Genomic DNA, 278,059 nt, shown 5'->3' with positions numbered 1-278,059 from the left:
TCAGTTATACCTGATTTGTGTTAATATCCTAACACTTGCTACTAAAAGATTCATAATCTATCCAAATTTGTTTTTTTTTTTCCATTAAAGGTCTTGTTTCAATTATTAAAGATCTTGAATGTTTGGGCTAGCTCCTCAGAGATTTCTAGTGAGTTTAGTGGAATCTCTTCTAGTTGTTTATTGTCATATCTCTTCTTTGAAAAATATTTATCGTGGGTTCATCGGGTCTAGTTTCATATTCACCGTCTCTAGCGAGAAGCACCTTATACCACCATTCTTCCTGTCCATGAAAGGAGATGTCGTTTTTGTTTCATTATCGAACTTTAAGTCTTGCTTTATCACTGCTTTTCATCTTGTGTAGTCGTTTGTATTGGGCCTAAAGATGCAATCGAGACTAATTGTGTATTTTCCGATGGTGATAGTTTGCTCTCAACGTCGCTTCTTTATGTATCTTAGCTGTCCGGTTTTATTGTGAAGATATTATCGATGCATTCGAGCTTGATCTTGAATTTGCTGTATCATTTTCTCATGAAGAACTATCTTGCTTATCTACTTTCTTGTGTAGTTTATATTTTCAATCAAAGAGAATGGTACATTACCTCTTTTTATTGTAACAGAAAGAATTGAGTTTGAATTAAAGTAAATTTATGTTTCAAAAAAAAAAGTTAAAGGAATCGATGGTTAGTAGAAAGCTCGATCATAGCAACGCATTAACACGAAACATAAGAACACTTTCTTTAAAAAAACAAAGTTATCCTGTCTTTATTCATTATTATTTTATGGTTTATACATGTATATATAGGAAACAAAGTAAAAAGAATCATCGATTCCTTAACTTGTGGAAATGGAAAATGAGATAATGTTCCTACAGAAGGATCACTTTCTTCTTATTTGCACAGACAAATTTTTCAGACACACACCCAGTATGGCTCAAGGCTTAGGCTGATAGGAGAAACCATTGACAGTGAGACCTCCATCAACACAAATGGTCTGACCAGTAATATATGAAGCTGCAGGTAGACAAAGAAAAGCCACAAGTGATGCAACCTCTTTTGGCTCTCCAGCGCGACCAAGTGGAGTTCTACTAAACAAACTCTTCCTGTAACAAGCGTCTCCGAGAACCTGATTATTCACAAGATTATAGGACATAAGAATGATAAGTACAAAGTGTTAACTGGAAAATAATATATAAGAACAACTACTGGAGGGTGGTATTGATTACAGGTGCAGTCATATCAGTGAGGATAAAATTAGGAGCAACAGAGTTGGTTCTTATGCCATCAGTTGCCCACTCACACGCCAAACTTCTTGCTAGTTGATTCATAGCTCCTGTACAAAAAAAAAATATTTAATCATTTAGAGGATAAACGACCTATTTACCCACTAGAAGTATCGCATAGTAATAAATTCACAAAAGCCTTCATGCTTGTCTTTTTTGTATAGATTTGTTACTATACGATATTTCTGGTAACTAACAGACATACCACTCTTTATATTATTATATATGTTACACAACATGAGCTATATTTGACACTAGGATCTTTTGTATCTATCTAACAATAATTGTTGCTGTGTTTAGAATCTTATTTCAATGAAGACGAGATCTAAAATAATGCACACACACACGCATATATATAGTATATCTATCTTATCATTTCAGCTCTGAATTTTGACACACAACACTAAACCAACTTACTAACGTAAATCAACATTAACCTTAAAGATATTCACAAGATTACTATGTCTATTGTTTTCTTTTTCTGAAACTGAAAAGGTTAAACCCGAGTCTATTAAAGACACAGACCTAACCCTCGGGTGGAGGTACAGCCCACAGATAGACTCTCTCCTGGACATTCAAATGAGCCGAAAGCAATAGCCCATATCCATGTGGCCAGCAGGGTTCAAACCAGGATTCCCCGTATCCCCTATATATTATTTGAGAAGCATTGCAACATTTTTTTGTAGCTACGTGTCATCACTAAAATGATTCTTAGAATCCTTAGAAAAATAGGTTGGTCCATCAAAATATATAATAAGCTTTTTATTAAACCACAATAAATACATTATTAATGTGCTTCATTATTTCCTTAAATAAAATTACGGAATTGCCTAATGTGGCTAAAGTATATATGACAATTAATGATTTTGAATAATAAAGATTTGATAAAAATAAGTGTGTATTATAATTATATTTGTTTAGTTTTAAGCTATTAAAATAAATTAAAATAATCATAGTAACCATATAAAAAAATTAAAAAATTATTTATATATTATATTTTGAATTTCTAAAAACGAGTATAAATTAATAAAACTGTTAAAAGTTCCACATTCAAATTTTGTGATCTATGATTTAAAACTTTTGTTATGACATGATACAAATAATTAAAAAATAATATAAGTTGAAAGTCTCATTTAGTAAGTATCAAAAATAAAAAATATATAAGTATATGTATCATTTTAAATTAAACTATATGCCATATAAAAATACATAAATATCTTAATTTTGAAATTTACTTTGAACATTTTTTTGATAAAAATTTGAAAAAATATTGACAACTTAATTTTTTAAAATATTATAAATTACTTAAACCATTTATCCTACAGTGAAAATTTTGTTATCACTAATTTAGATTTTTTGCTATAACAGATACAAATGTAAAAAAAATATGTGCAAAGGCATCATCTAATAAATATTAATATTAAAATATACCATATATATGTTACTATCATTTAAATTTAATTATATATCATATCAAATAGAAAATATATTTTTCAATTTATAAAATTTATTTATATGTTCGCACCAATTTAATTATATAAGTATTAGATAATGACTTTTCAATTATTTAATATATATTTATTATTTCATAATATGTTATAAACATGTAATATATAAAATAATGTATATATATAATGTTTATCCCGCGCAAAACGCGGGTCTTAACCTAGTTAGGTTTATTCCCTCAAGTGCCACTAGACTACCACCACTGGTTTTACTATGTCTATTGTTATTGATTAATATTCCATAGTTCTACCTTTCGATAAACCATAGAGGGATCCGCATTCCATAGATACAACCCCTCCAACAGAAGAATTCATAACAATGCTTCCATATCCAGAAGCCTTTAAAAGAGGATGTGAAAGCTGGCTAAGATGATAAGCAGATTCCAAGTTTGTTGAAATATGGAACGAGAAATCTTCTGCCACATATTCTGTTGTTGGTTTAAGGCGAATTCCCCCAACGTTATTCACCTATGTTGAACAAAAACAAAGAGTAACAAAAATCTTACTATATTTGCCACTACTTAATAGGTATTTTTCCCCTAAGAATATACTTATATTTAAAAAAGTTAAGATTAACTTACAAGAATACTCAGCTTGCCATCGAACATCTTTGAGACGGTTTGCATTAGTGTTTCTCTCTCGGGACGAGAGGATACATCACATATTGAACCGCTCACTTGAAACCCTTTCTTTTCCCATATGCTTAAACTTTTATTGAGCAGTGTTTCGGATATGTCACATACATGGATTATAGCTCCAAAACTAGCTAGCTCTTCTACTATGGCATGCCTAGAACAGTCCACAATTTAACAAAAGGTTATCGACATTACATAGAAAAGGGGACGTAGCAATGGGAAAAAAATATGATAATGATATAGCTAGAGAGTAGAAAAACGAACCCGATTCCGCTGGCTCCACCAGTTACAAGAGCAGTCATGCCTTGAAGACTCCATCTTTTATCCATTTTTTTGTTTTGTTTTGCATGTGAGTAGGAATGACCACAGATCCAAATAACATTTATAGAGGCGAAGTATATCAAATATACGTAGGTAATGACGTTTTTGAGGTGTGGAAACATTAAACATTATTTAAAATAATCAAAAATAAATAATGTAAACCAAATTTTTATAGCTTAATAGCAACTGTGTATATATTAAGTAATATGCAAAATACATATTTTTTTTTTTTTGAAATAGTAGTTTGGTTAATTTTGGTGTGAACTAGTTTTGAGTTTCGTAATTAATTTGGCTGTCATGATAAATTTTCAAGTGCTAGAGTTTCTACTTCTAGTTTTAGGACTCGATTATGTCGTTTCCTAATATTCTGGTTGATGCACGTTTTCTATATTAATCTGGCTGTCGATCTTGGACTATGTCGAGTCCTTTCCTAATATTCCGATCGATGTCGTTCATCTCATATACTATAAAATTTAAAACGTTCTAATATAAAGCTTAAATAATGTTTGGGAATATTTATAACAAAAATAATGTTAGGAATACTTATAACAAAATAATGTTGGGATAAAATCCTCACCGAATTGTTTTATTTTCCAAGGATGGTTGGCTTCATTTTCGGCGGATAGTATTTCTCTTGCACAATATTATCTTGCAATTTGTACGTAAACCTACATCAAATCAACCACACCAAACGAAAAATCATATCTGGTTTATGGTTATTTGAGTTTATTCCGTGATCTGATGAATCTCAAAATACGTACACTATTACTTAAAAACTTAATGGTATATGTATCACATTCACATTAGTTCTCAGAAAAGGCAGTCACAGTTAAAACTTTAAACACAATAATACCAAAACTATGTTACTTGTTAACTTATAAAGTTATTTACTTAAAAAAAATTATTTACTTTTTCAGAATAAATATTTTTTATAAAAGAAGAAATATTTACTAGTACGATATTTTACTTTACACATTTGTTCTTTTTGTTTGATTTTTTCTCTTCTGGTGTATTCAAATTGCGTATCCTAGATTCTATATGTATTGTACATGTATTTCTATAGACTCGGTTGAATAAGAATCATTGATTCTCTCTCTTGTACCAAATACTTTATAACAATAAGAAAAACATTAAATAATTTTAAGGGAAATTCTTTCAAATAGCTTTTTAAAGATTTTTCATAAAAATAACCATCAAAAAAGAAAATGAACAAAATAGCCTATTTTATTTTAAAATTTTTAAAATTTATTTTTTATTTTTTTTTAAATTTGAAACTCTGTCTCCAAAACTCTACTCCTTAACTTTAAAATCCTAAGTCTAGATTAGTTAATCCTAGTGTAAAAATATATTTTCAGTCTTTAATAAAACTTATTTTGGTCATTTTCTTTATTAAATGTTATTTTGTGACAAAAACTTAAAAAAAGTTATCTTAGGAAATTTCTCTAATTTTTATTTAGAAGAAAAATAAATATTTAATTTATATATTGTATTATGTCATTTTTTGAAGTGGTCTAACTTAAAACAAATAAATTTATTAATTTATCAGATTTATAAATGTATATTTTAAGTTATATATATATATATATATATATATATATATATATATATATATATATATATATATATATATATAACTATAGTCCGATATTTTGAGATTTCGGAGAAATTGGTTTCAGAAGACATTCTTTTTTTTTGTCATCTTCCGGAAGACAATTATTTTTAGAAGCTTGTACCTCTTTGGCTTTTCGACTCTGTGCCATTTTTTGGACAAAACTCTTGATGTATTTATAGAAATCCATATTAGTTTATAATAATTCATAATTCTATTTATGAATTCAGTTATCTAAAATTTTATGATTATATTAAAATAAATCTTGATCTCATAGAATATCTTTGATTTAGTCTGCTAGGTGTATAACTCTGTGTCGACAAAAAAAAGGGTGTATAAGTGTATAACTCTATAAGACCATAAACATTAGTTATAAGTTCTTAGTCTATAGAATATAAGCGATTTTCAAGAAACAATATAATATAATAACAACATAAATTTCGGGTCGTAAGGTGATTTCTTATGACTTATCCATATCTTTATGTCCAAAACCGTTTTAATAGGAGTAAAGTAAACTAATTTTATACTCATATGATAACTTTTACTATCCATCTCACTCAAATTATGATAGATACCTTGATTTGACAAACTCATTTTATCTATTAAAATATGACTTATTCTTGGGTTCACCCCCTAGGGTGAATCTCTAGGTTCACCAACCAATAGTACTATGTTATTTCAAATTTGATATTTTTTATAAAATGAAACAAAATATTGTCAAGTTATATTATGTTTTTAAAATAAAAAGATAAAAAAATAAAAATAAAAATAGTAGTAATTACAAAAAGAATATTTTTAAGAAAAAACTAAACCCTAAACCCTAAATCCTAATCCCTAAACCCTAAACCCGAAGCTCTAAACCCTTGGGTAAACCCTAAACCCTTGGATAAATCATAAATTCTAAATCAAAAATACTAAACACTAAAACACTCAAGGATTTAGGATTTTAGTGTTTAGTGTTTTTGATTTAGAGTTTATGATTTATCCAAGGGTTTAGGGTTTACCCAAGGGTTTAGGGTTTCAAATTTAGGGTTTAGAAATTAGGATTTAGAGTTTAGGGATTAGGATTTAGGGTTTAGTGTTTTGTTGACGACGTTAACAATATTTAAAAAAATATATTTTCTTTTGTAACAACTATTTTTTTTATCTTTTTATTTTAAAAACATAATAACTTGACAATATTTTGTTTCTTTTTTTAAAAGATATCGAATTTAAAATAATGAAATTCTATTGGTTGGTGAACCTCTAGGTTCACCCTAGGGGATGAACCCAAAAATCCTTTATATACTAAAGCGCAAGTCGCCTAACAAATAGAAATCTGACACATGTCATATGTTTTACAAATTTTAAAAACATAAATGCAAAAAAAAATACAAAACAGTTTCGTGTGCTTATCTCAACTAATCTTTTCTATAAAAAAAATTAAAAGTTCCTAATATTCCTCACACTACACCATCATCTCACGATCTTTGGAAACGGTAATCTTTCGTTTAGATAAAAATTTAACTCACAGAGCTTTTACTCAAATTCATCTCTACTTGCTTAAATTCCTAAATTCTTTGTAACAGCTTCTAACTCTCTGTCTAAAGTGTGAAATTGCAATTTTAAACAGATAGATTGAAAATTTTATTAACCGTATCCATAGTATCGAATGGTGGATCAATATCAACGAAATCTCTGGCAAACCCACGGTGGCACAACAATAGGCTTCAAACGGGCAGGCCAGTCATACTCCAAAATTGGCTGATGAACGTTAGTAGTGTCCAGGTTATTTACGCTAAAAACACTCAAACTCTTCCTCCTCAAATCCTAAATTGCGTCATGTTGAATTTTTTTTTTCATCGACCGTTTCTTTTATAATCTACTGATAGCTTTTTTTATAAACATTTTGCTACATGCTGGGTGAAAGTGATAACGCAAGTAAACGAAGTCGATGTCATTTTCAAAATAGATTAAATCAATTCTGGATTTTTTGGAAGTTCTTATTTTGTGTGGTAATGTGCACACAAAAAAAAAGAGAAGGACACACAAAAAAAAGAGAAGGAGAATAATAGAGACTCGCCGTAAAGCAAGCGTACAAAATCTTCAAGAAATTTGAGAAGTGCCACAAGAGAAAAAATGATGATCATTAGAAGACAACAAATGGAGCTGGAGAAATTCAGGTGAGAGGAAAAATGAAAAAGATTCATATATCACCTACTAATCTGATCAGTGACCAGGTTGGTCTTCCTTATTTTTTTTATTTATGTGTTTATTTTGTTTACTTTTGATCTATATACACTTTTTCACTTTTACTTTTCTTCTAAGCTTAACAAAATTTGGCTGATTTTTTTGGAAACAAAATGTCAAAGCATGTATAGCATTGAAAATGAAGAAATGTAAAAGTTATAGTGAAAGATAACAAAAGCATCCATTGGAAAAAAAAAAGAGATAAACACGACAAAAGACACTAATAGAATTTATCTACAAACTAAGGTTGATACATTAATAGTACTTATGGAAAACACATGTTTTTCTTCAATTTGTGTTTCATATGTATAAATTTTTATTTGGTTTTGAAAGAAGATCAATATTTTACTTTCAGGATTTATATTAGGGCTCTTTATATTATGCAATTGTAAGTTATAAATATCAATTTAAAAATAAAATAAAATGCAAATTAAGATTGTTAAATTTATATCTACTATATTTAGTGTATATCTACATACAAATAAATAATAGCCGTGCATAGCACGGGAGATATACTAGTAACTCTTAAAATAGAAGTCATGACTTCATTCATGTGTGATTTTTTTATTTAGACCATCCTTAGAAAATTTATTAATTTTTACATAACTTAATTATAATTTATGTTAATATCTTTATTTTTATTTAATACTAATAAATATATTAAAGAAATATCTAACAAAATCTTTCAAATATATTTTAGAATATTTTTTTAAGTATATTTTCAAAATTAGTTATTTAAAAATTAATTCATCACAAAATATAGTTATGAATAAAATTTTAGTTTAGTTTTGATTGTAAACAAAAATTATAAATTATAAAAAATACTTTTAATAATATTTTAATGATAATAATAATTACAAGGGCTTCTTTCAAAAATGACTCAAAATTTCAAGTCAAACACAAAAATAACCTATGTTTTTTTTTTAAACTTTGTTTTGTCCTACTCACCCTAGAAGTTTTAGTTATTCACGAAAATGCCATTACTTTTTTTTCTAAAATAATGTTTTTATCTTATCATCCTCAACTTCACCAAATATTTGCAACTTTGCCATTGACATCAATACATCAACCACCATGAACTACCAAATTGAGAGTATTAATGCCCTAATGTTTTGATTTTTTCTCATCCTTTCTCCTTTCCTATCCACACAAACCATATATCTTACACTTTCTCTCAAAATTCATCAAAAAAACTGAAGATTTTGATTACAAATTAGGTAAGGTTCATAAACTTGAGATTCTTGGTGATTAACGAGTAGGTAGCTGTTCTGGTGAAGTTCTGAGTGATTGGAGAAACCATGCAAGTCATCTCACGAGTTCAAGGTATGAAATCGCGAACCACATTTTATTTTTTAGATCTGTTCGACGAAGAAGACTTCTTTAGAAGTCTTTTTTATCGAGAAGTCTTTTGAATGCATATATTAGTTTTCAATTGACCTTTTGTGTTTTTAATAGAAGACTTCCCTGGAAGTCTTCTAACTTTCCTTTGTAAAGAAAAAAATTCAAAATTTTCAGAGAAGTCTTCTCCGATAAACATGTTACTTTTAAATTTGACCGAAGTTGGTCAGAAATTTGACTTTTTATAAAAGACTTCCTTAGAAGTCTTCCTGGAGAAAACTTCTACAGAAGTCTTCACTAAATCTTTTCAATGCCGGAAGATGTCTGCGTGGGTTACTTTTGCAATTGAAAAATAATAGTAAAACATTTAATATTAGAAGTCTTCTAGAAAAGTCATCCGACGGAAGACTTATCTAAGTCTTCCAGAAGTCATCTTTTGAAGTATTCTGTAGGTAGACTTCCGTAGAAGTCTTCTACAAAAAGTTAAAATTCTGACCAACTTCGGTCAAATTCAAAAGTTACTTGTTTATCCGAAAATACTTCCAAGGAAGTCTTCTCTGGGAATTTCAAAAAAAAAATCAATTTTAAAAGTAAGCCAATATTTACAAAGGAAAATTTCCTTAGATGTCTTATGTAGAGTAGACTTCTTAAGAAATATTCCTTCGTAAATTTGCAATTGCAAAAAATGACCTAATCAGAGGACTTCTTTTGAAGTCTACACAGAGTAGACTTCTTTTAAAGTCTTCCGTGGATGACCTCCAAAGAAGTCTTCTACGTAAATATTTATTAAACTTCAAATTTATCCAAAATTAAAATGATTTTTTAATATTTTCTTGCTAATTCATGTTTGTTTGTCAATATTGGGACTACTGAGTCGAATTCTTAACTTAATTGGTGATAATTATTAAGTTACAAACGTTGTTGTTTAATAATGTTTCTAACTAAACGGAGAAGTCTTCTGTAAGTCTTCGACATAAGTGTTAACTTTCAAAAGTGTTAAGTAACTTCAAGAATATCACTTCATGTGGTTTAATGTATCTTTTTAGATCATAAGATATAATTTTTAACTTACCTGAAATTTTTAAAAAATCTTCTCTCACTTAAAATTCAAGTTTGATCTTTTGTGAATTTGACTAAGTTATTTTTAAGTCTTCTCTCTTAGTTTTAGTAAATTTGACTAAGTTTTTGTGTTGTTGTGTTTTGATATGAGTGGATAGAATGGTTAAAACAATTTGTGGTATGTTGTATCAATAACTTCAATAATATCAAGTACTTTTGGTAAGACATGAACATTTTTAGCAAATTCTTTTGATTAACATTTCTTTAAGTTTACAAAAGAATTCACAACTAAATAGTGCACATACAAATCATAAAACAAACCATAAACAAAACTATTACACATGGAACTAGATATCATTCCTCAACATGGATCAGCTTGGACTCCACTTGACATCATTCATTTGTACCACTTTGGACATAAGACTTTGGAAGACTTCCCGAAGACTTCGTGGAAAGTCTTCTAACATAAAATACATTAGAAGACTTATCAAGAAGTTTGCCAAGAGTCTTCTGAGAATTTCTGAGTCTTCCAAGAGTCTTCCGAGAGTTTCTGAGAGTCTTCCAAGAGTCCTCGGAGAAATCTTCCAAAGTCTAACTCATATCTGAAAAATCTGCATATTCAAACTTTGGAAGACTTCCTGAAGACTTCGTGGGTCGTCTTCTAGCATAAAATGCATTAGAACACTTCCCAAGAAGTCTTTCGAGAGACTTCCAAGAGTCTTCTGAGAAGTCTTTCAAAGTCTGATTTATATCTGAAAATTTTATATATTCAAAAGCATTCAAACAGTTTCAAAATAGAGAAAACTTCAAAAACACTTTTTATGCTTAGTAATAAACAAAAATTTGTCACATTAGGTTGAATTTATAACTTTTTAGGATTCAATATATAAAACATATAAAATACATATCCAATATTTGTATCACTTTGTGCAGAAAACTTCCAGAAAATTTCGTGGGAAGTCTTCTAGCATAAAATGCATTAGAAGACTTGTCTTGAATTCTTCCGACAGTTTTTTGAGAAGTCTTTTAAAGTCAATTTCAGATCTGGAAAACCTGCAAATTCAAAAGCATTCATATGACTTCAAAACAGATAAAAACTTCAAAAATATGATTTTATGCTTAAATAATAAACAAAACAATTACAATAGGTTGAATCTATAGCTTTTTAGAATATAATATATAAAGCACAAAATAATACATATCCAACATTTATAGATCTACTTTTGAATGAGTGAAAGATGAGAACCATGTAATGAAAAACGTGCAAAAAGAAGATAAATTAATGAGAAGACATAAAAAAATGAGAAATGAATTTAAATTTGGTGTTTTGATGTTCAAAGATATTAGAGAGAGGTTGGAGAGTTTTAGAGTGAGAAACATTACATTTTTGTTGCAGCCATTTGAGAGGAAAAAAGAGAATGTGTTAATTTTCTTTATATATAGAGACAAAACTTCCAATTAGGTTAAATATTTTCGATATAGAAGACTTCTTGGGAAGTCTTCTAAGAGAAGACTTCTTTAAAAGTCTTCTAAGAAAAAACTTCTTAAGAAGTCTTCTAGATCCTAAATTCAAATGCATGAGTAGACTCCTAGAAGACTTCAATTTAGGCGGGAAACCTATATTCTACAATCATTTAGGCGGGAAACCTAAATTCTAGAAATTTAGGCGAGAATATGTCAGAAGACTTCTTGGGAAGCCTTCTTGTGAAGTCTTCTGGAAGTTTTCCAAACCTAAACTAATCAAATAACTAACTAAATAGCAAATAATAACTCATTAAACTTATAAAGTGTTTAATATACACAAAACTAAATACATCGAGGTCAAAACAAATTTTTTAAAGTTAAGATTCCAAACTCTAGTCCTATAAATACCAACAATACTATAACATATGTTACCAAACCCTAAACTAAATGCTATCATGACTAATTCTACATTCACCCAACCCTAGAAGACTTCCCGAAGACTTTGATTTAGGCAGAAAACCTAATTTTTTTCTAAATTTAGGCGGGAACCCTAAATTCTACCAAAATGTAGGTGTGATATGTCAGAAGACTTATTGGGAAGTCTTCTGTGAGTCTTCCAGACCCTATAATCAAATAACTAAGCAAAAAACACTTTCCCAAACTTTTAAGATATTTAGAAATTGTTTAAATCAAGTTACTAATCACTTGAAGGTCAAATATTTTTTTAAAAAAATAAGATGAGATTTCAAAATCTAACCCTAAAAATACTAACAATACTACAACATATGTTACCATACCCTAAACTAAAGAATATCATGACTCAATCTACATTCACTCATCTATGTTAAAAATAATTTAATTTCAGTAAAACTAAATTTCCATCTTTTAGAAATGTTTATTAATACATGATTTTGACTTTTTCCCTTTGAATTTTTTTTTTTATAAAATTTATTAATTATTTTAAAGATCTAATCCATAAGAAGACTTTCTCTGGAAGACTCCAAGATGACTAATGGAAGACTTTGATCTAGGCGGGAAACCTAAATTTTTCAAATTTAGGCGGAAACCCTAAATTCGACTAAAATTTAGGCGGGATGTGTCAGAAGACTTCTTTTTAAGTCTTCTATGAGTCTTCCAGACCCTAAAATCAATTAACTATGCAAAAAACACTTTCTTAAACTTAAAAGAAACTTAGAAAATATTTAAATCAAGTTATTAGATACTTACTAAACATATATGGGTCAATTTAAAAAAACGAAAGTAAGATTTCAGAATCTAACCCTAAATATACATACAATACTATAATATATGTTACCAAACCCTAAACCAATCTATGTTGAAAATAATTCAATTTCAGATGAACTAAATTTACATCATTGAGAAATGTTTATTATTACATGATTTCAATTTTTTACCCATCAAATATATTTTATAAAATTATAAAATTATTTTTAAGATCTACTAAACGAGAAAACTTAGAAAAAAGTCATAATAGAGAAGGGTTATAATGGTAAAACTGAATACATGTTTTTTGTTTGTTCGTAAGGAGGCTGTTATAGTTTCACTAGGCTTTTGGATTACTTTTGCATTTGATTGAATATGAGGTACACTTTTATATTCAAAATCAGGTTTTGAAACATTTTTTGGCAAATCCCCTAATTTCAAATTGAATTTATTTCAAATTTAAATTTAAGAAATATTTTAAAATATTTTTTAAAAAGAAATATTCATTTATATTTCTAATGTAAAAATAAACATATCCTATCTATTTAGCACAAAAAAATATGACGTATTTCATATGTGTTTTTTAAAAAAAATTTAGTTCACTTAGAAGTCATACCTTCAAATGATTTTACCATGTAATACAATTAATTTGCACTTTAAGATGAAACATTTGATCTTTGTTAATATCGTATATATGCAACTTTAGTCTACTGTTATTAACGTTTGTTTATTCTTCTGATTAAAAACCAATTCGGTTTATTATTTAAACAACTATAATTAATTGATTTAATTAATAATTATATATCAAATTCTCTATTATGTAGGTTTAACTTACTTTAATTTCCACATATATTTCAAATTTAAAAATAAAACAAAATTTATGTAAATCAGTATTGTTACATAATAATGTTTTCAAAATAAAGTTTGTTACAAAAATACAAAATTTATAAAATTTATAGTAATAGTATTATACGCCACACAATTATTATTATAAAATTAGAAAATATATAACACCAAATTACATTAATTTATTGATATATTTTATTACATAATCTAAAATATTTTATAACGAAAACCCGCATGGTCGTTAGGATCAATATCTAGTTACTGTATATACTAAAATAAACCTTGATTGTTTATAAGATTGGATAAAGATCAATTTAAAGTTTTATATCTAATATAAAATAATACACAGGATTTTTTGGACAAGAAACTTTTATATTAAATTAAAGTCCCGACGAGCTTAGGTGGTTATCGGAGGTATACTCAGCAGTGAAATGATAAACGAAAACCACTACAATATGACGAAAGATATATGTGGAAAAAGAGCAAAAAAAAAACCTGTATCCTAAAGCCTGTGTTCCGAAGAACACATTGAAGTCAAATTTAAGACCGACGTTGAAACACCCAATCAATGGGATTGGAGAACGGTTAGTACCCGTCTCGGTCTAAACTCGATGATAGGCCGGCAACAATTGAAAAATCTCGCACTAAATCTTTAAGTTTAACTTATTATGCAATATTTGATATCTCTAACTTCCAATTATTAAACTAACTGTACATAACGTTGAGCCAGACATTTGATTTAAAAATCTAAAAATCACATGCACAATTCAGTCACTATATGTGCTTTCTTTATCTTAACAAAGAAATAGAATATATATGCATAATTCCAGATGACCATGAACTTAGGTGACCAAATTAGTATTCTCATATGGATCATTAATATTCCATGTTCTAAGCAATGATATATACGAGTCAACTCTAATAAAATAATATTTGAAACCCTTTCGCATGGAGAAATTATAATATGATACGTTATAATACAATATTCATAATTTAATCGTATCAAATATACCCACAAACATCATGTAAATTTTTATATGCTGAAACTCATAATTATTAGTATGCATATCACATATACATCAAGGGAAATTTTTATATTTACCATTTTTTTGGTAGCATTCTTCATGTTTAAGAAACATTTTCAAAAATATTTTCGGGCGTTTTGCAAAATTGACCTACAACGTCAAACACAAAACTAACCTCACCTTTTTTTTTAGAAATTAGTTTTCCCCTATTCACCCCACAAGTTCATATAATTCACGAAAATACCATCAATTTTTTTTTTTTCAAAAATAACATGTTTACTCTCTCACCCTCATCATCTTCAAGTAATTACAAAATTGTCATTGTCATCAATACCCTAACCACCAGGAACAACCAATTTGAAGCTCTTAATGCTCCCAAAATCGATTTACCCTTCTTCTTTCTCCATTCTTATGAACTAAACACAACATCTCTCTCATCTTCTCTCCACATTAAGCTAAAAAAAACCAAGAGTTTGATTCTATATTTTTTATGGTTCATAGAGTCAAAGAAACTAATGATTTTAGGTGGATCACTTTCGTTTGAGATTATGTGTTCTTGGAGAAGCCTTATGTGTGCTAAGGAAGTTATCTCACCAATTTAAGGTACGAAATCGAGTTTTTTTCCAGATCTGTTCGTCCAGACGACTTATAGGTAAGTTGTCTGGCTGTAGACGACTTACCTGGAAGTCGTTTGGTCAACGCAGAGGTTATTTTTGCATTTGACTATGAAATTTGTTTTCTGAGACGACTGAAAGTTAAGTCGTCTGATTTTGTTTGGTTACAAAAAAATCTCCAAAGAACCTAGATGACTTTCATTTCAGTCGTCATAGGTTAGTTTTGCATTTGACTAGATTATTTCAGAAGTTTGACTTTCCTGGACGACTTACATTTCAGTCGTCTGGTGAAAAATGAAATATCAATATTTTATTAAAACTAGACGACTTACAATTACGTCGTCATAGGTTAGTTTTGTAATTGAAAAAAAAAACTTCAATATTTAATTATACTAGACAACTTACAATTCAGTCGTCCACCCGACGACTTACATGTAAGTCGTCCACGATTTTATTCCGAGATTCTGGTGAAACCTCGTAAATCCTGGACGACTGAATTGAAAGTTGTTTGGGTATAATTAAATATTAAAGTTTTTTTTCAATTGCAAAACTAACCTATGACGACTTAATTGTAAGTCATCGAGTTTTAATAAATTATTGATATTTCAATTTTTCACCAGACGACTGAAATGTAAGTCGTCAAGGAAAGTCAAAATTGTGAAATAATCCAGTCAAATGCAAAACTAACCTATGACAACTGAAATGTAAGTCGTCTAGCTTTTTTGGAGTTTTTTTTTTAACCAAACAAAAATAGACGACTTATTTTTCAGTCGTCCCAGATAACAAATTTCAAAGTCAATTGCAAAAATAACCTCTGCGTTGACCAGACGACTTATATTTTAGTCGTCTGGAAGACTTAGATTGAAGTCGTCCGCGTAAACCTAAATGGACGACTTCTCTGGAAGTCTACTAGATGACCTCCGTGGATGTCGTCTGCGTCAATGTTTAATAAATTTGCATTTTCTCTAAAACTATAAAGACTTTTTAACATTTTCTTGTTTCATATTTATTAATCAATATTTGGGCTACTGAATGAAATTTATAACTTAATTGGTGATATTTATGAGGTTACCAACATTCACGTTAATTAAAGTTTCTAACTGATCCGAGAAGACTTCCGTGGAAGTCTTCTCTGCTAGTTTTTAAGTCTTCTACGCTAGTTTTTGAATAACTTGTATTTTTAAGAGTGATAAGTAACTTCAAAATATGTAAAACTCATATTTTCAAAATATGTTCTCTCCCTTAGTTTTTACTAAATTTGAGTAAGTTTTTCAACACAAACTTATAAAAAATATGATATGCTTTGACTAGTTACTATTGTTTGTTTCTATCTCTTAAGTATTATTGTTATAGACACTAATGATGATTATTGTTATGAGTTGGAAGAAGGGTTAAAATGCTTCTTAAAATATTGTATCAATATGAAGCTACCAACATTCTTGTTTATTAAGATGAGAAAAATGCCATTGGAGTTTATTATTACATATGAGAGATCCAAAGATAAGAAAAAGGGTACTGAAGTCTATTATTTCATTGATTTGTAAATTTGTAAACAAATTGTTAGCACATGTATTACATCTTGGGAAACATTATTACTGATTTTACAAAAAATTCACAACTAAAAGAGTAGATATGCAATTCACAAAACAGACCACAAACAAAACTATTATAGATCATTCATCTTCAAAGACAAGATTGGACTCCACTTGATATGGAAAAAGACTTTGTCAGATGACTTTCAAGAAGTCTAGACGACTTCTAGGAAGTCGAGACGACTTCCAGACAACTTTCAGGAGGTCCAGACGACTTTCAGGAAGTCCAGACGACTGAAATGGAAGTCGTCTGGAAGATTTCCTGGAAGTCGTCTATTGCATTATATTTTTGACGACTAACAGGTAAGTTGTCCCATATGTCTTCTAGATCTGAAAAACTTGCATATCCAAAAACGTTCAAATGGCTTAAAAACAGAAAAAATGAGTGAAAGATTAGACAAATCTACCTTTATAGAACACACAAAAATACATATCTAAAATTAATAGATCTAACTTTAAATGAGTAGAAGATGAGTACCATCTGATTAAAAACCTGCGAAAAAGATAGATTACTAAGTAAGACATGAGACAAAACTGAAAAATTCATATAAAGTTTGGTGTTTTCAAGTCAAAGAAATTAGAGTGGGTTTGGAGAGTTTTAGTTTGGGAAAAAAGTAAGAACTTTATACAACAAGAAGTTACCAAATGAAGAAAAATCAGACATAAAAACTTACCAAAATGCTTAGATCTATTATGAAAGGGAGACTTCGTCAGAAGACTTCCATGAAGTGCAGACGACTTTCACGAAGTCCAGACGACTTCCAGGAAGTCCAGACGAGTGAAATGGAAGTCATCTGAAAGACTTCCTGGAAGTCGTCTAGTGCATTATATTTTAGACGACTAACATATAAGTCATCCCAGAAGTCTTCTAGATCTGAAAAACCTACATATCAAAATCAGATCTAAAAAATCTGCATATCCAAAAACGTTTTTTTTTTTTTTGAACACATCCAAAAACGTTTGAATGACTTAAAAGCAAAGAAAATGAGTGGAAGATTAGATAAATCTACCATTATAGAACACACAAAAATACATATATAAAATTAATAGATCCACCTTTAAATGAGTGGAAGATGAGTACCATCTAATTAAAAACCTGCAAAAAAAAGATAGATTAGTAAGAAAGACATGAGACAAAACTGAAAAATTCATATAAAATTTGGTGTTTTCAAGTCAAAGAGATTAGAGAGAGGTTGAAGAGTTTTAGAATGATGAACATTATATTTTTGTTGCAGCCATTTGAGAGGAGGAGAGAGAATGTGTAAATTTTTCTTTATATAAAGAGACAAAAAGTCTAATTAGGTTAAATATTTTTGATTCAGACGATTTCCTAGACGTGTAAGTCGTCCAAAAGACTTTAATATTTTTAGTAGGAAATTAAAATATTTTTAGCAGGAACTAAAATTGAAGACTTCTCAGACGACTTACAAGTAAGTCGTCTGGTTTAAATTATTTAAACGGAAAAATATTTTTTTAAAAAATTTTAGGCGAAAATATTTGGACGACGTACATGTAAGTCGTCTTTTTAATTTCTTCACCTGACGACTGAAATGTAAGTCATCTAGACCCTAAACATAACCTTTAAACTTAATTAACTAACTAAACACTTCATAAAATCAAATTAAACTTCAAAAGTGTTTACTATACACAAAAATAAACACGTATAGGTAAAAAAATTAATTTTTCAAAAAAACATTCAAGCTTTCCAAAATCTAACCCTAAGAATACATACAATACTACAACATATATTGCCAAACACTAGACCAAAGAATACCATGATTCACTACTTACACTCATCTATGTTGATTCAATTTTGTTATATTTTAATTTATATCACTTAAAACTGTTTACATGATTCTAATTTTTCGCTTATCAAAATTTTTTAAAAAAAATTTATAAATTATTTTTAAGATCAGCTACACCAGAAAATTTACTTTGAAGTCGTCCAGACGACTTCCAACATCTCAGACGACTCAGACGACTTACTAGGGCTATATTCGTAAAAATGGCTTCTGTTTTTTTGTTTGGTCACAAGGCTTTTAGGTTAATTTTGCATTTGATTCAAGTTTGGGTATATGTTTGGGGTTAAAATCAAGTTATGGGTTAGTTTTTGTAAATTCTCAATATTTTGTTACAAAATACTCTTATACTTTTGTTTTCTATATATATAATAAATAAACATTTTTAAAAATAAAAAAATATTTTTTAATGATTTCGAATTATAATTTTTCAAAATTGAACTTTTTATCATTATTTTTTTAATTCTTTTTTTTTTTAATAATAATTTTTTATTTTTAAGTATTTTTTATATATTTATTAGAATCCTAAATTTCACATTTTCAAAACCCTACCCCACCCTTCAACTCTAAATCCTAAGTCAATTTAGTTAACCATAAGTTTATAAATGTCTTTTATCCATCGTTAGAAATGAAAGCAAAAGTGGTTAATGTAAACATGAAAAATGGTACTATAAATGTGGTATTTTTTTGCAATTTTCCATACATCAAACATATACAAAATAAGTATTATGAAATTAGGCTCTAATACGATTATTGGAAGTCATGCCTACATACACCAAATTATAATTATATTTATTAATTTAATTGCTTAAAATATCGTGCTAATACTGAACTAAACATATATTTTACAGTTTTGAGTATATTTGTTTATTTTGGAGCAAAAGGATAAACAATCCAAACCGAGATTTATTGCACTCTAAACTAGGCCTAGGTATTTTTAACCATAACCGAAACCCGATCTTTAAACCGAACCACCTAACCAAAATGTCGGTTATGTATCGGTAACGGATTTGATCAAAAACCCGGTTGGGGTTTACAACATATAAATATGAAAAAAATATTATATCTTATATATTTATACTTATTGTCCACATACATCCATATGTATAAGTATAAACAAGTCTTTAGCTCTCTCATTGGGTCCAGTAAAATGAACCTTAGTCATTTTTCCTGTTAACATGATTCATAATCAAATGAGCTCAAATGTCCACCCTATGAAACTTTTGAATTCACTTTTTATTTATATGGCCCAAACAACAATGTCAAAGGGAAGTTTGATTCATCTAGTTAGACTTGAATTTTTTTTTGGTATTAATGTTAAAGATATGAACATGTTGGTCTAGAATATTAAGTCCATTCTCTAATGGATCAATACCATAAAAGATCATCATTATGATCAAAAGAACAATACTTGTCTTTTAATCAAAAGTAAAATCCTTAATCAAAGGTATGAACATGTTGTTAGACTTGACTTTTTTTGGTATTAATGTTAAAGATATGAACATGTTGGTATAGAATATTAAGTCCATTCTCTAATGGACCGGAACCATTTATGATCATCATTATGATCAAAAGAACAATACTTGTCTTTTAATCAAAAATAAAACCCTTAATCAAAAAATAAAATCCTTCCAAATCCAAATAGGGAATGGAAATACTATTTCTGCTTATAGCATGTAATATAGTAGCAATTCATAAGTTATAAACCAAGAATAAAGGTAAAGACGAATGAAATGTTCCAAAATTTAATGCAATAATTTTTGCTCAATTTTCCACGCGTAGACCCACTTGTTCTTAGACCTTTCATATTTATAAAAAAAAATAAACACCACAACCGGTATCCAATACCCAAAAAATAAAATATGAAGTATTAACATTTATTTATATAATGTAAATATTTGAAGACAACATTTCAAAAATCTTCTTTTTTCAGATCTTCAAAGCATGGCTTAAACATAGGTGAATGATCAGTCTTGTTAGGATTTGTAATATATATCTTAGCTTTATCCTCTTGTTCGAGAAAAAATTTCGTGTTTCGATATTATTGAAGGAAGTTCGGTTCTTTAAATTCATCTTTTCAAAGACATATCACAGTGACATGAATTGCGAGGAGTTGACATTGCTTAATTAGAAGAATAAAAATATTAATATATTGTACGAAATAGAGAAATATCAATAATTAAGAAAACTCATATTATCAAATTAGATATAAATATTCATGATTCATATTTCACTAAAATTCGAGTGAGGTTTAGCTCATTCCCATGAATGTTTAATTATTTAGGTAAACAACCCTTTGTCACTTATATCAAATATAATTCTTGAGATGTTAGACGACTCTTATGTATTTTTTATACTTTTACGTCCAAAACGTTTTGATATCTTAATCAAGTAAACTAATCTTACATTCATATAGTAATTGTTATCATCTATCTGACTCATATAACTATAAACACCTTATTTTGGCAAGTCTATCATATAACAAAATAAATTTTGATAGTTTTAGATTCATATTTTAGCTTATTATGATTATTCTAGGTTGCATTTAGGTCTTCATGTTGTATTTGCATAAAAAATTGCATATCATAGGGGTTGGAATGCACATTTGGAAGGCAAAATTCAAGGGCAAATTGCACACTATGGAAATCTAGGGTCAAATATGAAGTTATCCAAAGTTCAGGGACCAAGGTTGCAGTTTTGGAATACTTTCTGGGTTAGATTGCAAGTTTAAAATGTTGGGGGCTGAATCAAAGGGAGGTTTCTGCGAGTCAATAGTTTTGGGGTAATAGAGTAAATATCCAAAACGTGAAGGGCTAGAAGTGAAAACATTCTAAAATCCACCATTGGAGAGAACGATGCTTTCTCTGTTCAGAATCTGAGGCTGATTCCCGACGACGACGACGAGCTGGCAAGGGAAGAGACGACTTGGACGGTTCTTCACGGTGGCTTGGAGATTTGATTGTGGTAGATTGCAATGAAGAGGAACAAAGTGACGAGTCTGGTTCCGGAGCTTCGCGGAGGCGCTTCTGGTCGGAGAAGAACAGTCGCGAGTGAAGGCCGTGGTGAGGAGCTTTGTCGTGGCTGATGATTACGGTGGAGGAGCTGAGACGGCCTGAACGTGAGGCTCTGTAGTGGAGCAAAACGGTGGAGATGGCTTCGGCGGTGAAGAGAACCAGTCACGGCGATTGATGAAGCTTGTTTAACGGCGGAGTCTTGGGCTCGAGTTTGATTTGGCGAGGAAGAGGAGACGCACGGAGACACATCAACCGGAGAGGAGAGGCTCGAGTAGAACAGAGACGACGAACCATAGTCTCCAAGCTCAGGCTACAGCGGTTTGATGCCAGCGGGGACGAGAAGTCGTTGTATCTGGAGCATAGCTCACAGCGGTCTTCAGTTGCGGGAAGACGTACCTACTCGGGAACTTCGAAGTGCTGAAGCGGGCAACACACAGCGGGTTGGTGAAGCCGCCGTACCATGGACGTGAGCTGGAGCGGTTTATGCTAGCGACATGCCAAGACCGATCGGAGAAGACAAATACGTGACTTCAAACTGTTGACCGGTTTAATCCGGTTTGACCCGGTTTAATTCTATCAAACCAGCTCGAGTTTCCCTCACCTGCAAATAGATTTAGACCTAAAAACCTAATTTTGATCTCATTTTCTCTCGAGACTTTATATAAACTTGTAAAAACTTGAATCTTTTGATAATCTAAAGAAGTATTTCATCTTATATTTATGTTTCTCTTGCTCATTAGTATGATTATCCTTGATCCTTATATGGTTTAAGGTTTCCCACGGAGATTAGTGAATATTGACTTTGTGATTCATGGTTAGATAAATTAGAATGATTAAGTGGATATTTAGGATGTTTATTACTTGATTAACAATGTTCTATAATGCTAAGTGTTCTTAATGCTAGATTAGACTTGATCACTCTTATCTATACCTTAAACTATTTTACGCCATGAATTTGTTTGTTAAAATGATTGAATGAACTTAGTATTATTCTTTACATATTTGGCCAACGGCAGTTGATGTCAGAGATGTTTAGTGGTTAGTAGACTTGTGATTCATGCATGCTTGATTGCGTTAACAAACGACATTTGATGTTTAATTCATGATTATCATAGGGGTTTTTGCCACGACAGTGGATTAATCTATATTTGAATGAGATCTAGACCTATAGACTTGTTGATTGTTTTGTTTGAACATCCTAGATTGAACTTTGATCACCTTATATCAATTATTCTTGACCATGGATCCATCCTTAGTATTTGATTGAATTCTTGCACTTATTTCTTGATTGGATTTGGGATCACTTTGTTTGTATTTCTAAGATATTAGTTTGTTACAAATCATTCATCTTCTTGTTTGCTTAGATTAAGAAAGCTTGTGTATTCTTGGTGTTATAGATCATTAGTTTCTAAAATATCATTCGATTGTGGTATTATTGGCACATTAGGTTAATTGGTATGCGCTTAAATGCCATAATCAGATATGCATCAATGTACTTGATATTAATTGAAAACTTAATCTTAATTCAGTTTTATATATAATCCAATTTTTATATTGAATATAAATTAGTGCGAATAATACATATCATATATGTATTTTAATTAGAGTAAAAATTATTATATAAATTTTAATCTTAAATTTTCCAGGCCTAATCTAATTAGGTTTTAGAACAAGACACCAAAACGAACACGTTCCATGCTCTCAAAATCTGAAACATTATAATGAATATACGGTTTTTTACAAAACAAAGCCATTATTTTATGGCTTAAACCAAAACGAATGGTGTCAGTCTGGATTAGAAAATTATATTGTTAACCAAAATAAACCTTGCACTAAATCTATAAGATAAGATAAAATATTTATGTAATATTCACCATCTCAAACTTTTAATGATTAAGCTAATTATATTGGACCACTGATTTAATATAAAAATCTAAAAATCACATGCTTTCTTTATTATAATAAGTAAAAACAATGTATATGAATAATTATATAGATCGATGATCATGAAGTTGACCATGAATAATTTTTTTTTTATGTTCTGAGCAAGGATATCCACGAGTCAAATTTAAAATTTGAAACACTTTCACAGCGAGCAATTATAATATGATTATTATCCGACAATCTTTATAATTTAATCATCTATATTATTAAAACTGAAGTACCTTTTGGTACTGTTTGGAAACTTAAATAGTAGATTAAATAAAAGTTGTTTGGAAATAAGGATAGCAGATTAAATATTTTTTTTTTTACATATTTAGTCACTGTATTTCTTTCTTCTTTACAGATTTTGTCGTTTGGAAACTTTGATATCAGATTAAATGAGAATTGTTTGGAAACATGGATAGCAGATTAAATATTTCTTTTTATTTACACATTTAGCCATTGTATTTCTTTCTTATTTATTAATATGCCGCTTCACTTAAAATCTAATATCATAAAATTAATAATAATTCATAAAAACCTACTGTAAAAATTTAAATTATTTTTAAATAAATAAACAAAAAAATCAATAGGTTAATATATGAATATTACAATTACATCAAATTGCATCAATTATAAAATTATAAATATAATATTACGTACATAAAAAAAATTATTATCAAACATCTATATTATAATATAATATATTCTACTCTAAATATATTTTACAAAACATAAAAATATAAATGGACATTTTATAAAATAAATGGTTTATAAATTTACATTGAACGCAAGTTGAATCCAACACCCGTGCGGGAGCACGGGTCAAGATCTAGTACCAATTATTTGCAGAAACATCGTGTAAAATTTAGATATGCTGAAAGACATAATTATTAGTAAGCATATCACATATACATCAAACCGGTAGTACTATTAGAATTCATACCAATTAGGCTCTGATACTACAATTAGAATTCTTACCGATATAGAATCATTTTTAAATTATATTTATCAACTCAATAGCTTAGAATCTTATGCTAGTTTTGAATTAATATAGATTTTATCGTTTCAAATATACTTATTTAGTTTGAGCTGAAAATGAACAAGCTAAATTTAGATTTATAGCATTACAAACGCGGTGTTTATACCGGATCTAGATCAGAACGGGACGGGACGTGAGATCTAATCTCAAAAATAAACAAACTATTAATTTTTAGTAAACCCTTTCTCAAAAAAAAAAAAATTAGGACGTCTACCTACGAATTATACCATAGTTAACATTCTAACAAAAGACACCATTCTAGTCACTGTTGATAATTTTCATAGACGCTGCTAACCCTATATCCAGTGAGAATACAAATCTAGTTAAAAGATACGCAATACTTAACTTTGGATTTTGTCAGTCATAAATCTTAAAGGGATCCTAGTAGATTTAGTAAATCTTCCTCTTCTCCAATAAGATCTTCAGTAGCCAAAAGATATCTCTTTCTCCGACTACTATTTTCTACCTCCCTCTTCTCAATATCAATGAAATTCAGAGTCAAACCCTAGTTTCTGCAACTCCAGTCACCAAATGGAAGACGGCAAACATCCAGCGTCACCTATCCGCATTCTGGACCGGATTTTCTCTATCGGTCAAGAACCAGTCAGAATTAGGGTAACGCCATACGACAAACCCTATGCAAAATTGCTGTCCAAGTAATATTATTTTTACACATCTAACATTTTTCATTGATAGTTAACATTATTTTTACCTGTTCTTTAAAAATTTTAACCGGATAATAATATTTTATCAATATATATTTTAGTTTTGTTGAAAATAATAATTTCTTCAAAAGGACATGTATTTTTAGCTGATTATGTATAAAAACGTAATTATTTAAATGCATGACCAGATTGTCAAAATTATTGTCCAACTAATATATATTGTAAGTGGCTTAACAAAATTGTTGTCCAACTAATATTATATTTATACATCTAACAATTCTCTTTGATAGCTAACACTACTTTTAGCTGATATTTGAAAGTTTTAACCGGATAATAATATTTTATTGATATATATTTTAGTTTTGTTGAATATAATAATATGTTTAAAAGGACATGTGTTTTTAGCCGATTATGTATAAAATGTAATTATTTGCATGCATGACCAGATTGTCAAAACTATTGTCCGACTGATATATATTGTAACTGGTATAACAAAATTGTTGTCCAACTAATATTATATTTACACCTCTAAAATTTTCTTTGATAGCTAAATATTTTTAGCTTGACTTTGAAAGTTTTAACCAGATAATAATATTTTAAAGTTTTAGTTTGTTGGTACTGATGCGGTGGTGGCGTCTATGAACTTGTAGGCTTGTAAAAAGCGGATATGTTAATTGTTTGGGATTGTGATGATGAGTGGTTTGGTATAATCAAGTGATTATGTGGAAGAAGAAAACAGAAAAGAAATTACAAAACATTATGAGCTCATGAGCTTGTTTGGAACTCATATCCTCTCTGGTTTTTGTTTAGATTCATTGGCAAAGTAAATTTCAGAATGTGAGTGGTGAAGGTTACACCTGCAGGAGAGCACAGTTCATTCACTCTGAACGAGGTAAATTTCAGAAATCTAATCCAATATCTTTTCTAAATCTTCTTGTACTTAGCTAGATATCGGAAGATTCTAATTGTACTTGCCTACATTCTTTGTTACAGAAAGATCGCTATAAGGGAAGGATAACCTCGACAAATTCATCTCACCACGTCACTAAGTGATCTGCTTGTTTCACTATCTTTGACACAATTAGTTTCGATGTTTTCCTTTGTTTTTGAGAAAATTATCCCAAAAGAAAGAGATAATTTGCTAGATATACACAAATGGGAACAAAATTAGCTAACTACCCAAAACCATTAAAAATTCATGTTCACTGTAGACAATTATCTCATTCTTTCCTGTTTTACCCCTGTCCGAAATTTCCATCTTCTTTCTCTTTTTTTCCCAGAACTCACATCTCTATCATCTTCTCTTTCTTTCCCAATGTTCTCACCATTTTCATTTCAAATCAATAGATCTTCTTCTTAAATCTCCAAATCAACACTTATTTTGTTTTTGGCACTAATCATACGGTCACATTTTCCTCTTCTTAAACTCTAAACCTTCCAAAGGATTTTACCGACTCCATAATCTGCAACTATTTTGGAAGAGAGAGAAACACACAATGTATAAAGAGAAAAAAACACAGTAAATTATTAATATGCTAACAATATACATTTAATGCTAAGCTGAAACATTATACAATTTTTTGATTTATATATAATACAATAATTGTTAACTATATCAGTTGAATAGATAAACTACTAAGTTAGCACAAGAATCTATTTTTACCATTTAAAAATATATATATCAAGTGTCGATATGTATTTTTAAAATCTTGGCAACTAATTTTTAAAAAACGATAACATGTTTTATAACAGCTAACCAAACATGTATTGGTTAATGGAAAAATATTATATAAAATGTAATTGATAAGTTTAGATGTGCAATGTTATATGACTTATTAGACCGGTAACCAATTTCGTAACATTTAACAAAATATATATCAGGTGTTGATATGTATTTTTAAGATCTTGGCAACCAACTTAAGAAACGATAACATGTTTTATAACAGCTAACTAAACATGTAAATTTAAATTGTAAATATCAAATTAAGTAAAAATAAATGAAATAAATTATATTTTAAAATACAAAAACGTATTTAGAATATTTTACAAAATATATATACATTTTTTCTCGTTTGGTAACTAGTCTTTCCGTTTCTGTTTACGTTTCATGCCGCACTAAGTTTCTTTTTTGTTTCTTGGAGAATTTCCATGTTTACCATTTTCTTGGTACAATTATTCATGTTTACCACCACTAAAAATACATTTTCAAAAATACATTTTTCATTAAGTGGCAAAAGACTCTTATACCTTTGTTATCTCTATATATATGTAATAAATAATTATTTAAATATATAAAAAATAAATTTTTTTTTTATGTTTACGAATTATACTTTTTCAAATTCAAACTTTTTATAATTTTTTTCTTTTTTGAATATTTTTTCCTTTTTTTTATTTTCAAAATTTCTTTCTGAAAATCAAAAATTATTTTTGCAACTATTTTTAATAAGTATTTATTTATATATTTATTAAAATCTTAAATTTCACATTCCAAAAAATATATCACACCCTCAACTCTAAACAATAAGTCTAGATTAGTTAATTTTAAAGTTATAGATATTTTTTACCTTTCATTAAAAAATCAGGATAAAAATAGTTAGTGTAAACATGAAAAGTGATACTATGAATGTAGTATTTTTGGCGATTTCCTTTGTTTCTTTCCACGAGAGACATATAGTTATATCTAAATGGTTTAGCTATTATGCTTAACTTTTCCTAAAACTAATCAAGGCACATGTCTTAATCCAACTAATTATAATTTTTTAACGTGTAAGAATTTCATTAGAGTCAGCAAAATCTATCTAATATGTTAATAAATTAAAATATTCTCATGAAAATATTTAGTTATAGAAATATAATTATTGATTAAATTGTTCTAAATTTAGATTATTAATATTAGTTTAAGTTCAATGTTTTGGAAAGAAAAGAATGAAGGAAGCACTTATTAGAGCTAATTACCAGTCATGTGTATACTAATATATATATACTATAATTTACACTACTTTTGATGTATTAATACTTCACATAGAAAGCCAAATAATCTTAGAGGGCCATCACATCAACTAATGTGAAAATATATATACAAATATTAATAATAAACAACAAATAATTAGCTTCATTATTGACTGTCTAGAAAACCACATAATTATTATTTTGAAGATGTAACATTTGAATTTGATTTTTATAATGAAATCAAACGAATTTTAAACACTATATATATGTATGCTTAATGTCTCTAAAAAGAATCATTCATCTCATAATTCGATAAGAAATAGGCAAGGAAGAAGCGACATAAAGTCGAAATGGCCTCAGAGACTCAGGTTTCTTTTCTCCTCTTTGCTACCAATCTACAACGCCAAATTTTTATCATCTCTCCCTAAATCAATTTGATTAACAGGTTTTAGTGGACGACAAATCTAGTGTTAGAATCTTGACACTAAACAGACCAAAGCAACTGAATGCTCTAAACTCCAACATGGTATTGAATTTTTCCCTTGTTTTTTTTCCCATCGTACGTGCACTAGTTTACATATTTGGCTTGAATCAATCTTCTCTAGATCACTCGGTTGATGCAATTGTTCCTTGAATATGAGGAAGACCCTAATGTGAAAATCGTCATCCTAAAGGTAACCTGTATCCTTATCTCTTCCGGTTTGCACACACTAAATATCTTTCCCACAGGGTCAGGGAAGAGCCTTTTGTGTTGGTGGCGATCCTCTACCTGTTTTTCGTGACATCGTCATACAAGGTATATAGCACCTTCCATTTTTCTTTTCCTGCTTAGCTTTTAGCTTCTACACAGTCATCTCTATTTTCGAGGATTAGGCAAGTCATGGAGAGTCGGTGCGGATTTCTTCTCAGAACAATACAAGCTCGACCATTTCATGGCCACGTATAGCAAAGTTCAGGTATGTTGAGGTGGAAAAGCGAATATAACTGGGTCCAAAATAGGATATAATAAATCAAAATATAATTTGATTTAAAGATTGGATATCCGGCCTTTTTTCATATTAAATTATACATATAATAATACTTATAATAATTATATATTATATAATAAATAAAAGGATATATCTATACCACAAAAAATGTTATTTAAAAATTTCGAGCACTTGTTACCTATGATAAAAAAGTGCGTTCCAAAATGTTGTCTAAAATATATATAGCGGTGTGGATTTGGATAGTTGATTCTAGGATCCAGAGCTGGATTTGGTGTAGTTTCTTTTAGTGAATTACTCAATTGCCTAATTCGTTTTCTATAAAAAAATTTTGACTTTATAGATTTCAATTTTAAATGGTATTGTCATGGGAGGCGGAGCTGGTATCTCCGTCCATGGTCGGTTCCGTATTGCAACTGAGAAAACGGTATATATTGTTTTCTTTTCTAAAACATGCACATGGTTGACAAGTAGATAGCAAACCTGAAACATGCGAATTTGTTTTTTTTTTTCCAAGGTTTTTGCCATGCCTGAGACAGAACTGGGCCTCTTTCCAGATGTAGGCGCCTCATACTTCTTGTCAAGGCTCCCTGGATTTTTTGGTAATAAAATTCATTTGTTTTTGAATGTAGACAAAATTAATATTGAGCCTATCTGCTTTTCTCATCCTTCATGTATGTTTTTTATTCAGGAGAGTATGTTGGCCTCACTGGAGCTAGGTTAGATGGGGCCGAAATGCTTGCTTGTGGTCTTGCAACTCATTTTGTGCCTTCATCGGTATAACTTCTATTGCATACATCTTTAGTATTCCTCATTGTCGGGATAATAGCGCCACTAATAGACTATGCCAGCATGCAATGAAATTTAATAGTTTTTTTTGTTGCTGGCACCAATAGCTTATGACACCGTTGATGAGAAAAAAATAAATACATAGTTGTATGTAGAAGCTTAATAGCATTTTTTTATAACTTAATAGCATAACTATGAGGTATATATATAGATATTTTTTATTGGAAGGTTAAATTAGTTATATGTAAATATTGAAAGAATTACATAAGTAGGTTAAGGCCTCATTACAAAAACAACGACGGGCCAACCATTTCTCATACTGTAGTCTATAGTTATATATCTTTGGAGCCATCTTGTTCATGATGCTTATTTTATCTGGCTCGATGGTCTATGTTGACTGTTTTAACTTATATGTGTCGATAACAAACAAGTCAGCAAAAAACTTTAATGTCTCTGTTTCCTTGAGATGCTGAAAGGCTATTACATTTCACGCTATTGTAAACCAGGATTTTATTCGAGAAGGATTTTTCTTACTTAGTAAGGTTACTCATTAATGTCACAGAGGTTGAATGCATTAGAAGCAGATCTTTGCAAAGTTGGTTCAAGTGATCCAGTTACCTTTGCCTCAGCAATTCTCAATGCATACACTAAGCATCCGAAATTGAAACAGCATAGTGCTTACTACAGGCAAGTGTATAGCATTTTATTTCATCTACTCCTTTTACTTGTATTTGAGTTCGCTGGATATCTTTTGTCATGTCAACATAGCAAGCATTCCTAAAACAATATTTTCTACGATTTGGTCATGATTGTATTTTCAAGTAATATTTTGAACCTTGTACCGGTTTGAGCTTTCAATAGTTCTTTACGCAGGTTAGATGTTATTGATAGGTGCTTCTCGAGAAGAACAATGGAAGAGATTATATCTGCACTTGTAAGTTTTTTTCATTTATGTATAGGAAAAGTTGGCTTGCATGCATTCCTGAGTTGACTGAGTTACATTTGTACAATACTATCTGCCATCATATGTGTTCGTTAGGAGAAAGAGGCCACTGAAAAGCCAAATGAATGGATCTCAGCTACCATTCGAGCTTTGAAGAAGGCATCACCAGCAAGCCTTAAAATCTCTCTTAGATCGGTTAGCTTCTCAAATGTGTCATGCACGTGTAGTAATGGGATAGAACTTGACTCTGTGTATGAAATTTCAGATAAGAGAAGGGCGGTTTCAGGGGGTGGGACAGTGTCTTATCCGTGAGTATAGAATGGTGTGTCATGTGTTGAAAAGAGAAATAAGCAAAGATTTTGTGGAGGTTTTGTCTGCTTTCCTGATTGTATATATTCGTTCTGAAACTGTTTTTATCTGTAGAGATCATTACAACAACGTGTCTAACGATGCAGGGTTGTAGAGCCGTGGTGATAGACAAAGATAGGAACCCAAAGGTTTTTTTTTTTTTTGAATTGAAAACCCAAAGGTTTAACAAAAACTATATTTATTGTTATGACATATTTGTTGATATAATGCCATATATTGAACTACAGTGGGAGCCACGGAGTCTGGAAGAAATGAAGGATAACATGGTGGAGAGGTACTTCGAGAGAGTGGATGAAGAGGATGGATGGGAGGATCTAAAGCTTTCACCAAGGAAAAACTTGTCTGCTTTAATAATCGCAAAGCTGTGAACTAGCTAGAGAAGGTGGTGAAGCTGATGTGTGATCGTTCGTTGGTTGGAGCTCAAATTTCATTGGTTGTCACGCGACCGTTTCCTTATGTTTTTTTTTTGGTGTAAAACTTCTTTTTAAGTTGTGTAAAACTTGTGATAAATGCTTTAGTATATTTACTAGTCCTGCGATTTCGGATAGTTGGTTCGGTTCGGGTCGGATACTTCGGTTAGTCGGATAGTTCGGAATTGGATAATTTTGTCGAAAATAACCGAATTTTAATTCGGTTCGGATCGGTTCGGAATTCGGTTTTTTCCGGTTATTGATATTTGAACCGAAAATATCCGAATATGATTTTAGAACCTGAAAACCGAAAAGTTATCGGATTTTTCGGTTATTTTCGGTTAGTCGGTTATTTCTGGGTTATCCCAATTTTTCGGTTTTCCCCTTAAACCTGTACAATGACAAATATATAGCATAATAAATAGATAACATTAATCATTTCTCAATCATCATAAACAAAACATCATTCATCCTGAATCTACAACTCTTTGGAATGAACACATATCCAAAGAGGCATTGATTCACAGAAACATATAGTCCAAAAAAAAGATTGAGAATGTCCAAAAAATTGAATGAGAGACCAAAAAGAGAGCACCATCATCTCCTCATTCTCGAACTTCAACCTGTGTAAATTATAAGAATCAGAAAATTATTAAAAGAGAACACCAAACACATAAAAGACAGCAAAACAACAAAGTGGTAGAATGTAACCTCTAGTTGTTCGATTCCTCTTCTGAGGCTGGTAGTGGTAGAGTCTCTACATAATGAGAAAGAGTGAAAGACAGTCAGATGCCGAGTTTAAAACATGAGAAATATGCATGTAAGAGTAAAAATGCAGAAACAATTACCTAAAGACTCATGGAATTCAAGTTCTTCAAACATTTGAGTCAAGCTTGCAAGCTTTTCTGCACTGATGGTATTCCGAAGCCATTGTTGTGTGCAGACCAGTGCTTCAATCATATATGGTGTGAGGCAACTACGGAAAGGATCCAAAATCCGACCACTAGTACTAAAAGCCGACTCAGAAGCAACAGAAGATACTTGAACCGCAAGAACATCCTTGGCTAGTTCTGATAATATTGGAAACTTGACAGATGCACGCCTCCACCATGATAGAACATTGTAGTCAAACCCCATACGATTTGAGGTTCTTGAGACAGGCCTTTCCATCAAATATATGTCAAGCTCACTACTAGCCTCTTCATTTGCGGCCTCTGAAACCATTTCAGAATACAAAGAATCCCTCCCTTCATACTCCTCCTCATCATCAGACATCTCAAACAATCCAACTGTGTCTCCATCTTCACTCATGTTTCCAGCACTATCACCTTGAGATGGTGGACCAATCTTCTGCGCATACTCCTCATACAACTGTTTGAGCAGTGCCCTAATTGAGGTTCTCAGATGCTCACTTTCCACACTGTCTTTGCCATAAAGCTTGTCGAAACAAATACCTACAAATTGCATTTTGTTTCTAGGATCGAAGACACTTCCAATAATCACCAGCGGATTCATGTTGATTAGGCCATCCCAATACTTCTCAAACTTGGTTCTCATCTCAGTTGCTTGAAGTCGTAGAAGGTCGTCTCTGCTGTTGCTCAAAGCAATCAAATTCCTCTCTATGATCACAATCTCATTGTAACAACTAGTGGAGGTCACTGTCTTTGATGCTGAAAATGCTAAAGTGCTTCCAAAAAATAATTTAAGGAACTTCACTAACCTATGCACTTCATCCCATCCATGAGCAGTTGGAGGCCCAATCCTTTTATACCCATTCTCTTCTGATTCCTTAAAATACTCATTGTACAACATATCTTCTGCCAATAGCTTTTCAAATGCTACTCTAAACTTCAAAGCAGCCGACAGCATTAGATAGGTAGAGTTCCAGCGTGTAATACAATCCAGAGACAAGCTCCCTCTACTAACCTTTCCAGTTAGAACCCTCAGCTGAAATGACTGAAGCCGTGTACCAGATGACCTGACATACTTGACAGCATTCCTAATAGCCACTACACTCTCTTTCACCTCAGCTAGACCATCCTTGACTATCAAGTTCAGTATATGCGCACAACAACGCATATGAAGTAATGCACCATCCTTGATTAGAGCATTGGGTCCTAGTTGCCTGCAAGCTTCAGTGAATAGACGCAATGCCTTGTCGTTCCCTTTTGCATTGTCCACTGTCACCGAGAACACCTTTTCAATACCCCAATCGGCTAGACACTCACTCAGATGCTCGGCAATGGTCTCTCCTTTGTGATCTGTCACAGGTTTAAAACTGATGATCCGCTTCTGCATATCCCAGTTTTTGTCTATCCAATGCGCTGTGACCACCATGTAGCTGTAAGATGTTGTAGGAGCTGTCCAAATGTCTGTGGTTAAGGAGACTCTCTTCTTCTCCGAGTTAAACAGCTCCTTCAAACTCGCTTTCTCTTTCATAAACATCCCAAAGATATCTTCTGTAGCTGTTTTCCTGCAGTGAACCGTATACATGGGCAAGACATTGTGACAGAACCTCCTAAACCCCTCTGATTCCACAAAAGCAAATGGCAGCTCATTCAACACAATCATCTCATTCACAGATCTTCTAAACAATCCAGCATCATACGTAACCGCAGTAAGTACACCACTACTATCAGTTCCTAAACCCTGCTGCTTACCACTTTCCGCAAAAGCTTTGAATAACTTACAGCGGGAATTATGATTCTTCATTGCGCTAGTCCCACTCTTTTTGGTGTCACAGCCGATCTCTTGACCACAGTAGCGACAGTTGCAGAGGCTCAGGTTGTCTTCCTTTTGAATGAAGTGTTGCCACACTTCTGCCCTGTGAGCTTGCCTTTTCTTTGGCATCGGAGGAAGGTCAGTACTTGATCTCTCTGTGGCCGATCTTTTCTTTCCAGTAGTTACATCTGCGTGTGATTCCAAGCCATCTCCATTTTCATCATTCTCTTCAAAACCTGACATCTGAGAAAAAAAGCTCTTTTAATTTGAGTATCAAACTCTAATAAAAGAACTCATCATAAGACAGTAAAAGTTTAAAACTTTATACTTTTAAACCCATCCATTTCCAGAGAAACGCTAAATCAGAATTTCACCTCCAATCTTAAACTGAAAATCGACAAGAACTTGATAAACAAGAGGAAGAACATACCTTGTGGTCAGAATCAAACAAAGAAGATGATATTCCTAGGGTTTCAGAATCGACGAAGAAGATGGAGGCTCGGGTTTGAGAGAAAGAGAAAGGAGATTAGGTTAAGATAGTATGTTTAGCCGATAATTAGATTAAAGGTATATACATGTTAGGTTAATTTTCGGATAACCGATCGGAATCAGTGATCCGAACCGAACCGACGCAATAACCGAAGTTAATTTGAACTTCTGCCGATCGGTTTCTCCATCCTAACCGAACGGTAACCGAATTACACAATCCTCGGTTCGGTTCGGTTCGGACCGTTCGGTTCGGTTCGGAATCGCAGGACTAATATTTACTCTTGTCAACAACTATGTCAGCGACTTCATCAAATTATAAATCACATGTTTATCCTTTTCTACCGTGGCATCTTGCATCCGCATGGTACTCCCATTCTGCATGATTTCTGTATTAACGTCTGCATCAATGATTGTATTCGTCAAAACAGACTATTGACATCTAAAACTATAGTTTACATTTTTAGCCTCATCCACCAGAAAATTGCCAGTCTTTCAGCAATTTTTTATTGGCCAGAATCCTCCACTCTTTTGGTCATTTTAGTAACAGTTAATGGAATCGATGATTTTAGTAGAAGTCTCGATCATAGTAACACGAAACATAAGAATACTTTCCTTAAAAAAACAAAGTTCTCTGATATGAAACAAAAAACTTACTTCCTTTTAACCTAATCTCTCTTAGAGATTAAGTTAATTCTTGGAAGCTTGTTTATTATTAGTTACTAGGTAATAACCCGCGCCTTGCGCGGAATGTAGTTATAGTTTCGTTATTTTTAATAAAAGACATTAAATCTGTTTAATCTGGATATTGGTTCGGTTTTAAGTTTTTTTTTTGGTTTTTAATCTTCTAAAATATAACTATTATTTTAAATTAATATTCATTTTAGTTTATTCGGTTAAAATGTTTGATTTTTTTTTTGTTTTTTTCGGTAAAAACCAAAAATTAATATTATTTGTTTATTTTCATGTTATGAATTTTAGATAGTCGTCACGTCGAACCAATAGTTTCATATTATAGTTTCTAAACAGATAATAGTTTAAGAAAAAGATAAGAAAATTATTAAGACAAATAATTTCACTACAATTTGGTCGGTAGTGAAAGAAACATTGAGAAAAAATATTTCAACTTTCAAAAAAATTAGATACTTCAGTTGTGGTGAATACTTTGTTACAAAGTGCTCACATCAAGGTGCACATATATGTGTATGCAAAAAGTATATAAAAATAGTTGACAAATATAATGTTAATTAATATTAAATGACATTTTTGTTCAAAATAATACATGAAAGATAAAATTAAAATTAGTTTAAAATAAAAAAGGCCTTGACATTAGTCATTTTTTCATATAAAGAAAATAAAATTTTATCCGTAAATAGGGATGAGCACAGATCAAATATCTGGGTATTTGGAAGCATTCGTGTCGATTCGATCTTTAGCCACCTAGATATTTGGTGACTCGGATTTCCAAAATGTTTTAGAATTTTAAAGAATATCCGATTTGATCCGTAAATATAATAAATTTTAAAAATAATTGAATTTTTTTAATAATACTATTTTATTACAAAAATAAAACATTATTTAACTTTTTCAATTCTAGTACCTAATATAATAAATTTAATTCATAAAAATATTGTAAAACTGATATAAAATATAATATATAACATATATATATAATTCTTTACATATATGTATATATGCATATAACATATTGAATTAGATATTTCTTCCAAAAAATATTGGTATTTGTGATTTGCTTCTTTTTTATATATTGTATTTTAGTATTTGATTTGTTTCGTAGAGTTACAGATATCAAGATTTTTTGGTTCAAATCAAAACGGATAACGAATCGAATCAAAACTTATGCATATTTTTCTTAATTTTATCCGTAAACAATAAAAATAATATATATATATAGTTTGGCTTTTGATTCGTTATCTATTTTTATTCGAACCAAAAAGTCCTGTGTTTTATTGGAACCATGTATGTGAGTTTTATATTAAAAAAAAATACAAAAAACATAGTGTGAACACATTTATGAATATAGTGTGAACGCGTAAACATATTTATTATCAAATCATTGTAATGCTGCCGTGTGTCTATTATAGTGTGAATGCATTTATTACAATAATTTTCTTTTAATATATAAAGAATATATGAAACCCTTATATAGGGATACAACTTCGTAAAAGGAAAACTCTTAAACTAATATAAAAAGGAAAACTTCAAGACCACCTATTAAATAGAAAATTACCAAAACTATTAATATAAAATATCCTAATCTATCTAACCATAATCACGTATCATTATCCCCTCAGTGATATGAATCTGACAGCTCCATATCTTTCTGAAAGTTCTACTAGACGTCTTCTTTAGCACTTTAGGTATTTGTCTGCCACCCAAATCGTTCTTTGTCTCGTGGTTAGATTTCTCTAGTCGAGTTACTATTAACGCGTCTGACTTTATAGTGCTCGTCTTAGATAAGGGGAGACTTTCCTCTTTTTGAAGTTCCTCCACGTTCTCCTCATAAAGTTTCTCCTTTGTTGTGTTGGTCTGCTTGCGTGTTTCTTCATGGGCACGAGCAAACGTCTCCATATCTAACACTGCTTGTTTTCTTTTTTTCTTCTCTAGCTCTAATATCATTTCTTGGAGATCTTGAAACATCTCATGCAACTCAGTAGCAAGGGATTTAATGGAATCATAATCTCCAATCGGATCGTTCGGCTTTTATACCAAGTTGATATGAACCAAAAAGCTTACTTTCTTTTAACCTAACCTCTCTTAGAGATTAAGTTAATTCTTGGAAGCTTATTTATTATTAATCATAAAAAGGAAAACTTCAAAACCACCTATTAAATAGAAAATTACCAAAACTCTTAATGTAAAATATCCTAATCTATCTAACCATAGTTACGTATCATTCTCCTGTCTTTATTCATTATTGTTTTACTGAAATATGTATGTAGGAAACAAAGGAAAAGGAATCATCGATTCCTTAACTTGTGGACATGGAAAATGAGATAATGGTCCTACAGCTAGGAGGATCACTTTCTCTTATTGCATAGACAAATTATTGAGAAACACACACACAAGTATGGCTCAAGCCTGTCGCTTATATGAGAAACCATTGACAGTGAGACCTCCATCAACACAAATGGTCTGACCAGTAATATATGACGCTGCAGGTAGACACAAAAAGGCGACAAGTGATGCAACCTCTTTTGGCTCTCCAGCACGACCAAGCGGAGTTCTACTGAACAAACTCTTCTTGTAACCCGCGTCTTCAAGATGCTGATAATTCACATTAAGACATAAAAATGATAAGTACAAAGTGTTAATTGGAAAATAATATATAAGAAAAAGTGGAGGGTGTTATTATTACAGGTTCAGCCATATCAGTGAGGATAAAATTAGGAGCAACAGAGTTAATTCTTATGCCATCAGTTGCCCACTCACACGCCAAACTTCTTGCTAGTTGATTCATAGCTCCTGTACAACACACAAAGATGTAAATTAGGACAATCAAATAAAAAGCTGTACGAAGAAATACCTCTTTATATATGAATGAATGGAAAACCCTTCTATTTTTACATTTTTTAAAAGAACTATAACTGCTTGCGTTCACTTAAGAATCTATATGAATTAGATCTAAAATAATACATGTAAACACAACACACGCACACGTATATACATATATATATATATATATATAACCATTTTAGCTATGAATTTTGACACCACACGAACCAACTTAATTATTCGTATATTACATTCATTTTTATTGATAAATTCACAATATTAATGCGTCTAGTTCTATTGATTAACTTTCAATCGGTGTACCTTTCGTTAAACTATAGAGGGATCCACATTCCATTGATACAACCCCTCCAACAGAAGAATTCATAACAATGCTTCCGAATCCAGAAGCCTTTAAAAGAGGATGTGAAAGCTGGCTAAGATGATAAGCTGATTCCAAGTTTGTTGAAATATGGAACGAGAAATCTTCTGCCACATATTCTGTTGTTGGTTTAAGGCGAACTACGCCAACGTTATTCACCTATGTTAAACAAAAAAGAGTAACAAAAGTCTTACTATATTTTACCCCCAAAAGAATCTTTCACTACTAATAGGTATTGTTCCTATAAGAACATACTTAGTTTTTAAAGTTAAGACTAGATCTGGACCCGCCCGACCGGGCGGGTGTGTTTTTTCTGTTTATGTAATATAATTAAAATTTTCTACACCATTATATAATGTATCAAAATTATAATACAAATGATGACAATAAAACATCACATAATATAAAAATTGCTGTAACATAATTTGATTACAAAATTGATCACAGTGTAATAAGGTAATTTAAGTTGGGCTACATTTCTATTGACAACCATTAAAATATGATGAAACTAAAAATTATGAGTTAGTATGATATATAGTGTTCCAAAAAATAAGAGTTAGTATGATATATGAATGTGTACAATGGAGTGGTACTCGGGTAGAATATATAGTAGAGGGACAATACCCTAGTTGAGAATAAATATATTTGCTTAATTTGCAAGGTATATTAGGCGAAATTAATGAAAATAATATTTTTTTATTCTGTTTTTTGTTTTTGAAATAATGCTTCAAATCTTAGTTGTTATGATTTGAAATAGAAAATGATAATATCTTGTGCTTGTTCCCCAAGTTTAGGTGTTTATTGAGTAAATCAAAGATTTTGTGGTTGTTTTAATATTCTCAACTAGATTTTGACCCGCCCTTTCAGAGGGCGGGTATATTTTTGTTTTAATTTTTTAAAGTTTTTTTTATATTTTTGTTATTGTTTAATAATCATATTTGTGATAAATATTAATTTTAATATAATTTTTAGTAACTAAATTAAATATGTCAAGTTGCATAATATACACTTGTGTCATATACATATCAAAATATATTTTGAAACTTTTTTTTTAAATTCTTCTCCATTATATTTTTTTAGTAGTTACCTAACATAATCAGTCAAAAATATTTTATGTCATAAAAATCCGACAAAGAATCAAAAATTAAAGTCTCATATTCTATTAATTTTTTTCTCAAAGTGTTATATCTGAAAACCAATATCAAATCCAACACCGCACCGAAACACAAGAAAGTTTTTGAAATGTTTGATAAAAACAAATTTAATATATTTTATTAAATATATGTACATATATGTATATATATATATATGTTCTTCTCTAATTTTAAGTAAAATCACATTTAATAAATATTTTTAATCGAATAACCCATTAAAAAAAAGTAAAATCACAATTAATAAATATTTTTAATCGAATAACTTATTTAAAAAAAAGTAAAATCACATTTAATAAATATTTTTAATCGAATAGCCTATTTAAAACCCGTTAAACTAAAACATGTCATCCTCACTGTCTAGAGTAATAATTAAGTGAAGAACACTATGCATAGATGGATGGTCAAAATTATTTTGTATCCAAAAAATCCGACTCAGAATCTACTCGAAAATCAAAGTCTCATATTCTATTAAAAATTTTCTTAAAGTGTTATATCCGAAAACCAATATCAAATCCAACACCTCACCGAAAACAAAAGAGATTTTTTGAAATGTTTGATAAAAACAATTTTTAATATATTTTGTTGAATATATATATACACACATATATGTGTGTGTGTGTGCTTTTCTCTAATTTTAAGTAAAATCACATTTAATAAATATTTTAATCGAATAACCTATTTAAAACCCGTTAAACTAAAACATGTTATCTTCATTGTCTAGAGTAATAATTAAGCGAAGAACACCATGCATAATTAGACGGTGATGTCCCATGCATCCTCTTCATAAGTATATATTTTATAAATAATACTTCCATAATAATATCAACTTATATAGTTTTAGTAGTTTTAAATTTACTTCCAAAAATGTTTTGTAGATCATAAATTTAAATATAGTATATTGGCCATATAATTAGGTATCATATAGGAGTCCGATATTTATTTTTTCTTGCCATATACATCAATATTATTGAAACATGATCACTCTTAACTTTACCCCTATTCCTACTTGAAATATTACTTTTTGTGCTATTAGGCCTACTTTAAAAATAACCAACTTTTACATAATTGTTTCTAATCACGATCTTTTCTCTCTCAGCTAAGCAGTTACTTTTCCTCTATATTAAAACAGTTGGATTTATAGATTTGCTTTTTCACGTGTATTAAAAGATCGTGCTTGAAGCACAAAGACAGAATACATATTTCAACCATATGTTTCTACAGAGCATTTTACGTTATTTTTTAACAGGAGGTGGTTATGTTTTTTTTTAGATGTAGTTATATTGTATGTCATGCAGTTATATTTTAAAATGCAGTTATACTTTTAAGTTGGACACAACATATATCAATGGGTCATGATCCTAATTTAATAGTATTGATGATAAATGCGATGCCGTTCCTTTTGTATAGAGTGGAAATCACGTTTGAGTTATTAAAAATGGATTTCTTTATTTCTAGTTCGTGGGTGTTATATAAGGAAAATAATCAATTTGTGGAAAAGACAAGCATTTTTAAATAGAGATAAATTTAATTCTCAATGGCATTTGACTGTAAATATTATGTAACTTATAGGGTTATTCTCTAAGTGTACTTCTGTTTTAATAAAGTAGATTAGCTTACAAGAATGGTCAGCTTGCCATCGAACATCTTTGAGACAGTTTGCATCAATGTTTCTCTCTCAGGCCGAGAGGATACATCACATATTGAACCGCTCACTTGAAACCCTTTATTTTCCCATTCGCTTAATCTTTGATTAAGCAGTGTTTCAGATATGTCGCATACATGGATTGTAGCTCCAAAACTAGCTAATTCTTCTACTATAGCATGCCTAAAACATCCACAACTTATCAAAAAATTATCGACATATATCTTACATTGAAAGAGGGAACAATGAGATAAGATATGATACAGCTAGAGAGTACAAAAACGAACCCGATTCCGCTAGCTCCACCAGTTACAAGGGCAGTCATGCCTTGAAGACTCCATCTTTTATCCATTTTTGTTTGCGAATGAGTAACGATGATCACATATGCTAAATAACATATATAGAGGCAAGGTATATCAAATATACGTAGCCAATGACGTTTTGGAGAAGTGGAAAATTAAGGGTCATTTAAAATAATGAAAATGAATTATGTAAAAAAAAAAAAAAGCAAATGGAAACTGAGTATATATTAAGTAAAATAAAGTATTTTAATATTTGTTTGGGTGTGAACAGTTGAGTTTCTTCTACTAATTGAGTGTGAACATGTGTTGAATTTTTTACAAAATTAGTTTGGCTGGAATAATACAATTTCAAGTGTTGAGTTTCTTCAATAAATTTAGGACTCGATCGTCTCTTTTTCTATAATACTCTGATTGATTCACGTTTTTAATTTATTTATTTGGCTGTCGATCTTGGACTCGATCAAGTGGTTCCCTAATAATATGATTGATGTCGAGCATCTCATATACTACTAAAAGTTTACTATTAAAAGGTTCTGATACAGAGCTTAAATAATGTTGGAAATAAAATTGGCACTGAAGCTGATTGTTTTTTTTCTCCAGAAATGGTTAACTTTGATTTCTATGGCTTTTCCTATATAGATTTATCATTTATCTCCCTTGCACTATATCATCTACAATTTCTACATATTTTTACATCAAATCAACCACATCAAGTGTAAATATGTTTTTATTGTTAAGGTTATTCCCTTCTATGCACGAATCTCTATTTGTTATTGGAGAAATCAGTTTATATGTATCATGTTTACGTAATTCTCAACACTAATTACAGTTTATAGATTAAAATAGTTAAGAATATAATATTTATTAGTTTATAAACTTATTAATTTAAAGTGAATTTTTTTCTATATTTATATTTAAAATAATTTTTATTTAAAATAAGAAATATATAATTGTAGGACATTATATATCCGATAAATTTTATTTATTTAGCATTAAGTTTTGCTAGATTATTTGTATTTTTTGAGTTTGTCGGTGTATCAGCTATATGTATCCTAAAATGTAAATGTGTTTTAAATATAATTCTATATATAATACATAAATATTGTACAATAATAAGAGAGATTAGAACATTTTAATTTCTAATGATTGATTATGGAACCAACCCCCCACGCATGCAATACCAGTCGAGTCTTTCGACCGATATGTGGTCACCTCAAGATATGATTATGGATTTGAGAGATTCACGAGTTTATATTGATCTAGGAATTGATAAACACTAGTCTTATGTGAGTGACGTTATAGCTGCACACAGAAGAAGGCACTGACTTGATTTCCTGAGTCGGATTCATGATGTGATGTTGTGGATATGGAATGTGCATTCTTACAATCCCATTTTCAGATCAAAGACAAATTCAAAACTAATTTGTAGACCACGGCAAGAAGGGAGTACTGGTATAACTATAGGGGAGTTTGTTTTCTCTCGCTACTCCAAATACTCGTTCATTTCTTTGTTGTCTGTCCACAATCTTCTCCACGTTTAAGAAAATGTTAAATTGGAACATTGGCGTGGATACTTCAAGCATCTTATGAGCAGTCTGCTCGAATCAAAGTACCCTCCACATTGGAACCATCTCAGTGGTCTTTTGACAGATAATGGGATGGGACAAGACTCAGCTGTATCTCCTTCGATCGATACCCCTTTCAAACAAAGATACGCCACTTGGATAGAGAGACCAGTATGTTTTGGTTGAATAAATTTGAATTCTTTTAAAAGTATGTTTCTTTATACTCATCGAAAATCAAAATACAAACATAAGTTAGATTTAATTAGTTGATTAGAAAAGTTCTTACTATTATTACGAACGTGGACTAATCTTGTTTGTGAGCGTAATTCTAGGACGACGTTAAATTATTTTTTATTTGTTTTACATGTATTTTATTTTCTTACATTTTTTTTCTCTTAAAACCAATAAACCCCACAAGTGTTTGTTCTAAATCAGTTTGTGACTGTGTCTCAACCTTTAATATTGCAATTTTTAGTTTCTGTATGATCAGTTCCTAAATATTATTTTGGCATAACTGTGCACTTGTGAATTTTTAGGGCTTTTATAAATGTAAAACTTAAGTGTTATATTGAATCTTTTCTTTAGGAAAGAGAAAATAGAGTGAGTATACTAACAACCTAATCTGATAGTATAGGCACTATTTTCATCAACAGATAGTCGGTTACAAAAAAGGCTATTAATATGTTAATTTCTAATATCTTAAAAAAAATGCAACCCACACTCAGAATTTTTTTATATTCAATGCAGAATTTTAGTCGTTTTAGAAAATAAATAAAACAAACGGCAATGTATTCCAGAAAAATACAAAATGGCACATGCATGCATCATGCAAGTTCTGAAGGTAATATTTTATCCCCAAATGTTTATTTTTAGAAAACAATGCATGTTCTTCCGTGCAATATCATTGTTTTTGTTAAAAGTCAAAAATGATCTCATGTATGCTAACTGTATTTTTCAACAAGTTAAAATTTTCAACACGAAGTATCACATTATCTACTTCTAATATAAAATTTATTTCAGTGTTGATATTTTGTTTGGTAAATCAATGTTAGAAAACTCGATCGATTTATCTAATGAGATAAAACAGATAGACAATCAACAATAGATCCAAAAAAAAATTGAATCCATATATCGAACTAGAAAGCTCGATCGCCCAAACAATAAATTGAGAGTGTGACTGGGAACAATTTAGAGTAATTATGTGAAAATCAAACAGAATAAAAGAGAGAAAATGAAAAAAAAAAAATCTATACTATTATTTGCGAAGTAATTTTCGCAACAGACCTGTCACGTTAAATATTAGAGTGGTTAATATTGTTTATACGTTTAATGAATAAAATATATAATTCAGTCAAAAATAAAAATGAATTTAAAATTTATCTAATTAGATAAGTGATTAAAATTATCCAAAATCTAAAAATATATTTTAAAATAAAAATATGATTCTTATATATTATGTTGTTATCCGAAATATCTTTTAATAAAAATTAAAAATTAAAAACAGAAAACACATAACTAAATTAATATTAATCAAGTAAAATTCTTAATTTTATATAATTGAAAAGAAAATATTGTGTGATTTTTAAGTTTTATATATTAATAATGAATTTTTTGTACCAAAAAAAATTCAAAAAGTTATAATACATAGGGTGGTAAGATTATTTTTTTGACATCTATGATAAGAATTTTCAAATAAAAAAATAAATAATAATTCATCGTTATAGTCTTTTGATGAATAACTAATAAGTAATTATAAAACGTTTATGTCCGCATGCGCTGGATAAACACCTAATTATAATAAAATGAAACATACGAACTATTTTATTAGTTTGTAGTATTTACTCTTAAGTTCAATTTCAAATAAAAGAGTATAAAAAATTTCACAGATCATAAAAGACGACAAAAAGTTAAAAATAAAATGAAAGAACTATTTTTTCAGCTTGATTGGTAAACAAAAGTAAAACAATTTTCCTCTATTAATTTTACTCTAATTCAACCAAACAATCACCGCCCTAAGTCACCTGACTCGCCTATGGTAAACACAATACTTAAAATCTAAAATCTCAATACACATGCACAGAAAAGAATCATAAAATTTTCACAAAACACATATTCATGGTTTCCTTCTTTTTGTGATTCCCGTTTTGAAGGAAAAGCTTACTCATTTCACCGCCAGAAGCCATCGGTAGAGACATATATACGAGGCATTTTTTCTAATAACTTCTCCTGAAATATCAGGGTAGTTTTTTTTTTTTTTTACGTCGAAAAGCCATTCTATTACTCAAACTTGAGGTGGTCTAGGTAACCAGACCGGAATAGAACAACCAATAAAAAGTAACTCACTATGGAAGAATCTTGCAGTCTTAGCTAAAAAGTCTGAAATCTGGTTTCGCGCCCGTGGAACATGAATGATGCTGAAGTCCGGGATGCATATCTGTAACGTCTCTATCCTCTCCAACTCCGTCGTAAAAATTGGCCACGCCTGAGGGTCCTTTATCATTGCAATCAGCTCCTTACAATCCGTCCCAAAGCTCTGACATGTTGAGTGTTGAAGCGTATTCTCCATCGCCCATTGCAGTGCTTCTACTTCCGAATGCAAAGCTGATTCGCGTCGAGTGAAGTTCCTTGTTCCCATAAGTTGAATGTTCCCATCACTGTCCATCCATACCCATCCGCATCCACTGAATTGAGCAGAAGATGTCCAAGATCCATCTAATAAGCAGATATTACCCAAGCTTATGACTTGGGTTGCCACCGGGTTATTATCTTGTACCACTGGTTGTACCAGTTTGTTAGCATCAAACCAGGCTTTGCATTCACTTTCTGCATGTCGAACTAGTTCCAAAGGATCTCTATCTATACCCCTAAAATGTTTGTCATTTCTAACCTCCCAAATATACCATATTATCCTGGGATAAGGATCTCTGTCGAGTTCTGACTCAATAATGCTATTCTTCCTCCAAAACAAAAAGTTCATATTCGTGTAGATACTTGATACGGGAAATATATCTGGGCTTGTCGGAGTGGACGATAATGACCAAACTTGGAGAGCTGGTGGACATTCAAAAACGGCATGGGTTACTGTTTCCTCTAGTTCTCCACATCTTGGACAGTAATTGTCACACCTCATATTGCGTCTTGTTAAGTTCCTCGTTACTGCCATATGACCCGTTAACAGTTGCCATATAAGATGACATATCTTCTTCGGCGCCTTTATCTGCCAAGCAAAGGCTTGGAGATTGGTGATACTTGGCTCTAAAACTTCCTTCTCAGCCGATGACTTTAGTACATTCTGAGCCAGCCAATATCCGGATTTAACTGTATATTGGCCATTCCTTGTGTAGTTCCAGCAAAAAGTATCACGACGATGAGTTGAGCTTATGGCTAAACTTCTTATGAGAGGTTTATATCTTCAGGACTGACATAATTCTCCAATAGACTAATGTCCCATTTTTGAACGATATTTAGTAGGATCATTCAGTGCCATCTCAAAATATACTAAAGCCATGTTCAAAACAAAAATTAACTATATATTTAATAATGTAATGAAATGATTTTAAAAGTAAATAAATTTATCTATATATATTTGAGGTTTCTCTTCCAGTTATAAACTAGAAATTTAAGAATACATTAAAATTTTGGAAATTTTAAACCAATGTATTTATTTGGAAATTTTCATAATATTTTTTTTATTTTTAGACTCAGGTCCTGCTCGACCGCTCCACTAACACATGCTATTAGATGGTCTTGGGATCATTACAACCTTTGCAAGAAACTGTTAAATTTTGCATCGATTTTATATAAAGATGCCACCAGGGGTGAATCCAAGATTCATTTCTACTGGGTGCACAAAAGGTTTAATAGGAACAATTTAATAAAATACTCAAACTAAATTTCATTTTGCTTTTTTTATTCCCAAACGTTTTGTTACAAGTTTTATACCCAAACTAATTGTAGACAATCTTTAAAAAATTATAATGTTAGTTTTAGTTTTAATTTCAAATTTATTTTTTCATGAAGTTTAGAACTAATTTTTTATTTTATTCATAATTAAAAATTTCTATTTTTAAATTTGATCCAAAAATTAGTTATTTTTATTTTACAACTTAAAAAAAAATTAAAAAGTTTAAGATTTATTTTGGAATATTAGAGATATTTTAAGTTTTATTTGAAACTTATTAATATTTTGGATTAAAATGAGTATAATTTAGGTATTAACATGTGCACAAAAATTAAAAATAAGCATATTAAAATAAGAAAAATAAACAGTTTGGTTATTAAATTGGGTGGAAAAAAGGTTTAAGTATTAAAATGTAACGAAATTTAGTTATGGAATTTTCCCTAGATGTAAAGTTGCACATTATCGTAGATATATTCAAAATTTGCTAAGAAATATATCAAATTTTAAAATATTATGGGTGCATGTGCACCCCTCTCTCCATGCATTAGCTTCGCCACTGGAAGCCACACTGGTTGGAACATAAATATCGATAATGGCAAATGGAGGGCATCTCGTTATTTTTAGGTCTAAAAGAAAATTTTGGGTTCTTGTAGTTTTCACATAAAACGTATCATCTTTTTATATGTTTTGTTTACTTGTTTTTGTTTTAAACTTGAAAAAAGAAGAAAATTGAAAACCTGCAAGCAGTTTAGACTTTCTAATATGTATAACGAGTCAAATGATCTTTGTAACGAGACTTTCTGATAAATATAAGAAGTTAGAAGCAATTACGCAAAAGATCAATCAAAATGCAAATTAAAAAAAGATTCAAACGTAACCAAAACATTAATAGAAAAAGACTCAACACTTGTCCACATCCAAGGGCCAATGCAATAAAAAAAGACTCTACATTTAACATTACAGCAGATAAATTACATTTGACTTACTGTTCAGCATTTTTCCTAACTTTAAAATATAATATTAATTAATATGATATCATTTTTAGTTCCTTTTTAATATTTATTGTTTTTCCTTATATTAGAAACATGTTAAAAGTTTGTCGGAAAAAAAAACGACTTAACTATTGATTAAAGATATACAAAGGCTTGAGACGAATCATTTTCAAAATCATGACAAAATTTATAGTTAAGTTAACTGATAGTATGAAAAAGTCCTTATGTAAACGGCAAATGGGGGCATCTCGTTATTTTTAGGTCTAAAAGTAAATTTTGGGTTCTTGTAGTTTTCACATAAAACGTATCATCTTTCTATATGTTTTGTTTTCCTGTTTTTGTTTTAAACTTGAGAAAGAAGAAAATTTCAAGAGCAGCAAGCAGTTTCGACTTTCTAATATGTATAACGAGTCAAATGATCTTTGTAACGAGACTTTCTAATAAATATAAGAAGTTAGAAGCAATTAGGCAAAAGATCAATCAAAATGCAAATTAGAAAAAGATTCAAACGTAACCAAAACAATAGTAAAAGACTCAACACTTGTCCACATCCAAGGGCCATGCAATTAAAAAAGACTCAAGATTTAACTTACAGCAGATAAATTACATTTGACTTACTGTTCAGCATTTTCCTAACTTTAAAATATAATATTATTAATGAATATGATATCATTTTCAGTTCCTTTTTAATATTTATTGTTTTTCCTTATATTAGAAACATGTTAAAAGTTTGTCGGAAAAAACGACTTAACTATTGATTAAAAATATACAAAGGCTTGAGACGAATCATTTTCAAAATCATGACAAAATTTATAGTTAAATTAACTGATAATATGAAAATGTCCTTATGTAAACGAAGAGCAATTTGAAGTCACTTCCTTAATAGTAATTTTTATACATGTTGGTTAGGTCATTTATAAATGTTTTTTTTGGCTAAAAGTCATTTATAAATGTGTATAGTCGTCTATACAAACTGTTTGAAGGTTTTATATATAAAACATTCTAAAACATTTATAAAACAATTATAAGTTGAGATAATTAATTATGAACATGAAGATATTTTGTAATTTTGTATACCAGTTCATAGCAAAAGAAATATCATAAATATTCATAAATTAGTTTACACAAATGATATACATGAAAAATTTACCTTAATGTATAATATTTTAACAAAATGAAATCAATAAAAAAGGTGTTTCTAACAATTTTTACAAAAGAAGATGAATATTTGAAAACTAATTAATAGATCATGCTACTGTGGTTTATGCTAAATGGTGAATATTCGATGAACTTCCAGCAAAGAAGAAGTATGTTCAACTTCTATAAGAATATATATATATATATATATATATATATATATATATATATATATATTTATTTATTTATTTTATTTTTTTTTTAGTACATGACTATGACTTCGATTTTTAATAATCTTTGACTTAACTAAAACAACTAAAAATCCAAAATATAAACAAGATATACTACATAGTTTACATATATAGGTGATATCATACAAATAAAATCACTGTTGCTAAACGATATGCCATAATATTTGAATTACATAGAATGAAAGAAAGAGAAAATAAGAAAACAAATTATTTGTTCACGATGAATTTCTCCAATATAGTGTGTTCAAATATAAACTGATATTTGTGTATTTAATATGATTTTGATATTTTGTTAATTTTGATCTCTCTTTCGATTATATTTAGTCGTTTTTTGGCATTCTAGTGAAAAAGGTCATTTTTTAAACAGTTCTAGTGAAAAAGGTTCTATTTCTAGACTTCGTATGATTTTAACATTTTTTTTGTTAGTTTTGATCTTTTTCTTTGAATCTTCTACTAGTCATTTTCATGTCACTCAAGTGAATGATTTTTCATATATGTCCGCTATGTTTATGTTTATGTCTTCTTCTATCTTGCTACATGTTTAGTTACTAGTTTTAATTGGATCATAGGTTGCCATTGACTTTTTTTTGGTAATCGGGGATCTCAAAGAGACGCTCAAAGACTGATTCTACGAGGTTTTGCATTAAGGTACGCTTCGTTAAGAGCGCGACTAGGTGACCATTGCTACTCAAATCCAAGATTAAAGTTTCATCTGGAGCTCATTTACAGCTATGTTAAGGTGGCTTGTTGTTGCTATTTATTTTGAACATAAAAAATTCCATAAATATATTCTCAAATGTGTTTCTGCGTTGTTTCGTGCTTGTCTCTTTGCATAAGAGACCTATATCTAATGGTTAGCTATTAAACTAAAATTTACAATAAAAAATAAGTTACTGGCACATGACTTAATCCAATTAATTATAATTATGTCATGTGTGACCATTCTAAAATTTATCTCATATATACTATGAACTATAAATAAATTATACTATGCTCATGAAAAATACTAAGTCAGACTAAAATTATTAATTAAATTTGTCCGAAATTTAAGACTTTATAATTTTTGTTCAAAATGAGTCAGAGAAATATTAACTGGAGGTAATATATATTTAGTACACACACATATATATAGTCTAATTTTGATGTAAGTCCCTCACATAGAAAATCAAATAATTTAGAGGGCCATCCCATCAAGTCATCAACTATGTGAAAATACTTATACAAAAGTTACTAATAAACTAAAAATAATCTGATTAGTTATTTATTATCTAGAAACCCTAATAATTAGAATTTTGAAGATGTAACACCTAAATTTTATTTTTATAGTGAAACCAAACGATATTTTAAACACTATATATATGTATGCTTAATGTCTCTACAAGAATCATTCATTCATCCATAATCTTTAAGTAGAATTGTTTGGTAAGAAAGACGAAAAGAAGATGACAACAGCAGTCGAGATGGCCTCACACTCTCAGGTCTCTTTTCTCCTGTTTGCTACGCATCTAAAACGATCAATTCTTCTCCTCTCTCGCTAAATCAATTTATTAACAGGTTTTAATGGAAGATAAATATACTGTTAGAATCTTGACACTAAACAGACCAAACCAGATGAATGCTCTGTCTTGGAACATGGTATTGATTTCTTCCCTTGTTATTTCTTCCTCGCTTTCTTGCACTAGTCTTACATATTTGGTTTAAATGAATCTTCTCTAGATCACTCGGTTGCTGCAACTGTTCCTCGCATATAAGGATGACCCCAGAGTGAAACTAGTCATCCTAAAGGTAATCTATATCCTTACCTCTTCCAGTTTGCACAAGCTGCTATTGCAATAACTTTTCCACAGGGTCAGGGAAAAGCATTTTGTGCTGGTGGCGATGTTCGACCTGTTATTTGTGACATCGTACAAGGTATATAGCACCCTCCCATCTTTCTTTCTTGCTTACTTCCAGCTTCTAAGCGTTCTTTTCTATTTTCGAGGATTAGGCAAATGGAGACTCGGTGCTGATTTCTTATCAGATCAATACACGCTCAACTATGTCATGGCCACATATAGCAAAATTCAGGTATGTTGAGGTTGAAAAAATTGATGTTGGTTCAAAATATAGGATATGGGTAGTTCCATATATATACACTAATACGTTTAGTAAGCATTTATTATATAACAAAAGCATATATCATATAAAAACGTCATTGGAAAAGTTGGATCATTTTTGTAGAATGCCCATGATAATGAATCAAAATATTATATAAAATGTTTATGAATTAAAGTGAATATTTTATAGGCTATTTTGATAGTTTCTTTTAGGTTTCATTTTGTAATTTAATTTTTGTACGTAATTATATTGTTATTTCCTTTTATTTTGTTATTTTTCATCTACAAGTATTGAATAGTTGATTCATGGATTATGATCCAGGTTTGGATATCCAGATCCTTTTAGTGAGCTTCTCATATTTTCCATACTGTTTTCAATTTATAGATTTCAATTATGAATGGTATTGTCATGGGAGGCGGAGCTGGTGTCTCCATCCATGGTCGATTTCGTATTGCAACTGAGAAGACGGTATAGTTTTCTTAAACATGTTAATGGTTGACAAGTAGAGAGCGAGCTACGAATATGCTCATATCTTTGAGGCTTTTTTCAAAGGTTTTTGCCATGCCTGAGACAGAACTGGGGCTCTTTCCAGATGTAGGTGCCTCATACTTCTTGTCAAGGCTCCCTGGCTTTTTTGGTAACAAAATTCATTTGTTTTGCATGTAGACAAAATATTGAGCCTATCTCTTTTTCTCATCCTTCATGTCTTCTTTGTTCAGGAGAGTATGTTGGCCTCACAGGAGCTAGGTTAGATGGCGCCGAAATGCTTGCTTGTGGTCTTGCAACTCATTTTGTGCCTTCGACGGTATGAACTTTTAATATGCTTATGTCTTTAGTGTTTCCAATTGTCGGGATGGTAGCAACTTGCCAGCTAATGGACTATGGCACCTTGTGATGAAACCATAATGTTAAAAACGAGATTACCATTTTTTTGAACTAAGAGATTATGACACGCGATGAAAAAAATATTAGCATAGTAGTAACGTGTGCGTATATATTTGTATGCAGAAACTTGATAGCATAATTATGTAAATATATATAAAACAACTTTACTTTTTTTTGTTGGAAGAATTACAAGCATAGATGGTCAATTTTGGCCTATTAACCCCAATATATAGGTTTATCAATTAGCGCTATATTAAGACGCGATCAAAACACAAATATGGGTCCACCATTTATTGCACTATATCTATGTCTTTTGAGTAGTCTTGGGCTTGATGGTCTATGTTGATTGTTTAATTTATGTATGCTGATAACCAAACTTTATGTCTGTAAAATTTCCTAGTGTCTTTTTCCTTAACATTATAAAAGCCATTATATTTTAGATTATTGTTAGGCACTATTTGCTCCACCAAGAAACTTAACTTTTAAGGTTACTCCTTGTCACAGAGGTTGACTGCACTAGAAGCAGATCTTTGCAGAGTTGTTTCAAATGATCCAGATACCTTTTCCTCAAAAATTCTCAATGCATACACTCAGCATCCCCACCTGAAACAGCATAGTGCTTACCACAGGCATGTGTATATTATTTTCTCTCTTTTCACTTGTATTTGATCAGTTTAATTTGCTGGATCACTAGGTAAAGAGCTAAAACAATTTTTTCTATATATTTTTAGAAAAAAAAAATGATCTCTATATTTGACTATGATTGCATTTACATGTTTTGAAATGTTTCAACCTTGTCACCGCGTTAACTTTTAATCGTTATCCAATAGAAACCATTTCTTGGTTACATCTTCGATGAAAATAGTTTTGTTAGCTGCTTTAAAAAAAAAAACTGTTTCTATATGCAGGTTAGATGTTATTGATAAGTGCTTCTCGAGAAGAACGGTGGAAGAGATAATATCTGCACTTGTAAGTTTTTCATCAATATATAGGAAAATTTTACTTGCATGCATTCCTGAGTAACTGAATTACACTTTGACAATGTATTCTACCATCATTTCATATGTGTTGGTTAGGAGAGAGAGGCCATTCAGGAGCCAGATGAATGGATCTCAGCTACACTTCGAGCTTTGAAGAAGGCTTCACCAGCAAGCCTTAAAATCTCTCTTAGATCGGTTAGTTCCTCAAAATGTGTCACGTGTAGTAATGGGATAGAACTGACGTCCTGTATAAAATTTCAGATAAGAGAAGGACGGTTTCAGGAGGTGGGGCAGTGTCTTATCCGTGAGTATAGAATGGTGTGTCATGTGTTGAAGGGCGAACTAAGCAAAGATTTGGTGGAGGTATTTTCTGCTTTCCTGATTGATTGTATATCTTCGTTCTGAAACTGTCGTTATTGTAGAGGTCATTACAACACCGTGTCTTAATCACGCAGGGTGTCAGAGCCGTAGTGATAGACAAAGATAGGAAACCAAAGGTTTAACAGAAACTCGCCGTTTAATATTTGTGGTTATCTCATATTTGTTGATATAATGTCATAAATATTGACCTACAGTGGGAGCCACAGCGACTGGAGCAGGTGACGGATAACATGGTAGACCAGTACTTCAAGAGAATGGATGAAGAGGAGGGATGGGAGGATCTAAAGCTTCCACCAAGGATTAACTTGTCTTCTTCAATAATCGCAAAGCTGTGAATTCGAGAAGGTGATGGAACTGATGTGATTGTCCATTGTTGGAAGCATATCTTCCAATTTTCTCGTTGTTGCTTGTCACGCAATCTTTTTGAAAGTATTCAGTTAGTGTTCAATGGTGAGAGAATTGGTTTCCCTTATGTTTAAGGATTACGATTGTAAACTTCCTTTGCTTCCTTTATTTCATGTTTTAATCATAAATAAATAAAATAGCATACTTATGTTTTACCTTTTTTCTAAACCAACAATGACAATTTTTTTTAGGTCACAGTCTAAGCACATTTCCGTTGGTAAAAAACAAAAAGAAGCATCTCTATTTAATTTAAGATAATTCATTATCTTTTTAGATTTATTTATTTTGCTATTAACTGAACCAATCAGAAACGGAGTTTATGAGTAGAAATGGCCCATAGGACAGACGATTCAAGTGATGGATTATGACATATATCATGAGAGAACCTATTTATGTTTAATTTTTATATATTTTTATTAATTTTTATATTAAAAACTTTTTATAAGTGTTTATATGTAAACTTCATTTATGATATTTTGATAATATGAATATTTGTAAGAAAACTTGGCATTTTTGGAAGTTTTATTAATAAATACTCTGAGTAAATGTACTGTAAAATAGTAATTTTTAAAGATGGAAGTTTATATTAACAAATGATTTTAATATTGACTAACATTGGTTAACTTCATCAAGTTATCTATCAATTAATGCAACTGAATACTTTATGTAGTTTTAAGTTGACTTTTTATATATAAAATATATACTAGATCTTGACACACGCTTTCGAAATGAAAATATTTTTAATCATTTTGATAAAAAGTTGTATGAATTTTAAAATTTTTATTATAAAAATAATTTAAAAATTGTTCTGAGTTTCAAACCGCGTTTTCATATTAGACTCAGACCTGTGGTAAAACCAATTCATATATAATTCAGTTCAGAATTACTAAAAATTCGTTTATTGAAAAACTGATAAAATTTGGTAAAAATTCAAAAATTCGATATTACCCATAATTGGATAATGATTGATCCAATAAATCTCAAAAATCTGATAGTATTTTTAGAAAGATTGATTAATATTAGTATTAACTAGATTAAGACCCGTGTCTTTCACGGGATGAACATTATATATATAAATTATTTTATATCTTATATGTTTATAAAATATTATGAAATAATAAATATATATTGAATCATTAAAAAGTCATTATCCACTACTTATATAATTAAATAAGTGCAAACATATAAATAAATTTTATAATTCAAAAAAATATTTTTTCTATTTGATATGATATATAATTAAATTTAAATGATAGTAACATATATATGGTATATTTTAATATTAAAATTTATTAGATAATGTTTTTTGCTCATATTTTTTTTTATAAGTTGTATCCGTTATAGCAAAAAGTCTAAATCAGTGATAACAAAATTTTCACTGTGGGATTAATGGTTTAAGTAATTTATAATATTTTAAAAAATTAAGTTGTCAATATTTTTTCAATTGTTTTTAAAAAAAAATGTTCAAAGTAAATTTCACAATTAAGATATTTATGTATTTTTATATGGCATATAGTTTAATTTAAAATGATACATATATTTATATATCTTTTATTTCGATACTTATTAAATGAGACTTTCAACTTATATTATTTTTTAATTATTTGTATCATGTCATAACAAAAGTTTTAAATCATAGATCAAAAAATTTGAATTTGAAACTTTTAATAGTTTTATTAATTTATACTCGTTTTAAAAAATTCAAAACATAATATATAAATATTTTTTTTAAATTTTTATTATATGGTTACTATGATTGTTTAATTTATTTTAATAGCTTAAAATTAAACAAATATAATTATAATACACACTTATTTTTATCAAATCTTTATTATTCAAAATTATTAATTGTCATATATACTTTAGCCACATTAGGCAATTCCGTAATTTTATTTAAGGAAATATTGAAACATATTAATAATGTATTTATTGTGGTTTAATAAAAACCTTATTATATATTTAGATGGACCAACCTATTTCTCTAAGAACTCTAAGAATCATTCTAGTGATGACACGTGGCTACAAAAAAATGTTGCAATGCTTCTCAAATAATATATAAGGGATATGATATTCTAATTTTACTCTATTTTTTACTCTAAACATCATTTTGTAGTAAAATATACTCCAATTCTACTCTATTTTCAGTTCCAAAATGGAGTGATAGGTAACGTTAATCCATTTACTCATTACTCCATTTTAGAGTTAAATTTTTTTATTCACATGATAGTTCTTTTATTCTTTAATGTTTTTATTTCATATTTAAATTTTAAAAATAGTAAAATAACATGAAAAGAAATATGATTTCCATAAAAAATTATTCAATATTTTTTTATAAAGATGCATAAACTAATAAAAATACTAAAACTAAACATAAAAATAAAAAATAAATATAATATGAAATAAGTGATTTAATAATCCAGTAAATCATTTTTGGAACTGGCAAGATCGATGAAGTATTATCCAAACGATGAAAATGACCTGTTTAAAAAGTTTCTTGTTCGATTTTGGAAAATCAAAGATAGAGAAGCTCATTATTCATTATGAAATGCATCAATTGATAATTTGTGGAAAAAAATATTTCAATAATGAATTGCCACACAAACACAACTCTCGGCTCAAGCCTGTTGTTGGTAGGACAAACCATTCACAGTGAGACCTCCATCAACACAAATGGTTTGACCAGTAATATATGAAGCTGCGGGTAGACACAGAAAAGCCACAAGGGATGCAACCTCTTTTGGCTCTCCAGCGCGACCTAGTGGAGTTCTATTAAACAAACTCTTCTTGTAGCCGGCATTTCCGAGGAGCTGATTTTTTTTTCAAAAAAGAAAAAAAAAATAAGAGAATGAGAAGTGCATGAGATCATTTGAGGGAAAAAAGAAAAAAAAATCTGTAGAGTTTGTCGCTCATTACAGGTTGAGCCATAGCAGTCTGGATAAAATTAGGAGCAACAGCGTTGGCTCTTATGTTGTCACGTGCCCATTCACACGCCAAATTTCGTGCTAGTTGATTTATAGCTCCTACACATACACACAAAGAAAAAGATATACGTGTCAATCTAACAAAATTACTATCGTATTTTAACATCAAATTCATAAAAGATTTACATTAACTGAAAATTAACAGGTAATCGAAAATGTTCCTAAAAAATGTATAAAGTTAGAATTTTACATAATGTTAAACATATATGAATCCATAACACTATTGAGCCCAGTACCTTTGGTTAAACAGTAGATAGAGCCACCTTCCATCGATACAACTCCTCCAACAGACGAAATAAAGACAATGCTTCCAAATCCAGAAGCTTTTAGGAGAGGATGTGAAAGTTGGCTAAGATGATAAGCAGATTCTAAGTTTGTTGAAATATGGAACGAGAAATCGTCAGCCAGATATTCTGTTGTTGGCTTTGTGCGAAGTCCGCCAACGTTGTTCACCTATGTTGACCAAAACAAGAGTAGTAAAAGCCGTACTATATATATCACTATCTAATAGCCATTTTTTCCCAAAAGAATTTGTTTAATTTTTTTAAATTAAGCTTAACTTACAAGAATGTTGAGCTTGCCATCGAACATCATTGAGACGGTCTGCATAAGTGTTTCTCTAGCGGGACGTGAGGATACATCACAGATTGAGCCACTAACTTGAAACCCTTTCTTTTCCCATTCATTTAAACTTTGATTTAGCAGTATTTCAGATATGTCGCATACATGGATTCTAGCTCCAAAACCGGCTAGCTCATCTACTATGGCATGCCTAAAACAATCAAAATTAAATAAATTTAGCAAAAGATTATTATTATTTTTTTAACAAAGCAAAAGATTATATAATAGCAGAAGAGTAAAGGAGAAACACGAACCCAATTCCGCTGGCTCCACCTGTTACAAGAGCAGCCATCCCTTGAAGACTCCATCTTTTATCCATTTTTGTTTGCCACTGATTAGAAATGACCAAAGAAGCCACATAACATATATATATATATATATATATGCTAATTAAATAAATCAAATATACGTAGCCAATGACGTTTCGTAGAGTTGAAAATTCTAGCATTATTTAAAAATGAATTAGTGACAAACATTTAGAGAGAAAATTAGCTAAATGGCAAATGAAAAAATGCAAAATAATATTTTAATGTTCTGATTGTTAAATGTTACATGAAATGTATTTATTCATAACATATTATTTGTTTATGAATGTTGAATTTCCGAATAGACGTCCTAACAAACCATATATGAGATTGTACCTCAAATCTGGCTAGCTTTTCTATTATGACATGCCTAATTAACATTCCACAAAATAAAATAAAATAAATTTATCCAAACCTTAAACAAAATCAGAACAAATGAGTAGAATCCTAGAAAATATGATGTGTATATATTAAGTTAAAAAGACGAACCTTAAGTCACACAAGCCTTAATACCTTCGAGAAGACTCCTTAGAGAAGTTTATTCTTCTTCTTTTCTGAATAATATTGAAGTTTTTAGATTTTGTCGATTCGTACATTTCTCTCGAACGAAGTTCAAACCATATAATTTAGCTTTTTCAGAGATTAGGCCTCTCCCACATGTGTTTCCTAGACTTCTACGAAAGAACGCTAAATATATTGTACTAGCTCGCATGAAGTGCGGAGGTGGCAATGCGAAACACACAATGTTTCCTCGAGAACTCGTTTTCTAAGGTGATGGAAAACCTGAGTTTTGTCAAAACGTTTAAGGTAAAGAAGGCCATTGATCTCCTTAGATGAAGAAGCCAAATTCACTAGAGACGTTAGAGGACCATATTTGGCGCAGCATACGAACTAGATAATCAGCTCAACCAAGGGATTTGATAATCCTTCTTGGGACATGCTTTGCTCAATCAAGAGATTCAAAGAACCACGCTTGAGACCGGCTTCTTGTATTGATGAATTTAATCAAATCAAAAACAAGGAAAAAGAGAAACTCTTTAGTTTATTAATTATCAAAAACTGCTTTCTAATAAAGGAATACAAAGACTATAAATAAAACTCTCATCTAGGGTTTTCGGTATCCTAAAAGAGAAAATAAAAAGAAAATAAAAAACTTAATAATAATAAGGAAAACTTAAAGCCTATCGTAAATTACGATTCGTAACATTGGTTTCCTTGGCGTCCAAGCATGATGACGCTGCATCAATATTCTTGCTTCGATATTGAATAACCACTTGGACTGAGTGTTTTGGTAATCGGCTTCCTCCTTTTTTAGATTTGGACTGATGATTTCAATAACTTCTTATTTAAAATAAATACAAGTACTTTAAGATGCATACTAGGATAAGACATGTACCTTGCGCATGGTAAATTTATATGAAAATTATTTAAAAAATATCGCATGAAAAAATTATATTATTGATTGAATTAATATATTGGCCCTTAAACAATTTTTCAAAAACTTTTTTGTTAATTACATAATTTGTTTACTAATGAACTGATCCCATTTTTAAAAATATTTTATGTCAAAAAATTATTTATCGCATAAACACCTAACGTTTAGGCCAAAGAATCTCATGCCTACTATTTGGTTACAATGAAACTATGTGAGCTCGGTTTTATATCATGATTTAGCAATTTAAAAGTTAATTATGGTTATGAGAAGTTTACGTTCACGTGCCAATCCTATCTATCTTCGATATTTTTATCCTTTTGTGTCATTTTGGTTATTGTTCGGTATAAATATTGATTTTTGTGTTTATTCTCATTTATTTCTTTTATTTTGGCTTGAGATTTAGAAAATGCTTAAAATTCAAAATTATTAAAAAGATACATACTTAGGTTAAGATCTGCGACTTGTGCAGAATAAATACTTATTTTATATTTTTCTGCACATTATGAAATAATAAAATAATAATTATATATTAAATAACTAAGAAATCAGTTACTATAAATCAAATGACTGCTCTTGTTTATTCGCAATCATTTTAGAATAAATAAACCAAAACAATCAATTTTATCTATCGTATATGATATATAATTAAATTTAAACGATATGAAGTATATATATTAACATAAACACCTATTAAAATAAAATTATTTTTTATGATTTTATTATCCTGTATCTTATTATAGAAAAAAAAATAAACATTGATCACCAAAGTTTATGTGAGACTTTTAACAGTTTTAGTAATTTCTACTCGGTTAAAAAAATTCAAAATACAACATATACAAAAAATCTAAATTTTTATTATATGATTAATGTAATTATGTAATTTATTTTAATAGTAAATAATTAAACAAAAATGATAGAAAGCATATAGATTATTAGCAAATCTTCATAATTAAAAATCATTAATCCCTTATATATTAAAAGAGAAACATTGTAATAAATGCATTCATATTATAATAGACACGTGTCAGCCTCACAATGATTTGATAATAAATATGCTAATGCATTCACACTATAATCATAAATGTGTTCACACTATGTACTTTATATTTTTTTTTAATATAAAACTCACATACATAGTTCCAATAAAACTCTGGATTTTTCGGTTCGAATAAAGATAGATAACGAATCAAAAGTCAAACTCTATATATATTATTTTTATATTTACGGATAAAGTTGAACAAAATATTCATAAATTTTGATTCGATTCGTTATCTGTTTTGATTTGAACCAAAAAATCTGGATATTTGAAACTCTACGAAACAAATCAAATACTAAAATACAATATCAAAAAAAGAAGCAAATCACAAATACCAATATTTTTAGGAACATATATCTAATTCAATATCTTATATGCATATATATACATATATATAAAGAATTATATATATATGTTATATATATTATACTTTATATCAGTTTTAAAATATTTTTATGAATTAAATTTATTATATTAGGTACTAGAATTTAAAAGGTTATATAATGTTTTATTTTGTAATGAAATGTTATTATAAAAATTATTTTTAAAATTTTATTTTATTTACGAATCAAATAGGATATTCTTTAAAATTCTAAAACATTTCGGATATCTGAGTCACCGAATATCTAGGTGGCTAAAGATCGAATCGACAAGAATGCTTTCAAATACTCAGATATTTGATATGTGTCCACCCTGATTTACAGATATAATTTTATTTTCTTTATATAAAAAAATGACTAATGTCAAGGTCTTTTTTATTTTAAATTAATTTTAATTTTATCTTTATGTATTATTTTGTACAAAAATGTCATTTAATATTAATTAACAATATCTTTATATATTTTTCAACTATTTTATATACTTTTTACATAAACATACATGTGCACCTTGATGTGAGCAGCTTCTAACTAAGTATTAACCACAACTGAAGTATCTAATTTTTTTGAAAGTTGAAATATTTTTTCTTAATGCTTCTTTCACTACCGACCAAATTGTAGTGAAATGATTTGTCTTAATAATATTCTTTTCTATTTCTTAAACTATTATCTGTTTAAAAATTATAATATGAAACTATTGGTTCAACATAACGACTATCTAAAATTCATAATATGAAAATAAATAAATAGTATTAATTTTTGGTTTTTACTGAAAAAACCAAAAAATCAAACATTTTAACCGAATAAACTGAAATGAATATTAATTTAAAATAATAGTTATATTTTAGAAGATTAAAAACAAAAAAAACGTAAAACCTAACCAATATCCAGATAAAACAGATTTAGTGTTTTTTATTAAAAATGACGAAACTAATAATCACATCCCGCGCAAGGCGCGGATTATTACCTAGTTACTATATATATCATAATCACGTTAGATAATTCCGTATGTTTTATTTAAGGAAATAATATATAATAAATATCCACCTTGCTTTAGTTAATATCATAAGATATTATATAGTTGGTGTTACATGTTTCTAGTGAGATATAAAAATCGAATTGGACCAACATGTTTTTTAATTTTAATGTGAGTCTGACACGTAAGACTAATTAACTATTTAATTGATTGACACATAAATAAATGGTATTTTTTAGTTATTACAAAATTGAGGTTAAATCTTTTCAAATGTTACTCAATTAATATATTGGGGATTTGATAATATACCTCCTAGGAGTTTGACCAAATTAAAAAAAAAAAAAAGATAATGTACCTCCTAGTTGTTTGACCAAATAAAAGAAAAGATAATGTACCTCCTTTCTGCCGTAGCTAAGTTATATCCAAATAAGAAATGAACTATTTATTAATGAAAGGATACGTACAAAAGACGTAAAAACAAGTCTTTCACATTTGATCCAAGAAAATTACTTGAATCCATATTTAGAAACAAGAAAAGTCAGTCAATTTTGTTCGCCTGAACGCCATCTTTAATACAATAATAATACAAATCTGACCAAAGATCACTGCCTCACGCCAAAGAAGCATACCGAAAATTATAATATTAATAGGCACAAATATTTAGATTTACTAGGGGTGGCCGCGCGAAAGAATATAGTTTGTTGGTTATATCCAAGATCTAATTTATTTGATATTTTATTGTGGTCTTGAATTAGTCAAATGAGTGGGATGCAATCTGATTTTTTTTAAACACATTCATTGCAATCTGATTTGGCCTATGGTAATTGTATATTTATGTGTTACATAACCTATTATTTGTGAATGAACAGTGGTTACTTGATTTTACAATCGAAAATAGTGACAAAATAACTTGGTCATCTATATATGTTGTGCCTTTTCCATATGTGTTTTGGGAAATGATTTTCCTACAGATAAATCAAGAAGAGGTGGATTTTCTAAAATGCTTGCGCAAACAACATTTTGAAAATAAAAGAGAGTGATTTTTTCTTTCCAAAAGTAACATAAGTGTTAACTGCAGTAGGATCTTTAGTACAATCTCCTTCATCTTCTTCTTTTGAGGCAGAGTTTGTTTCCAAGTGCTCCAATGGCCATGAGATCTTTTCATCTTAAGACCAATTTTGTACTTAAAGCATGCCCTGACGAATCTTGAGCTATATATACATCATCAAACAGATCAACGATCTATAAAAAAATTTTAATGTATTAGTCTTCGTTGTATAAGAGTATTTACTCACACGAATCTGAAGTTGACACATGTTTTGTTCCAGTAAAAACTTTTTTAACCGAACTAAAAAATATGTATTCAACAATATCTGAAATTTACATGAGCAAAGAAAATTCATCTCAACACAAATTTTAAGTTTATATGGAAACAAAATTTCATGCTTCGGGAGCATAAATAAGCACATGTATGTGTGTGTATCAAAGAATTTATGTCGATGATCTTTTCTTTTTCCTTCAATAGCATTAGGAGATATAATGGTCCATGTGTTTCAAAACACAGTAAAAATAAATCCATGAAGCCAACAAATAAGATATTAGGTTAATGTTCTTATATACTCTCGGGATTTGGCGTCACCATTTCTGTAGCACTTTCATTGTGAACTTTACTGAATGTCAGTTCACAAAAGTCGCATACCTTATATATAAAAATGGATTAATATCACCTTTTGGATTTTTGAAAAGTTGATTGCAATCACTACCATAATTGAATAGTAAAAACATAATTAAGTGTATTTCTATAAGCAAAGATAAAAAGATACAATTCAAACTTCTTTTTTTTTTGGTGTAAACAAATCAAACATTTTACACCCTTACAAGAGTAAAAGCCATATGAGGAATCGCTACACCAAAGTTTCAAAGCATCCATGAAACCAATATATTATTGTGTTTCACAATTTGCTCAACACTTCCCGAGTTGCATTGAATTTATTTCTCAGAATTCTATGTGTGCTTATCCCAGAAGTAAATAACGTTGCCTTTCTTTGACTCTGAAGCCAACCAAAAGAGAAACTTGAAGTAAAGAAGATAACGTAGATTAGTGAAGGGGTATGATGAATTTGAATTGTTGTTCTATGAGCCTGTAAGCTTCTATTTTTAACTTGGTCTAATCATTCTGCATAAAGAGAGTGATATATCCTTATAGGATCTTGTCTCTTACCTAAAACCCAATTTTTATATATAAAGATTGTAATCTGAGAAGCCAAAATCTATTGCCTTCAACTGTAAGGTGTCTTCTTTTGAGGTAAATAGAAAATTCTGAAGCAAACAGTTTTAGGTATAAGATGGCGATAAAACATCAAATGTATAAGCAAAAGAAAGGGTCTTTAATCACCTCGGGTTTGAGATCTTGTTGTACGACACTTTGGAGATGACAAAATGCAATTATATACAATATTTGTATCATAATAGTCTTTGTATCTCCTCTGTGTACTGCCCCCTTACCATGAGAATATTCAATCCTAAAGCTCTCCTCCTTCACATAGATTAAAACAACAAAACACTTGTTAAAGATTCTCGTAGGCTGATATAGGAACAAACTCTAAACTAAAAGAGAGCTTACTCCATCACTGTATGGATATTATCATGATCCTAATACGCATCATAGAAATAAGGGAGGTCATCATGGCCAGACAAAGCTCTCAATATCTTCACTTCTCTACTCACATCTTCAATGGCAATAGCTGTCTTCATCTACACAACAAATTACAAACATTCTAATAGATCTCATCACTACAACAGAACCAGAAGATATCAAATCAAAAAGCACTAACCTTTTCTTTGAGAATAACTTTAACAGCGACTTGTTGTCCTTTGTTATCACCCATAAACTTGCATGACAAGTGTGTCAAAAATGGTCACGACCGACTTATCACAATCTCGTACTTGCTAGATAAACTCTTGGAGAATCCAAAGCTCTTATCCAAACCCACTCCACCTCCTTCAGCTTTGCTACTTTCAAGGATTGCCGTAGAGTGTGGCTTCAGGGAGCCGTGCGACTCGTGAGAACAGCTGTGACGGTTTTAGCCGGAGACGGAGGAGGAAACGGCCGTTCAAAGAATTTCTTAGTCGCAGAGTTCCCATGAATCGTCGGAGATCTGTTGGAGAAGTGAGCTGGAGTCGGACTGTAAAATGGAGGAAACCGCCATGATCTGTTTAATTTCACAGATGATTGGTAAAGGCAACTGTTACAGAAGGTGTGGTCCAGAAGCGTCGTGATTTGAAGACCACATCGGTTTTCCTATGCAACGCCAATTGACAGTGAAGTGTGAAGAAATGCAGGATTTTGTATGAGTTTTAAGTAGGAAGAAGCAATGAATCTGTGAGAACCATCAAGAAGGAGCTGCCTATTTATAGATCCAAAATCAAGAAGAAACTGAAGAGATCAAAGGTTGTGAAGTAATGAGAAGTAGTGGGGCTCGACTTAACTAAGATTAAATGTAAGGTTTATAGTTTCAGCATAAAGTGGTGAAGCTGTTACTCAGTTGTGGTGTATGACGAAGAAGCTGAGATTATGATTTAGAAGACGTCGGGGTTGAAGACGATACACAAACATAATATAGTCATGTTCGTTTGATAAACGCTGAGATCAGCGGCAGCGGCATAAAATAAAGCTACAACGAAAACAAATTTAATGGTGCTGAAACTAAAAGCAATCGCCGCTGGACTATCGGAGTTAAGAAAATGGAGATGTAATTGCCGCATAAATTTTCCGCGTCAGATTTGTTGGCTTCAACTTACCGCAGCGACTGAATAAACAATCCGGGTGTTGACTAACCTGTGTTGTATTCGTGGAGTTTATAGTGCAATTTCGAGCCGCCACCGCTTGCCGCCGCGTTTTGTAAACGAACATGGCTTATATCTAACTCTGGGCCAAACATACCAGAAGTCCAAATATTAAAAATTTCACAAAACCCAAAAAGATACATAATACAAAACAAACGACAAAGCCCGAAACATACGATCCGTAAATGACATTTTAAACGCAGGAGAGAGGGTGCTGATGTGTCACGATTTGCCCCTCCTTCCTTGCTGACGTGGACGCAGGAGGAGAGAGACAAGTCAACTTTATTATATAAGATTTCTTAGTCGCGGAGTTCCCATGAATCGTCGGAGATCTCTTGGAGAAGTGAGCTGGAGTCGGATTGTAAAATGGAGGAAACCGCCATGATCTGTTTAATTTCACAGATGATTGGTAAAGGCAACTGTTACAGAAGGTGTGGTCCAGAAGCGTCGTGATTTGAAGACCACATCGGTTTTCCTATGCAACGCCAATTAACAGTGAAGTGTGAAGAAATGCAGGATTTTGTATGAGTTTTAAGTAGGAAGAAGCAATGAATCTGTGAGAACCATCAAGAAGGAGCTGCCTATTTATAGATCCAAAATCAAGAAGAAACTGAAGAGATCAAAGGTTGTGAAGTAATGAGAAGTAGTGGGGCTCGACTTAACTAAGATTAAATGTAAGGTTTATAGTTTCAGCATAAAGTGGTGAAGCTGTTACTCAGTTGTGGTGTATGACGAAGAAGCTGAGATTATGATTTAGAAGACGTCGGGGTTGAAGACGATACACAAACATAATATAGTCATGTTCGTTTGATAAACGCTGAGATCAGCGGCAGCGGCATAAAATAAAGCTACAACGAAAACAAATTTAATGGTGCTGAAACTAAAAGCAATCGCCGCTGGACTATCGGAGTTAAGAAAATGGAGATGTAATTGCCGCATAAATTTTCCGCGTCAGATTTGTTGGCTTCAACTTACCGCAGCGACTGAATAAACAATCCGGGTGTTGACTAACCTGTGTTGTATTCGTGGAGTTTATAGTGCAATTTCGAGCCGCCACCGCTTGCCGCCGCGTTTTGTAAACGAACATGGCTTATATCTAACTCTGGGCCAAACATACCAGAAGTCCAAATATTAAAAATTTCACAAAACCCAAAAAGATACATAATACAAAACAAACGACAAAGCCCGAAACATACGATCCGTAAATGACATTTTAAACGCAGGAGAGAGGGTGCTGATGTGTCACGATTTGCCCCTCCTTCCTTGCTGACGTGGACGCAGGAGGAGAGAGGCAAGTCAACTTTATTATATAAGATTTCTTAGTCGCGGAGTTCCCATGAATCGTCGGAGATCTCTTGGAGAAGTGAGCTGGAGTCGGATTGTAAAATGGAGGAAACCGCCATGATCTGTTTAATTTCACAGATGATTGGTAAAGGCAACTGTTACAGAAGGTGTGGTCCAGAAGCGTCGTGATTTGAAGACCACATCGGTTTTCCTATGCAACGCCAATTAACAGTGAAGTGTGAAGAAATGCAGGATTTTGTATGAGTTTTAAGTAGGAAGAAGCAATGAATCTGTGAGAACCATCAAGAAGGAGCTGCCTATTTATAGATCCAAAATCACGAAGAAACTGAAGAGATCAAAGGTTGTGAAGTAATGAGAAGTAGTGGGGCTCGACTTAACTAAGATTAAATGTAAGGTTTATAGTTTCAGCATAAAGTGGTGAAGCTGTTACTCAGTTGTGGTGTATGACGAAAAAGCTGAGATTAGGATTTAGAAGACGTCGGGGTTGAAGACGATACACAAACATAATATAGTCATGTTCGTTTGATAAACGCTGAGATCAGCGGCAGCGGCATAAAATAAAGCTACAACGAAAACAAATTTAATGGTGCTGAAACTAAAAGCAATCGCCGCTGGACTATCGGAGTTAAGAAAATGGAGATGTAACTGCCGCAGAAATTTTCCGCGTCAGATTTGTTGGCTTCAACTTACCGCAGCGACTGAATAAACAATCCGGTGTTGACTAACCTGTGTTGTATTTGTGGAGTTTATAGTACAATTTCGAGTCGCCACCGCTTGTCGCCGCGTTTTGTAAACGAACAGGGCTTATATCTAACTCTGGGCCAAACATACCAGAAGTCCAAATATTAAAAATTTCACAAAACCCAAAAAGATACATAATACAAAACAAACGACAAAGCCCGAAACATACGATCCGTAAATGACATTTTAAACGCAGCAGAGAGGGTGCTGATGTGTCACGATTTGCCCCTTTTTTTTTGCTGACATGGACGCAGGAATAGAGAATCAAGTCAACTTTATTATATAAGATAGTCTTTTGTCGATTTCCTATTAAAGAAAAAAATGATTATTCGTTTTCACCCTTCACAAGCCACAGCGACTCAGCGACTCAGCGACTCAGCTCTTTAAAGATTCCACATTCGTTAACGTCAACGACCGTTGACTAGATTTGGAGATACTTTTACGTTCCATTTTCTTATCTCCCATATTTGCTGGATTATTACGTCTTAATCTCTAACAATAAGATAACTCATGAAACTATATATTTCCGACGAAAACAACATTGTTTCGATTCTCAGGTTCGTTTTCTTCTTGAAGATTTATTCAAATCACAAGAAAGGTCAAAATGTTAGTTTCCTCTTCTAATGCAAGCCTTTGAAACGTATCAAAACAGCTTATGGAATTAGAACACATCCGCATTTCAAAACCCGACCAAAAAGAGGAAGAAACTGAGTCACCATCACGAATAGAGGAAGTGATTCCTCTGTCTTGCGCATTTACGAGACAAAAGTATTGCCTTTCCGAGTCGAGAGAACGAGAAGAATCGATCAGAAGATAAGAAGCCTCATCCTTCTTTAACTGACAATCATGTCCGTGCAGATCGTTGGAGATTTTAATGGCCAATAGCCTCACGGTCCTGACGGACGGCGCTGCACATTTGCTGTCAGACGTGCCGGGTTTGAGCGTCTCTCTGCTAGCCATCAAGGTCTCAAGCTGGGAAGCGAATCCGAGAAACTCTTTCGGGTTTAAACGGCTTGAAGTTTTAGCAGCTTTCTTGTCTGTTCAGCTCATATGGCTTGTCTCTGGAGTCATAATACATGAACCCATTTAAAGACTTTTTAGCAGAAGCCGAGAGGCTAATGGTGAAACTATGTTTGGAATTTCGGCTTTCGGGTTTTTCATGAACTTGGTTATGATTGTTTGGTTAGGACATAACTACCATTCATTATTCTCTCAGAGTTTGAAACTTTACACACAAAGCTCTTTAGAATGCTCATTATGCAAAACCGCTACATTATCATACATTATCATCAAGATTACTTATTCACTGACAGATTTTCAAGAACAAGACAGTATTAGACAAGCTGTTATAGAACTGACCTAGTCTATCTAGGTTATTCTAAAGAGATCACATGTAGAATACGATGGTAAATCACAAAGGTTATACTTGATTTACAGGTTTGCAAATTGTTTGCATTTGCTCTTTCTAATGGATTTGGTTTATAGACATGATCCGGAAGGGTAAAAAAAAAAACTAACCTTGTCAAAAAGTTGCCGTATATTTTCTACACTTTATTTTGACTAACCTGCATTAACATACAATACTCCAAAAACGTTCTTATTTAAGCCAAATCACAGATTCAAAAGCAGAATTTTACAAAGACCAGGTTTTCAGTGTTTATAATGAGATCAGCTAAAATCACTAAAGCTTAACAGTAAGCTAAAATGTCGAATGTAGCATGCCTGCAATCTCATACAACTCAACAATTAAAAAAACTTAATAGAAAGACAATTTAACAATTTATTTATGCAAAATCCATCAAATTAATCAGGAACGATCAAAAAACCTTAGCTTACTTCTCCTCATCGCTGTCTGAGCCGTAGTTGTGACATAGAGATTCGAGCCCCCTTGTTAGCTTTGCAGTCTTCTTGGAGACTATGCGAACAGAAGAGATTTGAATGGGATATGTACCGTTAACACGTCTATTAGGCTTCTTCTTCTCCTTATCAAACACCTCATAATTTTTCTCTTCATCAATCCTTGTCCGCTTACCAAATTTTATAGACTTAATGAGCAATTCTTCCTCCACGTTCTCTTCTTCTTGTTTTTTTCTTCTATTCAAAGCCTCAAGCAGTGATTCTAAGCTCACCGAGGCTCGTCTAGACTTCATAGACTTCATCTCATCAAGCGCAGCCATAACTTCAATCTCTCTTTTAGATACCATAGTTCTCTTCTCTAACGACTCCAAGGCGTTTTCAGCTACCTCATGCTTTTCCTCTTCCTCGAGTCCATTATAAACTCCAACTGCACCTGATTCGACAGTATAACCCGAGTTCTTTGAATCGGTTTTAATTGTCACCTCTGCCGAGCAGTTGGTGCACTTGATGTAAAACCTGTGGAGTTTAATCCCTAGGTACGTCTCGTTGATGACTTCTTCTTCACGGCAATTGAATTTAGTGCCTTCCGACATGTAATTACCACATGTGTTACAACGAATACGAACCGGTAGCATAAATCGAATCTTCTTTTGCTGGTTGTTCGGTTTACGGAGACGGGGTATTTTCTTCGGATCAAAATCTGGCGGAATATACTTGTTTGGGACTTTGCGTTCTCCCATAATTATCTTCAGAGCACACAGAACGATTGAATGAACAAAAGGGTTTCGCAGCTATTGGATCGCTGTCCCTTAGACACCTATTTATAAGAAAACAGCTCTTGGTGTTTCCTTTTCTCTGTTTCCTAGAAAACACATGTTTCCTTTTCTTTGTTGGTTAATTCAATGGTTTATTACATTAAAACCATTAGTGAATTGAGTTTATTATAGATTGTCATTATTAATATTACTAGTGCTCTTCCGGCTTTACGCGCCGGGTTCGTATCTTTTATTTTGTAATAAATTTAAAATTATTTTTTTGGTATTAGTGAATAAAATATTTTCAAATATATGAAGATAAAACTATGTTGAAAGAGAATGATAATTTGTTCGATCCATTTGATAGTGATTATCTACCATAGTGTATTACATTGTTTTGAAGTTGCTTAGGTCAGAGAGAAATAGCATAAATGATTTTTAATTTTCTGTATTTTGTGTTATATTATTAACCATTAATTACATTAGCATATCACTATTATAAATTTTGTTAGATTTAAAATGTACTCCCTCCGTTTCATAAAGATCCACATTATAGAAAAAAAATTGTTTCAAAAAGATACATTTTTGACCTTTTCAATGTATTATTTAATAAAAAATTGTAAATTTCAAAAAAATTTAATGGTGTTTATTGGATTTTTATTGGTTAAAAGTTATAGTAAATTGTTATTCACTAAAAAAAACAATGCATTTACAATCAAGTTTGAATATGTTTTCTTAATATGTGTGAAAAGTCTAAAATATGTATATTTATGAAACAGGGGAAGTACTATTTATATTATTTAATATATTTAATCAGATATTAACAAAACAGAAAATATAGAAATTTCTGTAATATTTTAAAATGTGCTGCTTGGTGCTCTCTCCTTTTTCAGGTGTTGAAGTGGTGCACTGTGAAGAAAGTACTATATTTTATTAGTATAAACATTTATCCTCTCATGTCTCTAAATAAAATCAATTAGTATTTTAGATCAACCAACCTTATATAATGAAAAAGATTGTCTCATTAAGTATGTATTAATTAAATAGGCAACCAAAATTTATAAACTTTAAAATACAATTTTGAATAAATGTTAAATATAAAATGAAAGTAAAGTTTAGTTGTTTCAAACAAGTTATGGTTGGAGATTCCAATTTCCAAAATAGTTGTATATTTGTTTTTTCTTCTTGTGACACTGATGGTTGTATATTTGTTACCAGGCGAATAAATCTCAAATGCTAAATTGTGGTTCTGAGTTATTTCTTTGGTATTGAGTAGGAAAGTTGAGATTTTTTAATGATAAAGAACATAGAAAAGCAAAAACCATAGCTGCACTTAAATAAACTCAATTAAAAACGTCCCTCTGCGACAAAGTTAATGAAGAACTAAACTGCGTTGAAACATATGGAGTATGGGCATAATATATATATTAATATAAATAATGCAAATGTATTCCCAAATTCAGCTCCTATATAGTTGAAGCGAGCATGCACTGGTGAACCAAAGCCTCTACCACACATCAAACACATCGTCCATCCTTTGATCTGCTCCAGATGACCTCTCGCAAGAAGTATAGGTCTGAGTGTCATAAGAGCAGCATCAATACGATTCTTCAAGTTTTTACCTAAAGGTAAGTGTAGAAAGGTTACTTGGTCTCTCACAGCACCGGAGCAAAAAACTGTAGCAAGGGCATGCGATCCTCAAGTTCTAGTGGTAATTTTCTCTCCGGATCTGGTAGAATAAACACATTCTTTACAACTGGTGTAGGTCCTTGAACATCATACAGTCATATTTTGTGGTTGAATGTAGCAAGGCCAAAATCAGACCCTACACTTAGAGCTGCAAAACTGGAAAAAAGAAGAGAGAAAATTTCACTCTTTAGAACATGCTCAATCATTGCTTTAAATAATGAGCAAATACTAAAGTGTAAACTCTAAAAAAATCCTCAGAATCTGCAAGTTGATTAAGCAATAATGAGCTACACTAAAGAGTAAAATTTGACTCAAAAGATGGCACGAATACACATATCAGACATTCTATATCAGTTTTGTTTCTGCATTTAAGAAACTAAAGTGAATGCTAAGCAAACACTTCCCCTGAAACAGAGAGATATGTTTGATATTAGAAGTCTAGAAACGAATTCCCTGATTTTTGAACCGTCTCCATCTGCGTGACTCCACGTCAGATAAAACATATACATGACCTTAGAAAAAACCTAAATTTACAGGAACGTTGCATCACTAAGCAGTATTAATCAAGAAATATGGTTACTCTATGCATAGAGGCAAAGAAAACGTGAGGATACTTTGCTATTGTGTAATAAGAGAAACCAAGATAGGGTGAAGGAAACAAATAAATGTTTATTTGATTGCTTAGTACATGTTTGACACGACAGCCATAAGCATGCATAAAGAGCAAGGAAAATTGACTACGGAATGCAGGTAACATGAATCCAACAGTCTGCAGAGTTATTATCAATGCATTTCAAGATCTCATGGTTTCCGTTTTAGTGCCAAACACAACTCATGACTTGCACGGCAGCCTGTCAAGTTCAAGTGCTTAACGAACTATCTGATCAGGTTCTGTGACATTAAGAGCCTACACCATAACGAATGTTCACCCATAAGTCAAGATTTTAACATTTTTTCATAGTGCAGGGAAAATGTAGTGGCTAAGTGTAATAATTTCTCCATGAGTTGATCGGCGTGTTCCTTTCTCTTTGATGGGTTTCCCTATTTTATAAATGGAACAGATTGAACAAATAACTAAGGAAAGTGACAACCTAACGGGCAATGCACTGTAAGACAAAGGGTCACATACAAATAGACCTTCTGAAACATGAGTAAGAAATTCCCTGAAGAGAGCTGATATCACTCAAATTACCTTAAGGAGTGAATTACTCTCTCAAATAAGAGGTTCAAATGTAGTACTTAGGGATCGAATCAACAGAGACTCTAAGATTACACAATAGATTTATCGTCTTTGAAATAAGGCTATATTAATGGGTTAATACGTTTTAAACCAGTAAATGAATTGGTGAGCAAGGTAATTGCTCGATTGGTTTGATTTGAGGTTGTTAACGGTTGGGTGAATAGCTAGATTCAGGTATATTCTCAAGTATGATAAGTAAATAACTTAATTTGGGTTTGTAGGGGTTTATTGATATTAATTGTTCTTGAAATTAAACTTAGATATAATCAATTTGATTATCTAATCTGGATCTCGGATTTCAACTCTCATATGTTAATCGCTAGAAAGTGTCGATCGATGATTCGTAAAGAATATCTATTGATACACCTTTTAAAATATCGATCGACAGAACCCGATTGAGACCATCTCTCATTTATTCTTTGATTGTTCATACTCTGCTCAGATATGGGAAGTTTTGATGAAGGGAGTGCTGGGGAATCTTTACACATCGAATTGGAGGAGAGTAATCAGGATAGCTTTGGATCATACCCAAGGGAAACTCAAACTTTTTATAGTGAGATATGTTCTTCAAACTGCAGTCCACACCATTTGGAGGGAGAGAAATAGAAGAAGACATGGAGAGTCTTCTTCACCTGCAACTTTGTTAATCAAAATGATTGACAAAAACATGAGGAATAAATTTTCTATCATAAGGAAGAAGGGAGTTAAAGAGTTTGAAGGTGGAATGGCATTTTCATTTAGCACAAGATAGGAGATGATAGGAGGTGATAGATTCATTTTTCTGAAATTTTAGAAAGGTTACACTTGATGTAAAGCAAATTACTTTTTCTTTTTGAATTCACTTTAACATTCAAAAAAAAAAAAATATATATATATATATATATATCGATCGACAGAACTATTGTTGCGTCGATCGATGCTTCTTCCAGAAAGCTTTACGGACAGGTTTGATTTATATTCTCTAACTTACTAGACCAACTCTCCTGTGTATCTAGTCAGTTAGATCATGCTAGTTATTTTCTGGTATTGAGTCAAGTGATAGCTTGTTCTCAATTAATCCTAAGATCTAAGTTTTAAAGGTGATCAATCATAAACTTAGCTTTAAGAGCAACTAGATGAAAGAACTATATTTTTAAACACCCTAGCAATAGTTTGAGTCAGTAATACATTTATCAACCTATTGAGAACCCTAAATCTAACAGTAAGACTACTTATACATATTCAAAAAGCACATGGTTATGATGATCTGAATAATACTTAAATAAATAAATAATTAAGAGTAAGCAATAGAGTAAAATGAAAGCAAGGGAGTTCAAGATCTTTTTATTTTTTTGTAGTTCAGATCTATATCTCCAATCCTAAACTATCTCCCACCAATGATGGCTTCTTGCTTCTCTCCAAACTAGCTCTAAAAGGTCTCTAGGTAAGTCTGCTTCTAAAATAATACAAAATCCTAATAATATAGCCTAACATGCGGCCAGGGACTTAGAATGTAATTATTGAAACTTTTGTGAAACTTGCAATCTTCTAATTTGTCATTAACTCGTGGGTGGCTTCGTTGCCGATCGATGAGAAGAAATTTTCATTGATCGATTTTTCTTGGTAACCGTCGGTCAAATTCTGATAAATAATCGACTATCTTCTATTTCCAGCAAAGTTCAATAGGTCTCCAAATACATCAATTTTCCTCTAGTAAGTACATGAACCTGTAATTTCTCTAAAAAGGGTATAAATGCATATGAAAGACTCTAAAAACATTTATAAACCATGGCTAAAAATTTTCATCGATCGATTTTTCTTGGTAACCGTCGGTCGAATTCTGATAAATAATCGACTATCTTCTATTTCCAGCAAAGCTCAAAAGGTCTCCAAATAACTTCAAATACATCAATTTTCCTCTAGTAAGTACTTGAACATGTAATTGCTCTAAAAAAGGTCTAAATGCATATGAAAGATTCTAAAAACATGTATAAACCAGGGCTAAAAGTGGGTAAAATCCATGGTCTATCAAGAGCTGCTCCTCCTTCTCGATTACAATTTAAAAAAATTCCGGTTGAATCCGTTCACGTGCTGATCTGCTCTAAAAGGGGACAGAGGTTTTAGTAAAGTTTACTATCATAAAACCAAGACAAATATTCTGATCAGAGAGTCAAATTTCTGCTCGTTAAAAATTAAAAAAGACACGCTCGATCAAAATAAAAATATTTATGTCGTCATTTTCATAATTTTTCGATCCAGTAATCTAGACAAAATATCACTGAGTAGTATAAATATAAGAAATATAGGCAAACCAAATACCAAAATAAGGTGATTATGTTCTTCCCACTTCTATAAGATCAATGCAGTAAAACCTAACAGTTCCCAAATAAATGCAAACTTGAGACTCAGAGTCCAGAAATTCCAAAAAATGTTTTGGATCTTATATTAGTAGTATATCTGAGCAGGCAATCTAATAGACAAGTAAGTGAACCTAGCGCCACTGAATATAACAGTGTGAATGGAGACATCGATCGGAGACGGTGATAGCCAGCGGTGCCCAATTGATTCCCTGAAAACCGTCACCGGTGATAATCAGTTCCGTCTGTAATCCAAAGGTCGTGGAGAGGCCAACCCAAGAGAAGGTCAACAGAACATCCTTTATCGCTCGCTTCAAACCGAAGCTATGTATAAGGAGGGAAGGAGAGGGATTCCAAAGGACTGCATCGCATTAGATGCAAGAGTTAAGGGTTGGGGATTTCTTCATCTGCTTTGTGGTAAGCAGGCCCCAAGGATGAGAATCGTTGAAGGTGGTAACGTCAAGAGAAACTAAGAAACGAGCAACTAATATGAAGTGGAAGAGTCAATCGACAACAGTAGTATTCTCTGGCACTTCTAATAGAACGGACTACGGAGTGAATAATATGAGCCTCGTTTGAAAATAGTAGAATATCCCATAAAAAATTCTCGGTGACAAAATATCAAAAAAAAACTAAAGTGACAGGTAGCATAATTTGCCCCATTCTAAACGATGAGGTGTGGGCTGTGGAGAGAGCATTATCTAACTTTATTATTATAGATTTAATGCATTCCTTTTATAACCAAATTGTTATTAAAAAGAATTTCATATAAAAGAAAAATCTATAAATTTTCGGTTTTATTTTCATTTTTATTAATAAAACCATATTATGTTAGTTTATTGTTATCCTTAATGAATTGAGTTTATTATTATAACTGGCATTATCAATATTTTCTTTTTATTAATACATTCTTTTTATAACAAAATTGTTATCAAAAAGAAATTTCATATAAAAGACAGTATTTATAAATATTTTCGTTTTTATTTTCGTTTTTTAAACCATATTGTTATGATCAGGGCCGGGCCTGAACCCATTCTTGTGAAACATTTGAATGGAGCCCAATATTTTAAGGGCCCCAAATTAAAAAAAAAAATCTATATATTTGCTGTTTTTTAATTAAGTTTTTTGATATAATACATAACAAAATATAAATTTTTGGATATATATATAATAGTTGAAATATTAAATAAGGTATAAATAAATATAATGTGAAAGTATATAAGATATGTATAATAATTTTTTAAAATGTATTATTTGATTGAAAAAAAAAACTTGAATGGGGCCCCAATTTTTACAGGCCCGGCTCTGGTTATGATGTAACTCGACCTCATGAATCACATCATTTATGCTCTGTCCAAATTAAAAGCAAGATTCTCTAATGTTATCGTGTTACATTTTCTGATTAGTTGAGTGTGTATTGTTCGATCTCGTGCGTACGCTTACGCCTATGTAGTCACTCTATTATGATTAGGCTTACATTTAGCTCAGCTAGAATGTTTGTCATTTTTTATGATTAGGCTTAGCTTTTGCTCAGCACAATCTTGTAGAGATTTTGATCATTTATTGTTTATTCTGTAAACTGAGAAGCCTAAAGATACCATCTTCTGTATTTGTAAAAGTGACTGTTCAGAGTCCTATGATCCAGAAGTTTTACCGGCTGAGCGAGTTGCAGAAACTAATAGAAAAGGGTTCAAAGAGAGGTTAGGACATGGGCAAGGTGAGATTGTAAGAAAAAGAAAGAAATAGCTCCATAAAAAGTTTGCAAAAGGCTTGAATGTTGACCAATTATTGTACTAACTCGGTTGAGCATCCATGAAAAAAGAGAAACTTTCCCTTAATGATTTCATAAGAAATATGAGATATATGCAACAAAAAAAAGGAAATCTATATAAATCGATGAAATTCAATTTTGGTTCTGTTGACATAGATGACATGGGGTTTTTTGAGCCAATAGCTGATGTTTATGATTTTTCTTCAAAATCTTGGAGAATGATATATATAGCAGAAGATTAGAGTGTGCCTATTCCATCTATGATTGTTGATAACGATTGAAATTCATAATGACTAGTATCTTCAGAGCAGCACAAAGTCTTCATCTAAACTTTTGACTTTTATACGGAGTCTTTCAGACCAACCCAACTTTCGACATTCTACTTTTGAATGATGTGACTTTCGTTTGATCTTGTTTTGGAGATTGTGGAATTTCTTTGATATTTGAACATCTCAAAGAATTGAATACTCAAGAATGGGTTACTATGCGGACCAAAGATCAAAATGCAGTTTAGGAAAAGCCTTTTTTGATGTCACTAGACATCCTTTTCCGGTGATTGGTGGTCTTTACAATCTCACGAGATGAGATTCAACATTAGATACAGACTGAAGCATTTAGGCATAACCCTTCCATCATTTGTTTATATTCCCCACGTTTTGTCATGGTCCTGTATTATTTCTAGTTGTTTCTGTTTACCATCAGACTTCACCATTGTACATCTTTTACTTTCTGTCTCTCTTTGATACAGATTTCTCTCAATTGCTACATTTTTGTCGCTGGATTTGGTGGAAATAAGACTGTAAATCATGGTTTCCCCCATTCGATTTCAGGGAAAGAGCAAATGCATATTCGTTCTTACTGAGTAGCTTAGGATCATTTTGAGAGTTGATTGGAAACCAACATTTCTTAAGGTTTGTATATTCTCTATGGTTTAAAGAATTTAAAAACTGATCGATTATCATTACATGAATATGAATGCTTATTATGCATTAGGATATTATTCAAAGTTTTAGTTCTAAATCTAGAAAAAAAATTGCAGTAACCAACCAAATAATTATAATATGGTGTACATACCCTTATATCTCCCTTCGTATATAAGTGTAGTGTAAGTGACTAATTTGTCCGATTTAGTCACTCGTGAGAAAAATAACTAGTAACTTCTACTCTATATGATTATAACATTAAGAATGTTGGACACAAATATAAACAGTTTGAAGTAACTATACAGAGGATATAATTTGGAGTGAATCGGCTCACAAATCAAAACGAGTTAGAAGAAAGGAAGCATGTGATTTGAAGTTCAATTCGGCTCCCAAATACTTTTTCGCAGACCAATCATGGAGTCTAAACTATCAGAGGGAAAGAATAGTGTACGAAGGAAATTGAGAGGGTAATCAAGAGAGCCCTCTGACCCTTTGATACGATGAGTCGATGACTGCTGCGGTGAATACTGTTTATCGTATATTTCTACTTCATGTGCTCATTCATATATGATATATATGGTTACAAAATTATTTGACAGGAAAAAGAAAACATTTTCTTTATTAAATGACAAATGACTAGTGTTTTGGTGCATTGAAAAAGTATTTCGTGTAATTCTAGTTTCAGATACATCATACATGATACTTAAGTTTATCGTGTATTTCTACTTCATTTTCTTACTGTTTTTACTTATATAAATCTCTTGTTTTCGTAATACTTTGATGTATTTTGTTTCGTTTTTGAGGAATATTTTGGTGTATTCCTCTCAGTTTGTTTCCACTGTTGTGGTGTGAACACGTGAACGAGGTGGAACCCAACAAAGACCACTATTGTGGTGTGAACACGTCAACAATGTTTTTTGTTCGTCTCTAAAAAGTAACACCACATGCATTATTCAAAGGCAGATTGCATTTTCATCCTAGAACTTAACACTAATTATAATTTGTCTATTTATTGTTGAAATTTCTGTAAAAATACTGAAAAGGTACAACAATATGACTTTTAGGTGAGAGTCATTAGTCAACATAGAAGTTATAAAGAAAAAAGGCAGAAGAAACACACTCTTAACTACCTACTACTGAGATGACCCTGGGCCTCTTCGACATTTTCCACGACCGGGGTGGTCCATTACATTTTTTTGACCTTTTGAGAAAGTTTTATTTGCTTTCCACAACGGATTATGTGAGAATTGCATCACTATCTCATATCTTGAAAATATCGGTTTCAATGCAACAAACTTATTGTTTTTTTTCTTTTAACAACACACTTATTGCTATTAAAATCTTTTGCATATTCTCAGACAATTAAACTGTTAGAAGGATGGAGTCGAAATATTTTATTACTTTTATGATATTTGTTTGTTCATTCCGGATCAACATGTTTATATTTAAAGAATTCTAGGATTTTTCGTTACGCTATATCCACCACAAATTTATGATGCATTTCTCGCAAAGTCATTTTTCACTTTGGAATACTTATTGAAACGATAAAAATATACAAAACTGGCGGAAGAAATAGATTTCCACCAACGCGCAGTTAGCTTAGTAATTTTGTAGAAGTTCAGCTCACTATGTTAAATATCTGTTAGAAAGGGATTGAACAACCGATACTTGTCCCTGGCCTCCAGGATTAGTCGGGCTTTTACGGTCCGGATAACCTGGATTATAATTAAAAAGAATAAAAACAAATATTTTTTTTTGAAAATAAACCATAACATAAAATAAAATGAGAAACAGAAGAATAAATAATCGAAACCGCAATAAAAGGATAATGAAACTCAAACCTAAAACAGAAAAGAATATCAGCACTAGGAACCTCCTATTATGAATAACTCACACCAAAAAAAACAACATATTCCTTAGACATAAAGTTACCAAGGCTTCATTGACAACTGAAAACTCCTATAATAAATAAACTTTACCAGTTAAACTAGGAAGTCTAGCTTGCTTCAGAACCTAGCTAGAACCAGCTACGGTGAGCTCTTATACCGTTCTGCTATATCAGGACAGTGACAGGAAAAGCCTAAAAAGTATAATGTGAAAAGCAAGATCTCGATCAGTTTTCTTAAGAAGAGACAGGGAGCGAATCTATATAACTGACGTAAATCTCTTCATATTTGTAACTAATTAATTATCAGAAGCTCTAGGGGGAACATGTGGGGACCAAAGGTCTTTCTTATATGACTTGCTGAAAGGATGAAAGAGAGCAAAAAACTAATTCTCCAAACCATAAATGATATTTATTTATTAGAAAAACGTATAACAAGTCAACTTTTATTTTAGACATAACATATAACAAGCTTACAAGTTGCAAGCATTACAAACTTAAGACATTGGAACAAAGCACTAAAGATGATTCTTGTCTTAACTCTTAATACGTTTAAGCTGATCTGATTCTCTCTCCCATGTGATTCATGTGCTCAACATGTTTCTCTTTAGGAGGAATACAATCCTTGACAAAATCAACCTTCTCAAGATTCTTCACCCATCTCTTGTACTCTGGAAACTTCTCCTCTGAGATCACTTCCAGTCCAATTCCTTCCCAACCTCTCTCCAAACAAAACGGGATCACACTTCCGGCGACTAAGTCCAAGAATCCGACAGTCTTACCACCAAAGAAATCTTTTCCGACAAGTTCCTTCTCAAGATTCATAATCAGTTCTCTTGTCTGCTCGGCAAGAACTTCTCTTCCTTTCTCATCTGCTCTTGCCATTGATACAAACCCTGCAGTTATAATCTACAGTGTCCAAGAAAAATAAACAATAGTTTAGTAAAATAAATTCTATGACTCTATTAAATAGGACAATTGTCAATAATAGCAACTTTTGAAGTTTATGTCTCAAAAATGACACTAGAAGAAGAAAGTCACAAAAATGACATTTATTAAAGGGCAAAATATCCCTAATACTCTTGGTTTAAAATTAAATAAACAAACAAAAATAAAAATTAAAAAATGAAAAAAAGAAATTTTTTTTATAGTTTCAGATTATATGTTTTCAGATTCGAAATTTTTATAATTTTTTTTTTGAATTTTATTTTTTATTTTTTTTCAAATTTTTTTTTATAATTTAAAATTACTTTTTGAAACTGTTTTTAAAATTTTTATTTTTTTATTTTAATATTTATTTTTTATAAAATTTTAAACCCTAATTCCAAAACCCCACTCCTTAACTCTAAACCCTAAGGTTTAGATTAATTAACCCAAAGAGTATAAGTGTATATTTACCTCTTTAATAAAACCTATTTTTGTGACTTTGAGACTTGAGTGCTACTTTGGAAACAAAAACTTGGTTTAGTGCTATCTTAGTCTTTTTCTCTATTAAATATCATTACCTTATTAAAATATTGAGATTCTTGAAGTTTGGATAGTTTAAAAACCAAGAACGTATACCTGCTCATCGACGAGTTTAGCCAAGAACCGAGCCTTAGATCTCTCGTAAGGATCCCGAGGGAGAAGTGGATTATGTTTCCAAGTCTCATCGATGTATTCAAGAATCACTTGAGACTCAAGAATGGTTTTACCATTGTGGACAAGAACAGGGATCTTCTTGTGAATAGGGTTTAGAGCAAGAAGCAAAGGGCTTTTCTTCTCCAATATCTCTTCAACGTATTCGTACGGTACGCCTTTGAGTTTGAGAGCCATCTCTATCCGACGGCTGAAGGGGCTCGCCCATATCCCCAAGAGCTTCACTTCTTCTTTCTCCGCCATTGGTTTTCTTCTATTTGTTTCTGTTGGTTGGAAATGTTTTTTGTGGACTCCTTAGTGATTCAAACTTCGATTTATAGCCTGAGGGTGTTGATTATTCTCTGGACAAAACGACGAGGAATTTTGCCGTTTTATGGCCGGCAATAATGTGAATTCGAAACATCTAGAGAAGAAGGCAAATTGATTTTGACTTCTTCAGACCGATTTGATAAAAGCTCACATCGAGTTTTCCTTTTTTGTTACTTTAGAATTTTCTTGTAATGTAACTTTGCTACTTTAGAATATATTTTACCGTATGCATGCATTTGGTCGCGCTTCTCGAAATGTAATTGTTGAAAAACCATAGTATCAAATTTCTCCTTTTTTCTATTTAATTAATGATTTTGTCCGAATGATGTTGTTGAACTTTGCAAGAAAATCAAATACAAAACGTGGAAATTCATTTTTAAATGTATATTGTTATTTTCTTGCATCTATTGAAATGTTGTTATGAAACAAGTATTAGATTCAAATATACAGTGAGCTTTAAAAGCAACTCTTGTGAATAACGTTTTTAAAACTTGAACCAACCTAGAAGTTGGAGCAACCCAAGTTTATATCTTGCGTTGGATTTAACAGGCTATTATATTGTAATTTAAAGATATATGCATTTGTTATTCATGTGAATCAACATATTAACACTACGAAAAATAGATTTTTTTATTTTGAAAAAGTCATTTTGACAAATTTTCGACGAAAAAATGTCGATTTTATTTTGTTAGAAAAAACATATTTAGTTAGAATTTTTTCGGGCTATCTGCTGAATTTTTCACGAATTTCAATAATCATATTTTTGACAAAATACCAAAGAATATTTTCGTCAGAAATTTATGGTAGATGATATTTCTCAAAAATTTATGATAAATAATATATTTGTTGAAACTTTCCGAAAGATGATATTCGTTAGAAACTTTTGACGGATAATATTCGTGAAAATTTCATAATATTCGCCGGAGATTTTGTAATTTAAAAAAAATAGAAAAAATATATTTTAGTTAATTAATTATTTAAAAAAAATTACAATCATTTAAATATAAATACAATAAAAATTAAAATTTGAAAACCGTTTTATAATGTAATTTTCAAAAATGTTCATAAAATTTTAGAAAATAGCTTTAAATCTAATCTATTAATTTAGGGTTCTATTTTTATCTATCATTAGCAAGTCATAGTAAGACCACCTAAAAAAATAGTTAATATGACATATTTGATTATTTACATTAATAATAAACCAACTATAAATTTGAATTTTAGTTTTTAATTATAACAAAATATGTTGAGAAAGAATCTAACAAAATCTTACTTAAAATTTAAATATTTTTATAAAATAACATATTAATTAAATTCGTAATTAATAATATAATATTATTATAAATCAATGTTAACTAAAATTTTATTATAAAAAATGAAAATAAAATTATATACTATTTTTTAATAAATTAAATAATTAGATTCTGCATTATATAAAAATAGAAGTTCTATAAGAGTTAAATATGATAAAATTATATTAAATAGGTAAATTAAAAAAATTTATTTTTTTAATTGTTTCATTTAAATAAATTATCACTCATCATTAAAATGAGTTAAAAATTGTATACTGTATAATATTTTTATACAAAAATAAATTTTTTAAGATATGTTAAACTTTTATATCTACAACTATATATTATCTTTTATTTATTTTGAAACTCTTGACAATATTTTTAAAAAATGTTTATATACAAAGATATAATATTATATAATAACTTTTAATTCATATACAATTTAAAAATATGTTATTAGAAAACTATGAAATTTTAATAGTTCAAATCAAATTTTAATTATAATTTTTTCTTAATTATAACAAAATCTGTTGAGAAAATTTAGAAAATATCACCAAAATGTAAATATTTTTTATTATAAAATAGTGTATTAATGTAGTAACAAAAAAAAAAATTCAAAATGTAATCTTCCAAACTCAAATATAGTACTGTAATTTTTCAAAGTTTACTTGACCAAATATAAATTTTGAAAATAAATATTCAAACTCGAAATGATAATATTTCAAATTTTGCAAAATATTAAATCAAAAATAATAAAGAATAACTTTTTTTAATGCACCACGGAAAAAAACAAACTGTATATGTTGTAAAAATTAAAGCAATCGAATATTTTGAATATATAATTAAAAAAAAAATTAATATCATAGCATCCAAAAAATATCTTATATCAATAAAAATTAGTAAAATAATATGATAGATGCTACTATGTATAAAATTTATTAAAATAATAGGCTATAATATTTAAACAATTTTTTTACTTAAATTCTGTAATATACTAAAATAATATTTATTAAAGTATATTTTTTAAATGGAGCATGCAAATATAAATTATCTTGAACATATTTATTTTCTTTAATATAAATTTTAAATTTTAAAAATGTATAAATTAAAGAAAAAAAAATTTGAAGGAGAATTTGATTATTTCATATTGTTATTTTATTGTATCTAACTCAAAAAATATATTAGTAAGAAATAAACATTAATAACAAAGTAAAATGTATTAAAAATCACTATATATGAATAATGCTGAATAAAAATTATAAACAGTAATATTATAGAGTTACATAATATATAATAATAAAATGAAAATTTTATATTTAAAACATTTGTAATAATATCTAATGCATTTATAAAATGAAAAAAATATCCGCACGAACGTGCGGGTTAAAATTTAGTATTTTATAAATTGAAAACGTTTTGGGACGAGAGGACTGCAACATATGGCCTGTTTACTGATTTTAAGATTGCCCATACTAACTTTTATACTTTTTGATAGTTTTAAATATAGAGAAAATTTTTTAGGATGATCCTAAAAAGTTTTTATCATAAATATAGTATACAACGGTTAAAATAACCAAAATATTTTATCAAAGAAGCAAATAGACACTTATATCTATATAGTTAACTAATCTAAACTAGACTTTGAATTTATATTTAAGGGTTGAGGCTTTAAGTGTATAGTTTAGGATTATAAAAATAAATAAATAGTTAAAATTAAAATAAAATTTTAAAAAGAATTTTTGAATTTCAAAACAAAATTCTGAAAGAAATTTAAAAAATTACAAAAAATAATAATAATAACAATTTTTTATTACTTAGTTAGATAATTATTTGTATTTATATGTCTATACAATAATGATATAATGGTTTTTTATCATCTTAATAAAAAATATTTCGATCATTTTTTTATTTGTGTGCTCTTTTAGTAAAAAACATATTAATTTTTTTTTGATGTAATTTACCTTAAGAATAAGTGTTTTATACATTTGTTTGTAAGTCATCATTGTATACGGAAGCCTGTTTTAGATTTATGTCTGTAAATAGGTCTATGGCCTGGTAAAATTTACCCATTATAATATTATGTTTTCTCTTTTTTTCATCCACTATATATTTTTCTTAGATAGAGATAAAACAACTCCATTCTACCAAAATTAGGTTTTTTTTTTAAATTTGATTGGTTATTGTAATTAAAATTCCAAATAATCTTTCGAGGGTAGATAGATAATTATCTTGAGTAGTTAGACTGAACTTAGTTTAAAGATGATTGTTCTAGTCTTGATCTTAATTTTAATCAGTACAACTCAGAACGAAGTAATTTGGCTCATGGTCAAAATTATTAATCTGATCCCCATAAGTCTACTTGTGCTTCAATGGAGGTGACTCCGTAACTTTGAGAGACGGGAAATCTATTTTTATATAATACTGTAAACCAAAGATTACATATTCCTGAATATCTTAAAAATCTCACACCTCTAAGTGGATGGAACTGTCTAGCAATTTCCATTTTATTTCTTACAAATCAAAATACAAACATATAATATATTGTCAACCTTTTAAGATATCATTATCATACAAAAGTGTCTACTGCCAGTACGAGCTACACTCAGTGCCGTGCGAAGAGTTTTAGGGGCCTAAGGCAAGTTTTAAAAATAAATTTATTTATAACTGTAATGAAAATAATTTTCTAATATGATATATTATTTTCACCAAATACACAAGTCTAATACTGTAAAAGAATAAGTTTATAACGTAAATATGTTATATTATGTCTTATAGAAAAAAATGCATGAATTCAAAAAGTGAGTTAATTAATTTTCGTAGAAATATTTTTTTTTAATAAGTCTAAACCACTATATTAGAAATTATTTTAAATTTTGGAACCTTAAAACCAGTCATATTAATTGGGGGTCTGAGGCGAATGCCTTTTTCAATACACTGTAGGCACGCCTCTGGCTACACTCCACTTTTATTTCAAACGTTTACAGAACAAAGCCATGCAAGCATATGTATTGTAAACATTTCAGATGATCTTCTCTTCTAGGCCAATTTGTATCGCTCTGAAACTTTCATCATGTGCTCAATTTGTTTCTCTCTATGAGGTATACATTCCCTCACGCTCTCAATATCTTTCAGATTTTTGATCCATCTGTTTAGCTCTGGAAACTCGTCCTCTGGAATCACATCTATTCTCATACATTCCCAAAGACGAGCCAAACAAAACGGGATTATACTTCCTGCGACCATGTCCACAAATCCGATTGTCTTGCCACCGAAGAAATCTTTTCCAGTGACTTCCTTCTCAAGAAACGCAAACTTTTCTCGAGCTTCTTCAATAGCGACCTCTCTCTAGAGATGTCAAATGGGCTGTCCATGTCCACTGGGCATGTCCAAATGGACAAATCAGTTTATTGGACATTATTTTTTTTAAGTCCAAATTATACCAAGTCCAAATTGTCCAGACCAAATTGGACCATTCCAAATGGGCATTCCGCGGAGTCCAATTACAAAATCAGTGTTAACATACAAAAATTCATATTTAATATATTATTATGTGTTGTAGAATTCAAAAGCATAGATACGATTTTGGCGGGAAATCTCGATTTACGGTTTTGGAGGAAAATCTCGATTTTACGGTTTTGGCGGAAAATCTCGATTTTATAGTTTTGGCGAGAAATCTTGATTTTACGGTTTTGGCGGAAAATCTCGATTTTACGGTTTTGACAGAAAAGTATATCTACAGTTTTGGCGGAAAATCTCGATTTTACAGTTTTGGCGAAAAAATCTCGATTTATGGATTTGGCGGGAAAACTCGATTTACGGTTTTGGCGAAAAAACTTGAAAATTCGATTTTACGGTTTTGGCGGAAAAACTAGATTTACAGTTTTGGCGGGAAATTTCGATTTTACGGTTTTGGCGGAAAACGAGATTTTACGGGTTTAACGTAAAAATGTGATTTTACGGTTTTGGCAAGAAAACGTTATTCCACGGTTTTAACGGGAAAATATGATTTACGGTTTTGACGGAAAACATGATTTTTACTCAAATACATTAACCCTAAATATTTTAAAATTTTGGGCCGTCCATGTCCATCTGGATTTGTCCATTTGGATATGGGTGTATTTGGGCCTCGTCCATTTGCACAAAACAAAATTATGGTCAAATATGGGCATGTCCATATTGGTTTAGACATGGGCTACCCATGGACAGCATGCCCATTTGACATCCCTACCTCTCTCCCCTTCTCTGCTTTTACTAGAGACCTGAATCCTACAGTAAGAATCTGCAAGATCAAAAGAAAAAAAGAAAAAAGATTTATGAATTAGCTTTGACCCCAAAAAAAAATAATTTATAATTAGCATGTTTTGTTGGATATACCTGCTCGTCGATGAATTTTGCCCAGAATCGAGCCATGGCTTTCTCGTAAGGATCTTGAGGTAGAATTGGATTGTTACTCCATGTTTGGTCGATGTACTCGAGGATTAGATGTGACTCGGGTAATATTTTATCGTTGTGTACAAGAACGGGAACCTTCTTGTGAATGGGGTTAAGCTCAAGAAGCAAAGGGCTCTTGTTGGGCAAGGCTTCCTCCAAGTATTCGTATGGTATGCCTTTGCGTTTGAGAGCCATCTCGACCCTACGACTGAAAGGGCTTGCCCAACACCCTAGAAGCTTTACTTTTCCCTCATTCTCTGTCATTCTTCGATCCCTCTGGTTATACTCCTGTTTATTTTTCTTTCAGTTTATGTTTGATTCACTTGAGTGACTGATTTACTAATGTTCTCTATATAAATAAATGAAAGATACCTTGAACAACAAACTAGAGGGAAAAGAAAAATATATCTTGGACAACAAACCAGAAAAATAATTATTTTTCCCATTATTTTATAAGTTAAGTACGTCATTGCTAACGTCACTCCTCTTTTTGATAAAATGATCAGACAATATTAAGGATAAATGTCCCACATCGGATATTGGAAGGAATCCTTAGCAATATATAAGATGGATGGGGCACTCCACTTAGCACCAATTGGTTTTAGGTTGGAAGCCCATCTAGCTTAACATGGTATCAGAGCCCGATCCACGCAGTCTAACCCGATCCACATCGATCTGGCCCAAAGTTGGCCCATCGATCCTTGCCCGAACATTCCGAGATTGACTCTCAAAGAGCCATCATCTCGAGGGGGCGTATTAGGGATAAATGTCTCACATCGGATTATTGGAAGGGATCCTTAGCAATATATAAGATGGATGGATCACTCCGGTGTTGCGTTGATGTTGGTTCATGTTGGTGTGTGTTGTACTCTTCATATTCAATAACACAACGACACAATACAATAAGATAACATTTTCCACAATAGATTATGGTATGAGAGTAGATTTCGTTTCCAAGTTGTTAACGATCTAACTCATTTTCTGTTTATTTTTTTGGAAAAAGTAACATATATTTTTTCCAGAACTTCATTCAGTACATGTGAAACTATACTTTTCATTCAAGCCTCTTATTTTTAGAAAAAAAGTTAAGATAAAATCACCATGGTTATCTCTTCCATAGCAATGAAAAAGTAACATATATTTTTTCCAGAACTTCGTTCAGTACATATGAAACTATATTTTTTCATGCAAGCCTTTTTTTTTAAGTTTAGATAAAATCACCATAGTTATTCTCCTCCATAGCAACTCTCCGTCTCTCATTGATTAGTTATCTAACCATGTTGTCCCAAAAAAAAGAGTTATCGGTCCTTGTGCTGTCCTCAAACAACAGCACAACAACTAAAATCTGCAAATTGGGCCAAGCCAGCAAAACTCAATTACAGCCAAATTGGAATTTTACTGAGATTGTCCAGTGAACTTATGGAAACACCCAGAAATGGATAGCTACAAACTAGAATCTGTTCGTTAATTACATTTATGCATATCTTGTAGCTAGAATCTTTACTACAGACTGATCTGGTTTGTTACTGTCTTTACATATTCGACAAAAATGTAAGGATCCAGCGTAGTTACTTGGGCAAGTCTAGATGACTCGTGTGTTTGGTTTGTGATGAAATTCATAAATCATTACCGTACGATTTAAAACAAAAATGACATTTGTAAACTGAAGAATTTATTAAACAATTTAAATATGAACTAATGGGAGGCTTTAAGATAATATTTATTCAATACTTTTTTTTTTTTTGTCGACAATATTTTCATTAAACTAGCCCAATGAGCTGTTTTACAAGATTTGACATTGTTACAAAACGAGGTCTAATAATATAAAACAAGAGAAGCCCTATAGGTTCAAGATAGAGATCGGCTTGTAATTGATTTCCTTCCACGTGCCAGCCTGGTGAAGATCTGAGGACATCTGATGGTAATACGTGTCCATCATGCGAGACAGCATTTCTGCCGCCTCAATCCTTCGCCGCCGGGACTCCTGTGTACCGAAACCTCCGTCTTTCTCTTCTCACCATCGGAGAATCCGTGATAACCTCGCTGTAAAAACGTCAGAACCTTTTAACTCCACCTCTGCTCCAACCTTTGCTTGTGCTGATGGATCTCCATCTACCACCGATTATAACTCTGAGATAGATCGATTTGACCAAACAAGAGATCTTGCTGGACCGTCCTCATAAAGAAAACGCCGGCTCTTCTAAACCTCCCTTAAGTTAATCGATGTCAATCCAACTCCACCGCATCCTTGTCGCTAAGATACTTTACCAAAACGCCTATCGGCTTTACTATAAGGTAAAGATTGACTCTTATTGAAAAGGAATAAGTGAGTATCATTGATTAGAAAGAGAATCCAACCCAAACAAATGGAATTTTGTATATTTTGCAGAAGAGGAGGTCGATCTAACGATCGGGAATACTTATTATTCAACCCAAAGTCAGAGAGATAAGATTAGAATGAAACCAATAGCTTCAACTTTGGATTGAAACACTACAAAATCCCCAAGGGAAAAGAGATCCGCTAACGGAAACAAAGTTCGATCTATAGATCGAAGACCATATTCACAGAAACAAAAAACAAAAAGAGGGGTTTGTAACCGGCGGCGTGAGCCACCGGCCACCAAAGCAAATTTCAATTAGTTGTGTTTATTCAATACTTTAGTATAGATACATCATCTCTCGTTGACAAAAAAAAAAATTGTTGGCAAAAAAAAAAAGATACATCATCTCTCAGACTGACCACCTTCAACTTTGGACAGGACATGACACACACTCAGTTAAACCAGAAGAGGAAACACACAACACACACAAAAACTGGAACCATGCATGGTCAGAGAATGCTTGAATCAGCCAGATATCTGAACAGATCTGACACTAGCCTTCTCCGCCTCTACCTTAGGCACCGTCACAGTCAGGACTCCGTTCTCCAACGCAGCCTTCACCTGGTCCATCTTCACGTTCTCCGGCAGCCTAAACTTCCTCGTGAACTGTCCGCTCGACCTCTCCACGCGGTGCCACGTGTCGCTCTTGTCCTCCTTCTCCACGTGCCTCTCCCCACTGATCTTCAACACGTTGTCATCCTCGATTTCCACCTTCACTTCCTCTTTCTTCATCCCAGGCAAGTCCGCTTTGAACACGTGCGCCTCAGGAGTCTCCCTCCAGTCCACACGCGCGTTCACAATCGCGGAGTTCTCCCGCGAAAACGAAGAAGATGATGGAAAGTCCTTGAACGGATCCCAAACATCAAGAGAAAAAGGATCGAAGAAGCTGTTTCCGCCACGCCTGTTGTTGCCGAAGAAGCTCGGAATCATCGACATTTTTCGAATGTTATTACAAGAAGTAGACTTCTAGATTCGATTGTTTTGTTTTGTCTTTCTGAAATTTTAATTTTCGACTTCTGAGTGAACACGGAGCATCGAAGAATGTATTTATAGGAAGAAATCGAAATCTCTAGACTTTAACACGAAAACGAAACATCTGGAGCATACAATGCAAAAGATATGTGAATCCAGAAACTTCGAGGAGGTCCGAGGAGGATAATCAAGTTTCTTTTTGTTAATGGGCCGTAATGGGCTTTTTAGTGGGCTAATGGAAGTTGTCGGTTATGAAAGTAGGAGATATTCTCCGGTCTAAAAGAAGGAGCTCGAAATCCAACGGTGGGTAGAGAGTAGAGGGTAAGAGATCCACTAAGGGTGGGGTCAAAGCCTGACGAAACTCCCGCGTCAACAAAGGAATCTCCATCGTACGATTCTTTTTGTTTTTTACTAAATCCGTCGGCCACCAAAAAAAGATGTCTCTCTCTCTCTCTTTTTCTTACTTTTCCAAAAATAAAATAGTAATAAAACTTTTTCTACTCTCTACTTGTCCCCTCTCTCTCTCTCTATCTCTATCTACAACAACAAAGAAGCTCTCTCTCTTTCTCTCTCTACGCTTTAAGCAGCTTCGTAGCTGATAGGGTCAGTCAGCATCGTCGGCGCGATTCCCGCTTCCGGATTTTACGGGTGATTAGGGATCCGTTTCCCCCCCTCGTAATTGCTGTGCTCATCTGATTAGTCCGATGGCTACTTCCCCTCGGTTACACTGATTCTGACGAGGTACGGATTCGATTTTGCAGTGAATGCTATTCCTCTGTCCCCGACACTCCCAAGTATTCGTTTTTTTTGTTTCAGAAGAAATGTTTGTGTTAAATCTCCTCTTGTGAGTTTAGTGTGAAAAATGGGTTCTTCGATCTTGTCCTCTTCTTTTTAGTGGTAAAGTTTGAAGCTTTAACAATAAAATGTGGTTGTGATGTAGGTTTGCCTTTTTCCTCAGCTTTTAATCTTGTACTCAGATCTCATGTCCATGACATTGTTCCTTGCAGACAGCTTTATTCAGTAGCATTGGAGACAACGTTATACAAAAACAGATGGAGTGTCGCTTCGAGCTGAAGAAAGGTTCAAGTGATAGACCACCACCACCTGCTGAGAAGAAGGTTTTGACTAAGGAACCCCAAAAATCATATCTACCGGCTAAGTTTAGAGACGACAAGCGCGGCTTATCTTACTCCGACTTCCACCGCGAGATCACCAAAAAAGTCGAAGATGTATGTCCCAAACGCTTGGAGAATCGCCTCAAGTCACGGATGGGTAGAACCGCATCCGGTGAAAGGGACCTCGTCAAGTACAAGTCCTATGTGCCGAGTTACATCAAGAAATGTGATAAGCCCGAAGCGAGAGACGTTAAAGCTGGTGCTAAACAGAGGTCTTCGTTGTCCAACACAAGCACATCTTCATCGCTCCGGACTGATGAGTCATCATCATCTACTGATTCTGGCAAAGGTCTCGTTGATTCTCCTTTCCGCACAAGGATTAATCACCCTCCGCTTCAGTATTATCTCATGTCATCTAAGCCAGGAGATTGTTCTCTAGATAATGGTGATACTATTACTTCCCAAAACCTTTGCTCTTTGCCAGATGCCACTAAGAGAGATGCTGTGCAGGTTCATCAAAGCCCTCGTGGAACTGCATTCCTCCAGAACGAGAAGAAAGATTCTTCTGATGTTAAGATCGTTCCCAAAACCAGGACTTTCTTGAGTCCATCAAAGCCTGAGAGTCCTTCATCCACGAGGGTCATATCAAGGAGTCTTCTAGCAGATGATTTCAACAAGAAAGGAGAGAAGCTGGATGAGAGAATCCGAAACCCTCGTGTTCACGACATGTTTGGTAAAGAAAAGCCTGCTGCTGCTGTGTTCGTACCAGGGATCGTTTCTCAGAAACAGATACTCGGTTTGTCCAAGTTCTACGATTCAAAAGTGTTGTTAGCTGAGCGAGTGGCCGAGGCTAATAGAAAGGGGTTGTTCCCAGAGAGGTTAGCGTATGAACAGCGTGCTGTTTTGGACGGTCACTTCCGACGTGAAGCTGCTGATGGAAGTAAGCCCTTCTTAAAGCGTCTCAACTTCTTGAGCGCAGAGAAAAACAGATCAAGCTCAGCTCCGCGATCGAGAAAGTCCGAATCTAGTCCCTCCAGGAGCAGGACTTTAGACAGAAGGTCAACAGAGACGCTCCCTAAGCTATCAGATCAGAAACCAGTTAAAGTTGTGGCAGAAAGAGCAAGGAGCATTTCACCGTTTCGCCGTCTCAGCTTCAGCATTGGGAAGTCAAGCAAACACTCCAACCCGGAAGACGCTCAGACTCTTACTCCATCGCGAGCTGGTTTAGAGAACCGTTCCACCTCTTCTCTCAGCGAAACGTCGTCCATAGATAGTACCAGTGCAGCAAACAGAGGCAGGTCTAGTCCCTTGAGAAGGCTACTCGACCCGCTGATAAGACCAAAATCAAGCCATGCGTGTAGATCTCCTGAGCCATCATCGCTAAAGGGCTCACCGTCGTCGAGTCACCAGAAGCATATTCTTTCTGACAATCATCAACCATCCTCTTCAACAGTTCAGGCTCTCTTTCGTGTGACTTCTAAGAACGATCAACCGCTCTTCACTTTCGCGGTTGACAAGGAACAGAGCATCACAGCAGCCACAATAAGAAAACAGATGGTTCCAGAAAAGGAAGAATGTGGGCACAAGTACACGTTTTTCACCGTTCAGGAAGTGCAGAAGAAAACTGGAAAATGGATGAACCACACAAGGAAGGTACAAGGCCAAGAGTACACATCCAACATCGTCGCTCAGATGAGAGTCTCGGTGGGCTCTGTCGATGACCTTTTAACAAGAGAATATGCACTCTTCGCGTCAGAGTCGCAGCAGCGAGCTAACGAGCTAGCTGCCATGGTGATCAAGATCCCAAAACTTGCTGAGGCGAGCGCAACCACACTTGGAGATTACTTTGCAGAGGTTGGCACAACAGTGGTGCTTCCGAGTGGTGTTCACAGCCTCCCACACAAAGGAGGGCCTTCCTCGCTGATACAGAGATGGAAGTCTGGTGGGTCATGTGACTGTGGAGGTTGGGACATGGGCTGCAACCTTAGAATCCTCACCAATGAGTCTAACCTCTCTGCCTCCACTTCAGATGCCTTCAAGCTTTTCTCTCAGGTTCATAAAAACACATCACAAAAACTGTGAATACTTTGTGATGAAAACTCATTAATGTTTGATTTGGCAGGGAGGATTACAGGATAATAGCAACCAACCATTCTTGAGTTTTACTCCATACAGAGAAGGTGTTTACGCTGTTGAGTACAATACAGCACTCTCACTCTTGCAAGCATTCTCCATATGTATAGCTGTCAACGAAGGACGGAACTCGTTGAAGACAGTGGAACCAAACACTTGGCGTGTAGACAACAAAGCTTGTGGAGAGGTGTCGTCCATGATTCAGAACGAGAAGTTGAAGTCATGTTCAGGTCCTGTTGAAGGTGAGGCTCCGGCAAAGTATGTCTCAAACCCACCGGTGTCTCCTGTGGGGAGGGTTTAACCACTCGCTTTCTCTAAATAATCGGCTATTATATATAAATATGTTTAGTCTATGATGGGGTTCGTATTTTCTATGTAATTACGGTGTGGGAGTAGATTACGTTATATAGAACATTTTGTGAAACTTGTTTGAATTGAATGAACATCTACCCATTATTAATATTTAAGCAAATAAAACCACTTGTTAGTTTTTATTCTTCTACTTGTCGATCAAAAAGAGTTCTCAAAAAGCTACCATCGCCAGACTACGAGTGGAGGATGACGTCAATGTCCGGCCAGCCACAAGAGGAATCCTATAATGAAGACAACAATGGTTTAACAGAAGAGCAAGAAGAATATTGGCCCATTGACTATCCTTGTATTAATCTCCATAAAACTTAGATATTATTCATACCAGTTGTTAATCTCCATTACATGATGGGTCTATGTAATATATGCATATGCCTTTTGTCTCTTTCATTCCATCAACCTTTTATTTTCGATCATCGCTTATGGAATGTTAGTTTTTTGCATTCCAAGGTTCTAAAGAATTGAGGAGTACTAGTTGATGATGTCATCAGGTGTGTCTGAATGGAAAATGAACAAGTATGGTCGATCAGTGCACAGAGTGTGTCTGAACTGAAAATCTCTTCTCCAAAGAGCAAAAAAAGTACGAATTTTGAGTATAAAAACATGGTGCTGCCCAGGATCGAACTGGAGACCTTTTGCGTGTAAGGCAAACGTGATAACCACTACACCACAGCACCTGTTGAAAACTATAAATAATTTAATATATATAATTGAAAAACAAAAACGGTTACAGAATTGCCATTCCTCACCAAATCGCTTTGGCTCATCATCATGCGTGGATTGCACAAAAAGCAGCTGCGTTTGATCGTCCTGTAAAAGAGATTAATGTTCATATTCAATATTAGTCATCATGCCCCGTTATGTTGATCGCGACGCTCCTATGGTTTTTATTTATTTGTGGTTTCTGTTGTTTCTTTATCCGTTTATCTCACTCGAAAGTTTGGTACATAATGGGTACATGTACCATAGGCGTTTGGGCAAAATAAAGCTTTTGTTAGTGAAACTGTTTTCGTCAATTATATATTTTAAGCAAAAAAAAAAAAAAAAACTGTTTTCGTCAATTTTGCCTCATTTGTGTTTTTTTCTCTTCACTCTATATCTATCACCAATTCTCTGTGTACCGTTTTTCTATGGCTCTTTCTTACAAGGGGTTTTTGTTGATCGTAGTGGACTTTTCATCCCTTTCTTTTTGTTTTCCATAGTTCCTGCCTCGAACTGAAATGGTTGTCTTGTTACTTTTCCTCAGATCATTACAAAGATATCATGTAGCGACTCTACTCAGATTTGCCAAGACCATTTCTTAGTTTAGTCTCTGCTATTCACCCAAAAAGAGTATTTTAAACACCATTATAGGTTTTGGTCAATATTGTGGTACACTGAAGAATTGTGAATGTATCTCTGAGTTGCAGATATGGCAGAGCGTTCTAGTGGACCTTGTCAGACGCCATTACTTCCACTGAGTATAAAGGACGGAAAGAGCAAGAGCAAAGAAGATCATCAAATAAACGAGAACAATGTAACAGATGAGCATATTTCATTTCTCCAACCATGTAATCTTGAATCCAAGCAGAAGTTTTTTAAACTGAACAGAAAGTTTCCAGCTTTCTTTGTCATAGTGCAATAGCATAGAGCGCTTCTCTTTCATTCTTTATCTGGTTATTTCATTTCATCTCTTATAAATAAAGTCCCAGAGAATTGCATAATTTGTCCAAATAAGCGCCAAAAATATAATGCAAGACAAAAAAAACAATAAGATTGCCTTAAAACTTTAGAAAGAAAGAAGAGAGTTTTTGTCTTTCCGTGAGCTTTTGGTCCTATGACTTTGCCTCTAAACGGGGCTTTACTGTGGAGGCTTGCCAGCACTTAAGAGCTGTCCGACCATTCCATTTACCTGAAAACGGTTATACGAAGAAAAGAAAATATCGGAGTATTATATCTGAAGAACAGTGTTCGGCATGAAGTACCGAATTTTTTTATAATTAACTCAAGAGCCTTGGTTACCTGCCAGTACTTGGAAACACAACGGTCAATGCAACTGTTCTCACCCATGTTTAACTCAGCTTCCTTGTACCTGAGGAATACCCAAAAAAGTAATCTTCAAACCGGTGCAACTGAATAAGCTATCAGTTTAAAACAAAATCTGTAAAACACACATAAAACAAGAAAGGAGGAAGCTTTACCTTTTATCCACACATTTAACAAAGCATGTTTGAGCAAGCCTGCATTAAAAAAGAACCAAGGCATTTAATAAGAACCACACATCAACGGCATTTAACAACGACCTATCAAAGGATATATCAAAGTTATACATTGTACACCTAAGTAATCTTTCATCAAGATCTATTCAGACACTGAAATGGGTTTATATATCATCTATTAAAAAAAGCTGATACTTCTCTAGATATAACACTAGCTGAACCTAAAAGTTTCAGGCACTGAAGCATCAATCTCTAATCTTATTCAAGACAAGAAAACAAACTTAAAGGGTATTTGATTGATTACTTGTTGAAGAGTTCAACTCGATATTCCATCTCCGTTTGTGCCATGCTAAACGCCTGATTCAATCCAAAGAGAAGGTAACATCAGAAACTATAAAATGGGCATATCGTGAATTTTTAATGGTTTTAAGGAACAAAGATCTGAGTTGAAGATACAGAACTGAAAACTATACATTGACACAAAGACAGCTATGTAACTTTAAGCTCAACTGCCTAACTAGATCAAAGATCTGAGCTTTACGAGTTATCAGCAACAACAACAACAAATAAGGAATCCGAACCTGTTCCTTAGAAATGCCGGCGGGAATTGGACTGGGAGCAGCCATCTTAGCAATACCTGAAAACAAAGTTTAAGATTCGTAAAGATCGAATCTTTATAATCCAATACTTGGATTTGAAGAACAAAGATCCTTACTTTCTCAAAAAAAAAAAGAAAAAACGAAGATGTTCAGAGAGATTGAATACGGACAAGGCTTCTCGCTTTTGCTTGCTCCTCGACAGCCGAAACCGAACGAACTAGGGTTTAAGACAATACAACGCCACGTCATCAAGTAAAAACGACGCCGTTACTGCGAAAGGGTAAAGAAGTCATTTAAATGCCTAAACACTTCCGAGGTGTCTTCGTGTCGCTTTTAGGGTTTTAGCAAACAAAAGTCTCGCGCAACTTCCTCTCATAGCTCATTAGGAGAAACCTTCTGTTCTCTCTTCTTTGTGTTTCGTGGTGGGTTTTGATTTGAACTCTGTAGCAGAAGCAGAGAGATGGAGCACGGTTCGTTCACGAATGATAGTGATGCTTCCTTTACTCTTGCGGAAGAAGACCACACACTTGCTAACGCCGTTCGTTTCATGTTAAACCAAGAGTTAGTTTCCCATCTTCTTTCAACCCTTCCAAAATCTTTTATCTCATACTAAAGTTTATACCTTTATATAATCTCATATCTAGTTCTTGGCTCTTAATTTGGTTATTTGTTTTAGCGATTGAATGAATGTTGGTTAGACTTATGTATGTGGTTACTTGCTTACTAATTAAATGAATTGACAATATCATCTTCTCATTTGGGTTAATGCCGTTTTGAACTTGCACTATGTGTAGTCAGTGATTGATTGTCTTATCACTAAACCATTACTACTCACAACTCTGCAGTCCGAGAGTAACATTGGCCGGGTACAGCATCCCACATCCTTCCCTTGAATGTGTCAATGTCCGAGTCCAGACCACAGGTACGTCATTGTTACTATTTTCCTTCTTGATTACTCTGCAAGAGTTACTTGTTTTGTGTCTAACCAATAGAAACTTGATTGTTTAGGCGATCCGGCGAGGGAGGTACTGAAAGATGCTTGTCAAGAGCTCATGCTCATGAACAGACATGTGAGGAGTGTCTTTGACAAGGCGGTTTCAGAGTTTAAGGTTGAACAAGCGCGTTTGGCCGCAGAGGAGGAGGAGAAGAAGAAGGCTGAAGAAGAAGCGATTAAGAAGCAGAGGGATCTACTCGCGTCCATGGATATTGAAAGCGATTGATTTTAGGGGGAAACAAAAACATTTTTATTCTCTATAGCGTTTTTTCTTTGATTTGTATCCTTTACATTTGTCAGACGACTCGTAATTGACTAATATTATTGTCAAAACTCACAAATCCACAAGCACAAATTGTAAACTAAGCTTAGATGATTCAATCATGATAATTCTAAGGTTGGACCAGTTGCGTATAAGCAAAAATGTTTTAAATCTTTGAAAATGAGACCAAGTTGATGAGCGCATACGAACCACTCTGGATCCAACCTAGCTAGTTCCAGCCATTATACAAGTTTCAAAGACGAGGAGGTCCGGAGCAGAAAGAAAACAGGAGACAAGACTTTAACCAAGCTGTGGAAAAGCTTGAAGACAGACATCAGTCATCAACTGGACAAACTCACCCTCTTAAAGGATCACCAACAAGACAAGGACTTGCTTGCACAACCCTATTCAAATAGAAGAGAGGAACAAAGCACCAAGACTTTGTGTTCTTGGACGGCCTAACCATATAGGACGGTCCAAGCATGAAAGCTGTACTTAGACGACACAACCATTTGCTCATCTACCAAGTACTTAGACGAGGCATATGCATTTTTCAACCAATAGATTTAAGCAAAATAGTTGTTTGATAAAATCTTGATAATCCTCTTAGCCAGTCTACGCCGAGTACATAAACTACTAATGAAAACGATATAGTTACAGAAACTATATAAAAAAGAAACTTAGTTGAAATTTTGAAAAGTAAAACAGCAACAGGAAGTTGAAGTTGAGATTCTTGTGTTATGTCTCTTCAATAGCCTTCTTCTTGCTCGTACTCAGCTTCTTCATCTTCGTACTCTCCATCTTCCTCAGCCGTGGCATCTTGATACTGCTGGTACTCAGAGACCAGATCGTTCATGTTGCTCTCGGCTTCTGTGAACTCCATCTCATCCATGCCCTCCCCTGTGTACCAATGCAAGAAAGCCTTCCTCCTGAACATGGCAGTGAACTGCTCGCTGACTCTCCTGAACATCTCTTGGATCGAAGTTGAGTTACCAATGAAAGTCGAAGCCATCTTCAAACCGGTTGGTGGAATGTCACAGACGGTCGACTTGACATTGTTGGGGATCCATTCAACGAAGTAGGATGAGTTCTTGTTCTGGACGTTCAGCATCTGTTCGTCAACTTCCTTGGTGCTCATTTTGCCGCGGAACATAGCTGAGGCGGTGAGGTAGCGACCGTGTCTTGGGTCAGCAGCGCACATCATGTTCTTGGAATCCCACATTTGCTGGGTCAGTTCTGGGACGGTGAGGTTACGGTACTGCTGAGAGCCACGAGAGGTGAGAGGAGCGAATCCTACCATGAAGAAGTGAAGACGAGGGAACGGGATCAGATTCACAGCAAGCTTGCGGAGATCAGAGTTCAGCTGACCAGGGAACCTAAGGCAGCAGGTTACACCAGACATGGTTGCAGAGATCAAATGGTTCAGATCACCAACTGCACAATTCAGCAAACGAAAAGCTTTAGCTGATGAAAACAATTTGACACAGAATGTAAGACCATAAGAGTCCGTGCCCTCTGATCATATTATAGCATTTTTCCATCACAGACTAAATATATACTTTCATGATTAGACATCAAACAAAACAAACAAGAGCAGAACCATAGAGACATCACAGACAAATATATACTTTCAGATCATAACTTTCCACCATAAATGTATGCAAATAAATCTCATCTTAGGTACATGGCAAAGAAAGATTCAAGCAAGATATATACTTTCATGATTACATCTAACGACAAGAATCATAGAGACATCAGGGAAGACTAGCCTCATTCTGATCACATCAGCAAAACCCATGTAAATCTCAATAGCAAAGCGTCACAAGTAAAACCACTGAGACATGACAACAACATTGATACCGATTATATAAAGAGAATACTCACAGCTTGGAGTGCTAAGCTTGAGGGTACGGAAGCAAATGTCATACAACGCCTCATTATCAAGAACCATACACTCATCCGCGTTTTCAACGAGCTGATGCACAGAGAGCGTAGCGTTGTATGGCTCAACCACAGTGTCAGAGACCTTGGGAGACGGGAACACAGAGAACGTCAGCATCATACGGTCCGGGTACTCCTCCCTGATCTTCGAGATCAACAAAGTCCCCATTCCAGAACCAGTTCCTCCTCCTAACGAATGACACACCTGAAACCCTGCAAAACCCAAACCAAACCAAACCAAAACAATAAACCAACCATAAAATCCCTAAAACTAAACCGTTCTAAATCAATAAACCTAAAGATACGAATCAATAACCGATGAAGAGAGTTTTATCATCATACCTTGGAGGCAGTCACAGTTCTCAGCCTCTTTGCGAACAACATCAAGAACCGAGTCGATAAGCTCAGCACCCTCCGTGTAGTGACCTTTCGCCCAGTTATTCCCCGCACCGGACTGACCGAAAACGAAGTTATCCGGGCGGAAGATCTGACCGTAAGGTCCAGATCTAACGCTGTCCATGGTCCCAGGCTCCAAATCCATGAGAACGGCGCGAGGAACGTACCTCCCACAGCTCGCCTCGTTGTAGTAGACGTTAACCCTCTCGAGCTGGAGATCGGAGTCTCCCTGGTAACGCCCCGTCTGGTCGATGCCGTGCTCGGCGCATACCACTTCCCAGAACTTTGAACCGATCTGGTTCCCGCACTGACCTCCCTGGATGTGAAGAATCTCACGCATCTTAGCAAACCCTAGAACTGGATCTAAAGCGAGGGAGAAGAAGAGAGAGGTTTTGAAAAAGGGGGAGAGGATGTTTTAGGAGAGAGAGAGAGGGAGAGCGAGGTTCCATTTTATAAAGGAAAAGAGGTTTTAACGGCTAATATTTGGTGATTCGAAATGGGATATTAACTAATCGACGGTTAAGATGGTGCCACGTAATTCGAGGTGTTGTAACGGGTGGAAATTCAAAAATAAATGGCTCGTTAAATAAATCTTTTTGAATTTCGGAATCTGGTTTGTGTGACAGCTGGATCCCAACCGAGGAGCAGTTACTAAAACGGCACCGCACGTGAGAGAAAAAGCAGTTCAAGTTCATGCTTTCCAACCTGGCAATCGCACGTGAGAGATTCTAATGGGCTTTTTTAACTCTTTCCAGAAAGCCCCATTCGTTAAAAACTCTAAACGTCGTGATGTACGACTGTAGAACTATCAGACGGCACGCATGGTTGACTAACACGAAACGTCGTCGTCTTTCGATGGCGTTTTTCTGATTGGAATCCTGAACCGGAGCCGAACCAGAATTTACACTCAAAATCGGAAAAAAAGGAATTTTCAGATTCAAACTTGCTTGACGAACAACGCATCGAAGAATTGCGTGAAGATTCGAAACGAGAAGGAGAAGAAGGTATCGAAGGAAGAAGAAGATGTCTGTGCAAGAGTACTTAGACAAGCACACTCTCTCTCGGAAAATCGAGGATGCCGTCAACGCCGCCGTTAGGGCTAAAACCTCAGATCCCGTTCTCTTCATCGTGCGTTTCTTTTCGCCTCTTTCGTTCCCTTCCTGCAATTGTGATACCTTATCGTTTTCGTTTTCAGGCTAATCACATGAAGAAAGCAGTAGCATCTGTGATAACGAAGGTCAAAGCACGGCAGATCCTCGATAGCAGAGGGATTCCAACAGTTGAAGTGGATCTCCACACTAACAAAGGCGTTTTTCGTGCTTCTGTTCCCAGTGGCGACTCCTCTGGAACGTGAGCAACTCTTCATCATAAGTTATTTGTTTGAATTGGTGTTGATGCGTGATCATGAATGATTTTAGATACGAAGCTATTGAATTACGTGATGGGGACAAAGGAATGTATCTGGGAAACAGTGTGGCTAAAGCTGTTAAGAACATCAATGAGAGAATCTCTGAGGCCTTGATCGGTATGGACCCTAAACTTCAGGCTCAGATCGACCACGCAATGATAGACTTGGACAAAACTGAAAAGAAGGTGTCTCTCATTTATTTTCAATTATTTTAGGATTGTGAAGTTTTAGTATATCTTCGTCACGGTTTGTTTTGATTTAATCATCTTGTAGAATGAGCTTGGGGCTAATGCTATACTTGCTGTCTCCATTGCTGCATGTAAAGCTGGAGCTGCTGAGAAAGAGGTATCAACTCTTCGCAATATTATCTCTTATCTTATACTACATTTCATGCATACTCTATGATTCTGATAGAAGCGCTATATAATAGGTCCCTCTATGCAAGCACCTTTCTGATCTTAGTGGCAGAGCAAACATGACGTTACCTGTACCTGCCTTCACTGTTTTGAGTGGCGGCAATCATGCTTCGAACCATTTTGCCATTCAGGTATTTAACCCATTATTAGTGTTTCTGTTCTACCTCTTTCTCATGCAAGTTCTTGGGAATACTTTTTCACTCTTCTAGAATTGTTTTGGTGTTCAAATAATTTTGTTCACACATTTATAACATTGCATATATTGTTAGGAAATTATGATTCTCCCAGTTGGAGCAAGTAGATTTGAGGAGGCCCTGCAATGGGGATCTGAGACATATCATCATTTAAAGGTCGGTCAATTTTCTTAAAGATATATGGCTTTCTCAGTGTTACTTTTCGATTTGCATCTGTAACTTTGTATATAAAGGTGAGATATGATTTATTTCTGTGTATGGCAGGCCGTTGTTACTGAAAAGAATGGTAATATGGGGTGTAATGTTGGTGAAGATGGTGGCCTTACTCCAGATATCTCAAGGTAACCATCTTTTTACATATGTTGCTTGTGGTGACCGCATCCGTAAAAAATGAGAAAAATTGTGTTATAGTTCCTTGAATAAATACCTTATATACATAATTGTAACTGCCTGCAGTCTCAAGGAAGGTTTGGAGCTTGTGAAAGAAGCTATCAACCGAACAGGATATGGTGATAAGATAAAGATAGCGATTGATGTTGCTGCCACTAATTTTTGTATAGGTAAACTGGTCTTCCGAGGCTACTTTTAAGTTTCAGCCATGGATAGTCTTGGTTTAGTTCTAGGCATTGTCATTCACAATTGGCTCGCAACACGAAAAAGATGTTAAATCATTATAATGTGTAACCAATCCGTATCATGCTTTTGCCAAAAAAATTTACTACATTTTATTTTCCGTGGAATTGTTTTCACGATTCTTTCCTGAGCAGGTACCAAGTATGATCTGGATATCAAATCTCCTAATAAATCTGGGCAAAATTTCAAGTCAGCGGAGGATATGATAGACATGTATAAAGAACTTTGTGCTGGTATGTTTATACCCCTTATTCTAGATTTTCCTTTGGGTCTGCTTTAGAATTCTGACGACCTTATTTTCTGCTTGGTCTCCTTGTGGTGGTAGAGTATCCCATTGTGTTTATAGAAGACCCGTTTGACAAGGAAGATTGGGAACACACCAAGTATTTTTCCAATCTCGGAATATGCCAGGTCAAACTCGGTTTCCCCTGTTAGAAATGGTTAACTTCAGATATAACTGTCTTCTGAATCTTTTCACGGAATCAGATGGTTACATAAAACAAACTAGGATAGCCATGTTAAAAAAGGGAACTTAAAACCTGTTTGTACAATTATTCTCGTCGTCTAACTCCTCAGTATTGTACTTTTGCAGGTGGTAGGTGATGATTTATTGATGTCAAATTCAAAACGTGTTGAGCGAGCAATACAGGAGTCTGCTTGTAACGCCCTACTTCTCAAGGTATATTATGTGTGCTAATTATTTTATGACAGGAAGCTAATGTCTAAGAAATGAGAAAGGCATAACATGCGTGCTGTGATACACAGGTGAATCAGATTGGTACAGTAACAGAAGCGATTGAAGTAGTGAAACTGGCAAGGGATGCCCAATGGGGCGTGGTGACATCACATAGATGTGGAGAAACAGAGGACTCTTTCATCTCCGACTTATCCGTGGGTCTTGCAACAGGTGTGATCAAAGCTGGTGCTCCTTGCAGAGGAGAACGTACCATGAAGTATAACCAGGTCTGTATCTTTTTGTAGCAGCCATGTAGTACATTTAGTTAGATAGTATTCTCATTTCAAGCTTAGTCCTATATGTAGAAAGTAGTCTATAAGAAAAACTGAAAGAGACGGTTGAAATATTCGTGCAGTTGCTTCGGATCGAGGAAGAGCTTGGGGATCAAGCTGTGTATGCTGGAGAAGATTGGAGGCAAACTCTCTAAACAAGTGAATTATGTGATATATAACTGTTACAAATTTTTTCTGGTCTTGCTTCGATGCATTCGAGTCTGGTTTTCTTAAGCAGACAGGTTTCTGCGTCTTGAAAGTAACATTTTGTTCTTTTTTGTCTTCGGTTTGCAAGTTTGAAGAACAAAACAAGAAGAAAGTGGTAAACATGTTTTTTTTTTTCAAATTGCAAAACCAGCCGAACATGTTTTTCTAATCTAGCGGTGCAGTAACATAGAAAATCTAGAAAACAACTGAATCCAAACAGACAGACATCTTAACAAAGGACTTTAGTAAAGAAAAAAAAACATTCATTCGAGTTCCAAAGGTTCTGCATCTAGAAGCCAGAGACGTGTTAGGCATTAGTATCTTCTTCTTCTTCAATCTTGGGAGCCAAATAGTAGCGAATGTAACCCATCTCAGCCACTTTATACTCCACCACGACAGGCAACTCCGAGGACAAACTGATTGTCACGGTATCAGACAAAGGAGTCGCCTTTGTGAAGGAGTTCATGTACCTCAACGCGAATGAAAGGGATACAGGCTCGTTCATCTCTATCACAATTGCATCTTCAGGCTGCAAACACACATAAAACAAGAGTCATTTCAACATTGTATTCAACAGATATTAAATAAGGTTGTGAATGTTGTTCATACTTTGTCCACAGTTGTGTTCTGCCTGAGAACAATGTTGGCTGTCCCAATATCACCAGCTGTTGAAAACTTCACACCTTCTTTTGTCACAGAGATGACAACTACAATCAAAACCACAAGTACGTTAGGAGAAAACTCTCTCTTCATCCTCTCTCTGACTAGCAACAGTGCGTTATAATACCTGTGTCACCAATGCTACTGAGATCTTTGCATATCCTGGAAAATTCAGCAGAAGGCATCCTCACAATAGAGTGGTACTCGGCGTCAGGGATTCCTAAATGCTCACTGTCGATATCCATCAGCTTCATCTCAAAATCCGCAATCTTGTCTTGTGCTGCACCATCCATCAACACACTCCAATCAATCATAAGATTATTACACACTTTCTAACACAGTCTACATGTAAAAAAAAAAACTTATTTTTCTTCCTTTCTCTAAACCAAACTATAATTTTGTTCTGTAATGAAACCCTTTTTCCTTAATTTCTCTAATAACAAACTATGGTTTTTTTGTTCTGTAATGAAATCTACAAACTCTACAGAACCGCAAATAGCAAAAAGGGGAAAACTTTACTAGGGCTCTCGAACATGAAGGTGACGGTGTCGCCGCCGTCATCGGCTTTGATGGTGATGATGTCATCATTTCCGGCGCATTTGAGCATCTTGGACATGTTGCCGAGATTCATCCCCATGGAGAGGTTCCTGTCGCACCTGTAGTGCTCGAAGCCTTCGGATCTCAGGAGAAGAGACACCAGCGCTACGTGGCTGGAGTCCATGGCCTGGAGGGAGAAGCCAGTGCTGGAGCAGTCGAAGTTGGCATCGTTCACCAGATCCTTGACCGATTCTAGAACCTTCTTCAAGAGAGAGCCTTGAACCAAACGAAGTTCCAACATCTTGTTCGAAGAAGGATTGTGGTTTTAGGGTTCTGGAGCTTTCTGAAGGAGGAGATTATTTGATGGTGAAATGGGTTCGCGGGAATCGATATTAAAAGCCTTGATTTTAGGGTATCTGGTGTTCCCGCTGCTTCTGGTTTGGTGTTGGTGGCGAAGAATAATCACCTGTGTGAGACCGTATCGCTCTTTCGTACACACTATCACTTAAACATTTTGTTGGGTGTGAATTGGGTCAGGCCGAAGATTTCAAAAATGGGCCAAATTAGTTAGATCTGGTCTACGGGGTCGTTTATGAAATGACCGGGTGACATCGGTTTTATTTTGGTCTAGATTCATTTTTTTCTGTCAACCAACAAATGTAAGCAGCATATTCAAAGCATCATTAGACCATGCACAATCCCCTCTATATAAATTGGTAAGCATTTATAAGTTGTGACTTATATTTTAGGGCCCCTATATTTTATTGCTGATGTGTCTATCACCTAAGTTCTTCTCACAAACCCTATTAAAAAAAAGGTATAAATTACTAGATTTTTTTTTTGATAACTCAGGTAATCTGGCTCCGAACCACGACTAACCACACCGAATTACTAACATCAGTCAATTAGTCAATGGATTCCAGTAAATCCAACTAATCATGTGACGAGACGGATCGTTGGTTAACCATCCCACAAGGTAAACCTTCCAATCCCTTACGATCCCAGAAACCAATCGGCCAAGAAACTGCATATAAGTTTCCAGTAGAGTTCGAACCTGGGAAGTGAGCAAAGTTGGCTCTCAGCCCCTGGTTCCACAGCCACTACTAGACCACAATCACTGGGTTATATCTATTAAAGTCAAGCTTCACTCGAGACAGAATTTTAATTCATGTTCGCTTTTTCAAAAGGTTGTACACATTCGAACACTTAAATAGAAAAATATCAAATAACACATAACAACAACAACAACAACATTAAAAAAAACAATTCACTCCGTGCAAGGCGTGGATTATCATCTAATTGTTATATTATTAGACATCATACTTTTTGCCTTTTAAGTTTTAATAATCCACATTATCATATTACCTTTTCTTAATTCTACATAATCATTACCATTTTTTTATTTTTTTTATGTAATACAATGATTTCTTTTTAAAATTCATCATTCTTCCATTTTACTGACAAATAAATAATTTCAATTTTGAAATTTTAATTCTTTAATTATGAATTTTATTTTAATAAATTTGTGTTTGTTTATTAAAAATAATCTATACTATTATTTATGAAGTGATTTTGCTTAGTTGTCAACTTTTTCATGATTTTTTTTGTAACTTGGCTTAACTTTTTCATGATTTTAGGTAATTTTATTTATTATCATACTATTTTATTTATTTGTCATGTTTTATATCTATCAATTATTTGGGCCTTAACATATGTTCTTATATAATAAGCTATAGTTAAGCAAATATATTTAATTAGATAATAATTACCTATTGCTATTGTGATTATCATAGTATATAAGTTACATATAACTTTTGTTTATTTGAAATGTTTTTATCCATCAAATAGTTGGACTCAACGTATGTTTTTAGATAATAAGCTATATTTTAGTAAATATATTATATTAGATAATAATAAGCTATTGCTATTGTGATTATAGTATATAAGTTACGTGTAACTTTGCTTACCTATTGAACCTAAAATTAGCTGCAAGGTTAAATCAATATAACTTATTCATGCTTTTAATCTCATACATTGGATATATAAAACATTACATATATTTGATATATTTATTATAATTTATAAATGGTTAAACTGTCTAACTGATAATTTAGACATCCGCTTAGTTATTTTAGACGCTAAGCGTTGAGTTAGGCCATATCCAACCATATCTATAATAGAAATCTTTAAAATAGAAGAAAAATTAGAGATGAGAGTTTTTTTTCTGATGTGTTCTTCTATAATAGAGAAATGCTATATTTGCCTCTATAAATAGAGGAATGCTATTTTTTCTTCTATATTTAAAAAAAAAATAGCATTATTCTATTTATAGAGACAAATATAGCATTTTTCTATAATTGAGGAACCCATTGGTGCAAAAACTTATAAATATATAAATATAGCAAACCATAAATATAAATATATTTTCTATTGTGAATGTAAAAAAAACAACATAATATTTTATTTGTACTTATATAAAAAACTAAATTAAATAATATCTTATATAAATTTATATTTAATATAAATAAAATAATATAATTATATTGTTTTCAAATACACTTAAATCTTACTATATATTAATTGAGAAGTCACTTAATTGACTTTTGCTTAGGTATCATTCATAGGTGAAGTTTAGAATTAATTCTTTAATTTAGTTGGTTGTTGGTATTTGAATTTTTATTTATTTAATTAAAGTTTTGAAAAGAAAACTAATCCTAGAAGGCTAGAACTACATAATCTAATATATATTACCATACAAACAATTAAACATTTTAAAGTTAGAAGAATTAACATAATTCGTTTATAGAAACATTTAAATATCGTAGATTACGTTATAGAAATTTAAAATATACATATAAATACATATGGTATGATAGAAATAATTAATTATATAAACGATTTAACATATTTATATTAAAATTGGATACAATAAATTATAGATTACAAAAAATAATTAACCTAAACCAAATAATATTTTTTATACTCACTGTATATATTTGTTTTCTAAAATGTGTCCAATGAATGTAGAACAGTCAAATATACAATTTTAAAAACATTCAGTCATTTTCCAGTGACAGATGTTGATTGTATAGTTGTGTTATTACTTTCAGAAATGATTAAAGTATTTGTATATTTAAAAACAGAAAAATATATATGGTAAGTATTTTAATATAATATTAATAAATAAAAATATTTATTATAATATAAAACTGAAATATTGGAACATTATACTGATACGAGACTAACATTAATATACTCTATTAATATAATTCTTATAGATTTGATTATAAAAATATTATATGGTAAATTCTTTAAAATAATATTAATCAATAAAAAAGTTTATTATAATATATGAATTGAAAATCAGAAATAATATATTGTTACGGGACTAGAGTTAAGACTCTATTGATATTGTTTTTGATTATAATAAAATTGACATCCTTATTTTGTAATAGGACAAAAGAACGGAAAATAAATAAAACATGATTGAAGAATAATAAAACTTATTTGTTGTATTCTTGGTTGTATTCTTTGTTATTTTATACTTTTACGTACTTAATGTTTTATATGCTTGCCGAAATACACGTGATTTACGTAGTACTGTAACTGTTAATTTATTATTTGTAACTATTTTACTTCTAAATAAAATAAAGTGGTAGAAAAAATAATGCAAAAACAGAATCTGTTATAAAATAACTTCTTGCTCTTTAATCTTTGTTTTTTTTTTTACTTAATCAAAAATTATGTCATAAAAAAAATTTTGGAAACTTATAATAAAATTTATAGAATTAACATTGTATCTCAATAATCTTCTAAGATTATATAATATCAAACTATTTAAAATAAAAAGATTATTCTTAATACTTCTAATTATTATTCAAAATTTTAAAATTATAAACATAATATATAATTTTCATAAATATTTATACCCGCGAAATCGCGGACAATCACCTAGTTTATTAGTAAATAATATCAATATTATTATAAAAAATATGTATCTAAGTCATTTTAAAACGCATTATGATCCATCCTTTTAAACTTGATTAATAGGCGCAGACAAAAAAAACTTGATTAATAGGCCAAAGGAAGAGATTATTAGTATAATAAACCCACTAAGAGATATATAATTAGGTGGTTCGATCGACATTGACGCATCAAGGCAGCGTCAGAGAGAGAGAGGAGAAAGACATCGAAAGCTTTTTGTTTTGAAGAATTATGACGACAATTTCCGATCTTTCAAGGGATTTATTAGTGGAGATTTTCTCTAGGGTTCCACTGACATCTCTAAGCGCAGTTCGATCTACATGCAAAACGTGGAAAGCTTTATCAAAAGGTCAGATATTAGGGCAAAAATCAGCAAAGAAACAGTTTATGGCATTCATGATGATAGAACATCATTATAGTATTTATTCATTGAGATTCGAACTCCAAGGAATCCGCAACGAAAACTACTGTTACGACGAAGACTTGGGGAAACATATAAGTATGCCTACTCATCAAGTCGAGATATCTCAAATCTTTCACTGCGATGGCTTATTGTTATGCGTTCCCTTAGACCAGTCTAGGCTTTTTGTTTGTAACCCTTATTTAGAGCAAAGCAGATTGGTTCAAACCAAAAACAAATTCCACAGAAAATCAGATATGTATGTTCTCGGATATGACAACAACAACAACCACAAAATCTTGAGTTTCTCTATTGTTGACTCGAACATCAAAGACATTGAGCTCTACTGTTTTAGCTCGGACACATGGAGGGTTCTCGATGTTTGTCCAGTGTATTGTAATTTGAATAGTAAGTTTTTCGTGTCATTGAAGGGAAATACTTATTTTTGCAGTCCAGATCATGCATCAGAAGAAAAGAATGGTTTGTTCTGTTTTGATTTTACAACAGAGAGATTTGGACCGCTTCTACCTCTGCCTCCACCTTTCCATAGTGGTTACTATAAGGTGACTGATATAATTAGTAGCAATGAGAAGCTGGTTCTGTTACATAATGCCTACGTATGCGAGAAAGTAGAGATTTGGATTACCACTAAGATTGAGCCCAATGTTGTGTTATGGAACAAGTTTTGGACACTGGATTGGTATTTTATCAAAGGTTTATTTCCGGATGATTATTGGCTTTACTTTGATTGTAGGAGTTGGTTCATTGACGAGGAGAAGAAAGTTGTTGTGTTTTTCGATATAACGCCCAAGACCTGTTTCTTCCAAATGGCTTACATCATTGGAGAAGATGGATACTTCAGATCTGTCAACTTAGGAGCAGCTCCATATCCTGAGTGGGTTTATCACAATATTGAGTACTATAATTATGTTCCAAGTCTGGTGCAACTGCAACTGCAAGTTTAATCCAGTTTCAAAATACTTGTTTTGTTTCTTAAATCATCTTCTTAATAAAACAAAGAATGCTGTTACAGTGAAGAAGTAACTGATAGAATAATTATGATAACTAAAGATCAATTTTCCTTTCTCGAGTTGGTTGTTCGAAGCTCCAATCTGAAATATTGGTTCAATACGATCCACTTATCTTGAATTTTTGTTTTTGTTTTCTTTTTCTTTTTAAACACAACAAATTTCATTCATAACTGATTACAAAGATGAGAGCAACATCAAAAGCTAGATGTGCGGTTCTAAAGGAAGTTTTTAATACAACGCCATAGAAACAGAGGAGGAGCTTCTTCGTCTCCTTACCCAATGCCTCCACATGGTCATTATCCGCACCAGCCATATGGAGGGTATATGCAGTATCCTCCTTACCACCATGTCCCACCACAAGCCACTCATCCTTATCCGCAACAACCGGGTCCTCAAACTCCAAGCCCAGCTTCTGCTCCAATACCTGATAGTGTGTCGGGTGCACCATCTCAGCAATCTACTGAAGCTGCTGTTGTTACTGGTTCCATCTCAGTAGAAACTGATGTTAGCTAATAATATGTACTGCTAATGTTTTGGCAATATCTCTTTTCTGAATTTTTTCTTGCTTTTGGTATTAAATTAGTCTACAATGTGTTGAGAGCAAATTGTTTTTAATGTTAAATACAATGAAAGATGATTCAACAAGTCCATAAAGGTTTTAGCTTTTATAAACCATCTAAATACAAAGGTTTCATTTTCAAAATCAGAAAAAAAGAGAAGAAAATAACCTAACACAAAAAGTAATAAATAGTGAAACAAGTTATATAAGATCATCTTTTACAGAAGTACCAAAGAGAGAGAGCTTGGACCTCAGAGCTTACTAGGCTGTCTGCCAAACAAAGAATGGCGACCTTCAGCTATAATCTCTCCGGTCAACTTGTTTCTCACGACAACGATGGTTCCTTTATAACCTCCTCTCTCTCCCATGACTCTCGATGTTATCTCCAGCTCCTCACCAAGCTTGGCTTTTGAAAGGAAAGCAATGGACATGTCCACCGAAACGTTCATGGGTAAACCTTCGACATATACAACTGCTCCACCAACTTCATCAACAAGATTTGCAATTGCACCGTTTGCTAGATACCCTTCTCTGTCCTGCCATTACCAAACCTAACCACATCAACCACAAAGATATATCTTCATGGTTACAAGAACCACTTTTAATATTTTAAAAAATTCACATCCATTGCTCAGTGGTTAAAAAAAAACCCAATTTGTATCTTTCAGACATCTTACAAGACAGTAGTAATGGTCTCTTCCTTACATGATTGATCAAATCCTATATCAAATACTTTAATCAATAGGATCGATGAGGAAGAGACGAACCGTCAAACGGAGAGGGACCTTGAAAGAGCAGGAAATGAAACCGGGGTCGACTCGGTTGACTCGGATGCCTCTGAGGCTAAAATCTTCGTAGAAGCTTCTTCCTTTCTCCACTTTTCGGGGTGCGTCGCTGACGTCAACGTCTTCGCTCAGGTAGAGATGCTCTCGAATTTTCTCCATTATCATTCTTTCTTCCATTTCCTCCTCTCCTCTCCTCTCCTCTAAAAGTCAATCTGCATCAATTCTATCTTTTATTCAACTCTTAATATAATAAATAAACAATTATTTAATTAATCCATATTTTTAAGGTTAGTCTTGGTCATAATCTCGGAACCTTTCGTATGAAGTAGAGACTTCTATGTGTTTAGTTTCTTCTGCAAGTTTTTTTTTGTTTTTGTTTTGAAGTTCTTCTGCCAATTACAACCCAGCATGCTTTTAGTACGATATAGAATTCTCTAGAACTATTTATCCACAGTATCTTTATATTCTAGCGTACACTGAAGTTGAGCTTGGAAGCTGGAACAAAAAATTCCTCACTTCACAATCTATACATTTACACTTTTTACACACAAAGGTGGCTCCTTATTTATTGTCCCTACCTTTGTAGTCGATTAATCCCTTATCAAGACATATTTAAAAATATTGGGATTTGTCCAGTAGTTCATTCGGATTTGGTGATAGAAATCAAACAAGATTGAATAATTTAAACCAAAATAGAAAAATCATATTATCAAAATAAAATATTATTTTCGTAGTTTTATGGAAGTCGATAATATTTGAAAATATTCCTACTAAATTTATAAAAGTTAGTGAAAAGCACTAATCCAACTAGATTTATAAGTTTATTAATAATGATTAAGTTTATTAAGTTTATTAATAAATGATTAATTTTATTAAGTTTAATAAATTTATTAATTTTTATAAGTTTAATAAATTTATTAAGTTTATTAAGTAAGTTTAATAAATTATTAAGTTTATTAACAAAATTAATTAAGTTGATTAAACTTAATAAATCATTAAGTTTATTAAGTTTAGTAAATTACAGATTGACCCTATTAACTTAGCTTAAAATCAATTAAATCTGATTGTGATGTTGCCATCATATTATTATTTATTTTGTGCATATGACATGTATTAACATAAATTTTGTTGATACATTCTCATACACTGGATGGTTTCCAACATATTATAGTAAACTTTGTGTAGTTAGGAAATTTTTTTCCTTTTATTTATATAAGAGGAGTTCATGTGTGTGCGATGTACACCAATCAAGCTGATTATAAGGTCTTATTAGATTTGGCTTATTAGATTTTTTGGGTCATGGTTATCAAACATATGTGGTTGTTCGTGTGTATTTGGGTAAATATATGACCGTGTGCGTACATTATAAAACTTTGCAATGTAGATAATTTTCATTGGATAAAACTGTCTTCAATAGTGTAAAAATGTCACTTGGACAAAAGGAACAAAAAAAATCATAACTTATTTTATTTTATGATTTCCCAAGAAAAGTGTTTATTGCACGAAATTATCTAAGAATATAGGCGAACAAAACAAACATGTATAAGAGCATCTCCTCAGTTGCCGTGCGCTCTAAGGAAGCAAAACACACCCACAAGAAACCTATACATTCTCTCGCTATACCTTTTTTAAAAAACAAAAGTCTGCATTTGATAATGCAACACAAACATAACATAAATTTCCTATCCACAAATATCTTATCATTTCGCCATGTCTCGTACTCATATAGTCAGAGCATATATTAACACCTGCAAAACTGGCCTCTGCAGCTATATTGGTGTTTGATTCTATAAACCAAGTTAAACTGGTGTTCCCTTCATTGACTTTTCCGTGAGAATGCGAATAAAACTTTCTGCATCAAAACTAGAGAATATAGGAAGAGAATCAGATTTTCTTCCTCGTAGCAGTTAAAACCAAAGTTCAGTCTTCGCTAACCATTTCATCAATTAATTGTTATGGCTATTGAGTTCTTCAGCTGATGCATCCGTGGACAGTGATCTGCGGTCTTCTGCAGATTTAGACTCATCATTGATTAATGGTTCTTCAGATCCCTGACAGTTCATGTTTAGTGTTATGTAATAACAAATAATTATATACTTTTTAGTTAAATAAATACAGGGACAAGGAAACTGCACACCTCTTGCTTCTCCTGAACTGTTTCCGTGGCATTCAAGCAAACGGTTTCTACTGTAGTTTCCCCGGTTGGATCAGATTGTTCCTGTGATGGAGAATAAAAATCTTGTGTCAGACAAAGTACATGTGTGTGAATGAATACAGAACGGACTGAAAACTTACATTTGATTGATTACTAGATGATTCTGCGGGTGCATCCACATTCGGCAGAAGACCATCTGATGTATGATCAAGATCCTCCGAATGAGTATGACTTAAAGGCAACATGTCTTCTAATACTGATGTTGGAAAAGCAGCAGAATCTTCAGGGTTTCCATGATGATTTACATCAGAAGCTTCAGCTTCTGGTAGTTGTTGCATCACTTCTTGGTCATTTCTAACACTTGGCTCTTCAGATTCTTGATAAGTCCTCTCGGATGGTTCAGGCTCATCAGAGTCATAACTCGTCTTTATCTCATCAGCTGAGTTTCCCGGAAGTTTCTTCAAATCCTGAGAAAAAGTTGCAAAGATTATGTTCAGTGTCTTAATATTTGTTTATAAAAGAAAACATAACCATTTGCATGAATGGAAACAAAAACATGAACTGACCATAGGCTCCAACTTTCCTGATTCTTCAATTTCTGGAGAAGCTAAATACTTTGTTTCATTTACTTCTTGATCAAGTTTTCCCATAGGTAACATTCCACTTTCCTCACCATAAAAACCCATTTCCTTACCAATCTCAGATTCATAACCAAACAAAGATCTCTCTTCATCAGAGGAGGAGTCATTCCCATCAACTGAACTTGGAGGTGATCCGAGTTCAGACACCTCAACTTGAAGATCAGAGTCAACGGAATGTGTTGACACATGATTTCTCTTTATGCTGTAACCAAAATGCTCCATGTATCTTTGCCTCGCGTTCGCCCTTGAACTCGAACCGCCGCTTCTTGGTACTAAACCCGCTAGAGATTTTCCAACACGATCTTCATTTCGTTTGCAGAAAGTTTCAGAAGCATCTGACTGGTCTGAAACATTGAAATCTTTCTCTCTTTCTCTCGGAGAAAACGTTGTGTTCGAGTCACTATCATCGTTTCTGATCGAATCAGTCTCTATCCGTACCTCCCCTGCCTCCACATCACTTTCTTTCATTAGAGGAAGTTGATCGTTGCTACCTAAATCATCAAGAAAAGTCTCTATGAATTAAAGAAGCCTTAGTCCAAAATCATTATCTTCATCTGCATTTACAATAACAAAACTAGTACTCCTTACAGGGTCGGTCCTAAGCAAAGCCGAACGAAACATTTGCTTCTATCCCCAATTCTTTTTGAAGAAAATTACATAAACATAAGCTGCCAAATTTAAAAAAAAAAGAAATTTATTTTAAATCTTTACTAAATCGCCTACAGCTCTTAGAGTCTTAGAGTCAGTCTTGACTCCTTATCTGTATTATTATATGTTGAGAAAACCCCCAAACTAAACTCAAGAAAGCAAAAGACAAAAAATAACAAAAATCTATTGACCAAACGAATGAGGCTTTTACTGGTGCACCGAAATTTAAGTCACTTCCAGAATCGAAAAGAAAGAGCATATACCTTGCAGTGGCTTAGGCCTACCATCAAGTGTTTTTCTCCACAATGACTCTAGATTATAATCATTTTGAGACTCTGAAGGGAAGATTCTGTGGTGGAAGCTCTCATGGCGAGAAAAGAAGATGTCTTTAGGGTTAGCATCTGCAAACTCTTGCTGGAAACTATCTCCTGTAAGGTTCGGCTTCTCTTCCTGTGGGTCATAAGGAAGGTCAAATGGGTTTCTTCTCGGTAACATAACGGAAGGTGCAGATCCTGGCATGAGAACTCCATCCGCTTCGTAGTTGTCTCTATCCAAACCATAGTAGTTTCGACCTATGCAGATCCTAGGAACTTCCATATCCATCAGGCTTCTCTCAGCTGCAAGTAGGAACAATCTCCTTGACCGTCTTCTTGTCATCAAGTTCTCTAACCTCTTGTTTCTTTCGATATCGGATGTTCCTAGATCCATTAGGTTCTTCTGGTCATCCTCTGTCCACGCTACTATGACCGTGTTTGTTTCTTTCTCTTCTTCTTCTTCTTCTTCTTCTTCTTCTTCTCTTCTGATGATGATGATGATGAGCATTCTAGTTCAGTTTCACCATCACAAACCCTCTCCAAAGGATCTTGTACAACGACATAGTCTTCGTTGTCGAGGTTAGACTCAACGAAGCTTTCTTCCGGTCCAAGCAACTTCGTGTCTCTCTTGAAACTCTCCAGATCTGGAGTGATAGTCTCCGGTGGTAATTCTCCGTAGAGAGTTGTGAGAATAACTTTCCCTCTCTCGTCCTCGCTAGCTTGAGACGAGTCCCAATCTTTCCCGACCTCTTCCACTTCCCTTCTCGCGTTTCGTCGAACACTTCTTTGGTGCTTTAACTCAGCCTTCTCTGTTCTCCCCTCCCTCGACCCACGATCTCTCCTCTGCTCCTCCTCACCATTCAGATGATTCCGAAGATAGAACGAAGCACAAGCTATGAACGGAGAAGAACAGAGGATGAAATAGAAGATCCAAGGAAGGAAAGTGTACAAGAAGATCACAAACGCAGAAACACAAGAAGCAACTGGGTATCTCTTGACGTATCTGCACGTTGTGTTCGTTGAAAATCTGATCACTTTCCAGACGATAACGCAGACATCTTTAGCATCAATACCCATGGCTTCTTCTTCTTCTTCAAGTAAAATCCCTGAAACTCAGAATCATTAATCCAAAATCTTGATGAAGAGAAAGAAAGAAAGAAGAAGAGAGGTCGTCAAGCTTTACCTTTGAAACGATGACCAGTCAAAAAAGGAGGGGGTCTTTTTTGTAGATTTAGAAACTTGCTCTGTTTCTTTTTTTTTTTTTAGTAACTTGGGTTATGGAGGGAATGTTTATGTACGGATCGGATCGGATCGGATCGTGCGGGGAAGACACAAAGCTGTGGTAATGAACGACTGAGTTAGTTGTATGCATGTTTTTCAAAGATTCTTTTGTCTTCTTTATTACACGTTTTGAAGTTTAGTTATTTACTTTAATTTTCAGGTTAACCCTTGTTTTTCTCCGTTTTTGTATTTATTGCCCGGTTTTTTTTAATGTGGCTCTTAGATGTGTAATTTAAGTTCACCGACCCATGACAAATTCTAGCATGAATAATTCGATCATAATACATCATTTCTTTGTGAATACAGTTGGATGGATATAGATTACGATACTATTATTTTTTCTTCATCTAAATATACAAATATAAACGAGTCAATGGTTGTTACTTGTAAGATTATCTTTCTCTTCAAGAATAAAATTCTTCTGTTAGTAGTTTCGCAGGTAATTTTCGTAATTCAATTTCTGATAAGTTAACAACGTTTATATTAGGAAATATTTGGAATTCTGGATTCTCTGTATCACTGTATGGATAATCTCGTGGAAGATTAGATGTGTTCGGGTGTTGATAGAATAGTGGTTGAATTTAGTCTATGATTATGAAGAGTATTCATCCGTAGAAAACTTCTTTACATGATGAGACGGATAAAGAAAGTTATGTGAGAAAATGACAACTGTTGATGGTAATCGGGTAACAACGGAATTTATAACAAACCCATGCTGAAAAACGAATAAGAAGAGCTTTTTTTTTATCACCAACACATACAGATTCATATCGAATAAGAAGAGTCAATTAGCTAAATATACATGCCCTAAATACTCTAAATTCGTTTTTTTACAAAAAAAAAAAATACTCTAAATTCGTTATCCACTAAATATCCATTTAGAATTTTGGTAAATCATCTTTCTCATCATGATTTTTAATGGATATCAAATGGTAGTATAGAATTTGCATTAATTTTCAACAGAATTTAGCAATGTTTTGTAAACTGAATCTGAAACCAGAATTTTTCAGACCATGAAGTAATATGGTTTGCTTGGATTTAATCGGGTTCAACCAAATTCAATTGAGTTTAATCACAGAATAAAAAGATAGCTAAATCTAAATGTTTTATCAGTTATCTTTGATAAATTTACAATCATAATTAAATTTAGTTATCAAAGTTTTTAATAATGATAAAATAAAATTTAAGTACGGTTTAAGTGAAAATAAATATAAAATTAGTATTTGATTTCAAATATAAAATTAATAGTTGGACTTTAAATATTTATAAATTGTGAGTTAAGATTTATTTGTATAATTTAAAAGACAAAAATAATTACCAAAATTGATATTTGACAATAAATTTCAAATATTTGTATTCTTTTAACTTGGATATGTTTCTGATTCATAGTTTAAATCGATCTAAACATTGATTCCATGCAGATTTTAAAACACTGAAATTTAGTGATAGTGCTCCATCAAAAATCCTTTGAAAATAACCATTACTCTAATACTTTATAGTTATTGGATAACTGAAATTCTTACGAATTTTGTAAATTTTACTTTGCATTTCCAACTATGGTAAAACAAAAAGATTAATGCCTTATTCAAGTATTTCATATAAAAAAATAGTTATCGAAAAGGGATTAAAAATATTTATACAACTCTCCATATAAAACAATATTTATAAACAGTATATAATGATGCGTTGAATGTTGGAAACATATAATATAAAATTAATTTTATCGAAAAGGGACTAAAAATTATTATAAGATTTGATATTCATAAAAATGATTTAATATTATATTATACTCCTTCCGATTCATATTAAATGTCGTTGTAGAATATTTTTTCGTTACAAAATAAATGTTGTTTTCGATTTTTATTGTAAAATTTATTAATTTTATTTAACAATTTATTTTTCTATCGGTTGAAATATGATTAGGTGACATAAATGTATAAGTAATTGTGTTTTTATATAATAAATATACAAAATTAATTTTTTCCTTAATTTGTGTGCACAAACCCGAAACGACAGTTAAATTGAAACAAAATGAGTATTAAGATAACTCAACATTTATTCCAAAAGAAATATTCTCTTTTTCTTTCAAAAAATATATTATTTCATACTTTCACACATATTGAAAGGTATATTAAATTTTGAGTATAAATATATTATTTTATGTAATTATATATTTTCATAGATTAAAAATATATTAAAATCTGATTCCAAATATATTATTTTATGTGATTATATATTTTCCACAGTTTTAAAACTAAAATAAATTATTGAAAGAAGAAGTCAACAGAAATATGTATTTTGAAATATAAAAATGTAAAAAATAAATATTTAAAATAATATTTCTCATAACATTTATCTTGTATAAATGAGTGAGTTTTAAACAAAACTCACTTTTTAAACAATGAAAATTACAAAATTTACCTAGGGAACCAACGGATGTTATTCAACGAAGAAAATAAAATAAAACCAATTAAGGGCCTTGTATTAATAACAAGTCTCCTCCTCCTTACGATTCTTATCAGAAAGGACGCTGACAAAAAATATCTGGGAAACAGGCGACACGTAAGCAAACTTATTGGATGCATTTGGATTCAGGAGTGACAAAATATCTATCACACCAATAGTATCCTTTCTACTCCTTTTAAAAGGACCACAACCATTTCTCTTTCTTTTTTTTGTTATCAGAGTGTAGTGTGTGGTTCCAGTGAGATTGAGTTCCAACGAGTTTCATCCTCTTCATTCATCAGATCCACAGCTCCATCTTCCAGGTTCATGTCCTCTTTTTTTCCTTCTTTGATCCACTCTTGATATGTGCACAAAAGTCCATCAGTTGTTTATGTTTTGATGCATGTATTCTTAGAACTTGGTGTGTCGCATCCATAACCACTTTAATATATCTTGCAGACATGTCTTCCGTACACAGTAGTACTTTGATGTCTGTCGTATGCAACAACAACAACAAGAACCACTCCGCCTGGCCCAAACTTCCAAACTCTTCCTTACTACCTGGATTCGATGTTGTTGTCCAAGCTGCTGCCGTTCGGTTCAAGAAAGACACAACAACCACAAGAGCCACGTTGACGTTTGATCCACCAACCACTAACTCAGAGAGAGCCAAGCAGAGAAAACACACCATCGACCCTTCTTCTCCTGATTTTCAGCCAATCCCATCGTTCGAGGAATGCTTCCCTAAGAGCACTAAAGAACACATGTACGTATATCAACTCAATTCACAATTTTTCATTCCAAGTCATCCATGGCCGGCCGTGAGATTTAGGGGTTTATGAAAGATTTTAATAAAAGTTTTTTAATAAACTGGGGTCATATGTTTTTTGTAATATTTTTCAAAAGTTTTGCGGACTGTAGAAGAATGTTTTATTTGACTTTGTCAAGAACCGGTCCTGAAGTCATCAGTTGAAATCATTGGTTTGGTTTTTGATTGTTTCAGTGAGGTTGTTCATGAGGTATCTGGTCATGTTCTCAAAGTTCCTTTCAGACGTGTGCATCTGTCTGGTGGTGAGCCAGCTTTTGATAACTACGACACTAGTGGTCCTCAAAATGTTAACCCACACGCTGGTATGCTCTCATTCAAAGCTTGTGTTTATTCACACTTTCTATGTGCTATCACAATAAACAAATCAAAACTTGTCAAACACAGGGCTTGCTAAGCTAAGGAAGGAGTGGATTGATCGTCGCGAGAAGCTAGGAACACCAAGGTACACCCAAATGTACTACGCAAAGCAAGGAATCATAACCGAGGAGATGCTCTACTGCGCTACCAGGGAGAAGCTCGACCCTGAGTTTGTGAGATCAGAAGTTGCGCGTGGGAGAGCCATCATCCCTTCCAACAAGAAGCATCTGGAGCTTGAACCGATGATTGTCGGTAGAAAGTTCTTGGTCAAGGTCAATGCCAATATCGGAAACTCAGCTGTTGCGAGCTCCATAGAAGAAGAAGTCTACAAGGTTCAGTGGGCGACCATGTGGGGAGCTGACACGATCATGGACCTCTCAACTGGTCGTCACATCCACGAGACGCGCGAGTGGATCCTAAGGAACTCAGCTGTTCCTGTCGGCACCGTCCCCATTTACCAGGCCCTAGAGAAAGTGGATGGTATTGCTGAGAATCTTACCTGGGAAGTGTTCAGAGAGACTCTTATTGAACAAGCCGAGCAAGGTGTGGACTACTTCACTATCCACGCTGGTGTTCTGCTGCGTTACATTCCTTTAACAGCTAAGCGTATGACTGGAATCGTTTCTCGTGGAGGATCCATCCATGCTAAGTGGTGCTTGGCTTACCACAAGGAGAACTTTGCCTATGAGCACTGGGATGATATTCTAGACATCTGTAACCAGTATGATGTGGCTCTTTCGATAGGTGATGGTCTTAGACCTGGATCCATCTATGATGCTAATGACACTGCTCAGTTTGCTGAGCTTCTTACTCAAGGTGAACTAACTCGCCGAGCATGGGAGAAAGATGTGCAGGTACACCTTAATATAATTCACTAATCTTCATTTTAGTTGCATACATCCTGGGCCGGATCTTGGTACAGCCTAGTGAAACATTGGCTTTGGCCTCCAAAATTTTTAAAGATTTTTTATATAGAGATAGACCCTTAAATTATGGAATTTTTTTGTTTTGTTTATAGACCCCGAAATCTTAGAACCGGCTCTATACTAGTTGAATTTTTTTATATTTCAAGGTGATGAATGAAGGGCCAGGGCATGTGCCAATGAACAAGATTCCAGAGAATATGCAGAAGCAGCTTGAATGGTGTAACGAGGCACCATTCTACACACTTGGTCCATTGACTACTGATATAGCTCCTGGATATGATCACATCACCTCTGCCATTGGAGCTGCCAATATTGGAGCCTTGGGCACAGCTCTTCTTTGCTATGTAACACCTAAAGAGCATCTCGGGTTACCAAACAGAGACGATGTGAAGGCTGGGGTTATAGCTTACAAGATAGCCGCACATGCAGCTGATCTAGCCAAGCAGCATCCACATGCACAGGCGTGGGACGATGCGCTGAGCAAGGCGCGGTTTGAGTTTAGGTGGATGGATCAGTTTGCTTTGTCCTTGGACCCTATGACCGCTATGTCCTTCCATGATGAGACACTTCCGGCTGATGGAGCCAAGGTTGCACACTTCTGCTCCATGTGTGGACCAAAATTCTGCTCCATGAAGATAACTGAAGACATCAGGAAGTATGCAGAGGAGAATGGTTATGGCACTGCTGAGGAAGCTCTCAGAAAAGGGATGGAGGCTATGAGTCAAGAGTTCAATGTTGCAAAGAAAACCATCAGCGGAGAGCAGCACGGTGAAGTTGGTGGTGAAATCTACTTGCCAGAGAGCTATGTCAAGGCTAATCAGAAGTAAAAAGGTCAGTTTTCTCAGTGGTCGTCGCTTTACAAACATGTTCGTTACTCTTATATGGTCAAAAATGTGTTCTCTGCCTGTTGTCATCTTTCTTTTGCTTATGGTTCCTCAGGGAAAGGGTGGAAACAAGACCTCGCTTACGCAAGTCTTGGTGCCTGTTAGACTATACCTGAATAAGGCACAAAATGTTGGTAAGCTTTAGTAGTCTCTCTGTCTGTTAAACTTTAGAACTATCTATGGTTTATGTTTCTGTTTGTTCCTTTGAGTCAGAGTCAGTAATAAAAATAAAATAAAAACTGAGTTGATGTTTTAAATACTTTTATATGTGATTTGGATGGTGAATTGACATGAAAAGCACCAGGGGTGCTTGAACCAGGCTAGCCTGCTAAAACGCGGGGTAGCCTGGCAACAGGCTGAGAAAGTCCCTTTGAACCTGAACAGGGTAATGCCTGCGCAGGGAGTGTGCAGTTTTCTTTTTTTCTTTTCTATAGGAGAAGAAGCTTCTGCTGTTGCCGATCTTCTGAGTCTTGGTCCACGGTTTCCCCGCAGTTTGATTCTCACGAGCTAAGAGTTTCAGCTTAATTGACTTATATCCATAAAAAAAAATTCTGAAGCAACTGATACACTAAGTCACTAACACTAAAGAATGGTTCAATCAAAATATCATTCAGATTGGTAAAAGTTTTTGCACCTTTGGGAAATAAGCCAAAATCATTCTGGTCTGTGAAATTGTTTTCCAACTCCACAAGACAAACCATATGGCTCCTCTTTATGATCATCATGTTTGCTAAATTCATTCAGTTTCTTACTATCTCCTTGAGGCTTTGTCCTCACAGATTCATTCAGTTTCTTGCTCGATCAGAACAAGCAGATGTCGGGCAGCAATGTTCTTAATGTCCTCACTTTCATGAACATGAATCCACTTCCTCTGCTCCTTCGTAACATAAATTTGAAAAAGGGTGTTCCGTATCAATAAGTAAAAAATTTATGTTATATTGCAGCAGAAAATTAGTAAAACGAACATACAAAATGCCACAAGAAACTTTTGGCGTCATGAGGAGTAGGTTACCTTTTCTATTATTTTTCATTTTGCTTTTCTAGGAGATCGCCAAAGCCTCACCTACCAGCTGCTGTATATGACTGTCTTTGGTTTTACATATGGATATGTTTCTGTAAAGAAGTAAATGAACCATTGGATATGTCAATATGTCATATGAACATTTTCTATCTACTGTATCACTGTATCTGCAATATTTTGAGGTAATGAATATTTTCATTACTTTCACTATCTCATGGATTCAATGTGAAGAATGCCCAAACTAGCATGCAGTACTCGTGTGCGGATGTCTTATATTCTTCATGTAGACTATATACCAGGACCGTCTCAAATTAATTTTAGACCATGTTTAAAAAATTATTAATTGTATATTTGACAATTTTATCAAGTAATTTTAAATATTAATAACTTCGTTTGTTTTTTTTTTAATTATAAGTTCAAAATTTGGCATTATATCTAAAATTTTAAAGTTTCTAACCATAACTGACTATGTAATTTAATAATTCTTAATTTTTTTTATTTTTCTATTTGAGATCTTGTTTGACTGCTCCACTTGCACGTGCTGCTAGCCATGCTATATACCACCATAAGGTTTCTGACTAATATCCTTGATAAAAAGGTATTCTCAATATAGAACATGACTGAAAGATATAATTTGGAGGCTTGTGAGCCTTTTCTTGCAACATAAGTGTGATTTGTAACTAATCGGATTACTTTTTTTTGATCAAATTAAACTTATATTGAAACACAGTTACTCATCCCCAAGAGGGTTTGATCGTAGGTAGTACAAGGCTGATTTAGCTAATGAATCAGCATGAGCATTTGCTAAACGCGGAATAAACTTAAAAGAGATAGAGGTGAAAGACTGAGCCAACAGATGGATGTCATGTAGGATGCCTTTCAAAGCCACATCTTGTCCTTGTGAGTTCAGAAGCAGGATAAGAGCTTTTGAGTCAGAGTAAACATCGAGACTGCTGACATGTGACGAGACTGCAGCGTTAACCACAGCTTTTACCGCAAATGCCTCAGCTACAAGGGCCGAGGTGACAAAGCGCCGGTGAGATGAAGAAGACTCCGCACAGGTTCCTTCAGTGTCTCGGAGTTGCCATCCGAGGCTGCAGTTGCCTGTTGAAGAATCCCAAGCTGCATCTGAGAATGAAGACCAAGTATAAGAATTCACAGCTTGTGTAATGTTAGATGAAACCACATAATGTGGTACATGAGGCTTTGCGACCATCGTCTGAGCAGCTCTTCAAGATCTTGCATCTTGAATAGTTTTAAGAACAGAGTCTTTCTCAGTAAAAAATCTGTTTTCAAAAAGGAGTTTGTTCCTATTGGTCCACACAATCCATAGGATCCAGGGATATAGTGGCGTGCTTCCAAGGCCGAGAGGGGGAAGAGATATCATCTTCCGGCACCGATCAAGTAGTTCTGAGACAGATGAGATTCCTTGTGGGTTCGGCTTATTGATGCACGGGAGTAGATCCCACACCTGGCCAGCAAAAGGACAGTGTAATAACACATGAAGTTCCGTTTCAAACTCGCCACATCGTTTGCAAGTAGAGACAGCATCAATTCCTTTGTGTACCAAGACTGAACCCACAGGGAGCGCTTTGTTGTTGGACTTCCAAAGGAAATGTTTAATCTTTGGTGATGCTTCTATCTGCCAAATACACTTGTTCCAATTGAAGGCTAGGTCAGATTGATCTCCGTTGAAGAGTTTGGCAATGGCATAGCCCGATTTCGTGGAGTACACGCCCAGGCATTGGGAAGCCATACTCGCTCATCTTGCATTCCAAGGGTACTGGGAATCAGTCTCCGGATTGTCTCCTCATATGGGGGAGATTACTTCTAATAAGATCAAGGTCCCAGTCTGTAGACGATGGTTTCATCAGTTTGTTAACCCGCCAGTTTCGATTTACTTCAGTGGGTGGTCCCATGATACACATTGGTTCAGCAGTTGATAGCCATGGTTCATTCCATATCTCCACTTCATTGCCTGACCCTGTTGCCCAGCCTAGTCCCTTAACGAGCAAATCACGCCCCACCAAGATACCTTTCCAGCCATGGGAGGCACTTGCTGGAACCTTCGCATCCAAGAAAGAAGAGTTATTGCAATACTTGCCCAGAACGATTTTTGCCAGTAGGGAAGAAGGCTCCTTGAGGATTCGCCAAGACAGTTTCGCAAGCATTGCATCATTGAATTGGGCAATTTCACGGAACCCTAACCCGCTAGCGTTCTTCGGTTTTGCGAGTTTTTCCCACGAAATCCAACTCATCTTTTTTACACTAGGGGAAACATCCCACCAAAACCTAGTAAGGATAGATTGGATTTGTTTGCACAAGGACATGGGAAGTTTGAAACAAGACATGGCGTAAGTCGGCATAGCTGCTAGGACTGATTTGAATAGCAGCAACTTCTCCGCTCCGGAGAGAAATCTCGTTGTCCAACTATGTGAGCGCTGTCGTATGCGATCCACCAGTGCCGCGAAAATGTCTCGTTTTTTCTGACCAAAGTGCTCCGCTAAACCTAGATACTTGCCGACTCCTCCCTCGTTGAGAATTTGGAATTGGTCTCTTACGCGCCTTTCCTTTAACATGTGGTTAATGTTTCTGCTAAAGAAGTAAATAAAACCATTGGGATATGTCATTTGAACATTTTCTACATAATGTGACAGCCTTTCCTTTAACATGTGGTTAATGTTTCTGCTAAAGAAGTAAATAAAACCATTGGGATATGTCATTTGAACATTTATTACATAATGTGGAGAAGGGACAGCATGCAATACTTGTGTACGGAATCTTTATATATTCGTTATGTAGACTATATACCAACAGGTTGTGTTAGGTTTCTGACTATTATTGTTGGTAAATAAAAAAGTATTTACAATATAGAACGGGACCCAAGAATGTTATAGTTTGGACCCAACTGTAAGTATCCCCTATATATTATTTGAGAAGCATTGCAACATTTTTTTGTAGCCACATGTCATCACTAGAATGATTCTTAGAATCCTTAGAGAAATAGATTGGTCCATCTAAATATATAATAAGCTTTTTATTAAACCACAATAAATACATTATTAATGTGCTTCATTATTTCCTTAAATAAGATTACGGAATTTCCTAATGTTGCTAAAGTATATATGACAATTAATGATTTTAAATAATAAAGATTTGATAAAAATAAGTGTGTATTATAATTATATTTGTTTAATTTTAAGCTATTAAAATAAATTAAGCAATCATAGTAATCATATAATAAAAATTAAAAAAATTATTTATATATTATATTTTGAATTTTTAAAGACGAGTATAAATTACTAAAATTGTTAAAAGTCTCACATTCAAATTTTGTGATCTATGATTTAAAACTTTTGTTATGGCATGATACAAATAATTAAAAATAATATAAGTTGAAAGTCTCATTTAATAAGTATCAAAAATAAAAGATATATAAATATATATATCATTTTAAATTAAACTATATGCCATATAAAAATACATAAATATCTTAATTTTGAAATTTACTTTGAACATTTTTTTGATAAAAATTTTAAAAAAATATTGACAACTTAATTTTTTTAAATATTATAAATTACTTAAACCATTAATTCTACAGTGAAAATTTTGTTATCACTAATTTAGACTTTTTGCTATAACAAATACAAATAATAAAAAAAATATGAGCAAAAAGCATCATCTAATAAATATTAATATTAAAATATACCATATATGTTACTATCATTTAAATTTAATTATATATCATATCAAATAGAAAAAATATTTTTTCGATTTATAAAATTTATTTAAATGTTCGCACCAATTTAATTATATATGTAGTAGATAATGATTTTTTTATTCAATATATATTTTTTATTTCATAAAATGTTATAAACATATAATATAAAATAATTTATATATATAATGTTCATTACGTGCAAGGCGTGGATCTTAACCTAGTTTACATTATAGCGGGATTTGCAACTAGTCAGATCACAGAATATGAGGCCTAGAAACTAGAAAATCAGAGCGGCAGACAAATATAGATAAAGCCAATAAAAGGACGAGACGGCACAGTGTTTTGTTAAGCAAACCGGGGACGCTCTGCTGTTCTTTATTTACTAGTGACCAGCGAAGAAAAACGTCTTGTACGTTATATACTAAAGTTAACCACAAACGGCACACAGTTCAATTCTATCGTCTATTCGTCTTCACTCTTCATCATCTGGAAACTGAGAGTCGAGCTTTACCGGCGTGACGTCTTAGTTTCTCAAGATAAAAGCCTATTTTCTCCGCCGGAGAGATGGAGGGAAGCGAATCTCAGATCTATCACGAGCGACAAAGACTTCAATTTTGCCTCCTGCACTCCCTCAACAATCTATTTCAGGTGATCCGATCTCTCCTTCTCAGTATCAAATCACCGATGATGATAATGTGAGATTTGAGATCTGATTTTGATTTTGAGTGTAGGACAAGAACGCATTCACACGGGAAAGCTTGAACTCAATCGCGGAGAGCCTCGTGGCCGATGACCCGAACAAAGAAACGTGGACGACGCCTCTCTCCTTCCTCCTCAAGCCTCACCACAACACGCTCACAGGGAACTACGACGTGAACGTGATGATCGCAGCTCTGGAAGGGAAAGGCAAGAGTGTTGCTTGGCATGATAAGCGCCATGGAGCTTCTTCGATCGATCTTGGTGCAGATAACCTAATGGGTGTTGTGCTGAATGTTCCTGTGAAACGGTATGGTGGGCTTTGGAGAAGCAGGCATTGGGTTGTGATGAGGAAGATCGATGGAGTCTGGTATAACTTGGATAGTGATCTCGTTGTGCCAAGGCCGTTTAAAGGGGAAGATGAAGTTAGGGGGTTCTTGGATCAGAATCTGAGTTTAGGTTCCGAGGTTTTGCTAGTGAACAATGCTTGAAGATCAAGAACGTGAGTTGTTTCGTTTCTTTGCTTCTCTTTTGTATAATCATCATATACTCATCAAGTGTGAAAATGTACATAGGTCGTTGTAGTAATTTATATTTATGCCAAGGTTTAAGATAAAACGGAAATAGGATTTTTATCTGAATACCATCCGTTAACCAGTTTCGTGGAAATTCTGTTTCGGATAGTTGAACTCCATTATAAGTACATTTAACATGCATTTCACGTTTCCACTCAGTTAAATCTTCTTCCCACTCGGGAAGTTAGTCCCGATAAAGTTGAATACTTGTGACTTGTGAGTTATCAAACTCTAATAGATCTTTTATGTTCCAAAGTAAGATATCGATGTTTGCATTATGAAACATCGATCTTACTTAATAGAGTAAATCTTGTATACCTTCTGTCCATATTTGCATTTTGAAATAAGCCATAGATATAGATTATCTGCTGCTATTCGCATCTAAGATTGGGCCAGTCATGCATAGATTATTTTTCTGCTCCTAATTGAATGTTCTCATATGTAAAGAACCTATCACTGCTCCCAACAGATTATGATGGTGATTAGTTTAAGCCATAGCACTGACTTGGTTACTATTTGCTTTCTGATATTCGTGTACTCACCATTGACCTCGTTTTATTAGCCTCTGGTTCAAGAAAGGTATCTGCGATCTATAAAGGTGAGTTTATGTTGTCCTTTCCGAGAGTCAAAAGAACTTGTACACATTTCTTTCTATGCACACACCTGAGTGATGATCAGAGGGGAACCATACCGAAAGGTTGTTTATTAGAACTTTTCTTTCGCTTAAACAAATGGTTGTAGTGGACCACTGTATACTTACTTTCCATAGTGGAAATGTAGAAAAAACTAGACAAAGTCTTGTTCTTTTGCTTTGTTTTCCTGTTCTTTTGCTTTGTTTTCCTAATTTTCAGCGTTAAGAGTTTTTGATATCTTTCTATATGTTAGTTATTACAATTCTTTCCCACATAAAGTATCTTTTCACAAGTTTGAAATTGAACTCACCTACTTTGTTTAATTTATTTGTACTTGATTTTAGCTCTTCAGTAATCATAGCTTAAGTGTAATCATGTCGTTATTAATACATTATTAATAATCATGGCCTCTCAGTCTGGTCTCTATCTCAACTCTATTAGGCAACTGTATTCAGCATCAATCCCTTTGTATATATAAATCCCATACTCTCAACTCTATTCTCGTAAACTGCTCTTACTCCCTAGAAACATGTCGGCTACAGGAACAAAACGGTGCAATGCAAACACTAAACCAGTAACTTCTGGTAAGCAATCCTCAGCCAAGGGACCTTATTATAAGAACCCGGGACGCACAACGAGCTGTGGCTTGAGGCTGCCGAGGAAAACAGAAGTCACGGCAGCAAAACTGATCAAGCATCTCAGCTGTAAATTCGTCAAAGGGTTACGTCTAGTGGTGATGAGGAAGAATAAGAAGAAGAGATCTCCACCGTTGAAGGCTTCTTCCACCGGTAGATCTCAGCCTTCCGTCATCTCTGTGGCTAATGATACCTGTAGATCAGAGGCTATAGAAGACTGCATACAGTTCATAAACTCCTCGACCTCGTTCACAAGATCAAGTTCCGCCAGTTGCCGTACATCTTAAGCTTTTAGTTACGCCCATAATCTCGAAGACTCTATTCCTCAGTCACTCTTTGCCTAAGGAATATCATGTAATGTTTATATATACTAAAATCTATATAGAGAGAACTATGTAATGTAAGTGATCTTGGGAAGCTTGGAAAGTGTGAGCTTCGTTTATGTACAAAAAAAAATCATCTGTATATCTTGTTTAATCTACATAAAGTATTATTCATGTGCGTTTGGCCTAAATTGACAAGTAGAAATTTCCTGAAGAATTTTCCGGCAAAAAAAAGGATATTCCGGCAAGCTCTCAGACTTGTAATATGTGTATATTTAGAGCCTGGCCACCTGAAGAAGGTCTTGGAGCTGAACTATTCGCTAGTTTGTCACTATTCTCGGAATGGCTCAATCAATGATCTTCTCTCCGGTTGAAAATAGGTTCCAAACGACAGTCCCGACAAGGTAAAGACCGACCGAAATCGTGAAAACGTCATCCCAAGAACCTGAGGTATTCAATGTCATTCTTAGTTTCGTTCATTGGTAAGAATTTTTTAAAATATTTAACAAAGCTTTGTAAGAAATCAAGAAGTGTTCCCAACCGTGTTGTAAGATGTGACCAGTGGCGGCTGTGCCAAGAACTCCGGCAAGTACTCCAGCTGTGTTAGACAAACCAAGTAACACTCCCTAACCACAACAACAGCAACATCAACATCCCTGACACGGTTGGTTAAGACTTAAAAAGAGTGATTGATTACACTTACAGAGTATCTTGGGGCAATGTCTTGATGGTTAGAGTACAAACCAGACTGGGAGAAGGCATCAGTCCCTTGGCTACAAGCCATGCACAAAACAGCCATTGCAGGAGAATCAATGTGTTTTAGCTGTGTTAGAAAGAACGCTGGTCCAAGAAACCCAATTGTTTGCATTATCTGTGAATCCATCATAAAATCAAAGAGTTCCTTTAACTAGATTTGCATTTGAAAAGGACTGAAGAATCCAGGATACACACACAGGTACCTTGCGGACATTCGTAACGGAGAAACCTCGGCTAACGAGTGTATCAGCGATCCATCCTCCAGCATTTGCAGAAATCGCCATTGTCAGCCATGGAAATACTGAGAGAAGTCCTGATTCCATTAGGTTGAACTTCAACACCTGCCTCTCACCATGTCCATGAGATCAATAATCACAAAAGACAAAAACATTAATAATAATAAAAAAAGCAGTAATAGAACTGACTTGATGGTAATAAGTTGGCATCCAGGTCAAGAGAATGAACGTTCCCCAGTTGTGACAAAAATGGCAACCAATAAGAGCCCAAACCGGCGGTTTCGACAATATCAACCTCCACGGGATCGACTTCACCGGCTCTTTGCTGGCACAGTTGTCTGCAATCAACTTCCTTTCTTCAGGGAGCAACGATAGATCTTCAATTGGTGAACTCTCTGCCTATAGTTAGTAACAAAACACATTACATTTGGATCCAGAAAATAGTTAAAGAGCAGTAGAGAAGTGTAACCTTAGTTAGCCAGAGAGTCAACCACACAGTTCCAAGCGACCCAAAAGAGTAAAACACTGAAGGCCAACCAAACTGATGAATCAAGAAAGGCGAAAAGGCTAAACCGGTGACGGATCCAAGGTACATTCCGCTGTAAACAAGCGCGAGAGATCTGCTTCTCTCTTGCACAGGCACCCACTTGGACAATATATTGTTCATAGCAGGCATCGCAACACCCTGAAGACACCAAAGATAAGATAGATCTTAACTCCTCTCCTTTATCAAACACACACAATCCAAGACTGAGAACAAACCTCGCCAACTCCCATGAAAGCACGAACAACGAGCAAGAACGGGAGACCGAGTTTGGCTGCGATAGGAGTAAGTATTGTAGCGATGGACCACCATACAACGCCGAATCCAAGAACCATTTTGCCACCTACCGTGTCTGCCCATATCCCTCCAGCTATCTGTCATATCAACAAGTAGTACACACTTATTGATTCAACTGCTCAAAATCTATTTTATTTGGATTGCTAGCAGGTTATGAGTCGAAACCATAATCTTCATAACCAAAACCACAGCATATAATATTAGTTTCCTCCAAAAAAAAGAATCTATGGAATAGTGACGACCAGGAGGACCGGTCGCCGAATAAAACATTTTCCTCTAGCGTTCAATTTTTTAAAATTTCTAGAAAAATTTACATAGACACAAGTTCCTTAATTTGTAAAAAAAAATTATTACATTTTTTACTAAATAGTTTACAGCCTCCAGAATCTAAGGGGACAAAGCTTACTTGAGTGAGAAGGTAACCCCAGAAGAAGGAAGACTGAATCAACCCAACTGTTGCTGGATTCCAACCATACTCAGCCGACATGGGAAGTATTGCTATGCTCATGTTCACCTGTCTCAACACATAATCTTTCCAAAATTAGCAACTCCAAGAAATCCTAATTTTAGCAAATTCCTTTTTAAATTCCACTGAAGGAAAACTTACTCTGTCCATATTGCAGAGAAGAAAAGCTGAGAAACAGAGAAGCACAATCACCCACCGCTTCGGAAACTCTTCCCACCATGGAACGGAGCTTAGCGAATCCGATACGACGCCGTTTCCGTTCACTATCTCTCGACCTTCTTTTATAGTCTCTGCATACGACGAGTTACTGCTCTCTCTCTTGTCGGAGCTCCGAACTAGCACCCGGAAAACGCTGGACCTGTTCCGCTGGTGAATCCATATCCGTAACGACTTTGGATCAGGTTTTAGAGTCCGGCGGTTGCGAGGAGAGGTCTCAGGTGGACGATTTGAAGTGTAGAGAGGGTGGAGGTTCGGAGAGTAGAGAAGAGCTCTCGCGTTCATGACGAGTTAGATTTTTTTTTTCTTGTCTCCACCTCTTCTTCTTCTTCTCAGTTTCTCGGTTCTTTTTTTCTCTTAAGAGAAATGAATAGATTTTTTTTTCAAGTTCGTGGCTGAGTTGACGACACGTGTGGTCCCACTATTGGTTCGGTGAAGATGTCATAATCTAACGGGAAGTAACGGTTAACTGAATTATTGGAGGTGGTAACCGGACTAAGAAAGTTACCTTAGCATAAAGCCCATATCTGGCCCAAATAAATAAGCTTACAGGCCGGAAATTGCGAGATTACACTTTTGTTAGTTGTTCAACTTTTCCAGAATTAAGAAAATATCATGAATTGGCAAAACATTGTTGAAGTCAAAAGAAAGGCAAACCTTATGAACTTTGAAGTAGGCCTATCAAAACAATAGAAATGCAAATAATTCGGTAGTGCCTACAAATATTTATTATCCGTACGTGATATATTATTTAAAGATATGAACAATGACCGACTTTTATGTGGGGATAAAGGCAGGATCCAAAGGTAAAACTATAACCCCCCCCCCCCCCCCCCCCCCCCCCCCCCCCCCCACTAATTGCGTTAACAAAGATGCCAAGAATATTTAATCCGGAAATTAATTTAATTAAAATCTAGTGCGGGTATATATTTTTACGTAAAACCTAACCGTCCAAAACATCAATAGCCATATTTGGTTGTCCGTTTGTTGACAAAACAAATATCAGATTAGTGGGCGCAAGCCATTGCTTATACTTATGTTTGGTTAACTTTGTATGAGTGAAATGCCTTTTTGGTAAATAACTCTACTTGTTAATTGTTACTTATTGTAATAGTAAATAGTATTTTGAGGTTTCACTGTTTAGATCCTCTAAATTTAAGGATTTAAAGGTTTTTAGAGAGTCAACAACCATAAATTTGAGGGTTTTATGGTTTGTTAGAGATGCTTTTAAAAGTATACAATGTCATTCATATAAATAGAACATGCACTCAGGATATTATTACATGTTTGTGAAAAAAACACACATGTATTTTAAGCGGAAGTTGACAATGTACTTCATCGCAATAATTAATGGGTATAGCATGGTCGTAAATATATAAGCTTGTGAAAGCCAATTGTATTCTCCATAATCTACTGCACATCTTAAATATTGTGTTTAGCCCATCTCTTCCCATATAAACTAACTGGTAGATGATAAACTACATTCTGTTGTACTATGCGCAAACCCAAAACCATATACTTCTAATAAAACCGTCTCCAACATCTATGACCACTTACCTAAAGTTTTGTAATTTAGTGAATGTACAAAAATAATAATTGAATCATTTATATATGGGAGAAAAAAAGAACTAAAGATGTAGCAAGACCAAAATTAGGAAAAAAAACGTTTTAGCTTTTATTGTATTAATTGTATTGTCCAAGAGCAAGGGATGAGAATGATGCAAGATTGTGGTGCCGCAGAGATTTACTCATCGAAGGTGTCCCTTCTTGTCTAACCTCAAGTGCTCCGTAGCTTAGGCTTTATGACTATCACTTTTGCTTATTTTATGTTTATGTAAGTAATCATTATTATTGTCTATCGTCCAATAATTCCTTTCTGCATGCGTTATCCATTTAGACGAAGTTAATAATACTGACTGCCTTTGATACAAATTCCATAGGTAACATATAACTTTTTGGGGGTAACGAGGTCTTCTCAAATCTAAACTCGAAGTAAAATTTCTGATATCAGTATAATACATAACTCTTCATAGTAAAAACATAAACTATCTATGTTTTCACCAATGTATTTTATATCATGAAACTAAAATAACCTACTTATGAGGAAAGTGTTGCATGCGGAACGGAGCAATATGGTCCGCGGACAATTCTAGACGTAGATCAACGGGAGTAATAATTAAGGTGGAAGCGAAAACCTAGCTAAGTTTTAGTATTTCAGTAAAAAAGGTTCAAATATAATTCCATAGATGGTATAAAACATTAAAACGGTAAGGGTTTCGTACCACTTTGTTCTCCTCCGACTTTGGGTTACCATTAATTTGATCGATTAGTCACAATAACCGCGCGCAGCCATGCTACGGTACAAGTTTACCAATGAATTTTTTACCCTTTAAGACACATTTCCACTTTCTATTTACACAATCAGACACATGTTGATGGAGACACACTTTCTGTGTGTCGATTGTCTCTTATACCCTTAACTTTGTTTTTCCTCAATATCCTTTCTTTTGTATTTAACTTTTCCTAACGAAAACAACAATTTGTCTGATTGGACACACTTCTCAATTAAAAGTAAAATAAAATCCATTTTTTATCTCTCATATTTCGAGACAAAAATTGAAATCACTTTCATAATTTCTGACGATCCCCTTTCATCTTCTACCCCCAAACCTTGTTCAGCTTCAAAAAACCATGGCAAAATCAAAGTCAAAGAAGAAAGGGAAGCTCAATAGTCAACTTTATTCACCGCATATCGACATTGGAGGTTTGTATTTCAAATTCCTTAACTCTTTTTGACTTGTTGTAATTTCCCAATTGAATCAAATCTTTTAGATTTTGTGGATGGGAGAGAAGACGAACAGATCCGAGCTCCGGTGTGGAGAGGACGATGCGACGGCGAGCAGGTCCGAGATCCGTTGTGTAGAGGACGACGGGACGGCGAGCAGGTCCGAGCTCCGTTGTGGAGTGGACGCGACGACGAGCTCAATTTTGATATTTACATGTTCAAATATCAATTTCTTTCTTCGTATCAGAATGTCAATCGGGATGGTCCGTATATTTTGTTAAGGAAAGATATGAGAAGTTGGTAAAAGCTTCTGTTTTAAAATTAGTAATTGTTATGGTTTTGTTCACGAGGTTGTTGGAGAAACCTAATGATGAAACAGCACTCAATCTGATGAATTCATGTCCTGTTGCTGTTTTAGAAGAGTATCCTAATATCATCTTTGCATATGGATAGTCATTTTCACAGGTAATAGCTGTCCACAAAAAGAATTTTAGGAGATTATAACTTGTATATAAGAGTTTTTCAAGTTTTTCTCCATCCATCCATGTCCACATCTTTTATATTAACATTAGTTAACAAGACTTTGGCATTTTTGATCTAGTATACTTGTTTGGCATTTTAATTGATTGTTTGTATGTCGTGTCAATACTCCTTTGTGTTTGGTTAGTAGTGGCTCAATTCACAGTTTAGTTGTTTCAATGTCTTGCAGGAGCTCGATCATACGCAAGTGAAGGACCTAAAGACTACAATCTACTTGGTAACGTGAAACCACGTTTCTCAAATCAACATTAATCCTTGTGCACATTTTTTTATATACATTAATTGTGTCCATGTCTACACCTACTTCTCCTGAACTTGATGTGACGAAACCCCAAGACATGGTTTGTCTGGGAGTTTGAGTTTGTTAGCTGAAGCTTATGATCGATGCGTTCAAGTGTGTGTTGAATATGCTAAAACTTTTTTATCTTGGTTAGGATCTTCTTCTTGTTTCATTGTTGAGTTTTATGTTCACAACATATATGTCCACATTTTATTTGTCCTCATTTTTTGGTGTTAACAGAAATGCACACTGTTTCATTTCAGAGAAAGCACACTTACAAGATGAGGGCATCTTCCAGTACTCATGTTTCTACACTCGGCAGCTTCTAGAGTTTATATACATTTGCTAAACCTCATTCACGTGTACACAACTTTCTCACCCGTGTTTTGTTCGACCGATAAAGCTTTTATCCATATGTTTTATGTCCACGTCCACCAAGACATATTCAATAACTTATACTTTGCAGTATTTAATAAAATATTAAAATATAAAGTATATGGATATCAAAATATATATATAAATCATTTTATACATATATTACATTTGAATTTACATATTAGAAAACAAATAATAAGGAACATAATATGATGGGATATAAAAGATGATCCAAATGTTAGCAAAATAAAATAAAGATAATCTCTAATATGAATTTATACACAACACTCTTATCAAACATTCCATAAGTCAACAAAATTCACATCCACATTTTTTATGTACATATGAAGCCATTAACTAGTAAAATAAAATTCGAAAATATAATAAAATATTAAAACTATATATATATGGATATCAAAATAAAAAGAAAAAAAATTAGACATTTATACAGTTATTGTATATTTATTTACATATTAGGAAATGAAATAATAATAAATTAAATATGATGGAGGTAAGAAATACTACAACAAATCTTGACGCTCATATTAATTTGTATGCCCACCATCTAACGGTTGCAATTTGTCACTATTTCCTATATGTACTTTTTTTCTTCACTAGATTACAAACTGACTTTTCATCGCCTAACTAAACAAAAGAAAATCAATTACACTATTTTGTTTCATGTGTTTGGGCAAAGGGTATTTCTGTACAAAAGCTGTTTGGAAAACCGTGAAAGTGTGCCTCCAGCACAATGTGTCTTATAATGTCAAAAAAGATAAAAATGTGTCCTATAGAGAAATTAACTCTTTACCAATCACACCCACAAGACAATACAATAATTACAGTCGCATGTTACTTATCAGGACCGTACCACCAAAGTAGAAGGCAAGACCGTAAGAAACAAACGTTTCCATGTGGATGGAGACAGGAAGGGCTTCGTAATGCCCCGCTTTAAAAGTACATACTTCCTCACGTGGCCCACTTCTTCAATTATCATTCACCATTTCAATCATTCGTCACGAACTTTCTTACCGTTTATCTTTATTTCCATATTTATTAGCTAGAAGACATATATATACCAAAAAAATTTAATTAGTTGTATTGAAAGCAAAGACATACGTTCTTCGTTTGTACAAATGTGGTATTCGCTTGGAACGACCATCATCTAATCACGATTGATTAAGATAAAACAAGAAGGTGATGACATTTACATTCTACATGTTTCGGCTATTACTACTAAAAGAATAAAACCATTTGATATTACGTAGCACCCTTAAGTGGCGCCACTTGGTTATTTCGTTTTTTCCCCTGAAAGCGAAACCTTAACCTATATTTTTGTCACGTTCTGTATAATCACAAAAGCCTATGACCCTATACTAACCTGAATTTAAACATTTATCAGTAATATAGTAGCCTGTATTTTCTTTACTAATTAGTTATGATCGATCATATGCATTAATAGATATATATGTGCATGGATCTAAGAAACACATATGTATGCATTGATGAGCTTAGATTATAAATGAGACATGTGCACGTGTTCCTCTGTCTACGTCTATATCCTAAGCAACAAAATTTGTGAAACCAGATATTAATATTCATAAAAGGTAGCCTTGGATTCCTCCTCCAAAATTTCGAGTTTAGCTTCTGTAAATACGTCAACTCTATACAAATACAATAAATTATTTTTTACAAATACAATAATTAATAGTAGATAACATCGTACTATAAAATTGAGAACAAATGGAAAATAGATTATGATCAATAGAAAGAATAAAATGATTATAAAGTATATAGTTATTAAGCTACAAAAAAAATAAAGTACTGTATAAATGTAATTAAAATAAATTATCATCACTTTGCCAATTTAGGTTTGAGGTTCGGTATAAATGATGGATCGTAACAGATGATAGGTTCACCCCATGGTATTAGTCGGAAAGAATTTTAAACTAGGATCAGGCAGTGTGATAATCAATCCACTCTATAGCACATGCGCGGAGACGACAGAGACAGAATTTACCAAAAAAGAAAAAAAAATTAAAACATTCAGATATCAATTCTCTATGTAAATATATGTGAAGTCAAGTAAAATATCCATGATGAATACCCCAGACCTCATTTGAAATTGTTATTTCTTACTGGAACATTAACTAAAATTCATTAATCCTTTTTATGTGTTTAATGATGATCTTAGATTAATAAAAAAGGTTAACTAAATTGGTGGTACATAATATATGAAAACAAAATAAGAATTTGTTAACGATTTATTGAACAAACGAAAATTTAACCACATCGTAGTGGTTTAATGGTTTCCATTAAAGAAGAAATTACCATATTGGTTCAGACCAGAGATCGATTTTGGTCTACTACAAAAATATTAATTTCATATGTGTCTAGGCGGATATGAATCCATTGTTTACGGTCTATTTGAACATCCGAGAAAATGTCCATCTGTGGACTGCAGCTATGTTAGATCTGTGTTTTTGATAGATCCGAGTTTAACTATTTAAAAAGAAAACAAATGAAAACTTTCATCTAAATTGCGAGAGTATTCGATGGACACAGCCATGTTATGTTAATACAAAACTAAGATGATCATGAGAGATCATGGCATATTCTATAAATCCAATGAAGGGAAAAACAATGCGCACTCACTCATATGCACACACACACAGTAATCAATGCATCGTAAGATTCGTATAAACATACAAAAAAAGATTAAACCTAAGTGGGGAGACAAATATTCTGGCAAATACTAATAGAAAAAATAAAAAAGTAAAAAAAGACATAAAAATAGCGTCGCACCTACTCTTCTTCAACACCTTTAGTATCTCTCCTGTCTTCATACCACCTTTACACTCTTTTCTTCATCATTTCTTCTTCTTTACAACTCTGACTTCTCTCCAATGGCGTAAAACTGCAAAACACTAAACTTCATCTGCTTCTCTCTCTCTCTCTCTCTCTCTTCAGACCAGTTCCAAAGTCTTAAAAGCTCAGTAACAACCCTCGTGAATGGCGGCGCGAAAACTAGGGTCGTTGTTACGGCAGCATTTCTTCTCTCTCTTCTTTCTCTTCGTCGGCTGTTTCTTCTTCCCCAAAGGAGGTGACTTGAGACAGAAGAGGAGGAAGAAGAAGAAGCTTAGAACGGTCACTTCCGGTTCCGGTTTATCCTCTTCTTGGACGTACTTAAAACGGGTTTTCTTATCCACGACGAGGATATCCAAATCCCGCAACCAAACACACCCTAACGGCCCATTAACAACTCTGACCTCCGCTAGATCGTCTCAGAACTCCCTCGTCACTCTCGTACAACCCGACCCGGAAACCCGTACCGAAAACGGGTTCTCGGATATCTCCTCGTCGGATTCTCCCCCGTTTCTCCCTCTCCGCAGCGAGATCTTCCCTTGCACGACGTGCGGCGAGATATTCCCCAAAACAACCCTCCTCGAGCACCACATCGCGATCAAACACGCCGTCTCGGAGCTCGTCGACGGCGAGTCGAGCACCAACATCGTGAAGATCATATTCAAATCGGGCTGGCCGGAGCAAGGCGACAACAAGAAGATCCCGGAGATCCACCGGATCCTGAAAATCCACAACAGCCCGAAGATTCTCGCGAGGTTCGAGGAGTATCGCGAGTTCGTCAAGGCGAAAGCCGCTCGCGGCAGCGGGAACGGACGGTGGGACGACGAGCGGTGCGTCGTCGACGGGAACGAGCTCCTGAGATTCTACTGCTCGACGTTCATGTGTAGCCTAGGGCAGAACGGTAGCTCCGGTCTCTGCGGCCATCAGTACTGCAGCATCTGCGGGATCATCGGATCCGGATTCTCGCCGAAGCTCGACGGGATCGCGACGTTCGCGACGGGGTGGAGAGGACACGTGGCGGTTCCGGAGGAGGTGGAGGAGGAGTTTGGGTTTATGAACGTGAAACGGGCCATGCTGGTTTGCCGGGTCGTGGCGGGTCGGGTCGGGTGTGATTTGATTGCGGATGATGACGTGGACAAGAGTGGCGGAGGGTATGATTCTCTGGTTGGGCAAGGGAGTGGGAGCAAGAGTGGGGCCCTGTTGAGGATCGACGATGAGGAGCTTCTGGTGTTTAATCCAAGGGCTGTGCTTCCTTGTTTTGTGATAGTCTATACTGTGTAAGCGTATGATCGTGTGTGTTTATATTGTGTTACAAACTTGTGCTGTGAGGTTTGGTTCAGAAGTAATTGTGAAGTGTGAACGATTTAGATGATAACAATGTTTGTGGTGGATTTCAATATGATCCAAGCATCTTTTGAGAGGTTATGTGACAAATGAATAATGGATATTTAATGTGACAAATGAATAATGGATATTTAAAATTTTCGTCCAAATGAAACATTTGAAGTTTAGTAGTTTCTGATGTATAGTAGATTTTATCTCTGTCACAATCCGAATCTAATAGATGTTGACTGGAAAACATAAGAACGAGACCAAATCATATAGAGGGAGGGGTTAAGTTAACCACTAGTTTGATCATTCTTTTATTTTCCTGTGTTTAAAGAAAGTATATGGTAGACAACTGTGACTGTGAAAAAGTTAATATTGTAATGATACAGCAACACTTTAAGATTATATTTAGTGCTTTTGTTAGAAAGTTGACGTTGAAAGAAATATCTCTTGGAATTACTGTAGCTTTAGAGAATTGAAAGAGTTGTGAATCATACGATTTCATTTTCTGAGATATTTGTAAAGTCGAATGAAGTTGCAAAGGCTCCTAGGAAGCAGGAAGGGAGGAGCTAGTAAACCAAGCTCGAGTGGTCCAGTCACGGCCTTTACTCAGGTTTGTGTTCAAAAACTCTCGTCCCAATCTCCATCACTCCTAAAGCCGTCACTCTTTTCCTGTTCTCCATCGACAGGACCAAAAGATTCATGGTATTTAGGCAAGATTATTTAGGCAAGATTGCTTGGGGATCTCTGCATTTTCTTTGGTAAAAGTGAGACATTCTGTCTCAAGGCAAGCAAGTATGATGTATCCTGGTCTCCTCAACTAATTCTATATATTACGCTGTCTACGGCATTGGAGTTTACCATATCGCAACCAGCCTAGTACCCAAGACCAACTGCTATCATATATTTTCCTGTTACGCCCAACACATGAATTTAACGAGTTGTTTTGACTGTTAATTTTATCGATAGGTCGAATACAAGCTTTTACATGTTGCACATAAACCTCGAAAAGGCAGAATTATTAACACTAGGAATGTTCAATTGGTTAGAGGATATGGCCATTACCAAATACATAGCAAATAAATGAGGTAGAACCGAACCTGCTGAAGCTGCGTTACCATTTTGGTAATGTGACAAAATCCTATTTGCCAACCAAATAAACGAAATGTATTGAATGTACCCTCGTAGTAGGCGCAAGAGAATCCCCATAAAGCCGAAGCGGTGGAAGGCTAAAGCACAACCAAAAATGATTTAAACTCTTTTCATCACTGTTAGTTTGGGACATAGCCCATGGCAAACACGCAGATACATCATTTATATGCACATATTTATGTATATATATTCATTAGTTGGTATGGAACGTTTAGACTTGATGTTGGACAGTTCTGACTAGATGTTGTCTTCGTGAGACTCCTCGAGAGGGAAACACGTCTCATCACCGCCGGTGTTCCATAAGAAATTAGCGTAATTAGCGGCGTAGAAAGAGTTGGTGGGATCGGCATCGATTGCTTCCAAGAAAGTTTCCTCGGCCGCCCAAAGATCATCCCGTGCTCTCCATAAGAACGTGGCGTATTTACTCAGCGCCTCCGCGTCTTTGGGTTCCACTCCTACTGCTCTCTTGAAGTACTCCTCTGCTCTGTTATCATATGGAATCACATGAGACACTAATTCACAAGAGATAAGTACCACATGTGGAACGTATAAAGATGAGATGAATACAAGCCCAAAGAATCATATGATGATTGTGAATAGCGTAATGGTGATAGAATGTGACATAATTATCTAGCCAATATTAGTCATGATATCAAAAATGATTGGTTAGAAGAGTGTTTAACCAAATTGGAAGAGAAATGCGACATTTTGGCAATATTTATTGTCAAGGCTTGGAATATTACATGAACCGACCAATCGAGTAAAATTTCTGAATAATGTCAATAAACTAAGTAACCAAATATCTTTTTTTTCTTAGTAAACTAATATTCTATTAAAAATTACCCTAAAAATAAACTATTCAAAGTAACCAAATATTTTTATTTGAGGTATACAAAATTACTTTTTATCATAATTATTTACCCAAATTTATTAATTTTGAAATTTGTTTTAAATTAGCTAAAATTATCCGAAAAACCTGAACTGTGTTCAAAATAAATCCAAATGTGTAAGATATTAGAAAATTTCCAATAGTATTATCCCAACAGAGAATCTAAAAAAAAAACTAAAACCCAAAAAAAAAGCATAAATACATATACTGTTCATACATCTCTATACCAAAATACTTAAAAACTAAATTAATAAAATTTCCAATGATTTCCCTTCATATTTTCCCTCAAAATAAGTTTAAATTTTTCTCCAATTTGTTTTTCATTTTTTCAAAAATAACATATCAAATATTATTAATAGTTACTTTACTTTTAGTAGTCTTTTTTATTTTATTTTATTTTTTAAATTACCCAATTAATTTTTATTATATAAACAAATTTAGTTTTAATTAAAGGGAAATTGCCACAAATACCACATTCATAGTACCACTTTTCATGTTTACACTAACCACTTTTACCCTCATTTTTAATGAAGGGTAAAATACAATTATACCCTTAGGGTTAATTAATCTAGACTTAGGGTTTAGAGTTGAGGGGTGGGGTAAGGTTTTTGGAATGTGAAATTTATAATTCTAATAAATATATAAATACTTAAAAAATATATAAAATATTTTTAAAAATAGTTTCAAACATTATTTTCGTTTTTCAAAAACAAATTTGAAAAAAAAAAATTTTGAATTTTTTTTTTTATAAAAAAGTTTGAATTTGAAAAAGTATATAATTCGAAAACATAAATTTATTTTTTTATTTTTTATTTTTTTATTTTTTATTTATAATTTTTAATTTTCTTTTTATTTTTTTTTTAATTTTTTTTTTATTATTATTTTTTTTATTTAAATAATGATTTATTATATATAAATAATAAAGCATAAGAGTCTTTTGTCACTTAATGAAGAATGTATTTTTGAAAATGTCTCATTAGTGGTGGTAAAAATGAAAAGTGGTAACATGAAAGTGGTAATTTCCCCTTAATTAAATATATAATGTAATTAATTTGTAAATAAAAATTCTGAAAGTAAAATGATGTTGTGAATAGTAAAATTCTGAAGATTTATTATACATAGATCTATTTTTACTTCAAAATGATACAAACAGAAGATTTTTTTTCTCATATTTTGATATTTTCTTCAAATAAAAGAATATTTGGAGATAGTCTAATAAAATACTAGACCAATTATCTAAACTACAAATACTATCTCTGTTTTGCAAAAGGTGTAATTTTGACACTTTGTTGTTATACAAGAATGTCATTTTAAAATTTTAATATAATTTATACTTAATTTAAGTTTAATATTTATTCCAAAATATATTAATTTGTAAATAAATATATATGTTTTAAATACTGTGAGTTAACTATGGATAATTAACAAAAAAAATAAATCTATTAGTTATTTTTAAATTTGTGTAAAAAATATTTTTTATTTTTTGTGAAACGGAAAGAGTAATAATTTAGGTATGAATTAAAGCCAAAATGACAAAAACATGGGTTAATTCGAGTGGGTGGGAAATAGATCTAGAGGACAGATTCTGAGGTAGAGACTTTTGGACAGATCAACCTTTTTCTTGTTGGAATTTGGTTGGGAGTCTTCAAAACTCCACCATAAACTCCACCATCGATCCTCAAAGCTCGTTGGCTAGAAGCCTAGAACTAAACTTATTCCTTTATTTATGCCAATAGATATTTTTATGTTCTGTCTTCTTTACTCGAAGAGGAAAATAAATGGTTCAGCTCTATTGGTCGGTTATATATCAATTATTATGACAATTTAAAGCTTTAAAATAATAAATTCAATTTCCACAAAAATGGCCCCACTAGTGAAAGGAAATATCATCGAGTACTGCTCCTACTTTTGACTGCTAGCATCAACTTGCAGGCTCACAAAAGAATCTTAAAGGAAGATTCGATCCTAACTTCGAGTTTACTGAGAAGCTAAAAAAACTGAGATGAACAAAAAGTGAAAGTAAAAAATGTTTATTTACCTGTCATAATCATAGGAGACGATGTAGAGGAACTGAGCGTAGTTAGCAAGAAGCAGAGGATTATCAGGCTCTTGAGACAGTCCTGTTTGGTAGAGAAGCTCTGTTCTGAAGAAATCAATGTCCTTCTCTGCTTCCACTCGAGCATCCAAAGGAGACACGAACCACTTCCTCGTCTCGTGATCCAACACATTGTACTGCATTTCCTCTGCTTCCTCCACAATCGAGTTCCACAGCCTAACTTCATCTTGTCCCGACACTGATGTCTCTGTACTAATCGTTGACCCAAATGTCGAAGATGACAACCGCGAAGGTCCTTCTGGTACATCGAATCCATCACCATCTGTCCCGCTTAACACCGGCCTGATGTTTCCACCGCCGCCGTTGTTGCTACCGTCGACCGTGGGAGATGGAATAAAAAACGATTTAACCACCGAGGAATCGATCTTGTCGTTTGTTTCACTGACGGTTGCTACCTCTGCCACGGTGCTGGTCGGCGTCGCGGCGGCGGCTAAAGCAGAGTTGGCACCGAGTGAATAAACCGTGAAGTTGGCGAGGAGTAACATGACGTAAACCATCAACGTAGGCGTGGCGGAGAAAACTTGTCGGAACAACCAGACGAACGACGCGTGCATCTCTTCTCTAACGCGCACCAAGATCCCTTGCAAGTCTTGGTAGAAGAGAGTCTCTCTCATGTGTAACGTGAAGCTCTGAAGCTCTTGAATCATGGACACCATCGACGAGAAGGCTTTGCTCATGGAGTCGCACGCGGCTTGTTTGACTCCTTCGTCCCATTGTGGCTTCTTCTTTATGATACGAAGGGAGAGAGGGAGATGGACGCTGTTTGCTTTCATTTCGATACTCGACAAGTGCACCATCTCGTTGGCATCTCTCTCGTGGTTGAATCTGAGAGTTAGCTCTTGGATCTTTTTCGAAAACTCCTCGTCGGAGAAGCTTGCGCTAGAAACTCTTCGAAACGACTGCGTTTTGGTCGGTTTGGATAGTTCACAGGACTTGGAGCGATAGAGTAGTGGCGTTCCGAAGAGAGACGGACGGTTCAGTCTCTGTCGTCGTGATGAAATGGCGCCGGAAGCTAGGGTTTGAGAAGAAGACGCCCATTGGAGGAAGGGAGAAGTGTATGGTGCTACTTTCACCCCCATTCCAAATTTTCTCGAGATGAAACTTTCTCGGGAAAATGTTGAAGCACGAGGAAGACGCTTCACTTTTTATGAAGTGGAACGCGGAGGAGAGAGAAGGGAGACGATGACCTTTAAATACGCAGACGCGATGATAAAATATCGGAAAATAAATAAAAAATCAATTGAAAACTGCTACAAATATCGTCGGGTTAAAGCTGGTTCAATAGCGACGTTAAGAACATGTTGACAAACAAGTAAGTCGGTTCTATTAATCGACTCACATGATAAACCGGAGAGTCGTCGTGAGGATTTTTTTTCATCTGACGGTACAAGATTGGCCACGTGTCCAAATTGACTTTCTTCGCCCAGCCTATTGTTTTTTTTTGCTGTTTTTCGTCATTTCTCAGACTTGTATTAAATATACTAGATCCTTTTTCCGCGCTACGCGCGGATAATATATTTAAATTTGTTACATTTATCATTTTTATTTGTATGTAAACTTTTGTATATTAAATTATATATAACTAATTTTTAAATTTTATTTTTTTTTATATATTTTTTGTTTGAAGTAAGTATTTCAATTATATGTAACACAATTAACTAATAAAATATGAGAATCAAATCAGAAATTTTAGAGTTATGTAAAAAAAATATAATTATGTATAGAACATAAATTATCTTTGTTTAAAAGATCGGGAATCTCAGCTCGAATAAATTCACGAAAAGAAAAAGTACTCCAATGACCTACTTAAAATATAAAACCCCCTTTTAAAAAAACATACTTAATAATATTTTTTTTACGTGTAATAGTTGAAAACTGACAATTGAATATCGATCTAGAATATTATTTTAATATATCTAATGGTAAAATATTAATTGTAATAAACAAATATTGAATTTTGTAATATAACATGAATTAAAAGTCTTTAAAATGTATAATCTATTTTATTAACATAATATATATTTATTCATTTATTATTTTGGCGTTACAAAATATTGCTTTAGTTTTATTTGTATATTAATTTTTTTAATAATTTAGTTTCTTTTTAAGTAATTTTAAAATTATCAAGAATATAATATGTTTAAAATTATTTATTTAAATATATACAAATATGATGTCTCATTTTTATGTGTGTTTGCGTTGAGCATATTTAATTTGTAGTTTGTATATTTAATAACACCTTCTTGCGTGTCGTTCTATGATTTTAATAAATATGTTGTCATTTCATTTTTATTACTACTGACATGATTTTTTAGTGATTAGTGATAATGTATTTTTAACTTTATGTATTATATTTTATCGTAGATTTTCTAACTCTTCATGCTGACACTTTTTTTAGAATCATTTTAATTAGATAATAGGTTTAAAGATGTAAATAAAACTCTGTATGTTGTAAATTTAGATTTTTTAGTGTAACTGAGCACTATCAATTGTGGAAATTATATTATGATTTTATTTTACTAAATCTTTCTTTCTGTGTATATTTTTTGTTTTATTTTGTATTTTTATAATTTTATAGCCTTATTCTTTAATTGCAGAGAATTGCTATTTCCAATTTTTGTTTCATATACCTTAAAAGTCTTTGGTTGATTTTTGTTTTTTTTTTTTCCAATTACAATGTACGGTTCGACGGTTTTTTTTTTTTTTTGGGATCAAACTACTAATATCATCAGATAGAAGAGCTTAAACTCCAAGAATGAAGTGAGAATTTGTGCTAGAAAAAACTGATTTAGCCACTAATATAGTGAGATATTATAATATTAAAAGATATGGAAACTCTTCTTTGTTGTACTACGCTGGACATAACTAAGTTGTTGTCAATTGATTCTATATTTGTGATAACATGAAATACATCTTTATATCTTTCTTACATCATCTTAATTAGTTTACTGTTCGACGATTTCTAATATACTGAGACCAACATAATATTTGATGTTGATTATCTCCTTCCATTTAGGAATGCACAGAATGAGAGAAATTCAAGTTGAGACCACTTTAGAATTTTGTCCTCGTATCCATAGATTACTATATATGTTTCAAAATGTAATGAGTTTTAATTAAAATCTATAATATTTAAAAATTATTACTTTAGAAAAATGTCGTTTAATATATAAATTTAATCAATTACACAGTAATTTACATAATTTAGTTGGCCACACAATATCCAACAAATATAAAGTTATATTGAAATATAAAAATAATTTATATAGTGAAACAAAAAATACTTTTAAACCATTATATTATAAAACAAAGGGAATATTCAAATTATATTGAAACATTAGAATAGTAAGAATCAGAAAAGCTGAAATCTCAACGTCAATCATTTACGTCGGCCATGCCTTAGACCATCTCTAATGTATTCCTCTATTTATTCTCTAAAATAGAAGAATTTCGTAATATAGATAGATTTGTCTCCGATGTATTTTTTATTTTCTCTCCTAAAAAGGAATATTCTTGATATATTCTTTTCTAAGTTTACTAATAATATTTTTTATTTTTGAAAGTTGAAAACCAGCCCAATTTATTTTAGTATTTTATAAAATTATGATATTATTTACACTAAATATTTTTTTACAAACTATTATGTAAATGAAAATATATAATTATATTTATATAAATAATATATTTATCTAGGGTTCACTTCTCTTCTTTGCTATTTTATTAAATATCTCTAACACATTATAGAGATATTAACTACTCCCTCCGTTTATTTTTAATTGTCGTTCTAGGTTTATGCATACGGATTAAAAAAACATATGATTTTGTATATTTCCAAAACAAAAACATAATTACCTATACACCTAACCATTTTTCAACCAATAAAAACATAAAGTAGAGAATCTTATTAATAAATTTTGCATTAAAACTCTAAAACAATACTTATTTTGAAACGAAATTTTTCCTCTACAACGATAATTAAATCGAAACGGACGGAGTATTATAGTATCTAGTGCTATGAAGATGCTTGCATGCACGTGTAATATACAAATTTAAATAATATATTTAATAACTAATATTTATAACCAAACTCATATCCACAATCATGATCAATGCTCACATTATGTGATAAGCGGGGTTCTCTTTGTAATTGATGTTTAGAGGTTGTAGTATATCAAAGTGTGACAATTATTTTTGGTTATTCATGGTCTTCTTGATTTTCCAGATTGACATATGCAATGATGGAAATGTAATACTTGCCATCAGAATAGGAACTCGTTACTTCTTGTATTAGTGCAGTATTTTTTATAACCAACCTTTGCTAGCTTCTTAAGTTTTTTGTTAGATTTCATTTTACTATATTCATTTTCTTTATCACAAGTTGTAAGTGTATTTGTTTAGTTGCCAGATTGATCATATGCAAACTTCCCCTTAAAATAATACAAGACATTCTCTTTGTTTTTTCATATTTTCGTAAAGACTTACAATCAATAGGCCGTTATTGTTTTGTCACATTTTCTTAAAGACTTGCAATCAACAGGCCTTTATATGAAGAACTATTCTATATAGCTTAAAGTGCAGCAAAGAAACGACGGTTTTCAACAAACCAAATTTAGGTAGGTAATTAGGACTTAGATAACGTTATTTGGAGTGAAAATTTGTAAAAAAACTACCGTTTGTGCTTAGAATTTTGGAGTCCTGCTGCTTGAAATAGAAACTTAGGTGATCTCAGTGATTTGTGATGATTCTTAGCATATAGACAGACCATTCTTTTCTCAAATCAGAGCCACACTTTGTCCTGTGTTCTTCAAGTGAGTTAGTATCACCGATGAGGCGATATGACAATTCTTCTCCGAAACTCCATAACGTCAAGCCCACGATACCCGCACAACCGGTTCAACGCACCTTACGTTCAGCACTATTAAATCATCACATATAATTGCATTAAGTAACTTTTGATCAAGTAACGTTCAGCACATATAAATTATCACAAATAACGTTCAACACTATTAAATCATCACATAAATAGCACCAAAGGATATGATCAAGTAACTTTTTCCCTGAAAAGTGTTTTTTCTTATACTAATTGGTGTCTTTATGAGATGGTGTTGTTGCTGATCGTCTCCAAAAAAGCTTCCACACGCTTAATTTATGTATTCACAGACTCTAGTAACATGTCTAACTAAAACCTGAAACCATATTAGTAAATTGATAGATCATATGGAATTAAAATTTGTTTGGCAAAAAACAAACATATGTATTAACATAAATTTCAAAAACTTAGTTAATCAATCGGATAAAAACATTCATGATCTCACAAATGTTATTGGAATATTCCTAATCAAGATATAGTAAGAATTTCGAGGAATCTAATATGTATGAGTTATACATCCAGTAACAGATATCCAGTCATCAGTATATATACCTTTTCAAATAGTGTGTTTCTGTGGTTTGGAATCTGAATAGGATACTGCACATGAGAAATGAAATTATATGTTATACAACACAAACTGAAGTATCGTAGATAATGTTTCAGAGAATGACGTCATCTGGCATATATACCACCAACGTTACCTTCATAATTGACAGAAGCTTGGGCTGTGGAAATTTTCTTCAGATTTTCGACGCTCGTGTAGCTCTAACTTGTCATCTCCACTAACCACTATCCATTTTATCTGAGTTACAACTTACAACTAATTTTTTTTTAACAACAAATGAGTCTTCTTGTCGTCTTAACAATAACAAATTTACAAAAAAAAAAAAATTAAAAATCAGTCTTTGATCCATAAAGCACACAACTTTCTTATGTACAGAACCAAAAATAGTAGAAAGCTGAGCAATACCAACATCATCGAGCGTAGACGGTAACACCAGCCTCTCCTAAAATCTCTGTTCAAGAACAATATAAAAAGTGGGTATTTTTGAAACATGAGTTCCAAACTTGGCAGATAGGACACAAATAACTGAAATCTCGACACTAAGATTTATATGTATGTAGTAGGGGTGGAGGTGATGGAAAAAAAGAAGCCAAGGAGGACCTGTATCAGGGATTTGCTGATGATTTGCATGTACACCTGCTTATGAATCGAGAGGAAGTGATGCTTCCAATGACTCTGCTCTGGATTTTCTTGGATCGAGTCAGATATGAAGTTTCGCAAATCGAAGCGGCATTCGACGAAGAACTTCGTCCTCTCAAGATGAAAAAGAACACAAAATATTAGAGTTATTAAACCGGACTGTAGATATGATTAAACCGGTTAGCAATGTACATATAAATACAGATTGTATACGTTTATTTTTCATTAAGTGAAAATTACAGTTTGAAATCTCTAACAAACTTTACTCTCTCGCTCTCTTCATCACCATCTTCATCGAGCTTGAGCTCCAGCTTCACTAGCTCTAATATGGTATCAGAGCCAATCTGATCTCGTTTCTTCCGCTTCGATCATTGTTTCTCCGATCTTGGTGATGAGTTTTGCTTTCAATCCGAGGATTTTCGTTCTTCTCGATCGTCTCTGTGTTCAGATCGTCGTCTTCTTTCGGATTGTTGCGCGTATCGTCTTTCTTTCTTTGTTCTTTCATCTTCATTGACCTTGGATTTGCGTTTTCTTTGCCGCAATATCTTTTTCTTGACCTCTGAATCATGGAGAATCCACAATCATCTCCGATTCAGCCGTTGTCCTCTCCGATCCCGCCGCCGCTCACTGATCCTCATGCGAATCCGTTATATGTTCATCATGCGGATCATGCTGGTATTTCTCTGGTTTCTGAGAAGCTTAGCGGTCTTGGCAATTTTAATAGCTGGCGTAGATCGATGTTAATGGCCTTGGGTGCTAGAAATAAGGCAGTCTTTGTTGATGGAACGTATCCTGAGATAGATAGGAATCATTCTGATTTTGGATCTTGGCCACGCTGCAACAACATTGTGTGTACTTGGTTGGTTAATGCTGTTGATAAACCAATTGCTCGGAACATCATGTATCTTGATACGGCGCGTCAGATGTGGCTTGATATTCATGATCAGTTCAAGCAAAGCGACGGTCCTCGTACTGCTGATATCAAGCAACAGATCTTTGCTGAAGTACAGGGCACTCAGAGTATCAGTGATTACTACAGAAAACTCAAACAGCTTTGGGAGGAACTGAAGAATCATGACAGTCCGTATACATGTTGTTGTGGGAGTCCAGAATGTGCTAGTAGTAAACACATTGCTCAGCGGGATGAACAAGATAAAGTTTTGAAGTTTCTCATGGGTCTCAATGATTCCTTTACCGCAACCCGTGGACAGATCTTGATGATGGAGCCTAAACCTACTCTCGCAAAGGTTTTTAATCTCTGCTCTCAGGAAGAACGTCAGAGATCAATGAAGTCTACGAGCAATGTTGTCTTTCAAGCTTCTCAGGATACAATCCAAACTGATTCTGTTGTCGCTGCTTACTCTGGAGGTTATCATAAGCCGAAGACTCGGCCTATTTGTTCTCATTGCGGTCTTCTTGGTCATACCATCAACAGATGTTACAAGCTATATGGTTATCCTCCGGGTTATAAGCTTCCCAACAGCAACAGGAATCAGCAGATGACATCTCAATTAAAGTCTCTGCAATCTTGGCCACCTAAGAGAGACAATGTGGCTAATCTCGTTTCACAGGATACTGGATGTATTTCTATGCATGACCACAACGGTGCTCATCTTGGGTCAGTTACGACAGATCAAATCCAGAAGCTTCTAAGTGTTCTCAACACTCAGCCAGTGTCAGAACAAATATCTCAGGTTTCAGGCAGCACTCTTCAACTCTCGGATGGTTCAGTCTCTGTGATAAAGCCGCAACCTCATCTCATTCCTCAGACCTCAAACCAATTTGAAATAGGTACTATGTCTACTTCTAATCATTATGTTTCATCTGCGGAAATTGAACATAGTTTACCTTTACATGCTCCTGCTTGGGTGATTGATACTGGTGCTAGTTGTCATGTATGTTTTGATCTCACTAGATTTACTGATACTCATCTAATCTCGAATACTGTTGTGACTTTGCCTGATGGTACTCGTATTGATGTTACTATCTCTGGTACTGTGATTCTCTCTGCTCATTTGACTCTTCGTAATGTGTTGTTTGTGCCGCATTTTAAGTTTAACTTGCTTAGCATAAGTGCGTTAACTGCCAACACGTCTATCTCTGTTTTGTTTTCATCACATTCTTGCTATATCTTTCCTTTTAATCCCTTGCCCTTAATTCAGGAGCATACTCAGGGCTCCATGATTGGGAAGGGTAATCTACACCAAAACCTATATCTTTTGGAGTCCTCTGTTCCTGTTCACAACACGATTGCACATACTCATACACTTGCTCAAATTTCATCTGATACTTGGCATCAACGCTTGGGACACCCCTCATTCAACAAGATTCAACAACTAGCTAAAACATTAGAGATTTCTTCTTTGAAAATACCAAATGGTCATATTTGTAGAGTCTGTCCTTTAGCGAAACAAAAACGCTTGTCTTTTCAATCTTCAGAAAATGTTTCTACTTCTCCTTTTGAGTTGCTTCATGTAGACATTTGGGGTCCCTTTCATGTACCAACTATTGATGAATACAAATATTTTTTCACCATTGTTGATGATCATACACGTGTCACATGGCTCTATCTTTTGAAAAATAAAAGCTCTGTTCAAACAGTCTTTCCTGAATTTCTTGCATACGTTGAGACTCAGTTTAATGCCAAGATAAAATCCATTAGATCTGATAATGCACCTGAACTGTCATTTACTTCTTTGCTTAAGACTAAGGACATTATTCATTATTTTTCTTGTGCATACACTCCTCAACAAAACTCAGTTGTTGAGAGGAAGCATCAGCATATTCTAAATGTTGCTCGATCGCTTATGTTCCAAGCTAACATTCCTCTTATACACTGGGGTGATTGTGTACAAACTGCGGTTTATCTCATCAATCGTACACCATCTCCTCTTCTTAAAGATAAAACGCCATATGAGCTCCTTATGAAGAAAACACCTCGCTATGATCATTTGCGTGTCTTAGGTTGCTTATGTTTCACATCAACATTGCTTAAAGACAGAAACAAATTTTCTCCTCGTGCTTCTCCTTGTGTGTTTCTTGGATATCCTAATGGTTTTAAAGGATACAAGGTTCTTGATCTTACTACAAATGTGATTTCCATCTCTCGCAATGTGATTTTCCATGAAACTACTTTTCCATTCTCAGAGAATTTTCCTGCCTCATCTGAATCTGATATCTTTGGTCAACATGTGTTACCTCTTCCTGTGCCTGATTCGCCATTTCCAGCATTCTTTGATCTAGGATCCTCAACTTCATCTGATTCTTCTATGTTTCATTATGATGAACCTGATCCTGTTGTTTCTTCACCGCTTGCTGTGTCTGATAACAATCCTGTTGAACCTATTAATCGTTCTAAACGCCAAACTAAAGTTCCTGCTTACTTGGATCAGTATCATTGTTATCTTTTACAAAAGTCTCTTTTTCCATTTCATTCATCTCATACAACTTCATATCCAATATCTGCTTTCTTGTCATATGATAATGTGTCTGCGGATCATAGAAATTTTTTGTTAAACCTTACCACCACCTTTGCTCCAAAGACTTTTCACGAGGCTATCCGTTCCGATGAGTTTAAGGGTGCAATGAAAACTGAAATGGATTCTCTAGAAAGCACTGGCACTTGGTCTATATGTCAACTGCCTGAGGGAAAGCATCCGGTGGGATGTAAATGGGTTAATAAATACAAGTATAACCCTGATGGAACGGTTGAACGTCCAAAGTCTCGTTTAGTGGCTAAAGGTTACACTCAACTGGAGGGTCTTGACTATATCGATACGTTCTCACCAGTGGCAAAGTTGGGTACTTTCAGACTTCTCCTTAGTCTTGTTGCTGCTCGTAACTGGTTCACACTCCAGCTAGATATCATTAATGATTTCCTCAATGGGGATTTGGATGAGGAAATCTACATGACGATTCCTCAAGGATATGAAGAATTAACAGGAAAGACAGTTTCACCGGGCTCTGTATGTCGCCTTCACAAGTCTCTTTACGGTCTTAAGCAAGCGTCAAGACAGTGGAACTATAAGCTCTCTGCTGTTTTCTTTCATGAAGGCTTTGTTCAATCTCATGCAGATCATTCTCTGTTTGTGAAGCATTCCCCAACTCTATTTCTCGCAGCATTGATCTATGTTGATGATATATTGATCGTAGGGAATGATGAAGCAGCTATAGCTCACTTCAAAGATGTGCTTCAGGCCGCATCCAAGCTACGTGTTCTTGGTCCTGCTAAGTATTTCTTGGTTTTTGAGATTGCTCGCAATTCAACAGGGATCTCACTAAACCAAAGAAAGTACACATTGGAGCTCCTTCAAGATGCAGGCTATCTCGGGTGTAAGCCAGTTACAGTACCTATGGAGCCAAATCAGAAGCTATCTGAGTCTACTGGTACTCTATTACCCGATGCCTCTGTCTACAGGAAGATTGTGGGTCGTCTTTTGTATTTGGCTCACACACGACCAGACATTACTTATGCTGTACATAAGCTCAGCCAGTTCATGTCGGCTCCTCGTTCGGATCATCTTACGGCGGCTTATCGAGTGCTTCGGTACTTGAAAAATGATCCAGCACAAGGTCTGTTCCATAAAGCTAACGCTGATCTTACCTTGACTGCATTTAGTGATGCAGACTAGGCGACATGCCCTGACTCTCGACGCTCTGTTACTGGGTATTGTATGTTCCTTGGTACATCTCTAGTGTCTTGGCGTTCGAAGAAACAACCGACGGTTTCTAGAAGCAGTTCTGAAGCAGAGTACCGTGCTATGGCGGATGCAACTTGTGAGCTCATTTGGTTATCATCTTTGCTTCAGTCACTTCATAGCTCTCCTTCTGGTCCTGCAACATTGTTTTGTGACAATATGTCTGCACTACATATTGCCTCTAACCTTGTGTTCCACGAACGGACAAAACATATTGAGAATGATTGTCATGTAGTTCGGGAACGGTTGCAGAGTGGATTCTTGAAGACTATGCACGTCAAGAGTGAACATCAGCTGGCTGATTTGTTCACTAAAGCGGTTCAACCGAGTGTCTTCAAGACTTTGATGTCCAAGATGGGTATTCACAGGCTATTCATTCCATCTTGAGGGGGGGGGGGGGGGGGGGGGGGGGTATTAGAGTTATTAAACCGGATTGTACATATGATTAAACCGGTTAGCAATGTACATATAAATACTGATTGTATACGTTTATTTTTCATTAAGTGAAAATTACAGTTTGAAATCTCTAACAAACTTTACTCTCTCGCTCTCTTCATCACCATCTTCATCGAGCTTGAGCTCGAGCTTCACTAGCTCTAATACAAAATTAAACAATTAATCGGCCTTAAACAATTAATCGGCCTTTTCAATTTTCTCCGGTGAAACTGTCGCTTATGAGAGAGAGAGAGAGAAAGACTTACCAGTGACATTGAAGACATCCAAAATGATAAGAATGATAATAATCAAAATGCTCGTTCTCATATATACTATCCCGATTCCTTTGGAATATGAAGGGAACTACATCAATCTTGAGGAGGGGGGGGGGGTATTAGAGTTATTAAACCGGATTGTACATATGATTAAACCGGTTAGCAATGTACATATAAATACAGATTGTATACGTTTATTTTTCATTAAGTGAAAATTACAGTTTGAAATCTCTAACAAACTTTACTCTCTCGCTCTCTTCATCACCATCTTCATCGAGCTTGAGCTCGAGCTTCACTAGCTCTAATACAAAATTAAACAATTAATCGGCCTTTTCAATTTTCTCCGGTGAAACTGTCGCTTAAGAGAGAGAGAGAGAGAGAAAGACTTACCAGTGACATTGAAGACATCCAAAATGATAAGAATGATAATAATCAAAATGCTCGTTCTCATATATACTATCCCGATTCCTTTGGAATATGAAGGGAACTACATCAATTTAGGTATTTAATATTTAATTAATGACATACATTAATTTTAGGAGAAAAATAAGAAATTGGAGATTTTTTTTCCCGTGTGTGACATGGACAAAGCAACCTTTCTGATTGGATGATTTAATTGTCCTACGTGGACACACTCTCTGATGCTCATATAACCTTTTTAGTATAGGTTAGATAACCATCTCTCTGTAATGGCTGAATTAAGTATACAGTCGAACCAAACCGAAACACACAAAATTGTATGAAAAACTAATAAGTTAAATATACCCAAATGTATTTACATGTCACACATAATTTAACACCAAGACCGAAAGAGACTAAAATTAATCAAAATCAATCGGATTAACAAAACCAACAAAATCATGGACAACATATGCTAATTTTCTCAATCCTTTAACTCATGTAAATATTAAAAACCCATTAGATTTAATAAAAAAATCATGTTGAATTATAATTAGTAATAATTCGATATGAAAAATATATAATGAAAATAATACATTTAGTGTCACTTGTAAAAAAAAGACACATACATATTCATCACTTAAATAAATGATATTTAACTACTGTCAATAGTTTACAAATGATAGAATTCTCAAAATCATCTAAAAACCCGATAGTAAATTTGGATCACTTATTTATAACTGATATAAATATTTGAGAAATTCTGATAGCTATTTTTAAGTTATTGTCACAAAAATAGTTCTCTATGAAGAAATTGATTAAAATAAATTTTATTAAAGGGTAAAAATATATTATTTTTATCCTAGGGTTAACTAATCTAGACTTAAAGTTTAGAGTTAAGGAGTAAAATTTTGGAGCTAGGATTTCAAATTTTAAAAATAAAAAATAAATATTAAAATTTTCAAAATAAAAAGAACTATTTTGGTCATTTTATTTCTTGAGGGCTATTTTGTGACAAAAACTTAAAAATGATATTTGAGAAAAATTGCCCTAAAATATTACATCAATTAAAATAGTTGATATAAATATTTAATATCAATTATTACAACTGACACAAATATTAATACTCTCTCCGTTTTTTAATATAAGTCGTTCTATAGAAATTTTTTTGTTCCAAATTATATGTCGTTTTCGGTTTTCTATGTAAAATTTATTAAGAATTAATGTTGTATGACCAATGGTAATATATCTTATATTTTTCTATTGGTTGAATTGTGGTTAGGTAAATAATTAATAATGTTTTTGTTTAGAAAATATAAGAAATTAATGGTTTTCTTAATCTACGTGACTACGTGCATAGCTGTAAAACGACATATATTAAAAACAGAGGGAGTATTATTTACTCCGAAATGATACAATTTTTAGTATCGTTTACCGTTAGTGATAAGTACATATTAACATCATTGACAATAAATAATTAAATTAATTGCATCATTTGTTACTATAACAGTATTCGAGTCATCATTTTCAGAATCATATTTGTGTCAATAAAAAAATGATATTAACAACGTAAATAAATGATATATCTTGTTTCTTGTAGTGTATGAACCAACAAACCAAACTGAAAATCAAATGTCAATAACGCACACAAGATGTGATGGATATCTTTTTGGGAAGTTGGAACGTGCCAACACAAGAGGGGTGAAAAATCGACGGTGGCGAAGGAGAGAAATATATGCACCAACTTGCCGTACATCGTTGAGAAAGCAACGTTAGAAGAAGGTGAAGAATTGACGGCTCTCGTTTGGTAGTTGCTCATATCTTCTTAGCAGTTGATATTTATTGTTTCTTTCATTGGACTCTTCTCACCTCACTGATATAAATTTCCCTAAGTTTGGTCAATTTCATTTATAACACGTACGTTGGAATCTAGCCCCGCCCTAATTTCATACTTTTATTTATTTATTATGGTCTATATTTGGACCATCGAGAAGAACTCATAAGAAAAAATAGGGGACATATGGATTTTATATGATAGTTATCTCGTTTCGTGACTAGTTAATTTTAAGCATATCGGATATGAAATATATTGTTGAATTTTGGGTTTTTATAAATGTGTTGTGAAAACATGAAGTTCAATTGTCTTGTTTATGTGGTGGTTCATTTTTACAGCTTGGTATTTTCTTTAATGTGACCTAGTTCTTGATTTTCAGATCTAGAGTAAGAGACTTTGCATGTGCTGTTTTTCCCTTGGTTTAGAGATGTTTGGATCATTGGATGTCTGCAAGATTCGCTGGGTCTTGGTCTTCTAGGTCTCAATCACCGGTTGTTAGTGTTCCGCTTCATCTCTCGCTTGTTTCCTTCTGGCTTGGATCTGTATGAGCGTTGTGGGTTGTTGTTTCAGGTGGTGAAGAAGCTGTATTTCGGATATGGTGCAACGGCTGTCCGTCGTCTCTCTTTTATCTAGTTATGAATTTTGCAAGTGATGAAAGTCCTTGCTGATGGGAAATGACAAGAAAGACCAAAGTATTAAGACAAATTGGAAAATCAAACACTAAACGTCCGAGAAATCTTTTTTTTTTCCGTCGATTATAAATTTGATTAACGGGCCAAAAAACCCCCATAGTCCAAAATACAAAAGCCCAAGAAAGACGGGCCAAAATTAAAATAAGATTCCGGGCCCAAGGCCCAGCAACGAAACCCTAGGCTCCACGAGACTCCGCCGCCGCGTGGACAAACGCTGCGGCTCCGGCGTCGCACTCGCTTCGAAAGTCCACCGGGTAACCAACCATCGATTCACCCGGATCCACCGGAACTCACTGACTCCACACCATCTCGCCGTAAACGTCATCCACTCAAGTGAAACCCAAACCAGAGCGAATCAATCGAACGTCCGAGAAATCTATGGAGGGTAAATTAAAACAAAAACAAAAACAAAATCTTATCTATTTAAACAGAAGTCACAACATTGATTCATATGTGATTTTTTAAAAAATAGACCTAATGGATATATTCATAGAAAGTCATGTTACATTTAATCTCTAATCTTATCATTTAAATTATGGGACTACCAGAAATTTTTATTGGGCTATCAATAATTGAATTTAAAAAATAGATGATCTATTGGATTTATAGATAGTATAAATTAAATAGATATAATTTAATGTTGTAATACTAGACATTCATATGTTAAATATTTAAATATTTATCGATGTTAACTTTTAAAATTATAAATACTTTTTTTAAATAACAAAAATCATATTATCTAACAATGATTAATCTTTACTACCTTAAACCAATGAAAACAAATTTTAAACTATGTAGTTTATTTTAAAAATTAAACAAAAACTAAATGTTTAATTATTTACTCGATAGTATAAATCTATGTAGCGAAAAGTTTAATTTTTAAAAACTTTCTAAATTTGTGAAATGTTACAATATCTTTGAATATGACAATAAAACAATATTTTACTAATCTTTTTATATAGTTACAATTTTAATAATGAAATAATAATCCGAAAATATATATATAGAAGAAGATACAAATACTTGTGAAAGTTTAAAACAATCTATTCAATGAAAAAAATATACCGTAAACTTATTATGTTTTAAAAATTGATCGAAACATATATTATAATACATACCAATTTAAAATTGAAAACAAAATATTTATATAAAAATAAATGAAAACAAAAACCCGCACGGTGGCGCGGATCGAGATCTAGTCTAGTCTATTAAAATAGAAGTCAAAAAGAATCACAACCTCATTTCATGTGTGATTTTTAAGTTGGACCACCTTTAAATTTTTTATTAAATGCATTTAATAAGACTAATAATATAAATAATCTTTGAACTAATTTAATCATAATATCTTTTGATATCTTTTCATTTATAATATATATATTAAATGTTTTGAAAAATCTGGTTAAAAAGATTTTGACAAGATCCTAATTTTCCAAAATTATATGTAAATATTGTTTACTAATTTTGTAATTAGTTTTGAAATATTATTATACATTAATATATTCAGTTATTGTTTATTAAATGAAAACTAAATATTCTATCCTATTTTTATAAATTATATAATCACAATCAATCATATTAAAAAACATTATTGTGTTGATCTAAATATTTTAACAATGTTTTAATTTTCAAAAAGCTTATGTAAATGTTTTCATTAATTTTGTAATTAGCAATGAAATATTATTATGCATTAATATTTATACAGTTATTGTTTATAAATTTCTTTAAAAAATATTCTGTCATACTTCTATCTATTTTATAATCATAATCATCTATTCTATTAAAATAGAAGTCACAACCTCATTTCATATGTGATTTTTAAGTTGGACCACCTTTAATTTTTTTATTGAATGTATTTTAATAAGACTAATAATATATATAATATTTGAACTACTTTAATCATAATATATTTTGATATATTTTCATTTATAATATATATATATATTAAATATTTTGAAAAATCTGGTTAAAATGATTTTAACAAGATCCTAATTTTCTAAAATTATATGTAAATATTTTTACTAATTTCGTAATTAGTTTTGAAATATTATTATATATTAATATATTCAGTTATCGTTTATTAAATGAAAAATAAATATTCTATCCTATTTTTATCAATTATATAATCACAATCAATCATATTAAAAAAAATATTATGTTGATCTAAATATTTTAACAATGTTTTAATTTTCAAAAAGCTTATGTAAATGTTTTCATTAGTTTCGTAATTAGCTATGAAATATTATTATGCATTAATATTTATACAGGTATTGTTTATATTTTTTTAAAAAATATTCTGTCACACTTCTATCTATTTTATAATCATAATTAATTATGTTAAAATAAAATTAATATATTTAATTACATATGATAAAATTATATTAAAATAATAAATTTATAAATCTTATTTTCATAAATATAAAATATTTATATTAAAAATATATATAATATGATGAAATACTACAATACATGTATAAAAATTAACATATCTTAGATTTTTGTATGTACAATAATATATTATGTAAAATGAATAAACATAAAGATATTACTAAAATGAAATCTAATTTTAAAGGATGGTAAAAATTTAACATAATTAAATAAAAAATAATTTTAAAATATGTCTTTTCATCCATATACTAATTTGTTTAATAACTAAATGCAAATACAATAAGATAAATATATAATAAAAAGCAACAAATATATGTGATAGTTTTAAACAATTGATTATTTACAACATATAAACTATAAATCATTATATTTGAAATAGTTATACAAACATTTAAATATATGATTAAAATTAAAAATGTATACCACTAATGATCTAAAAAAAAAATATATATATATATATATATATATATATACATATAAAATTGAAAATAACACCCGCACCGTTAAAAATATATGCTTTCCGTAAGCAATGCTAGAAAGAAAAAATTTCAAAGTAGTTTGTATTCAAGAGACTCAAGTAAAAATGAATAGCAGATTCATAACCATGTAAATAAATTTTGATCAATCTAAATCTCATACCTAATCGATTTTGATCATAAATTCTTATTCTTCAAATCTCTTATAACAGGAACTTCCCTATGTTGCATTTCAACCAAAAGCCATAGAGCTTTGTGCCAGAGTAAGAATATATATGATATTTTTCACTCCCTGTGTAGTTCGGCCAACTTTTGTTTTTCATTTTGGCATTCTATATTGATGTTCTATATTTTTGCCTTGTGCCAGAAAGTATCAGATGATGAGAAAGGCTCTATCTGTCTGCAGGTGACTTACTCTTTTAAAATGAATAAGAGTACTATCTTTAATATATTGTAATTGTCCACTCTTGAAATTATCACACTGAAGTTGACAACCCCAATTTTTCCATACTGATCTGATGTTCAGGAGTGCCTTTGAAATCTTAGAAACAGAAGTTAAAGGATTCACAGATCCGAACCACAAAATCAAGATCAAGTGGTTAGTACTTTCACACTCTACTTTACTGACGATGTTAATATGAAGGATCCATAGAATACGTTATGTCATAATTGTTGTCATCGATAACTCTACAGGTCAAGATGGATCATATGGTAGCTGCACTGGCCAAAACCTTCAAATGTCCAGTAGTTGACACCATTCAGGCTCTTCCTCAACATCAGCAAGTAAGTTACATCACCGTAGACTTATTGATATCTGGTACTTCTGGTTCTCAAATCTTAACATGCTTGCATCATGCATATTTTCAAAACATATTCTAAAAGCTATAGAGAACAAATATAAGTCAGAAAGAAACTTAACGACCAGATGCTGGTGTTTATTTGGTGATGGCTAAGTAGACGTATCTGAAAGTTAGTAGTGGACTGTAATCACATTGCTTCTATTGAAATATTGCAGGTCGTAGTTTGTTCTGCTGCAAAGGCCTTTAGAGGAAGCAAAAAGGATAGAACCATTGCAGAGGTAATAATTTTTATTGATTGAACAATACACAAAACACATAACTAAAGTCTTAAAAGACATTGTACAAAGTTTTGCGCCTCTGTTTTGACACACTTGTATGCAGTTAAATAGGTTATACTTGGAAATTTGTAAATCTTCAATGATCACTCCAGCTGGAATAACAGAGTTCACTAACATGTGTACAGTGCTAAACGACCAGGTAATAACTGTTGGAACTATTTTTTGAACATTATGAATAATGTATTCATATGTCAAAAAAAGAAGTTTTATTTGAATGAGAAATGGAGGTCTAATATGTGTGATTTGAAAAACTTGTATAAAGAAGCAAATACACACATTGGATATTTGAACTTGGATTTGGGTTTTTTGATTTGTTAGTTGGACTTCATGTTCATTGACTTAATCTTATAAACTAAATATATGTTGATCTTTTATATTGATAAAATATAAAAAAGAAATCCATTTTAAAGTATATTATTTTGTTTGAATTGGTCAAAACAATAATAATTTTATTCTTTAATTTCTTGGTCAAAATGTGGAATAAATTCACATAATAATGACAAGAATTAAAAACTCCATTAGTGCACTATGGAGGTTTCATTTTTGTGTTGAAAAATGAAACTTGTGCTTCTCATTATATTTTTATATAAAGGCTTGTGAGCCATTTAGAAAATACACACATTCATACAATCAAGAACATTTCTCCCACTCAGAATAGTTATGCTAGTATTTTTTATTCTTTTGAGTCTGAGAGTACATCACAGAAATAGGTTCGATAGATTCTGTTTTTCGGTGATGGTAAACAGAAACAATGCTGCAGTTGTATCTTGGGAATCTGAGCGCCATAAAACCGTCACACTACGGGGCGTTTAAAGATTTAAGGAAAGAGATTAACTATCTCGACTCTGCAATTCTTCTTTATTTTTATATTTTGGTATTGAAATTTTAGTTTATGTTCTTATTATTCTTTACAAATATCAGTTGTCCTATGGTAGTAAAATAAGGTTCCTACACTCTTAAATCTTTAAAAATTGTTTATGCTTTTGCACTAACAATACTGATATTTGTTAAAAGTTATTGTTTTTTTTTAAGAACAGGTTAATCGACGGTCTCGAAACAAAATCTGGATTTGTGTTTTCTTCAACCAGCTTTTGAGATTGTGTAAAGCTTGTGTTCTTGAGCTAACATTATTTTTTGCAGGATCGGTTGAATTATTTAAAATAATTCTCCTGCACTTACGTGTTTCGGTTGTGATTTGCATGATTTATTGGTTATTAGTTTTATTCCTGTTCAGTCAATAGCAGTGATCGATCTTGTTTTCAGCACTAATGATAGTAACACTGGTTTAAGTTTTATGAAACTAGTCAACAGGTGCTGATCGTGGGTTCTAGCAATCGAACGGGAAGATAAATTGCAGGTTGTGGTGTTTGATTATTGATTATATTAAATTGCAAAATTTGATGATTTAAAAAAAATTATGTCAGTTTTTTATCATTTTCAATATGTTTTTTGAAAAGAAAAAGAGAAAAAAAAAACTGATGTAGATTTTATATCCAACCGTTACAAATTGCAAAGGAAAAAGGTTATTGCTTTTGGTCAAAGATATGTTTTAACTATTGATATTTAATTAGTAAAACAATATGTGGAATAAAACGTTTTTCTGGATTACTTATTGTGGAGTTGTTGTTTAAACTTTATTAGTCATATGTTTGGTATTGAGTAGTATATTAATCTGGGTTTGGTTTCTAGTGAACAAACCCATATGACAATATAGCTAAACCAAAGTGATTAATAAAATCTCGATTTTTAAGAGATCGAATGATATATATATGGAAATGGATTTAGTGAGTCGACGCCCCAAATTAAGTTTGGGAGAGGTCTGCCACATATAAATCATTTGCCATAGGAAATAAAATGTTTGTTGATATTGGTCATAAACATTTATATTTCATCAATGCTTAAATGCAAGTTACAAGAAGATTGACCATGCAAAAACAATGATAATTTTCAGACCAATATGATTGAAACTGACATGTGTATTGTAGTTTATAAAGTCAATATGGTTGAAAATAATCATATATAATGGTGGTTTTGATGACACAAATAATATCTTGTGTATATTTGTTAAAAAAGCAAAATATGTGTTTGGAAAAGATCCAAAACATACAAGTTAGATTTATAAATCAACTTGAGAGAACTATGAAAATAGTTGTATGTAAAATGTGAATTTCTAAGAATGAAACACATTTTTTCAAGAAAATTGTAATAATTTTTGAAATTGCTTTTAATTCATTTAAATCTAAAGGAGTTGTAGATTAATTTTCTAAACTCTTAAGAGATGTTAAATGTAATTATGCATGTTTTGAGCTATCTCAAAAAATGTGGGGGAAGCTTTGCTTACCATATAAAGTCGTTGGCAAGAGGTCATATGAACTTAGTGATAGTTATCACAATATAATTTTTTTTATTAAAAAAAAAAACAAGCTAGTGTCATACACTGAGTTTTGTGTATAATGGTTAATTGTATCTTGAATAAAAGATGACAAAAATCATTAGACAATTGATCTCCACTAATCTCAAGAGATTATGTTCACTATGGTGACAACCTAGGATCCTTTAATTAAAGGTGTGTCATGAGATCAAATTGTTATATCATCAAAAGGAATGGGTCGCCTGTGAATTAAGATGAGGTTTCGCGGTAACTCTACCTAACTGACTGGAGATCCCAAGAAATAGGTTCAAGGAGACAACTAAGTGAAACTAAGTCTGTCCAAAGCACTGTAAGACTTCGGTCTATACCCAGTTCCTATGATGATTAAACAGTGCTACATGTAAAGAATACAGGATAAGCATTAGCTTTTAATGATTTGTGTCCATAGCTTTGAGATATGAATGGAGTAGTACATGATACTCCTCTAAACAAAGTTAATGGCAAATCACCTTGTGAGTGTGAAATGGGGCCGTTTCTAGGAGAATGAAGGAAAGGCTATATTCTCCAAGTTCACTCATGATTAACCAAGACTGTTCACGGCCAAAATGAACACAATAGAGAACCTAGTTCTGTGAGAGAATGAAGCTGTGTTATGGCTATTGTCTAGGTTTACACCAAAGCCCGGGAGGTTCAAGACATCATGGCCACCTCCTGGCCGAGTAAATCCGATAGCTATTAACAATGACTGGTTCAAGGCTGAAAAATTGCTACCAACTCATCATGCAGTGGATTTTTCGTTTGTACTCTCAAAAGTCCTTAGTTAGGTCTTGTCGAGTCTTGTCTAGGAAGTTGAGTCTTGTCTAGAAAGTCTGTCGAGTCGTCTAGTGTCTAGAGTCATTTCTATTCATGTGGGGGATTGTTGGAACTATTTTTTGAACATTATGAATAATGTATTCATATGTCAAAAAAAAGAAGTTTTATTTGAATGAGAAATGGAGGTCTAATGTGTGTGATTTGAAAAACTTGTATAAAGAAGCAAATACACACATTGGATATTTGAACTTGGATTTGGGTTTTTTGATTTGTTAGTTGGACTTCATGTTCATTGACTTAATCTTATAAACCAAATATATGTTGATCTTTTATATTGATAAAATATAAAAAAGAAATCCATTTTAAAGTATATTATTTTGTTTGAATTGATCAAAACAATAATAATTTTATTCTTTAATTTCTTGGTCAAAATGTGGAATAAATTCACATAATAATGACAAGAATTAAAAACTCCATTAGTGCACTATGGAGGTTTCATTTTTGTGTTGAAAAATGAAACTTGTGCTTCTCATTATATTTCTATATAAAGGCTTGTGAGCCATTTAGAAAATACACACATTCATACAATCAAGAACATTTCTCCCACTCAGAATAGTTATGCTAGTATTTTTTATTCTTTTGAGTCTGAGAGTACATCACAGAAATAGGTTCGATAGATTCTGTTTTTCGGTGATGGTAAACAGAAACAATGCTGCAGTTGTATCTTGGGAATCTGAGCGCCATAAAACCGTCACACTACGGGGCGTTTAAAGATTTAAGGAAAGAGATTAACTATCTCGACTCTGCAATTCTTCTTTATTTTTATATTTTGGTATTGAAATTTTAGTTTATGTTCTTATTATTCTTTACAAATATCAGTTGTCGTATGGTAGTAAAATAAGGTTCCTACAATAACTCCTATTAAGAATACACATCAACTGATAGGAGATAATGAGCTAGAGTAACTCTCATGTTTTGTTGGTTGTATACTTATATAATTAAAGATAAACTGAAAGAGACAGTCTGGATTGGCACGAGGGATTTTGAAACTCAGTGAAGCTCAGAACGATAAGTTAAAGAGTGAGCCTAAGAGTAGATGAAGCAGACATCGCATTTGCTCACAAGGTTACCCCCCCCCCCCAAGCAGACATCGCATGGCTAGCTACAAAACAGCGAAATGGTAAAGTTAAGGCGGTTCATAAAGTAATAGTACTTTCTCCGTTCCTAAAAAATTTATATTCTAGAGAAAATTTTTGTTTTAAAAAGATACATATTTTATATTTTCAATATAATTTTTTTCAACTAATAATGAAAAATTGTGAAGTTCAAGAACATTAATTGCATTTCTTAAAATTTTATTGGTTTAAAAATATAAAAAATATAAAATTATAAAAAACTATGCATTTATAGGTAAGTTTTAATATGTTTTATTAAGAAGTGTTAAAATTCTAAAACATGTTTAGTGTATATTAAAATTACGTTAAAGAATATATTTGACTGATATATTCTAAATAATAAAATATATTATTCTATATTTTATGACTAAATAATATAGTATGCAAACGTATATAGGAAATAAAAGAAAAGAAATTAAAGGAGATAAAAATAATCGATGGGGAATAGTATGGCGTATATGAAAAGTACGGTGTATATATAAAAATATGAGAAAAAGAAAGATTACAAATAGAAATAGAAGTATGAAAACAAATGAGATGATAAAGAAAAAAAATACTATTTTATTAATTGTGGCCATATATATAGTTACGTGGACGTATAAGGAAAAAAGTGAGAGAGGGAGAGAGAGAGAGGGAGGAGAGATGCAGAGAGTGAATGGGAGGAGGGAGAGAGAGGGAGAGAGAGAGGGAGAGGGAGAGGGAGAAAAGGAGAGACAGAATGTGTAGTTAATACAATAACATTTTTTTAATATTACATGTCAGAGAGAGAAAGATATATAGATATACAAAGAGAGAAAGATAGAGAAAAAAAAAGAAATATTGATTCAGAGGAAATGATGAAGGGATTTAGAGATGGAGATTGGGAAGAGAGATAGAGTGAGAGATAGAAGAAAGAGAGATTGTATAATCTTATACTATAAAGAAGAGGGATTCTCTTACGGGAAGGAGACACGTCAGAAAATCGGTTAACCACGTTGCGACACCTGTCCCCTTGCTTTAAATGTTGCGTTCCATTTATTTGATCATGGGTTTCTTTTCTAATTTTGTTGGGCTGCCTCCACATGATCAGGCCCGTCTACCTCTACAATCACTAAATGTCGCGTTTTCAATTAGTGCTTGGAGAGTCTCTCTCTCTGCCGTCTCCACCCTTCCTCCATTGCCAATCTTTCGTCTTCCTCCTTCCTTCGGTGGGAGATGAAGCAGTAACCGATACCCCTCATAAAACCCTCCTTAATCAATTACACACGATTTCCATTCAATGCGATCCTGGAGAGTGCAAAGGCGGTGGAGGCTCTGCTATAAAAAGGTACGAGTTCATGCTTTCATAATCATCCTTCGTTCTAAACCAATCAGTATACTAAATTTTGAGTCATGGCTAAGGTGTGGTCTTACTCTCCGATCTTCAGACTGGCTGCTCCTCCTCCTCTGTTCAAGTTCGCCTGCTCCGATTTTGGGAGGCCAGAAACGTCCAGCGTGGGGGGAGAGCTAATGAAAGTCGACATGCTCCTTCTAAATTCTCAGGTTATCTGTTTACTACTATTTTTGTTTAGATTTTTGATTATATCTCCGGTTAAATTCTATACAAATCGCCACCGTCTTGATTCCAGATAATAATAATTCATTGTGTTTTGGAGTTCTTGCTGTAGAATAATGGCTGACCCATTTCCCAGCTATTGATGTTTGATATATTTTTTTTCTAATCTTCGTATTTTTACGGCTGAGAAAATAAACCGTTTCAGACAGTTAGTTGATGTTTATATATGTTCCACCATGCTGGATCCATATTATTACAAACTTCTTTCGTACCTATTTTTTGTTTCTTCAACTGAGGAATTCTCAGCTTTGATGATTTCATTGCTTATATTTCAGGCGACTATGTTGCCGGCGAAGCTCACGATGCTTCATGTACACGAAGCTCACAGAGCAGTGGAAATGGTTTGATGGTAAAATCTTATATCAGTTTATGTACAGGGTCACTGTTTCCGTAAGAGTTGTTTTACGCTCTTAGTTTTAAGTTTTAATTTTGATTCTTACACTAACCAAATTTTGTTCTTGATTCATATTATTGTATGTGATGTTGTTGTGGTGATTATAATTTAAAATATTTGGTTTATGTTAGCATTTAAGCGAAACAATGCATCATCTCGCCCTGGAGATCATTGGTGTTGGGAAGAAGAAGCTTTATGCAGCCAAGGTTGAACTTCAAGGAGTCGCAGGAGTTCAAGTCTGCCAATGATGTTTCCCCTACCATTACTCCCTTCTATCTTGGCTGCAAATAAGGTATGACCACGAACATTACATATATGTATGCAAGACATATATTAATCTTAAGGAAAATTTTGATCCTGAAAATTTGGTTTCTGTGGACAGATGACCATGAATATAGAAGGAGATCAATTCCATGAAATGATAATTTCTCTTTGCAAAACTTGCTCTGTTTCTCACTTTGGCATTGTTGGTTTTTTCAGGGCTGTGTTTGATCCAATGGAAGGATTATAACACTTTTACGCACTAGCTATCTATGGAATGACCCGAGAGAGCAAAATGATGGAGCATCAAGGATCACATCTGATGTGGGGATAAAAGGAGCTTATTGCTAAGAACTCTGTTCGTCTTCCCACCTACTCAGTGACACGAATCTAGGCCGCTGTTTCATGCCTGATCTTGGGTCATTTGTGAGATTCAACATGTTGGTAACAGAGCTACTTTGATAGATCCATCATCACCCGATTGTACGACGAACAACAGCAATATCGACAGAAGCCTGAAAACAGAGAACAACAAAAACTCAAATCTTTGAAAAGAAATAGAGACAAGACAGGAAGTCACATCCTTATTGGTGACCATCCTCACAATGATTCTGAGATATGAAGTTTCAAGCTCATATCTGATGAGAATCAATGGAAGTCTAAGAAACCAAGAACAAATAAAGAAAGAGTTGGTTCATTAAAGATCAGTTTCCAACATTCAACTTCTTTGTATGATAGTGTCGAGCCATATGAAGAGGCAAATGCACAGATGAAAGATATAATATACAAAACGGCTGCATTTAGACCGGTGAATATTCCATTGTTGAAGATAATGGATCAGATGAACTTTATGAAGACCATTATAACTTTTTACGTTTCATTTTCGGACCCAGTAGTTTATTTGGAGTTGTTAGTGTGTGCTTTTTCTAAGTCTTAAACTTTGGTTTGAACCGTCTGTTTAATTAACGCAAGTCATTCTCAACGAATTACACATTTTAACTTCGGTAGTCCAAGCTATCGTTGTGATATTCAAAACTTGGAGCATCGTTACAATGATAATTTGGGTCTTATATCAATACTTTTAAAAACATATAATTTACAATGCTTCTTAAGGTTACATCTCAGGAAAAAATATCTTCAGATGCAAGTTAAGCAACTCTTAACCCGAAAAGCTCAAAAAATTTAGTGAAGTCACTAAAAATTTATTCCACACATAAGATTACAAACCTTTGCCTCTACATTTTAATCTTAAGTTAGTCATTTATATTTATTTCAAAACTTCTAATCAATAATATTGATAACATTAACTTCGTTTCAAATATAATAATAGTTTCATATTATCTAGGGCAATTCTCTCGAATAGACTTTTTTAAGTTTTTTGTCACAAAAATAGTTCTAAAAAAATAAAATGACCAAAATAGATTTTTTTATTTTGAAAATTTTAAAAAATTTTAGTTTTTAAAATTTGAAATAATACTCCCAAAACCCCACTCCTTAACTCTAAACCCTAAACCCTAAATCATAAACCATAAACCCTAAATTCTAAATCCTAAACACAAAAACATACCCCTTAATAAAATATTTTGGTCATTTTGATATTTAAGGTCTATATTTGTGATAAAAACTTTTTATACTATCCTAGAAAATTTTTCTATTATCTATTTGTCTGTCTTAAAATATTTACTTATAATAAAACAAATTATTTCTTTCTCATGACGTAAATTATTACTTTTTCAAAAATGGTAAAAAAAACAATTAACAAATATATAAATAAGAGAGGATAGCAATTTTACAAAAGATTATAAAGTTGTAAAAAATATTAATTTTACAAAAATTATTAATTTTATAAAAAATTGATGTTAGTTTTCAGTATAATTGAACTAAAATAAACATCGAGAGAAAATAAATCATTATAGTTAACAAGTATTATAGTTAGACAAAGACAAATATATAATTTTAAAAATGAATAGTAAAATAAATATTTAAAAATAAACTACACATTTAAAATATTTTTTATTAATAATTTATTTATTTGCCCGTCCGTAGGGCGGGTGTGCTCTAGTAACAATTATATTCTAGGTTCATAAATAGTATAGAACAAAATCTTATTTCTTGTTATAACTGTACGTATTTAATTTATCAATATATGTTCATTTTACAAAATTCAAAACTTTTTATATATAATTTTATTTTATGTTTTTTATAAGTATTAAAAAAATTCAAATAAATATTTTTTAAACTTATAAAGTCAATTAAAAAGAAGAGGTGAAAATGAGAAAGGGCAAAATAGAAATTAATACATAAATATCATAGCCTAATGAAGGTTATGGTTATATTGTTGATTTTTTTTTTGTTTGTTATGTGCATGTCACCAAATTTCTTTTTTTTAAAAAAAAAAATTTCGAAATTTTTTTTTATATTTTTTTCAAAAAAAATTCTTGAAAATCGAAAATCATGTTTGAAACTATTTTTTATATTTTTTTTAATTATTTTTTTATATATTTATTAGAATCTTAAGTTTCACGTTCCTAAATTTTTATCATATACTTCAACTCTGAACTCTAAATGTAGATTAATTAACTCTAGAAATAAAAGTAATTAATGTAAATATAAAAAGTGGTATAATGAATGTGGTATTTGCAGTAATTTCCGTGTAAAGGGAGGGCAGTAATAAGCAGCGATTAGTAATGAAAATCTCTCAACAGTTATTGCGTGTCCCGATAATACGCAGCGTGAACACTTACACGACCGACTTCATAGAAAGAGTGACCAATACGCTGCGTTTTAAAGGAAATCAATTACTAAAAAGGAAGCGATCAAGGCAGTTGAGACTTGAGAGACGAGCCGTGTGTGCGAGAGAGATTTAAGGGAGAGAGGATGGAGAATCTATGGCGAATCGCGACTGGTCAAGATCCGAACCGAGAAGATTACGAAGGGATCGAGTTCTGGTCCAACCCAGAGCGATCCGGTTGGCTAACCAAGCAGGGCGATTACATAAAGACCTGGCGCCGACGCTGGTTCGTGCTCAAGCGAGGGAAGCTCCTCTGGTTCAAGGACCAAGCCGCCGCCGAAACCCGCGGATCCACGCCGCGCGGCGTGATCTCGGTGGGGGATTGTCTGACAGTCAAAGGAGCTGAGGACGTGGTGAACAAGCCTTTCGCCTTCGAGATTTCCAGCGGGAGCTACACCTTGTTCTTCGTGGCGGATAACGACAAGGAGAAAGAGGAGTGGATCAACTCTATCGGTAGGTCCATCGTGCAGCACTCGAGATCGGTTACTGATTCTGAAGTCCTCGATTACGATCACAGGCCGTGACTTTAGCTCAAACTCTTCGATGTAATGTTTGATTTTACGATTTCGCCTTTAGGGTTTCCACTCTTGTGTCTCTTCTCTTGCTTAATTATTGTACCTCAACGCAATGTAAGTATGGCTTCTAGATCCTAATGTCTCTTTGTTATGATTTATCTTCTTGATCGATTCTGTTGACTCAATATTAGAAGGTAAACGTTCACAGCAGCACAACAAGAACTAGCTTCCCAGATTCTCATTCTCCGATCTGGTTTAGTTCGGTTTATTCGGGTTGGACAGTTCGGTTTTTTGGTTAGTGGAAACTGAGAATTTTGCCAAATTGACTTCCAGTTGTATCACGTGTTCCAAAAAATATATATATACAATTGTATTACTTCAAGCAGAACCAAAATTTTAAATTTACGGTTAAATTAGATAATTTTGGTTAGTTTATTCGAAATAATTGTATAAGTTGGTTTGCTTTAGATTTCCGGAAATTTTGAGACATTCTCGGTTTGGCTCAAAACCGCAGGCTCTGTGATTAGTTTATCAGAACGAAGAAAGAGAGACGCAAGAAAATAGATTTCTTTTCGTTGGTTGTGGATCCCACTTGCTGATGTCGGCCATTATCTTTTAAAGTTTATCTTCTCTCTTGAAACTGCCAAAGTGCCGAGGACCACCTCAACATTTTTGAAACAGTAATCATCACGTGTGACAATGTCAAGATGAAACTTAACTCTCTTTTTCCGTAATTAGTTTGCTGTTCTTGTCATTACAAGAAAAAAGCCCGAGGAGAGGAAAGAACAAAAGCTACCTTTTGTTAGAGATGAGGAACACAGAGCTCATCTTCATCCCAACACCAACCGTTGGTCACCTCGTTCCGTTTCTTGAACTTGCTAGGCGTCTCATTGATCAGGACGATAGGATCCGTATCACAGTCCTCGTGATGAAGCTCCAAGGTCAGTCTCATCTGGACGCCTATGTTAACTCAATTGCCTCGTCTCTGCCCTATGTTAGATTCATTGATGTCCCTGAGCTAGAAGATAAACCAACACTTGGCAGTACTCAATCCGCGGAAGCCTTCGTATACGACTTTACTGAGAGAAACATCCCTCTCGTGAGAAACATAGTCTTGAGCATCTTATCGTCTCCTGCACTAGATGGAGTTAAGGTCAAGGGAATAGTCGCTGATTTTTTCTGCCTCCCCATGGTTGAAGTTGCAAGAGACGTAACTCTCCCTTTCTATGTGTTTTTGACTACAAGTTCCGGGTTCCTAGCTATGCTGCAGTATCTAGCAGATAGACATAGTAACGATACATCGGTTTTTGTAAGAGATTCTGGAGAAATGCTATCGATTCCTGGCTTTGTAAACCCTGTTCCAGTCAATGTTCTCCCGACAGCTCTGTTTATGGAAGATGGTTATGACGCTTACCTCAAACTTGCCATGTTGTTTAACAAAACCAATGGAATACTAGTGAATAGCTCCATTGATATTGAGCCTTGCTCCGTGAATCATTTTAGTAGTGAAAAGAGTTACCCTCCTGTTTATGCTGTTGGCCCTATGTTTAACCCCAAGGCCCAGCCTCATCCGGATCAGGACCTTGGGGTTCGTGACGAGCTCATGAAATGGGTTGACGATCAGCCCGAGGCGTCTGTTGTGTTCCTTTGTTTCGGAAGTATGGGGAGGTTAAAGGGCTCACTAGTGAAGGAAATAGCACACGGACTTGAGCTTTGTCACTACAGATTCATCTGGTCACTCCGCACTGAAGAGGATGATGATTCTTTGCCCGAGGGGTTCCTCGACCGTGTCAAAGGACGGGGGATGGTATGCCGTTGGTCTCCTCAGGTGGAAATATTGAACCATGAGGCAGTGGGAGGTTTTGTTTCTCATTGCGGATGGAACTCTATAGTAGAGAGTTTATGGTTTGGTGTGCCGACCGTGACGTGGCCGATGTATGCAGAGCAACAGCTCAATGCGTTTCTGATGGTGAAGGAACTGAACCTCGCGGTGGAGCTGAAGCTTGATTACAGGGCACGTAGGGATGAGCTTGTGAGTGCAAGCGAGATAGAGACAGCTATTCGTTGTGTGATGAGCAAGGATGATGGTTTAGTGAGGAAGAGAGTGATGGATATCTCTCAGATGGTGCGGAGAGCCACGTTGAATGGTGGATGTTCGTATTTGGCTACTGAGAAATTCATACAGGACGTGATAGGAGTCAAGCCATAGACCTTTTTTTCTTGTCCATAAGCTATGTAATCTTGTTTATGTTATGGTCCTATGGATTTGCTTACTTTTGAACGTTGTTCCTTTCGTTGAGGTTTAAACATTCATTAGTTGTCTCATGCATGAAGCTTCTTTGCCTCTAATTACAACGTTTGCTATTTGTTTTGTACCAAATCAGTTAGTTTCCTTAGTTGTCCTCTAGTGTTTCTTTGTGACAATAAACCAATGCAACCGAAGCTGAAGAAGTTTGTTACAACTTCAAAGACTCGACCTTATCTCTTTTGTCTCTCTAAGCTAGGTCAAGTCTTAATTTGCTTCTTCCTTATAACAGTCAAAATATTAAATCAAGTACTCAACAGTCTCCACCTTGGTTTTACTCTTCGACCTTCATCTACAATCATCGGTTTCTCATGTGGATCACTTTCTTGAGTTACACCTTCCAGCTCTTTAAGCTTGTGAGACTGAGTAACTCTAACGCTGCATTCAATTTATTTACATGAACCATTTTTTTGTTAATTGTTAAGAGAATATATGCCGGTTTCCTGCCTGTATGTATGTTTTATACATCAAAGTCCCATCAGCTATGGCATCAAAAACACATGCCTCTTTCTTTCAAAGTTCTACATTGTTAATAATGGAGCACATTCTCATGAAAATTTTAAAACAAAACAAAATCATATTTGCGTTCCAAAAAAAAAAAATCATAAATTCATGAAACTAGGAGGGCAAACTAAAAACAATGGGTGCACAGATGAAATTTGACTAGAGTTTTTATTTAACTTAAAACAGTTTTCTTTATAAAACAAAATTGATTAAAAAAGTAGTAGGTTTTTCCACACCCATCTGTTTGATGTGCACGCAATGCATTTAATAAATTAAGACAGATGATCTATCCTTTTCATCCATTGCTACAAACGAAATCAAAGAGTAGTGACGTAACCTATAATCTTTGATTAAGTATGATCAGAAAACCAAATCCACAAAAACCTTTAGTCAGAAACTCACCACAGAAACTAAGTCAAATAGTCTCGAAATCCTTAGATATTGTAAGGCTTTGATATTTTCTCATCCCATCCTATCCCGAGATATGTACATGCCCACATCCTTACCGGCTTCACCAAATGTTTGATTCTAAACCCTCTTTCTAAATCCAATCGAATGGTTGAGAAAGTCACACACACACATATCACATATATATATTATCATAGAATTCTACATCTATAGAATTCTCGAATGGCTGAGAAAAACACAGACGTCACATATATATATTGTAGTTATCTAACTTATTTGGCGCTACCTTAAAGTCACGTGTCATCATGGTATAATCATATGCTTATTTAAATTTAAACGACGTCCAACTCTCACTATTCTTAACCATCTACTCATACGTTTATTTCTAAACCAATAGAACTATAGAAGCCATCGCGATGGAGAAGCAAGAAGCAGAGCTTATCTTCATCCCTTTCCCGATCACCGGACACCTTCTCGCCACCATCGAACTCGTAAAAATTATCCTCAGCCACGACCCTCGTCGGATCCACACCATCACCATCCTCAACTGGGGTTTACCTTTCCTCCCTCAGTCGAACAACTACGCTTCCCTCCAGTCCCTAGCCAAGTCAGAGCCTCGAGTCCGTATCGTCACTTTACCCGAGCTCGCAAACCCTCCACCGATGGAGTTCTTCGTAAGAGCTCCCGAAGCTTACCTTCTTGAATTCGTCCAGAGAATGGTTCCTTTGGTGAGAGACGCTGTCTCGACTCTCTTGTCTTCTTCCCGTGATGGATCAGACTCGGTTCGCGTCGTGGGAATTGTCCTCGACATGTTCTGTGTCCCTTTGATGGATGTCGGAAACGAGTTGTGCCTCCCTTCGTACATTTTCCTCACTTGTAGCGCCGGTTTTTTGAGTTTGGCGAAACACATCCCGGAGAGGCACCTTCTTGTGAAGTCCGGATTCGATCGGAGCTCCGGCGAGGAGGAGAATACAGTTCCTGGATATGTCGCCTCCGTTCCGACCAAGGTTTTGCCACTTGGTCTGCTGACGAGCGAGTCCTACGACGCGTGGGTCGATATGACCGGAAGGTTTCATGAAGCTAAGGGTATTTTGGTAAATTCGTCTATTGCTATCGAGCCTAAGAGCATGAGCATCAGTGAACCCCCCTTTGGGGTTCACCTTCTTAATTTTTTATTATTAAAATTTTTCTTTTTTTCATTTTGATTTTTTTTTTTAAAAAAAAAAAAAAAAAAAAATTGACCAATCGCGGGCCGCCACGTGTCGTGGGGCCCGCGCTACAGTGATGAACTTTAGGAGAGAGGGTATCATGCAGAAGAGGTGAGAAGGAGTGAGTTCATCACTTTTGCTTTTTTTAATATTTTTTTTTTCTCGTAAAACGTGTGAACCTCCCTCTTGAACCTCTAATGCTCTTGCTCTAACAACTTTGGTTATTTCTATCGTATTCCCGTAAATGAATACCCACCCGTTTACCCAGTGGGTCCGATTCTCTGCTTCAACGACCGTCCGATTTTGAACCCATCGGAGCGAGATCGGGTCATGACGTGGCTCGACGAGCAACCCGAGTCATCGGTAGTGTTCCTCTGCTTCGGAAGCTTGAAGAATCTCGATGCGGCTCAGATTCAGGAGATAGCTCGAGCTCTAGAGATCGTTGGATGCAGATTTCTCTGGTCGATTCGGACAGATCCAAAGGAGTACCCGAACCCGATCGAAATTTTACCGGACGGTTTCATGAACCGAGTCTCGAATCTGGGCTTTGTGTGCGGTTGGGCTCCACAAGTTGAGATTCTGGCCCATAAAGCAATCGGAGGTTTCTTGTCTCACTGCGGTTGGAACTCAATACTTGAGAGTTTGCGTTTCGGCGTCCCAATCGCCACGTGGCCGATGTACGCGGAACAGCAGTTAAACGCGTTCACGATGGTGAAGGAGCTTGGTCTGGCCGTGGAGATGCGTTTGGATTACGTGTTGGCAGATGGAGAAATAGTGAAAGCTGATGAAATCGCTAGAGCCGTCCGATCTTTAATGGAGGGTGAAGATGTGCCGAGGAGGAAACTGAAGGAGATTGCGGAAGCAGCAAAAGAGGCTATGATGGACGGTGGATCTTCGTTTGTTGCGATTGAAAGATTCATCGACGAGTTGATATTTGCTATGGATTGTTCCAACTCTAGAGAATACTAAATCATCTTACATTTGATTTACTTGATGAAAAAAGTTGAAGTTGAGCAGAAATAAATAAATAATATTAAAAGTCTAGGATGAAGAGTGATAAAGTGAATTTTTAGTCATAATTTGAACTATTTTTATACAAACAATAGATGAACGCAAGCTTTAATTAAATCACATTTTCTTTTGCAACTTGGTCATTAAACAAATGAGAAACAAACAGTAGTTGTGTATGTTGGTTTTGTTTAAGGCCTTTAGCTAGATAACAACTTGTGAGAGCTTAATTAGCCGAGTAACAGAAATTGTCACTAACACTATTGTCATAGGTTGAAAGCCGCTCGTCTCATGAGTCATTCATCAAAGAGTAGCCTAAAGAGTTTGAAATCAAATACACAGTTACATAAAAAGCTTAATCATTTACAAGAACATGACATAACTTCAAGAAGTGCATAATAACGAAACATAACCTGATTCATTCCCTTCGAACCTGTCTCATGAGTAGTTAACCTGATTCATTCCCTTCAAAGGGTAGCAGCAATAGAATACACGAACTTGTAAGACTTTGGAACTGTAAGCACAGCATCGAACCACTCTACCTTTCCCCAAACCTCTTCACTGCTGCGCGTTTCCAGCGAAATCTCTGCACACCAAATCATCTTCTCCTTATACCCACCACGTGCAGGGACATACTTATCCCAAAACACCACCAACTTACCACCACTTGCAACCAGATAAACATTGCTATAGCGGGTAAACTTAGGCAGTCCTTCCAAGCCTTTAACTTTCCTCCAAACATCTGATTCGGTGCTACGGTTAGACCAAAGTAGCTCCCCACTGGATGATGCATATCGATAGAATGCTTTCTCTATCAAACAGAGAGTACCAGACCCTTCTACGGACACTGTACGATCCTTTAGCCTTGCAACCACAAGCCACCTACGAGACGACGCCGCCGCTACATCATTGTTCTGGTAAGCCCTTCCTTGTAAATCTCTGAGTCTGAATATCTTCTTCTCGGGAGGCACGGGCTTCCAAGTTTGTGTCTTTACGTCAAACACTTGCACAAAGTTGAGAGAATCTGGGCTCTCGGAGCCGCCTGGTAAATATATCATCCCATCACACTCTGGAAAGGTGTGAGCAAGCCTCAAGCTCGGAGTTTCAACCCACGTGTGTGTTCGACAGTCGAGAAAGAAGACGTCAGAAGAGCAGGGGCCATCTCTGACTGCGTAGAGCTTATGACCAACAGCTACGAGATTTGACCATTCCACTGGAGGAGGAGAACCGAGAATCCGAACCTGACCCAAGACATTGCCACTTGTTGAACTCTTCTTCTTCTTTTTCTTGTTGTTAAGGGCTTTGTCGGGTTTCCGACAGAGAGTGAACCAGCGGAGGCAAGGGTCATTAGGGAACTGCAGGCACACGTAGAGACAGTTCTCGGTGCGGTTTAGTAGAGATCGGGTCTGGTAAAGCTCCGGTGAAGAAGTGAGCGAACGAAAGGTCTTGGAGACGAGTGAGAGAATCGGGTAGTGCAATCTCGAGGCGCGGGCGAAGCAACCCAATACTAGCTCATCTGGAAGTGGCAGATTGGTTGTAGGTTCTATTGCTAGCTTCTTTGACGGTGGCTCTTCACCGGAACCGATGGCTGTCAACGACATTTCAAAAAGATTAGGGTCTTTCTTGGCTCCACTCTCTCTCTCTCTCTGCACTGCAAGACTACAACTACTTTGGGCCGCCCGTAAGCTATACGCGCTGAATTTGCGTGTGAGGACAGAATAGCCACATATTGGGCTTTGTTTAAAGAGTTATTTTTCACGACTACAAGCTAACTACGTGCTTTCTTGAAACTAAATGGATCCCACAGTTTTTAATTTTGTTTTTTTTTTCTTTCTGTAAAAGAAAAATAATTTTTAATGGTAGAGAAATCCCAATAAAAAATCTAGAAAACAATGATTTTAATGACAAAAGAGAATGAAGAGGATAAAAAGACTTTTAATGGCAAAAGAAGGAAACCATGTTGTTCGTCCTTCTCTCTTGTGAAGAGTCATACAAAAAAGTCGACAAGCTCTCGCCGGAGACAAGATCTAATCGTCCACATTGTCACTGTGTCGTAACTCTCTTACATGTGTTCGAAAACGCGGGTGGTGGCCAGAAATCAAAGAATCATTTGGCGGACATGGACAAAAAAGTTTTGGTTAAAATCAGTTAAAACTCGATTTGTTGAAAAAAAATTTTAATTGTTTTTTGGTTAATCTAAATAAGATTTGTAAGGTTTTTGTGTTAAAATAGCAAAGAAAATGATGATTAAGTGAAAAAAAATTGATGGTGGCTCGAATAGAAAGTTGCAGAGTTTTCTGTAACCTAAAAGGAAGAAGACATGTTATTTACAAAATTGCCACCATTAAAGACAGAGTGGTTGTGGGCTTTTTCGATGTGTACACTGTTGTGAAGGTATCATTTTGTACACTGTTGTAACTATATTCGTGTACACAGTTGTAAATGATATCTATGTGTACATCGAAGTAATGATACATAACTCCTCATTTTCCCATGGAAACATGTACATAGTTGTAAATGATATCTATATGTGCATCGAAATAATGATAACTATATTCGTGTACACAGTTGTAAATGATATCTATGTGTACATCGAAGTAATGAGTCAAATCAACTATATTCGTGTACACAGTTGTAAATATAAACGTGTACACAGTTGTAAATGATATCTATGTGTACATGGAAGTAATGGTAACTATATCCGTATACACAGTTGTAAATGATGTCTATGTGTACATAGAAGTAATAATATCTATGTGTACATCGAAATAATGATACATAACTCATATCCCATTTGTTAGATTCTTTTCATTATTATGTGGTTCTTTCTGATGTATTATTTATTCGAATACTTTTTATATCAAAAAAACTAGTTAAAAGATCTGACAAACATCAAATGTCAAAGTTGACCATTGTTGTTATCAAGCTTCTCACAAGTGGTGGCTGCGACAAAAAGGGGCACAGCGATGACACCTCCGGAGCTTCAGAACCAGTGCCACAGTTTTGAATCTCGTCTTAGAGTTTGAGACAGAGGTGTATCCATTGAAAGAGAGAGCTTTTATACACCATGATTATACCACCATTAGAGATATAGCTTGACATATCTCAAAAGATATGTTGGATAATAAAGATATTGATTATGAACATATTTTCTGGAAAAATGTTCTGGAAAACTAACATTCATTTAACAAAAAGAAAATTAATGAACTCAAAAGCAAGAAATGAAGAAGAAGATACATGGGGGTCCACTTTGTTTTGTCTCTTAACTAAGAAAATGTAGAAAAAGATATATGGGATCCACTTAGTTAGTGTATTAGACACTTATTTAGTTAGATTGTAACAGAAAGTAGGCTTTGATTAAATAAAACTACCTTAGTAGTGAGAACTGCTCTATTATGTTAATAAAAACTCAAAATTACCTTTGGATGTAATATTTTCTTGTTTAAATATATGAAGAGCATTTTATTTATGGTTTCTTAGACCACCTCCATCAAGAGGTTTTAAAAGAGAGTTCTTGAAAAAAAACCAAAAAAAAAATGGAAAAAAAGAAAAAAGAAGAGAACCACTGCCTAAACCAACACCATTGGAATCACTAAAAACCCCGTACGCGTAACTTTTTTATTGGCTAATTTTTTGCCTTCTCTCTCTTCCTCTTCCTCTTCCAAGTTGTTTTTGTTTTTTTCTCTGAGAAATCGATGTTGGAGAAGAAATATCCAAATTGATCCGACGAAGATCGTTGTCTGCTCGTAAACCCGAATCCGATGGTCAGTCATCAGAACCTTCTTCCTCATCTCCGTTCACGTTGGGGATTAACTCCATATACCCCATACCCCCCTAAATGAATTCTTATTGTCCCCTCTCTATTCTCTCTACCCTTTTATCCTTGCACTTCCCAAAATAGCCTTTCTTCATTTATTTCTTCAATTAAATAAACCAACAATTTTCAACTACCTACATGGCCCACAATAATACCTCAACCAATGAGAGCTCAGTTGGCCCACATGACCTTCTTCTTCCTCGTACTCTCTCCTTCTCTTCAACCTCCATTGGCGATTTTGAAGCTCCTAAAACAGGTAATTTTTGTTCGTTTGAGATGATTTTATTTTTTGTAAAATAACATTAAAATGTCGTGTATATCATGGATAGTGTTTAAAATATACGATTTGATGAATATTTGAGAGATTTAAAATGATTTCAAAAAACTGTGTTTAGGGCTTTCGGGTATTTTTATGTCCGTTTTTGATGATTTTTTTTTGCTGAAATGTTATTAAAACAAGTGTATATCTCCGCTAGTGTAAAAAAAAAAGATCCAATCAAAATTATGATAGATTAAAAAAGATTTTGAAAACTGTGTTTATAGATTTTGGATATATTTTATGTGTGTTTTGATGATTTTCTGTGTGTAATTTCATTTATGATGAATTATATATCAAGGGTAATGTAAAATCCTAACAATATCGTCCTTAAAGCGGATTAATTAGTACAAGGATAAGTTCTGGGTATTACTAGTATAACTACTTTTACTAAGGCAAAATAGTTTTACTGGAAATACTAGGATTATTGTATTGATATTCTTACTAGTATTTCTAGTATTACTATGTATAGTACTGAATTAAATTAGCATTAGTAAGAGAATATTATACGGGTGAGAATTAATTCTAAGCATCTTAATAATGATAATTCTAATGATATTCTATTTTATTTCAGGAAAAATGCAAAATCCGCCTTGCACAATCATTTGTTTTGATTACGAGAAATATTATATGAAGGATAAGGCTGAAATAAAATGGATATCGAGAGATGGTGAAGGAGAAGATGAAATTCAAACGATTGTATTAAAGAAATCAGTGGAAGAGGTCACATACTCTGCTTTGGTTGAGCGTATTTGCAGAAAGTTAAAGGTAGATGAATCTAAGATGGAAGCGAAGCTTAGTTACTTTCCAATGGTATTTGTATTCCAATACGTCATCATATATCTGGAATGATGAAGACATTTTTGGTTATCTACTGCAAGTTAATCATGAACAAAGTGTTTCACATGTGGAGTTCAACAATGATATAGACAAAGAGGATAATGTGTAATTCAGACTATTAGGATTACTAGTTTTATTATGTGTAAGTCGGATTACAAAGATTATTGGTTTTATTATGTGTTATTCGGACTACCGTATATATTGAAAGTAGTACGTGTGTTTAGTATATAGAACCCATATATTTATGTTAATAGACTACGTATATAGTAAATATGTATATTTAAAACTATTTTTGGTGATCATTTTCAATAGTTTAAGAAAACTTATCATTTTCTAAAAAAAAACTTCCTTAACTTTCATTGTTAGTATGTGAATTGTTAGACTATAGTAAGGAGAATATAACAAAATACGTATTTTTGGCTAATTTTTGATGCAAATGTTTTCTTTACCAATAATCATAGTGTAAAATCATTGGTTTTACTACAAAAATTTCTCTTTTGTCATGGTTTAACTAGATAAACGTAAAAATGGTCAAAGTATTACTATGTGTAAAGTAGTATTACTATCTCCTTGAAGATTACTATGAATTACTGAATGTTAAATATAATATTAAATCTATTTATGACGGCTGCACGTTTTACATGTGAAATTTGTTTGTTCTTTTAAAAAAATTTCCTTATTTTAATATTATATGTTTTAGTGTTTTACATGTGTTAATCATTTTTGGTATTTCATTTTATAGTGGGGTTTAGGCATAGTAAACCTAATATATCCAGTTATCTGACTAACTCATTTTTGGGCATAGCAGACCTAGTAAATCCATGCAACACACCAAGTTTTAAAAATTCAAAAGCATTATCCTACCAAATTTGAAACATCCAAAATATTTAAATAACATCATAAATACATAAATAAAAGATAAAAAACTAAGAAAGGCCAATATCATCTTCCTTAAGAATGAGATGTTTCACATCGTTGAACTCCACCTCAGTTCCAGCGTACCTGTGGAGTAAATGATTTGTGCTCCAGTCTACACCATAAGAAGAAAGGCCAATATTAGCATGAAACCGAAGCAAACGAAGAAAGAGCAGCGGCTTGAAGGGGATTGTGAGGTTTACTTATAGGGACAGTGATATCAACTTTGTTTTTCCCAATAATTCCCCTTTCAGCCACAACAACGACTTAACCTCCTTAAGGTTTCGATTGACCTGTAGATGGAAGTAAGATACCTCCCATTGTCTTCTCCTCTGCCTCCTACCTGTAGATGGAAGTAAGATACCTCCCATTGTCTTCTCCTCTGCCTCCTTGATCTTCACTAAAATTCTATCTCCCAATGGCTTAATTGAAGTGTACTGTAAATAACACAAGAAACAATCAAAAACTTATAATTCATAACTAAGGGAGAAGGAACGCATCCAAATATCTTTACAAACCAAGCTTGTAAAAATAACCTAAAGCTATGTTTTTTTTTTCATGTGGCCAGAGCTATAGAAACAGCAAATCCAAACATTCAGATAAGTTTTTTCACATGTTCAATCAAATGAGCAAGTAGTACGTACCTTAGGAGCAACGACAGAAGCAGCTTTGACAACCAAAGAACGGAACTGGCTCTGCTTAAGGGTGCCTGGTTTCAAAGTTCCAAACTTGGCACTCGAAACTCTGAGCGAGGCTAAGCTCTTGGCTGACACAGTAACTGGTGATACTATAAGTTGTTTTGTCGCCATTTCTGCTATCAGTCAAACACACATAAAACTTACAATTGTTAGATTCGACCCAAAATTGACCAATTTTCTGCAAAAACCAGTCACTATTGGTTTCTCCGCCCAAAGATAAGACCTTTTATGTTCAATTCTCGCTGTGAACCGATAGTGAAGAGAGAGGGTAGACAGTAACGAGAAGAGATTCATACCTTGAGGATAAGAGAAAGGATTCCCCCCAGGCCCCAAGCCAGTCAGTTTGACAGTGGCTTAAAGGAGTGACGTCGACGTCGTCTTCTTGACTCATTATCGTTTTCAGCGCGACGTGACCACTTTTGCCGTTGTTGCTGCTGATGGTTCTGCTGGTACGACTGATAATTAGGATTCAGCGGCTCTCCACGTCCCGGCTGATATCTTGTCGGTCAGCGAAAGAACAGAAGAAAAAACGAATCGAAAGTTCCAATTTTTTTATTCACAAATTGAAGAAGAGAAAGCGTTATAGAAAAACTTTCTCTGGAAAAAAATTGGTTAGAGGGAATAGAAAGTGACAAATACGTTCTCAGTTGTTCTTGTCGGAGGGCTTCAATGGGTTGAACGAAACGCGGTCATTTTAGCTTTAGATGGGTCGGTTTTGGTGATTGGGTTTGGGTGGTCGGATCTTTAGATTGGGCTGTGTAAATATTCTAGTTTACCAAGGAGCAATTCGTCTTTAGCCACTCATTAGCCTTATTATCCATTTAAAAAAAATAAAAAATAAATTATCCCCCTATACATTAAAAGAGAAGTCACTTTAGTGATTTCTGCTGAGTTGGCACTCATATAGAGATTCTCAGGAAAAACGTTATAATTCTATTGGCTGGTTTTTTTTGAATTTTTCTTTTTTTATTTATTTTAATCAATCGCTTATGTAGACAAGCCCAAAACTATTGTCGATTTCGTTAAGCCCATATATAGCTAGGGGATAGTAATTATCGATTTAGTTTAGCCTTGGGTATCCGTTCGGGTTCGGATCGGGTATTTCGGATTTTCGGGTATTTCGGTATAGAGGTGTAGAACCCGTTCGGGTATTTCTGTTTTCGGGTAGGGTTCGGGTATTTCAGATCTGGTTCGGATATTTAGATTTTGAAAAAAAAAAAATTAAAATTTTCATTTCTCAAGTTTCTTATATTTAAAAATAAAACTTTCAGTTAACTAATTTTTTATTTTTAATAGATTGAATAGTTAATAGATTTGGACATAACATTTTAAAACTAAAAAGACATTTAAAACTTTCAGTTAACTAATTTTTTATTTTTAATAGATTAAATAGTTAATAGATTTGGACATAACATTTTAAAACTAAAAAGGCATTAATTTAGTTATTTTTTTTAAATTTTGGGATGTAACTTTTTATTAATTTTTTCAATAAAAACTTGACATGCATTTTAAGTGAGTAGCAAATCATTTTTTTCGTAATTGTATGTATATCATATGAACTTAAAGTATGTGTAGTATCAATATAAATATTTTATATAAAATGAGAGATGTAAACTAGAAATATAAGATTAATTATACATATGTTCGGTTATCTTCGGATATTCATTCGGGTTCGGGTATTATCCGTTCGGATTCGGGTATCCAATCTCTCCTTATTCAATACCCGTTCGGGTATTTTGCTACTTCGGTTCAGATTTCAGTTCGGGTTTTTCGGATCGGGTTCGGGTGCCACTTTGGATATCGGTTAAAGTGCTCACCCCTACTAATTAGGTTGTTTGTTTTTAATAACTTACCTTTCAAATATGGATTACTTGCGCAAGTTGAAATCATTAAATATGCAAATAACTTATTCACAAAATATTTTAATGTTTCTAATTAGGTTGTTTGTTTTTAATAACTTACTTCTCTAATATGGATTACTTGCGCAAGTTAAAATCATATCATATACAAATCATTTTTTGACAATACACATTTAATATATTTCTTTAAACGATTTTATTATTTATTGTGCAAAATATTAAAATTATTAATATGAGAATAAATCGACTGTATATATATAGGAGACACCCAAGGTCTTAAAATACAAACATTTTCTTTTCATTCTTTAAAGTATTATTCACAAATCTTTCCTCTCATACTATTAAAGTATTACGACAATGCTGCTTGTGTGCTAAGAAAAATGTGTTTAGACGCAAAGGTTCCTCATCTTTAGACCCATGAACTCAACTCTTTGTGTCTTGTCTCCAAAAAGCATGTCTGGTCTATTTTTTTCATGTGTTGAATACTGGTAACGACAATATGGTCTTCCTTTTTTTATATGTAGACCAGGTCGTGAGAGTGATAGTGATCCAGAAAACCTTGATTGAACATGCTGAGAAGCTTCGCCAAGTTAAATCAGTTCTTGAAGAGGTTCTTTAGTACTTTCTCTCTCTTTGTTGAATATTGTCCGGGAAAGTATTACATAGTATTATTTAGTAATACTATCTTATATCATTTTTTTTGTTGAATATACTATCTTATAAGTAAGCTAGCATTATGCATTTTTTATTTAATTCATGAGGTCATTTTCTCACAGCAGAGAACTTTTTGGAATGGTGCAGGGAGGAAATTTCTCAGGGATATACAGGAAGGTTCAACTGAAGCCGCTGAAGTGGGATGATGAAGGCGAAGAATAAAGACCTGTAGAGGCCCTTATGATTCTTAAATACAGCGGTGTTCTAACTCACGCTGGTAGAAAACAGGTGTTTACATACTCTACCATTTAATTTGTCATTGTTATATATATATATGTTTTCCAAATATGGAAGAATTGTTTAACTTATTGACGTTTAACATCACTTGCCATATAATCTAACGAATATTACAAATAACAATTTATGGAAACTATTCTCGAAATTATTGAAAGACTAATAATGTTTTATTTATTACTTTTAATATTTATAACCTATAAAATAAAATGAACGAAATTTTATATAAGATAATTATAATAGTTTTATCCTCTCTTTGATGAATTGTGTTCGAATATAATTATATAATAACTATTTTAAATATTACAAAATCCAAAAATATTTATTAATATTATTTTTAAATTATTTATCGTTGTTTAAAGAATAAATTTATCATAATTTTAAAATAATTTATAAAATGCTTACAAAATTCAAGGCAAAGTTGCACTTTCAAGAGTTAAGTCGAGATCTGGATTAAAAATCTTAATAACTGGTAAAGAAGGGAAGCCGAAGACAAAAACATTGAATGTTGTCTACAAACAAAATTTTCAGAATATTCCGTAGTCACGGTACGTAATTTTAATCTACTTTTTTTTCAAATACAAATTTTAAAATATATAAACTGTTACAATTATTTATTTTTTGTATTTGCCAGATGGGTTGTGATGAGTTAGGAGACCGATGACGGTATGTCAATTTAATATTATTTCATGTTCAATAAAATTTAGAAATTTATAAATCTATCAAATAATGTTAACCCGTCAAATTGCTTACAAAATTTATTTAATTTTTTGCAAGTTTCTAATTGAATTTGCTTTCTTTATCGAGAAATGTACTTCATAATTTATATTATTTATGGATAATATTTTGATTTTTATTATATTTTCTTTTAATATGTCTACATAAATGTTTGTTTAGTATTTATAGAAAAATAATATTATTCACCTAAAATAAAGAATTACGAAACATATACAATATAATTCTAATTAATGATAATATAAAATCTGTTACTTTTCAAAATATACACTATTTACTCTATTTTTTGAATGAAAGTATCTTCGTAAACACACAAAATATTTTGTGATGTTGCAATTATACATACACACAATATCTGCCTCTTCATACTGACGTTACTGTGTTCTCTTTCGTGAGGTACGGACCGAGAGAGAACACAGGGTGCGGACCGATTATTTTCTTATGCCCGCACAGGGTGCGGACTGGTCACCTAGTATTATATTAAAGGGACATAAGGGGATTTTTTAGGAGGGCATGGGGCATATCGAGTTAAAGTCCGTTCACGTTCGACAAGGAAAACAAGAAGCCCATCCTCGTGAAAGCTCCAAAGTCCAAACCCACGACGGAACAACGATTCGGATTCGGTGACGATTCCGACGTCTTTCATGACGGGGTCGATCGTGGGGAAGAGATTCTACAAGAAGGTGATGACGAGAGAAGCGGACGATGGGAGTGGATGGACTGTGATGCTCGATTACAAAACACTTAAAACGCCTTCGAAGAGACCTCTCAAGCTTCCTTCTTTGATAGGTCTGGGCAATTACAGATGCTAAGAGACAAGGGTATCTTGGTTTCAAAGAGTTTATCGTTGCTATGCGGTTGAGAGATTCATGTTTGCATTACAGTGATGAAGAATTACACAATCAGAGATGATACTCTTTCTACTTTCTCTCTAGCCAGGAGGTTTGTTTTTGAGACCCATCAGAGATGATACTCTTTCTACTTTCTTTCTAGAATTACACAATCTGATTTGAATGGATGTTTAACAACGCAGGTACAAGAGCATGGGTTTGGCAGTCTGGTTTTCTTAGGTTGTTCTTGGTATAACATTAGTCCCCTGCACTCTGCTTTCTAGGGAGGTACTTCAGTGTGGTGCATCGGTTTCCAGACTTCTCAAGCACTTTACGCTCATGCATCTTCCTGTGTTCACTCAAAGTTCTGCAATTTCCTCTTGTTTTAAGACTGTTTACACATTAATCATTGGGTTCATGAGTTGTTCTTTCTACTTTTTGCAGTCAGGATTTCTGATGTAAGCTATGAAGAGCGGGATGATCCTGATGGTCGATTGGAACGCAGAGGCTTATCAGGTGACTCATAGTGAGATTCACTTTACAATCTGTTTGCAGGTTTCTTCCTGTTCCATTCGTTGATACCATCTGATCAAACTTCTTATCATGACTCTTTGTTCATTCACACCTTTGATCAAACTTCATGTCATGTATGTTTTTCTTTCATTTTATAAATAAAATCATTCAACTTTCTAAAAAAATAAATTTTATTTTAAGAACTTCAATGGGTTCTCCCATTGGAGGAGAATAATTTAATTAGATTAACAAGGGGTTTTAAGTTTTCAAATCACAAAATTAACTACTAAATAATTCATTAGAACCCTTACTAGTCTCTTACTGATGGAGATGCTCTTAGAGCTGGGATTTTAAGAAAATATATAATAAACTGTTTTTTAATTTTTAATTAAAAAGTTAAATACAGTACTAAAAATTAAGAAACAGTTTTTTATATTTTCTTAAAAACTCCGCGAAACAGTTTTTTATATTTTCTTAAAAACTCCGCCCTCAGAAACTAGAAATAATGATGCTCTAAAGGATAACGAGCTACTGATCAAGAATTTTACTTTCCTTTCGATTTATAGTTTGCCTCTGGCAGCTTTTAGCTAAAAACATGAGATGAACAAACGGAAAATTGCATTAAAAACTTAAAAATAATATTCATTAACACTTTAAAATTTGAAGCTACTTAACTAGCATATTAAATTAGAAAATACCCTATGATAGCACTAAAAATGTTTATGTCACAAATATAGACTTTAAAGACCAAAATGACCAAAATGTTTCATTAAAGAGGTAAATGTACACTTATATCCTTAACGTTAACTAATCCAAACCTTAGGGTTTAGAGTTAAATAGTGAAGATTTGGGATTGAGATTTAAAATTTTATAAAATAAAAAATAAAAAATAAATATTAAAAATTTGAAAATAAAAAATTTTAAAATATTTTCAAAAAGTATTTTCGAACTACAAAAATAAAATTTGAAAAAATATAATCTAAAACTATATAAAATTTTATAAAAAATTTCGAATTTGAAAACATATAATCTAAAACTATAAAAAATTATTATTTTTAAATTTTTATTATTATTTTTTTATTTTTATTTTTTTATATATCTAGGATATTATGGTCCTTTTACCAATTAAGTGAAACATTTTAGTCATTTTTCTCCATGTGATCTATTTTTGTGATCTAAACTTGAAAATGATCTATTTAGGAGAATTGCCCTATTAAAATTTCAAGTTGGTTTTTCTATCATAAAAAGCCTTCAACATGATTCACTTGTTGTTCAAGTTGAAAATCTGACATGTTGATAAAATAAGGTGTCAATTTTTTTTCTGTTGGGACTCATATGTTCAAAAACAAAATATAAAACAAAAATTTAACGCTTTTATATAATTTTGAAATGTAAAAATTCTTAGTTATATGATTTTTTCCAAAAAAAAGTAATTTCTGACATATGGATAATAATGGTGATATGTTAGTTTTAAATATTAATGGTGATATGTTCAATATTATTTTTTTTGGATTTTTTGAGATTTTATATGATATTTTTAGGAAAAAAAACTTAGTATTTTTCTGCCAAGTTGTATTTTTTTTTAAAAAATGAAACACTTTTAATTTTATGATTTTTTAAAAAATCGATTTTTTTTTGTTGTAGTTTCTAGTTTTTATTTATGTTTCCTATTTTATTTTCTTATTAAGTGCTTTGCTTAATTAAATAAAAATATTTTTGGAGAAAAAGTGACACGTCACTTTATTTACAGATCAACAAGTTACATTTTTGCCAAGTTGAAATTTTTTTGTGATACAAAAATCAATTTAAAATTTTAATATGCTAGTTTAATAATTTCAGTATTTGACGTGTTAGTGGATGTCAATTTAAAAGTTTTTTATGCGATTTTCTTGATGAATAGATAATAACTATCCCATAAATATTTTAGTGTGTGTGTGTCTGTTTTGTGGGTGAAAAATATTTGACATTGAGGATGAGTACTTTAAAAGTGACGGCTTTAATCTAAACTAGATTTCCACCCGCACGGTTGTGTGGGTATATATTTTTAAATTTATATATATAGATATTTGTTTTACATAATTATTATATGTTTTTAATGTTACTCACGTATTTAAATATTTGTATAATTATGCCAAATATAACAATTTTATAGTTTTCATGCTGTAAATTAAAATCATCATATATATATGTTGCTTATTATATATTGGTCCTATTGAATTTGCGTTTGATTACGAAACTAAATTTTTTAATGCATGAAACAACACATATGTAAACAAAATTTGTATTTAATTTATTATAATCATGATTCGTAATTCAAATCGCTATATTTTTTAGTAATTTTTTAATGTTTATTAATTTTATATAATAAATTAATGTATATTAAAAAGTTTAAGATAAGATAAGTTTTTATACATGTATTATATAGTTTACTAATATTAACCCGTTCTACCAATATATTATATTTTAAGCATAAATATTTAATATTTATGAAAATAAAATATGTTAACTTATCAATTTAAAATATTTTTTTCATATTTTGTTCAATATAACGTTTTTATTTTAAAATTATAGATATTATTATAAAATTAATAAAATATGATATAATTTTACTCTTTTAGTAACATTTCATTACTAATTACAAAATAGTTGAAAATATTTATATTCAATTTATGACAATTGAGATCTTACTATAATCTTTTTCAAGATATTTGTTAGAATTTTATTTTTTTTTTAAACAATTAAAAGATATAAAAGACATTATGATTAAAGTAGTTAAAAATATTATATACATTAGCATTAGTAATATACATTTAATAGAAAACTTAAATGATGGTCCAAATAAAAATATCACTCATCAAAAAATCCTGATTTTTATTTTATTCGAAAACAAATTTGAAAAAAATTATAATAGATATAAATATTTAATTTCTAACAAAATCTTTAAAAAATATTAGTAAATGTATTTTGAAATTAATTAATTTCATTTTATTTAAATTTTCGTTTGTAAACCAAAACTATATTCAATTTTTATTTCTAATTATATTTTATGATAATTTAAATTAAAACTAACTAATTTTTGAAAGTAAATTTAAAAATATTCTAATAAGATTTTTAAAAGATTTTGTTAGAACATTTTAAATATATTCATTTGTATTTCAAATAAAAAGATAAAGATATTAAAAGATATAATAATGAACTTATGTAAAATATGATATTTTTTAGGAATGGTCCAAACTAAAAAAATCACACATGAAAAGAAGTCATGACTTCTGTTTTAATATATTAGATTAGAGTTAAATATTATTCAAAACATCTAAACTATTCTGAAATTTAAGAAAATTATTTCAAATCATCATTAAGGTTTTCCGTCCTTTTTAAAAGCTTACCAAAATTAGCTATATTCAAATCTAATCTATTAAAACAGTCCTATTTGAAAATTACCATGACATTTTTTTCAGACATATTGAAAATGTTGTGACTTAATATCTATCAATTAGCCTTTCTCATATTTCTATATATATCGTATTAACTACTAACCTTCCTATTATTTGTACATATCTTTAAATTAGTTTTTATTAAATATATACTTTCTCTCAACACATTATTTAGTCAATCAATTTAAATCATATAAATAAATATCGTTTGACAAATTAAATAGATAATATCCTTGAAATTCATACTCAACAGTAGATTAAAATATATGATAATTTTATATTCGAGTTCATTGTACCCTATAGTTTTGACCTAACATTATGTGAATCATAAAACATGTTATATAAGACTCTGTTTCAAATATACCTTATTGATATTATCTTATACTTTGTACATTATAATGACTTATAAAACATGTTTACTTTCCAGATTCAAATATTTTTGCTTCCTGAAGAATAAAATTCCGGATAATTTCGTTGTTCATCATATAGTTTGTGTAAAAAAATTTACACAGCAGCGACAAATAAATATTTTTTAATATATTATATCCTCTTTATTATTTCTAATATCCCAAATCCGTAGAACTAAAAACAAAGCAATATCGTATAACTATATAAATATATTCCAATGTTTATAGATATAAAATGAAAACAAATCGTAAAGAGATTCAAGTATTTTAAGTTCTTTAACAATAAAATTTCAATCTTTATATGGACAACCAAATGGGATATTTACACAATAAATTCATTAGTTTGTAAATTAATTGCACCCACGCCCAACGTGGTTAAATTTTATATATTAGTATACTTCACTCTTTAATAATACCAAAATAATATTAGATTTTAAGTATTTATAGTATTGATTTGTATATAAAAAAATGTATTAGTCTACATAATTTTTATTGTAATTTTATTCATATTTTACTAAGTTAACTCCCTATGTTTCATTTTAATTGTCGTTTAAATTTGTTCACACATATTAATAATTTTGTATATTTTATAAATAAAAACGGCATTACCTATATTTCTAACCATATTTCAATCAATAAAAAGAAACTGAAGAATAATGTTTATAAATTTAGTATTGAAACTTTAAAGCAACATTTATTTTGTAACAGAAATTTTATTATAAAACGGCGCTTAATATGAAACTTAAGAGGAGTAATATTCTACATTTGAAAATTTAATTATATTATGGAATTGATGAGCCAAATAAGACTATCCCATACCCGAACCGAACCAAACTGAAGATCAGAAAATACAATTTAGAAGCGAATCAAAACCAAAAGCTTATACTTAAACATATTAATGAACAAATATATATGTTATTAAATTTGTCAATAAAAAATAATTTTGAGCTTTCAAACCGCGGGTACTATCCTAGTTTTCTGTAAACTAGAGGTTGGCCCGCCCTACGGGCGGGTGAGTTCACATTAAAACTGTTTATATTTAAATATTATAAATCATTGAAACTTTATTTTATATTGAAAGTAATAAATATAATCTGTTTTTATTCTAAGATTATATGGTAATTTTTTTTAATGAAATTTCAAATTTATTGAACTATATCAAAAGAATGTTATATACAAATAAGACCCTTTTAAGAACTGAAAAACTCTTCTATAGATGTAAAAACTACTCATAAGTTGTTACTTCAAACCATCTTCTTAATAACTCTTCCAGCTTATGATTTGGCTCGTACTGGAGTGAACTAATCATGTTCTTCATTTCCTTGTTTATTAGCCCTTGCATGTTGTTTATAGAAGTTCTCGGCTTCTTGTTTATTAGCCCTCGCATATTGAAAATTTTATTTTGTTGGTTTGAGTTGACCACTAACAATATTTTTGTTAGAGAACACAAAATTATTAAATAAAAATTTAAGAAAAATAAAATGATTTATATTTTTTATTTTTTTCTATTTCAATTTTATATAGTTGAAAAAAATATAAAGTAAGAATAGTTACTTTTTCCTAAGAATATCAGATTTTTCAATAACTAATATCATATAGTTGAAAAAATATAAAGTAATAATTTCATATTATTACAATAACTAATTTTTTCACAATAATAAATTAATACACCAACTCCAGGCCAAATCATCGAAAATCAAATATAATGTGATAAAATTATAAAATTTAATTTTAAAAATAATAGGCAAATAGTTTCAACAGTGTCATAAATAATAATTAGGACATATTATGTAACAACAAATGATGTTTTATAATATATGTTTGTTTCAGTTTATATTAGATTTTCAATTTATAAGAGGGTAAGTTTATTATTTTAGTTAAAAATGACTTCTGTAATATTTAACAATTACTTATGTAAAATATTTAGTATACATTAATAAATCAAATTTATTATGGATTTGTTGAATATGTATTTAGTAAAATCTTTTTCTAATTCGGAGACTATTTAATCTTGCAACTTATGCTTTAATCTTGTTTATTTAAATCGTTGTGGCAGGTAATGAAATTGTTTACTTGAGGATTAGTGATAAATAGTTGTATTGTAAAGATAATTGTGTTGTAAAGGAAAATGGTCCACTCATCAATATATCATTGCTTAAATTTTAAAATCTTTTATGTTTTTATTTGGAGGCTTAACATTTTTTATTATTATGTTTTGGTTGTAGCTGAAAGAGTTTATTGACAATGATCTGCAACACTAAGCCGATAAAGCAAACTTAAATCCAGTTTTGGTGTTCTTGTTTCATGTAGAAACTCCGAGTCTCTGACTTTGGTGTGTTCTTAGAGAATGTACATAATCAATTGACTCAGATTCAACTGCCTCTTAGAATAGCTACCTTTGTTGCTGTCATTTTTTTTTGGCTGCGAGTTTTTGAGATATATCTCTTTGAAACTGTTTTTAGAGATGAGGCGATGTTCCAATGGTGGCATTCGTATAATAGGTTTATTTTCATATTATAAGAGAAATTTTACTATTGGTATAATGGAGGGTAAGGTTAATCTCTTAAGTCATTCTCAAAGATTAACAAATTTGAACGTGAAATTGTTTTTTTTACTTAATAATAATCTGCTATGTTCAAATTTAGATGCACCATAAGAGCAAACAAACATTAAGAAATAGCCAAGGGAACACTTTTTAGAATGAGCAAAGGCAATAATGGTGATGTGTGAGATGGTTAGGCTGTAAGATATGTGTACGGTGTAGGTCTTCATCGTATCCAGAAGACTTATTTATCGGTCGAGCTTGTATATGTTACAGAAATCGTTCGGGAACCTGAATAATTGAGGCGGAGAGGTGAGGTGGAGTTTGATGACTGAATTAAAGCATGTGTTTAAGAAAAAGAGAAAACGTTACAGATAATCTAATCGGAGACCATGGCAAAGATATGGTTATGTGGTCGAAGAGGAAGGAGAAGACAAAACTGATCTAACTCTGCCAAAGCGGACCACAATTATGAAAGTAGAAATAACCCAAAAATAACTATGGGAATCAATGCTCGACACGGCCCATCAATGCTCTGCTCGACACGTGTTGAAAAAAGGAGATATGAGGGGTGAGGTGACGTATTGTGGAACTTTATCTTCTACTTTATTATTTTAGATTCTAATTAATGTGATGAAATTTAGAACTGAAGAAAGGTTAAATGAAGTTTATTAGAGTTTAGTGGAGAAAATAAAATTCATGTTTTACTGATAAATTTTATTAGATAAATTTCCAAATGTAGCAAATTTTATAATATTTCAAAAAAATTGATGATGTGTCAATTTGTGGTTCTTCACTTGATGATGTGTTTTCATGAGCAAAAACAAAAATTCTAATTTATTAATAGAAATTTATTTTTTAGATTTTAGTACTTAAAAAAAGGATTTGATTATGTAATAATCACTGTTGTTTTTTTCTTTCAATTTTCATGTCAATGTTTTTAAGATTGAGTTTGATAACCACACAAGAAAAAGAAAATATCATAATATTTCTTTCGTTTTTATTTCCATTAGTAGGTTTTGATGAAAAAATCAAAAAAAAATATATAGTAAATGAATCTTCTTTTTTTTAATCTTATAAATTTTCTAGTAAAATTTTATTTGTTAATTAAAATTTTCACCAAATTCAAGTTCTATAATGTATTTCACGCCTCTTTGAACTGATTGAAGCCAAGGATGGAAGGATGAAACTTCCATTCTACGCAGCCTTGGGAAACTCCCATTTTTCACTCTTGTTAGCTTAACTTCCATAGCTTCTGAGTTTGTTACATCTACTTTCTTCTCCATTTCACTTCTGAGACTCTAAGCCTCCATCTCCTTATCAATCAAACTCCCTCACTTCTATTAAACCCCTTTGTGCAAAACCTCGGTTACATTTTCTTCAGCTAACTCGGTCTTTCTGTAAGAAATTTTTGATTTATGCATTTCTTTGTTCGTAACTGCTTCATATCTGCAATGTTCTGTATATTCTCATCTTGGTAGCTTGTCTTTGCTTCTCCAACCGCATATTGCATTTGGCTTATCTCTTGCCTAACAAGTTTCATTTTTCTTCCAGGCTGATGATATGTCTATTTTCTTTGCTCTTTCTTCCTCGAGCCAGCCAACACGTTTCTCTAAGTTTTTAGAGTTCTGTAGCATGGACTGAGTTTCAACAATCACAACTTTTTTATGTATAGAACCACATAAAAATAGAGATCTTAGCCACCTTGCCAATGTGATCGTGTGTAGAAGCAAACTTCAACTTCTCCCAAGTTTTCTGTCCAAGAGCAAATAAAATGGTTGAGAATTACAAAACTTTAAGATACAAACTTCGCTTGATACAATGTAGATAAACAAAAGCTTGTTACTGAGATTTAAACGTATATATAATGGAGAGAAAGAAGCTAAGGCGTGGGTAAAGCAACTCCATGTGGTAGAAACATATGTAAAACCATGAGAACGAAACACAAATTTCATAGTTGCATTTCAGAGTTCTCTAACGAAAACAAAAACTGTTGTGTCGCTACGATAGAGGGGAATCTCTTGCTTTTTAATTTGTGTTAAAGACTTAAGAGTATCTTATAGAGGTTTTTGTTAAAATTATAAAACATCCATAAATTTACATAAAATAAAGTGGAATTTATATTTGGGGGAGAAATTTAAGAGCGTATGTATTTAGTATTGAATGTTACTTTCTCTTTTAACATATAACTAGGTAATAACCCGCGCCTTGCGCGGAATATGATTATTAGTTTCATTATTTTTAATAAAAAAAATTAGATCTGTTTAATCTAGATATTGACTCGGTTTTAAGTTTTTTTTTTTGATTTTTAATCTTTTAAAATATAACTATTATCTTAAATTAATATTCATTTTAGTTTATTCGGTTAAAATATTTGATTTTTTTTGTTTTTTCAGGTAAAAACCAAAAATTAAAACTATTTATTTATTTCATGTTATGAATTTTAGATATTCGTCATGTCGAACCAATAGTTTCATATTATAGTTTCTAAACAGATAATAATTTAAGAAAAAAAATTATTAAGACAAATCATTTCACTACAATTTGGTCGGTAGTGAAAGAATCATTAAGAAAAAATATTTCAACTTTAAAAAAAAATAGATACTTCAGTTATGGTGAATACTTAGCTACAAAATGCTCACATCAAAGTGCACATGTATGTGTATGTAAAGTATATAAATGACACCATAAAAAGTATATAAATAGTTGACAAATATATAAAGATATTGTTCATTAATATTAAATAACATTTTTTGTTCAAAAAATACATGAAAGATAAAATTAAAATTAATTTAAAATAAAAAAAGCCTTGACATTAGTCATTTTTTCATATAAAGAAAATAAAATTGTATCCGTAAATAGGGGTGGCACAGATCAAACATCTGAGTATTGGGAAGCATTCGTGTCCATTCGATTTTTAGCCACCTAGATATTCAGTGACTCGGATATCCGAAATTTTAGAATATCCGATTTTTTCCGTAAATAAAATAAAATTTTAAAAATAATTGAAAAATTTAATAATAACATTTTATTACCAAAATAAAACATTATTCAACTTTTTAAATTCTAGTACCTAATATAATAAATTTAATTCATAAAAATATTGTAAAACTGATATAAAGTATAATATATATAACGTATATATATAATTATTTGCATATATGTATATGTATGCATATAACAGATCGAATTAGATATTTGTTCCTAAAAATATTGGTATTTGTAATTTGCTTTTTTTTTTTGGATATTGTAGTTTAGTATTTGATTTGTTTCGTGGAGTTATGAATATCCAGATTTTTGGTTCAAATCAAAACGGATAACGAATCGAATCAAAATTTATGAATATTTCGCTCAACTTTATCCGTAAAAAATAAAAAATAATATATATAGTTTGGCTTTTGATTCATTATCTATTTGTATTCGAATCAAAAAATCCAGAGTTTTATTGAAACCATGTATGTGAGTTTTATATTTTTTTTTAAACGCAAAGTACATAGTGTGAACACATTTATGAATATAATGTTAACGCATTAGCATATTTATTATCAAATCATTGTGAAGCTACCACATGTCTATTATAGTGTGAATGCATTTATTACAATGCTTCTCCTTTAATATATAAGGGATAATTGTATAAGAAAATTAGTACATATTATTTTTTTTAAAAGGATCAAATCAATTTAATTTTGATAAATCACATTGTTCACTATTTTTAAATGTCAAGAGTTGAAGCATAGTTTATCTATTGTCACTGAAGGAAATTCAAAAAGATCATATTTAAAGTTTTCTTCACAATACAGTTTATCATGATCTGCACCTTTGAGACACGATACAGAAACGTAAGTTTAATATTAAGAAACTTATAGAAAAAATCGTAACAGAATATATATATGTTGAAGGCTTTGCATTAAAATGGATATCAATAAAAAAGAAATACAGATTTCTTGAAAGGCCACACCAAAGAGAAATCTCTCACCACCTCCCGGTCTAAATAATCTGAAATGAAAACCTCTTTTACATAGAGCCTTATCTGGTGGCACACAATAGATGGGGCTAAACTCGAACTTACCCTACGTTAACATCATTGTTTGTAAGAGTGTACGAACAATATATCATTAGTGAATAACGTGGTGTTACTATTTTTTGACAGAATATTCAATAGATGGTTCCTTGAACGCCCCTCTGCTGTGAAGTGTGATGATCCCAATGGTCCAAATACTTTGAAAGTATTTTTGTAATGTTGTCACCACTCTAGAGTTCCTGAGCCAGAAAGTGTAAGCACAGTGTGTTCAATTTTTATTGCTTTAGAAAGTGTTCCAGGATTCTGGAAAATTCAGATTTCAATTAACTTTTGACTGAAGAATGTTTCCAATTCAGATTTCAAATATAAAGGTATATTTACCTTTTTAGTCCTTTTAAATACTTGTCATAAACAAAGAAACGAAGGGGAGTACCAGCTGATGAAGAAGAAGAAGTCAGCACCCCAAACATATTTTCGCATATGATAACATCAGCTATTATTGAACTGCTGGAGTAATCCGGGAAAAAGCCTTCTAACCGATGGTTGGAGCCCAATCTACCCGCTTCCATGTTTGAAATAACATGATAAGATCAGATGTTGACTCACCAGATTGCAAACGCAGAAATCCCAAAGTGGCTTACATCAGAAGGGCAACCATCATGTCTGAAAGTTTAAAAGCCAAATGTTTATCACTAACATGACATGCGACTCCCACAGAGAGAAAATGTTCTCTGAAACAACAGTTATCTAGACAATTCTGTGAAAACAATGAATGCTGCTTTACAGATGATGCCTAATAAAGAATACAACATTCTCCTTCTACTTTGATTGCCTTCCTAAGTATGACAATGTTATTGAGAAACATTAAGGGTCAAGTATGATTCTTTTGCATCAGTTTGTTTAGTTGGATTCAACTCACCAGAAAACTCCAAAATAGGCGTAAGAAGTTTTCGATCTAAACTTTCCTGTTTGAATACATGAGAACAGAAAAAATGAAACTCAGAAAGTGAGCCTATAAATTGATTAGGAAGGAATATCAGACAAAACATGAATAGAGATAAAAGAGAGAAGTAGAGTGGTGAGTTACCAAGAGACATTCTATTTACGTTTTTCACTCAGGAACACAGTCTTCTTTATCTCATTGTCCTTTCACGAACTTCTCTGAGTACCATCTGCAGAATAATAAATAAATGATGCAACTTTATGGTTTTGGAGAGATTTATAGAGCAACCAAAAGATTTCTTATAAAATGAAGTGCTTGAAACGAAAAAGGAGGATGTAACAATTAGTGGTCCAGAGACACTACAGTAGAGAATACCACATAACCCTTAAACCCCTTAAACATCATAGCTAATCTCTCAGAGAATAAATAAAAATCACACTTATTGAAGCAATTGGGGTAAACCTTTCTCAATCAGCACAGGAGGAAGCATGTGAGTGAGCAGAAGTCGAATACTTTTTCATCATGCCCATGAATGATCGCTTAGCAAATTTATAAAGTTCAACTATAGTTCAAAAAATTAGATCAATTGTAAGAATAACTGGAGGTGAATAAACTCAGGCGAAATGCATAACTGGATCCATTCGTGAATTCATTGTCAGAGGTAACTAAATAAATGGATCTTGTAGAAGGATAATGTTACTTACCGAACTGGATCCACAACTGGTGCTCTCTCTATTACTACCCGGGAAGTTTTTTTGCTTCTCAACGAACCCAAGCTAGCTTCTCCGCCTCTCCATTGCCCTCTCCAGCTGTAATAGAAGATTGCAATAATAGAAAAAGATGAACAGAGACTTGCCAACGTGTTCCTAAATATGGAAGCTGAAAGGATGAGGAAGTATTCGATATTTAATTGCAGAGGAGTTAAGAGCTGTAGTTAATTCGACGGTTACAAATATGTGGTGGAAGAAGAAGAAGTGATAAGTCGCCGGTAATATAGAAGAAAGAAGAGAACACGTATCCAAAATTAATCAAAATGACATGGATGAATGCTGCTCTATGAATGGCTAATTTTTCAATCCGACATGTACACCCTTAGAGGGCTTAGTATTCTGCTTTTAGTATAGTTTAGATCCCACCATATCTAAAATCCACCAAACCATTCTTATGGTGGGATTTGCGCTTTCAAATCTCGTCTCGCTGTGGTTTTGATCACTGCCAACTCACCGCTTATCAAGACCTCCTCCTCAAGGGCGTTATTTTCCCGCCATCATCGTTAACGCGAGTCTCAGTCGTCAGTTTCAGGTTGTAACTGAAATCACGAAGAAGCTCCAATGGCCGCCACAAGCAACGCCGTCGTGCTCATCGTCATACTTGCGATCACCTTCTCTTCCTCCTCCGCAGTGACGGAGACGCAGGCACCTTCTCCACTGGCTCTCACCTGTACGGAGGAGCTAGTCATGTTCTCTCCATGCCTTCCTTACGTCTCGGCTCCACCGAACAACATCTCAGACGCGCCGGATCCTCTTTGCTGCTCGGCTTTCTCCACATCCGTTCATTCCGGCGCCGGAAACTGCCTCTGTTATCTTCTCCGGCAACCTATGATCCTTGGATTCCCGTTGGATAGATCACGACTGCTTTCTCTTTCCCAGATCTGTAGCGATCTTAGCTCCGACGAATCTTTCGAGTCTATCTGCTCGCCATCAGGTTGATTCCGATTCCGATTCTGATTCTAATCTAAATTGAATCAATCTTGGGTTTGTAATTATGTGTGTGATGCAGAGTCGCCGGAGCTTCCGCCGCTTCAGAGCATTCAGTTCACAGCTCCTTTTGTTTACGGTATGAGTGAATCCATTTCGGTAATAGTTTACTTGAATTCAGAGACGAGTTTCATTGATATCTGCAGGTGATAGAGCTTCCGCATCTTCTCCATCGTTCGCCATTTCACGGGAAGCCGCCGGAGTTTCACCAACCTCCGATCAACCCTCACCAGAAACAGATAGCTTATCATCAACACCAGAATCCATCATAAACGGCTCCCCAAAGATCACAAGCTTCTGCTTTCTCTCGACCATCATCATGACGCTGCCCACTTCTATCTTCACTCGTATCTGAAGCATTCCTCTTTCTTTCCTTTGCAATCTCAAGTTCATTAGTGGTGGGTGTCTCTTTAAAACCCATACTTGATCTCTTCCTTTTGGCTTTGTGAATCGAACAAAGATGATATAGACATACCATTGTTCTCAGAGTACTGTACATTGTTTCCTTTTAGCTTTGTGAATCGTGGAACAAGAACATGTTTAGGTTGTTCTCTCATAAGAAAGTCATTTCAAAGTTTAACACAAGTCATATAAGCTTCTAGAGTTGAAAGAAAGAAAAGAAAAAGAAGCTAATGCCAGCTTAGTAGAAAACACAACATAACAGACTTAGACAGAAGCAGTGGTGACATCTTGAACAGACTGACGCCAAGCGTGAGTACGAGCTCCATCCTTGTCCACGATCTTGATCACAAAGTTTGGTGGTGCAATCACCAGCCTTGACCTGATCTCAGTTATGCATTTGTCCACCAGTTCAATGGCTTCTTCAACGGACATGTCACTGCGGAAGTGCCTGTCCATCGTGGAGAGAGAGAAGTATGAGCCGTAACCGAATGCTCCCTTGTCAACCTTGTGAAGAGTTGCAATGTAGTCAATGTAGTATAGAGATGCGCCTGCTTCTTTGTCGTAGCCAGCCATCAGGATGTTCACAGAGTAGGGATTCTGGATTCAAACAGATTAATTGTTATAAACTAATGGACTTTTGATCATTGGAAGGTTCAGCAATCTAAAGCAAATCGCACATGTAATACTAGATTCTACCCAAAATCGGCCAGAAAGATCACAAATTAGTATGCATGATGAGTATCTGCTTAAGTCAGATACACAACTTCCTAGTCTTTCAAAGCAATTACAATTACTTGATATAAGGAGACGTCTAGTTTTGATTAGAGTATCATCTTTTTCTGCCATAAGGACATATCACGGTTCAAAAGTCTGTTACTTGGAATCAACCTGAAGAGCAACACTTGCGTGACACAGAACATGAAAACTTTCAAAACTGCAACAAAGTTTTGAAAGAAAGCCAAGCTTCATTTGCAAAAATTATTTCATCATATCAAAATAAAATATTAATAATGACTAGATAATGAAAAGTTCTGTTTGGAAACTCGAAACATATTTTCCAGGTGACTTAATTCAATAACTTAACACTCATGTCTCAGAATCTCAGAACTATGTGAATGAACAACCACCATAAAGAGGAGGAAGCAAAAACCAAGAACCCAAGAGCATGTCAAAAAAGCACTACAGAAGAAAGATCCAATCCATAAGTAGATTATCAAAAAAGGAAAAGACAATATCTATCACCATCTAACGCAAAGCATCTAGTAACCCTAATTCCCGAAGCTCAAAATGACAATAAGAAAAGAGGTGACCTTTCTCAAAGCAGTGGCGAGCTCACCACGAGTGAAGTTGGCAGCAGCAGCGGTAGTCAAGGGGATCCCGTTTCTGAACTGATACAGTGACACATTCTTCTGTACATACTCAGTAAACTGAACCCTATACAAATTCCCACAACACCATCATCAATTGATTCAGAGAGAGAGAGAGAGAGAGGCGAGGGAGGAGGATTTACCGGTCACCAGGCTCGCCGCTTGCGGCAATGAGCTTGTGTGAGTCAAGGAGCATGATCTTGTCCTCGTTGTTCTTGTGGACAAGGATACTGTGAACCGCCGATGTATCTGCCGCCACGATAGCGAATCCATTTCCGACAAGACCGAACACGCACTCCATCTTCAGATCTGTTTTTCGCGAGACAAAAGTTGTTTTTGAGTTACTTCGATCTTTTCCGATTTGTTCTTTTCCTCCTGGTCGATGGAGATATAAGAGCTTGGATCAAAGCGACTTGAGGAACAAGACGGGTGCTCGGGTAGTAATTCTACGAGATAACCCGAACCGAACCAAATAAATCCTAACCAAACCAAAGTATATGTCTAAACCATTTAATTCAAAATTTTATCAATCCAGATGGTTCGGTTTGGTTGGTTTTAAATCAAACCAAGACCAAAAAGACCGAAATATTTTTTTAATTAGATTAATTAAATATACTAATAATATTAATATCTAATATATTTAACCATTTAGCTTAAACAACTAAACATAATTATACACATTTTACTTCAAAATGATTAGAATAAACAAAACTAAAAATAAAATAAAAGAATATGAATCTCATACATTAACATCAAAACTGAAAAATTATTTATGATATTTATATTAGATATGAAGATAATTATATAGAAAAAATTGGATTACATCTTCTACATATTTATTGTGACGTGTGGTTTTACGTTTAAAAATAAAGAAAATAATGGTTTAATCTCAAATAAAGATTTGTTTATATTTTTACAAATTATATTTTTGTAATTGAATTAGAACAAAACTAAAAAAAATCAACTCTATGGAATTGAAAAATAAAAACAAAACCAATTAAATCAAACACAAACCAAACTAAAATTAAAACCGAACTGAACTAAAACTGAACCAAACCGAAAATAAACCAAACCCAACTAATATTGGTTGACTTTGGTTAAAGTTTTCTTAGACCAAATAATCCACCAAACTGAATCCGTAATTAAACTGAAATACCTATCCCTACCTCCATCACATGTCCTAGATGGCGTCTGCCTAAGAACATTATTAGTAATAAATATGTAAAATTAAATCTCTTAACATAAATTTAATAATATTTAAACATAATACTTAAATGTCACAGAAGTAATTACATTGTAGTTTTAATGGTTAGCTCTAAAATTGTATTTTATTAAAATTGGAATATATTTTAGAACTAACTCTTAAAACTACAACTTATCTACACCTAAATGCTAATGAAGTACTAAGTAATCCTAAATTTAAGCATTAATTATAATTTTCTAACTAGATTTTGACCCGCGCTTTCAAAGCGCGGGTTTATTTTTGTTTTTTTTTTCAATTGACAAATATTTAGTAAATGTCACATTTTCATATATTTGTGTTTTATTTTATAAAAGACTTAAAATTTTTATCTTTATTTATCGTATTTCATTTTAAATGACTATTTATGTTAAAAAAAATTAAACTTTATTTTTAATGAATTAAGTTGGTATAACTCTGATAAATTAATTTTACTATGGGGTTAATATTTTAATTAAAAAATTATATACTTTTAATAAATATTTATACTTTTCAATAAAAAAATTCAATTATTTTTATGAATGCTTAAATTATATTAAGAAAAGAAAAAAATAATAATTAAAAATAGTTGAAAAAAAAATTATTTGAACTTGGACTCAATGACCTAAAGGAAAAAAAAAGTGAGAATTGAATCTGATTTTTTAATAGGCCCAAATGGCCCAAGAGATATTTGATTTGGGCTGGATCCAAAAATAATGACCCAATATAGATTTGTTATTAATATTACTTAATTGTCCTTAATGAAACATGCAATGTTAGTGAAGGAAACATGTCCCTAAGGTAATTATGACAATAGGATCCTGCTTTAATAGTATAGATTTAATACATAATTTTCTAAATTGAGAATGTATGGATATAGTTTTGGGGTTGCGAAACTATTTGGTTATGGTATAAAGATTTAAGTATTTAAATATTTAGTGACATCCACATAAACTAATAAAACTAGAGTCAATTGGCCAAAAATACAAAAAGAATGGCCAAATTAGGTATATGCGATGAGAATGCCAAATAGTAAATTGAAGTGGAGTGAATATACATATCTGTCCTTTTGCAAATCTGATAGATAAGTTTTGTTATAGTCCTCTAGGATCTTAGGCTGTATTTCGTAGATTTGCAATAGATTTGGTAAATATATTTTTTAGATTTTCTAGGCAAACTTAAATCTGGACCATATATTTTTTGAGCAAAGCAGCGCATTAAATAACGTATCCACGCTTAAGATTTGCCGATTTTACATACAAAAAAATATAAGCAAGAGAGAGGTTTAAGCTTCTTTCTCTTCGACTCTATAAAATCAAGTAACCAGAGAGTCATTCTCAGATCCATAAATGGTTCAAATCTATACCGTAAACCCTTCGGTTTCAATCAACCCAAATGCCTTTATACGGTTTCCTTTGACAATGGTAATTACATACCAGTTTACCAGAAAATAACCGTATTTTAAGTTTTCTAACCAGTTACAAATAATTATATCTGGTCAACAATTATTTATAACCGTATTTCGCTATCTAACCGGTTACGTATAATCATATCAGGGCAATAAGATATGTGGATCCAAAAAAAAATTGCTACCATTTAACTTACTAACACCAAACCATTAACCAAAATCAATACAGATTAAACGCCCAACCTTTCATATCTAATCCCTAAATGGTTCAAATCTAAACCCAAAACTCTTCAGGCTCAATCAACCCAAATGGCTTCACACGGTTTCCTTTCATACTGGTAAGTAAAAACCAGTTCACCACAACAATAACCGTATTTAAATTCTTCTATCCGGTTATTTATAATTATATCTGGTCAACGGGTATTTATATCCCTATTTTCAAAGTTATCTAACCGGTTACCAATAATAATATCAAGGCAATTACATATCTTATTGTTTTTTTTTTAAAATAACCTTCCCAATTACTAACTGAAAACCATTAACCAAATTCACTATAGATTAAACGCCCAACCCTTCCTATCTACTCCCTAAATGGTTCAAATCTAAATCCTAAATCCTTCTGTATCAATCAACCCAAATGCCTTTGCACTGTTCACTTTTACAATGTTAAAAAAAATGACTGTTGTCCAAAACAATAACTGTAAATAGCAGTAGAGATTAAACGCACAATCCTTTATATCTAATCACTAAATGGTTTAAATCTAAACCCAAAATCATTTGGATTTAATCAACCCAAATGCCATTACTTGGTTAACTTTCACAATGGTAAGGAAATACAAGTGAAGCAGGAAAAACGGTTTCTCTGCCAAATACAAGTGATATAATATATCTGCCAAAACGTCCAGAGAATGTTGGTTCCTCTGCAATCTCTACAAGCTTTCCTAGCGGGGACGCCGCAGAACATCGACTTCATCATCTTCCAGAGCACGGATTATCTTACTGATTGCAAACGGATTGTGGTAAGGGGTGACTCTCACACCAACGAGTTCTTCGCCAAATGCAAACATCCTCTCCGGTATTGCAAGCGAAGGTTCCACCTCTGTTAAATTTTCCATTTGGATCCGAAGCCACTTTACACAGACGGACTGAAAATAAGAAATATTCAGAAACTGAATTTAAAAAGGATTGAATATGGATAAAAACCCTCCACATGAGTTCGGATTTGAAAGCAAGATCTGTAAAAGAAAATATTTTTGAAGATTCAATTCTTCTGACAAGAGGATATGGATTATGATACACAAATCTTATAATATCTTCACCTATGGATTGCATAATCTTTTAGATCGTACAGCAAGGATTCATTTGATAGGGGCATAATTGTATTTCTATTTTGCTGAACAATACTTAATAGTACATAATGGTAGTTACCTAATTACGCCTAAAGCTATGGGCAGAGAGTGCAATTTCTCAAATCTCATAAAACTATGTAGTCCATGCAAGTCTATCATATTTTCAACCTGCTGATTGTCGATTTTATGTATATTAAATTAGAAAGCAAGCAACCTGAAAAACTAAGTCTTCATAGGTTCTATGTATATTAATTGTCTGTTCATGTGTTTAAAATTTTTCTGTACTAATGAAAATGTTAGATATATATTTTTAATATTACTAGAGATGAACTTTCAATTTGAAAATTCAAATCGATGAAAATTTAAATGTTAGATATATATTTTAATATATCTCAACTCCTTTCTTAAAATTTCGGGTCATTCTTTTGGCTTCACTGTGGCCTCTTCTTATCCTTTGAGGTTTTCCTTTGTTTCGTGGCCGGATTCGGGAATAAACTACTGCATGCGCTTGACTATAGTCTTTCCATGCTCACAGCTAGCATCAGCTCCTTTGCGTTCTTTAAGTGCTCACCTGCGTGGTTTTCTTGTTTCAATTTCAACGAAGATCTCTCATCTAGCACATGTGTTAGTCTTGCATGCCTCCTCCATTGTCATTTATCGGGTTTGTCTTCGGCAAATATTTTCTAAATGGTATTTTCCTTGTCGTCAAGTTTTTCTTGTGGTATAAGAAGAGTTTGGACCTACGAACTATATTGTTGTTGCTTGTTTCTCCAATTAAATTATAAATTGTAGTCCTTAATAATGGGTTAGGTTAGATTCTTTGATTTTGGGGCCTTGTTTTAGTCTCTAGGATCCGAAATGCTTTTTAAGCAATCCAGATATCAAGTTTCTTTGTAATCAAACTAATGGACCACCACGTCCGTTCACTCGGCCTGTAGTTCCCATCTCATGCAACATGTCGTGTGTTAATTTTCCGGAGACTCGAAATTCATGTTTAACCGACCATGCAATCATCACATGACCTTTTTCTGTGCTTTGGTTTCACTCGCACGATATCACGATATCGGGAATCATTTATAGATAGGTCATCAATCATTTTACTACACCTGTTTAAGCACACATATTGTTTATCACTAGAGTTTGACCCGCACGACAGTGCGGGTGTTTATTTCATTTTTACTTATATGTATATTTAATTATCTATATTATTTTTCAAATGCCTAAATTTTATAGCTTGTTTGTTTTATTCAATTAATTATTTCAAATTCACATGACTTAATTCATGTGTGATTTTTTATTTGAATCTTCCTTTAGAAAGTAGTTTAAATTATTTTTTGTATAATTTGAATTATTCTAAAATAAACAAATCAAATAGATTTTCCTATATTTTCTCTCAAATTGTATCCAGATAAATTCTTTTCATATCTTTTTATTTACAATATAAATATATATTTCATTTTTTCATTAAATAAACCTTTTAAATATTTAATAAATTTCATACTTTTGTAAAATAAAGGTATATTTTATTTTTCACTTAAACAAAACTTCGAAATATTTTGTTAATTTCATGTTTATTTAAAAATTAAATTTATATTTCATTTTAACTAATATAAACTTTTAAAATATCTAATAATTTTTTTAATTATAACTAAACTCAGATAAAATTTTATATTAAATTTGCGATAATAATTTAATATAATACTTTTCAATTAGAATTTTGATCCTTGACCAATAACATTTTTCAATTTAGAATTGTGTATCATGATTTAAAATATGCTATTACTGAAAATAAAAACAAATAAATTAAATTAGTGCATATGAACTATAAAATTGTTGTGTTTTAAAAAATCAATTAGTAATATGGTAAATATTAAAATTATATGCAGTTAATCACGTAAAATACATAAGTTTGTCTGTAAAAATGAAAATAATAACCCGGTTGTGCGGATCAAGGCCTAGAATAATATTCAACTAAATTAATATAATAGTTTTTCAAATATGGATATAATCATGATATGATTGGTTTACAATTATCCGACTTTTAAATGTAGGAAAAAATATTTTAGTTAACTAAATATATCCATATTTTGTGAACAATATTTCTTTGAAAGATTTTCTTTAAACCATATTTTCGTAATATCTGAATTATTTTATTTAATTTTGATAATATTTTTTTTTCAAATATAGTTACAATCACGATATTCTTGGATTTTAACTTTACGATTTTAAACGTAGGTTAAAAAACGTTTTAGTTAAATATACAAACCCATATTTTGTGAAAAATAAATTATGATTCTAATAAATATGTTAATTTTAACTGAATAAAATTATGCAAATTTATGAATTATTTTATATCCAATTTTAGTTGAACTGTACCATCATCATCTTCTCCAAATGCTTACTGTGTTTGGTTTATAAAGTAAAAGTATAATTAAAAACGATAGAAATGTTCATGTTCAAGTCATTAACCATTATAATTTTATTAGTTGTTAAACTTTCTTCTGCATTTACATCCACGGACAGAAAATATGAATCGAGCAATATGAATCGAGCAATATGAATCGAGCAATATGATTTTTTGGAAGAAATTGATGAACAATACACATCATCGTGTAAATATGACTGCAATTTATGGAAGAAACATGTTCAATACTAATATCCCAATACATGTACATGGTGCAAATATGAACAGAAGTTATTTATGTTCATAGAAATTTGTTTAAAGCATATGTGTAAACACAGGAAAAGGACAAAAAAAAATTTTGTTCACCATGAAAAGGACAAATATAAACATGAAATATGACATAGAGCACAGAGTAAAAGTTGACGTTAGGAAACATACTTCTATTCATGTATGCTTATAGTCATATAAACTGGGATAATGATCTTAATTTATTTGACATAGAATAAAATATATAAACGATTGTTTGCTGTTTAATAGTAGAGCTGTGGGGTTTAAGGTGATATTAATATACATTAATGATAAAGAAATTGAATGTAATGAATTTTTAATAGATGGTCCAAAATGAAATATCACACATGAAAAAAGTCTTGACTTTTGTTTTAATATATAAGATTCTTGGTTTAGACTCTATTCGATAAAATATGAAACCATTCTTCATCCTAGACTTGATATTATTTATTTATTTTTGCTCAACTTCAACTTTTTTGTTCATCAATAACATGAATACAAAGATTTTAACATCACTAGAGATTCAATTACAGAGACAATGAAGGGATCTAATAAGACCGATCTAATAACACCTATGGATCGTAACATTACCTAATCAAAATTTGTTATACTCTTAAGTTCAAAATGTTTTATCTAGTCATTTCTTTTTTTTTCTTTCTAATATACCTCTCTTTAATTAATTATTTGTAATGTTCTATTTAGATGCTCTTTTAACTTAAAACTTTATATGGATCATTAAGAAATCTTAGTTTTTTATTCCTCAATCAATTTACATATTTAATACCCAACTATTAATACACATATTTATTCCCTTACCAACTATTGATTGCTTAAAATAATTAAATTAGTCAATTATTAAAAAATAGACAGTAACCATTAATTTTGTGATCGTTCATAATATGTTGATTTTTATATTTCTAATCTGTGCAGTTAATTATTAATCAAAAAAAAATGCGCATGTTAAGTATTAAAAAAGCCTATTTCAAATACTTCAAAGCTCATTTACCATTCATGACTGCAAAATATTTGTATATGCACCAATATATAAATTTAAATAAACCCATTGAACATAACTGAATTATCCATATTTTATGAAAATATCAAAATTAAAACGATTTTTTAAAGGAAAATTAAACCGAATTTAAAAACAAAAAAAAATATTGTTAATCTTGGTCTTGAAACCTAAAAGGCTAAAACTGAAATGAATCAACAACCAAACTGAACCACATTTTTGGTGCCATACGGTAACCTAAAGGATAACCAAAAAATCGGTTCGGTTGTGTTCCGTTAACCGAAATTGCAGGCCTAGTTCTGCTCTATAATTATTAACTAGAGATTGACCTGCACGCCAGTGCGGGTGTTAATTTTTACGGTTTTATAAATTATTTGTTATTTTATCATTAGTGTTATATATTTAAGATGTGTCGTCGTATAACTAATTGTATTCAAAATATTTGGATTGAATCGGGTAATAAGATTATTTTTGGTACAAATATACACTCTTTTCAGATACATTGGTTAATTAAATATTTTTATATTTCTACACATCAAAATCAAAATCATTCAGACCCGAGAGGATCCAACTCAAGCATCATACATAAATTTATAATATCCAAGTGGCGCCTAATTTAAAAATCCAAAAAAATTAATCCCGAAAGAAACAACTTGTACCTCAATGAGTATCCGAATGTCCATACTTAACTGATTTTGCAAATAGATTAAAAAGGAAACTCTTTCTATATATTTGGCAAAAATAAGAAAAATAGAAAGAATTTTTTATTTAATAAAATAGTTATATGAAGTGAAACATTAAGTGATAATAAATGTAATACTTTTTAATTATTTTGATTTAAATTATTATCTTGTTCATATAAACTATGCCTTTGAATTATGTGTTTTGCAATGTAATTTTTCACCAATTGGAACTAAGACAAAAGAAAGTTTTAGTAAAACATATTAAACCAAACTATTAACCATATGCAAAACTCGGTTATCTTACATTTTTATTTTTTTTATAATTGCACAAAGTTAATATTGATTAACTAATAAATAAAAATCTACATTATTACTTTTACGGTAAATATAATTAATGATGTGATATATTGTTAAAGTAATATAATTAATGAAATTACTAAAATAAAACTATACTTATATTTTTATACATTAATATTTGTTTTTCATAATTAGTGTTTTATATTTTAGATATGTCGTAATATAACTAATTGTATTCAAAAGATCCGGATCGAATCAGATAATATGGTTATTTTTGGTACAAATATCCAAACCCGTTTCAAATACATTGGTTATTTAGATATTTTAGGGTCATATACCTTAGAACCAAACTCATCCAGACTCAAAAGGATTCAACTCAAAACCTATACATAAATTTATAATATTCAAGGAGTGAGTATTTTTAAAACAAAATAAAACGATACCCGAAAGGAACGACTCGTACCTAAGTGGATATTTAGTGTTCATGCCTAACTGATTTTATAAACTAATATAAATGATATTTTTATGTGTTTTGGTAAATTAAGTGAAACTGAAAGAGTTTTTTTTATTTAGTAAGCAATTATATTGAGTGAAAAATTAAGTGACAATGAATGTAATTCATTTTTATTATTTTGATTTAAGTTATGATTTTATTCACTAAACATGTTTTTGAATTATATTTTTGGCTACGTAATTTTCCACTGATTGAAAAAAAAATGTTATAGTAAAACAAATTAAAACAAACGCTTAACCTTATGCAAAACTCAGTTATTTTACTTTTTTGATTTTATAATTGACACAAAACTAATATTGATTAACTACTAAATAAAATCTACACTATTATTATTATGGTAATATAATTAATGATGTGAAATATTGTTAAGACAATATAATTAATATGAGTGAAATATGGAAATACAATTAATGTAGTATTGCTATCTTCGTTTCCAAATAATTTTCAGTTATAGTACTATTCATGTTTCCAAACATTACTAAAGTGTACTTCAGTTTTAATAATATAGACTAGGTAATAACCTGCGCCTTGCACGGAATGTGATTATTTATTTTGTTATTTTTAATAAAAACACATTAAATTTGTTTAATCTGGATATCGGTTCGGTTTTAAGTTATTTTTTGGTTTCTCCTAAAATATAACCATTATTTTAAATTAATATTTTATTTTGGTTTGTTTTGTTAGAATGTTTGATTTTTTTAGTTTTTTAGAAAAAACCAAAAATTACTATTATTTGTTTATTTTCATGTTATAAATTTAAGATAATCGTCATGTCGAACTAATAGTTGTATATCATAGTTTGTAAGCGGATAATAGTTCAAGAAAAAAAAAAACTATTAAGACAAATCATTTCACTACAATTTGGTCGGTAGTGGAAGAAGCATTAAGAAAAAAAATATTTCAACTTCCAAAAAAAAATAGATACTTCAGTGGTGGTAAATACTTATAAGGTGCTCACATCAATGTGCATATGTATGTGTATGTAAAAGTATATAAGAATAAATGACAAATATATAAAGATATTGTTAATTAATATTAAATGACATTTTTGTTCTAAATAATACATGAAAGATAAAATTAAAATTAATTAAAAATTAAAAAGGCCTTGACATTAGTGAATTTTTTCCATATAAAGAAAAATCAATTGTATCCGTAAATAGAGGTGTGCACATATCGAATATCTGGGTATTTGGAGGCATTCAAGTCGATTCAATCTTTAGCCACCTAGATAGTCGGTGACTCTGATAACCGAAATGATTTAGAATTTTAAAGAATATCCTATTTGATCTGTAAATAAAATAAATTTTATAAAATAATTGAAAATTTAATAATAACATTTTTTTACAAAATAAAATATTATTTAACTTTCTAAACTTTAATACCTATTATAATAAATTTAATTCATAAAATATTGTAAACTTATATAAACTATAATATATATAACATATATATATATATATATATATATATATATATATATATATATAATTCTGTACATATATGTACATATATGCATATAACAGATCGAATTTGATATCCGTTCCTAAAAATATTGGAATTTGTGATTTGTTTTTTTTTTAATTATATTTTAGTAACTGATTTGCTTCGTAGAGTTACAGATATCCATATTTTTTGGTTCAAATCAAAACGGATAACAAATGGAAACAAAATTTAGAAATATTTTGCCTGACTTTATCCGTAAACAATAAAAATAATATATATATAGTTTAGATTTTGATTCGTTATTTGTTTTGATTCGAAACGAAAAATCCAAAGTTTTATTGGAACCGTGCATATGAGTTTTATATTAAAAATATAAAGTATATAGTGTAAACACATTTATGAATATAGTGTGAACGCATTAGCATATTTATTATCAAATTATCGTGAGGCTGCCACATATCTATTATAGTGTGAATACATTTATTACGATGTTTCTCCCTTTAATATATAAGGGATTAGAGGGATTAGTACCCAAAAGGAGTTACAAAGAGAGACGAAGCAATGGCTAGCTTCTCCACAGCACAACCTCTCTCACTGCCACGTCACCCGACCTTCTCCAATCCCAATCAACCAACGGCCAATAACGACCGCTCCAGCCACACTATCTCCCTGATCGACCGATGTTCCAACCTCCGACAACTAAAACAAATCCACGCCCAAATGGTCCGCACCGGTCTCTTCAGCGACCCTTACTCAGCCAGCAAGCTATTCGCCATCTCCGCCCTCTCCCACTTCGCGAGTCTCGATTACGCCTGCAAGGTGTTCGATCAAATTCCCCAGCCAAACTCCTTCACCTGGAACACACTCATCCGCGCTTACGCTTCGGGACCAGACCCTCTCCGTAGCATCTCGGTCTTCTTGGACATGGTTTCGGACAGCCGGTTCGGTCCCAACAAGTACACTTTCCCTTTCCTCATCAAAGCTGCCGCAGAAGTTTCTTCTTTATCTCTGGGCCAATCCCTTCACGGGATGGCTGTTAAATCAGCCGTCGGATGCGACGTCTTCGTGGCCAATTCTTTGATACATTGTTACTTCTCCTGTGGGGATTTGGATTCTGCTTGTAAAGTGTTTACCACGATTCAAGAAAAGGACGTGGTTTCTTGGAACTCGATGATTACAGGGTTTGTGCAGAAGGGCTCTCCAGATAAGGCCTTGGAGCTTTTCAAGAAGATGGAGTCGGAGGACGTTAAGGCGAGTCACGTCACGATGGTTGGCGTCTTGTCCGCTTGTGCAAAGACGCGGAATCTTGAGTTCGGGAGGAGGGTTTGTTCTTACATCGAAGAAAACAGAGTGAACGTGAACTTGACGTTGGCTAACGCGATGCTTGATATGTACACCAAGTGTGGAAGCATAGAGGACGCGAAGAGGCTGTTTGATAAGATGGAGGAGAGAGATAACGTCACGTGGACAACAATGCTTGATGGGTATGCGATTTTGGAAGACTACGAAGCGGCTAGAGAGGTTCTTAACTCTATGCCTAAGAAGGATATAGTTGCTTGGAATGCTCTTATATCTGCTTATGAGCAGAACGGTAAGCCTAACGAGGCGCTTCTAGTGTTCCATGAGCTGCAGCTTCAGAAGAACATAAAGCTGAATCAGATCACGCTGGTGAGTACTTTATCGGCTTGTGCGCAGGTAGGGGCACTGGAGTTAGGTAGATGGATCCATAGCTACATCAAAAAGCACGGCATTAGGTTGAATTTTTACGTTACGAGTGCGTTGATTCATATGTACTCTAAATGCGGAGATCTTGAAAAGGCTCGTGAGGTGTTCAGTTCCGTAGAGAGGAGAGATGTGTTTGTGTGGAGCGCGATGATTGGTGGCTTAGCGATGCACGGATGTGGAAACGAAGCATTGGATATGTTTTATAAAATGCAGGAGGCTAATGTGAAGCCTAACGGTGTGACTTTCACCAATGTGTTCTGTGCTTGTAGTCATAGTGGTTTGGTAGATGAGGCTGAGTTATTATTTAAAGAAATGGAATCGAGTTATGGTATTGTCCCTCAGGAAAAGCATTACGCTTGTATAGTTGACGTTCTTGGTCGCTCGGGTTATCTAGAAAAAGCTGTGAAGTTCATAGAAGCGATGCCGATTCCTCCGAGTGCGTCTGTCTGGGGAGCGCTTCTAGGAGCTTGTAAGATCCACGCCAATCTGAGTCTCGCTGAAAGGGCGTGTACACGTTTGCTTGAGCTCGAACCTAGGAACGACGGCGCACACGTGTTGTTATCAAACATATACGCGAAGTCCGGGAAATGGGAAAGCGTTTCTGAGCTGAGGAAGCACATGAGAGTCACCGGACTTAAGAAAGAGCCAGGATGCAGCTCGATTGAGATAGATGGGACGATCCACGAGTTTCTCTCGGGAGACAACGAGCACCCGATGTGTGAGAAGGTGTACGGGAAGTTAAACGAGGTTATGGAGAGTTTGAAAGCGAATGGCTACGAGCCAGAGATGTCTCAGGTCCTGCAGATCATCGATGAAGAAGAGATGAAGGAGCAGTCTCTGAATCTGCATAGTGAGAAGTTGGCGATTTGTTATGGACTGATATCAACGGAGGCTCCTAAGGCGATTAGGGTGATTAAGAATCTGAGGGTGTGTGGAGATTGTCACTCAGTTGCTAAGCTGATATCTCAGCTCTATGATAGAGAGATCATAGTGAGGGACCGGTATCGGTTTCACCATTTCAGAAATGGGCAGTGTTCTTGTAACGATTTCTGGTGAAAATTTCAGATTCTTTTTATTGTCAAAATTTTGTATTGCAATCATATCATATGATCATCACTGTAGACTGTAATGATATATGGACTTCCTCGCTGTACCATCAGTTACCAGAACTGTCATTTTTCTAATCATTTTGGACCTTTGATAGTTTGTTGAATCCCAGTGGGAATGGTAAGAACCATCATCAGCCAATGAGTGCTCGTTGTGTGTTGCCATCATCAAACTAGACTTCATCTTGGTATGTTCCTCCATCCATCTTGGATTTTGAAGTATGGTTTGTTGGTTGGCTGTCTCTATTTTTTCATACGTTTATGTTTAAAAGGGTTACACTAGTGTTATACAAAAGACAATGAGTAGATCATTAGATACAGTGTCCTGAGATCTTACTTTCCACCAGCGAAAGGTTTGGATCAAGTATAAAAAGTGAAAATCATTGTTTCTATCTTCCCTTTTTTTGAAATAATTCAAAGAGTTTATACTGAAAGTAACTTTTGGATGATAATGAAGACTTACTTCAGTTTCTAAAAGTTCAAATAATACTAATAATTAGTATTTTGGTGAATAGTACACTTAATTTATAGATTTTATTCTGTAATCTGTTACTAATGAGAACACAAAATGCAGTTGTTCAAAAAAAAAAATGAGAACAAAATGCTGACAAAAGTCAATAATTTCTCTGAAATTAGTTATGGATTTGTTTTCTTTCACTGAAATTATGGATACTATGAAAAATAACAAAAATTAGGCAACAATTTTTTTTTTGTATATTTATATGTTCCAGCCAATTAAGATATACTCCATATATTAAATTTCAGTATCTATAGAAAGAAAAAATATATATATATATATACAATTATACATATATGGGTTGCAAAATTAAAATAATAATACAAAGAAATCCAACCAAAAAGGCGCGTTTTTATGTCTACTTTGAAATGAAACGTTGTGGTGGGGCCCCCACAAAGTGGCATGCAGCAGAGATAAAAAAGGCATTATAATTATTTACTCATCTGTTTGTTTGGCCGCTGCTTCCTCTTCAGCTTTTGAAATCTCTTGTTTTCTTCTCCTATCCTTTCTGCCCTCATCTCATCTCTGTAAGTATTCAAAAATCCAAACAATCATCTCCAGTTTCTCTATTAATTGCTAGTAATTAGTGTCCATTCTATGTTTTTAATGCTATTTACGTTTCGATTCACATCATTCTTGTAAGAGATCTTCTTCGGCGTTATATGAGTTTTTCTTTAGAAATTGGGAAACTAAGAGATAAATTGTTTTGTTAGAGTAGGCTTGCGTGCATATGCAGGAACAAGAAAAAAAGAAAACGTAAATATAAATGTAACGGCGTTGGTTAGAACAACACTGTTGTTGTTCTGTTGTGTGATTGATGTTTACTCTTCTTCTTCTCTTTTGGTTTTATGATTTTTCAGATTAATTAAGCGTTGCACTGTGTTGTAGCCTTGTAGGAAGATGAGATAACAAAATGTTTAGGCTAAGCAAAGACATTGATTCTGCATTTCAAGGTGTTGGAACTAAAGGGTACGCTTCTTTTCTTTTTAATGCGATCCACGAGAAGAAGATAGTTTGTCTCTTTCCTCTTATGCTTGTACTCTTTTTAGCGGCCTGGAGGTTTGGTGCATCCACAATAATCAGCTTATATCGATCCCCAAGTCTTCTTTCGGAAGATTCCACTCTGGAAATGCTTACCTTCTTCTCAGCGTAAGATGCATCTCTCACTTAGATTTGAAATTTCAAGTGGTGTGCTAAATAATACTTAGTTTCTGTGTGTGATGTGTAGACGGCTTTGCGGAAGATCGGATCTCCTCAGTATGACATTCACTATTGGCTAGGACATGATGCAACTGAGGTTTTTGCTTCTTCATCTTCTTGACAACTGTTTTAATGTATATGGAATAACTAAAGATTGTTTACCTATTTTTAAAAAAATCTGAAGGTGGACTCAGTTTTGGCATCTGACAAAGCACTAGAGTTAGATGCAGCACTTGGATGTTGTACGGTTCAGTACCGTGAAGTTCAAGGTCAAGAGACTGAGAAGTTCCTCTCATACTTCAAACCTTGTATCATACCCGTTGAAGGGAAGTATTCACCACAAAATGGTCTGGCCGAAGAGACATACCCTGTCACCTTACTAATGTGCAAAGGAGACCATGCTGTTCGAGTTAAAGAGGTATATGATGAGGCTTGACATGTTTAGGCTTCAAGCTCTTCATTAATGGTTGATTGATTTTGATGTACACAAGGTGCCTTTTCTACGGTCATCACTGAACCATGACGATGTGTTTGTTCTCGATACTGCATCAAAAGTGTTCCTCTTTGCCGGTTGCAACTCAAGCACTCAGGAGAAGGCTAAAGCCTTGGAGGTTGTGGAATACATAAAGGATAACAAGCATGCAGGAAGGTGTCAGGTCGCCACTATCGGTTAGATTTTTTTCCCTCCTCTTAAGCAAGGTACTGAAAAAAAAACAATTAATTTATTTTAGTTTCTTGTAGAGGATGGAAAGTTTTTAGGTGATGCAGATGCTGGTGAGTTCTGGACTTTCTTTGGTGGTTATGCACCCATTCCAAAGTGTTCATCTTCTACAAACCAAGAACAGACTCCAACCACATGTGCAAAACTGTTATGGTAAAGATTTTTGTTTAATTTATTTGTTTAAAAGGATGTTTTTAAAAGAGACCATCATATGAACAAACAGGATAGATACTCGGGGGAATCTACATCCAACTGAAACAAGTTCTTTGAACAAAGATATGCTTGAAAAGGACAAATGCTACATGCTGGACTGTGACAGCGAAGTATTCGTTTGGATGGGAAGAAACACATCGCTCACTGAAAGGAAGACGTCCATTTCTTCCTCAGAAGTAAGTCATTCTTGGTAGTAGTATATAAGTTGATTGATGCAGAAGCATAAAATGTAAATGTTTAGGAGTTTCTACGAAAGGAGGGACGCTCGACCAGCACAAGTCTAGTACTTCTAACAGAAGGACTAGAGAATGCTAGATTCAGATCGTTTTTTGATGAGTGGCCTCAGACAGCAGAGTCTAGCCTTTACAATGAAGGTCGAGAAAAAGTGGCAGGTCTGTGTTTCATATTATTATTATTATTGATATGGTTTCTATAGATGGGAAATAACTAACTTACAAAACTTTTTATGCAGCAATGTTTAAACGGAAGGGATATGATGTGGAGGAGTTTTCTGATGAAGAAGATGAACCTCTTTATACAAACTGCCGAGACGCTGTAAAGGTACACTTCATCTCTAATATATATATATATATATTTTGATCAAACTTTCATAAATGTATCTGAGCATAAGCCTGATCAATTTGGATTTTAAACTGATTCCAGGTGTGGCGTGTAGATGGTGGTGATGTCTCGCTTCTCTCCATTCATGACCAGGCAAAGCTGTTTAGCGGCGATTGCTACATTGTGCAGTATAAATATACTTACAATGAAAGAAACGAATATCTATTATATGTATGGATAGGTTGTGAAAGCATGGAGGTACGCAGGCTGTATGTAGCCTTTGAGTTTTGTTTCTTTTCAACAATCATTTGTGATTTGTTGTTCCTCAATGACCTTGGTTCTGTTTTTTCTTTTTTTTTTACTTCACTTCATTGCAGGAAGATAGAGCTGATGCCATATCTAATGCTAGTGCCATTGTTTCTTCAACCAAGGGTGAATCTGTAATGGTTAGTTCCTAATCATATCATTTTTTTTATTTTTCTCTTATTTGGTTCGAACTAACTGATTTGTTGTTACATTTGACGTTCTCCATATTCCAGTGTCATATACACCAGGGCAACGAACCTGCTCGCTTTTATTCAATGTTCCAGTCGCTAGTTGTTTTCAAGGTCAGTTTGCAATACTTTCTTGAACATTTTGTATTTTAGTATGCGACTCTACTTCTTTGATACTTTTCCAGGGTGGTTTGAGTAAACGGTACAAAACAACGTTTCTAGTGGAGAATGCAAACGAATGTGAAAGCAAGGCTTCTCTTTTCCGTGTTCAAGGGACAAGCTCAAGGAGCATGCAAGCAATTCAAGTTGACCTAGTGGGTTCTCTTGTCCTTTCTGCGATTCTGCTTTGTCATAAATACGTTTTGGTAGTATAATTATATGTCTTTGGTTCAACTGCATGCAGGCAGCAACCTCCTTGAACTCATCCTACTGTTACATTTTAAAAAATGAAGCTTCTGTCTTCACTTGGATTGGGAAACTTACCTCAGAGTCTGACCATGATGTTCTTGACAGAATGCTATATTTCCTTGATGTAAGTAACCTTTAACATACATACATGCCTTCCGGCTTATTAAGAGTTAGTTATTTTTCTTTCAGGTTGCTAGTAACAAATATGTTTCTTGGTTTCCATCTGCAGCCGTCTAGGCAACCCATGACCACAAGGGAAGGAAGTGAACCAGACACATTCTGGGATTTGCTTGGTGGCAAAACAGAGTACCCTAAAGAAAAGGAAACGAGAAAACAAGTAGAAGAACCACGTTTATTTACATGTTCTTGTATTTCAGGTAATGGTAAACATCTCTTTGAATTTGTGTTCTTTTCATCTTATTATTATATATTATTGTTTAGTTACATGGTTCAGCTATACGCACTTGTATTTTTATGCCTAACGTAAAAGTGGTCTCGTTTTGCTCTTCTCTTCAGATGTACTCAAGGTACGATTCACGTGTGTATTAATTAAGTGAGCATAAAATCAGCTTGGAATACTCTCTCATCTGATTGCATGATTTTTAGGCGAAAGAAGTATACAATTTTGTGCAAGACGACTTAACTACTGAAGATGTATTACTGCTGGACTGCCAAACTGAAGTGTATGTCTGGATTGGACTAAACTCAAACATAAAGTCGAAGCAACAAGCTCTTACTCTTGGTCTGGTTAGTTTCCTCTGTTTTTTTTTTGGACAAGGGTGTAAACATGACTTAATAATTAGACTAATCCAACAACATATATAAGATTTAGGAAGCAAAAAACTCATGTTCCTGTTTTTAGTGTTTCTTAGTTTGTTGTACTTGTGATATTTGCAGAAATTTCTAGAAATGGACATACTGGAGGAAGGTTTATTAACAGTGAGGAGTCCTGTATATGTTGTCACAGAAGGCCACGAGCCACCATTTTTCACCCGTTTCTTTGATTGGGTTCCTGAAAAGGCAAACGTAAGGGACCTCCCTCCTAAATCACCTCAAACATAAGCTTTTGATACTAGTCTACTGAACTTGCACTAATAATTAATTTATGCATGCATGGGTACATTGCAGATGCATGGTAATTCATTTGAAAGGAAGCTTGCTAGTCTGAAAGGGAAGGAGTCAGTCACTAATGTAAGTCACGGTTGAAAGAATTTAGTTTGTGAAAAACAAAAGTAATGTGAAAAAGACTACTGATGTTTTAATAGATAAATGATCATAAACTAACCAAATATAAGAAATGATCAACGTGTTTCTAAGTGGCTGCAACATTTGTTCTTTCAGAGATCTAGTGGAAGCCCGTGGAGATCAGACTCAAAGGAGAACGCATCACGTGGTTCGCGAAGTCGGTCAAATGGATCAGAGCGAGGAGTATCATCTTGCTCCAGCGAAAAGTTTCCAAGCTATTCACAAGGCAGAGAAAGCAACAGTGACTCTACTCCACTTGTCAAAAAGCTTTTCTCAGAATCTCTTTCAGTGGATACAAACAATGGTAAGGTTTCATATTTCAACCTTTTCTTTGACCTTCTTGCTCATATAACTCGTAAGGTAGCAGAATATATAACTATAGTAACAACATAAACTTCTTGATGATTATACCAACAAATCTTCCATTGATTCCTCAATGTTGTAATTGCCTCTAAGCTATTTGATGCTTTAAATCTCACATCAAAACATTATTTTTCGATGCAGGATCGACGAGCTCGAATTCAGACATATCTAAAGAGAATTCACTGGGAGGAATCAAAGTCGATCTTAGTCTAGAGTCACTTGCATATTCATACGAACAGCTTAGAGTTGATTCTCCGAAGCCAGTGACAGATATAGATGCAACAAGAAGAGAGGTAATCCTGCAATCACATATGTCAACTTAGATCTAGTATGATATATTATGGAATAACACATGAACTTCCAAGATTATTATTTTTTTTTTTGTCTTCCAGGCGTACTTAACAGAGAAAGAGTTCGAAGAAAGATTCGAAATGACAAAACCAAAGTTCTATGCACTTCCGAAATGGAAACAGAACAATCTCAAAATGTCCCTCCGTCTTTTCTAAAACAGCCTCACATTCAGTTAAAGACCCTTGGAGCAAGACATGTTTTAATGTAACTAATGTTTCTGTTTAGTGCAGTGACCTTCCTGAGTTCCTGATATAAAGTTGATGCTTGTTTCTTACAAAACAAAGTATGACACCCCCTAACTATTTGAGAGTATATGTATCGAAAGTCCTGAACTTTATAAAAAAATTTCAAGAATAGCATTAAACTTTTGTAGCTTCATCTTCATCTACACATCATTTTATATTTCATAGCCATTTGTATTAAATTCTAGTTTAATATGGTTAAAAATTCAGGTAATTTTGTTTTTTCCGTTTAAAAATTTGATATGATTCTGATATGGTTTAAATTGAATCAGCATCATTTTGGTTAGAACTTTTTGACTAGAAAACCAAACTAACCAATAACCATACTGACCAAATTGTCTTTGTAAATTTACCAACTATATCAGAGCTCCTAACCGAACAGAATACCAATGTTCGGATCGGTTCAGAATCACAAGGCCTATGTGGTTCCAATCCATCATCATTCATCAAACAAAATTCATCAAGAGAATATAATACCAAAAAAATGTGTTGTAATTTCACTACACATCCCTTCATCCTTTATGAAGGGTACAGCGGTTAAACAAGAGGGAAAGCATATCTTTTGTTTGATGAATGATGATGGATTGGAACCACATAGGCCTTGTAATATATTACTAGTGTCCCGTGCGGGCAAAAAATATGGATTTTTGTTGATGCAATCAACGGTTAGAAAAATGATGAAGAGATAGAACGATTAAAAATAAAGAATGAGAGAGTAAATACAGAAAAAAAAATTAGCTAACCGAAAATTAGGGTAGTTGTTTCCCCTCTTAATGTACGCTTTTATCTCTTACATTAATCTATCATTTTCTTTCTCATAGTGCACCAAAAATAAGCTCACTGAACTTGAGGGTATCTTGATAAAGATGGGTTTCACTGGTAAGAGTGTTTTGCTAACTCTCATAGCACTTTGCTGCTTCATTTCCTCTGTTTTCAGCACTACAGCTCAACCTCCAATGAAACTAATAACACCATTGCCAACTCTCCCACCGGCCAAAGCTCCTATCAAGATACCAACTCTCCCACCTGCCATAGCTACGATCAAGCCTCCGGTTCTCCCACCGGTTTCACCTCCTAAGTTCAACAGGACACTAGTGGCCATGCGGGGTGTGGTCTTCTGCAAAGCCTGCAAGTACGCCGGTGTAAACAATCTCGAAGGCGCCAAACCTGTTAAAGGTATATACAGAGCCGTGCTCACCATTATACAAAAAAGGCATGAGCCTCAAATGTAGATGTATATATAGACATAATCTCACTGGCAAATGTTCATATTATTGTTTAAAATGTTTCTTTGACAAAAAAAAAAACTATATTCTACCACGCGAAAATAGCTCAGCTGGGTGAAGGTTATTAGTTCATGTCCCTTCATAAAATCACAATGGATAAACATAGATTTACCATTAAAATAGAAAACTAGATTAAGATATTGAATGAGTTAAGATGTGTTTGTGACTAATAATTTTTTTGGTTAACACAACCAAATGCAACGGATCCTTGTTCCCTAATCTCCCATATTATCAACTTTAGCTCAACTGGTGAAAAAGAAACCTGTTCTGTTGTTCATGACATGCCATCAAAAAAAAAATCGACAAAGGTAAATAAATTCACCACAACAATTTTAAACAAATACTATGACTTAGTTGGAATTTGTTCATATTTACTAGTTCAAGTTTTGTGTCACCACCCGCGTCACCTATTACGATTCATGAAGGTGATGAGAAAATTTGTTAGAGAAGAAAAGATATTTCTCATTACTCTCTCTTGTTCGTTACAGTGAATTAACTAATGTATTGATTAAAGGCACCACTTGAGTCATTATATAAAATGAAAGAGAAGATTACTGAGAATCAATTGGATTTAATCTTCTTCTTTTCCATAACAAGTTTCTTAAGAAAAACACAAAGTAAAGTTTGCTAGAGTTTCGGTACGGGTGTGTTGTACGGAGATCGATAGTTGTATCCTCAAGATAGACACCTACGAAACTACACACCATTGTAGGAGCAAAATTCTGTCTTAGAAAATTACTTAGGCAAACTTCTGTCAAACCACAATCGGTTAAGTTGTGAGAAGAAGAAACATAATTATCTCGTAACTATAATCTCTCTAATTTTAATGTTAGAATTCAAAAGCAAAAATTTACTTCACCGAATATTGGTATAAATTTAATCATATAAAACCAATCATAATTAGTAATACAATATTTTAAAAATTAAGAACTAAAAATATATATCTTTTAAATTTTCTGAGAATTCATTACAGATCATTTTAAGATATACAATTTTACTTTTTAGCACCCACTTTTTTTTTAATCTCGAGGACTCTGGGACATAAAGAAGTGTACTTTAATTTACTAGAAACATTTTAAAACAAATTGCATAGAATTTGAAAAACAAAAATTTTCAGTTCCTTTTTCAAGCCAGGTCTGTGCATAAGCCTACATAATATTTTGTAATTTTTGTTATGTAGAATATAAGTTTCTTTTTTTTTTTATAAATAAATGGTTAAACCGAAGCCTATTAAAGAAATTAAAAGCTTTGTTTTCTACTGAACCTAACTTCTTCGATGCAATTAAAATTATACGAAAAACTGACAACTTGTCTTGACTAAACGTTAGTGTCACATTGTATTTAGGAGCTAGAATGACTTTTAAATTCACGTTCTATTGTCATCAATTTCCCACAAAAGAAAGAGACTTCAATTTATTGTTAGACACATGAATGATTTGAGATTTGATAACACTTTATTGCAACATAGTTCAAACATCATAAACAACGAAAAAGGCTGCAGAGAATAAAACACACAAGAAAAATAAGAAATAAGATAATAATCAACAAAAACATAAAAGATAGAGATGTAGAGGACAATGTCTAGTTAATTTCTTCGATCTCAAAAGCGGATCCAGATGGACCTGCCTCATCCTGCAGTACTACTTGTCCTGAAGCTTGTAAACCTCGAAGGTCTTCAGCCACTCTCCTCATATCTGGCCGTTCAACTCCACACATTCTGGTGCAACTCAACCCCAGAAGAGCTACTTGGTGGATCACTGCCTGATTGTCATCAGTCACCACCCTCTGATCCATCACCTCACTTAGGCGATTTCCTTTGAACGCGGCGTCTATGTGACTGACCAGAACCCTTTCCCCGTGTGGGGGGTTAAAGCTTATCGCCTTTTCTCCAGACAGCAGTTCCAGCAAGACCACGCCGAAACTATAAACATCGCTCTTTTCTGTTAAGGTACGTGTCCGGAGATACTCCGGATCAAGGTAGCCCCAGGTACCTTGGACCAATGTGGTGAGCTGGCCTGTTCTGGTAGGAACAGGTCTAGAGGATCCAAAATCACATAGCTTCACAGACAAGGTTTGAGTTAAGAGAATATTCTCAGGTTTATTGTCACGGTGAACTATAGAGACAGGAGCCGAGAAGTGGAGGTATGTTAGGGTGGTTGATTTGGGAAAGCAGTATGATTTCGTTAACGAACTGCCCAGCTTGGTCAGGGTCCCAGTTTCGAGATCTTTTGATCGCGAGTGGCTCTGAATACGACTCCTTGGCCTCCTCCACCAAGAAAACTGGTCTCGTGACGTGAGTGGCTTGCTTGATCTCTTCCTCGGTGAATATCTTGATACACTGATTCGGTGACTCTAGGAGTCTCTGCGCCAACCGTTTGACTCGAAGCGCCTCTCTCTAAGTTTGGCTAGTTGACGGAACTTGAGTTTCAGGAGTACGCAGCACACTCCCACCAAGCATCCGATGACGCTTACTGGTTTAATTATATGTATCCTTGCGGGGTTTAGTTAAATATGAGAGAGAGATATATAAATAAAACGCAACGCTATAACTAAAAACTTACAAAGAATGATTTTTGTCCATTCCTTTTTCTTCTTGCACCTGAAGGTTCCATCGACATTCTTGCAGGTTTGGTGCTTCCCACAAGAATGAACATTCACTTTGCACTCGTCCACGTCTAGTAAGAACAAAAACAGTGAACAATTAGTGTGTAGATGAAAATATTTTAGGAAAGAGCAGGTAAAAAAAAAACGAGTATTACCTTTGCAGCCATGTTGGGCGTAGGGATTCCCTTCAAACCCGTCTAGACATTTGCAAGAATACCCGGGTCCATTATTGCTGCATCTGCTCTTCTCTCCACAAAAGCTCGTGTTTGCAGCCTGTTGGCATGTTCCTTGTTTCGTCCAATCAAGTATCACAGGAAACCTTGTAATGTTGCGGAGATTTTTAAGATCCTCCGGTTCAGAAAAGATGAAATATCCCTCTTTGACCATAAAAACATAGTTGCAAGGATACGAGTAGGACGACGACGACCAATCAATATACTTCACTGGATTTACCGATATATGGCTGCCTACATTAGAGACTGAAGTACGGCAGCAACCATTTAAACCAGAGCATGATTTAAATACTGGTCGTAGAGAATCGCAATGTGTATCACATGTAAATGTGATGGTTCCTCCATACCTCGTCGTGAAAATGTAAAAAATATAAATATTACAACCAACTTGAAAGAATTGGTTCTTGTTCGAGAACATAAAACCAGGTATTTCTATAGATCGGTTTTTATTTCCACCATCTCCTTCCATGTTGTTGCATAGGGAAATAACATTCATCAGTACCTCTACTTCTCCGTCGTCCGAGGAGATGCGAAGCACTTCTAAGTTTGAGTTGTTCAAAAACAACTTTTGCTCCTTCTCATCACACCTTAGGAGAAACTTTCCTTCGTCAACACAATCAGAAGAGGCCCCAAACGGGTACTCGATTTTGACGGTTCCACAAGTTGACTGGCAATCGGTGCGAGACTGCCTTGTTGAAACCGAAAGTGCAGTAAACGAAACAAGGAAGCATACCCACACATAGCTCTTTGGCGAGAGTAACATTTTTTTTTCCTTTTTTTCTTTGGTTCTTGAAAAAAAAATTGGCAAAGAGGATTAGTTTGATTTCAGAGATATCTGTTAAATTTGAGAGGTGCGATTGATTTTAATATGGAAACGTCTTTTTCTTATGTTTGAGACTTTGAGCTATGACAGACACACCATTTTATTGAACATGCACTTGCTTCGGAAGCGCTAAGTCATAGCTAGTATTAGTGGTTTTATTCAAACTGCGTAAAAGACAGCATTAACTACTTCTCTTTAAATGTATGGTCATTTTTTTCCTTCGTTAAGGAGGTTGCCACGTACTATTAACTGCTCGGTCTAGCTCCTAAGAACACCATTAACCCTAGCACTCCATGTGGAGTGCTTACTTTTATTTTTATTTTTTATTTTTAGTTTTTTCTCAGATTAAAAAAATAAAAAATAAAAAAAATAAAAACGAACCAATCGCGGGCCGCCACGTGTTAGTGGGGCCCGCAAATAGTGCAAGCAACAGGTGCTTGCGATGCCTAATTAAGCACTCCTCTTTCTTCTTCTTCTTCTCTTTCCTATTTTTTTTAATTTAAAAAAATTTAAGCAACCCCTAAGCACCCTTGGTTAATGGTGCTCTAACAACTTATTGCTTTATTTTTATCTGCTGCATGATGCAAAATGTATGCGTCTTAAGTTGATTCGGTCACGCAATGATTGACCGGAAGAAAACATCGTACAGGTATTCAGTTGCTGTCTGAATTAGGCTTCCATCTTCAACTTTTATGGGCCAATATTTGGGTTAGATACTCAGAGAAAAGTACGGGATAATACTAACTGCAACAGCCAACTACAAGCCCAAGAAGAGGAACAGTTAGTGTTTGATGAAGATTTATTTTTTTGTATACAAGTCGGTCAAGGATATGTAAAGTCCAACAGGATTAGGATGATCTAACAAATTCTAACAAAACATTTGTGATTAAAACAGAAAATTTAAGTATTTTCAATATATTTAAAAACTATATAAGAAAACGAAGTTATAAATATCTATGTCTTTGGACGATGGCTACAATTGCTGAGGCTAGCACACATCCGACAAATATGCTCCGTCCCAAATTTTACGTAAAATTTCTTGGACGCAAAGAGTGTACGCATACATTTACTCGATTCTCTACGTTTGAAAGCATTACAACAGTGTGTTCCGTTCCCTTCGACCGGATTTATCAAGGGAGCGACACATGCTTCAATTGCTTACATAACCAACAAAAATGCAATAAGTCAGGAAGAAATTAATATTTAAATCAATTATATTTTGGAAAGTAAAAAATAATTGTCGGTGTTCGATTTAATATTCAATGTAAATTTAGAAAGTTAATATTCTATATTTGGGAAACTATTATTAATTAGTGATTGTAAATAAATAGAGAAATATATAAAATTTCAGCAACTTTTACAAAAAAATAGTAAACACAAAGAAGAAACACTAGTCTAAGCTTCTATCGAAAAGAAAACCGAGGAATCTCCAACTTCATGCTTAATCAAATCAAGAGTCCACGGTTTTGTTTTCTAACCACTATCCAGGTTCTAATGTTATATTAGTTTTTTATATAGATTATAACTTATGATTGTGGATACAAAAAAAAATTAAAAGAAAAAAGAAACTGAAAAATTCATAGTCCCGAAAAGGTGCTTTTCATAAGTTTTTAATTATAAAACCAAAAGATGTTTCTTCCACTTAGATTAGATTGATGTATTTATTATATATTACAACAATATTTTGTCAGAAAAACATAAATTATTTCAGATTATTATAAAGGGTCTTGTTTGTTTTTTTGAACAGGGTCTCTGTAGAGTTTGAGACGGTCCTTGCAAAATGTATCTTGAACGTTTAACACAAAGGTATTTGACTCTCTTTTTTTTTGAAGAAACACAAATGTATTTGACAACAAGACAAACTCTAATATCATTTGCCATTGAAAAAAAAGAATAAAAAGATTGCTAAATTATACTTGTTACAGAATCAAAAGACTTAAAGCTACCGATAGTAAGGCTTTGGATGCAATACCGGCCGTGGAACGAAACAGACGAAGCATTTCAAAACAGTGTTACCTTTTTTGGTAAGATGGAAAAAAACGTTTCTTTCAGTAACACGAAAGGTTATAGTTTCAACTATTCCTAAGTAAAAGAGTCAATTTGCTGGATATTCATAAGAGGTCCACAAATGAAGAATATAGCCATTCTACAGTGTTTACTCTTTGATGTGATAATTATAAGCAAAGTTGGACCACTTTCTCCTTAGCGACGCGTCTATTGTGTATATGAAAGACAAAAAATAAAACTATACTATTTTTGAAGAGAAATAGTATACATCGATCTATATATTGTATACTATTTGGAGAAAAAGGAAGAGGAGGAGAACGACGAGGTAGGAAGAGATCAGAGGAGGGAGGGAGGGAGGGAGGGAGGGAGGGAGGGGAGGAGGAGGAGGAGAAAGAAGAGAACGGGCGGAGGAAGACGAAGAAAGAAAGAGAACGTTCGATTTCTATTCTATTTTTCAAATAGAATAACAAAAAAGTATTAAATTTGAGTGTGAAAAATGAATGTTAAGAATCATGAAACTTATAAAAAATACAATTTGCAGAAGGATTAAAGAGTGTTGCCATGAATAATGAAGGAGAAAAACTACTACGAAAAGTGGAAGAGAGAAGAAGATATATTGGGAAGAGGTAAGGAGATTACGGGTGGCAATGGTGGAAAAGGAGAAGATGGTGGTGGTGATGAAACAACTGAACGTGGCGATGTTACATGTGGGATCTTTTGTAGTAACTGATGGTGATAGAAGAGGAGGAGGAGGAGGAGGATAAGACGTGGAGATGATGTAACAATACATTGCATTGTACTATTTTATGTTTATCAAATAGAATAGTACAACACAACGCGTATTGTTCATCTTCTCCAATAGTTTTACGCATCCTCTGTTTCTTAATCCATATATATCGAAAGTAGTAAAATTGTAAATCCAAACAAAGATATGAAGAAAATTGATCAGACACACTTGTTGGATCAGATGATTGTACGGAAATAATTGGCAAAGGTGATTGTGGTGATATTACGAAAGAAAATGAAAGATCAGATATGAAGTAGACAAAATTATAAAGAGCGAGAGAAGAAGAAAAGAGTGGTGCGTGTGATAAAAGGGTAAAAAGGCAATTAATACACAAATACACAGAATATCATAGCCAATGCAATGTTATGGTTATAAACTTTATTTCTATTTTTCCTATGAATATACGGTCTAATTCCCCTAAGTAAAAATTGGGTCGTAAACTATTTTTATTTATTTTAAAAGTAGCACATATAGTGGGACAATATTCTATTACTAGTATTATCCCCCAATTTTAATGTCTTCTAAACTATCTGAAAAATTGTAATGACTATCAAAATAGATTATATATATATATATATTTTTTTTTCTTAACCTAGATAAACATTCATACAAAAACTTAGAAGTACTGAAACAATTTCTATGATGTAGTTTTGAAAAATATATACAACATACATGTTTTTGAAACATTGTTCTAAAAATACTAAGATATATGCTAACACATAAAAGTAAATATTATAATACTGCTTTAAAATATAAACTTATTCATGTTAACATACAAAATTAAACAATTAAATCATTGACCAGAAAAATAAAGAAATAATAAACTATGGTGAATTAGAATTTAACTGAAAATGTTTGTATATAATAAATCTAACAAATAGATAAAAGCTCGACAGTAAAATCAAATAGAACATTTAAACAGATTTTAGATATTACAGTTGTAAATGTAAATGTTGTTACCTTTTTCCATAAGAATAGCTTGTTACACTAATAATAACTTCATCTTTCTAATAGTTTATTTTTTGAAACAAAACTTTTATTTTCTATCATTTTGTGAAAACTTAAGCTACAAAAATAGAAGTATATTCTGATAAAATCTTCAATTTGAATCATGCAGAAAATATTGAAGATGTATGGTCAAGACGAAGCTGTAGTAGTTCATGAAGCATGACATGAACTACGACATCAGACGAGGATATAAGAGTTGGTCGAGTCGGTTAACGAGCATTGAAGGAAGAGTTACTGAAGAATTCAGCTTAAAGAAAGTATTGTAGAAAAAACAATCAAGCTTAGAGGAAAAGGAGATTGGCTTATTTGCTGAAGAAGCATATATGGAAAGTTTCCATTAGTTAGATTTTACATCTAGAGTTTTTCCTCTAAAAGTATAAAGAGGGGTCTTGGCACTGTGTGGCCGTTTAACACACAGAGAGAACTTTTAGCAATAGCAAGGTTTGCAAGTCTGAATAAGGAGAAGCAAAGCCACTAGGGGTTCAGAGCTTGAGTGGTTCATAGACTGCATCAAGTCTGTGAACGAGTGAGACTAGTCAACAAGTCAAGGTTTGTTTTGAGCTTGCTTGAAGGATTGCTTTTAAGAAGAACTTGTATGTGCTTTTAAAAGGATTAATCTAGTCGTATTTGTTGAAAAGAAATATCCATGTGTTAATGTGTGTTCTAGTTAGTGTAGCTTGATTATCTTACATTAACAAGTGGTATCAGAGCTGGTATTTGTATTTGTTTTAAACATGTAAGATCCTGCGGAGTAAGATGGACAGCTACTGTGAGATGTTGTCGCACTTAAAGGTGATCCTTGAAGTGGGGAACTACAGATTTTGGAAGGCGCGTATGAAGGCGACAATCAAGGGTATATACCATATGGCGTGGAAAGCAGTGGAATCTGGGTGGACAGCACCTGTTGCCAGAGGCGATGATGGGAAAGATGTACCAAAGGGAGAAGAGCTTTGGACCGATGAAGAAAACAAGATGGCAAAATTCAACGCTATAGCTCTTACTGTCATTCACTGCAGTGTGGAAAGAAAACAATTTGAGCTGATTCGAGGTTGTGAAGCAACAAAAGATGCATGGAACATTCTTCAAGTCCATTTTGAAGGAACACTGAAGGTTTAAAGCTCCAGAAAAGACATGCTTGTGACCAGATTTGAGGAACTTAAGATGGAGGAACATGAATCAATTGGTAACTTCAGCTCCAAGCTTAGCTCGCTAGCTCAAAAAGCTCTCACTCTTGGTAAAAAATACAAAGAGAAGAAGCTAGTGAAGAAATTCTTAAGGTGTCAACCAGCTAAATTCATGCCATATAAGGCAGCGATGAGCGTGTCCCTGAACACTGAGGAGATGACCTTTGATGAAGTAGTTGGGATGCTTCAGGCTCATGAGATTGGAGGTATCTGGTGGAAAGAAGGCAAAAGGGATCGCACTAGCATCGATTGAGAAAAGTGAAGGGATGGATAATGATCCAGTGAGTTTGCTGGTCAGACGATTTGACAGAGCCTTACGCAAGGTAGAGCAAGGACAGAAGAAGTTCATCCCAGGAAGAAAGACAGCTGCTGAACCGGACAAGGGAAGCAAAAAGGCTGATGTCAAGTGCTATGGATGCAAGGGATATGGTCAGTTCAGAACCGAATGTCCAACAGTGAAGAGAAGAGAATTTCAGTGTCATGGGAATCAATGATTGGAATCAATGACAGTGACTCAGAAAGTGACAGTGAGGATGAGCTGAACAACTTTGTGGCTTTTCTTGGAATAACTGACTTTGAGTCAGGCTCTGAAAGCGATGCTGAACCAGAAAGAGAACTGGATGAAAGCTATAAGAAAGTTCGTAAAACATTGATCAAACTTAGTATGGAGAATCTCTCTCTCTCACTAAAATAAAGAGAGACTGGAAGCTGAACTATCTCTTGTTCGACTTGAACTTCAGAGAGAAGCTAAACTGGCTAAGGAGAGTGTCGGACTAATAAAGGAAAAATTAATTCTTGCCAAACAAGTTGAAGAGCTTATAGAGGAAGTTGTAGCTGAAAGAAAGGTGTCTGAGGATCTTCAGGCAAAACTTGATCAACATAACAAAAACATCAGGATGCTCACTGGAACTAAACAACTGGACAAAATACTGTGTGCTGGAAGAACCGAAAACTCACATATGGGTCTGGGTTACACGGGGAGGCAGTATGGTGACACAGGTAAGACAAACTTTGTGTCAGGAGGCTATGCACATGCAGAGGAACTCAGCTCTAAGACAATAGTGCATCAGACTTCTGGGTGCTTCTTTTGTGGAAAATTTAATCATTACAAAAAGTTCTGCTACCTCAAATGGGTTAAGCAAGTATGGAAACAACACAAGTTCTGGCGAATCGAGAAAACTAACCAAGTCTGGATGAAAACTGATATGTATTCAAGAACAGTCAATAATGGCGTTTGTGGAGTTAGGTGTAACATGGCACGTGTCACGGACGACTCTGATTCAGATGAACCATGGTACTTTGACAGCGGATGCTCCAGACATATGACAGGAAATGCTGAGTATCTTGAAGAAGTGTCAAAAGTTAAAGGTGGAAAGGTCACATTTGGAGATGGAGGATATGGAATCATCAAGGGAAAAGGCACCACCTGCAACTCAGACTAGGCATGGGCATTCGGGGTCCCAATCGGGTTTCGGTTTTATCCATTCGGGTTTTGGTTTTTCGGGTTTATCAAAATCAGCCTCATTCGGGTTATATAAAAGTTTGGTTCATGACCGGCTCGGGTTCTATCGAATTCGGGTCGGAGTTAGTAAATCTTCGAAGAACCGGTATAACCCATTGTACTTTCGGGTTCGGGTCCCAATCGGTTCTTCGGTTTAAAAATACCTAATTTGTACCTATTTTGTAACTAAAACATAAATGAAATCGGTTCTTCGGATTTAAAATACATGATTTGTACATATTTTAACAGCCAAAACATAAGTAAAATTGATTCAAAAATAAGAAAAAACATCAAACGTGATCATCCAAAATCAAGAGAAGGATAAACATAGTTAGTGATAGAAAGAAAACCACATAAATGAAATCATAAAAAAAAAAACTAAGTTCTCATGAAATGGGAAACATTATTCAATGAAAACAAGACCAAAATCTAAAAACTTCAGGCTTCAACCGACACATTCCACCATCAACCTTCATGTATAGATAATTATTTTAGAAGTTCAATAATATCTTAAAGTATTTTGGATACATATTAAGAATTAAGATCATATTTGGTAGAAGTTCTTTTTGTGATTTTAAATATTTCGGGTTCTATCGGATATCCATTTAGGTTCGGATTCGGTTCGGATAATACCCATAACCCAAAATACCAAAAAACAAGATCCATTCGGTATTTATGTCGGATTCGGATCGGTTCGGATTCATTTTTATCGGATCGGATTCGGTTCGGATTTTTGGGTTCGGTTTATTTGCCCAGCCCTAACTCAGACTTACCCAAACTGGTGAATGTGTACTTCGTCAAAGGACTAAAGGCAAATCTGATTAGTGTGAATTAACCGTGTGATGAAGGACTCACAGTGGTGTTCTCAGCAACTGATTGTCGTGCAATCAATGCGTATGGTGTGACGGTATTGTAAGGAATCAGGTGAGGCAACAATTGTTACATGTGGGAAAAGAAGATCAAATGCATGTCTGCTCAAGGGAATGCGGAACTATGGCACCAACGATTGGGACATATGAATGTTAGGAACATGACAAATCTGGTGCATAAAGACTTGGTTCGTGGAGTGCCAAAGCTTCGAATTGATGACAAACTTGTGTGCGGAGCATAAAATATATTCATTCTGTTTCTTAATATTACATATTCTAGAAAAAAATTTTGTTTTAAAAAGATCTATTTTTTACATTTTCAAGACATATTTTATCAACTAATTCCAAATTTCAAAAAACTTAATTGCACTTATTAAATTTTTATTGGTTTAAAATTATGAAACAAAGATAAACACAAAAAATTATGTAAATTTAATGTGTTTTATTAAATTGTGTGAAAAAATTAGAATATGTAACATTAAGAAATAGAGGGAGTATTTTTTACCAAAAAAAAAAACTATATGAGTTATATACTCCAATTGTTTCATAAAAAATATCACATTGATATTCACAAATTAAGAAAATAGTTGAAATGCATTTAAATTGTTTTTAATTACACATATTCAACTAATAGTATTTGAGAAATTATTTATAAAACCAATGCTTTTGAAATTAATATTAAGTTTAGAATTGTATTAAAATTCTAAAATGACACTCTTTTTATAACAAAAAAAAATTAAAATGACAATATAAAACAGAGGAAATATATTTAATATTTAATATATATATATATATATATAATCATTTAAAAATCAGTTAATGTATAAATAATATTAAAAATAATATTGATTATTAAACCTAATACTATTAAAGGGTTGCATGACTTTGGCACTAGTGTTTCAATATATTTTATTTAAAATAAAATTCTAATAATTTTATTTTTATATAATTATCATTTTTGTTTTAAATATTTAATATGTAACCATTGTCAAATAATATTGAAGGGGTCGAAGCCTAGTCTTTAAGAGCACCCCCATTGAGGGTTCATGGGGGAGTTCACACAAAAACCAAGAAAAAAATAATAAAATAATTCAATTCCATGAACCCTCTCTCTCCTAAAGTTCTTTTGGTTGAACCCCTCTCTCCTAAAGTTCATCACTGTAGCGCGGACTCCACGTGTCGTGGCGGCCCGCGATTGGTCTAACTTCTTTTTTTTTTTTTTTTTTTAAAAACCAAAAAGAAAAAGAAACAAATTTTAATAATAAAAAACTAAAAAGATGAACCCAAGACGGGGTTCATTGATGTGGATGCTCTAATAAACTCCATACTAGAGTGAAACGACGTGGTATTAGGTATGCGACTGGAATAAGCTCATCGGAATCTGAGAAAGGCTCTCTCGTCCTCCAAAGAAATGGATCGAAACCAGCAAAGACCGAGAAGCAGCATCCTGGACTCCCTAGGCGAAGAGCTCATCGGAATCCTCACGCCCGTCTCCATATGCATGTTCACCGTCGTCCTCCTCGTCTGCCTCCTAAACTCCGACCCATCCTCCTCCTCCTTCTCCTCTATCGCCACCGCCGCTTACTCCGAAACCGACTCCGACTCCCCCTGGGACAAGCTCCTCGGCGCCTTCCTCAACTCCCTCGTCTTCGTCGCCGCCATCACCGTCGCCACGTTCCTCCTCGTCCTCCTCTTCTACCTCAGATGCGTCACCTTCCTCAAGCTCTACATGGGCTTCTCGGCCTTGGTCGTTTTAGCCAACCTCGGCGGAGAAATCTCAATCCTTTTGATCGATCGTTTCCGATTCCCCATCGATTCCCTCACGTTCTCGATCCTGTTATTTAACTTCTCCGTCGTGGGTGTGTTCGCCGTGTTCATGTCGAGGTTCTCGATCTTGATCACTCAGGGCTACTTGGTCGTGATCGGTGTCTTGGTCGCTTACTTCTTTACGATGCTGCCCGAGTGGACTACTTGGGTTTTGCTTGTCGCTTTGGCGCTTTACGACCTCGCTGCTGTTCTCTTACCTGTCGGTCCGTTGCGTCTCCTTGTGGAGATGGCTATCTCCAGAGACGAGGATATACCCGCTCTGGTGTATGAAGCGAGGCCCGTGATCCGGGATGACTCGCGTTTGGTGCAGAGGAGAGTTTGGAGAGAACAGAGATCCAACGTGAATGATGATGACGTGGAGAACAATGTGGTTAGAGCAGAGGAGGAGGAGGAACAAAGATCGGAAGAGATATCTGTACCCTTGATTGATAGTAGTAGTAGTAGTAGTAGTAGACCTGAGACTTTTCTCGAAGGGATTGGGTTGGGGGCGTCTGGTGCGATCAAGTTGGGGCTTGGGGATTTCATCTTCTATAGTGTTTTGGTTGGGAGAGCTGCCATGTATGATTTGATGACGGTTTACGCTTGCTACTTGGCCATTATTGCTGGTTTAGGGGTTACGTTGATGCTCTTGTCTGTGTATCAAAAGGCTTTGCCTGCTCTTCCTGTCTCCATCATGTTAGGTGTTGTGTTTTACTTTCTCGCGAGGTTGTTCTTAGAAGTTTTTGTTGTGCAGTGTTCTTCAAACCTTGTCATGTTTTAAGAGTATTGAATACAGTTTCTTTTTGTTTGTCAACTAGTTGCGTTGGTGTGGATCATTGAGTAGCCAATACACGTTTGTCTAAAAACTACTGCTCTACATTTAGTCAGTTTTACAAAAGGAAGCTCAAGGTTATCAAGATGCAATGTAGCTTATGTAAAACCCTAAACAATAGAGTATCTATCTATGCTTTCTAAAAATCAAGATAGATCTGAATCCTCTTTAATTTTTTGCCACCAGAATTTTTTGACTTGAAATGATGAAGCAGATGGTCTACAAATGCATTGCCATTGGAGACATACTCGTAACTTATTCTCAAAACTGAGGCTCTCCTACCTCAAATAAATAGCAAAGCATGAGATCTTTGAAAATCCTAGTAGAAAAGGTAGAGTTTCTCTTCATTAAACATGCTAATAATTTGCTTCTTAAGAGGGAAATCAAAAGAAATGGATTTGACAATTTGATGAAGCTCTGGGAAGCTTAGTAAGAGCATTGGTGATTCTCTGGTAGTGATTGTTAACACTGTTGTCTTCGTGGTGATTCTCAGCTACAAGACCAACCTTGACAGTTTCAAGACATTTCAAATTTCCCAAGAAATGCCTCATCTGTTTTAGCTCTCTACCAGTCCCTCTATACCCTGAAATGTTTAGCACCTTCACTTGACATGTCGATAAACAACATACTTTCTCCTCCTCCATCTTCTTCTTTTTCTTAGCTATGCAAACACAGGCGTCCCCGCATTTATCTGTAACTTGGTGCACAAGACCCTAAAAAGCAAAAACTCAGGTATAACAACAATCTAGCAATTAATCTACTGTGTGTATTTAATTTTACCTTGATGACTAAAGTTTCCAGGTTGGGAGAGTTTTTAAGAAGAAGTGGCACCACTTGCCATCCTCTTTCTTTGTCACTCTCAAAAGACAGAGTAAGGAGATTGTGAAACACCGGCATCGATTTACAGCAAATGTCAAACACCTTAGATCAAAAACCAAAACCAAAACCAAACATTAGATCTGAAACCAATCAATAAAAGAAGAAGAAGAAGCAAAGCTGACCTACCTCAAGAAAATAAGGAGACAAGTGAAGAGTTTTAACGTTGCTTATCCCTTCAACCAGATTCGCAACATCAGGCAAACTCTCTTCTCCATCACTATCACTATCATCATCATCATCATCATCATTATCATTATCATTATCATCTATATCATCATCATGAACCTCTGCATTATGCTCCACAGCTTCATCATAAACATCCTCATCCCAACCACCGACACTAGAATCATCAACACCATCCTCCTCCACAGCCAAAACTCGCTCCCGTCTAAGATCCAGCCTAGCTTCGACAAGCGAGGTGAAATCAACATGATAATGTCCCGCCACGTAACCAGAATAGTCAAGGTAGACAAGACTCGGTGTCCTAAACACCTCACTAGCGGGAGGCTCACAGTAATCACGAGAAGGGTAAGAGATGGACATTCTCTTAATAGAAGGACTCGACACTGCGATGGACTGATTCACAACCATCCAGCTACACTCCGAGGGAGAAGCATAGCGTATGAATAACTCCTCAAGCAGAGGGCAGCCAGTTATGAGATACTCATACACCTCACAAGGCTCAAACCCAACCGAAACGAGAGAAAGCGTTTTGAGGTTTGGGAAAAACACGCCGCCATTAGGAGGAAGACCAGAAAGAAAAAAACCATTAGATAAGGTGAGCTTGAGCAACGTGTTGCTCGTGAAGGACTCTGTTTTGATACCGTGCAAACATGCGCTCTCCAAGTGAAGCTCCGAGAATCGCTCAAGGGCAGTGCGAATCCAAGTGTCCACTCTGGTTGTGTCGTGTTTGTGTTCGCAGTTGAGAGAGAATCTCTTGATGATTGAAGAGTTGGTTAAGAGAGCGAGAGTTGTGTCCACGAATGCAGAGAAGCCACGTGGATCGCCAATCGCGTCGCTCAAATCGAGGCTGTCTACAAGGGGGAGAAGATTCTTCCACCGTTTGGACAGAACCGATGTGGAAGCAGCAAGTCTTGTCGGAAGCAGAGACAGGATTTTACCGAGGACCTCGTCTGGGAGACTGCTGATGGAATCTCTAGAACGAGAAGAGACTCTTTGGGCAGACATGGATTAGGGATTATAGCTGAACCTATCCAATGAGAAACTCCATTAAGGTCACAAGTTCAGATATTTATGTGTCTCAATCGCAATTCAGACAAAGAAAAGGGATCACATGAGATTTTATCAGAGTCGAGAGTAATTCATGAAGATGTAGTTGAGTGATGAAAGGCATTATATATTGTTGAAAGGAGGGGGGGGGGGGGGGGAACTTACGATTTGAAAGGAAACTAGAAGACGATCAAAGACGAAGCAGCTGGGTTTCAACAGTGAGCGAGCTCGAACGCAGCGTTTTACAAATAATGAAATATATTATATTTTATATATTTTTTAATTTTATTTTTGTTAACCCAAACTATGAGTACACACCGTTCACAAATGAAGAGTAATGGAGTTCTCTCTCCTCTCTTTTAGAGAGAGGATTTTCTTTCTATTTTTTTTTTCCAAATTAAATCTTTTATAAGGAATAGAGCTTTGAGAGTTTCCTGACCAGCTTTTTTGTCTCCGGTGTCGCACCTTCTCCATTGGTGGTCGACCAACTCTGTCTCCAGTAACGGTAACTCGTTCAGCACCAGCTTCGTCGGCTTTGTCTCTAGGAGGTGGTGGCTTCTTCAGCATCGTTTTCGCCGGCTTTTGTTTTCGAGAGGTGGTGGCTTCTTCAGCACCGCTTTCGTCGGATCTTTTTTGAGATTTTCCTGTTCCTCTTCGATCTGCGGTTATGAGTTTCAATTGTTCTCCAGCCTCTTGATCTGATTTTCCGATGGTTTCTTCTCCCCCTCTTGTCGGGTTGTTGCATCTTCGGGCTTAGTTGGATCATTAAAAATGTATGTTTGCGTATGCAAGTAAAACGGAGGTTAAAGATTGATTGTAGGTGGTTTATCTTCTCGTTGATCTCACAGATCTGCCAATTTTGTGGACTTATCGGCTCGAGCTCAATGGTGGCCGTTCGGTTTGAACGATTCATCTAGGGTTTACTCGCCGTCGACGGTGATCCGTCATGTCGCTTTGCTGGCTCCGGAGGAAGAAGGTTGGTTCTCGTCAAGACATGTGTCCATTGATCGCCGGGCGATCGAACACGTGGTTGAGTTGCTCGACTTCTTCTGCGACGGGCTGTCTCTTTGGACTTTCGGTTCAAATGTGTTTGTTTAGTCGAGCCTTCCGTATTGGATCTTTGTTTTTTGTTCTGTTTAATATTGTTTTGGGCTTGGTTTGGTTGGACCTCGTTCCATTAATAAAATTTCAGTGAAAAAAAAATTACATACCGTTGGCAAAAAAAAAGAGTACAAACCAATTTAGAAAATCAAACCGGTGATACAAAATCAACTTACAACATAGCTTAAAAAAACTTTGAGCATCACGTGTAAGTTTCTATCCATCGTTTCATATTTTATTCTTTAAATATGTCTGATTGTAAAATTACAGAAGAACTATTTCCATCTTGGAAATTCTCCCAAGTGTTTAGTGAAGAAGCCTAGACAATATCTTCACCAACTGAAAATAGTGGGTTAAATAGCACCTTTTTTTTTTTTAGGTTCTTTTCATACGCTCCATATCCATAAGCCATATAAAAATATAATGATATTTTTTTTATCTGAATAATTCATTCAGAAAAGCCCAACGCTGTGTGTCCAAAGAACACACCACTTAGATTAATACCAAAAAAAACAATATATTGAATTGTTAAACAAAAATTAGCAAGAAACAAAAACACACTACACTATGGTATCATCTCCTCACAGAACAGACCATTCAGCCACCTTAGAGCACCTTGACTAACATAAGATTGAAGGCGCAACTCTTTGACAACACTCCGAGCGATATAGAAAGCACCTCTATTGCGCTCTAGTGGTTCAAAGCTGATATCCCAACCTATTTGATCTTTAACATATTCCAGCAATGCACCCAAATGCCCCAGGAACACCGAACACTGGCCATTCTTGAGACGTATTGGTGCTTTAATGATATCCAGAGATGTCAAACTAAATGTCACATTCTCCATCCTCATACTCCTCATGTTTTCAGGTGACCATTCCCAATTTTTTTTTTGGTAGAAACAAAGAGCTTACTTTGGAGTACGAACGGTTACTGTGACTTATGACTTGCCTAAGCTCATTATTCCGCACCAAAGTTTTATGGGTCACCCAATAGATGATTTATGAATCAATAATTTCAATTAATAAAAAAAAAGTAATAACAAGTCCTACAATAAAGATATGATTAAAACCAGATGATTAATTTTATTTACCATGTTTAAGTCAACAGCATTTAAACTTTATTCTATTTTTCATTTTACATTAAAATTATTAAATTAATCTACAAAAAAAATTATCCCACAAAATTTAATATAGTTAATATATTAAATTTGGATTCTATTACTGTTATTCCAAATTATTACCATCCAAAGCAAAGAAATAATTTTCAATAAACTGATTTCAGATTTATTTATTCAAATAATTCTATCATAGATTGTTTTAAGGAAAAATCATGACAATCATTCTATCCCACCAAATCACCTATTAACTCCGTAAAACTTGATCATGAGAACAATCGCCTTAAAATGAATCTTTGCAGAACTTTAAAAGCTAACAATAAAGCAAGACCAAAATTACTTACTCTTCTCATCTTCCAGCTCAATCTATTTTTAAGGAACTTCTCAGCATATTGTGCTTCTATCTTCTCATGGCTTTTGTAGAAAGACTTCATCTCCATGTGTATTATCTCCATTACCTTCAAGTACCATGTTACAAAGGTTAAAACGGTAGACATGTGAGAATATCACATTAGCTTCTAATGAAAAATAATGAAGAACTGGATGAATTAGTCATTTTCCCAAAACTTGATATGTGAAATCTATTTTCTAACAAGATAGAAACACATGAATAACAAAACTAGTAAATCAAAAAGGAAAAACCTTTTAAAAAAATCAGCAGTAATCATGAATCGTGAATAGCAATAAGTCAACGAAAAACAGATTTAACAATCGAAACAAATCATTTGCACAATAACACCACAACTCATAAAATGACTAATACACAACTGAAAATTCGTAATTAAATAAAGATTGAACACTAGGTGTACGTTGATGTTATTTTATGTATATGAACAATAAGAATTGTGGTGACACTTACATATTAATTTGTAGAACTATGTATAGTTGTTTTAATTAAGTTTATAAAAAATACATGAAAGTTACTACTCCTCTCAACACCAAGAAAAATAATTTAATTCAACCCTATAATAGTTGTATGAAAAATTGAAAACATGAAAGATTATAGAAAATCAAGGTCAAATGCTACAAGATAACAATATTATTTAAAAGCAAGCTATCTTTGTATGCTTTATTGCTGTAAATATTTTCGGTTTCTTAGTTCCAAATTATAAAATCATTTAAAATAGTGACGATAAATGTCTGGAAAATATTTATAATACACAATTTTTACATAGCGCAGACCAAAAAAAACTAATGTGACTAAAAACTACCGATATCCTGAAAGTACATTTAAAGAAAGTTAGTAGGTTCTAGTTGATGTTTTAGTGACTCAAGAGTTGTGTTTGTCAATTGTGTTTAGTAAGTATATAGCTTAAAAACCTGCTTCTCTTCATGAAGAAGAACAAACATAAATCTCACATCAAAAACACAAGCAAAAGTCCCAAAATCTATTTAGAAAATGATTATTAAAAAAACTCAAAAAACTGAAGTGCTTTTGTTCGGATGGATAGCATTCGGGAGTGTTTATAATACAAGACAACTTAAAAACCCCATAATTCTCTTCATGAAGAAGAACAAGTGCTTAGGGTTTAGAGAGGAAGCTCTCCACTGTCTGCAATAACAACTTTGCTCTTAGGAGTTCCACTTTGCTTCCCCTCAGCTTCAATCTTGTAGACAACATCCATTCCTTGTACCACTTTCCCAAACACCACATGCCTTCCATCTAACCAGCTTGTTGTCACCGTCGTGATGAAAAACTGCGAACCGTTTGTGTCCTCTCCAGAGTTGGCCATCGAAAGCAAACCTATTTGTCCATTCACATTTTAAACCTTTCATGTCAGTTTATTATGACACACAACACTTGCTAAAATTGACTTGAGGCAAATAAATAACAATCACCTGGTCCGGTATGCTTGAGCTTGAAGTTCTCATCAGCAAACTTCTGACCGTAGATGGATTCTCCACCCATACCGTTCCCGTGTGTGAAGTCACCTCCCTGGATCATAAAACTAGGAATGATTCTATGGAACTTGCTCCCCTTGTAGTGTAGTGGCTTCCCGCTCTTCCCAACACCTTTCTCCCCTGTTATCCATAGAAATTTTTCACAACACGGCTCCAAGATCATGAACAACATGCAACTCATACATCGTGAAAAACACCTTTGTCCGACTTGTAATAAAGAATATAATGAGCAGTAGCTTACCAGTGCAAAGAGCTCTGAAATTTTCTGCAACAAGGGAAACACAAACTCATGGATTACTCTTTTGGATTTTTTTTTAAAAAAAAGGGTCTGGAGTCATAATTAATTAATTAATTATACCTGCAGTTTTGGGAACAGTCTTGCCGAAAAGGCCAATAACAACTCGACCTGCAGCGTAACAGTAATCAGAGAATCAAAACATCTAAAGAAATCAAGATCTGAGGAAACAAAAAGAAGTAAACATTAAAGATCATACCAGCTTCTTTGCCGTCAATTTCCACATTTAAGTAAACTTTGTGAGTGATCTCCTTCAAATCTTCCTTTGCCTGATAATAAACACACCACATCACAAATCGTTCATAGATTAGCTTCAACTAGCGCAACACACAATATGGATTAGTAGCTTAGTAGTTACAAATCTGATGAAAGCATAGTTGTGGATCTGGATCATAGTGGTTTAGATTCAATGTCACGAAACGTTGACTAGATCCAGTATCGGGAGGATAGAACTAGTTACCTGGATTAAAGCCAGAGAAGCGGAAAGGAGTAGCGTGAGGAAGAGAATAGAGGTTGATCTCGCCATCCTCGTGATCGCTTTCTTCTCAATCGAAACAGAGAGTGTGAGAAGAGAAGGGAAGAACGCTTATGCTTCTGTTTGATGGGCCATGTTGATAAGATGCTAAAATACGCCCGACTTTTATTGGGCTTCGAATTGGGTTTACATTCCAAGAGCTCCAAGAAAGGCATGGGCTGCTTTTTGCTGAGGTGTGGTTACTTGACGTTCATCTTTTTTTTCTTTCTTTGAGATCAATACGTGTACATATCGTTTAAGTTTAGAAAGTTGCTTTCGAGGTCTTTCGGTAAAAAATGTTGGCACAGTACTAAAAATCACGTGAAATGAAAATAAAAGGAGGTAAATATGAAACGTAGATGAATACATTTTATCTCATTCGGAAATCAAAGCGTAGCCATATTTCTTCTTTATCAATCAGCTTTACCAATGAAAATCAATCCAATTCAGAATGCATTGTTGCAAATCTTATATATGTAGAGTTACTTAATGTTCATAGCCGTCTCCGTGTGTGTTGAACTTCACATGTAAGGAGATATGATCTGTTTTCAATTCTACTATATGCTACCGTGCAACCACCAAAAATTGTACTATCATGCTAACACTAAAAATTGATTAACCAGTAGTACAAGATGCATCTACATGACATCTAATCTATTAATTTAAGATCATATTTTTAACTACTATTAATAAATTATATTTTGGTTGATGCACTTCATTCCTTTCATTTTGGTTGTTTGACTGGGGATTTTCCTTCTTCTCAGACGCCTCTAACACAGCTTGTTGTATTTGAACTATGGTACTGAAACGATGGTTTTACCAAATCTTTTTCAAATTCACAAAACGTAATTGTTCGGTTTCTAATTTCTTAAAGTTATCGATTTTGACTCGTTACCAGAAAGACATCAAAAAGGTAGGTCACCAGAATTGACCAATTAACACAACATTGTCGTGGTGGTGTCACTAAGACGACAACACACCACTCAAAAGTTCCGCCTCTCTCTACTAAACATAATCATCCTTCGTCGTATTCCCATTTTTATTAAATCATTAATTGTGTCAAAACAACATGTTTTTGGAGTATTTACAAATTTCTGACAACTACATTTTTGATCCATAGCCTTTCATCCGCAATCGTTGGAGCCTTCCCACTCAAGTACACATAAAAAGGAGTCACTACATTACTTAAAAAGTAATCTTATTATAAAAGATAAAACATCTCTGCGTTATCTTTTGACATTTGAAAAGTAGTTGTAATCCTTTATAAAGACAATTAGTTTTTTCATTTCTTTTTATTCTAAAAGCTCCAAACTCAACTCATATATTTTTGAGAACTATAAACAACAATTAAATTTTTTATACCAAAAATAAATCGAACTTCATGTTTTTTTAGATGCTTATATTTTCAGTTTTACATGACCGAGGGCACTCACAGTGATCATCTGTCACCACATTTTCTTACCAAAAAAAGTAATTAAAAATTAAAAGTGAGAGAAAATGTAAAAAAAAATTAGAATCGATTGACGATTGCACATTAAGTTTTAACCACATTAAGTTTGCCAGTTTCCCTTTCTTAAATGGTTAAACTAGTTTTAACACAATAAATTTTAAATGTACAATTAAATTATTTTAAAATATTAATATAATAATATGAAGAGATCCAGTTTAACACACCGATCAGTAATGATGCTCTAATGGGTTCAACCAGGGAATCACCAACCCGACTTCACAATTCAATCCACGTTGGTGACAAATATTTTTCACTTTTTTTTCTCTAACAATATTTTCATTAAAACTTCAACTTTTAATTTACAACAAAAACACCAAAATTACTTAGAAAAATTAAGGATGCGGATAAACATCATATTCCTTGAAACTAAAACTCCACAGTAGGAGACTGAGGAAACAAAGAAAAATTACTTATAAACTTAGTTACATGTCACACTCACTTCCTTAAGAAATCAAGGTGATGCTAGCTGAAGACAATAAAAACCAAAGAAGGACATGGCCAAACAGAAATTAAAAACGTGGAATAGAACCTCAAATTTGTTTAATCCTCGTCTCAGAAAATATTTTTTGCAAAGCCACAATAATAGTTCGGGTGACCAATAATTTCTGAAAGAACTATTACAGTTCAAACTTTGGAAGCACCAAAAAACCACCACGACAGACCCACATCACAAAAACGCTATTGACAGCCGCAACTAGAGGAACCATTGATTGTGGATAAATCAACGGCAAAAAAGAAGAAATTGAAAAAAATGATATCACATCTGTTTCAAAAGAGACATTCCACTAATGAGAAAAGCGGAGCTGAAGAAGTTACATCCAAACACCAGCTTTGGCAAAAGCCACCGAGCAATACAGAAACAAGAGCGGTCACCAGGACAAGGAGCAAGACAACCACCGCACAAAGAGACCAATTCCTAAAGTCAAAACTCAAACAGGGGAAGCAATATATGAAAACTCCAAATGCAAAATCACTTCTCAACACGCAACATGCATCAAGTTCGAACAACTACAAAAGGAAATTCTAAATAAAACATTATCGATTGTCAAAGCGAAGGAGAGCCAGAGCGCCGTTTCAAATACACGATCTAAAACAACGAAGCCATTGCTTAGTCTTACAAAACCAAACAAAATAGAATGCCGGTGACGAAATAGATTAGAAGTAATAAAAGACCATAGTTTCAGTGCTACCGAAACCGGCATAAGAAGCTGAAACTGGATTTAGATATTTAGAGAGATGGGGAGAAAATATTTTTGAGAGAGGAAGATGGACTCCAATTTGTTCACTCTACCTTGTAGTAAAAGTTCAATATTTACATTAAGGTCTTCACGGTAGAGACATATAGTTTGGAACCTTGAATTTTATTTTGTATTGAGTGGAGCTATAAATTTATTATTTTGAAATGAATGAACGTTCTGAATTATCTAATAGATGGTACATACGATATAATAAATGAATAAACAAAAATTAATATCAATACTCCAAAGATAACAAAAAAACTGTCTAAACACAATCCTATGTCTTACCTTAAACATGCTGTTAAAAATCTAAACATTAAAATCATTTTTGCTGTTGAAATTTATTTATTTGATAATAAAAGTGACAGTAGCATAACTTCTAGCCAGGTCTAAAGAGATGCAAACATCAATAAATATGTCATATATGTGGTGACAAAACAATCGGTTATGAAGAAGTTTAATGAGCTAAAATATTTATGGAGGTGTACTACTAAAACTTAAAGAGGTTGATCCTCAGAAATAATATCTTCGATAGATTCTACTTTTAAGAAGAAAGAAAAACACATTTGCGTATCCAAAAAGATGGAATATAGTGAGATTTATTCATGGGATAATTTACAAAATACCCTATTTAAGATTTGAAATTTGAAAAATACATTGTCTTTATTTTTTTTTGAAAACTACACTTTCATTAATGTGAATTTACCTTTTTACCCCATTTTGATATTTCAATAATTAATATATAAATTTGAAATTATAATTATTTATGTTTAGGATAAATATGTGTTTAAGATAAATATATTTTTAAGATAATTATCATGAAGTTTATATAGATTTTAATTTATTTTGTTAACTTTATATAAACACAAGTCAAGTCTCATTCTATACAAATTTCATTATTTCTTGAAGCAGAGACCAAGTTAATTCTTCTAATATGATATTCACATATGTGTTTATTTTGTTTTACTTTGAATATGAACACTAATTATCATTCATCGCTTTGGCTTGTTATTCTTCTTTTTAATGTGACATGAAAAACATGAACTCAGATCCAAGTAAATTTGCATGTAATCATCACTACCCTAGTTACTTACTTATCAAGTTATCTGTTTGGGGGAAAACTCTTATGGATAGAGAAAGCAGAGGATGAATATTAGAGATGATTGACGATGATAATATTGGAGATGGGTTCGAGAGAGGGAGAGAATCTCATAGTTTCCATCCACATCAATCATTTTCTCAGGAATGAAGACAAGAACCCCGAAGCTAAACCAAAAGTTTCGAAGGATGAACAAAGGGATGATGATGACTAAAACTATTGGTTTTACCAAAAAAAAGGGTAGAAATAGCGAACATACATAGTAAATGTTTATATATATATATATATTTATATAGATGGATACGCTTCTTGTATAGTTCATCAAGTTTTTGATCAACTGCATCGTGTACTGCAAGAAAGCTCTAACCAGCGCTGAATCTAATGAAAACGAAAAAAGCAGACATGTTTTTTTTCTTATGCTTGGTTTCACATTCTTAGTTTCACAAACAAACATAGTGGAAGAATAAAAGAGAAGCAGACCTAGACACTGAAATCTGATTCATGAATCAACAAACCACTTGAGATGAGAAAAAAAATCTGTAAAACTAGAAAGAAAGGAAAAAAGATCAGAAATGGAGAGGAAAAGAGAAGGAGACGAGAAGACGAGACGCATCTTGCATTCTTTTATTTTTTTTCAAAATAATAATAATAAATTTAAGATATATTAAAAAGATATGAAAAAGATATTGTGTAGTATATTAAAAGATATTCTCTAACGATTTTTTTTGTAATTTTTTGAAAATTGTTTAATAAGAATTGAGAAATATTAAGATTGGGCAATTTGGTAAATTTATATATAAATAAGTGTATTTTTCAAAAAGCTTAAACAAGGGTGCATTTTTCAAATTATATTCTTATTGAAGTGCATTTATCCAAATTTTCCCTTTATTCATTTCATTTTGTATTTAATATTTTTAATTCAGTAGAAAGTAGAGAAGTATTACTACTACAAATAATTGTCTAAAAACAAAATAAATTGCCTTTAAGAAAAAATATAAAAGAGAAAAGTAAGGGTCAAATCGAATAGCTTTTTATTGGAATCGACTCCTGGGGAACACATTTTGTAATTGGTAATGTATAGAGTTTTGAACTTTTGAGTCTCGTTCACATTTCTTACTCTCTGCTTACGTATATATCTTCCATCCATTATGTGCTATATCTCGCCGTTTACATGTGTGCTTAGTATTTGGAGGGATTTGATTAAGGGCCCTTATTATTTTTTATTATTATTTTTGTGTTTAGAAACTGAGCTAAGGGCTTTTGTATAAGTAGTTGATTATTGGTGGGACAATTGGTGTTTTGAAACCGTAAGAACAAACTAGAAGTTCGTTTGAAACTGAAAATGAATTGAAACACTAACTACATCGATTGAAACCGAAAACGAAAACGAATTGAAACCGAAAACGAGTAATGAGTTTTCGAGCAAACTAAATCGATTGAAACCAAAAACGAATTGAAACCCTAACTACAAACCAAAAGATCTCCAATTGAAAACGATTTGAAAACGAATTGAAAACCAGAAACTTTTTCGAAGAAGACACAGCGAAACATTTAGAAAACAAGTGTACTTTCACTGGAAATGGTTAGTGTGGTTCATTAAAAATACACAGATTTCAAACTAAAAATACACATTCAAATATTTCAAACTCAAATCATCTATACGAATCCTTTATCAAATCATCTATACGAATATAAAATCATCTATACGAAACCCTTATCAAATCATCTATACGAATATCAAATCATCTATACGAATACCTTGGTACGATTGGGTCAATTCTCATACGATTGGGGATGCTTGGGAAACGAAGCGAACCAACGATTTAGGTCTTTGTCATCAGAGATTTCAGAGTCGGATGTGGATTGCGCTTTCGGTTTCGGAAACAAGTCTTCGCCACCAGATATCGATTAAGAGATCACGTAGAAAGCTTCCTCCTCTGCTAAATCGCCTTCGCCGTCGCCTTTTGGAGTCGGATAGAAAAGAGATACGAAGAAAGAAAATGAAAAAGACGATCTGTCTTCGAAATCATCTCCCCCTCCGGTGCTGCCACGTACCCACGAGGGACGATACCGAGAAGCCCTTAATCAAGGCCCGTTCGTCTCGTTCTTTGCCATTTTTAATTTTTTTTAAACCCAAAATGGGTTAAGGGTAGGGCCCAAGGGCCGACGATAACGATGCCCTTATCGTAATGTTTGAGTTTACACTAATTACAAGTTCGATACCCCTACTTGTTTTGTTTGGTAACTGTGAGATATATTATTATCATCTAAGAAAAACACATTTCCTAACTCTTGGTGTTAGGACTATAATAGCCAATAAAAGACCCACTAAATGGTGGATTAGGTCGTTAAAGTAAGAACGCTAACCTTATCTCTTTGGATTCTTAGTTATAAACCACCAGCATACGACATATATGAATTTCCATCACCAGAGAAGGTCCCTCCTTCAAACATCACTTACTTTATGATAATCCACTCGCCGTAGACATTGGAGAACTTTCGAAAAATACATTTTCCCTTCTCAAAAGTTTTTTTTTTGATTAAACATGAGGAGTGTCCAAACCGAAGCCCGATTAATCATACTCATGTGGACAGGTACAACAATGACATGTAAGCCCGGGTGTTTTGCGTGAGAGTTAAAAATCCATGCCGCCTGATTACAAGTGAAACTAGCAACTTCGCATAAGAAAAAAAATCAATCTGTTACCTGGACCAATATAACAACTTTTCTTCCAATGAAAACCAGTATACCACCACAACATAGTTTCTCAAAAAAACTTTTAAGATTGACAGATTGTATTATGTATATATATAGGTAGGGGTGGGCGTTCGGGTACCCGTTCGGGTTCGGATCGGGTATTTCGGATTTTCGGGTATTTCGGTATAGAGGTCTAGAACCCGTTCGGGTATTTCTGTACTTCGGGTCGGGTTCGGGTATTTTTAGTTCGGATTCGGTTATTTCGGATCGGGTTCGGATATTTAGATTTTGAAAAAAAATATTAAAATTTTCATTTCTCAAGTTTATTGTATTTAAAAATATAACTTTTAGTTAACTAATTTTTTATTTTTAATAGATTGAATGGTTAATAGATTTGGACATAACATTTTAAAACTAAAAAGGCACTAATTTAGTTATTTTTTTTTTAATTTTGGATATAACTTTTTGTTAATTTTTGAAATAAAAAACTTGACATGCATTTTAAGTGAGTAGCAAATCATTTTTTTCGGAATTGTATGTATATCATATGAACTTAAATTATGTGTAGTATCAATATAAATATTTTATATAAAATGAGAGATATAAACTAGAAAGATAAGGTTAATTATACATATGTTCGGTTATCTTCGGATATCCATTCGGGTTCGGGTATTATCCGTTCGGGTTCGGGTATCCAATCTCCCCTTATTCAATACCCGTTCGGGTATTTTGCTACTTCGGTTCGGATTTCGGTTCGGTTTTTTCGGATCGGGTTCGGGTGCCACTTCGGATATCGGGTAAAGTGCCCACCCCTATATATAGGTATTTCTGAGTTGAGTACTGCACCTCATCCTGTCGAGAATTGAGAAGCTCTTTCTAGACGTGTGTTTCTATTTTCTCAATGACCTAAATTTTTAACCTCTGTTTATCCAGTATTCTACCAGAATCAAAACCCATATGATCTTCTACAAAGAGACCAAATTATTACATATCTGATTTAGATCACCAAAAAACATACAGGGCAAACGTTCATTTTTTTTCCAGACAAAGTTTAATGAGATATTCTAGCTTGGTTTCTAAATTTGAAAGAACTAATATATAAAAAAAATTTAAGTCCTCAAATTATCATACAAAATTTTAAAATTATAATTCAGTTTAAAATATGCGTGATTTCTTAAATCTCAGATTGAATTTAAAAAAAAAATTTCCTACTCTACATGTCTACCATTAGTACTTACTTGCGTAAACTTTTAGCCTTTGGCCCTGTTCGTTTCGTGAATTGGACGCGGCATCCAGACGCAGACGCGGACCGATGTTCGTTTGGTGCAAAATAAGAGGTTAAGTTGGACGCAGCATCCAGATATATTTTCACAACTCATCCGGATTTTTCGGAAATTCTGGATGAGACTTTTAAACGCTTCCAGAAACAGTAAACTCATCCAAAAGTAGTAAAAGTCGATAATACCCTTAATTTATCCTAAGAATTACAAATTTTGCCTTTAATTTCTAAACCTAAAAAATTGTTTTGTCGCCGTCGAAAATCAAATCTGATTCTTCTCTGCAACTTCTCTTCAACCATGAATCCTCTCTTGATGCCAGAACCCTAAATCTACCTCCTCTCTCTCGCAGTCTCTCTCTCTCTCTCTCTCTCTCTCTCTCTCTCTCTCTCTCTCTCTCTCTCTCTCTCTCTCTCTCTCTCTCTCTCTCCATCTGCAATGTGAGGATTCGAGCTCTGTATCCATCACACAAACCCATCTCAAGCTATCTTTTGATCTCTGACACTAACCCATCTCCGAGTTCTCTCGGTCTCTCAATCTCCGACCTCGAGCTCTCTCTCTCTTTGAGGTAATTATCTCATCCTTTTGAAAACTTCGGATCAATTCGTTAAGACTTGAAAGTTTCAAATTTTGTCTTGTTTATGCTTAGGTTTGTGTAAAGCCGAGCTCTCTCTCAAGATCTCTCTCTCTCTCTCTCTCTCTCTCTCTCTCTCTCTCTCTCTCTCTCTCTCTCTCTCTCTCTCTCTCTCTCTCTCTCTCGCTCTCTCTCCCGAGTTCTCTCTCTCGAGCTATCTCTCTCGAGCTCTCTCTTCTCCGAGGTAACTATCTCTGATACCACATTGATTTGAGTCTTATGGGTTTTTGGGTTGATGAAGTGATGATAGCATTGGGTTTTTGATGCTTAGGTTTGTGTAAAGCTGTTGCTCCTCTCAAGTCACTCTCTCGAGACCCTCTCAAGCTCACTCTCTCACGGTATGACGTTATGTGTATATTTGTGATGCATTTGTTTTATTCTCATCAGTGAGTTTGTGATTAATTAGCTGAATTACATCACCAATACGTCCTTTCTTGTATATTTGAGCATTTGAGCTCTCTTACCAAGTGGTTTTAAGTCACAAAACATGTACTGTCATTTGCCAGCTTCAAAAGGTCTGTTATTTTTTTTCTTGCAGGTCGCAGGCTCTCTCAAGTTCAAACCCTCTCCATGCTCAGGCTCTCTCAAGTTCAAACCCTCTCAAGCTCAGACTCTCTTTAGTAAGGTAACAATCTTTAGTAAGGTTGCTTAGAGCTAATGAATGTGTTGTGTCGTTTGTATATTCATTATTACATTCAGACAAGAAAACAAAATAAGACAGAACAGATCTTTTAGTAAGGTAACAATCTTTTAGTATGGTCTTCTTGTTTCATTGTGTTCTGAGGGAAGAAAATGATTACTTTCCCACCTTCATTTAACCGTAGCTCTTAATACAAGGAAGCTCTTGTTTTATTAGTATGGTCTTCTTGTTTTTGTTGCTGTGTCTTTGTAGAGTATGGTCTTCTTGTTTCATTGTTTGCGCTTAAGAGTCTTAAAGTCTTGTATTAACTCGTTTTTATTTTTGTTTCAGTGACTATCTGTTCAAGTTTGAATGGCATCTGTCCCTGGAAGTGATGTAAGTCATTCTCAACACTCTATTTTGGTGTTTCTGTGTTGCATTTAGTCTTGACTTAGATGGTCTTTACGCACTGAATTTAGTTTAGTCTTGACTTAGATATGGTCTTAATGCATTGAATTTAGTTTAGTCTTGACTTAGATGGTCCTCTTGTGTTGTTCATAGACTGTATTGTGGAGTGATGAACAAACACGGTTTGTGCTTCAACTAAGAATTGAAGAAGAACTGAAAGGCAATGTGAAAAATAAGGTTCTCCATGAGACTGCGAGAAAGACAATTGCAGACAAGTTTTATGATACATATGGGGTGAGGCATCCATGGATAAAGTTTAGGAACAAGTTCAACTCTTGCAAGAAGCAATATGGAGCTATGAAGAGGTTGACTCACAATATGGCCCTGTTCGTTTCGTAAACTGGATGAGAATTCCAGACGCGGCATCCGCGCACAGTAACTGGATGCAACAATCAGATGTTGTTCGTTCGCGATTCTGGAAATTTTGGATCATGCGTCTGGAAATTATATCTGGCTATAGTATAGGCCGTCAATTTAGTTTTAAAACTGAATTTACTAACTTGTAGTACTTACTACTCCCTCTGTTTCTGAAAAACAGATTTTCTAGAGTATTCACGCATATTAAAAATATAATAAATATTTACAATTAAATTTATTATTTATGTTATTATATATTTTCTAATAAATATCAACTGATAGTATTTAACCAATTCAAATATTTTCAATTAATATGTTTCTTAAAAATATACAGTTTTTAAGCATTAACTAATAAAAGTACTTTAATTTTAAAAAATTTATTATTTTGAAACAAAAATAAATCTAAAAAATTTTATTAAGCCGATGTTCCGGTGATCGATGTTTGTTTGTCCTTAACTGGTGTGATAATATCAAAAACTATTTCACTGGTAATAATTATTGCTCGTTGAGTAAATCTCCTTTTCCAAAAGGGGAAAGACAAAAGGAGGCCTTTGCAATGGAGAATATAAAAAGTAGAACACAAAGGAAGTTTTATTTTCTTCTTCATTATTATTAATAAAAGACTTTTGCAATGACAACGACACAAAAGTAGCATATAAATGGTGGTGGTGGAATTTATAAAGGGGGTTGGGGCCTAATCACTTACTCCTGTTTTTATTCTTTACCATATCACATCCATCTAATCTCTTAAAAGTAAAATTATATCACTGTCTACCACTGAATATATTCTTAATTATAATTTAAGTTGACCTGTCTAATTAATCATTCTTATTATCTTTTTAAAATGCATAATAATTCAAAATCCTTTACATAAAGTATCAATTTTCTATTCAAATCAATCAAGTTCAGAACTTTTTTGAAGCAAACATTTTTTAACCATGATCATCATGTTTTGTTTTCTCTTTAAAAAAAAAACTAATCGATTAGTACAACATCTATTGATCTTGACTGATCCCTTTATTTGACGTGAGAATTGTAATGATTCTGAAATATTATAATGGCTTTTGTGCTTCCCTGTATAACTCAATATGATCTTATGGTTAATGCTTTGTCGATTCATTTTTAGATGAGTGTTGATGCTTTATATATTTTTCTTAGTTTATTACCTGATTTTAGTTGGTTAGCATGAATTAAGTCATTTTAATTATTTTCTCAAATATTTAAGAATAGTGGTATAACAAAACTAAAAGAAAGCTTGCAAAAAAGGAATAAAACTTGCATCTAGATTCAAGATACTTAAACCGAAGGACCAAAACTTATATTGAGTTGGTGTGGAAGTGTAATGTGTATAATACGGATACAAAGTTGGAAAAATAACGAAAAGAAGAAGAAGATATGCATGGATACTTATATTTAGATATTTTTATCAGCTGAATGAACAGATTCTTAAAGATAAGAATAAAAGAAGAGGATATTAAAAAAATTAGAGAGAAAATTATGAAAGAGAATAATTGTGAAAAACTGTTGGGATTGTCAAATCTAAAATTAATTGAAATTTGAAAGAGTATAAGCCAATAGAAGTAAAAGGAGATCTTTCACTTGGGCCATAGAGAATCTATGCTCACTATACATGTGCCTTTGCTCCTTCAATATACACGAGGATTGGGGGCAACAACAAAAATACAAAAATATGATTATAAATTGAAAAGAAAAAAAACATAAATATTACATATTAGTGGGACCTATTCACAATAGACCAGTTAAACAGCGACTCTTCTTTCTTACATATCTAAGCGTAAGCCTGAGGTCTGAAACCAAAGCAACAGAAGTAAACAAAACATAAAAATAAATAAAAATACTTCTTTTTCAAAAAAAGCGACTACTCAGTTTGATATCTTTGTCGTAAAATCCATTTCGAGAAATTTCACGCGCGATTTGTTTATACATTTCTCAGCATTCTCCTTATTCTTTTACGATCTTTGTTTGTTGGTTGGTGTAGTTTGAAATTGATCAAAGCGGGCGACGATGCCGACACCGGTTACCACTGCGAGGCAATGTTTAACGGAAGAAACAGCACGCGCACTAGACGACGCGGTAGCCGTCGCGCGTAGGAGAAGCCACGCGCAAACGACGTCTCTCCACGCCATCTCCGGTCTCTTAACCATGCCTTCTTCGATTCTCCGCGAAGTTTGCATTTCACGCGCCGCTCACAGCACGCCGTACTCTTCCCGCCTCCAGTTCCGCGCGCTCGAGCTCTGCGTCGGCGTATCTCTCGACAGACTCCCTTCCTCGAAACCTTCTCCGACGACGACGACGACGACGGAGAACGAGGCGGAGGAAGAGCCGCCGGTGTCTAACTCCCTCATGGCGGCGATCAAACGCTCTCAGGCGACTCAGAGAAGGCACCCGGAGACTTACCATCTCCATCAGCTCCACGGTGGGGTTACTCAAACGACGTCGGTTTTGAAGGTTGAGCTTAAGTACTTCATATTGTCGATACTCGATGACCCGATCGTGAGCCGGGTGTTCGGCGAAGCCGGGTTTCGGAGCACGGACATAAAGCTCGACGTGCTTCATCCTCCGGTGACGCGGTTCCCGCGTTCTCGCTGTCCTCCACTGTTTCTATGTAACGTAACCGAATCTGGCTCTGGTCGGGCGAGATTCGGGTATAGCGGTGACTTCGACGAGAACTGTCGGAGAATCGGGGAAGTGTTGGGTCGGAAAGACAAGAAGAATCCTCTTCTTGTCGGAACTTGCGGCGGTAAAGCGCTCAAAACGTTTAGTGACTCGATCAACAGAGGAAAGGTAGGGTTTCTGCCTCTGGAGATTAGTGGGTTAAGCGTCGTTAGTGTAGCGAAAGAGATCGGTGAGATGAAACTCGATGAGTTGGGGAGAATCGTGGAGCAAAGCTGCTCGAAATCTAAAACGGGGACGGTTTTGAATCTAGGAGAGCTCAAGGTCTTAACCAGTGATGCTCTCGTGTCGAGGCTCTCGGAGCTGTTGAAGCTTCATTGTGAGAAGCTCTGGTTCGTCGGGAGTGTGTCGAGCAACGAGATGTATTTGAAACTGATCGAGAGGTTCCCCACGATTGACAAAGACTGGAATATTCATCTTCTTCCTATTACATCTTCGAATCAAGGAGTTTATCCCAAGTCAAGGTAATGTCTTTTATAGTGGCTTTATTTTCGTTTTATTTTGTTTTTTTTCGAAACTAGAAATCTCTAATACTGTGTTTGAAAAATTCTCCGATTTAATTTCGTTTGGTTAGATTCATATATTTCTATATAATTATAGTCAATTCAGTAAAAAGTTTGGATAATTAAGATTTTTTTATTTATCGGATGATTTGAATTTTCCGGATAAATGTTTTTGCTTTTAGCAGTGTTTAAAATATGTAGTTAAGCTATAATAATGCATTTTACAAGAAACTGATGTTTAGATGGGTGTCTACACCGATTTTTTAACCGAATTTTCGGGATGAATGTTTTTGTTTTTAGCAATGTTTAAAATAGTTAAGCTATAATTATGCATTTTACAAGAAACTAATGTTTAGACGGGCGTGTAGACCAATTTTTTAACGAACGGACTGAATTTAAAAAAAAATCGCTTTAGAGAAATAGCTTTATACATGATTTGCCGCATAGGCGCTTTCTGAGCCCAACTTTTATAACACTGGTATTTAGTGTTGGGAAAGTCTAAAATATTTTTGATTGAAACGTGACGTTTTGTGGTTTCATCTACAGTTTGATGGGATCATTTGTTCCATTTGGAGGCTTCTTCTCATCAACATCAGATTTCAGAGTACCGTTTAGTAACTCAATGAACCAGTCTCGTCTTCCTCGGTGTCATCTCTGTAACGAGAAGTGTGAGCAAGAAGTCACAGCCTTAGGTAAGTCCGGTGATCAGTGTTCAGAGAAGTTGCCTTGTTGGTTACGTAATGTGGAATCTGAACAAGACAAAGGGATTCTCAGACAGGTGCTGCTTTTATGAACCAACTTCTTCTCTGAATTCGAATCTCTCAGTTACTATCTTGAGAGTGTTTAGTTCTCATTCAGTGCAGGCTAAAGATGATCCAAACACACTAGCTTCTGTGCAGAAGAAATGGGACGACATTTGTCAACGAATCCATCAAACTCCGGCGTTTCCTAAACTCAGCTTCCAGCCTGTTAGACCACAGTTCCCACTTCAGCTTGTTTCAACCCTTCAAGCTGAGAATCCGCCACACCAACCCGGTTTATCTGTAAAAATCTCGAAGCCAAAACATATAGAAGATCACACAACTCGCACAACAACGAACTCGCCTTTGAGCTGTGTTACAACAGATCTAGGGCTAGGAACAATCTACCAGGAGTCAAGCACACCGGTATCACTTAACCGGAGAGGCTTTGAGCTGAGCAAAGAGAAACCATTGTCACGGTACTGCAAAGACTTCAAGTCTCTCAGAGAATTACTCTCTCGGAAAGTAGGGTTTCAGAACGAAGCTGTGAACGCCGTTAGCGAGATCATCTGCGGATACAGAGATGATAGAAGCCAGCTAGCTTCAGCCACAAGTAATGTCTGGCTCGCTCTTCTTGGACCAGATCAAGTCGGGAAGAAGAAAGTAGCAACAACTCTCGCTGAAGCCTTCTTCGGCGGGCGAGAAAACTGCGTTTGCGTGGATTTCAAGGCACAGGACCGGCTCGACGATAGATTCAGAGGGAAAACAGTTGTTGACTACATCGCCGGAGAAGTGTCCAAGCGTGTGGAGTCTGTTGTTTTCATCGAGAACGTGGACAAAGCTGAGTTTCCTGATCAGGTAAGACTGTCTGATGCTGTGAGAACTGGTAAGCTCCGTGACTCGCACGGAAGAGAGATCGGTATGAAGAATGTTATAGTTTTAGCTACTACTTCGAATATTCTTGATGAGCGTGTCGAATACTCCGAGGGAAGAGTTCTCACCCCTAAAAAATGTAAACTCCAGATAAAACTCGCCGACAATGCTAACAAGAACGGTCTGAATAAGCGAAGACAGGAGTTAGGAACAGAGGGTACAGAGCTTCGAGCTGTAAAGTCTCAACGTTCGTTTCTCGATCTGAATCTTCCAGTGGATGAGACAGAAGCAAACGCAGATGAAGAAGCGCATGCAATGTCCGAGAACAGTAAAGCTTGGCTTGAGGATTTTTTCGAGCAAGTTGACGGGAAAGTGACGTTCAAAACGATCGACTTTGATGGGTTAGCGAAGAACATACAAAGGAGCATCTTGTCGCATTTTCGTCGGTCGTTTGGACATGAAACACGTCTAGAGATCGAAAGCGATGCGATCCTTCAGATTCTAGCTGCCTTGAGATGGTCACCAGATGAAGAGAAAACGGTTGATCAGTGGATGCAAACCGTTCTTTCTTCAAGCTTCGCTGAAGCGAGACAAAAGTATAATTCCAATTTTTCTTTCGCTGTGAAACTTGTCGCCTCTCAAGATTCTACCGCTGAAGAGGAAACGGCGGGAATACAGTTACCGGCGAGAGTTGAAGTGATCTAATCATTTCGGTTTTTATTTTATCATATATATATATAGTGTGTGATGATAGTTATATGTAGATCTCCTGAGAGTTTTTGTCATCGGCTTGGTTTGAGTTTGAGCTTTGTCAACTAAATGTATATATATAAAAGACAGTTTAATCTCTTCTTAGGCCATCCACGTTCACTTCCTCTCGCGTCGACACGTGTCACTGACGACGAGGTGCTGCGTTTCATTAAACTGAACATGTTATCTTCTGGGCCTCGCTCGATCTTTCTGTGATGGGCCTTTACACTCACAGCCCGAACGATGTCACGACGTCTCCAACCCTAAGACACATTACTCTCGCGTAACCCTTTTCTGCGCCGGCGACGCGTGACGTCTTCGATTCCTTCCTCTTCGATGAAACGGCCGGAGTTATGTCGTCGTCTTTATTCCAATTGCATTCAATCCCTCGCTCATTCAATCCCTCCCTCAGACTCTTCGATGCGCCATTTGAACCCGAGCAGATCTGTATAAATATGTAAGTATCTATAGATCTCCAGCGCATCATCTCTTTCTTTCTCTTGAGACTTTCTGATTCCTGTTGCTATGTCTATTTCGAGAGTCTTCTTCTCTGACCTGAAGTCCGGCAAATGCTCCTCCGTCGTCGAGGCCCGGCTTCTACGGTTCTGGGAGGCGAGGAACGTCAAACGCGGTGGCGAGCTGATGTGGGTCGATATGCTACTTATGGACGTGAATGTAAGTTTGATTCTTCCTGGTCTCCTTAGATCTGTTTACGTTATTTTCTGACTTCTAAATTTTATCTGTTTCAGTCGACTTTGATCCAAGCTACTATCAACGCGAATCGGCTTCCAAGGTTCCGAGATAGGCTCGCCGCCGGGACGATGTACTCTGTTTCTGGCTTTGACGTGGCTCGCTGTGCTCAGAACTTCAAGCTTGTGGACTCTTCTTTGATGATCCGGTTTAACGATTCCACCGAGTTTGACGTGTTATCTGATCCGGTCTCGCCAATACCGGCAGAGGGATTCCGGTTCCGTAACCAGACCGAGTTGGTTGGTTTAGCCAATACAAACACTCAGCTTCCAGGTACAGATGTGATCGTATCGTACATATGTATATTTATCTGTATGGGTTTTGTGCTTTATGTATTAAGTCACTGAGCTCTCTGATCTCAATATTGAACCTGTAGATATTATTGGTGAAATCGTGGCGGTGAAGAGCACCGTGTCTGACCCTCCGGAGGATAAGAACCGTGTCATGGTCACCGTCAAATTAGAAAAGTAATTTATTTGTTTCTTTAACAACTTTCATATTTGCTTAATCATTTTAGCTGCACTAACGTTTGTTATATATGTGCAGTGATGTGTCTGTCACTCTTAGTCTGTTTGACGCTCAAGCCGTTTTATTCCACCAGAAGCTTGGAGGCATGCGTGATGATCCTAAAGTGATTGTTGCCACAAGCATAAACCCGAAGATGGTTGGAGGTACTTCGTTGCTTATTTAAAGATGTGGCATAAATTAATATGTGTAATTCCTTTTTCAGAAATTTTTACTATTTTGTGTAGGTCGTTTATTCCTCAACGCAACGTCAGGAACACATGTTTATTATGATAAGGAGACACATGCAGGAGAGTCTTTATTTTACCGGTAAGTTTGGTCTGTTCTGAGTATGTAATCAGACGTTGAGAGTTTGTGATGTTAATTTCGTGAACTTTTGTTCAGATTGGTGGCTAGAGACACTGGTCTTCCGTCTGCCGCACCTCTCTTGAAGTCTTATGCGAAGGTTGAGACTGTGACAATTGCAGAGCTTAACCATTTTATCACTACGGATTCGCCACAGGTAATGAGTTATGTATATGCAATTAGCTCATTCGTGTGTTTATATATAAAGATTGTTTTTTGACTGCACGCAATGTTGATGTTTAAGCAGCAGGAAATAGATTTCTTATGCACTGCGAGAGTTTCTCGGGTTGAATCGGACAAAGGGTGGTGCTATGTTGCGTGTTCTAAGTGCAGCAAGAAATTGCAACGCACTGTCACTTCTTTCGAATGTGCACGCTGTAATAACCCTCATGCGGTCGGATCTTTACGGTATGTATCGATTTGTTATAATATGATAGTTGGTCGCCTTCTTTATCCCTTGCGTCACACTGATTCCATTTCGGTTTATTTGTTCTCTTTTAGTTATCGCGTTGAGATGGTTGTAACTGATGATACTGCTGAAGGGACATTTGTTTGCTTTGATGGTGTTATGACGAAGTTGCATAATCTCCGGGCAAGTGAGGCGGTCCAGTTACTGGTAATATATAGTTTGATTACTTATGTGGTTATTATATAATGTTGTTGATACTCTCGATGCTTCCATTTAATGACAAGGCTGAAGAAGGAGTGAACCCTGAGGATTCCGTGATGCCTCCGTTCGTTGCAGGAATGGAACGCAAGACCTACACTTTCCAAGTCCGTGTCACGCCCTACAACTTCACCGTCAACCACCAGACGTTCACCGTGTCGCGTATCATCAATGAGGTTGAGCGTGCACCAGCTCCAGAATTTGTCGATGATGTAAGTGCAATACTTATTATGATATTTCGCCATTAGCATATGCAGCGTATAACAATTTGAATGTAACAGGAAGGTGATGACAATGATGATGATGATGCGCCAGACGGGCCTAACAACCGTGTGGAGTCTGGTTCCGGCAAGGGCAATTGTGAGACATCAAAGAGAGCTGGAAAGGAGCCAGTCGGTAATGTGCGTAAGAGGGCGCGTATTGCTTAAGATGGATCTTCGATAATCATCTCTCGATATTCTGCAGCTTAATAATGTTTCTGCATTCTACTTTATTGTCATCTTTTTTCTATCTATGTTATGGATTTTCTACATTCCAGTTGTTTTTTTTTTCAAACTCTCTACTTTATGGTTGTTATGAATGCTTTTTATATTGAGTTGACATAAGTTTAAAAAAAGAACAAGTTGATGCTTTATTTGATTCCGATGAGTTAATAAATGTTAGTGATTATTTTATTAAAAGAGTTAGTGTTTATTTTAATTGTGTACGTAAGTGGACGTCCATAATCATATTATGGACTACAAAAACTTTGGGTACGTTAGTATGAGTGTATGTATACAGTCCACGGTCTAATATAATTATGTATATGAGTGTGAAAATATTTAATGTTCTTTAAATTGTGTGCATAAACTGACGTCCATAATCATATTATGTATTACAAAACTTTGGTTACGTGCATGAGTGTACGTCTGTCGTCCACAAGCTAATATACTTATTATTAAAACTTCACTTAAATCGATCAAAGTTATTTTGAAGACAAGGTATTTAGCAAATACAGCCAGGATGGAGCCCGAAGCAGAATGTCACCAGCATGATATGGACAGCGCATGCGAAGATTGTTATTATTTTAATTTATTGACTACATACGCACAAAGAAACCGTAAACAAACCCGCCAAATTTATTGAAACATTATTTAAATTAAACTTTTGCATCAAGCTTAATAACAAATAATAAGATTTCTCCAATTTATACATTATTCTTCCGTACAAAATTCACATGTGTATATATGCATCATGAAAAAAAAACAAAAGGCCTCGAATAATAAAAGGATGCTTTGGGGGTTTGGGTCGTACTCACCTAAATCAATTTATAAGTTAGTCTAATGGAGGATAGCTAAAACTAAACTTTTGAAATAATAGCGAAGATTACTCTCATAGTAATATATGATACTAAAATTGAACTCATAACCAGTATATTATAACTTAAAAGTTCTCATTTGTGTTGTTTGTATATGATATCATCTATATCATAATTATAAATTATTCATAAATAAATATAAATCATATGAAATTGTTTTATTCAAACTTCCCGCCCGAAGGGCGGGCCCGGCCCTAGTGTATATTATTATAAGCTTATAGCTGAGCTAAACTGTGGTATATAGCTTTTAATGGAGGGCCAAATTGCCACATGTTTTGGTTTTAGTTGGTTTTTACCATAGTTGCTATTGTTCTTTCTATCATTTTACGGTTTTCTGTATATTTTGTGTAACGTTATTAGTTATCATATGAGTATCAGTTTCATATTAGGATTCTGCATTTTTCGGTGTGCTTAATTTGTATATGAAGACCCATTCTGTTACTCTCTTTCAATTAATTAACAAGTAATTAAGGATTTTATTAAAAACGCAACTAATATGATATCACTAAGTCCATTCCAAAATTGTTTATTACAACGTTTCTACACGAAATGAATTTTTCCTTTTTAATAGTTCGAAGTTGAGTCTTGACCCTTTTTATATTTCTAATGAAATGTGGATTATGAAGAAATTTTGTTTAGATGGCGCACTGAGCTTTACATGGATGTTGACAGCATTACGAGATTATGAATTTGAATTTTCTATAGTGAATGGTTCACAATGTCATTCCTTTGAAATTTTACTGTTATACAGTATATAAGTGTTTTGCATTTGCATAACCACCGTTCCATGTTTCCTGTTTTGCAAAATAAATAACGTTTTATAGGAGGTACATAGCCAATTTGGGTCTAGACTCTTTATTTTCTCCTTACTAAACAAACAGACGATTTGAAAGAGGTGATGGCCAATTTGAGTCGATGCCTTGCTCCCTGTTTCATGATAGTTTGTCGTTAGACGTTTTGTATGCTTCTGTGGGAGCAGTAACGTTTTGTATCATCGGCCTAGTGAAGAAATGTCATTGTCGTCACTCACGTTTTGTATGCTAGTGTATTATCAGTATACAAACTTTTGTATCATTGTCGTCATATTCTTCATTCTCAATTTTTTCACTGTTTTTTGTTTTTTGTTTTTCTTGTTCTCTTTTCAATGTTTTTTGTTTTGTTTTGTGTATATCATGCTTAATGATCTAAGTATGTTTGACAGCTTGTAACACACCTTGGTGTTTATCCGAGGTGATGTTTTGTTCACAAGCAAACTCACTGACGAGGAGGCGAAATGGATCATGGAGACGGCTCAGTCGTTTTACTTGAACGACACTCAGTACAAGCTCCTCGAAAGATAATAAAAACTGAAACGATTTTTGTGTTCTTGAGACACGCTTGTATTAGAATTGTTTTTGTATGGTAATAAAAACTACATCACCAAATGGTTGAGAATACTTCTCTTTTGTATGATTTATATAGTAAAAACTATATGTATACTGATAAGAACTGAAGTGTATATTGATGAAGAACCTTCCATTAACACTTCTCTTCATTCTTGAATCCTTCCTCTCTTTTAATGTGTTTTTTCTTTCTCCAATCCTATCTTAACTAAATTCCTTCACTAAAATTTAATACTTAAATAGTCATTAACTAATCTAATGTGTATTTAGGGATAATCATGCTCTTAGAGCAGAAATTTTTAGAGTGGAGTTCTTATATTCCGCTAAAAATCCACCATAAAAACTCTCAATAATCATATTCTTAGACCACCCGCAACGGAGTAACATCACCAATCCTTAGGGCTTAATCTTAGGTAAATACACATATAATAATAATATTTTGCTTAATAAAACTAAGGACTGGAACATATATAACTAAGGAATTTTAGGACTTGATCCTTATGGTACGTGGCTACTTGTGAATGGATGGGAAGGTTTTTGTGTTTCCTAGTGGGGAAAAAAAAGTCGTCATACTCGAGTCTCGACCGATGCAGAGAAAAAAATTGATTCTCGAGTCTGGCCTAAAATCTAGCTGAGGCATCTTATGAAAGAAAAAACACAAACTGAAACCGAAGAGCAACAGATTAGAGAGCACTTGTAGCGGCGCGCATCCGTTTCCGGCAAAGGGTTTAGATTCAATTGTCTGATTTATCATTCTTCTGAAATAAAAACGAAACCTTGTCACTCTACTAGATCTTGATTCTGGTAAAGTTTCGATCTTTATTGTACTTTAGGACTCTGCGTACCAATAATTTGAGTATGTTCTAGCTGTTACAGGTTTTCAGTTTTGGGTTTATGTTTAACTCTTTGTCTGATACAATCATTCTTGATCTTGATACAACCACTCCTGGTTTTGTTTTTGGTGTGTATATGAATGAAATGGACCAGATACCTTGTTCAAATTCGATCACTGTTTGTGAAAGTTCGAGTGGATCTGTCCCTGAGGCTGTGATTGTAGTCTCTGGCCTCAAGGGTGAGACCAGTGACTCTCTCTCTCAAACCATGTATTGATGGAAGATCAAAAAGAGAATGATTCAAGAATGGGGAAAGATGGTGTCACGAGAGTGATGCTTCAGAAAAAGCAAAGGAGAAGGAGTTTCACATGATTGATCTGAGTGGTGGAGGAGAAGAAAGTGATAATGGACAAAGAATCTGCAGGATTTGTCATTTTGGTTCTGATCAAACGCCAGATAGAGTTTCTGGCAAGTTTGTAAGTGTAGACTTGATTTAGATTGGTTGCAAATGCAAAAATGAGCTTGGCCTTGCTCATTTTCATTGCGCTGAAGCTTGGTTTAAGCTAAGAGGAAACAGGTACTCTATTCAGTTCATTAGCTTAGTAACCATATGGATTGTGTAAAACCTCTGTTTCTCTTTTTTGTAGTGTATGTGAAATCTGCGGTTCTTCAGCACTGAATGTTCCAGTAAGGTTGACGGAGGAGGAGTGTAGTGAAATAAAGGACACTACAACGGGTGAAGGAAGAAGACGTGGAAGTGGACAATCTTGCTGCATCTTCATGGTTTTTCTGCTTACTATCATTCTCCTTCATTGGTTCTTCAAGAAGATGAGTGGTTACTACCAAAACACATAAAATTAATTTGTTAGTTAATAAGCATATATGTTTGTAACTTGTACATCCTATTCTGACTCTAAGACTATATGGAAACAGAAGAAGATAGAATATAATACAAGATAGAATATAATACAAGTTTTTTAGATCAAACTCTGATTAAAAATTTAATAGATCGCCAAGTTCTTTAGAACAAAACCATTTTCTGAAATATGTTTTATAGCTTCAGACCTGAAGACTCTAAATTAGATAACACCATTGTACGTACCTTTTGGATTAGGATCTTTAACTATTTAAAAAAATATATCCTACTATATAAAAGGGACTAAATTCAAGGTTTTTGAGAGTATCTACCTCAGCCAAAATATTTTCATCCAAAAAAAATTAAAAATAAATGTCACTAAGAAGATAATTAACTAACATACGACTTTTGATATTTCTAGAAATTTCAAATTTGTAACTACTAATTTATTAATAGAATCATATATCTATATTAAATTATGTTCTATTTTTAATCGTTAGACTTCAAGGATAAATAAATTATTAATCTATAATATAGTTTATAACTTTATATCGTAGTTATAAATAAAGATAAAATAACCGGGGAGGGTGAAGAAGCTCATGTAAAATTATGTAAATAAAATAGTAAAATGGTGAGTATGATGAGGTGAATCTAAGAAAATTTGTTGTACAAATTATGGTGTTTTCTTCGTCCACTATAATGATTTAAAATAAAATATATATTCACATAAATAAGTCAATATTTGTTGTTGTTTTTGGTAAGATGTTAAGATTATCATTTTCTGAAAAGTTACACTGTTGTTTTTAAACAACTTGTTACAGCAAGGAAACAAAAACAACCAACAACAACTCAAGGTAGAAAAAGCCTTAAGGAGGTCTTATACAAGAAAGATAAAAAGAAGTAGAGAATAGGAGAAAGAAGAATTTGCCGGGTAAGAGAAGAGACGGTCACGCATCATACGGTCGAAAGAGGCAAGGATGACTGATGAAGGTGAGGAGACAGCTGTGAACATACGAGCATTACGCTCTTTCCACAGCAGGTAGATGGCGGACTGAAAGTAGAGATTGATGACTGAAGTAGCATGCGCATCTGCGTTGACGCGAGGTTGATTGATCCAGGCTGCAACAGAGTGTAGATCAGCCGGAGGAAAAATCCAAATTTCAGTAGCAAAAGGCTCCCATATCAAGCGAGAGAAAGAGCACTCAAAGAAGAGATGATGGTGAGTCTCTATTTCCAGATTACAAAGGACGCACGTTCCGGAGACATTTAACCCCCAACGCCTCAAGCGATCCTTGGTTGGCAGTCTTCTCCGCAAAACCAGCCATGATATAAACGCATTACGTTGAATATGTTCCTTGAACCAAATAGTCTTGTGCCAATATTTATTGTTGATAGTGTTTATATTCTTTTCTAACATTAGTATCCATATTTTTTAGTAAACTGATCCAAAGAGATTAGTTTGTGGAGCTAATCAAACGAGGATTATAGTGTTTACTTTGGAAAAAGTAATAGGTTGAATGATAGATGGCGTGCGTGCTTTTTTACATGGAAATCTGCACATATATTAAAATTGTAAGATTTGAATCATAGAGAAAATATAGTGTATATGACTGAAGTTTGTCCATTCCGAAACTAAAGATGGCTTAAATTCTTCTTTGTCAAAATGCATAGATGTGAATCTTATATGAATAGAGTTTTCCATTGCTTATAGCAGTGTAATAAACTTCGTGTGTAAAGGAGAAAAAATGTTATATAAGTGAAAGCAAAAATTATAATTTTTTTCCTTGTGCCTATAGGCTCTTCGCAATTTGAAGAAGAAAGAACATATTGTGTGAAAATCTTTAGCTCGGTCAAATTTTATCGAGTTGTTTATAAAAGTGTTGTTATCTAATTCATGTAATTTTTCAGTGTTGATTTAAAAGCCCAAAAAATCCATTTATACTGACTTTTTGATATTTTTTTTTCTGTGATTTAAATTTAAAAAGAGATAAAACTCTCGATAAGTTATGTAAACTCAGAACAAGTATTTAGCTTTAGAAAGCATTTACATGTTTCAAACTTATAATATATACATATATAATGTTTAAAATTATGCATATAAAACCTGTGTAAAATGTGTCTGAATATGTTTCTCTTCTTTAATGTGTTAATCGTACTATATATAACATTATTTTAAAATTTCAAAAAGTTTATGTCACATACAAAAAACCATCAATAAAAAATATAATTCTCCATCTACAACAAGAAAAATATAAAAATATAAACATATAAATTTAAATTAAAAAAAACTAACATCGGAAAAACAAAAAGTTAATATAAAAAAACCAACAAATAATATTATAAATAAAATAAATTTATAAGATACAATCCGCGCGAAGCGCGGAAAAAATCTCTAGTATATTATAATAATGCTAAGAATTTCATGGTGAGACTCACTATTGCAGATGCTCTTAGGGCATGTTTATCGGAGGTAATTATAGGGTTTCTTACAGTGTTGGGTCCCATGTTTTATGCAAAAACCGGTAACAAAGTTGATGAAATAATAACCAACTAGATCTGGTCCCGCCCGACCGGGCGGGTGTTTTTTTTCTGTTTACTTAATGTAATTAAATTTTTTTACACCATTATATAATATATCAAAATTTTAATACAAATAATGACAAAAATACATCACATAATACAAATATTGCTGTAACATAATTTGATCACACGGTGGCAACAAAATTGATCATACTTTGATAAGGTAATATAATTTGGACCACATTTCTATTGAAAACCATTAAAATATGATGAAATAAAAAATTATGAGTTAGTATGATATATGAAATAGATAAATAAGGTATAACTTTTACGGAAATTAATTTTTTCAAAGGCTATGAATAAAATCATCATCCTCTAACAAAATCATTATCCTCTTGATTGATATCACGATGTATGTTTGTTGTTGTTTCTTCGTTTCCATTAGATAAAGAATGTGAAATATTGGTAATACCATCCAAGACAGAACGTGGGGGCTTTCTTCTTGTTCAAAAAAGGATGATTTTGTTTTTCATAATCATATATTTTTAACTTTTGAAAATTTGATAAATTTAATTGTTTGTACTTATTATGTTATAGATTCATATGTTTTTCAGGTTTGATTTCGGTGTGTCTTGTTCAATATGATTAGCCATCATTTTTAAACTATGAGATTGTGTTTTTCTTTTATTGTATTTTTATTTAGTTTATTTGGTAAATTAAATAGTAAAGTATCGGAGGTTTAAGTATATTTGGGGTTTTATTAAATTAAATTATAAATATTTTATTTTAAAGTTGAATATAAAGTTCAAATATTTTATTGAAATTTTTGAAAACAAATACATTATTTAGACAAACCAAAAATAATAATGAAACTAAGTTACAAAAAAACATTCAAAAATAGGAAGAGATGATTTTGTTCAAAGTCTACTTTATAAAATTCAAAAAAAAAAATACAAATATTATAGAACTAACAGTTTCATCAGCTAAAACCATTTGTAATGTTTCATCAGCGTAAGTGGTAAAAGAATGTGTAGAATGGGTTTGTACTCGGGTAGAATATATAGTAGAGGGACAATACCCTAGTTGAGAATAAATATCTTTGCTTATTTTGCAAGACATATTAGGCGAAATAAATGAAAAGAATATTTTGTTGATTCTGTTTATTGTTTTTGAAATTATGGTAAAATCTTAATGGTTATGATTTGAAATAGGAAATGATAAGATCTTGTGCTTGTTCCGCAAGTGTGTGGGTCAATTTTTTTAACGCAATACAAAACCCTAAAGTTGAGGAAATATCTTAACCACCCTCGCAAGGCATCTCTTGTTTGCATTAATATTTAGAATACTTTGTTTATTGTGTGTTATTGTGAAACTAACAAAATAGGAGAGAGTAAGATTATATTGGTGAAATTCGAATATTGTGTTTATTGTTTAGTAGTTATGGATCAAATTTTATATATATCTTCTTTGTTCCGAAATTGAAGGGGAAATCTTGTTTAGAAACAAATTAGTAGATTCCGCAAATGTTTCTATTTTTTTTTCCGAAATCTAAGTAGAAGATTGTTGGGGGAGGGAAAAGATTTTCAATTCAAAAATATTAGATTTTAATTATTTTTTTTTTTGACAACAAGACATTCACAGACTCAACTTGACTCTGTAAACCAAATCGGTAACTCTGCATCCATGTGAACGACGAAAGACGATTGTTTCCTAACACTACGTGCTAAGCTATCCGCCCTTTTATTCTCCGTCCGAGGTACATGAACAATCTCTGAGTTGTTGAAGCTTCCTTGTAGGACTTTGATATCTTTCAGGTAACTTTCAAATGCTGGCCATTCTTCTGGTTCCGAAACCATCTTCACCAGTTGAGAACAATCCGTTGCAAACGTAACATGAAGCTGTCTTAAATTCCTCATACATTCCATTGCCCAGATCAGCGCCTCCACCTCTGAATGTAGTGGTGAAAGACATGCCCTTACATTCCGTGCCCCTAATAAGCCATCGAAACCCGGTAGGATACTATACCAGCCCTGTCCTGAAAATAGATCCTTATCTTTCCATGATCCATCTATAAAACACCAGCGTCCTGAAGTTACCAATATGGGTCTGGTATGTACCTGTAATTCCCGTTTTTGGTCGTTGTTCACCTGTGCCGCAGCCCAAAGTGTAGATTCCAATTCTGCTAGTCTAAGGGTTTCCCTTGGATCGACATCCAGGTTACTGAAAACTTTATTATTCCTACCTTTCCATATATACCATAAAATCCAAGCAAATTGATGATCATCCATTTTGGATTAACTCGCCAAAAAAGATGATCCATATTACCAAAAAAAGATCCTGTAGGGAATAAACTGAGGCTCGAAGGGATTTTAGATAAAGCCCATACTTGACGTACTGGGGGACATTCGAAAAATACATGGTTTATTGATTCTTCCGGATCCCCACATCGAGCACAACATATATCCCCATGGATTCCTCTCGCCTTTAGATTTTTCAACACCGCTATACAACCTGAAAGAAGTTGCCATAGAAAATGTTGTATCTTGGGCGGACACCGTATTTTCCAACAGAAGGCTTTAAGGACATCCACTGTAGGCCCATAAACCTCTGGTGGTTTTTCTCTATCAGGATAAACCCGTTCCACCTGATATCCTGATTTTACCGAATATTTTCCATTGTTAGTAAAATGCCATCCATTTCTATCTTCCATCAGATTTCTGCTTAATGGCATACTCTCAATGATTTTTACATCATGAGGATCCACCACAGCCCTAATTGCCTGAAGGTTCCAAGTTCGGGATTCCATATTAATGAGAGAATCCACTGTAAGGTCCGGGTAACTATTTTGAAGGTTTTTGTTTGCTGGTCTCGGGCGAGTGGCTGGGATCCAAGGATCATTCCATACCGAAATAGATGAACCTGTTCCCACCCTTTTAATTAGTCCTTTACAAACCAGAGATCTAGCAGATATGATACTCCGCCAGCCATATGACGGTGAGTAAGAACGGATCGGTTCAAGAGGTGAAGCATTCCTGTAATACCGTCCTTTAAAAACTCTAGAGAAGAGAGAATGTGGCTTGTCTATTAGCCTCCACATTTGCTTACCAAGCATCGCTGTGTTAAAATCCATGAGATCCTTGAATCCTAGGCCACCATTGTCTTTAGGGACACACACTTTATCCCATGATTTCCAATGCATGCCTTTTGTGCTTCCTCCTGGGCTCCACCAAAACTGAGCTACTGCACTTGTTAACTTCTTTACTGTTGCTTTTGGTAGCCGATAAACAGACATCACATGATTTGGTAAAGCCGTGACCACTGATTTAATAATCACCTCTTTTCCTCCTTTAGTAAAAAATCGAAAAGTCCATCCATTAACCCTATTATTCAAGCGTTCTTGAACAAAACCAAACACTTGTACCTTAGATCCTCCCAAACTTTCGGGCAACCCTAAATAAGATCCCATTCCTCCTAAGTTTTGAATACCCAAAATATCTCTCATTTCTTGCCGACTGGATTCTATAATCTTGTGGCCAAATTGAATTGAGGATTTCTGAAAATTAATTTGTTGCCCTGAAACCGCTTCGTATTCCTTTAAAATCCTGAGAATAGTTTGACACTCTTCCTTATTTGCCTTACAAAAGAAAAGGCTATCATCAGCGAATAGTAAGTGAGAGACTGCTGGACAAGCTCTTGCTACCTTCATACCGGTTAACCGTTTGTCTCTCTCCGTCTTCTTGATGTTCCTAATTAAAGCCTCAGTACACATAATAAATAGATAAGGAGACAAAGGATCCCCCTGACGTAACCCTCGCTGGGGAATTATAAGGCCTCGCGGCTGACCATTAAGAAGTACTCTATATTGAACCGAGGATATACATTCCACCATTAGCTTAATCCAATGTGCATCAAACCCCATTTTATATAGAAGAGCCTCAATAAAACTCCATTCTATCCTATCATAAGCCTTGCTCATGTCCGTTTTAATCGCCATAAACTTATTTTGACATGACTTATTGGTTCTCAATCCATGAAACATTTCCTGCGCTATGAGAATATTATCCGATATTAACCTGCCTTCCACAAAAGCTGACTGTGTCTCTGATATTAAGAGAGGGAGACAAATTTTCAGGCGTTGACACAAAACTTTCGAGATAATCTTGTAACCCACATTACAAAGACTTATCGGCCTCAGTTCCGTCATTCTTGTAGGTCTCTCTGTCTTAGGAATCATACAAATATTAGTAGTATTTAGCCTTGAATCCATAGCACCTGTAACCAAAAAATTGTTCACCATTTCTACCACATCCTTCTTAATAACATGCCAGGAATGCTGGAAAAAGAGGGCTGTCATTCCATCCGGACCTGGCGCTTTCTCCGGATGCATCATAAATAAAGCTTGTCGGACCTCTTCCTCTGTTGCTATTCTCAACAAAACTTGATTCATTTGGGGAGAAATAGACGGAACGATCTCATCCAAAAAACCATCAAATTCTGTTGGAGTGGTCGTACTAAACAGGTCTTCAAAATAATCAACGGCCACCTTCTCGATTCCATTGTCCTCAGTAATCCAATTACCCCTTTCATCGTGGAGACCCACTATTTTATTGCGGACCCTTCGCTGCTTTGTTAGAGCATGGTAAAACTTGGTATTAAGATCTCCAGATGAATACCACATATTCCGGCTTTTCTGATGCCAATATTCCTCTTCATCCTTATAAGCCTCTTGTAGCTTCCTGGAAACTTCCAGAATCTCTTCCTGGGATCTGCTATTATCTGTCTGAACTTCCTCGAGTGCATGTTGAAGCTCCCTAATTTTATCCTTCCCATATGGCTGATTATCCTTTCGCCATGAAGAAATCTCATGCCGACAATTACTAATTTTTGTAACAAAATCCTCAATTTGCCCACCCTGATTCTCCGTCCATCCTGTCACTATTGATTCCATAAGCCCCTCCTGACCTATCCATCTCTTATCAAATCTGAATTGTCCTCTCCTTTTCCTCAATAACTTGTCCTCCAAAAAAGCGATTACAGGACGGTGGTCAGATCCCACTAACCTCAAATATTCTGTGTAGGAGCACGGGAACAACGTATGCCATTCTTCATTTGCCAAGGCTCGATCCAATCGACATCTGACCGTCACAGCATCCTTTCCTTTGCCACGCCTTCCTTGCCATGAAAATTTATTTCCACGAGCCGGGAATTCCAGTAACCCACTGTTCCGTATCATATTGTTAAACG

General features: G+C 33.6%; 38 protein-coding genes, 5 long non-coding RNA genes, 1 other non-coding gene and 3 pseudogenes across 62 annotated transcripts; 24 read left to right on the top strand and 23 right to left on the bottom strand.

Annotated features, from left to right (window-relative positions):
• Positions 1-903: 903 nt before the first annotated feature.
• LOC106436176 (tropinone reductase homolog At2g30670-like) lies at positions 904-3,877 on the bottom strand. The gene is made up of 5 exons (XM_048780897.1): positions 3,684-3,877; positions 3,366-3,573; positions 3,036-3,252; positions 1,223-1,329; positions 904-1,122 (listed from the first exon to the last, which is right to left on the bottom strand). The coding sequence occupies exons 1-5, from the start codon at positions 3,860-3,862 to the stop codon at positions 931-933; spliced, it is 903 nt and encodes a 300-aa protein (XP_048636854.1). The 5' UTR covers positions 3,863-3,877; the 3' UTR covers positions 904-930.
• A 24,013-nt stretch (positions 3,878-27,890) lies between these two features.
• On the top strand, positions 27,891-31,627 carry LOC106451536 (3-hydroxyisobutyryl-CoA hydrolase 1-like). Of its 2 annotated transcripts, none has more exons than XM_048780896.1 (14): positions 27,891-28,500; positions 28,578-28,658; positions 28,738-28,806; positions 28,862-28,918; positions 29,011-29,088; positions 29,462-29,545; positions 29,636-29,720; positions 29,810-29,895; positions 30,470-30,594; positions 30,781-30,841; positions 30,947-31,045; positions 31,116-31,217; positions 31,306-31,347; positions 31,447-31,627. In XM_048780896.1, the coding sequence occupies exons 1-14, from the start codon at positions 28,483-28,485 to the stop codon at positions 31,585-31,587; spliced, it is 1,128 nt and encodes a 375-aa protein (XP_048636853.1). In that variant the 5' UTR covers positions 27,891-28,482; the 3' UTR covers positions 31,588-31,627. The 2 variants fall into 2 exon arrangements, with proteins under 2 accessions (XP_048636853.1, XP_048636852.1); XM_048780895.1 differs by having other exon boundaries at positions 28,862-28,928; positions 29,006-29,088.
• Positions 31,628-37,763: 6,136 nt separating this feature from the next.
• LOC106451538 (tropinone reductase homolog At2g30670-like) lies at positions 37,764-41,879 on the bottom strand. The gene is made up of 5 exons (XM_013893478.3): positions 41,815-41,879; positions 41,503-41,710; positions 38,674-38,890; positions 38,216-38,322; positions 37,764-38,124 (listed from the first exon to the last, which is right to left on the bottom strand). Exons 1-5 carry the CDS (start codon positions 41,877-41,879, stop codon positions 37,933-37,935), a joined length of 789 nt encoding a protein of 262 aa, XP_013748932.2. The 3' UTR covers positions 37,764-37,932.
• A 9,319-nt stretch (positions 41,880-51,198) lies between these two features.
• Positions 51,199-55,251, top strand: LOC111198001 (probable 3-hydroxyisobutyryl-CoA hydrolase 3). Of its 2 annotated transcripts, XM_013893476.3 has the most exons (13): positions 51,199-51,310; positions 51,392-51,460; positions 51,523-51,586; positions 51,663-51,742; positions 52,157-52,240; positions 52,325-52,409; positions 52,492-52,577; positions 53,162-53,286; positions 53,566-53,626; positions 53,734-53,832; positions 53,899-54,000; positions 54,093-54,134; positions 54,213-55,251. In XM_013893476.3, the coding sequence occupies exons 1-13, from the start codon at positions 51,236-51,238 to the stop codon at positions 54,351-54,353; spliced, it is 1,113 nt and encodes a 370-aa protein (XP_013748930.2). In that variant the 5' UTR covers positions 51,199-51,235; the 3' UTR covers positions 54,354-55,251. The 2 variants fall into 2 exon arrangements, with proteins under 2 accessions (XP_013748930.2, XP_048636851.1); XM_048780894.1 differs by having other exon boundaries at positions 53,734-54,000.
• Positions 55,252-56,780: 1,529 nt separating this feature from the next.
• Positions 56,781-58,359, bottom strand: LOC125609444 (tropinone reductase homolog At2g30670-like). 2 transcript variants are annotated; one of them, XM_048780892.1, is made up of 5 exons: positions 58,280-58,359; positions 57,969-58,176; positions 57,641-57,857; positions 57,337-57,443; positions 56,781-57,230 (listed from the first exon to the last, which is right to left on the bottom strand). In XM_048780892.1, the coding sequence occupies exons 1-5, from the start codon at positions 58,342-58,344 to the stop codon at positions 57,039-57,041; spliced, it is 789 nt and encodes a 262-aa protein (XP_048636849.1). In that variant the 5' UTR covers positions 58,345-58,359; the 3' UTR covers positions 56,781-57,038. The 2 variants fall into 2 exon arrangements, with proteins under 2 accessions (XP_048636849.1, XP_048636850.1); XM_048780893.1 differs by having other exon boundaries at positions 56,782-57,230; positions 57,969-58,188; positions 58,254-58,333.
• Positions 58,360-65,259: 6,900 nt separating this feature from the next.
• Positions 65,260-71,177, bottom strand: LOC125609443 (splicing factor YJU2-like). Its single transcript, XM_048780891.1, has one exon. It carries the CDS (start codon positions 70,641-70,643, stop codon positions 69,879-69,881), a length of 765 nt encoding a protein of 254 aa, XP_048636848.1. The 5' UTR covers positions 70,644-71,177; the 3' UTR covers positions 65,260-69,878.
• Positions 71,178-80,892: 9,715 nt separating this feature from the next.
• LOC106453704 (glutathione S-transferase U5) lies at positions 80,893-82,434 on the bottom strand. Its single transcript, XM_048780890.1, has 2 exons — positions 82,066-82,434; positions 80,893-81,411 (listed from the first exon to the last, which is right to left on the bottom strand). The coding sequence occupies exons 1-2, from the start codon at positions 82,381-82,383 to the stop codon at positions 81,055-81,057; spliced, it is 675 nt and encodes a 224-aa protein (XP_048636847.1). The 5' UTR covers positions 82,384-82,434; the 3' UTR covers positions 80,893-81,054.
• Positions 82,435-86,545: 4,111 nt separating this feature from the next.
• Positions 86,546-88,494, bottom strand: LOC125609442 (glutathione S-transferase U1-like). Its single transcript, XM_048780889.1, has 3 exons — positions 88,116-88,494; positions 87,970-88,020; positions 86,546-87,080 (listed from the first exon to the last, which is right to left on the bottom strand). The coding sequence occupies exons 1-3, from the start codon at positions 88,434-88,436 to the stop codon at positions 86,778-86,780; spliced, it is 675 nt and encodes a 224-aa protein (XP_048636846.1). The 5' UTR covers positions 88,437-88,494; the 3' UTR covers positions 86,546-86,777.
• A 2,308-nt stretch (positions 88,495-90,802) lies between these two features.
• Positions 90,803-91,644, bottom strand: LOC125609440 (17.6 kDa class I heat shock protein 2-like). Its single transcript, XM_048780886.1, has one exon. The coding sequence runs from the start codon at positions 91,487-91,489 to the stop codon at positions 91,019-91,021; it is 471 nt and encodes a 156-aa protein (XP_048636843.1). The 5' UTR covers positions 91,490-91,644; the 3' UTR covers positions 90,803-91,018.
• Positions 91,645-92,020: 376 nt separating this feature from the next.
• LOC125609437 lies at positions 92,021-95,235 on the top strand. 2 transcript variants are annotated; one of them, XM_048780883.1, is made up of 3 exons: positions 92,021-92,266; positions 92,533-94,692; positions 94,775-95,235. In XM_048780883.1, exons 2-3 carry the CDS (start codon positions 92,578-92,580, stop codon positions 95,072-95,074), a joined length of 2,415 nt encoding a protein of 804 aa, XP_048636840.1. In that variant the 5' UTR covers positions 92,021-92,266; positions 92,533-92,577; the 3' UTR covers positions 95,075-95,235. The 2 variants fall into 2 exon arrangements, with proteins under 2 accessions (XP_048636840.1, XP_048636839.1); XM_048780882.1 differs by having other exon boundaries at positions 92,022-92,266; positions 94,763-95,235.
• A 511-nt stretch (positions 95,236-95,746) lies between these two features.
• Positions 95,747-95,819, bottom strand: TRNAV-UAC. Its single transcript has one exon. It is a non-coding gene; the product is annotated as a tRNA-Val (tRNA).
• Positions 95,820-96,781: 962 nt separating this feature from the next.
• LOC106451530 (mitochondrial import inner membrane translocase subunit TIM10) lies at positions 96,782-98,203 on the bottom strand. 2 transcript variants are annotated; one of them, XM_013893465.3, is made up of 6 exons: positions 98,110-98,203; positions 97,922-97,977; positions 97,645-97,697; positions 97,323-97,361; positions 97,144-97,213; positions 96,782-97,033 (listed from the first exon to the last, which is right to left on the bottom strand). In XM_013893465.3, exons 1-6 carry the CDS (start codon positions 98,186-98,188, stop codon positions 96,983-96,985), a joined length of 348 nt encoding a protein of 115 aa, XP_013748919.1. In that variant the 5' UTR covers positions 98,189-98,203; the 3' UTR covers positions 96,782-96,982. The 2 variants fall into 2 exon arrangements, with proteins under 2 accessions (XP_013748919.1, XP_013748920.1); XM_013893466.3 differs by having other exon boundaries at positions 98,056-98,178.
• Positions 98,204-98,259: 56 nt separating this feature from the next.
• LOC125609441 (DNA-directed RNA polymerases I and III subunit RPAC2-like) lies at positions 98,260-99,266 on the top strand. The gene is made up of 3 exons (XM_048780888.1): positions 98,260-98,500; positions 98,785-98,861; positions 98,948-99,266. Exons 1-3 carry the CDS (start codon positions 98,400-98,402, stop codon positions 99,157-99,159), a joined length of 390 nt encoding a protein of 129 aa, XP_048636845.1. The 5' UTR covers positions 98,260-98,399; the 3' UTR covers positions 99,160-99,266.
• Positions 99,267-99,760: 494 nt separating this feature from the next.
• Positions 99,761-101,960, bottom strand: LOC106451526 (tubulin beta-7 chain). Its single transcript, XM_013893458.3, has 3 exons — positions 101,479-101,960; positions 101,080-101,349; positions 99,761-100,629 (listed from the first exon to the last, which is right to left on the bottom strand). Exons 1-3 carry the CDS (start codon positions 101,870-101,872, stop codon positions 99,944-99,946), a joined length of 1,350 nt encoding a protein of 449 aa, XP_013748912.1. The 5' UTR covers positions 101,873-101,960; the 3' UTR covers positions 99,761-99,943.
• Positions 101,961-102,411: 451 nt separating this feature from the next.
• On the top strand, positions 102,412-105,531 carry LOC125609438 (cytosolic enolase 3). Its single transcript, XM_048780884.1, has 13 exons — positions 102,412-102,660; positions 102,728-102,882; positions 102,951-103,125; positions 103,214-103,285; positions 103,371-103,487; positions 103,626-103,706; positions 103,815-103,891; positions 104,007-104,110; positions 104,318-104,416; positions 104,509-104,594; positions 104,776-104,862; positions 104,949-105,146; positions 105,275-105,531. Exons 1-13 carry the CDS (start codon positions 102,556-102,558, stop codon positions 105,344-105,346), a joined length of 1,428 nt encoding a protein of 475 aa, XP_048636841.1. The 5' UTR covers positions 102,412-102,555; the 3' UTR covers positions 105,347-105,531.
• LOC125609439 (proliferating cellular nuclear antigen 1-like) lies at positions 105,512-107,073 on the bottom strand. The gene is made up of 4 exons (XM_048780885.1): positions 106,578-107,073; positions 106,186-106,338; positions 106,008-106,105; positions 105,512-105,927 (listed from the first exon to the last, which is right to left on the bottom strand). The coding sequence occupies exons 1-4, from the start codon at positions 106,894-106,896 to the stop codon at positions 105,706-105,708; spliced, it is 792 nt and encodes a 263-aa protein (XP_048636842.1). The 5' UTR covers positions 106,897-107,073; the 3' UTR covers positions 105,512-105,705.
• Positions 107,074-109,986: 2,913 nt separating this feature from the next.
• LOC106453703 (F-box protein At3g49510) lies at positions 109,987-112,000 on the top strand. Its single transcript, XM_013895922.3, has one exon. The coding sequence runs from the start codon at positions 110,811-110,813 to the stop codon at positions 111,942-111,944; it is 1,134 nt and encodes a 377-aa protein (XP_013751376.1). The 5' UTR covers positions 109,987-110,810; the 3' UTR covers positions 111,945-112,000.
• Positions 112,001-112,644: 644 nt separating this feature from the next.
• On the bottom strand, positions 112,645-113,612 carry LOC106451522 (acyl-coenzyme A thioesterase 13). The gene is made up of 2 exons (XM_013893455.3): positions 113,337-113,612; positions 112,645-113,105 (listed from the first exon to the last, which is right to left on the bottom strand). Exons 1-2 carry the CDS (start codon positions 113,529-113,531, stop codon positions 112,821-112,823), a joined length of 480 nt encoding a protein of 159 aa, XP_013748909.1. The 5' UTR covers positions 113,532-113,612; the 3' UTR covers positions 112,645-112,820.
• A 1,184-nt stretch (positions 113,613-114,796) lies between these two features.
• LOC125609436 lies at positions 114,797-119,009 on the bottom strand (annotated as a pseudogene).
• Positions 119,010-120,935: 1,926 nt separating this feature from the next.
• LOC106451520 (phosphomethylpyrimidine synthase, chloroplastic) lies at positions 120,936-125,065 on the top strand. 3 transcript variants are annotated; one of them, XR_002664625.2, is made up of 7 exons: positions 120,936-121,161; positions 121,298-121,604; positions 121,842-121,969; positions 122,052-122,878; positions 123,097-123,781; positions 123,890-123,968; positions 124,154-125,065. XR_002664625.2 is itself a non-coding variant. In XM_013893451.3 (6 exons), exons 2-5 carry the CDS (start codon positions 121,300-121,302, stop codon positions 123,775-123,777), a joined length of 1,941 nt encoding a protein of 646 aa, XP_013748905.2. In that variant the 5' UTR covers positions 120,936-121,161; positions 121,298-121,299; the 3' UTR covers positions 123,778-123,781; positions 123,890-124,093. The 3 variants fall into 3 exon arrangements, 1 of the variants encoding a protein (XP_013748905.2); XR_002664624.2 differs by having other exon boundaries at positions 124,139-125,065; XM_013893451.3 differs by lacking the exon at positions 124,154-125,065 and having other exon boundaries at positions 123,890-124,093.
• Positions 125,066-128,716: 3,651 nt separating this feature from the next.
• LOC111215710 (josephin-like protein) lies at positions 128,717-131,611 on the top strand. 3 transcript variants are annotated; one of them, XM_048780880.1, is made up of 3 exons: positions 128,717-129,224; positions 129,308-129,774; positions 131,022-131,611. In XM_048780880.1, the coding sequence occupies exons 1-2, from the start codon at positions 129,141-129,143 to the stop codon at positions 129,761-129,763; spliced, it is 540 nt and encodes a 179-aa protein (XP_048636837.1). In that variant the 5' UTR covers positions 128,717-129,140; the 3' UTR covers positions 129,764-129,774; positions 131,022-131,611. The 3 variants fall into 3 exon arrangements, with proteins under 3 accessions (XP_048636837.1, XP_022575435.1, XP_022575434.1); XM_022719714.2 differs by lacking the exon at positions 131,022-131,611 and adding an exon at positions 130,410-130,973; XM_022719713.2 differs by lacking the exon at positions 131,022-131,611 and having other exon boundaries at positions 128,721-129,224; positions 129,308-129,941.
• Positions 131,009-131,611, top strand: LOC111215711 (josephin-like protein). The gene has a single exon (XM_022719716.2). The coding sequence runs from the start codon at positions 131,009-131,011 to the stop codon at positions 131,399-131,401; it is 393 nt and encodes a 130-aa protein (XP_022575437.1). The 3' UTR covers positions 131,402-131,611.
• Positions 131,531-134,321, bottom strand: LOC111215709 (sodium-dependent phosphate transport protein 1, chloroplastic). The gene is made up of 9 exons (XM_022719712.2): positions 133,878-134,321; positions 133,677-133,784; positions 133,192-133,347; positions 132,899-133,114; positions 132,619-132,828; positions 132,397-132,534; positions 132,141-132,308; positions 131,979-132,063; positions 131,531-131,882 (listed from the first exon to the last, which is right to left on the bottom strand). The coding sequence occupies exons 1-9, from the start codon at positions 134,235-134,237 to the stop codon at positions 131,785-131,787; spliced, it is 1,539 nt and encodes a 512-aa protein (XP_022575433.1). The 5' UTR covers positions 134,238-134,321; the 3' UTR covers positions 131,531-131,784.
• A 6,139-nt stretch (positions 134,322-140,460) lies between these two features.
• Positions 140,461-142,222, top strand: LOC111215708. The gene has a single exon (XM_022719711.2). It carries the CDS (start codon positions 140,945-140,947, stop codon positions 142,076-142,078), a length of 1,134 nt encoding a protein of 377 aa, XP_022575432.1. The 5' UTR covers positions 140,461-140,944; the 3' UTR covers positions 142,079-142,222.
• Positions 142,223-143,373: 1,151 nt separating this feature from the next.
• LOC111215707 lies at positions 143,374-147,468 on the bottom strand. The gene is made up of 2 exons (XM_022719710.2): positions 146,206-147,468; positions 143,374-143,762 (listed from the first exon to the last, which is right to left on the bottom strand). Exons 1-2 carry the CDS (start codon positions 147,360-147,362, stop codon positions 143,516-143,518), a joined length of 1,404 nt encoding a protein of 467 aa, XP_022575431.1. The 5' UTR covers positions 147,363-147,468; the 3' UTR covers positions 143,374-143,515.
• A 3,243-nt stretch (positions 147,469-150,711) lies between these two features.
• On the bottom strand, positions 150,712-153,158 carry LOC125609435. Its single transcript, XR_007339736.1, has 3 exons — positions 152,319-153,158; positions 152,124-152,169; positions 150,712-152,011 (listed from the first exon to the last, which is right to left on the bottom strand). It is a non-coding gene; the product is annotated as an uncharacterized LOC125609435 (long non-coding RNA).
• Positions 153,159-166,231: 13,073 nt separating this feature from the next.
• Positions 166,232-172,282, top strand: LOC106434083. 3 transcript variants are annotated; one of them, XR_002664500.2, is made up of 5 exons: positions 166,232-170,353; positions 170,428-170,568; positions 170,917-171,031; positions 171,167-171,327; positions 171,516-172,282. It is a non-coding gene; the product is annotated as an uncharacterized LOC106434083 (long non-coding RNA). The 3 variants fall into 3 exon arrangements; XR_007339735.1 differs by having other exon boundaries at positions 168,061-170,353; positions 170,454-170,568; positions 170,917-170,990; XR_001286688.3 differs by having other exon boundaries at positions 168,063-170,353; positions 170,917-170,990.
• Positions 172,283-174,039: 1,757 nt separating this feature from the next.
• Positions 174,040-174,756, top strand: LOC106434081 (pleckstrin homology domain-containing protein 1). Its single transcript, XM_013874916.3, has one exon. The coding sequence runs from the start codon at positions 174,174-174,176 to the stop codon at positions 174,609-174,611; it is 438 nt and encodes a 145-aa protein (XP_013730370.1). The 5' UTR covers positions 174,040-174,173; the 3' UTR covers positions 174,612-174,756.
• A 496-nt stretch (positions 174,757-175,252) lies between these two features.
• On the top strand, positions 175,253-176,927 carry LOC106434082 (UDP-glycosyltransferase 71D1-like). Its single transcript, XM_013874917.3, has one exon. The coding sequence runs from the start codon at positions 175,411-175,413 to the stop codon at positions 176,809-176,811; it is 1,401 nt and encodes a 466-aa protein (XP_013730371.1). The 5' UTR covers positions 175,253-175,410; the 3' UTR covers positions 176,812-176,927.
• Positions 176,928-178,180: 1,253 nt separating this feature from the next.
• Positions 178,181-180,071, top strand: LOC106434111 (UDP-glycosyltransferase 71C2). Its single transcript, XM_013874942.3, has 2 exons — positions 178,181-178,938; positions 179,236-180,071. Exons 1-2 carry the CDS (start codon positions 178,236-178,238, stop codon positions 179,994-179,996), a joined length of 1,464 nt encoding a protein of 487 aa, XP_013730396.2. The 5' UTR covers positions 178,181-178,235; the 3' UTR covers positions 179,997-180,071.
• A 233-nt stretch (positions 180,072-180,304) lies between these two features.
• On the bottom strand, positions 180,305-181,796 carry LOC125609434 (putative F-box/kelch-repeat protein At4g39600). The gene is made up of 2 exons (XM_048780879.1): positions 180,449-181,796; positions 180,305-180,350 (listed from the first exon to the last, which is right to left on the bottom strand). Exon 1 carries the CDS (start codon positions 181,634-181,636, stop codon positions 180,503-180,505), a length of 1,134 nt encoding a protein of 377 aa, XP_048636836.1. The 5' UTR covers positions 181,637-181,796; the 3' UTR covers positions 180,305-180,350; positions 180,449-180,502.
• A 4,048-nt stretch (positions 181,797-185,844) lies between these two features.
• Positions 185,845-187,312, bottom strand: LOC125609433 (20 kDa chaperonin, chloroplastic-like). 3 transcript variants are annotated; one of them, XR_007339734.1, is made up of 4 exons: positions 186,918-187,312; positions 186,568-186,737; positions 186,127-186,360; positions 185,845-186,038 (listed from the first exon to the last, which is right to left on the bottom strand). XR_007339734.1 is itself a non-coding variant. In XM_048780877.1 (3 exons), the coding sequence occupies exons 2-3, from the start codon at positions 186,730-186,732 to the stop codon at positions 186,127-186,129; spliced, it is 399 nt and encodes a 132-aa protein (XP_048636834.1). In that variant the 5' UTR covers positions 186,733-186,734; positions 186,918-187,308; the 3' UTR covers positions 185,845-186,126. The 3 variants fall into 3 exon arrangements, 1 of the variants encoding a protein (XP_048636834.1); XR_007339733.1 differs by having other exon boundaries at positions 186,568-186,734; positions 186,918-187,304; XM_048780877.1 differs by having other exon boundaries at positions 185,845-186,360; positions 186,568-186,734; positions 186,918-187,308.
• A 3,351-nt stretch (positions 187,313-190,663) lies between these two features.
• Positions 190,664-191,679, top strand: LOC125609432. Its single transcript, XR_007339732.1, has 3 exons — positions 190,664-191,105; positions 191,197-191,357; positions 191,438-191,679. It is a non-coding gene; the product is annotated as an uncharacterized LOC125609432 (long non-coding RNA).
• A 10,099-nt stretch (positions 191,680-201,778) lies between these two features.
• On the bottom strand, positions 201,779-203,967 carry LOC106349405. Of its 3 annotated transcripts, XR_001271120.3 has the most exons (6): positions 203,558-203,967; positions 203,316-203,415; positions 202,998-203,082; positions 202,830-202,875; positions 202,292-202,573; positions 201,779-202,149 (listed from the first exon to the last, which is right to left on the bottom strand). It is a non-coding gene; the product is annotated as an uncharacterized LOC106349405 (long non-coding RNA). The 3 variants fall into 3 exon arrangements; XR_007339730.1 differs by having other exon boundaries at positions 201,779-202,573; XR_007339731.1 differs by lacking the exon at positions 203,316-203,415 and having other exon boundaries at positions 201,779-202,573.
• A 217-nt stretch (positions 203,968-204,184) lies between these two features.
• On the top strand, positions 204,185-205,195 carry LOC106410770 (non-specific lipid transfer protein GPI-anchored 25). Its single transcript, XM_013851408.3, has 3 exons — positions 204,185-204,557; positions 204,633-204,689; positions 204,757-205,195. The coding sequence occupies exons 1-3, from the start codon at positions 204,185-204,187 to the stop codon at positions 204,963-204,965; spliced, it is 639 nt and encodes a 212-aa protein (XP_013706862.2). The 3' UTR covers positions 204,966-205,195.
• Positions 205,132-206,825, bottom strand: LOC125609431 (proteasome subunit beta type-2-A-like). The gene is made up of 3 exons (XM_048780876.1): positions 206,523-206,825; positions 206,323-206,446; positions 205,132-205,609 (listed from the first exon to the last, which is right to left on the bottom strand). Exons 1-3 carry the CDS (start codon positions 206,678-206,680, stop codon positions 205,277-205,279), a joined length of 615 nt encoding a protein of 204 aa, XP_048636833.1. The 5' UTR covers positions 206,681-206,825; the 3' UTR covers positions 205,132-205,276.
• A 10,709-nt stretch (positions 206,826-217,534) lies between these two features.
• On the top strand, positions 217,535-219,908 carry LOC125609430 (pentatricopeptide repeat-containing protein At2g29760, chloroplastic-like). Its single transcript, XM_048780875.1, has one exon. The coding sequence runs from the start codon at positions 217,558-217,560 to the stop codon at positions 219,775-219,777; it is 2,220 nt and encodes a 739-aa protein (XP_048636832.1). The 5' UTR covers positions 217,535-217,557; the 3' UTR covers positions 219,778-219,908.
• An 855-nt stretch (positions 219,909-220,763) lies between these two features.
• LOC106434088 (villin-1-like) lies at positions 220,764-226,305 on the top strand. Of its 3 annotated transcripts, none has more exons than XM_048780872.1 (23): positions 220,764-220,871; positions 221,233-221,313; positions 221,394-221,493; positions 221,573-221,641; positions 221,729-221,962; positions 222,036-222,213; positions 222,286-222,418; positions 222,489-222,654; positions 222,720-222,870; positions 222,951-223,039; positions 223,142-223,297; positions 223,417-223,485; positions 223,579-223,647; positions 223,719-223,847; positions 223,937-224,065; positions 224,171-224,318; positions 224,458-224,468; positions 224,548-224,688; positions 224,839-224,967; positions 225,070-225,132; positions 225,283-225,490; positions 225,691-225,842; positions 225,942-226,305. In XM_048780872.1, exons 2-23 carry the CDS (start codon positions 221,258-221,260, stop codon positions 226,053-226,055), a joined length of 2,694 nt encoding a protein of 897 aa, XP_048636829.1. In that variant the 5' UTR covers positions 220,764-220,871; positions 221,233-221,257; the 3' UTR covers positions 226,056-226,305. The 3 variants fall into 3 exon arrangements, with proteins under 3 accessions (XP_048636829.1, XP_048636831.1, XP_048636830.1); XM_048780874.1 differs by having other exon boundaries at positions 220,781-220,871; positions 221,205-221,313; XM_048780873.1 differs by lacking the exon at positions 220,764-220,871 and adding an exon at positions 220,947-220,982.
• Positions 226,306-227,008: 703 nt separating this feature from the next.
• Positions 227,009-227,374, top strand: LOC106434089 (non-classical arabinogalactan protein 30-like). Its single transcript, XM_013874923.1, has one exon. The coding sequence runs from the start codon at positions 227,009-227,011 to the stop codon at positions 227,372-227,374; it is 366 nt and encodes a 121-aa protein (XP_013730377.1).
• A 933-nt stretch (positions 227,375-228,307) lies between these two features.
• LOC125609429 lies at positions 228,308-231,078 on the bottom strand (annotated as a pseudogene).
• A 1,385-nt stretch (positions 231,079-232,463) lies between these two features.
• On the top strand, positions 232,464-237,800 carry LOC111214744. Its single transcript, XR_002664084.2, has 3 exons — positions 232,464-232,576; positions 232,836-232,894; positions 233,014-237,800. It is a non-coding gene; the product is annotated as an uncharacterized LOC111214744 (long non-coding RNA).
• A 1,941-nt stretch (positions 237,801-239,741) lies between these two features.
• Positions 239,742-241,064, top strand: LOC106434107 (presenilin-like protein At2g29900). The gene has a single exon (XM_048780871.1). It carries the CDS (start codon positions 239,856-239,858, stop codon positions 241,029-241,031), a length of 1,176 nt encoding a protein of 391 aa, XP_048636828.1. The 5' UTR covers positions 239,742-239,855; the 3' UTR covers positions 241,032-241,064.
• On the bottom strand, positions 240,984-243,335 carry LOC106434106 (F-box/LRR-repeat protein At2g29930-like). The gene is made up of 3 exons (XM_013874939.3): positions 242,088-243,335; positions 241,863-242,003; positions 240,984-241,795 (listed from the first exon to the last, which is right to left on the bottom strand). Exons 1-3 carry the CDS (start codon positions 243,147-243,149, stop codon positions 241,466-241,468), a joined length of 1,533 nt encoding a protein of 510 aa, XP_013730393.2. The 5' UTR covers positions 243,150-243,335; the 3' UTR covers positions 240,984-241,465.
• Positions 243,336-246,717: 3,382 nt separating this feature from the next.
• On the bottom strand, positions 246,718-248,225 carry LOC106434116 (peptidyl-prolyl cis-trans isomerase CYP19-4). The gene is made up of 6 exons (XM_013874948.3): positions 248,067-248,225; positions 247,806-247,875; positions 247,670-247,717; positions 247,553-247,576; positions 247,249-247,431; positions 246,718-247,153 (listed from the first exon to the last, which is right to left on the bottom strand). Exons 1-6 carry the CDS (start codon positions 248,130-248,132, stop codon positions 246,939-246,941), a joined length of 606 nt encoding a protein of 201 aa, XP_013730402.2. The 5' UTR covers positions 248,133-248,225; the 3' UTR covers positions 246,718-246,938.
• Positions 248,226-259,824: 11,599 nt separating this feature from the next.
• Positions 259,825-267,508, top strand: LOC106434109 (protein SMAX1-LIKE 7-like). 2 transcript variants are annotated; one of them, XR_007339729.1, is made up of 4 exons: positions 259,825-261,178; positions 261,764-261,995; positions 262,081-263,655; positions 267,428-267,508. XR_007339729.1 is itself a non-coding variant. In XM_013874940.3 (3 exons), the coding sequence occupies exons 1-3, from the start codon at positions 260,046-260,048 to the stop codon at positions 263,533-263,535; spliced, it is 2,820 nt and encodes a 939-aa protein (XP_013730394.2). In that variant the 5' UTR covers positions 259,825-260,045; the 3' UTR covers positions 263,536-263,681. The 2 variants fall into 2 exon arrangements, 1 of the variants encoding a protein (XP_013730394.2); XM_013874940.3 differs by lacking the exon at positions 267,428-267,508 and having other exon boundaries at positions 262,081-263,681.
• Positions 263,905-267,508, top strand: LOC106434110. Its single transcript, XM_022719345.2, has 10 exons — positions 263,905-264,255; positions 264,330-264,603; positions 264,707-264,797; positions 264,877-265,001; positions 265,083-265,164; positions 265,240-265,357; positions 265,448-265,608; positions 265,702-265,816; positions 265,894-266,079; positions 266,149-267,508. Exons 1-10 carry the CDS (start codon positions 264,106-264,108, stop codon positions 266,293-266,295), a joined length of 1,449 nt encoding a protein of 482 aa, XP_022575066.2. The 5' UTR covers positions 263,905-264,105; the 3' UTR covers positions 266,296-267,508.
• Positions 267,509-267,703: 195 nt separating this feature from the next.
• Positions 267,704-270,356, top strand: LOC125609428 (annotated as a pseudogene).
• Positions 270,357-278,059: the final 7,703 nt, after the last annotated feature.

The sequence above is a fragment of the Brassica napus genome, chromosome A5 (genome assembly GCF_020379485.1).
Source record: "Brassica napus cultivar Da-Ae chromosome A5, Da-Ae, whole genome shotgun sequence".
NCBI classification, from domain to species: domain Eukaryota; kingdom Viridiplantae; phylum Streptophyta; class Magnoliopsida; order Brassicales; family Brassicaceae; genus Brassica; species Brassica napus.
The sequence above is the reverse complement of the archived record's forward strand: the minus strand, read 5'-3'. Positions and strand labels throughout refer to the sequence as shown.

What these genes read in the sequence shown, in the direction of transcription:
- LOC106453703 (XM_013895922.3), top strand. Translation starts at nt 110,811, where the DNA reads ATGACGACAATTTCCGATCTTTCAAGGGATTTATTAGTGGAGATTTTC.
- LOC106434082 (XM_013874917.3), top strand. Translation starts at nt 175,411, where the DNA reads ATGAGGAACACAGAGCTCATCTTCATCCCAACACCAACCGTTGGTCAC.
- LOC111215709 (XM_022719712.2), bottom strand. Translation starts at nt 134,237, where the DNA reads ATGAACGCGAGAGCTCTTCTCTACTCTCCGAACCTCCACCCTCTCTAC. An exon ending in GGGGTTACCTTCTCACTCAA is followed by an intron (nt 133,348 to 133,676) that starts GTAAGCTTTGTC and finishes TTGATATGACAG; the next exon opens with ATAGCTGGAGGGATATGGGC. An exon ending in TGCCAACTTATTACCATCAA is followed by an intron (nt 132,535 to 132,618) that starts GTCAGTTCTATT and finishes GGTGAGAGGCAG; the next exon opens with GTGTTGAAGTTCAACCTAAT.
- LOC106451522 (XM_013893455.3), bottom strand. Translation starts at nt 113,531, where the DNA reads ATGGAAGAAAGAATGATAATGGAGAAAATTCGAGAGCATCTCTACCTG. An exon ending in AGGTCCCTCTCCGTTTGACG is followed by an intron (nt 113,106 to 113,336) that starts GTTCGTCTCTTC and finishes TGGTAATGGCAG; the next exon opens with GACAGAGAAGGGTATCTAGC.
- LOC106436176 (XM_048780897.1), bottom strand. Translation starts at nt 3,862, where the DNA reads ATGTTTCCACACCTCAAAAACGTCATTACCTACGTATATTTGATATAC. An exon ending in ATGGCAAGCTGAGTATTCTT is followed by an intron (nt 3,253 to 3,365) that starts GTAAGTTAATCT and finishes TGTTCAACATAG; the next exon opens with GTGAATAACGTTGGGGGAAT. An exon ending in CCTCTATGGTTTATCGAAAG is followed by an intron (nt 1,330 to 3,035) that starts GTAGAACTATGG and finishes TTTTTTGTACAG; the next exon opens with GAGCTATGAATCAACTAGCA.
- LOC111215711 (XM_022719716.2), top strand. Translation starts at nt 131,009, where the DNA reads ATGTCGGCTACAGGAACAAAACGGTGCAATGCAAACACTAAACCAGTA.
- LOC111215707 (XM_022719710.2), bottom strand. Translation starts at nt 147,362, where the DNA reads ATGGGGGTGAAAGTAGCACCATACACTTCTCCCTTCCTCCAATGGGCG. An exon ending in GTCTCCTATGATTATGACAG is followed by an intron (nt 143,763 to 146,205) that starts GTAAATAAACAT and finishes ATATGATAACAG; the next exon opens with AGCAGAGGAGTACTTCAAGA.
- LOC125609439 (XM_048780885.1), bottom strand. Translation starts at nt 106,896, where the DNA reads ATGTTGGAACTTCGTTTGGTTCAAGGCTCTCTCTTGAAGAAGGTTCTA. An exon ending in CAGTAGCATTGGTGACACAG is followed by an intron (nt 106,106 to 106,185) that starts GTATTATAACGC and finishes TTTTGATTGTAG; the next exon opens with TTGTCATCTCTGTGACAAAA. An exon ending in AGAACACAACTGTGGACAAA is followed by an intron (nt 105,928 to 106,007) that starts GTATGAACAACA and finishes GTGTGTTTGCAG; the next exon opens with CCTGAAGATGCAATTGTGAT.
- LOC125609431 (XM_048780876.1), bottom strand. Translation starts at nt 206,680, where the DNA reads ATGGAGTGCGTGTTCGGTCTTGTCGGAAATGGATTCGCTATCGTGGCG. An exon ending in AGCGGCGAGCCTGGTGACCG is followed by an intron (nt 206,447 to 206,522) that starts GTAAATCCTCCT and finishes GAATTTGTATAG; the next exon opens with GGTTCAGTTTACTGAGTATG. An exon ending in TCGCCACTGCTTTGAGAAAG is followed by an intron (nt 205,610 to 206,322) that starts GTCACCTCTTTT and finishes GTTTGAATCCAG; the next exon opens with AATCCCTACTCTGTGAACAT.
- LOC125609440 (XM_048780886.1), bottom strand. Translation starts at nt 91,489, where the DNA reads ATGTCGATGATTCCGAGCTTCTTCGGCAACAACAGGCGTGGCGGAAAC.
- LOC106451526 (XM_013893458.3), bottom strand. Translation starts at nt 101,872, where the DNA reads ATGCGTGAGATTCTTCACATCCAGGGAGGTCAGTGCGGGAACCAGATC. An exon ending in GAACTGTGACTGCCTCCAAG is followed by an intron (nt 101,350 to 101,478) that starts GTATGATGATAA and finishes TGGGTTTTGCAG; the next exon opens with GGTTTCAGGTGTGTCATTCG. An exon ending in CAAGCTTAGCACTCCAAGCT is followed by an intron (nt 100,630 to 101,079) that starts GTGAGTATTCTC and finishes TGAATTGTGCAG; the next exon opens with TTGGTGATCTGAACCATTTG.
- LOC106451520 (XM_013893451.3), top strand. Translation starts at nt 121,300, where the DNA reads ATGTCTTCCGTACACAGTAGTACTTTGATGTCTGTCGTATGCAACAAC. An exon ending in AAATGTTAACCCACACGCTG is followed by an intron (nt 121,970 to 122,051) that starts GTATGCTCTCAT and finishes TGTCAAACACAG; the next exon opens with GGCTTGCTAAGCTAAGGAAG. An exon ending in CATGGGAGAAAGATGTGCAG is followed by an intron (nt 122,879 to 123,096) that starts GTACACCTTAAT and finishes TTATATTTCAAG; the next exon opens with GTGATGAATGAAGGGCCAGG.
- LOC106451536 (XM_048780895.1), top strand. An exon ending in TGAAAATCGTCATCCTAAAG is followed by an intron (nt 28,807 to 28,861) that starts GTAACCTGTATC and finishes TCTTTCCCACAG; the next exon opens with GGTCAGGGAAGAGCCTTTTG. An exon ending in CTCATTTTGTGCCTTCATCG is followed by an intron (nt 29,896 to 30,469) that starts GTATAACTTCTA and finishes TTAATGTCACAG; the next exon opens with AGGTTGAATGCATTAGAAGC.
- LOC106434081 (XM_013874916.3), top strand. Translation starts at nt 174,174, where the DNA reads ATGGAGAATCTATGGCGAATCGCGACTGGTCAAGATCCGAACCGAGAA.
- LOC125609430 (XM_048780875.1), top strand. Translation starts at nt 217,558, where the DNA reads ATGGCTAGCTTCTCCACAGCACAACCTCTCTCACTGCCACGTCACCCG.
- LOC106434106 (XM_013874939.3), bottom strand. Translation starts at nt 243,149, where the DNA reads ATGTCTGCCCAAAGAGTCTCTTCTCGTTCTAGAGATTCCATCAGCAGT. An exon ending in TGTCTCCTTATTTTCTTGAG is followed by an intron (nt 242,004 to 242,087) that starts GTAGGTCAGCTT and finishes TTTTGATCTAAG; the next exon opens with GTGTTTGACATTTGCTGTAA. An exon ending in TGGAAACTTTAGTCATCAAG is followed by an intron (nt 241,796 to 241,862) that starts GTAAAATTAAAT and finishes TTTGCTTTTTAG; the next exon opens with GGTCTTGTGCACCAAGTTAC.
- LOC106434116 (XM_013874948.3), bottom strand. Translation starts at nt 248,132, where the DNA reads ATGGCGAGATCAACCTCTATTCTCTTCCTCACGCTACTCCTTTCCGCT. An exon ending in CTTCTCTGGCTTTAATCCAG is followed by an intron (nt 247,876 to 248,066) that starts GTAACTAGTTCT and finishes GTTTATTATCAG; the next exon opens with GCAAAGGAAGATTTGAAGGA. An exon ending in TTTCAGAGCTCTTTGCACTG is followed by an intron (nt 247,432 to 247,552) that starts GTAAGCTACTGC and finishes TATGGATAACAG; the next exon opens with GGGAGAAAGGTGTTGGGAAG.
- LOC125609434 (XM_048780879.1), bottom strand. Translation starts at nt 181,636, where the DNA reads ATGTCGTTGACAGCCATCGGTTCCGGTGAAGAGCCACCGTCAAAGAAG.
- LOC106434089 (XM_013874923.1), top strand. Translation starts at nt 227,009, where the DNA reads ATGGGTTTCACTGGTAAGAGTGTTTTGCTAACTCTCATAGCACTTTGC.
- LOC106410770 (XM_013851408.3), top strand. Translation starts at nt 204,185, where the DNA reads ATGGCCGCCACAAGCAACGCCGTCGTGCTCATCGTCATACTTGCGATC. An exon ending in GTCTATCTGCTCGCCATCAG is followed by an intron (nt 204,558 to 204,632) that starts GTTGATTCCGAT and finishes TGTGTGATGCAG; the next exon opens with AGTCGCCGGAGCTTCCGCCG. An exon ending in CACAGCTCCTTTTGTTTACG is followed by an intron (nt 204,690 to 204,756) that starts GTATGAGTGAAT and finishes TGATATCTGCAG; the next exon opens with GTGATAGAGCTTCCGCATCT.
- LOC106453704 (XM_048780890.1), bottom strand. Translation starts at nt 82,383, where the DNA reads ATGGCGGAGAAAGAAGAAGTGAAGCTCTTGGGGATATGGGCGAGCCCC. An exon ending in CTAAACTCGTCGATGAGCAG is followed by an intron (nt 81,412 to 82,065) that starts GTATACGTTCTT and finishes TGGACACTGTAG; the next exon opens with ATTATAACTGCAGGGTTTGT.
- LOC106451538 (XM_013893478.3), bottom strand. Translation starts at nt 41,879, where the DNA reads ATGGATAAAAGATGGAGTCTTCAAGGCATGACTGCCCTTGTAACTGGT. An exon ending in ATGGCAAGCTGACCATTCTT is followed by an intron (nt 38,891 to 41,502) that starts GTAAGCTAATCT and finishes TGTTTAACATAG; the next exon opens with GTGAATAACGTTGGCGTAGT. An exon ending in TCACTGATATGGCTGAACCT is followed by an intron (nt 38,125 to 38,215) that starts GTAATAATAACA and finishes GTGAATTATCAG; the next exon opens with CATCTTGAAGACGCGGGTTA.
- LOC106434107 (XM_048780871.1), top strand. Translation starts at nt 239,856, where the DNA reads ATGGATCGAAACCAGCAAAGACCGAGAAGCAGCATCCTGGACTCCCTA.
- LOC111198001 (XM_048780894.1), top strand. Translation starts at nt 51,236, where the DNA reads ATGGAAGATAAATATACTGTTAGAATCTTGACACTAAACAGACCAAAC. An exon ending in AAGGCTCCCTGGCTTTTTTG is followed by an intron (nt 52,410 to 52,491) that starts GTAACAAAATTC and finishes TTCTTTGTTCAG; the next exon opens with GAGAGTATGTTGGCCTCACA. An exon ending in CAGCATAGTGCTTACCACAG is followed by an intron (nt 53,287 to 53,565) that starts GCATGTGTATAT and finishes TTCTATATGCAG; the next exon opens with GTTAGATGTTATTGATAAGT.
- LOC111215708 (XM_022719711.2), top strand. Translation starts at nt 140,945, where the DNA reads ATGGCGGCGCGAAAACTAGGGTCGTTGTTACGGCAGCATTTCTTCTCT.
- LOC125609437 (XM_048780882.1), top strand. Translation starts at nt 92,578, where the DNA reads ATGGAGTGTCGCTTCGAGCTGAAGAAAGGTTCAAGTGATAGACCACCA. An exon ending in CCTTCAAGCTTTTCTCTCAG is followed by an intron (nt 94,693 to 94,762) that starts GTTCATAAAAAC and finishes TTGATTTGGCAG; the next exon opens with GGAGGATTACAGGATAATAG.
- LOC125609442 (XM_048780889.1), bottom strand. Translation starts at nt 88,436, where the DNA reads ATGACAGAGAATGAGGGAAAAGTAAAGCTTCTAGGGTGTTGGGCAAGC. An exon ending in CAAAATTCATCGACGAGCAG is followed by an intron (nt 88,021 to 88,115) that starts GTATATCCAACA and finishes TTGATCTTGCAG; the next exon opens with ATTCTTACTGTAGGATTCAG. An exon ending in AAGCAGAGAAGGGGAGAGAG is followed by an intron (nt 87,081 to 87,969) that starts GTAGGGATGTCA and finishes CTCTAGAGAGAG; the next exon opens with GTCGCTATTGAAGAAGCTCG.
- LOC111215710 (XM_048780880.1), top strand. Translation starts at nt 129,141, where the DNA reads ATGGAGGGAAGCGAATCTCAGATCTATCACGAGCGACAAAGACTTCAA. An exon ending in CCCTCAACAATCTATTTCAG is followed by an intron (nt 129,225 to 129,307) that starts GTGATCCGATCT and finishes TTTTGAGTGTAG; the next exon opens with GACAAGAACGCATTCACACG.
- LOC125609433 (XM_048780877.1), bottom strand. Translation starts at nt 186,732, where the DNA reads ATGGCGACAAAACAACTTATAGTATCACCAGTTACTGTGTCAGCCAAG. An exon ending in CTTCTGTCGTTGCTCCTAAG is followed by an intron (nt 186,361 to 186,567) that starts GTACGTACTACT and finishes TGTTATTTACAG; the next exon opens with TACACTTCAATTAAGCCATT.
- LOC106434110 (XM_022719345.2), top strand. Translation starts at nt 264,106, where the DNA reads ATGTCTATTTCGAGAGTCTTCTTCTCTGACCTGAAGTCCGGCAAATGC. An exon ending in GTCACCGTCAAATTAGAAAA is followed by an intron (nt 264,798 to 264,876) that starts GTAATTTATTTG and finishes ATATATGTGCAG; the next exon opens with TGATGTGTCTGTCACTCTTA. An exon ending in GTGAGGCGGTCCAGTTACTG is followed by an intron (nt 265,817 to 265,893) that starts GTAATATATAGT and finishes TTTAATGACAAG; the next exon opens with GCTGAAGAAGGAGTGAACCC.
- LOC106451530 (XM_013893465.3), bottom strand. Translation starts at nt 98,188, where the DNA reads ATGACGTGGCGTTGTATTGTCTTAAACCCTAGTTCGTTCGGTTTCGGC. An exon ending in CCGGCATTTCTAAGGAACAG is followed by an intron (nt 97,698 to 97,921) that starts GTTCGGATTCCT and finishes GGATTGAATCAG; the next exon opens with GCGTTTAGCATGGCACAAAC. An exon ending in CGAGTTGAACTCTTCAACAA is followed by an intron (nt 97,362 to 97,644) that starts GTAATCAATCAA and finishes TTTTTAATGCAG; the next exon opens with GCTTGCTCAAACATGCTTTG.
- LOC125609444 (XM_048780893.1), bottom strand. Translation starts at nt 58,333, where the DNA reads ATGGAGTCTTCAAGGGATGGCTGCTCTTGTAACAGGTGGAGCCAGCGG. An exon ending in ATGGCAAGCTCAACATTCTT is followed by an intron (nt 57,858 to 57,968) that starts GTAAGTTAAGCT and finishes TGGTCAACATAG; the next exon opens with GTGAACAACGTTGGCGGACT. An exon ending in AGACTGCTATGGCTCAACCT is followed by an intron (nt 57,231 to 57,336) that starts GTAATGAGCGAC and finishes AAAAAAAATCAG; the next exon opens with CTCCTCGGAAATGCCGGCTA.
- LOC106434088 (XM_048780872.1), top strand. Translation starts at nt 221,258, where the DNA reads ATGTTTAGGCTAAGCAAAGACATTGATTCTGCATTTCAAGGTGTTGGA. An exon ending in CAAGGTGTTGGAACTAAAGG is followed by an intron (nt 221,314 to 221,393) that starts GTACGCTTCTTT and finishes TACTCTTTTTAG; the next exon opens with CGGCCTGGAGGTTTGGTGCA. An exon ending in ACATGTGCAAAACTGTTATG is followed by an intron (nt 222,419 to 222,488) that starts GTAAAGATTTTT and finishes ATGAACAAACAG; the next exon opens with GATAGATACTCGGGGGAATC.
- LOC125609443 (XM_048780891.1), bottom strand. Translation starts at nt 70,643, where the DNA reads ATGGGAGAACGCAAAGTCCCAAACAAGTATATTCCGCCAGATTTTGAT.
- LOC106434111 (XM_013874942.3), top strand. Translation starts at nt 178,236, where the DNA reads ATGGAGAAGCAAGAAGCAGAGCTTATCTTCATCCCTTTCCCGATCACC. An exon ending in TTCGTCTATTGCTATCGAGC is followed by an intron (nt 178,939 to 179,235) that starts CTAAGAGCATGA and finishes AATGCTCTTGCT; the next exon opens with CTAACAACTTTGGTTATTTC.
- LOC125609438 (XM_048780884.1), top strand. Translation starts at nt 102,556, where the DNA reads ATGTCTGTGCAAGAGTACTTAGACAAGCACACTCTCTCTCGGAAAATC. An exon ending in CTGGAGCTGCTGAGAAAGAG is followed by an intron (nt 103,286 to 103,370) that starts GTATCAACTCTT and finishes GCTATATAATAG; the next exon opens with GTCCCTCTATGCAAGCACCT. An exon ending in GTATAAAGAACTTTGTGCTG is followed by an intron (nt 104,417 to 104,508) that starts GTATGTTTATAC and finishes TTGTGGTGGTAG; the next exon opens with AGTATCCCATTGTGTTTATA.
- LOC106434109 (XM_013874940.3), top strand. Translation starts at nt 260,046, where the DNA reads ATGCCGACACCGGTTACCACTGCGAGGCAATGTTTAACGGAAGAAACA. An exon ending in GGAGTTTATCCCAAGTCAAG is followed by an intron (nt 261,179 to 261,763) that starts GTAATGTCTTTT and finishes TTTCATCTACAG; the next exon opens with TTTGATGGGATCATTTGTTC. An exon ending in ACAAAGGGATTCTCAGACAG is followed by an intron (nt 261,996 to 262,080) that starts GTGCTGCTTTTA and finishes CATTCAGTGCAG; the next exon opens with GCTAAAGATGATCCAAACAC.
- LOC125609441 (XM_048780888.1), top strand. Translation starts at nt 98,400, where the DNA reads ATGGAGCACGGTTCGTTCACGAATGATAGTGATGCTTCCTTTACTCTT. An exon ending in CGTTTCATGTTAAACCAAGA is followed by an intron (nt 98,501 to 98,784) that starts GTTAGTTTCCCA and finishes ACAACTCTGCAG; the next exon opens with TCCGAGAGTAACATTGGCCG. An exon ending in TGTCCGAGTCCAGACCACAG is followed by an intron (nt 98,862 to 98,947) that starts GTACGTCATTGT and finishes TTGATTGTTTAG; the next exon opens with GCGATCCGGCGAGGGAGGTA.